This window comes from Kogia breviceps, chromosome 5 (genome assembly GCF_026419965.1).
Source record: "Kogia breviceps isolate mKogBre1 chromosome 5, mKogBre1 haplotype 1, whole genome shotgun sequence".
NCBI classification, from domain to species: domain Eukaryota; kingdom Metazoa; phylum Chordata; class Mammalia; order Artiodactyla; family Physeteridae; genus Kogia; species Kogia breviceps.
Genome location: NC_081314.1, coordinates 12426924 through 12712037, shown reverse-complemented (window position 1 = coordinate 12712037; position 285114 = coordinate 12426924). Strand labels below are relative to the sequence as shown.

The following is a 285114-nucleotide window of genomic DNA, read 5'->3' as shown; positions in this document are numbered from 1 at the left end:
ATAAAGACTCCCATTTATTGAGCACTTACTATGTGCCGGGTACGGCACTTGGCACTTTTTGTATATTACTCCCAATGCTCACAATCATCCTGTGAAGTGGGTGTTCTTATCTACATTTTATGGATGAAGAAGGAAAGCTCCAGAGGTTAACGGACTTATCCAAGTACACAGTAAGTGCTGAGTAAACCCGGGTCTACCTGACAGCTCTTGGCTGTGTGGTCACTGGTTTCCTAGGTAAGAACAGCCTCTGTTCCTATTCCCTAAAACATCTCCGGTGTTTCAGAGCAGAGTTAGTGGACCAAGCCCAAAGGGGAAACAGTTTTTTTAAATATATTCTGTCAGCTCTAAATGGGCTAGCAGGGCTGGGGTAGGAGCAAGGTGAGTGAGGCAGTAGGGCACAATATTTAGGACATGTAAGATGGCACTCCATCTCAGGATCATGCCAGTAAGTGCAGCCTTGAAACTTGCATAAAACTGGAAGTGAGTGCCTCCTTCAATTCTGTACCTTAGACCTTTGATTCCACTCACCCTAACTCTGGGCCTGTGGCCTAGACAGCTCAGGTGTAGATACTTAGCAAAATCCTTTTGAAGCTACATTTCTTTATTCTCTGCATCTTCACAGTCATGTACATTCATTCATACAACAAATTCTAACTGAGGCCTTACCATATGCTAGGCCTGTTGTAGGAGATGGGAATACCACCCAAGACAGGCCACGCACATCCAGAACGTGTCCCCTTTGGGCTGGATCTCTATTAGGCAATATCGATCAATATATTTTTAAAATTTTATTTATTTTTGGCTGTGTTGGGTCTTTGTTGCAGTGCGCAGGCTTCTCACTGTGGTGGCTTCTCCTGTGGCAGAGCATGGGCTCTATGCGTGCAGGCTTCAGTAGTTGTGGCTCGCGGGCTCTAGAGCGCAGGCTCAGTAGTTGTGGCGCATGGGCTTAGTTGCTCCGCGGCATGTGGGATCTTCCTGGACCAGGGATGGAACCTGCGTCCCTTGCATTGGCAGGTGGATTCTTAACAACTGCACCATCAGGAAAGTCCCACGATCAGTAATTTTTTCTCCCTCTCTTATCGTACTTTAGTTGATGCCAAGGACCCGGAAGCACAATGCCCAGGGGGTAGGTAGACAAGAACTGAAATTCAGTTTCCCTCTTCCTTTCCTCTTTAAAAAATTTCCCCCAGGGACTTCCCTAGTGGTCGAGTGGTTAAGACTCCGAGCTTCCACTGCAGGGGGCACGGGTTCAATCCGTGGTCAGGGAACTAATATCCCACATGCTGCAAGGCATGGCCAAAATAATAATAATAATAATAATAATTAATAAATAATAAAATTTCTCCCAGGTTTATGCTTTAAAATCCTTGCCCTTGGGCCTCCCCGGTGGCGCAGTGGTTGAGAGTCCGCCTGCCGATGCAGGGGACGCGGGTTCGTGCCCCGGTCCGGGAAGATCCCACATGCCGCGGAGCGGCTGGGCCCCGTGAGCCGTGGCCGCTGAGCCTGCGCGTCCGGAGCCTGCGCTCCGCAACGGGAGAGGCCACAGCAGTGAGAGGCCCGCGTACCGCAAAAAAAAACAAAAACAAAACCAAAAACAAACAGACAAAATCCTTGTCCTTAAAAAGCTGTGAAATCAAGACTTGTAAACTCCTCATTACATCTCCCTGAAAGTGGAAAGTTACAGGCAGGCCAAAAGACACATCCAGATCAGATCTTGGCGAATGTTGTTTTAACAAATGCCAGTGGAATGAAGGGGGCAAAGCCTGCTCTGGCACGTGTCATAACTGGTAAGGAGGCAAACAATGGTGAAACAGCAGCTCAACCAAGCAAACATTAGGATGCCCTTGTCTGCGCCTCACTTCCCAGGGATTGGGGTGCCCTCCGGCCCTCGCCGCTGCCTCGTTGTATTCTGGGCTAGGCCCATGAAACAGCACAGCACATACCGCAGGGCAGAGCTCGGCCCAGACATGTGGAGTTTTCATGATTATGATTACTTTATGACGATGTCAGCATTTCCTGTCACAGTTGAGTGCTTGATCAATTCTAAGTCACTGGGAGGGAGGGAGACGCAAGAGGGAAGAGATATGGGAACATATGTATATGTATAACTGATTCACTTTGTTGTAAAGCAGAAACTAACACACCATTGTCAAGCAATTATACTCCAATAAAGATGTTAAAAAAAAAAAAAGACTCACCTGCAGTTTGTAGACTCTCTGGCCACCTTGCCTCTCCCTCCTACAGTGCATTTTGGGTCACTTTGTCACTCACTGTGCCCTACCGCATTGTGTGCAGGGCTGCAGAAAGGAAGAGAAATAAATCCGTTCCATTTTGGAACAGGAATTTAAGAAGAGGGCCAAAACCATTAACTGGATTCTGGATTCTTAGCACTTCAATGACGTACTCTATCTGCTCACATCTCCCACCCACCCCCCTTTCTTAGAAAAGATAACTCAGCTAATTCACCTCAGAGGTTACATTAAGTTGGAATTTTCTTGTGTGTAACACATGAGATACACAGGAGCTGGATCGCCTGTATGTAGCCCTTTTCCTCCCTGGCGTGGTGACCATCTTGCCAGTAAAAGTGACTATAAGCCAGCATCCCTTGACACAAGGAAGAAGGAGGGACAGTAGGAAAGACTAAAAGCAAAGTGCAATTCCACATCAAAGCTTACTTCTAATCATACCCTTGCACCAAAGACTAACTCGGGGTGAATGTGAGAGCGTGGAAGGTTTCCTTTAGAAAAAATTCCAGAGAGAATGTGTTTGACTAGTTCTTCCCTGTTTCGGAAGAGGCGGACTATTGAAATATTGTGTCATGAGGACATGTCTGCACTGGCCCCGTGGTGTGTGCATCTCTCCCCAACTCCACGGTCTAGGTGACCTCAGTAGCTTGGACTGGACAGCAGCGGGTGTATCTGCCATCACGAAAATTGGCAAATCCTACGAATCAGGTTTGTTTTTTTCCTGGAGAGAGGGTTGTTAAGCATGACCAGCTTTTCACTGACTTGTCCCTGGAACATACTGTGTCTGGTTAAGTTATGACTCTGCCCGGGACCCCACAAGTTCTGCCCCAAGACTTGCTTCTATTTGCAGGAGGTGGGCAAGGCTGTAGGGGAGAAACCAGCTAAAGAGTCACAAGCCACTGCCCATGGGAGATACTCAGCAGCCAGAGAAGCTGAGAAATGCCAGGGAAAGCTGGATGCAAGGCTACCAATATCTGAAAGATGACCGTAAGAGAACGTGAAAGAGGGGCAACCACCAAAACCAGAACAAAAGGAAAGAAAGGCAGGGAGAGGAAAATGGTCCAAGGGGTCTGTAAGTTCACTACAAAACTTTACTTAACATCTTAAGATGTCCTGTGGAATCATCACTCCACAACAAGGATTCATTAAAAATGTGACGAAGCTAATGTGGGCATGTGATTTGATGGAAGTTATTTCATGTTAATGGAATCTGCCACTCTTCCATGTGCACTGACTTAAAGCAAATGTGATTCATTCATCTGCAAAAATACAAAACACACAGAGTTAAAAGTGTCCCCCATAGGTTCCCAAGAAAGACTTCCTTCTGCTAGGAGTTCTGTCCTTCAGGCACAGACATCACCCCAAGCATCTGCCACAAACTTAAGCCATAGACCCCAAGACCACACTTACGAGCTGCTGGGCTGCTGAACGTCACTAAGAAGACATTAGAACTCCCTCCTGCCTAGTAAGTTCCCCTTCAGAAACTTTTGAGATTGGAGGATCAGGTATTAGGGTGGGTGGTAGGCTGATTAATAGCCCCTAGAGATATTCAGGTCCTAATTCCTGGCCAGTGTTAACCTTATTTGGCAAAAGGGACTTTGCAGATGTGATTAATTTAAGAATCTCGAGTCTGCCTGCGCTGTCAGTTCCATTCCAGTGCTACAGAAGTTCCAGCACCACGTGACTGACTGACTGATGGCTTTCAGTTTTAGGTCTTGGAGACAAAGTGAAAAAAAAAAAAAAAAAGGATCTTGAGATACAGAGATTTTCCTGCATTAATAATCACAACCCTCCTTCTAAGAGGGCTGCAAGAGTCTGTCAGAGAAGGCTGTGGGATATAGGGAAGCAGATGCCATTGGTGGAATTACCCACATTGAAGATGGCGGAAGGGGCACTAAGCTACCAGAAACTGAATAAAGCAAGGAAATGGATTCTCCCTGAAGTCTCAAGAAGCAATCAGTCCAGCCAACAACTTGACTTCTAGCCCAGTGAAACAGATTTTGGATTTCTGGAATCCAGAGCTATAAGTGAATAAATTTGTGTTAAGTCATCAACTTTGTGGTAATTTGTTACAGCAGACATAGGAAACTAATACAAGGTACAACATATTTTTTCTGGCCTTGGAATTAAAGAACTTTCTGAGGCTTTAGGAGAATTAGGAAAATACAGAGGTCAATTATTCTGCAAAGGAATAACTATAAATTGTGTTAATTAGCTAACCATATCCCCTATTCTCCAATCCTGACCTTGACCCTGCCCCAGGGGAGGGCAGGGTTTTTTTTAGGACTTTTGGGAGGAAGGACATGAGAAGAAGGAGAAAGAGGTTACATGGAAGTTTACCCAACAGCCACCTCTTCTTCTTCATTGCACAGGGATGCCAAATATTGCTCAGGGAAGCTGCATGCCCTTGCCTAGGGGGTGAATCATGATTGGTCTAAGCCCAGCAATCCCTTTGCCAATAATTGGTCTAGGCATGGTCATGTGACCTCTTCCTGGCCAATGAGAAGTAAACAGATGCCTGTAGAGATGCTTTTTGGATGGATTTTTGGGTCATTGTTCTAAATAAAAAGAACCACATGAAAAAGAAGCCCTTTTGCCCACTTCTTTTTTAATGTTTAAGTTAGAAGAGGACTATGATGCCTTGCCCTGAGGTGGCCATCTTGAGACCATAGTGTATGAGCTTGAAGATAACAGCTAACACATGAGTCAGGGTGGCAAGATGGAAGAGCCTGGATTCTTTTTTTTTCTTCAGTCTCGCCCCAGACCCTTGACCTTGAGAGCACAGAGTCCTAACCACTGGACCACCAGGGAATTCCCAGGGCCTGGGTTCTTGATGATACTATTGAGCTGTCAAACCTACCACCCTCAGACTTCTGAAGAAGATAATAGGCCTCTTAAGGCTTAGATTTGCACTGATAGTCAAGATTCTGGTTACGTGCTGCCAAACACACTTAAAGAATACAAGAGAGAAGAAGGAAGATGGAAATCCAGAGGAATGCACATCATGCTTTTACAGAAGTGGGCTGTCAGAAAACTAACGCATAGAAACAGAGAACAGAGGAGCGGTTACCAGAGGGGAAGGGGCAGAAGGTGGAGAAGAGGGTGAGACGGGTAAAAGGAATCAACTGTGTGATGACATATGGAAACTAACTTTTTGGTGGTGAGTACACTACAGGGTATCCAGAAGTAGAAACAAAATGTTGTACCCATGAAACTTGTATAGTGTTATAAACCAATGCCACTTCAGTAAAAAAACAAATCTAAAATGGTTGAAACTTCACCATTAAGTGTTCAATGTGATGAATTTTGTATTAGGTATAAAACTGTGTAACCACCACCCCAATAAAGACATTGAACATTTGAATCACCCTTTTTTGTTTTGCCATGCCACGCAACTTGTGGGATCTTAGTTCCCCAACCAGGGATTGAACCCCAGGCCACAGCAGTGAGAGTGCAGAGTCCTAACCAATGGACTGCCAGGGAATTCCCTGAATCACCCTTTAAAAAAAAAAAGTGGACTGTCAGGCCTACAGTTGCTGCCAAAGCTTCCAAAGTGAGTCCCCAAAGTGGACTGGAGGACACCCTGTGCGGGGCAGGGGACACCCACCACACCTTTGGCTGGTAGAACTACATCTGTGCACTCTTTGCCCACCTGAAATCCCTTTCCAAACCCTGGGGCCCGTTATCCAAGTGACAGACAAAGCACTATTTACTTAGGGCACCAGCACCAGACCATGAGACAAGCATACAATAGCAAAAATCATAGTCGTCGTAGGAAAAATTTTTTAAATTTTTCTTACCCTCCTTCAGAGTTTAGTGTGATTTGGATTTGGATTATATATGGCCAGAGGCACAATACTTTTGGTGCTCAGAATCTCAAGCAATGGAATCACAGAGGGGCTCCCTGCACCTAGGGCCAGGCTGCTTGGCTTTGAATCCTGTTCTGTCACTTACTAGTTAAACAACCTTGGACGAGTTGCTTGAAGTTTTCTTTTCTTTTTTTTGCCTTCGTTTTGCCATCTCTAAAATAGGGTAATGATGCTAATACTAGCACCTACATCTTAGGGTTGTTGTGAGGCTTAAATGAGTGTATCTATACATAGTGTTTAGACGGTGCCTGGCACAGAGCAGGTGCTTTATGTTGAGAAGCTGTTGCTGTTAATATTATAGTGAGAACCTCTAACGATCTCAGTGCGGCCCTGGCTTTCTGCCCTCTGGTCATAGGGAAGGGACTTGACCCGAGGCCTACCAGACAGAGGCCACTTGAGGTTGTGTGACTGACAGCAGTGGGGCTCCCCTTATCATTTGCTGAGAGCCTGTGAGCTGCTGCTCCTGTGACTTAGGTCAGAGGCATGAGAGGAGCATCAGGCTTCTGAGACACTAACCAATGGACCGCCAGGGAATTCCCTGAATCCCCGGGGACACTTTACCTCTGTCTGCCCCCCACTCCCACTCCCATGGGATCACAAGAGCCAATTGCTTCCCACCTTCACTTGGTAGCCGTGGCTTTCTGTACTTGTACCAGAAGCTACTCTTGACAGGTACGGTTGCCTGGTAAAGACCCGGCCTAGGTCTGTGCAGAATTGCTCTTACTTGCTCCTGATATGATTAAAAATGCCACTGGACCACTATGAATCTTGAGCTAATTTCTTTATTATTTGTCCTGTAGTTGGGGTGAAATGAACAGTAATTAATTCCTCTTATAAGGTGAAAGTCTTGAAAAAAATTTTAAGTAGCATTTTTTTTTTCCTCTTAGAAAGTAATATAAGATGAAGCAAGATTGATCATGGGTTAAAAATTACTGAAATTCAGTGATGCGTAGATAGTGAAGAGGGGGGCTATCACAATTTTTTCTATTTTTTGTTTATGTTTTAATTTTTCCAAAACTAAAAGTTCAGAAAAAAAATATTCAATGGATAAAATTAGTAAAAAAAAAAACAAATACAAAAAAGAAACACTGTCTTAAGCAAACCGTTTATATTTTGGTAGATTTTGGTGGATACACTTAGTGGACTGGTTATATATTTGGTGGATTTGGTGGACTGTGGTGGAGAGATACACACTGGTTTTTAAACACTCTGGGATCACACTATATATATTGTTTGAGAATGTGTTTTCCATTTAACAATGCATTATAAGCATCTTCCCGTGTCAAAAAATTCCTTGTTAATCATTTTTACAACTGCATTTCATTCCATAGATGCACCATAATGTAACCAATCCTCTGTTTTGATTATCACTATTTTTTCAGTTTTTCCTTATTATAAATAACCCTGTAATGAACATCCTTGTAGCTATCTTGCAACATCTTTAATTATTATTTATCTTTGTCCTAGGATAAACTCCTAGAAATGGAATTTGGGGGTATACATAATTTTAAGGCTTTGGATAAGTATTGCCAGATTGACCTCCAAGAATGTTATACCAGGTTGCACTCTCATGAACCATGGGCTGTGATCTTCTGATAAGATAATAGAAAACTATTAGAATCAAAGGCTTGGTGGCCAGCTACCTCCTCAGCCTGATTGTTGCTAGGTTGCCATGTATCAGGAACAGGTACTACTAGGATGTATGATTCAGTATTTCCATTAGGAAAATGCAAAGAATGTAATTTGAGACCTTTAAGGTCAGTTCAGACCTCATCTGATCCAGCTTCCGAATTTTACAGATGAGAAAATTCAGCCCTAAGGTCATACAGTTAATCGAAAACTTTCTGGAATTTCTGTGCTACAGAAGACTTATTACAATGATGTAACCTAATAATAATAGCTAACATCTGTTGAGCACTTACTCCATGTTTTTCATGATTCATTATTTGGTCCTTCCCCATTTTACACTTGAGAACGCACTTGTCAGCCACAATAATCTAAAAACTAAATATAGATCAAACTAAAAATTATATACAGGAGGATGGGGGAGGGACGTATGCATGTGGTTTAAAGGAGTGAGTAAGAGGACAAAATCTTCATCCCTCACACAGGGTATTCAATCAGAAAAAAAAGATTTATTAAAAATAAATTATTGGGCTTCCCTGGCGGCGCAGTGGTTGAGAGTCCACCTGCCGATGCAGGGGACACGGGTTCGTGCCCCGGTCCGGGAAGATCCCACATGCCGTGGAGCGGCTGGGCCCGTGAGCCGTGGCCGCTGAGCCTGCGCGTCCGGAGCCTGTACTCCGCAACGGGAGAGGCCACAACAGTGAGAGGCCCGCGTGCCACAAAAATAAATAAATAAATAAATAAATAATTTAGCAATTATGGATACACTCAAAGAAGCAGCTAAAATAGATGAAATGGCTTATCTTCGGGAAACAGGAATAGAGGGAGAAGGGGACCAGAGAGTTGTGTTTTTCACAATTGACCTTGTAGAACCATTTGACTTTTTAAAATAATGGATATGTACCACTTTACTAAAAATAAAAGCTAAAGCGACAGAGAAGAAAAAAAAAAAAAAAGAAGGCACTAAGATGTGAAGTAACTAGACAATGGGCACACAGCAAATACTTTGAAGATCCCAGATTCAAATCCAGGCAAATAACGTCCAAAACCCAAATTTAACCATAGATTATCAGCACATCCCTTATTTTTAATCCTGGAAGGGAAACTGAATCAATAATTCCTTTCAGGGACTTCCCTTGTGGCTCAGTGGTTAAGACTCCACCTGCCAATACAGGGGACACGGGTTCGATCACTGGTCCAGGAAGATCCCACATGCCACGGAGCAATTAAGCCCATGCGCCACAACTACAGAGCCTGGGCTCTAGAGCTCGCGAGCCACAACTACTGAGCCCACGTGCCACAACTACTGAGCCCATGCGCCTAGAGCCCGTGCTCCGCCACAAGAGAAGCCACTGCAATGAGAAGCCTGCGCACCGCAACAAAGAGTAGCCCCCACTCGCCGCAACTAGAGAAAGCCCGTGCAGCAACAAAGACCCAATGTAGCCAAAAATAAATAAATAAATTTATAAACATAAATATACCGTGTTTTTCCTCAACATATACCATAAGCAGTGAGGACCTAACGCAGCCAATAAATAAATAAATAAATAAATAAATAAATAAAATTCCTTTCATGCCAGGCTGGTCCCCACCCAGTTTTCCAGGAGCACACGTGTGACTGGAATCTTGTCACTGCTATTCTATACCTCCACCTCCCCTCACACCTGTCACTGCTCACTTCCTCCTAATGGAAGGATTTTTATGGAACTTCATGTTTCTTAAACCTCTTTTCTGATCGATAATAGAAACTATTATTCCTTTTTTTTAAAAGAGTTTTTTGATGTGGACCACTTTTAAAGTCTTTATTGAATTTGTTACAATATTGCTTCTGTTTTTTGGCCGCGAGGCATGTGGGATCTTAGCTCCACGACCAGGGATCGAACCCGCCCCCTGAATTGGAAGGCGAAGTCCTAACCACTGGCCCGCCAAGGAGGTCCCAGAAACTACTATTCTCAAAGCAAACCCTCTCTGGGTAGAACCTGAGGGGACAATGTTTGTGATTTCCCCCTCCTTAATCTAGTTAGAGCTGGACGTCCAAACTTTTAGTTCTTCCGCAGCACTGGAAACGATGATAGACACGCCACAATTGTATGTTGTGAATGGTTACTAATTGACAGCTCTTCCTGGGGTCTTCCTGTCAAATAGAAAAAGCCCTGGCCACTCCTGGGCTATTATATGCCTAAAACAATGAAAGCGCTCACAATAGCAGGGGAAAACGTTACCGGACCGGGAAAGCAAGTAACCTGCAAATAATCCCCAGGTCTCTTTGGAGCAAACCAAGGCAGAATTTTAAAAGCTCTTTCCTCCTTGTGTCTTCCAAGGTGGCAAAGCCTAATGAATTACATCACCTGGGCAGGGTTGCAAGGCTGGTAACAAGGTCATGGCCACAGTGCTCACAGAAAGGGAAGGCACAGGTGAAGGACCCACTTATAACAAAAGTCCTTCCCTTCAACTGTTTTCCCCCTTCCAGACCTAACTTACACTTAGAATTCTGAAGGAGGAACATAGTCATTAAAGAACAAGACAGCCACCAGAAGATTACAATCTTACAATAATAATATTTTTTTGCCGGAAAGGAGCACCCCACCTTATGAATCATCCAACCCCTATTCTTTGTCTGGCCTTTTCTCAGTTCATTTCCTTAGTTCTGTCAATTGCCAATTTTTTTTTCTGCTGGAGGAAAAACCTCACTTTGAGTTAATCCTCTGTCTCTGGTGCCAAAGCCTGCCTGCAGCACAGCTCAGGTAGGGTGCGTCTTAATCATCTGTAGCAGAAAGGAGCCGTGGTTGACAGGTGCTGTGATGTCTGGGACTTCGAGCTGGGGGACAGAGAGCCTGGACACCCTTCCCTTTCTCCAGGGCATCAGCAATCAGCCACACAGCCTGCTTGCCAATTCACCCACTTCTGGCTGAAGCTCATAAGGCAATTTAAAAAGAGATGTTAAGAAAGCAGGATAGAGAGTAACCTGGTCAAACAAACTAAATTGTCTTTACCTATCCATGTGTTTTGGTGGGCTGTGCTGGCATATCTTAATGGATGTTAATTAAACATCATTATTTCCGTCAAAGTGCACCGTGCTGTCTCCAACATCGCACGTTACCGGGAACGGTGCCTGTTGATTACAGCTCGGATGAGCCCCATGGTTCTCCGGCTCTGCATCTTTCCCAGGCTCTCCTCTGTCTTCACTCTTTTCTCCGCTTCTCCATCATCACAGACCTTCGTTCAGTCCTACCTGTTTCCTTTATCGTCGGTGGTTTCATTAGGATTTCTCAAAGTTCTCGAACATGGGTCAGCCATTTTTATGTTTTTTGAAACCCTCAAAGCTTTGAACAAGGAAATAAACATTCAGAAACACCTCTCAGAGATACAGGTGACCCTCACCTGTATTCTACATGTGGCATTGAATTCAAAATTGGTGACGTAAGTTTGGCTTTAAAAGAAATGTAGAGATTCTAGGCTGAATTTGAAAAAGATAAAGTAAATAATCAGTCTCTTCTTGTAAACGGTCACCGTCACTGATAAAATTAACCAGGCTGAAAGATAGTAGAGAGAAATGGATAAGCATGTGAACTCTAGCATCAGACCTGCCTGGGTTCAAATTCCACCTTGTACTAGCTATGTGACCTTGGTCAGGTTACCTAAGGTCTCCGCATCTGTAAAATGGAGGTGAGCAAAGTAGCATATCTCACAGAACTGTTGTGATGATTAACAATATTTTTATAATTATTAATTTAATAGTAAGCAATCATATAAAGTACTTATAAAGGTGTCTGACACACGGTAAGTGCAGAAGAAGTGTTAGCTATTAACACTTTCAGAGGACCACAAGATGCCTTGAGAATGTGAATGTTTTTGCTAATGAAGTCAGTCCTTTGCTCATAGAGTTTTCCCAGAAGATGGGCCCATCCTTGCCCCCTGAAATTTGCTACCAGCAGACACTAGTCATCCTAGAGTTTGTGTTAACAATTCCATGTTAACAATAAACTCTAACTACCAACGTTTGGCCTGACAGTATATACATATACTCTAGGCTTAATGGTTGTGCTAAGTAACTTCCGGGAATTTTCCTTTAGTCCCCTGTGCCCCAGGCTTGGGAGTGGTCTCTATAGGACAAAAGGAAAGGTCATGATTCCTTCTTTTACCCACAGACAGGAAACAAGTATTAAATTTTCCCTGGGATACATGTGCACGCACGCGCACAGTCTTACGTTTGTGTAATGCTGAACAATTTATAAAGAACTTTCAACTACACCTTCCTTCCATCCTTGGAATAACACTTTGAAAAAAGCAGGGCAGCTTTTCTTACTTTCAGCCCCATGCGTGCCGGAACTTGATGCTTAGTGTAGTTCAGTGACTTAATCGTTCACTAACCATTCCCCTGTGATTCTGCAAATTTTCACACCTCCGAGGCTGGTCTGTGCTCTCTCTTCTGCCTAACATAACCCTCATCTTCTTCAAGGATTAGCTCAAAAGTCACATCCTCTGTGACAAGCCTTCCCACCCAGCCATGTACCTGCTGCCTCCCCTGAGCTCCCAGAGGAAACTTCTATTACAACACAGCTCGTGGGGAAGTGGTGCCCTGAGCTCCAAAAGGGAGATGCCTAGGCTTGACTCTCTAGTCCTCCCCTTGCTAGTTGGGTGACCTTGGGCAAGTCCCAGCCAGACCCGGGCTCTGTGTCTTCTTGAGTAAAATGAGGATACTATTTCTACCATTTATTATCTACATGTTTCAGGCACTTTACCGATTAGCTCACTTATTCCTCTCCAAAGCCCTAGAGGAAGGGATTATTCTGCTCTGTTTTACAGATCTCTCAGGCTTGGACAAGTTTTGACTCCGGGCTATTTGACTCCATTTCTTTCTAATAGATTATGCTCCACCTTTTAAACAGGAATGATTCTTTTGTGATTCCCACTGCTCTAGTCTTGGAGAAGGTAAAATAGATCAGTATGTCAACAGCTTTATGACTCAGTAGTTGGGTTGCTCTCCTTCTTTTTCTGCCCTATCACACAGTCCTAGTTGCCCTTCACCAGGTGGTCTGACATGTGTGGCCTCAGAGGGGTCCTCGAAATACATCACAGACACAGAACGTTTGCATCAGCTAGTGACTGACTCTGGAAAATAGTGATTCTTAATCTTTCTAAACACACACAGACACAAAAGCACAAAGACACACTTTTCAAGCTGTGAAAAACAACAGACATACCTAAAAGTGGACACAACATAGAATGCAAGCTTGAAGAATTATGATAAAGTAAAAATCCATATAACTATCTCCCAGGTCAAGAAATAGCTCATCACCATAAATTAGCTCTAAGGATATATTGTGCAACCTGGAGAATATAGACAATATTTTATAATAACTATACATGGAATATAACCTTTAAAAATTGTGAATCACGGGACTTCCCTGGTGGTCCAGTGGCTAAGACTCCACGTTCCCAATGCAGGGGGCCCGGGTTTGATCCCTGGTCAGGGAACTAGATCCCACATGCCACAACTAAGAGTTTGCATGCCACAACTAAAGATCCTGCAGGCCACAACAAAGATCCTGCGTGCTGCAACTAAGACCTGGCGCAGCCAAATAAATAAGTATTTTTTAAAAATATTGTGAATCACTAGGTTGTACACCTGAAACTTATATAATATTGTACATCAACTACACCTCAATTAAAAATAAAAAGAAATAGCTCATCACCAGCAACCAGAAGCCCCATCATGCCCCCTCCCAATCACCGTCTCTTCTACCAGAGGTAACTACTACCTTGACTTTTATGGAAATCACTTGTTTGCTTTTCTTAATAGTGTATTACCCAATAGACATTCCTAAACACTATACAGTAAGTCCTCTTCACACGAACCTTCAAGTTGCGATCTTTCAAAGATGCGAACGTGCGTTCCCATGTCCAATCACATAAGTTAGTTCACCTGTCTGGAGAACATTGTCACGTGCGTGCATCCTCTACAAGAGGTTGTGCTTTTGTGTACTTTACTGTATAGTACTGTATAGAGTACAGTAGTACCATATCTTTATTTCAAGCTCAGGATGTCCAGGAGCAAGCGTAAAAGCAGTGGTGATGTAAGCTGGTACTGCTAAGAAGCGCCAAGAGAGACAAGAGGAAGAAGTAATGAAGAACTGAAGAGATTCACGAAGCAGCAAAAGGCAGGGGATTTTCTTTATTTGAGGAGGCACTGTTAGACTCTGAGGCACAGGACCCGAATGGAGAAAGGTAAACAAAGGTTGCAGCAGCCGCTCAGAATGCAATCCAGTGCTACTATGTCATCTATGACGAAAAAAAAAAAGAGCTACTAACCAGACATCACTGGATCGTTTTTTTCAAGAGGGTAGATAGAACTGAATCTGGCAAGGAACCAGAACCCGTGCCATCAACGTCAGGCGTGAGTGAAATTGCAGCTTGCCCTCCGTCTCCTGTTGCTGGTGATCCTTCAGCTCTATCATCTCCCACCTCCTCCCCATCCTCCAGTCAGTAACTCTTCCTGCCCGTTCACTCGATGCCAGCCCCTGGGTGCCAGCTGTTGTACTATACTACTGTACTTTTCATGGTACCGTCCTGTAAGATTAAAAATGTTTTCTTTATTTTTTGTGTTTGTTTTTTATGTATTATTTGCATGAAAAGTATTATAAACCTATTACAGTACACAGCCGATTGTGTTAGTTGGGTACCTCGGCTAACTTTGTTGGACTTGCGAACAAACTGGACTTATGAATGCGTACTCAGAACGGAACTCATTTGTATACAGGGGACTTACTGTAGTTACATCTTGCCTCCTATTGACCTTTGTATAAATGGGGTCATATGATACCCAGAGTCAGGCTGGGTCAGGCTTCTTTCATCCAACATTATGTTAGTGAGAGCCACCCATGTTCTGTATAAATGGAATTTGTTCTTTTTCGTGGCTGTATAGTATTCTGTTGTGTGACTATACCACAATTTACTTACCTGCCATGGATAGACGTGAGGATTGATTCTTCCACTTTGGGGCTATAATGAAGAACAGTGTGAAGACGCCTAGGATATTGAGTCCAGTGGTCTTTTTCACTAATCCACAGGTGTTTTCTATGTCTCTACTGTCCAGAAATGATGTTTTCTCCCCAACACAACACCACCCCACCCCCTACCACATCATCTGCTGTTTGGCCTGGAAATGGCATAACATTACAGTACAAGCTGGGAACCAAAAGCTATTGAAGAAATAAGAGGTCAAAGACTTTCCAGAGGCCTCCCTTCCTTTCTGCTTCAGATTTAACTCCTGATAACCATAGCAACAACAACAACAAATACTTGAAAGCATGAAAAGAATTGTTATTCATTTCCTCTAGGTCTTGGGGTGGTAGTGGGGAATAGGAGAGAAAGTGCTGACCTTGTCAGTACTGCTGGTGAGGCTGGGCCCACGTTCACTAAAAACCTCCAGCGGGGTTGGGGGTTGCGGCGGGGGTGGATCCACTTCTGCACAAGGGGAGGGGAAAGGGCTGGGCTTCTGCTTCTTTGCAGGACATGATCCACAGCCAGTTTTCAGATAATTTGGGGGCGAAGGACAGAGAGGCCAGCAGCAAAGAGGATCATTCTAGCTGCAGGCCATGAAGGAAGCTGGCCAAGCTGGCTGGGCTATCACTCCACTCTATCAGCTTGGCTCCTAGAAGGTGGGCCTGGGTGAGCTAGAGGGAGTGTCTCCCACTCTGCTCACGCCAAGAGGTACTGCAGTGGAGTGGATGTATCTGACCCAGTGGGCTTCTTACTGGGGAAATGAAACATGCAAGCTTAAAGCAGTTTACAAATGACAAGGTTCTAGTAAAGTAAGACTTCCCTTCAGGGCCTGAACCAGCCCACGAATCTCCCTCCTCCACTCAAAGTTTTCTGGGTCATCTGGCAGAGAAACCATCCAGCTGCTGTCATTTATTTTGCATTTTCATGGTTTCAGTACGTTGGACTTCAATTTTTTTCGACAATACACCGCTGGCAGAAACATAATTGGTACCATTTTTCTGGAGGGCTTTTTGATAACAAGAATCAGAAGGCTGGAAAACAAGCTTTCCCTTTGACCCAGCAATTCTACTCTTAGGAAGCCATCCTAAGGGAATAATCAGAAATAGACACAAGAATATTCATCACTGGGTTGGAAAAACTGGAGCCAACCCAGACAGCCACAATAAGGAACCAGTTAAGTAAATCTCTGGGCATCGTTATAGGAATGTTATCAAAGAATGTGTAATAGCAAGGAATGATGTTAACTCATATTATAACATGATGGTTAACTGTATCATCCCAAAGGGGGAAAAAGACTGAAATGATATACGTCTTCGTAGAAACACGCTTATGGGTTCATGTGTAATTACAGAATCAGTATATACTATGTGTAATATTTTATAATCTTTACTTTTTTTATTGCAAAGTTAATACATGTTCATTGAAAAGAATTCAAAGTTTTTATGCACGGCCACTCCTTGGGAGTAACCACTGTCAACAGTTTGGTCTATTCCCTTCCAGACCTATTTATATTTTCAAGTGTTTTACAAAACAAACATCCCTGATTCTCACAATAACCCCTGTGGTATAGTATTTTTATTTTCCCGATTTTTAGAGCTAAAGAAACAGACTCAAAATGGTTAAATCTGGAACACCTTCACCATCTTCTGGAATACAAAATGGACAGGAACACGAAGAGTCATCTCCTTGGCTAGTCCTAGACCACTTTGTATTGTCAGTTCTTGGGCCCTTGGGAGATGAGATTTGGAAAAGGTGCTGGCCTTCAATCCCATCACAGTGCAGGAGTTCCCTTTGCTCCATTCGGAGAGATGACCCTCCAGTCACTTCTAGCTTATGCCCAGTGACAAGGTGAAGGACAGCCTCCTTCACTTCCTGGAGCTGAAACCTACCCCCCTGCAACTTGAATTCCTTGGGCCCAGTTTCTCTTCTGAGTCCAAGTCCTACTGGTGAGTCGTGGCAAACCCAGCAAGGTATTTACCCAGAGGCAGCTGGAGGCAGCCTTCTAGGGGGAAAATGCAGTCAGGATGAAGAAAGAAGTTTCTAGACCAAAGGTTGGACCAAGGGTTGGATTTGAGAGCCAGCTTCTAGGCCTCAAATAGAAAATGAGTCAAATGAACTGGGGGCGGAAGGAATTAAAAAAAAAAAAAACAGTTCAGAAGTAGCCTGTACATTAGAGCAAGCATGCTGGTGTTGGACTGCATCCAACATCTAGCCCTGCATAGAGTTGGGCTAGACACTCTGGAATGATGCAGAAATTCACTCGTTCTCCCACATAAGAGCACTCCAGATATTTGCACTGCGCCCCTCCCCGCATCATGACTCACCTTAATCTTCTCTTCTAAACACCCTTGCAAGGATCTCAATGTCCTTTCCCATCCAGTTACTGTTTCTGGATATATGGTGCATTGAACCTTGTCCTTGTTAATTTGGTTTTGTTTTTTTTTTAATGGTTTTTTTAAAATTTATTTATTTATTATTTATTTTTGGTTGCACTGGATCTTTGTTGCTGTGCGCTGGCTTTCTCTAGTTGCGGCGAGCAGGAGCTACTCTTCATTGAGGTGCGCAGGCTTCTCATTGCGGTGCCTTCTTGTGTTGCAGAGCACGGGCTCTAGGCATGCAGGCTTCAGTAGTTGTGGCACACAGGCTCAGTAGTTGTGGCTTGCGGGCTCTAGAGCGCAGGCTCAGTAGTTGTGGCACCCGGGCTTAGTTGCTCTGCGGCATGTGGGATCTTCCCGGACCAGGGCTCGAACCCATGTCCCCTGCATGGGCAGGTGGGTTCTTAACCACTGTGCCACCAGGGAAGCCCTGTTAATTTTGGTTTAATTAGCCATGTAAACTAGTCAGTTTCTTCCACTCACCCACAATCTACCATGTTAGCTAAGTGGCAGCCTGGTAAGTTTGCATCTTCTTTGGGGCTACAAAGGAATACACTCTAAAGGCTGGATGGTCTTCACCTCTAAGGAAAGCAGACTTTTAAATGAAAAAGCTGGTTGACCCTTAGGTCATATTCTTTCCTTGGGCTTCCTCCTGAATTAGTGGAACTATAAGGAGGTTAGTTGATGATGCCAAACCATAGAGTGAAATACTTGATGCTGAGCCCCAAGTGGTCTTTTCACCTACACACACACACACACACACACACACACACACACACACACACCTGCCAAATAAGCAGTATCCAAATGACATTCAATGTCTTAGGTTGATGATTTGGCAAGACTGGTAGAAAATTCCAGGTTACCTTCCTTTTATAAATGAGAAGGCAGAGAGTGTGAGGTCTAATGATGCCTAATTTAAATTTTCTAGTCTTTTTCTGATCCAAAACACCCTGCAGAGGAAAATGTCCATCACCTAGCTCTTTGGTGTCTTGAAGACAAAAACTCCCTGAATTGTTACTTGACTGAAACCAGTATTTTCATCTTTCTATTCAAGATATAGGCTAATAATAAAAGATGCTCGTAACAATACTATTAAAGTTATAAAACATATCTTTCAAATAATTCACTCATTCATTTATTCACTCACTCAGTCCTGAAAGATAATGTCCCAGCCATGCACAGATCTAGGAAAGAGCATTCCATGGAGCAGAAACACCAAAACCAAAGGCTCTAAGTGCAGTTGAGCTTGGGACTTCCTGAGAAAGCAAGAGACCAGTGAAGCTAGAGCATGGTAAGGTGAGGGGAAGAGAGGTAAGAGATGAAGTCATAGGATTGGGAAATTGATTATGGGTCAGGGGAGAGGTCCAGGCTGGAGGTATATATTTGAAAGTCAGCAGCAAATAGATGGTATTTAAAGCCTTGAGATTGGGTGTGAACATCTATTGAGTATGGCCAGTGCTCTGGGAGATGTCAACCTTTAGAGATTTAGAATGATGAGACAAGGCTTAAGAGGAATGACTAGAAAAGTGAAAGGACAACCAAGAGTGGAGTCTAGATGTCAAACGAAGAAAGTGCTGCAATAAGGAGAGAGGGATCTTGTATGTCCAGTGCTGCTGAAAAAGTCTAGTAAGAATAAGGACCAAGAAATACCCAGTGGACTTGGGAGTATAAAGACCCTTGGGACATCAACAAGAGCTATTTCTATGGAGTAGAGGAGATAAAAGCAGTGCTGGAGTGGATGCAAGGGAGGAGGAGCAGTGAAGACAGGAAGGGTAGATAACTCAAGGAGTGTTGCTGTGAAGGGAGCAAAGAAATGGGGCAGTAGCTGGGGTCCAGAACATTTTTTTTTTAAGATGGGAGAAATTGCAGCATGCTTGCATATTGATGGGAATGATCCAGGCAAGAGGGAAAAACTGGTGATGGTGCAACACCCAAGAGTAACAGGGCTTACATTTACCAAAAGACACGTACAAGAATGTTCGTAGCCACTTTATTCCTAATAGCCAGAAATTGGAAACAACCGAAAGATTTAACAGTAGTTTTCTGGTTATTAATTGTTATGTAACAAACAATTCCCCAATTTAGAGGCTTACCACAACAGTATATCAGTATTATTATATCTTATGGTTCTGTGGGTCAGGAAATCAGACAAGGCACACATGTTTGCTCTGTGATCTCTGGGGCCTCAGTGGCATGACTTGAAGGTGTGGGGATTGGCAAGGAAACTCTTTTTCTACCCTCAGCCTCTTCACATGGCTAGCTTGGGCTTCTGTGCAGCATGGCGCCTTCAGAGTAATCAGTCTTCTTATATAGAGGTTCCGGGCTCCAAGAGGAAAGAAGCAGAAACTGCCCAGCGTCTTAAAAGCTAGGTTTGGAACGAGCTTAGGCTCACCTCCACCATACTCTATTGGCCAAAGCAGCACAGGCCAGCCCAATTCAAGGAGACAGGGACTCCACTGTCAATGGGAGGAGTGTCAAAGGATTTACAGCCGTCTTAAATCTGCCACAATCAATAAAATAGGTAAACAAATTGTTGTGCACTCATACCGTGGAATACTGCACAGCAATAAAAAAGATGAATTACTGCTACTCGTGGTGAGTGAACCTCACAGGCATAAAGTTAAATGAAATGTCAGGCACCGAAGAAATACATTCTGTCATATTCCATTTATATGAAGTTTTATTTGCATAATCGATCTAGGGTGATAGAGGTCAGAATAGTAGATACCCTTGAGGAGGTACTTACTTGGGTGAAGCATGAGGGAGCCTTCAGGTGTGCTGGAAATGTTCTTTGTCTTGAATGGTAATAACAGAGCTATATACATATACAAAAATTAATCAGACCTTACACTTAAGATTGGTGTGTTCTGCTCTATTTAAAAGTATACATACATTTTAAAAAATCTAAAAGAAAACAAAAATGATGCCGGAAAGAGAAGACAGTTGCTGGAAGGTTGTGTAAGAGGTAAGAGTGGATGGGGTGAGTGCATAGTTTGGCTGGTGTGGTAGTAGAAGTGCATGGAATTGTTCTTTGGATGGTTGCTATTTTCTCATTGGAAACAGGTAGCCCATCAAAAGCTGATACAGAGGAGAGGGAAAGAAGTGAAGAGTTGAAGAGAAGAAAAATTGGCAAGAGCAGTGTGGAATGGAAATGTAGGAGGATTTCCTGGCAGTACTAAATGCCCTAGTAAAGTATTTGGTCATTCATTTAAAGTGAGGAAAATCAGCACAGTTCTGGGTGTCCACATTCACTGACTGCAGGCAGGGAGGTGGACTGCACCCCAGTGGGGGTTTGCTAGGAAAGCACAGTGGAAGGAGGCAAGGACCAGGGCGCTGAGGGTGTGTACAAGGCAGTAAGAGCCAGAGAATGAGGGTCCATGGGTGAGGAGGAAAGTGGGCATGGCAAATTATTAGAGTTTTGATATTAGAGGAAAGGAGCTGAAAATATAGCAAGTGAGAAAAGGAGGAAGATTGAAATGGAGGTTGGGGGGAGGCAGAGCTATTGGTAACAACGTGTAAATGCAGGTGTGGCTAAGGCTGTATATTGGGCAGACGAGCTGTGTAACAAACACAGAGTTTGCTTCTTGCTCACGCCACAGTCCCATGCTTACGGATGGGGTGGGGGCAAAAGTCAGTTCCCTAAAGTCATTTCCAGCCCTAGGCTCTTTCCACAGCAGCTCAGATTCTAGGCTCACACCCTTCAACACTGAGCACCGGAAACGTGACTTGTGCAACTAAGAAACTGAATTTAAAATTTTATTTATACTTAATTCATTTAAAAATTTGAAAGAATATTTGAGGGGGGGGAGATAAATTAGGAGGTTGGGATTAACATATACACTATATATAAAATATAAATATATAATTATGTAAAATAGATAACCAACAAGGACCCACTGTATAGCACAAGGGACTATACTCAGTATTTTGTAATAATCTATAAGGGAAAAGAATCTGAAAAAGAATATATATATGTGTATATACATATATATGAAAAGAATATATATATATATCTGAATCAGTGTGCTATATACCTGAAACTAACATGATATTATAAATCCATTATACTTCAATTAAGTATATAAGATGCTATGGAAGTCCAAGTCCCCTCCCCCCAAGAAAGAATGTTTGGAATGATTTTAGTGTGTGCATCTACTTTATGAAATTATATACAGATCAAGTGTTTTTTATGGGAACTTGGCATCTGAATTGATTTGTGCTAAAAGTGCAAATTACCAGATTCCAAAGACTTAATATGAAAAAAGAATACAAAATACCTCTTTAATAATTTTTGTATTGATCACAGGTTGAAATCATAATGTTTTTGGTATATTGGGTTAAATAAAATATATTATTAAAATCAATTTCCCCAGTTTCTTTTTGTGTTTTTTTTTTTTAAAGCAACTACTAGAAAATTTAAAATCACATGTAAAGGCTTCCCTTTTGGCACAGTGGTTAAGAACCTGCCTGCCAATGCAGGGGACTATGGGTTCAAGCCCTGGTCCGGGAAGATCCCACATGCCGCGGAGCAACTAAGCCCACAAGCCACAACTACTGAGCCCATGTGCCGCAACTACTGAAGCCTGCACACCTAGAGCCAATGCTCTGAAACAAGAGAAACCACTGCAGTGAGAAGCCCGCACACTGCAACAAAGAGTAGCCCGGACTCGCCACAGCTAGAGAAAGCCTGTGCGCAGCAACAAAGACCCAATGCAGCCATAAATAAATAAATTTTTCAAAAATAAATAAAGGGCTTCCCTGGTGGCGCAGTGGTTAAGAATCCGCCTGCCAAGGCAGGGGACACGGGTTCGAGCCCTGGTCCGGGAAGTTCCCACGTGCCGTGGAGCAACTGAGCCCGTGCGCCACAACTACTGAGCCCGTGTGCCACAACTACTGAAGCCCGTGCACCTAGAGCCCGTGCTGCACAACAAAAGAAGCCCACGAGCAGCAACGAAGACCCAACGCAGCCAAAAATAAATAAATTAAATAAATAAATTTTTAAAAAAAATAAAAATAAATAAAATAAAATCACGTGACATTTCTGTTGGACAGTGCTGTTCTAGGGCCTCAGAACCCTCCATTGGACGTTCTCCACCTGGCTGCAGATAATAGAGAAAACAGAGGGCAGTTTCCATATTCTTTTGTGCAGAACTCAGTCACGATGCCACATCTAACTACAAATGAGTAGGGGAAATGTCATCCGCCCAGGAAGGAGAGGAAAAGCAGATTTGGGGAGTCACAGCTGGCCTCTGGCACAGGTAAGGTGAAAGAACGAGATCACTGAAAAGAGGAGGCTGAGGTACTGGCAGACAGGGATTGGAAAGGTTGTGCATATGAGTTTTGAAATTACTGTGAATTTGGAAAAAGTCACAGAGAACAGAAATCTTTAAGACCCCCAGGGTCTACAGCTGATGCAACAAAGAGGAATATTTAGCAAGTAGAGCTTAGTAAATATTTAGCAAATAGGGTCCAGTGTGTAACCATAAGCAAGTTATTTAACCATTCTGTTTGAGGTTTCCTTATCTTAAAATAGGGATAATAATAATAATACTTATCTTACAGGGTTGCTGTATTAAATGTTAAAATACCCGTAAAGTATTTAGCATGTAGAAATGACAATATAAAACAATTTCCTAATGTAGTACTAAAAGCACATTGGTTTCTCCTTTGTTTATACCTTCTTTGTGCATTTACTTTCATTGATGAGTGCCTTCATCTGGCCTTGCCCTCAGATAAATGAAAGCAATCTGTTAATTCTGTTCTAGGACATGATTGTTCTAGGACATGATTCACTAGCAAAAATCACCAGTTCCATGAACATTTATGTTGCCATTCCGAAGAAAGGATTGGCTTTCACCTGATGTGAAATTGATTTAATTGTAGACTGTAATGGAGAAAGGAGCACACGTTTCTGTGAAATTGATTTAATTGTAGACTGTAATGGAGAAAGGAGCACACGTTTCTTTTATAAATAGAATAAAAATCTCATTTTCAAAAGGAAAAAGCTTTGTGGGGGAAGAGGGAGGTTCTGAGAGGAGGGTGTGGCTACTTTCCAGATCACAGTTGAGGAAATTGCAATGACTTTTCCCCTGTTGCCTATTAAGGACTTGTATATAAATGGCAAAATGAGGAGACATGTTGGGCAGTCCTTCCGATGTTCCATTTTTTTCACACCATTTCCAAAGCAGTCCCCACAGAAATCAGTGGCTTCCGTTAATGTTGTCTATAATAAAATATCAAAGCTGAACTTTCTGGGCATAAGAATTAAATTTGTGCTCTGTAGTACTGTTTGCTTTCCAGAGGGGACATTCCACAAATCACTCTTCAAATCTCAAACCAGAAACTAAGGAGTTCTTTAGACAGTCCTCTAGAATGTGATCGTGCCAGGGAACAGCTGCTGGTCCAAGTTCAGGTTAGGAAAAGAGGTAAGTGATTCTTTGCTCCCGGTAGCTAGATGAGAACAGCAAAACCCAGCCTATCAATTAGAAAGCTCCAACCTGTGCATAATTTTTCTTTAAATCTCTTATAAGTTACTTGTTCTAGGAGAGGGTGATTCTGACCCTTTGTGATGGTTTTGTGAGTTTCCATCCTCCAAGTCTGGCATGCCAAGGCTCTGCTCCAAGCTGTGGGTGGATCTGTCAGACCTGTCCATCCACCCTCACTGTTCTGTACCAGGAAGTCACAGGCAAGTCCTGATTTTAAAAATTAGAACTGAATCCGTGCATTTCCAGAACCCCAAACATTTTTAACTTATTAATTTTTCACAGGTTTCATTTACATGGGGCTTCACAGCACGTTCCTGTAAATTCTCACCAAAGCCCTGTAAGGAAGGTGTTCGTGTCCTTACTTTACAGATGAGGGAATCTTGGAGAGGTTGTGTCTTTCCTAAGGTCACGTGGTGATAAGAGGGGAGCAGAGGCTGGGTCAAAGCGGCCCTCTTGTGCTCTTGCACAATGCCCACCCTCGCTTGTGATTAAAAACTAAACTAAACCAAAATGAAATTAAGTACTGCTTCCTCATGTAGCTAATTTTATCACAGAATCACTGTGACCAGTGATTCAGAGTACATGTTACCCACTTTCTCAACTAGGTAGTAGACACAGCCAGCAGTGGCTCCTGCGTACTCCAAGATATTCTCAGTGTCTGAAATCTCTTTTTTTTCAATTGAAGTACAGTTGATTTATAATGTGTTAGTTTCAGGTGTACAGCAAAGTGATTAAGCTATATATATATATATATATGTGTGTGTGTGTGTGTGTGTGTATACATATTTTTCTTTTCCAGATTCTTTTCCATTATAGGTTATTATAAGATATTGAATACAGTTCCTTGTGTTATACAGTAGGTCCTTGTTGTTTATCTATTTTATATATATAGTACAGTATATCTGTTAATCCCAAACTCCTAATTTATCCCTCCTACCCTCCTTTCCCCTTTGGTAACTGTAAATTTGTTTTCTGTGTCTGTGAGTCTATTTCTGTTTTGTAAATAAGTTCATTTGTATCATTTTTTTAGATTCCATATATAAGTGGTATCATATGATATTTGTCTTTGTCTGGCTTACTTCACTTAATATGATAATCTCTAGGTCCATCCATGTTGCTGCAAAGGGCATTATTTCATTCATTTTTATGGCTGAGTAATATTCCGTTGTGTATATATACCACATCTTCCTGATCCACTCATCTGTCAGTGGACGCTTTGGTTGTTTCCATGTCTTGGCTATTATAAACAGTGCTGCAGTGAATACTGGAACACATACTGGAACATTATCCTGCCTTTCTAGTAGCAACTTTATTGCAGAAACCAAATGTCTCCATTTAGAAGGAGAAGCTCTACTTTACAGAAGAGTCATTTTATAGTCCCTAATGAAATTATTGATTCAGACAAGGATTATCAATTGTTGTTAAAACCTCTATGGAAGGATACTTGATTATTCATATTGTATTAAAATGATAACGTTTGGGTTACTTTCTGGTCACAAGAGATAAAAAACATAACAATATAATGGAGGCATCAGGCTGCTCCCACTTTAACCTAATGGTCCTCTATCCCATTAGCATGACTAATGGTGAGTTAACCAACTGTATGTGTCTTCTGGTGTGATACAATACAAAGCATGCAATATCACATATACTGTATTCTAGCCAAAAATGTTTAACTTGAACCTATCCAAATGTTTAGATCTAACTTATTTACTGAAATAGAGGGGATACAGGAACAAGCTAAACAAAAATATGAGGAAACAAACAAATCTAAAAGATGGCACATTCTTTAGGACAGCTGGCCCGGGCTCTTCAACAAATCAGTGTAATAAGAAAAGGGACTCTTCTAGGTTAAAAGACAGTTTAAAAACTTAAATGGAACATGTGGCTCTGGATTGGTTACTGGTTTGTACAAACCAGCTATGAAGGACCTTTTGGGCCAAATGAAGAAATTCAAATATGTGTTAAGTATTGGATAATATTAAGAAATCATCATTAGTTTTTTTTTAGATGTGAAATGTCATTTTTGGCTACATAGGAAGAAGTTCTTATTCTTCAGAAATGCATGCTGAAGCATTTAAGGCTGTTTCAGGAGTTTAGAACAACAATCATTTATTTCTCATTCACACTACATCACTATCCCAGGTCAGCGGCCACTCTCTTGTCACCTTCAGTATGGTATGCAGACCGAAGAAGCAGTCCTATCTAGGACTTTGCTTGTCTTTTTGCCAAAGGAAAAGAAAGAAGATGGAACCACACTATGACTCATAAAATGTAGGCTTCACCTCTACTCGTATTTTATTGACTAAAGTATAAATTGCGTGGCTAAGTCTAGCATCAATGGGATAAGGAAGTATAATTCTCCCACAGGGTGGGGCAGTAGAATTATTTAGAAATCAGTGACAATGGGAACAAAGCATCTCAGCTCTGAGTCATAACAAAATATTTTCTCAGGGAGCAGATTATAATGTTAAATCCAGATGTTAGAAAGAAAGAAAGGTTCAGAATAAATGAACTTAGCATTCAACTCCAGGAACCAGAGAAGAAATTAAAAAATAAACCAAAGAAGGTAGAAGGAAGGAATTAATAAAGATATAATAGATAGTATGAAATAGAATGCCAAAAACAATAGCTTTAACTTGTATGTTCTGACAAGATCAAAACATAGAAAGCCTTTGGCAAGTCTGTTCCAGAAAAGCAAGAAGCAAAAAGACACAATAACATTCATTAGGAAAGAAAACAGGATGCAGATATTTAAAAAAAAATTTTTTTTTAATGTTAGGTACAGCTTAATTCCAGTGACTTTAAAATCTAGACCATGGGGAATGACTTTCCAGAAAAATACAAATTACCAAACTTGACTAAATAAATAGAAAGCCTGAAATCACCAATAATAACATAAGGAATAGGTAGTCAAAGGTCTACCTTTACAAAAGAAAGCAAGTCCACGTGGCCCGTAAGGTCAAGTACTATCAAGACTTCAAGGAGGAAATGAACCTCATGTAATATGAACTGTTCCAATGGGTTAGTAAAATGTAGAAAGCTTACTAATAGCACACTATCCCTTTTCAGTGAACAGTGCTGTAGGATCAAGTTCTGGTCAATGAAAGAAGGGGAAAGAGAGGTACTTGCTTTGGGGAAAGGCTTTCTTCTCCAATAAAATGAGAGGGATGTGTGAGGAGACCCTGTTCCCTCCTCCCTGCTTGGGGACATGTCCCTGTGGACCTGCTGCTGACCTCATGTGACCCGAGGGAACATTCGGCTGAGACATTGAGAATGAGATAGGAAGAACTTGGATTCTCTGTGACGCAGTTGAGCGCCGAGCCAACTCTGGGCCCTCCTCCATGAGAAAAATATATTCTTGTCATATAAACCACTTTTCTTTGATTTTTTGGTGAATGGCAGCTGAGAATACCCTAAGTAAAACGTGTGAAGTCGATCAAACTTTTACAGCATAAACACCCCAGGTAATATCAATGGTTTCAGAACCCAAAAAAGTTCAAGAGCTTTGCAGCTAATTTTGCCTGTGCTGGTCTTGCATAATTCTATGAGTATAACTAGATACTTTCATATACCATTTCTAAAGGGAATTTTGTCTTTTAAATCCTATACTGCAATTGGTCTATTGAACTGTTTCAATAATGAAATAGAGACAGAAACCCCTGTCTTTTTTTGTTGTTGTTGTTGAGGTATAGTTGATTTATAATGTGTTAATTTCTGTTATACAGCAAAGTGATTTAGCTACATATAGATATATAGAGATATATATATATTTATTTTTTATATTTTTTCCATTATGGTTTATTGCAAGATATTGAGTATAGTTCCCTGTGCTATATAGTAGGACCTTGTTGTTTATCCATTCTACATATACTAGTTTGTATCTGCTAACCCCAAATTCCCAATCCATCCCTCCCCTATTCCCCCTCCCCCTTGGCAACCACAAGTCTGTTCTCTATATCTGTGAGTCTGCAGAAACCCCTATCTTTAAGAAAGATGCTCCAAAAAAATTCTTATCTGCAAAACTGAATCACATTTCTTTTTCTTTTCTGCCAAGATAACTTAGAGAAAAAACAGAGTATACCAATATTTTTTTCTTCCTGTTTTAAGCAGAGAGATGATTATGGAAATTGTTATGCCTATGATTCTTAATTCTTAAGCTTTTGATCTCTTGTAAAAACTAAAATAGGATTCTTGACCAGATGGCTGTTATAACTAGTTCAGATTTTATTGAAGTGTTTGCACTGCTTTTTGTCCATATCACACTGCTTATGTTATGAGGTGTTAAGTGATCATCCAGTTTTTTTTTTTTTAGCCCACCTTGTTTGTGTTCCTGTCAGCTGATATAATTCAATGCTAGAAAGTTAATGAGTTGTTTTCAGTGAGATTCAGGGCATTCAAGAAATGTACTAGCTCTGGGACTTCCCTGGTGGTTCAGTGGTTAAGACTCTGCACTTCCACTGAAGGGGGCTCAGGTTCGACCCCTGGTTGGGGAACTAAGATTTTTTAAAAAGCTAAGTAGAATACATGCCCCAATAAAAACACGAACACTCTTACACCTGTGTTAGGTGAATGATTCCATGCCAAGGAGAGGAGAAATGTATGCAGATAACTCAGGTGTAGGAGTTTAGGAGTCAAGGTCAGACAAATGTAGTCACTGGAGAGAACAGAGGGCAATAACCTCCCTGTGAAACTGGGAGGGAAATGCAATTACCAGGGACTCAGGAATAGAGCAAGGGTCAGCCAAGAACAAGAAGATAGGCAGATCTTGGTTACCGGAAAAGTTCTTGGTTACTAGAAATCCAGAAACCAAGGTCGAGGCAGAAGCAGGAAAGAGCAAGACCAACTCTATCCTGAGCTAATGAATTTCCAGCAAGGGCGTTGGAGGCTCCTGCCCATAAGCATCCTCCCTAGAGTGGGAGGGAGACTGAGCCTGGAGGTGGAAGGTGAGAGAGAGTAGTCAGGAGCAAGGAAGAGCTCTAAGACAAGTTCACTACTCTAGACAGATGAACTGCTTCCTCAGAACCTCAACTGCTGACTGATAAATTACTGCTACAAGAAGACTCATTTATCTCCTAGATCTAAAAGGAGCTGACTCTGGAAAAAATTATGAAGACAATGTCTTGTGTTCAATGTATGTAAACCCTCTTCCAACCCCCAAGTTAACTTGAAAAATCAAAACACATTCACTTTAGGGACTTCCTTTGTGGTCCAGCGGTTAAGACTCTGTGCGGTTAAGACTCCTCCCAATGGAGGGGGCCCAGGTTTGATCCCTGGTCAGGGAACTAGTGTGTATGCCACAACTAAAGATCCCGTGTGCCACAACTAAGACCTGGCATAGCCTAAATAAATAAATAAGACCTCACATATGGGGAGCCCTGAAGAAATGTTAGTTGAATAAATCAATGAAGGCAAGAATGACTCTAGGTTGAAATGTTAGTTATTGGTTTTTGGGGGGGTTGGTTTCGAGGGGTTTTGTTTATTTGTTTTTTGGCCAGGCTGTGCGGCTTGTGGGATATTAGTTCCCTGACCAGGGGTCAAATCCGGGCCCCCTGCAGTGGAAGTGTGGAGTCCTAACCACTGGACCGTCAGGGAAGTCCCTGAAATTTTAGTTTTTGAAGGCAGTTATTTAAATAGAAGTCTGTAGGATTTATCTCCCTACCCTCTTCCTAACACTATTCCAAATTTTTCTTTTTTTTTTTTTTTGCGGTACGCGGGCCTCTCACTGTTGTGGCCTCTCCCGTTGCGGAGCACAGGCTCCGGACGCGCAGGCTCAGCGGCCATGGCTCACGGGCCCAGCCGCTCCGCGGCATGTGGCATCTTCCCGGACTGGGGCACGAACCCGTGTCCCCTGCATCGGCAGGTGGACTCTCAACCACTGCGCCACCAGGGAAGCCCCTATTCCAAATTTTTGAACCATGCAATTGGGAGAGACTGACCTCACCCCCAGGTCAAGAGTGGACCCTCCTGGGCTTGATCCAATCAGCATATACCATCTCCCTCTCTGGTCTTCACAGTTGGTTTAGGACAAACACAGTACCCGAGTCAGGGCAGTGGGTGGGTCAATGAGGCTACATTTGGGAGTTTTATTTAAGCTATCGAGGACGCTGAGTCTCTCTTTTCTTCTGGATTTGAACATGGAAATAATTAGGCCCAGAAGCTTCTGGAAACTAATCCTAAAAACCAATAAATGGAAAGCAAGAATCCAGGATTTATAGACTTCATTTGGGCTCTGGGTTAAACCTTTCTCAAAGCTGAACTTTACGCTACGTTCACCTGTACATTTTCCTTATTGTTTAAGTCACTAGGAGTTTGCTTTCTGTTTCTTGCTATGGAAAGATCATTAGCTGATATAAGATTACGTGATTTGCAGGAAGTTGAAACACAATATTCATTTATGGGGATTTCCTAACTCCCAAACCATCATTTAACCAAAAGACCATTCTCCTCATAATATATCCAGTAAGGCAGAGTTATATACTTGTACACAATGCATGAGAGATAATGAATTTGTGTAAAAGTAATTAAGCTATGTTGGCTGTGGTCATGTCAGGAGTCGGTTGCAACACAATAATTAGAGTCAAGGAACTTGAATTCTCATGGCCCTGGAGATATTATCAAGTCTCTTAGGAAATACTGTTGCAATACTACCTAAAGTGACATTTAAATCTTCCTTCATGTTCCTCTTAGTCAGATTGTGACAGATAGTTCCTGCTTCAAAGAAAATAGTCACTTCTCTGACACAATTATTTTCCACTGAAAACAAAACATCAAACTGAAAGGAAAAGAGATTGTTTAAATAATAAGTCAGTTATTTATTAATAAATAAAGGTAACGCAATCCTGGCAACTAGAAAATTGGATTCAAGTTTTGAATTTTGCCCTAGAAGTTGTCTGGCAAAGATACCAGAAGCCTACAGCTTATTTGAATAGAGGGAAATGAGTCCTGATCACTATTTGTGAGACACCTTTGTTCAAATAAAGATGAAATATGGAAAGATAGGGCCTACTATTCTTTTAGCCCACATTTCCTTTTTCACTGAAGGATGCCCCAGACTTCAGGATATGGAAAGTATTTTGTTTACCACCATTATTCCTGACCTCTGAGGGGCAACATTTTTTTTTAATTTATAGAATTTCTGGAGAATCATGATTTTCTGGGTTTACAAAATTCCATTTTTGACTAGTTTCTTTAAGAAAAAAACAAAACCCTGGATATTTTTGATGGTGAATTTCTGAGTTAAGGAAACAGCACAGTGTAACAGAAAAAAGGTCTCACCAGGAGCTGAACACTCTCTGGTCACTTTATGTATCTCATTAACTTTCTGTGTAGACTAAATTTCTCAGTCTCTTTAAGGCCTCAGTTTCCTCATTTGTGAACAAATCAGCTGATCTTGAGGGTCCCTCCTCTAGAGATCTAGGAGTCTATGAGCAACATGCATATCCTACTACAATATCAAGAACTATAATTTGAAACTACACATCCTCTACAGCTTTTAGTCCTTCATAGTAACAATCAGGAATAAATTGTCTGGTATAGGATGAAAATATTCAAGAAGGATTCTCAGTTAGGGAATCAAATACCTCAAATTTGGGAGGAGCATTGAGTTTTATTAAAAAAAAAAAAAAAAAAAGCCTAGGGCTAACTTTTGAGATTCAGGTACTTTCAAGTTTTGCTGAAAAACAGTGATTAAGTATAAGACATTGTTCTTAAGTCTACCTTGCCCTTGTATAAGGAAATTCTTCCTGGCCTCTCTTTGGTTAGAGTCTGTCATGAAATAAATAAATAGAAAAATTGTAGGGTATATTACTTCAGCATATTACATGTACAAGGGGCCTGAATATTAAATAGATGGCTTCATGTGACATCTTTTTAGTTTCAAATTTGAGTTAAATCAGCAGGTTGCTTTGTAAGAGACATATCAAACAAAAGTAAAGCAAGCAACCATACTCCAATAAAAATTAATTTTTAAAAAAGTAAACCAAAATTCTCTGGAGACTGATGGTTTAGCCCTTTCTATAATTGAAAATAGTTTTGTGTTTTTGACAGAGCTCTGTGGGGTTTAAATTTTTTTTAATTAAATTAAGTAGAAAAATCAATATAAAAAACTAAATGTATGGTGCATAACAGGCTATAATTACAGTTCTGGCTTCACTTGCACTTTTTTAGTGAAAAAAGCATATATTAATTTGAATGATATGAAATTGCTATCTTCATAGGTCAAAATTTCATTTGGTTTCACCTAATACCTTGTAACTCATTTATTAAGGTGTTAGTTCTTAGCCTGTTACTGAAGAAATTAAATCTTCCTTTAAGGAGGAAAAAAAAAGGTTTGCAGGGAGGAATTGTGGGTCTCAGGGTTTGTAATGGGAGGAGCAAGTTACACTAAAGTGCTTTTTTCCCAACCACTTAAACTATCAAAGTAGAACAACATGTACATGGTTTTAAAAAAATCAAACTACAAGATGAAATGAGCTACAAATGTAAAGTACATGTATCCTCTCTCCTATCCCATTGGAAAAACATACATGATTTTCACTGAACTCCCTAGAGGTAATCACTTTAAATCCTTTCTCGCTTTATTTCATTTGGTCACTGCTATGGTCTGAGTGTTTGTGCCCCCACAAATCCATAAATTGAAATCCTAACTCCTAAGATGATTGTACTAGGAGGTGGGGCCCTTGGGAGGTGATTAGGTCACAAGGGTGAGACCCTCATAAATGGGATTAGTGCCCTTACAAAAGAGGCTACAGAGAGATCCCTCCCCTCTCTGCCATGTGAGGGTACAATTAAAAGTCTGCAACCTGGAAGAGGGCTCTCACATCACCATGTCAGCACACTGATCTTGGACTTCCAGGCTTCAGAACTGTGAGAAATAAATTTCTGTTGTTTATAAGCCACCTGGTCTATGGCATTTTGTTATAGCAGCCTGAATGGATTAAGTAAGTCAGTCACTCTCTCCTTAGCTCCAAATAATATGCTTATGTACAATTTTTTTTTTGGCCACCTTGCATGGCTTACAGGATCTTAGTTCCCTCCCCAACCTGGGACTGAACCGATGGCCTTGGCACTGAAAGCAGGGAATCCTAACCACTGGACCACCAGGGAATTCCCGATATACTTATCTTTTTATTTGTCAAATTTTAACACTATTAACTCTCTGCCAAGGAAGATGATAAATGAGCTATTTATGTACTATATCCCACTACATCCTCCATTTCATATGTTTTAGCCATAGTATTATTTTATTATTATTAATATGTAGTATTATCCAGTTTTTGTTTGTGTTTTGGCTTCGTTGGATCTCTGTTGCTGCGCACGGGCTTTCTCTAGTTGTGGCGAGTGGGGACTACTCTTTGTTGTGGTGCACGGGCTTCTCATTGCGGTGGCTTCTCTTGTTGCGGAGCATGGGCTCTAGGCGTGCAGGCTTTAGTAGTTGTGGCTCGCGGGCTCTAGAGCACAGGCTCAGCAGTTGTGGCGCACGGGCTTAGTTGCTCCACAGCATGTGGGATCTTTCCCTACCAGGGCGCAAACCCTTGTCCCCTGCATTGGCAGGCATATTCTTAACCACTGCGCCACCAGGAAAGTCCTATTATTTAGTATTTACTTTATTTTTCCATTGGTTATAGTTATAACTTTAAAGAACATACTTAAACCTCCATTCCAGTTCCACCATCTTTAAACTCTTTAACTCTTAACATTTCTTACCTCCTTATTTATTATGTAAAAAAATGAACACTTGTACACTTCCTTTCAACTTTTTTCCTTCAACTCTCTACTGCATAAAGCCCTTGACTTCTGTCAACCCCACCATTACTTTTATACTGTCATAATTTACAACATTTACGTTTTGTTCTGTGAATGATTATTCAGTCGACTCTGAAGTATTGAAAGTCAATAAGCTGCAATTTTACTATTTTGATTATGAAAATAGTATTCACTGTAGAACAAAATGCATCTGTTAGAATAGAAAAAGTAAATCTATACATAAAATAGATAATCAACAAGGACCTACTGTATAGCACAGGGAATTCTACTCGATATTCTGTAATAACCTGTATGGGAAAAGAATATGAAGAAGAATGAATATATGTATATGTAGAACTGAACCACTTTGCTGTACACCTGAAACTGACACAACATTGTAAATCAACTATACCCCAATATAAAATAAAAAGTAAATTTAAAAAAAGAAAAAGTAAATCCATATCACTAGCCCTGTGCCAATAGAAAGGATGCTCCAGGGCTTCCTTCTTGGTGCAGTGGTTAAGAATCTGCCTGCCAGTGCAGGGGACACGGGTTTGAGCCCCGGTCTGGGAAGATCCCATATGCCGCGGAGCAACTGGGTCCGAGGGCCACAGCTACTGAGCCTCTGGAGCCTGCGAGCCACAACTACTGAGCCCGTGTGCCACAGCTACTGAAGCCTGCGCGCCTAGAGCCCGTGCTCTGCAACAAGAGAAGCCATTACAGTGAGAAGCCCGCACACTGCAATGAAGAGTAGCCCCCGCTCGCTGCAACTAGAGAAAGCCTGCGCGCAGCAATGAAGACCCAACTCAGCCAAAAATTAAAATTAATTAATTAATTAAAAATAAATAAAGGATGCTCCAAACATTGAGATTATATAATTACATTTTCAAACGCTCCATGAGTTGCCACATTTTAGTTTGCTTTATATTTGGAACACAGTTTTCTGCTGGTTTTAATTGCCTTCCATTTAACAAAAGAAGCACATGCCTTCACCATATGACTAAATTTGTTCAGGATCTTAATCCCAGTCTCCATGGCCATGGAATCTAGTTTCTGCTTGACGATATTCTTCTCCCTTTAAAATCTGTTGTTCTCTTAGACTGCTGTACAGTTGTTATTTTAGACCTTCCCTTCATAGCACTCCTGGGTTAGGACGAGTGTTTCTTGCACCCCAGGTTTTTCTCTTTCTTGGATTCCTTTTCCTTTTTACTGGTCCATCTTTAACTGATGTTTTCAGAAAGGATTTTTGAGAGGTGGACTTTCTGAGTTCTTACAGGTCTGAATGTGTTTTCACTTTACCCTTATAGCTTAGCTGGGTATGGGATTCTGATGCTCAGAACTCTGCAGGCAGTCCACCACTGTCTCTAGCACTGTTGTTGATGAGAAGACTGGTGCCAATCAGGTTTTTGTTCTGTTGTTCTGTTGTAGTTGACCTGTTGTTTGTTCTCTGGAAGCTTTTAGGAACTTCTCTTAGTATCTGATGTACTATAAAATCACAAGGTTGGGGTTAAGTATGGGTCTATTTTCATTTATTTTGCTTGGCACTCAGTAAGCACTTTCAGTTTGAAGACTCCTATCTTTTCTCAACTCTAGGACATTTTTTTTCTGTATTTCTCTCACTATTTTCTCCCCCACATTTTCTTAGCTCCTTCTGGAACTATTAGTTCACTATTGTCCCTCCTGGATTGAACCTAGATAGTCTTTGGACTTTTAAAAATACAGTATTTCTTTCCTTTTGTCTTTTTGCTTTACACTCTGGGGGATTCCATTGACCTTTTCTTTCAGCCCTTATGTTGATTTTTTTTAATTATAGGAATTGATTATATTTTAAATTTTCAATAATTTTTGTCTCATATATATACATACATATGTATATATATTTATATACATATACTTGTCTTTGTCTTATGGATACAATAGTTTCTCAACTTTACCTCTGGTTACTAATTAGAATACGAAAAAATTATCTTATGTTCCCAGAATTATCTGTTTCCCATTAGTTCAGCCTTTTTTTTTAAATCGTTCTTTGAAAACATTACATCTATACCTTCTTCCGGTTATTTTTCAACTAAGTGAACTTTTCTTGTGCATCAAGAAAATTTCCTATCCTTTGCCCCCATTTTAAAAAAAACATTCTATCCTGGAAAATTTCAAGGATATACAAAGTAAACAAACTATAATGAACTTCATCTACCCATCACCCAGCTTCAATAAACATCAATATTCTGCCATTCTTGTTTCACTTACAACTTCACCTACTCCTGTAAATTTTTATAACCAAATTATTAATTAAATACTCTTTCATATTGATTTGGTCTTTTGAATTTATTTTTCATTTAGTAAAAAATCCTGTTACATCATATCATACACTTTTTCATAAAACACCTAACACAGTGGATGACAGTATTAGAAATTATACCCCCAAAACCCCTACCATTTACAGAGCGCTTTTTGCCAGACACTGTGTTCATGCTTTATGAAAGCACTGGTTCATTTTATTCAAGATAATCAACAATGCAAGTGTCTGCCCTTTAACCTGCAAAGTATGTAGAGATGCTGTTTGTTAAAGGATTAGTAAAAGTATTCAATATTCAAATCAATGTGTGGAAAAGGACATTTTCTGTGAAGAGAATATATATATTCATGACTGTGTTTCTCAGATACAATAAAATGCCAACACAATTATAGCTGTTGCTTGTGGGGAAGAAAGGACTATTTCTAAGGAAATCTTAATATCTTTTCTCTGAGGGACAATGGTCTTTCAGTGATTTAGTATCACAGTCCTAGTTGTAACACCAAGTTATAAATAAGATGCTGTTTTAAGAACTGAAATACTTTTTTCTGTATACACGATTCTAAAATTCAGGAATAGGGACTTCCCTGGTGATCCAGTGGGTAAGACTCCATGCTCCCAATGCAGGGGATCCGGGTTCGATCTCTGGTCGGGGAACTAGATCCCGCATGTGTGCCGCAACTAAAGATCCCACATGCCACAACAAAGATCTCACATGCCGCAAAAAAGACCTGGCACAGCCTAAATAAATAATAAAATAAATAAATAACATTAAAAAAAATTCGGGAATGAACAAAGAGTTTTAGAAAATTAAGAGCCAAAATATCTTGTTTATGCCCACAGAAAGTAGAAAATGGATTCTGCTGATTGGAGAGCATACTCAGCCAGTGGCCTACAACCATTTCTCTCTCATTCTGCCTCATTCAGCTTTGTGAAGTTTTCCCAGAACTTTGCCGTCATTCACCGTGGAAGCAGTATTGGGTGGCGGAGGAGAGACAGGCATTGAATCACTGTGCTGCTGTTTGATACCTTTTTGACCATGGGTGAGTCACTTAGTTTCTGTAAACCTCAGTTTCCTCATTTACAAAATTAGGGAACTAATACCTCCTTCTTAGGCTATTTGTGAAGATTAAGAAATAAATCATACTAAGCAAGTGGTCCAGGGCCTAGGACTTGGTATGTATAAATGATCATTGTTATTATTGCTGTGGGATTATAGGTATCCTCTACAGTAGGGAAGCCAGATTTAGCAAATGAAAAAACAAGGCATCCAGTTAAATTTGATTTTCAGATAGACAAGAATCATTTTTTTAATGTAAGTATGTCTCAAATATTACATGGAATATATTTATACATATCACCTATCTGAAATTCAAATTTAAGTGGGCATCCTGTATTTTATCTGGCAAAATAACTTCTCTTTTAAAAGGGAGACTTGAGTATGGTAAAGTAAATCTACAGTGAATAAAGCTCTGATTAAATTTGATATTTCATCTGCTTATACTCGGTAGGCCAATATCCCCCAAAACACTTAGTATTTTCTCCTGCAAGTAATGCTCAAGTATCATGTATCAGAGAAACAAATAGTTCCTGAATTTTGGATTAGGAATCAGACTCCCTGACTTCAGGCTATACTACAAAGCTACAGTAATCAAGACAATATGGTACTGGCACAAAAGCAGAAACATAGATCAATGGAACAAGATAGAAAGCCGAGATAAACCCACGCACCTATGGTCAACTAATCTATGACAAAGGAGGCAAGGATATACAAGGGAGAAAAGAGAGTCTCTTCAATAAGTGGTGCTCGGAAAACTGGATAGCTACATGTAAAAGAATGAAATTAGAACACTCCCTAACACCATACACAAAAAATAAACTCAAAATGGATTACAGACCTAAATGTAAGACCAGACACTATAAAACTCTCAGAGGAAAACATAGGAAGAACACTCTTTGACATAAATCACAGCAAGATCTTTTGTGATCCACCTCTTAGAGTAATGGAAATAAAAACAAAAATAAACAAATGGAACCTAATGAAACTTCAAAGCTTTTGCACAGCAAAGGAAACCATAAACAAGACGAAAAGACAACCCTCAGAATGGGAGAAAATATTTGCAAATGAATCAACGGACAAAGGATTAATCTCCAAAATATATAAACAGCTCATGCAGCTCAATATTAAAAAAACAAACAACCCAATCCAAAAATGGGTAGAAGACCTAAATAGACATTTCTCCAAAGAAGACATATAGATGGCCAAGAAGCACATGAAAAGCTGCTCAACATCACTAATTATTAGAGAAATGCAAATCAAACCTACAATGAGGTATCACCTCACATCAGTTAGAATGGGCATCATCAGATAATCTGCAAACAACAAATGCTGGAGAGGGTGTGGAGAAAAGGGAACCCTCTTGCACTGTTGGTAGGAATGTAAATTGATACAGCCACTATGGAGAACAGTATGGAGGTTCCTTAAAAAACTAAAAATAGAACTACCATATGACCCAGCAATCCCACTACTGGGCATACACCCAGCGAAAACCATAATTCAAAAAGACACAGGCATCCCAATATTCATTGCAGCACTATTTACAATAACCGGGTCATGGAAGCAACCTAAATGCCCATTGACAGACGAATGGATAAAGAAGATGTGGTCCATATATACAATGGAATATTACTCAGCCATAAAAAGGAATGAAATTGGGTCATTTGTAGAGACGTGGATGGATCTAGAGACTGTCATACGGAGTGAAGTAAGTCAGAAAGAGAAAAACAAGTATCGTATATTAACGCATATATGTGGAACCTAGAAAAATGGTACAGATGAACCGGTTTGCAGGGCAGAAATTGAGACACAGATGTAGAGAACAAATGTATGGACACCAAGGGGGGAAAGTGGCGGGGGGAGTGGAGGTGGTGGTGTGATGAATTGGGCAATTGGGATTGACATGTAGGGCCTGCTGTATAAAAAAAATAAAAGGGAGACTTGGGTATGGTAAAGTAAATCTACAGGGAATAAGGCTCTGATTAAATTTGATATTTCATCTGTTCATACTTGGTAGGCCAATATCCCCCAAAACACTTAGTATTTTCTCTTGCAAGTAATGCTCAAGTATCATGTATCAGAGAAACAAATAGTTCCTGTATTTTGGATTAGGATGTAAACTTTTCCCCAAACTGAAATCTGTTGGATCAGGTATTATACTAAACTAGGCATGAGTTTTGAAAATACTTACTGAGTTATATTTGTATTTAAGTACTTAATTGGAAAACCACAAACCACTACATATGAAAAGCATATTAATGACCACAAATGTCTGACAGCATTCAGTATCTTTGAAACACTATTTCATAATGTTCTTGTTTACCATGTTTTTGTTGTATGTGCCAGGTAATTATTTCTTGAAGTGTGCTTATTGTGTTATTAACTCACACACAAAATAAATAAAGCAGAGGGGTTTTGTTTGTTTGTTTGCTGCGTTGGGTCTCCATTGCTGCTCTAGTTGCGGCGAGCAGGGGCTACTCCTCGTTGAGGTGCGTAGGCTTCTCATTGAGGTGGCTTTCCTTGTTGTGGCTCAGTAGTTGTGGCACGCGGGCTCCGGAGCGCAGGCTCAGTAGCTGTGGCGCATGGGCCCAGTTGCTCCGCGGCATGTGGGATCTTCCCAGACCAGGACTCGGACCCGTGTCCCCTGCATTGGCAGGCGGATTCTTAACCACTACACCACCAGGGAAGTCCAAGCAGTTTTATTTTTTATTCCAAACAGACTCTGTATCTTCCCTCTTACCCAAACTAGAAAGCCTGTTATCAGCTCTACCAATATTTTAGCTGTCCTCTAATTTGCAGTTAGATATTTAATGAGACAAAAATAGTTAACTACTTCCATTCCTCAGTTCCCTTTCGACCTTATTTATGAACTAAAGAAATGCATTCTAGTCTGCTTGCACGATGTTTTGCCATTTGTAATACTATTTTCATGCCAAATTTTACAAAATGCTTCTACAAATCTTTTGCTGTCATTGGCTCAACAAAGTAACTGGATTTGGTTATCATTCCCAAGGTCATAATTTTAAATTTAGCTTTCGTAAGTGCAGGGGGAAAAATCATTTTATAATAATATATTCTTCTATTCCTTTTCCATTTGTGAAAGACATAATTCATATTTCCATTTGTGAAAGACATAATTCATAATTCCTTGCTTTGATAAACAAAGTGAGGAAACAAAAGCAACGCCAGAATTTCGTTATCCATTTACTCCTTTAAAGTGTTTGCAGGTCGTTTAAACTGTCAGATGGATCACAAAGCATGTTTCCAAACGGTAAGGTGTGTGCTACATTTCTTCATTCATAATTTTTTATTTGCTAATAAAACATAGGCACTGCTCCATTTCTTTTTTCCAAAAAAAGAAAAAAGAAAGAAAGCACCTCCTGCCCAAACTCCTATTTAAGTCTTTTCATGCTGTCCCAACAGTCTCAAAGCACTGTACTCTTCAGCTCCATCTCGTGTAGGAAAACATCGACTGCACCCTCAGCTCTGACCAAGAGGAGCAACCAACACAGTGGAAAAGATAAAAAGCCGCGAACAGTATTTAGGCATCAACACTAAACGAAGAATTGACTTCCTGTAAAGAGTCTGAGTGTTTGAGAAAAAGCAGGTCTTGCGGTTGACAGGAAACTCAGGAAAGCATATTCATTGATTTCATTGATAAATTCAATTAAATCTGGGGCAAAGTATACTGCATTTACTTAATACTGGCATGTTTAGGATGAAATTCCCATTGACCCAAGATTCCCAGTTGATTCCTTCAGAGGAGCGAAGTCAGGGCATTCTCTGAGCGGAGGTATGTAATACACCATACACCCTCACGAGATGCTACAGCGGATTATCTTTTAGTCACGTCATACAGCCCAGAGGAGAACGCCTGGAAACGGTTTGGGGAGAGGGTGGTGAAGTCCCGTCCTCGGTGGACTGGAGTCGTTTCCGCTCTCTGCTAGTCCCGCGCCACCGCAGGCTAGGAAGCGAGGGGACTCCGGATCCCGGTTGCCCGCAGCATCTCCCCAGAGTTCTCCTTCTGAAAAACCAGCGGGTTAGGGATGCTCATCTTTTTCTTGTCATAAAAAATCTGCTTCTTATTAAGCTCTCATGATTTTTTAAGTTGTTATGCGTAGTTTTTGCTTCTTCTAGCCGGGAAGAGGGAGCGCCAAGCGTCCCTGAGCCAAGCCGGGTACCACGGAGCGGGGCCGTGGCCGTGGGCGGGGCGTCTTCACAGCGTCCGGCTGCGCCCCGCCGCCGGCGGGAGGCTATAGCGGCGGCGGCGGGGCCTGAACGGCGCGGGGATTGGCTGCGGAGGGCGGAGACGTCAGGCTCCCGCTGCCGGAGCGGCGGCCGGCTCAGCGCGGCGCAGCGCAGTCGGGTCGAGCGCTCACCACAGAGAGGAGGTTTCCTAGGCCGTCCCGCCTTCTGCTGCCGTCGCCGGGCTGCGCCGCTCGAGCCCGGACGCGCCTCTGCGCTCCTCGCCGCTTCTACCCCCGCGGCCGCCGCTCCCCTAGACGTCCGCACACACACCATGACGAAGAAAGAGAAGAAGTCCTTCAACCAGAGCCTGGCCGAGTGGAAGCTCTTCATCTACAACCCGACCACCGGAGAGTTCCTGGGGCGCACCGCCAAGAGCTGGGGTGAGCGGGCGGCGGTTGGGCGCCGGGGCCGGCCGCGGTCCGGGGGACGCCGGGCGGGGTCGGGTGGGAAGGGAAGGCGGGAGGCGGCTCCTCGCATTGGGGCCCCGGGAGCCGCCGCGGCCGCCAGACTCGAACGCGGGCGGCGGCGCCGGAGGAGCAGCGCGGCCCCATTCATTTCTCGCGGGGTTGGCGGCGGGCGAGGGAGGCTGCGGGGCCCGCTGGCAGCCGCCGCCGGGCCGCGCCGGTTCCTTCCTCCCTGCCGGTAGCGGGGCGCACGTGCTGCCCGGGCCTGCGGCGCCGGAAACCGGTAACCCCTGCCCCGAACCCCGAGCGCGTGGGGGCCGAGCGCCCGGCCTCCTTTGTACGGAGCGCGCCGGCCCGGAGAGGCCCTGGCGGAGGCGGCCAGCGGCGTCGAGCGGTTTGGGGAAGCCCGACCTTGCCCCACGCCCGGGGAGAGGAAATTTCCACTCCCGCCGCTATCTTGTGACTCGTCCACGCTTCCACCCCAGCAGGTCGGAAGAGTGTTGAGTGTTAAGTGTGTGGTCTGCACGCATGTTTTAAGCACACAAGTACACGGTACACGAAAGTGCACTTGAGTTTGAGCAGTGAAAAGACCCTTTAAATGGTTGCTTTCTCTATAATTCCTTTTTAATGACACAGGTTTTCTTACCAACGTGCTTCATTGGGGGAAAGTAAATCCGGTCTGAATGACACAGTTTTTTTCCTGTGCCTTCAAAACGTGTGATGATTGAATTTGCTAGCAGTTTTCCTCTGCGTGGGTTCTTTGTTTTAAAAGAAATATTTAAACCATCCGCCAGTGTGGTGCTGCTTTAGAGTGAGGTGGTTTTTTTGGAAAAATTATGTTAATGTCTGAGTAAGGACTAGTGCTTTTCCTCCTCCCCCCTTTACACTTAAGTAAACTTTTTTCTTTCCTTTTGAAAAATATTTTGTTAGTTGGTCATGACAGACCATTTTTTCTGAGTGAGAATATTTCTAGAGTTGAGAACTATTGGGGCATGACAGTGTCAAGAGAAGCACGAAGAGAGTAAATTTGCTCTGACTTAGAAAATAGACTGGCTGCTGCTTGAAATCGGCTCCTCCAGAGTGGAAAGGCGGCTTCTAGTCCTATCACAAGCTGAGAGGGGCCTTGGAGGTTTTTTAGCCCAAACCCTGCTTTAGAGACGAGAAAAATGAGCCCCAGAGAGGTTGCGTTTTTGCTTTGTGTAAAATTACATATTCCAAGGAGCCAAGAAAAGAACCACTTGTCCTTTAATCCTAGTCCAGCGGTGGTATTATTTTACAGACGCCTTGCCTGACTGCATGGTAATCACTCACGATTTTTATTCAAATGGCTGTCTGTGGGGAACCCACTAATGTGATGAGGAAATAGATCTTGCATCTGGAATTAAATGGGGGAAAAAACTGTAAACAGTTATTATTGTTTCTAGAGTGTACTGACTTTCTGCTGAAGGAATTTTTGAGTGGTGGAGAGGGGTTAATTTGTGTAGACTACCTTTCTCAGTGCCTTCTCGTGTCCAGTAATAAGTATCTGCACTTTGTGTTAGAATGACATTTCTTAGTCATTAGAGCAAGTTGTGCTCCTTATCTAACCTCTGTATTATCTGCTTTTGGCGTAGAGATTTTATTTGGTACGTGCATTTAAATAGATAACACGCACAAATTATCAGAGTATGCGGCCTCATGTCAGGGCAGTGGGGAGTAGTGCATGTAAAGTTGGCATTAGTTTTGGAAGGATTAAGGCAAGACCTTTTTTTCAAAATCGAAAATATCAACAAATAGTAAATTTCTGGGTTTATTGTAATAATAGTAAGCCAGCGGAGAATGGCATAAATAGGTGAAAGCTATCCATAATCCTATCCCAATATAAGGGCACTCACTCCAGGGAAATGTGGAGGAGTGGTGCCTGGAGGCTGAAATCCATACTCAGCTCGCTGGGCTGTGTCCCTAGAGCATGGGGTCTGCCTGGAGAAAGCATATCTCCTTGTAGTTCTCAGAAAGGCAGTGTGTGAGTGAGCTGCCTGATCTCATCACCCCAGAGATGTCCGCTATTCATATTTTGGTGTAGGTCTGGGCAGACTTAAGAAATGTGTGTAATGTTATTATTAGCCATAAGTGTTGCTTTATAATCTTTTGAGTATATTGTGGGCATCTTCCCATGTTAATAAGTAAAGACCTATATCACCACTTTTAATAGCTGGCTAGTGTTCCATTGTATAGTTAGACGTACTGGGATTTTTTTTTTTTTAAGTTTACTAATGTGTACCGTATGTATACATGGGAGATACCCAGGGTAAGAGGAGTAACTCCTGGTTTGTTTTAACCAGTGCATTGTTGTATGTCTTGGTCCTCCTCCTCCCATTCCCTTCATCCTTGTACAGTTTTGCACATTTATTTCCTTGAGATACGTTTCTACTGGTGGAATTTCTGGGTAGTATATAATATTATGTACGTTTTATATTCTGAAAACATGTTATAGGCTTTTTTTTTAAACCTCATTTGTGCAAATTTTTTCTTTCTGTCGCTTTTGAAATTAATGGCGGTGTGGGGGGGATTATTACATCTATTTTTGACCTAGGTAAATTTGCTGGGCTGCTGGCATATAGAAAAAACCTTTCTCTACCTCAAGGATTCTATAAAGACATTCGTTTAAGATGTTTCCTGATTTTATTTTTTACATTCAAGTTTTTAGTACATTTGTCCCATGTAATCTGAGTTTCCTCTCCAAGTGCGTTATATATATTAAAAACACATGTTTAAAAAGCAGTTTTGCAGTTTACCTTGGGGATAAAGTGAAAATACTACATATTTCATCTCATTGCCTTATTTAAAACAGCTATGTGAAGAATTTGATTAGCTTCTTGTATATTTGGCTAATATGTTACACCTGGTTACAGCAGTTTCAAAATGCTTATATACATGTACTTACCTCATTCCATTTTCACAACTTTCTAACGCACACCATGTAGGTGATCAAAGTGTACCTAAGAGCTGTTTTCTCAAGCTGGACAGTAAGGACGCACCAGGAATAAGTAGTTGTCTTTTATGAAAACACAGAACAAAGAAAATTTAGCACTTGTGGCTATGTTGCAGATATTAAACCGTACAGTTAGAGTAAAAGGCAACTCAAAGATCATCTAGTGTTATTTAATTTAAAATAGTGGGCCATGTGTTACAGTTAACATTTTTAAAAATAATGAACTAGAACAGAAAAATTATCAAAGTTTGTTCTGCCTAATTAATTTACTCTAAGGGAAAATGTGAAACTTTTCTGTGAAACTTTTTGTATTTTGGATATTCAGATACCCTGATGTAAAATGTATTTCTTACTGTGGCTCACAATCAAGGAAAGCTTGAAAGCCATTAATCTAGCCCTGTGCCCTCATTTTCATACATGAGAAAATTGAACCCACAGATCTGATCTGTCAGAATTCACTTACTCAGCTAGTGATAGAATCCTTGGCTTCAGACTCTCCAAGGACAGAGCTTTTTTTCTTTTTTTTAAACATGATGTGATGTCATTTAATGACATCTGCTTGTGGGCTTCTTTGGAGTTCATTATCTTAAGGTTATCTGTCAATAAATGCTTTATTTTAACATGGACCTAAAACTCAAGTTACTGATTCCAAGCAGGGTCAGGATTCTGGACCAAAACTACTAATATCTACATTTTGTTCACGTGCTTCTCTTTTATTATAGGTCCATGAAGTGCTGTTTTTTCAGTCACCTGCTCCCATTCTGGGTTATGCCTCAGTAAATGCTCTGCTTTGGAGATCAGGCTCCATCCCATCTTGGGTGTCTGACTGTAGGGGAGAAGGCAAGTACAGTGTTTATTTTCCCAGTTTTGTAAGGTATTCTTTGTCCTATGGAGTGACATATTAAAGAAACTTTACAAAAATTTGCACTGTTGGGAAAGTAACAGGACTTGCCTTACCCTGTGTGCAGGCTATAAATGAAGGGCAGTGGTGGGTGTGGCAGCGGCAGCAGCTGAGGCTAACCAGCTGTCCCCCAGCAGGAGGCAGCACTTCTGGACTGCTAGTGGAAGGGAGGGAGGGGGCAAGTGTGTGTGTGTGATGGTCCAGATACCTTTGTAATTACAGTAGTATGTGCTTTGCTGTGTTAAAGAGCAGCCTCCCCTCACCCCCGAAGTAATTCCATTTCTTTGAAATTGACTTTTGAATTTATATTTTTAGAATTAATTTTGTTGTATTACAAGAAGTTTAAAAACCCTCCTGTCCTTAGTGACAACTTTACTGTGATTTATCATCGTGTTTGATTAAGGACCGTTTAATGCTTTTATGTTCCAAACACTTTTATTGAAATATGCCAAGAGTACATGGGCAGCACACATGTATGTATGAGCAGGAAAAAAAACCACATGTACAATAATTTTTAAAAAGTGAAGGTTAATCTTAGGAGATATCAGTTTCGCTTCCCCTCCCGCTTTCGACTTCTAGCATTTCCATTATGGTTAAGCCTCTACTAACCTAGCATTTTTAAAAAAGGAATTGTGTAATAGGAGGAAAAAAAAATTAACTTTGGAAGATAAATTTATTATGTTCTAATTATGCATTAATTACATTGATTTTGAAGTAAAACCTGTCATCTTTAATCACACAGAGTAACCACTATTAACATTTTCCTATGTATGAAGTTTTTTCAAATGTATAAATAAAATTTGAAAATACACAGATATACCAAGTTTGATCACTTAACGTTCAAGGGGAATGTTTTTTATTCCTCTGCCACTTTCTGTTGGGGTATCCCTGGCCCTCTCCATCACCTCTGTGGCGACTGTCCACACGTCCTGCTAGAATTTACATGTTCTGGTGGCTTTAGTTATTATTTCCATTTGAGACCCCCAAATCTGCATTTCTAGTCCCTAAGACTTTTTTGTATTCTTATTACCACATGCCTGTCTGAAATCTTCAGTTGCATGTTTCATGGGCACCTCTTCGTGTTGCCCTTGGGACTCCTTAGCATGACGTGGAGACTCTTTGCAGTCTGGTTGGCATATTTCTCTCCTGTCATCTCTGCTGTTTCACATAGTTCTCTCCCACTGCTTTTGGGCCTGTTTCCTAGCTTCTGAGCCTCTCCTTCCTTCTACTTGGCCTGGCTGCTCAGATGTCAGCTGTGATGGCCTGATCTCTGGTAAACATTTTCGAACCATTCTTTGCCTTGAGACTGGGTCAAGTGCTCCAGTGTTATTCTGTGATACCTTTTTCTAGTATAGTATTTATGACTTCAACAGTATTGTTGTTGCCCGCTTATTAGACATAAGCTTCTTATTCACACCTTGCCCGTCTTGAATTCCCTAACACCTAGCCTGTTGCCCGGCACTTAGTGGGAGTGTAATAAAAATTGGTTGAATGAATGAACAGTATTATGAAATGTTCCCAGTCTAATTAAATATAATTAGTCTTCTGCAACATTGTTTTTAATGTCCTTGATGGTTTTGGTGTATCATAGCATACCGGTTCACCCAGTGTTTGGGCATATTCCTTTTTTTTTTTTTTTTTCCTTTTTGCTACAGCAGTGATGGTTTTCATAGTCCAGTGTTGAGAAAAAGCTTCCACTTAATTTTCTCACGGGAGACTCAGCTGAGTTTGACATGCCTGGGTCGTGCATCTGATTAGGATAACAGAACCAGGGTAATTATCCAGGCCTCCTGTGTCCTGCTTTATTGCTGTATTCTGCTTCTTATATGGCTCTTATGAGAACTTCATAAAGATTTTTTTTTTCTTTTTAAACTTACCTGCTCTCAGATTTAATGGGGGTTTATTTAATAGTGTCATCCTCTCCCTACAGGGTGCTATTTAACTAATAATATTTTTAAAAAGAATTCCCTAACTTAACAACCTCCCCATATCTGTTTAAACTTTGTTACTGAGTCATTGGTGGAACTGGCTCTTATTTATGACTTCCTCCTAGTATTTTGCTGATGCCATGGTAAGGAATTGACTCTTGTCCACAGCATGAGGTACTTTTCTTTTGATGGTTTCTGGCCAGTTGACAGTATCTGGTCCATAAAAGTGGCCCTTACCCCTACTCCATACTTCTCTAGCCATTCCTTTCCCGGTTCTCTTGTTTCCTAGATGTAGATTTCCCAGGTGCTGTCTTTGGCCTTGTTTTCTCTTCATCTTCTTTATCTCATAAAACAATTGCAAAGATTACTGACAAATTTTACTTCTTGGCTAACATCTCTCTGAGATTCCAGTTGCTTCTTGCATATCCCATAAACCTGAGAGTGAGGCTTAGACAACCCCAGTACCTTGTTTATCAATTGATAAACAGAGCTCTTTCCCCTTCCTCCACTGAAGTTGTGAGTTGCTTCTGTATTTGCAATTTTTGAAGACTGTCACTACCATTTCTGTCATCTGGGCTCTGAACCTGGCCAAACCATGCCAATTGTACTTCCATAACATCTCTTGAATCTCTTGGCGACCCACACCCTCATTACCACTGCTACAGTTAATTGAGGAATTAATTTTCTCTGACCTACTCACCACTGCCCCACCTCACCCCACCCTCCAGTATCTTGTGAAAACAGGCATTCAGAGGGATCCCAGGGTGCTTGTTTTTCCTAGCTTCATAATGCTAACCACCTGTTGCACATTGCAGAGCCCTCAATATTCCCACCAACCCTGCCCCACTTTTTCAGGATCTGGTAGTGCCTTTTCTTGTAAATTCTCTGATTAAAAAACTTAAAGCACCAGATGAAGATCTTTTATAAATTTCTTTCAAAATTGGTCCTAGTTTAAAGAGACCACTGGCTTTCCAACTTTTATCTGCTGCTTATAAAAAGTGTAGTGTTGTTGACTGGGGAAGTTGGGCTCTTCTGGTGCAGCCCCAGAAAGATCCAAGGAATCAGTTGGAATCATTGTGACTTAAACCAGTATAACTTCACTATCAGATTATTTCTAAGGCTGCAGCTTTGGTCAAGCTACTCCCTGTACCCCAAAGCTGTTGGGATCCCCACTGCTTTCAGAAGGTTTAAATCAGTTCCAGACAGCCCGATATTCCGGATATATTACATTATTGGCTTAGAACTACATTTCCAACCTTATATAATCTGTCATTTTACACCCTGCTCCCCGTATACCTCATGTCATAGCCAAATGGGTATGTCTAAGGCCCCTTGGTCTAGAATGCCCTACTCATTCCCTCTCCCGTACCCTTCATTCTCTGCATCATAAATTCTCCCCTGCTTCATAGATCTAGTGCCCTCTCTGCCATAAGCCTTCTCGGACTTGCCCAGGTGAAAATAATACATTTATCGCCTGTAACACCTGAACATTTTGTGTCCTGGATTAGAGTTGTTTATATGCATTGCTCCCACTCCCATTGCTCTCACAGAGCAGGAATCACAGGTGCATCTTATGTCCTTACAACATCTAGCACATAGTAAGCACTTACTATTTTTTTGATGAATAAATTGTCATTTAGTCAGTTTCCACTTGTGATTCACCTGGTCGTTGGTCTAAAGTTGGGAGTATTTTGATTAATTGGTATAGCTCCACACTATGAGAGTCTTGTTTGTGGAGAAACTTGTTCATCATTCCCCTCAGCTCACCATGATTCTGTTCCACTAAATTTCTAATTCATTGAAGTTTCCAGATAGGGCATAGTAGTCAAAGTGAGCCTGTGGGCCTATGTATTTTTGCTTGATAAGTCTTAGAAGTTTACCAGTATACTGAGAAGATGATCAGACTAGGACTCAGAATATAGACCTGAATTAGAATTCCACATCTCCATCTAAGCTTAGGTAAGTCATTAAAAATCTCTTGGTCTTAGTTTCCTCTGTAAGGGAGAAGTTGCACGAGATAGTTTCAGATGTCACATTGGAATGAAAAATAAGGCCCTATGTAAATGCTTTTGAACAGCAGGCTGCAAACTTTTTCTTTAAAGGACCAGATAATATTTTAGGCTTTGCCAGGAATACAGTATGTGTTGCAACTACTCAACTCTGCTGTTAGTAGCTTGAAAGCGGCCGTAAACAATATGTAAACTAGTGGCCTAGCTGCGTTTCAGTATTCTATTTACAAAAACAGGCAGCAGCCATGATTTGCTGACCTATGCTTTAGAAGTTAGTGGTCAGTGTAGGCTAATCCAAGAAACCTGAACGTGTCTTAAATGGAATGTGGACTCTTGGCTTTGTGTTTTTCATATAACAAAAGTAACTTCATTATTTGAGTTTTTATAGTACAGATGTGAATAGTCAATAAGTCCACTGTCATCCTCAGCTTCTTCCCTGGGTAACCACTGTTACCTATCATACTTTTTAAAACTTGTGTGGTATATCCACTTTGGATAAAGGTCTGACAGTTTCCTGTAAAAGTAAATATACACTTACCCCATGATCCCCAGCAGTTGTAGGTGTTTACCCAAGAGAAATGAAAACATATGCCCACAAAAATACACAAAATATTCATAGTAGCTCCAAACTGGAAAGAGCCCAGGTGTCCGGCAGTAGAATGGATAAACAAACCAGTGTCCACATGGTGGAATACTACTCAACAGTAAAAAGGAGCAAACTACAGATAACAAAACATGGGTGAATCCCACAATTAGGCTGAGCAGAAAAGAAGCTTTGCTGAAGAGAATATACTATATAATTTCATTTCTTTGAAATTCTAAATCAAGCAATACTTAACCTGTGCCGGGGAAAAGCCCAGAATGGTGCTTGCCTCTAGGATGGAGGTCATGGGGATTGGCTGGGAGGGCCTGAGAACTTCATAGGGTGGTGGCAGTGTTTATCTTCACAGCTGTTTGAATCGTAGAGGTGAATGTATTTCTCAACAGCTGTGTCATGGTACCTTGGAGATTGGTGTATTTCTCTGAATGTAATTTTCCCTCAATTTTAGTTAATATACATGTTGACGTGTTTAGGGGTTAAGTGTACTGACATCTGCAACTTGAAATTCTTAAAAAAAATAGGTGGTGAATAGATAAGAGATAAATATAGTAGACTTAACTGTAGAATCTAGGTGGGGTTTATGCATGTTCACTTACATTTCTTTTAACTTTTCTGTGTATTTGTAAATATTCCTAATTGGATGTTGGAGAAAAAAGAATACATGAATATATTCATGGTTCTCTTCACTGCCTTCTACCAGTTGCAGTCTTTCCCACAGATAATGATTGCTTATCAGTTTTCCTACCAGTCCTTTTTCAACACACTTATATATGTGTATATGTATATATGTGTGTGTGTGTATGAGTATATATGGACTATGTAGGAATAATTAACTTTCCACTTTTACATGAGTAATAGGAAGAATGTATGTTCTAGAACTTGCTTTTTTTCACTTAGTATGTCTTGACTGTTTCCATGTCTCTCTCTCCCCCGCCCCTATTTATTTATCTCATTCCTTTGAGTTATTGCATAATATTCCATAGTGTAGGGATATATATCCAAGATATATATATATCTCTCTTTGTGATGAATATTTAGATTGTTTCCCTTTTTTCTCTTGCAAATTGTGCAGTGCATGTGTGCAACTATTTATCCAGGGTAGTCACTGAGAAATGGAATCACCAGTTTATAGTATATGTTTATTTTTAATATTAATTTATTGTCCTCCAGTAAAGCTGTACCAGTGTATACTCCCACCAGCAGGGCTCAAATTACCTGTTTTCCCTTCAACTTTCTGAGCATTGGTTATCATCACTCTTTAAAAATTTTTGCCAGTTTGATGGGATGCTGGTGTCGTGGTTGGTTTAATTTGCAGTATCTCTGATAATTGCAACTTATGTTTGCTCAGTTTTCGTTTCTTTACAGTGACCTGCTCATCTTTTTGCTGTCTTTTGTCTCTTAATTCTTTTATTTTAAAAATTGTACTTGTTTAAATAAATATTATCACAAATTTAACACTCTTTTATAGGCTGTTCCTGATCACTTATCCCAAAATATATTGAATAATCCATCATTTTCTCACTGATTTGAAATGCCAGCTTTGTTACATGGATTTTATATGGATCCTTTCTTAATTATTGTTGTGTTTTGTTATTAATCTGTATCTCTGTTCCTGTGTCATTATCACTCTATAGCATGTAAGCTCTATGTAAACGTTTAAAATAAAATAAATTTGTGAAATCTGTGCGAGTACTGTTTAGTTTTGGTATCTGGAGAGTGCTAGCCTTATAAAGATTTAAGTAACTTACAGAGCATACAAAAAGGATAGCTTGTGTGTAGAGAAAGAATCTACTTGAAAATTGGGAGAACTAACTAAAGCCGTTTGGGCATAGTGTCTCTTTTAGGGATAGAGCTCTGTTTATTTCTTGTAAGAACTTCTGATTTGAATATGTTTATTTTCTTTAAAAATCATATATTTCATCTGTTTTTGAGCTTACTAGTTGGAAACTGGTTTTATTGATAAAATTAATGATTTTTTTTTGCATTTGTTTCCATTAACTTGTGCTGGTGTCTTAAATCTCCTACTTTCCTTGAATTTATTTTAGTCTTGAATTTAAAACCTGGCGTTTTTGGTTAGTCTGGTTTTTTAGTGAATACATATAAGGCTATGGATTTTCCTTTGTGTTCTGCTTTGGCTACGTGATTGTTTTGAATTTTGAATATTTTGGGTTTTGTTGTCTTTTTAATCCAAAGGTTATTTAGCAGTCCATTTTCTAAATTTTTGTTATATTTCTCTAACATACTTTGATTTTGAAAAATGTGGCCTTGATTTTTTTTAGGTTTGTTATTTTTTATTTTGTTTTGGTTTAGTTTTTTGAAATTTAAGTCATGGTCAGTTTCGAGGCAATGTTCCAGGTTTATAAAGAGTATATTTTCTGATGACTACAAAGTTTTACATATATTAAATAACTATTAGTTGTGTTTTTAAAATATTATCCTTTTTGTTATTGTTTACCTGATCTGTGGATTTCTGGAAGAGATACGTTAAAATCTCTACAGATGATTGTGATAAATTTTGCTTTACATATCTTAAGCCACTTAGCATCACAAATGTTCATGGCTTTTATGCTGTATCTTCATGATGTGTTTTGTTTACTTTTTATTAATAGAGAATATCTTTGCTATGTTAATACCTTTTGACTTGAATTGTAAATAGTTTGCTTACAGTAATAATGCCACATCTACATTTCTTTTTGTTAGCCACGATCTACTTTATTTTCAACCAGTATGTGTTATAATTTTAGGTTTTAATCTATAAGTAGCATTTATTTATAGTGCTATAAGGTTTTCTTTAACCCACTTTGAGAATGTCTTTTATTAGACTACTATTAAATTATTCCTACCTTAATATTTTTGGGATTTTTAACTTGTTATTAAATTAAAACCAAATTTTAACTGTAAAATACAGACTAATGTAGTGGCAAAAGGAGATCATTGGCTGGATTGCGAACGGGCAGAAGGAACCTTTCAGAGGTGATAGAAATGTTCTGTATCATTAATGTGTAGTGGTGGTTTCACAGTACATGCAACTGTCTACTCATTGGGATTGTGCACTTGGAATCAATGAATATTATTGTATGTAAGTTATTCCTCAGACCTGATAAGGAAAAGAAATTAAAATCAACATTTACTTAGATGTTACCAGCAAGTCTTACTGGTTTCTTTGCTCACCATTGCTTTATATATTTTTCTTCTTTGTCTTAGATTTTTAAAGAAAACTTCAAAAAAATGAAAAATGTACAATTATATTAGCTTTTTCTAGAATTTAGTCTGTGAACTTTGTCCTTTTTTTCAGGTTAGATAATATATGCTTTTCTTCCAAAAAGAAGGAAATGAAGACAGTGTAGCTAAAACTTAAAGCCTCCTCAGTTTGGAATATACTGTTTTATTTTTGGTTGATGAGATATCTGTCAGTCATATTTCTCTGCTCTAGGTAAAACCCGTTTTATCTTTTTAGAAGCTTTAAGAAATTTTCACTTTAGTATTCTGAAATTTTACCTTTTTCTATCTAGGTATATAGGGTGTTTTGTAGTATTTTTCAGTCGTTTCTAATCTGGACACAAAATGTGTTATTTCTTTGGGCGTTCCTCCCCATCCCCTTTTCTGGTGGAATTCCTGTTCGATTTATTGATATTCTGGTTCTGTCTCCCATGTCTCAACAATCTCCATACACTCTATCTCTGTCTTTTTGCCCAGTATTGTAAAACACCTTGGTTTGATCTTTTAGCTCACTGAATTTTTCTTTGGCTTGGCTAGTTCTCTAGGTTAGGTCTTTTTCCAAATTTTTGTTTTTTAAATAGCTTTATTGAGGTATAATTGTGACATATGGTAAACTGCACGTATTTTAAATTAAAATGTATAACTTGAGTTTTGATGTGTATTCACCTATATACATATACATATATTGTACCCATGGAACTATCACTCTAATCAAGATAATGAAAATATTCATCACTCCCCAGATTTCCTCTTTCCCATTTATAATCCTTTTCTTTCCCTACCTCCCCAGTATCCAGGCAAAAATAGATCTGCTTTTTTTTTTTTTTTTTTTTTTTTTTGCGGTACGCGGGCCTCTCACTGTTGTGGCCTCTCCCGTTGCGGAGCACAGGCTCCGGACATGCAGGCCCAGCGGCCACGGCTCACGGGCCCAGCCGCTCCGCGGCATGTGGGATCTTCCCAGACCGGGGCACGAACCCGTGTCCCCTGCATCGGCAGGCGGACTCTCAACCACTGCGCCACCAGGGAAGCCCAGATCTGCTTTTTGACAGTTTAGATTAGTTTGTATTTTCTGAAACTTGAAATGCATGGAATCATGTAGCGTGTTCTCTTTGGGGTCAAGAGTGCTGAGTTCTTTCATTCAGCACAGTTATTTTGAGAAGTAGTTCATGAATAGTTTTCCATTGTATTATATGCCAGAATTTATTAATTCATCTGTAGATGAGCTTTTGGGTTGTTTGGAGTTTTAGTGATTACAAATAAAGCATTTACGAATCTTCATATACTTCTGCAAACGTGTGCTTTTGTTTTTCTTGGTTAAATATCTAGGAATGGATTGGCTGGATCCTATTATAGGTATATGCTACTAACTTTTCAAAAAGTTGTTTTCCAAAATCGGTTTTTGTTTTGGCACATTCCCACGAGCAGTGTATTAGAGTGTCAGTTGCTCTGCTCCTAGATCATCACTTGGTATGGTCAGTCTTTAGAATTTCTAGCATTCTGGTGAGCATGTAGTGGTTTTGATTTGCCCTTCCTGGATAACTAGTGATGTTGAGTATGTTTTCATGAGCTTTATTGTTTTGCAATTCTCATTACATCTTTGATGAAGTTTCTGTTCAAAACTTTTGTCCATGTTTTAGAAATTTGTATTGTTTTAGGAGTTCTTTATATATTCTAGATGCAAATAATTACTTTATTGGTTTCATATTATGCAAAATATTTTTCCCAGTCTTTGGTTTGCTTTTTTGTTAGGTGTCTGGATTTTTTTTTATTATTATTTGACTCTTCTCCAGTTCAGCTTATTTACTACGTTTTAAAATTTTAACAATCAGAATATGAAATCAGATTTTGAAAAATTATCCTCTTGCCTTATACTGTCCGTCCCCCCGTCCCCCCGTCCGTGTCCGTCCCCCCGTCCCCCCGTCCCCCCCCCCCCCCCCCCCCCCCCCCCCCCCGTTACACAGGCCTCTCACTGTTGTGGCCTCTCCCGTTGCGGAGCACAGGCTCCGGACGTGCAGGCCCAGCGGCCATGGCTCACCGGCCCAGCCGCTCCGCGGCACGTGGGATCTTCCCGGACTGGGGCACGAACCCGCGTCCCCTGCATCGGCAGGCAGACTCTCAACCACTGCGCCACCAGGGAAGCCCTATACTCTATTTTAATTATACTCATGCTTCCCCCCCCTTGTTCTGTACCCTGTTATAACCCAGTTTTTTCAGGCATTAATTACTTTGTTGCTTTTGATACTTTATTGGATTAGTTTGTCTTCTCAATATTTTGTAATTATTGGTTCTCTGCACCTCTTCTTTGTATTTAGAGTTCCCTGTCATAGCATTCAGGGACGAGGCATAGGTAGCCAAGAGCTGGTCAGGTATGGAGATTCTCTCCACTCCTTTAGATTTTTACCAACCCATCCAGGACCTTGTCCAGTTTTTATCCCAAGCCCCAGTGTTCCATCTTCATAGCATGTACAAAAATTAACACACAGTGGATCAAAGACCCAGACTTAAAGAGCTACAACTAAAAATTCTTAGAAGAAAATATAATTGCAAGTCTTCATCACTTTGGATTGGGCAGTGGTGTTTTAGATATGATACCAAAAGTCAAGCAACCAAGGAGAAAAATAGATAAATTGGACTTCCTTGAGGTTAAGAACTTTTCTGCTTTAAAGGACGCTGTCGGCACTGGGCATGGCGTCCGAGCAAGGCGGCCGTCGGCTGGTGGCCAGTGCTGGGTCCTGGGCTGGGGCCGAGAGCCGGGGCAGGCGGGGCCGCTTTCTGCCTCTCACTGGCCGCGAGAGCGGCAGGCGCCAGCGAGGCCCATGGGGAGTGGCGGCGCAGCCGGGCGGGTGGGACCGTCGCCCAGGCCCTGGCCCGCACTCAACCGGAGCGATGCTTTTCACGCTCGGGGAGCTGGTGCAGTGGCTGGGCTTCGCTCCCTTCGAGGTCTTCGTGCACCTGTTGGCCCTGTCGGTGTTCTCCGTGCCTCTGGCCCTGCGTGTGGACGGCCTGGCTCCCGGCCTCTCCTGGTGGAACGTGTTCGTGCCCTTCTTCGCCGCTGACCGGCTCAGCACCTACTTCACCGCTATCGTCTCCGTGTGCCTCTTCCAGGACGGAGAGAAGCAGCTGGCCGTGTTCCACCTTTTCTGGGTCCTCACGGTTCTTAGCCTGAAGTTCGTCTTCGGGATAGATGTTGTTGTGCCAGAAGCTGGTGGAGCAGACTCGAGAGCTCTGGTTCGGCCTGATCGTGTCTCCGGTCTTCACTGTCCTGCAGCTGCTCATGACCCCTGCCTGCCGGGTCAGCTAGGCTCACAGAAGATAAGCTGGAACGCGGGACCCCACACTGAGGTCCCACTTCCGCTGCATCAGAGGAGACGTCTGGGTCTGAAAGCCACCTTGTGCCCTGCTGAGTGCCCAGCTTCCTCTCTAAAAGTCATGTCTGAAATTGTTCCCTCAGCAGGGCTGAAAAGAGCAGCCTTGATTCTTGAAACGTATTCCCTCTTATTTCATGCTTTGAATAGCTAATCTTGAATTGAGATCCTGAGAAGGCCAGACAGTCCTGAACTCCTCTGACAGTTGGAAACTGCATAGAAGTAAAATGTCTTGATGGGCTCTGAGTATTTTCATGGACCCTGGGAAAGTACCCACTGTGCAAAGGCTGCAAAGCTGGACTTGGGATTTCCCCTGGCCAGCAGTGCTGACCTGAGAGCTTACTGCCCCATCCCCCCAGACAAGACTTCCTTAGATGCTTGAGCTCTAAAAAGTGTAACCAGGCAGACAGGAGTATGTTGAATAAGCATGATCAGGACCCTATCTGGGTATCTGTCGCCTGAGAAAAGAACTTGCTTTCAGGGCACTGCTTGGTTTCCTATCCCAGCAGATTGCAGTGTCACGACTTTTCCACCACCTCGTGGCCAGCACTGTTAGCACACTTGAGACCTTTAGGCCACCCTAAGGGACTAGAGAGAGGAACAGGTGCTCTGATGCGCATAGCCATTGAGACCTACACATGGGAAGTTTTACAGATGGTCTCAGCCCACACCTGTCGGCCTAAGGGCTTTGGTTTGATGCCAGTCAGGTGCCAAATGAGAACATTTGCTGAGATAAAAATAAAATAAGAATGTTTTGCTGAAAAAAATAATAATAAAGGACACTCATGAAAGTGAAAATACAACCCACAGAATGGGAGAAGATAATTGTACATCATGTATCTGACAAGACGCTCGTGCCTATAATATATAAAGAACTCTTAGAACTCAATAAAAAGACAACCTAATTTAAAAATGGGCCAAGGATCTGAACAGACAGTTCTCTAAAGAAGATACAAATGACCAATAAGTGCATGAAAAATTGCTCAACATCATTAGTCATTAGGGAAATGCAAATTAAACCCACTAGGAAGTATTAATGAGAATGTGGAGAAATTGGAATCCTGCTGGTGGGAATGTAGAATGTTATAGATGCTTTGGAAAATAGTCTGGTACTTAACTCAAAATACTAAACAGAGTTACCACATGACCAAGCAGTTCCACTCATAGGTGAATGAAATGTGAATTATACCTGAATAAATAGCTCCTTATTAAAATTTGAATATACAAAGGACTTTAAATTTGTACTTGTCCATATAATTGATTTTTAAAAATTATACCTGCCTCTGCTTTAAGTTTTTTTTAACTATAAACAGGTTGTTAATTTATTTACCAAGGGGAAGTTGTTTCTCATCAGAATTCTGCGAGGATAAGGCATAGTCTTTCTATTGTCTAGGTACCCTCAGGTAACTAGGAAGTTTGCAGAAGTAGGGAATCAGATCACACAGTCTCAAATTGTGTTGAACGGGTGTGGATGTCCAGGCCTTGATGAAGCCTAATGACTTACCTGTTCCGTGCTTACATTAACTAGCGCTGAGGCAGACATGGCACACTGAACAGGTCCCATCTGCGCTACCTATTACTCAGGTAGCATACATAGCTCAATCCGTTTCATCCCTGTCATTGTCAGGAATGCATCTGAGTAAATAACTGCAAGATACTGATATATAAGAACAGCAGTTTACAGCTTCTGTTTTTATTTTCAGGTATTTTTTTCTTAGTGTAGGAGAAAGGCGATTAAGTTGATAAAGTACTGCCATCCTTGTGAGTGGTCTTTCATATGTGGTTTTTATAAGTGAGATTAATTTTAGTTTTAAATGTTAAGTTTGTTCTTGGCCAGAGGATCTTATCAAGCAGGGGAAATTGGCTTCAGTGCTGAAAATCACTTATCTACTCGGTATACTCCCTACATTCAAAATTGACTTAATGGCCACTAGTACATGGCATCAGGTTTGGGACATGGCTGTTAATCTGTGCATCTATTTTATGAACGTAACTTTTTTTTTTGAGATTTTTTTTGATGTGGACCATTTTTAAAGTCTTTATTGAATTTGCTACAATATTGCTTCTGTTTTATGTTGTGGGGTTTTTTTGGCCCCTAGACATGTGGGATCTTAGCTCCCCGGCCAGGGATGGAACCCGCATCCCCTGCATTGGAAGGTGAAGTCTTAACCGCTGGACTGCCAGGGAAGTCCCAACCCAACTCCTTATAGGAAGTTTTTACATTTTTGTCGTGTTTGCTATATGTTCATTTGCTTTGTAACCTTTTTTTTTTTTTTTTTTTTTTTTTTTTTGCGGTACGCGGGCCTCTCACTGTTGTGGCCTCTCCCGTTGTGGAGCACAGGCCCCGGACATGCAGGCCCAGCGGCCACGGCCCACGGGCCCAGCCGCTCCGCGGCACGCGGGATCCTCCCGGACCGGGGCACAAACCCACGTCCCCCGCATCGGCAGGTGGACCCCCAACCACTGCGCCTCTAGGGAAGCCCCCTTGTAACCGTCTTTATAAATCTGCTTTATATTATTTTTCCTGAAAATTTAAAATCAAATTTGAAAATGGTAAGCATATTTTCAGATGACTTTGAAACACCGCTAAATAAACTCTTGGCACTTCTGTTTTAAACTTCTCCAGTTTAATATCTACTGCGTCAGTTGACAAACTAATGTGGCCTCAGTCTGCCTGCTCTGTAAATGAGGCTTTATTGGATGGAACACATCCCCCACTCATCATCACATTTATATATTTGTACCCTGGTCTGCTGTGTGGAGGATTTTATCCATTAGTTCCTACAAATACCCAGATCTGAAAGAATGGTTTTTCTCCTGTATCTCATTAAACCATCCTTTGGGCTTTGCACGTATTTCGTCTACCTCTGTAGTAAACTGATCACTTCTTTGAGATTGGTCTTCCTTTGTGTTTCTGCAACAGGATCACTCTGTGTGATAGGGAAGTGATGCTGTCTGGAGGCGACATCCTGTGCTCCTTTCTTCCTTGTGTCCTTTCGCTCCCTATTTTGGCCTCCTGGTAATTGGGGCAGGGGGAGGACGGGCAATGCTGGTCTGAATTAAAATGAAATTGCTTTAACTGTTTCCCCGTTGCTTAAAAAAAGGGGAGGCAGTTTCCTGGCCCACAGGTAACAAATGAAAGTTATCTAGCTTTTGCCACAATCTGTTTCTGGGTCACAGGGTCTTTTGAGCATCACAAGAAAGTTGTAGAGCCACTCTGCAGAAGAAAAATGGATATATTCAGAAATGTATTATTACAGAAGTCATAGAAGCTCTGAAGTTAATCCTTCTGGGGGATGTGAGTGAGGGTGAGGGGTCCATGGATTCCAGGTTAGGAACCCCTGCTCTAGCCCTTCTGCTAGGACAAATATTAATAAGCAGATTTATGTTAAGACTGGAAAATAAAGCTGATGTTAATTCAACCGTGGGGAATTAAGTGTTCTTTACTATTGCTGTAACTGGGGATTTATTGAATATTCTTTGATCAGGATTTTTTTTGGCCGTGCTGCGTGGCATGTGGGATCTTAGTTCCCCGACCAGGGATCCAACCCATGCCCTCTGCATTGGAAGCGCGGAGTTTTAACCACTGGACTGCCAGGGAAGTCCCCTTTGATCAGGTTTTAAATGTTCAAATATAAATGTGTGACGTTAACAATGTATTTAGCGTATAATCTTGATGGTGACCACTTACCATGTTAGATTTTTGAATATAGACATTTGAGAAAAATAATTCTAGATGTTCACAAAATAAATCACTGGCTTAGGATAGATCTTAGTGCTTCCAGATTGTGAAGAAAACAAGGTTAAGCCCTTGATGTTGAAACTTGCGTCTGCCAGCTCTTGCTGCGTGCTTAGCGGTGGAGTTGTCAAGTCCCACTGGTTGGGATGCTTCTCTCTGCACTTTTGCATGACGCTTCCACTCAACCGGTGTTTCCTAAGCTTTATTCATTGATACCACCTTCATGATTTACCTTCTCTGCATGTTTCCTGGCTATTCTCTAAATCAACTCACTTTTTAAAACCCAAAATTATGCTAATAATTACTGTGAAATACAGGGTTGATGTGCTAATTCTTTTTTTTTTTGGCTGCCTGTGTGGCATGCAAAACTTCCCCTAGGATTGAACCCATGGCTCCTGTAGTGGAAGCACGGAGTCTTAACCACTGGACCACTGGGGAAGTCCTGTGTGTTAATATTTTTGTTTGTCACATACACATACTGGGGGTTTTGTCCAACCTAAAGTCATATTTTTTCTTTCTAGAGAGCATTAACTCCATTTCGGGAAATACTCCCTTATGTGCTGGAATTTTAAAGCTCTGATCTTGAATCAGTATGATCTGTGGAAGCTACTTGTACTTGGAAGTATCAGAGGAGAGGAGGGGGTCACAGGATGTGGGTGGGTGCTGCCTGCTGAAATACCCCTTGCTTGGGCAAATTCATATTGTTCTGAATATGAAGATACTTGGCTGTGTGCATGGCAAAGCTTGGAGTTGTAGCCTTGCAATGATGGGTCTGTTTTTTTTACCCTGGCCACATCACAAACACACATACACACACACACTGTGTATATCTTCAACTTTATGAGTTTTATTTTCTTTTACAGGTTTGATCTTGCTCTTCTACCTAGTCTTTTATGGGTTCCTGGCTGCACTGTTTTCATTCACAATGTGGGCTATGCTTCAGACTCTGAACGATGAGGTTCCAAAATATCGTGACCAGATTCCTAGTCCAGGTAATTAATTATGTTGTGATTATCACGGCTTCTAACAAAATTGGGTTATACTTTATCTTCTCCTTAAGTCTGTATTATATAGCTGGTAGAAGATGTTAAACTTTAGGGTTAGATAATGTGAAAGTTTTGATTTTGTTTGTTGTTTAATATTTAATAGTGATATAAAGACCTCTAATATTTACATACTGATATAAAGACCTTTAATATTTACATACTGATATAAAAACTTTTAATATTTACACAGTGATAAAAAAAAACCTGGCTGATAAATCTTGAGTCTTTTGCCAAGAGTAAGCAGAAATGAATATTGAGAGTTAATGTGAAGCCAGATTGATGAATATAGTTATAGTTATGAATGGTGTTTATGAATATTGTGTGGTAGTTTCACTTTGCTCTGAGTAATTTATTTATAAAGTGTATATTTCAGCTCTGGTGTGGGTTAGAGCATTGGTCCTGTAAAATACATGCTTCATGTTTTTAATTGCATAGTATGGAAATGGTAAGAAGTCAATAGAGAATAAAATGAGTATACTCTTAATATGTTGAATTATTCTCTATTGATTGTCTTAGGGAAGAAAATTTCCTCTAGGATACTGGAGAATGTACTTTCGTACGGAAGAAAATCTTAACTGGAGCAATTGTTTAAGTCACATTTTCTCCCTCCTGATTTTATTCTTTTTAAACAGTTGGTCTTTGAATGCTAGCTCCGCTTTCGTTGGTGCACATGGCCCTTGTCCTCAAGGTGCTAGCAATTTTTATAGAAGTAAATGACAATAATGTGCAGAACTCCAGTGTATCTAATTCCCAGAAATATGAAAAACTTCCAGAGATGGTAGCAAAGGGACGGCTCTCCATGGAGGAGCATGATTTGGGCAGCAGGCAGAGGGGCATGTGGGCCAGAGAAGGTGGGAGTCTGCAGCAGTGGTTCTCTGCAGCAGGAGGTTTCTGTCTGCAGCAGTGGTTCTCTTCCAGCAGTGATTTGCCCCCCAAGGCCATTCAGCACTGTCTGGAGACATTTTTAGTTGTCACAATTGCAGACGTGCTAGTAGAGGCCAGGGGTGCTGCTAAACATCCCTACAGTGCATGGGACTACCTCCCACAACAAAGAATCATCCAGTCCAGAATGTCATTAGGGCCACGGCTGAGGAACCCTAGCCTAGATCCTTGCCCACTGCATGGACTTCTCAGCTTATATCAGCAGTGAGATTGAACCAGTTTCCCCAACCAGTTTTCTTAGAAAATTTGTTCTAATGGCTTTTCCTTTGTTTGTAGCTAATATTTATCTAAATATCATGAATAACTCTTTTGGTCTGTTTGACCATGTATCTGAGACCAGCTCCATGCTAATTTTTTCCTCATCTCTCATTGTAGCCCTGTTTTCTTTCTACTTAGATGAATTCTAAGATAATTATTTCTCTTGCTGCCTTAAGTTATGTGACTCTTACTGTTGAACATAAGCTGACCTATTTCAGAAATATTAGACCATTTATAATTGCATGAATAATATAAGCAGTAAAATGTGTTCAATATACTTTTTAAAGTATATAGTTTTAAACTGAGTTCCTTAAAATCATTCACCAAGTGTATTATAGTACTTAAAAACTTAATATTCAAATAAATATATATGTACACATATTCATATTATATATCAATATAATATTAGATGAATGTATATTAGTTAAATATGATTTTGTCTTCATAAAGGAATCATGGATAATTAAATTTTATTTCTACCTGTGTTTTCTAAGGTTTTTTTAGTTTTTTTTAACAATGACCATATTGTTTTATTTTTAAATAGCATCATTTCAATAATGTATTTGCACGTGGTAAAATAAATGCTAGTTTGAAATTGTTATGTGTATTAACATATACATGCATATAACATAGATATGTACCATCCATGCACACCCCTATAGATGCACACACATGCATACACACATATTCATGCTCCAATGGTTTAAATTGTAAAGACATAAGAGTTACTGTAGTTTTCACATTCTATTGATGTTCATGGTTCGGGTAAGCCAAGACATTATTTGGAGGATGTAGGTGTACTGCGTCAAAAAATGCAGCCGTACGGCACACTCCTGCTGTATTTTTTTTTACTTAAGTGTTTCAGACAGGCTGTTAAATGAACTAAGGCTCCAAGAGCATTGCTCAGCAAGATCTAAGAGGTAACTTGTATCAGAAATTCAGTTTTAGACATTATGGTCTACAGAGTTTTTGTAAATTGAGTCATTTAAAACTTCCCATAGAAATAAGTCATGTTAAAGGAATGTAATCTTTTTTTAAATAAAGCATAGACATTTTCATATTTTTCTTTAAAATTTCTTTCAAACTGGATGTTTTATTAAAAGTTGGGTTTTTCTTAAAGTTGGGTGTTTTTATAGTTATGTATAAGCTGCCTTGATTCTGTTACTTTTTCACTTACAGTATATTATGTCTTGTTCCTTCTGTAAAACCTTAAAAATGAAAACATACAATTTCAGACATACACAGATGGTTATTTCATATACTGGATGGTCAGGTTTTATTTCTACATTGAACATTTTTATTAAAAAATCAGAAAGTTACTGTTGATTTTGTAGTGGATGGAGGGGTAAGGAAAAATAGGCATATGAGGTCGTCCAAATCCAAGTGATCTGGTATGTTGACGTAGTAGGTGAATGGGGAATCTAATTGGGGCTCTTTTGTGCTGTATATGGAATAAGGTTTGCTCTGCCATTTGGGAACATTGAGTGTTTCATCATAGTTGAGTAGCATTGGATCTATTGTAGTTTAACTCAAGAACCATGCAGATCAGCAAAGACAAGTATTTAGGATTTGAAAGAAACTGGGTTTGATCTAAAACGAATTAGATGTCTATGAGCAGCAATTTTTTTTTTTTTTTTTTTTTTTTGGCAGCATTGGGTCTTCACTGCTGCACATGGGCTTTCTCTAGTTGCGGTGAGCAAGAGCTGCTCTTCATTGCGGTGCACAGGCTTCTCATTACAATGGCTTCTCTTCTTGCAGAGCACGGGCTGTAGGCGCATGGGCTCAGTAGTTGCAGCACGTGGGCTTCAGTAGTTGCAGTACATGGAGAGCAGCAAAAGCAATTTTAATGAAAGCTAAAACAACCTTGTTATTTATTTTGAGATTCAATGCAAGGCTTATCTATAATAACTTTGATATATGGGGAATGTTTAAAAACTAGTGAGAATTTTAGGATTTTTTTGTTTAAGCCTTTGTGCAAGGCTGAATGTAGATCTAATGCTTTTAAATTAAAATTTTTTATGAAGTAGAATTGATTTACAATGCTGTGCCAATCTCTGCTATACAGCACAGTGACTCAGTTATACACGTACAGACACACTTTTGATCTAATGCTTTTAAATCAAGAAAAGCTTACATTAAAGTTGGAAGCCTGATTGTTTGTTACAGATAAACAGGCTTACATTTTCTGTTAATAAACTCATGCAAACATATTCTATATACATGGGTGTTTATTGCTAATATGAAATTGTTGGTGGTTATGTGTCAATTCAGTATGAGAAAACCACATTTTAGTTATCGAGCAGTGTTTATTATTGAAGGAAGAATATTTAACTGTAGAGTTAAAGTTGTATAGGCCTCTTTCATTGAATAAGGTAAGCTTTCTTTACGAATGTTTTCATACAGTTGTAATTTGAATGACAAAAGTGCTTAGGCTTTGATTTGCTAAAATTTTCTCTGTATATTAATGGCAAATTGGCAAAACCTAAAAATATTTAATAGGAAATGAATGTAGAAAGTACAAAGTAAAACTTGCATCTTTTAAATTAAGGAACAGAGCAATTCTAACTAAGATTTAGAGGAGGTTTCTAATTGGTAATGTCCAAGGTGATTTTGAAGACGTGGAATTTTTTCATTTTAGATGTCTCTTCGTAGTCAGATAGAAGTGGGAGGTTCTTGATAATTTCAACCTTACCTGTGAACACAATTTCCACATAATTTACTGAGATCTTCCTTTTTAGAGATAAGAGAAGAGTAAGGAGTAAGGAGAAGGAAGGAGAGAAGGGAATTTGCTATAATTAATTTCCCCCCTTTTCTTTTATCTCTATAGGGCTTATGGTTTTTCCAAAACCGGTGACGGCATTGGATTTTTCATTCAGTGTGTCTAATCCAGAGTCCTATAGAGGGTACATTGATGACCTTAAGAAATTTCTAAAGTGTAAGTATGTTTTTTTTGGAGTAAGTTAAAGATTTTAGTTATTACAGAAACTAGTACCAAATTATGATTACTTTTAGAAACATTATTCTTTGCGTTTGTCTTGCCTTTTTCTTTCTTTCTGTTAAACACAGTCAATTGAGAAGACTTGGCAAGTAGAATTTACGATTATTCATGATGAATTTATGATTAGTCCGTATTCTGACTTACGGAAAGCATAGGGGCCTAACCCTAATGGGCAGTTTATTTGATTTTTTTAATCTACCCTTTAATAAGTACATGAGTAAGTTCATTGAACCATAACATTTATATCTGCATCAAAACAAATAGCATGTGACTAATGGAGCAAAACTATATTATAAAACGATGCCGCTAAGGATTTGGATCTTGGGATCCAGTGTAGTGCTTGCCGTGTGGGGACGAGGAATGGTGTTCGTCGTTAAAAGAAAAGTTTGTGTATCGGTTGTGAGTTTTTCAGAGCTACTGGTTTGTAGTGCTTTCTAATAGCCGTCCTGGCCCAGTGTTCTCTTCCGTTTTGTCTGCCCTGACTCCATGGTGTTAACATTCACACGATTAGCCATCAAGCGCCATGGCCTCTTGGTTCGTGGTTGCCGCAGCTCTTCCTCAGCCACACTCTCCTGCAGTTGCTTCTTCGAATGTGCAGGACTCCATTGCCAAGGTCGCCGATGGGGCTCCCTGCACAACCTTCTCCTTTGCTTAACTTGCTCTCGCTCTTTGTCTCCCTCACTGGGACTTCCAGTTCACTGACCCTTTTATTTTATCCCAGCCCCTCCCCACTCAGCTTCCCTTCTGGTCAAGCTTGTCAATTCCATAGATTTTCATTTCATTTTTACTTAAGCCAGTACTCTACAATCCCTCACCTCTTAGTCCGTTTGTCATAAAACTTGCAAGTGGATGAAGCTGTGTAATGCCCCTAGATGAAGCCCTGTAATTCCTGGATGGAGCTCTTCCTTTGAGCCTGCCCTCTGAAGACTAATTAGCACTGTGAATACTTGATCACCTCCCTCAAATGGATCCGATCTACTGCCTGGCAATCCTGCTGAATTTCCCTGGGTAATTCTCTGAAGGGATTATTTTCAGCCTCTACTTCAAGACTCTAGCTCCTTACCTTTTTCCCTATAACTCACTTTCTTCATATAACCTGGTTTCCTACTTGAAGAGAAACTAGAAATACTCAGGTGGAAACTCCCCCAGTTTCCTTGTTACCAGTAAAACCAGCCTTCAGTTGCAGCCTTTTCGTCTGTGATTTTCCTCCTGCTCTGACAGAGCTGCCCTTCCTCTTATCTAAGTCCACCTGTCCCGGTCACGCATCTCATCCCCTCTCACTGCCTCAAGCATGTTAATTACTAATCCTTCTCATATATGTTTAGCGTCTCTGTTGGATTCTTTCTGTCAACATGTAGAAATCCTCAACCTCCCTCCTATCTTAAATCAAAAACCTTTTGATCCTGGTCTTCTACTACCTACCTTCCTAAATCTCTTTCCCTTGAAAGTTAAATATATATTTATTATTTAAATGGAGATGTTTTTGTGAGAGTATAATCCATGGTTTGAAAACCAAATAGTAAAGAAAGGCTTATAAGTAGAACAGTAGTTTCCTGCCATACTCTGTTCTAGCTGCAGTCCTGTTCCTTTATTCGACAAATACTTCTTTTTGAGGGTCTTCTTTGTGTCAAGCACTCTTCTAATTTCCATCAATGAACAAACAGAAAATTTCTGTGTTCATGGAGTTTTTATAATCTGGTGGTGTGTTAGAAGGTAATAAGTGCTGTGGAGGAAAATAAGGCAGAGAAGGGAAATAGGGAGAGTTGAGAGGGCTGCAATTTTAAGCAGAGTGGTCTGGGAAGGCCTCATTGAAAGGGAATGTTTGAGGAAAGATCTAAGGATGAGGGAAGTAGCCATGGAACTACCCAGCAGTAAGTGCAAAGGCCCTGAGGCTCACAATGTCCAGTGTGTTCAGGGTTCATCAAGGAAGTCAGAGGGCCTGGATGGAGTAAGTGGGGAGAGAGTAGTAGGACATCGAGGTCAGGGAGTTAAAGGAGGACCAGATTGTGTAGGCCTTAGAGGCTGTTGTTCAGTTCTTTGACTTTCACAGTGACCAAGATGGAGGTTCTTAAGCAGAGAATAACATCATCTCACTCAGATTTTTAAAGGATCAGTCAGGCTGTTTTTTGAGACTAGACTGTAGAGGGGAACCAGGGAAGCTGGTTAGGAGGCCATTGCAGTCACCTAGATGAGTGGAGAGAGTGGCTTGGCAAGGTCGGGATCAGTGAGGCTGTGAGAAATCGTCTGATTCTGGATACATTTTCAACAGGAAATAACTTCATGCTTTTGAACTTTTTCTTACGGGATTTTTCTTCTGTATCTTTAAATACAATCTGCTGGCTCTTGATTTATCACTTTTATACATTGTCTTTACTTCCTGCCATGTTAGATGAGGATTTAGCTCACATGCCTCAGACCTTCCCCTAATCTCAATTCAAAAGTAATTGAATTACTATTTTATTTTCATTATTGGTTGTCTTCTTATACTTGTCTTTACGTCGTATTCTACCGTCTGTAGGGACTCTCGTCTAACTCCCTTATTTGTATACTGTCGTCGTTTGAGATGTTCTCTTATGTTCCTTTTCTCTGGAGAACTCCTCCTCCCTAGCGTCCTCCGCTCTGCTGTAGTCTGTGCTGGTTTCTGTTTAGGGCTTCTACTACCCAGCTGTCATTTGGGGAGTTGGTTTGATCCCTTTCGGATTGGATTCACTGTTTCTCCGCTCCTGCCTTCTTTTTCTTTATTTATTCCCTAGTTTTGATGGAGTATATTCTCAAATAACTTTGTAAGAAAAGATACATGAATACTCTTCCATTGTATATATACCACTATACTATTTAGCCATAAAAAAAGAGTGAAATCTTACTATTTGCAGCAACATGGATGGACCTTAAGGGCATGATGCTAAGTGAAATAAACAAAGACAAATACCAAATGATCTCACCTGTATGTGGAATCTAAGAAACAAAACAAATAAGAAAACCAAGCTCATAGATGCAGAGAAGAACAGATAGATTGGTTGTTGCCAGAGGCAGCAGGGCTGAAGTGGTGAAGGAAGGTCAAAAGGTACACACTTCCGGTTAGAAATAAATAAGCCCTGGGGATGTAATGTAGAGCATGGTGATGATAGTTAACACTGCTGTATTGCGTATTGGGAAGTTCCTAAGAGAGTAGATCTTAAAAGTCCTCATCACAGGAAAAAAATTTGTAACTATACATAGGGTCAAGATGTTAACTAGACTTATCGTGGTGATCATTTCACAGTGTGTACAAATATTCAAGCATTCATTGTGTTGTACACCTGAAACTAATATAATGTTATATGTGAATTATATCTCAATTTGTATTTAAATTAAAAAAAAATTTTTAAGATACATGGAATGTAGGTTTTTAGTCCTTTCATTTCTGAAAATGACTTAATTCTGCTTTTATTGTTCATAATTTAGCTGTGTATAGAATTGTAGTTCCTTTATATTTTCCTTTTTCTGCCCAACAGTGTTGATTTTTTGTTTTTTGTTTTTAAACGTATTTCCTTAGGGTTCTAAAATTTCCAAGTGTTGGTGTGAGTCTCTAAAATATCACTTTGCTGGAAACTTGATGGGGTCTTTCAGGATGAAGAGTTAGATTCTCCAGTTGAGGAAACTACTATTACTTGAAAATTTCCTCACCTCAGTTTTCTGGTTCTCTTTTGAGAGCTGTTCTGTTAGTTGTTGGGTTTTGGATCTCTTGTTTTTCTCTCATTTTCCACTTTTGCTTTATTATACTGGGGATTTACTTTTAGACCTTCAGTGTTCAGCACGCCCTTCCCCCTCCCTTTTTTTAAACTTTGAATTGTCATGGTTGCTCTTAGGAATGCCTTTCTAGTGTTTAAAAGGTACAGTCTCTTGCTAAAAGATACATTATCTGCTCTGGGTTTTTTTTTTTTTTTTTTTTGCCCCCCTTGAATACTAATTAGAATTTAAAATCTTATATTGTTCAAAGTATCTCTTGCAGGTCTTTCCCCCCCTGTTTACCTACACCTTTTTCTGTCTTACTTTAGGCTTTCCTCGGGAATGTGGGGTTCTGTGCTCTCTCTGGGAACCGTGACCTTTCTCTGTTCCCATTGTGCGCTGGGCAGGGGTCTTCATATTCTGACCATTCATCATCCAACTCCTTGACTTAGAGCGGTTTTGTGTAGAAGTGGAAGTTGGCATCGTACAAAAATGGTCCCTGATAAACTGTACCAACAGAGTATATGCAGGAGAAGCCCTTGGAGGAAACTGATGTAGGCCTTGAATATTTTCTGCCAAATGACATTCATGATTGTGCCACGAAAGTCAAAAAGGAGTGACGAATGTCAATGGTACTGTTTTGTTGTAAAAGTTTACTCCTATCCCCCCTCCCCGATACCTGAGTCATTCTTGGCTATTTAATGGGTACATAGTTCCCATGATATCCTAATTTTTGATAAATAAATGTTGAAACCAAAATTTTTGACTTTTTTTTGTTTTTAAGGGAAAGATCCATACTTCCTTTTTAAATGTGTTTACTTTGGGACTTCCCTGGTGGTCCAGTGATTCAGCACTTTCCCTGCCGGTGCCTGGGTTCAATCCCTGGCCCGGGAACTAAGATCCCACAAGCCTCGCGGCATGGCAAGCAAGCAAACGAACAAGTTTAAATAAATTTAAATAAATAAATAAAGTTAAATAAGTAAATGTGAGTACTTTGAAATTTTGGTTCCTGTTTTTGGTTGAATTCATCTTAGGTTGGCCTTTTTCTGGTACCAGTTATACCCACACACCAACAGTTCTTACTGAGGCATTGTGGCACCATGTTTATTAGCGAGTGCCTTGCAACAGCCTAAGCTCGTTGAGGGCAGGGTCCACAGCAGACTGGCTCCCCGTTGTGCCCCTTTTGTCTAACACTGTGTCAAGTGCACAGCAAACATTCGAAAAATCATTGAATTCTCTCCCCCTCCTTCCTTCCTATCCCCAAGTTGTAACCATTTTACTCCTTCATCCCCTTTTGATCTATCTTGTTACCTCCATCTCTGCTGAAAACACCCTTTTGTAAGCTAACATTAACTCACATGTACCCCCTTTCTTTAGGCCCTTCATTTATGATTTTATTCTCAACACCTGTCTTACCCACTACACTGTAAATTACCTCCATAAGGGCAGAGGTAATGCATTTTATGCCCTCACCATTGTATCTTTTGGGCCAAGAGCATCGAAGGCGTTCAGGTAATGCTGTAGCCATGGCTGGTGCCACCTAATGGTGACAAAAGAGATCTGTCACCCAGTTTGTATTGAAATAAACTGCAAAGCGCTAGATAGCAGTTAGACTTTAAAGGAACAGACTTAACATTCTTTCTCTAAAATTTTCCAGTAAATGGCATTGCTGTTTTTGTCTTTGAAGAATGTTGTCCAAAGGATGATATATTTCTGGTTGTGTTTAAGGTCTTTTTCGGCTGTTTCCTTTTTAGCATATGGCTTAGAAGAACAGAAGAATCTCACAGATTGTCCCAGTGGAGTGTTTCGTGAGCAGAAGGGTCCAGAATATACTTCATGTCAGTTTCCTCTTGTCTTACTTGAAGCGTGCAGTGGTGTGAGTGATCCCGAGTTTGGCTACTCCACAGGAAGCCCTTGTGTTCTTGTGAAAATGAACAGAGTATGTACATAATTTATTGCTGCTGTTGCTTTTTCCAAATCTCTTCTATTAAGAAGCTGGCAACTATTTATTCAGCGCTCTCTCACTTGGTGGTAGCTTGTGTAAAAAGCTAACAGTGATATTGACCTTTGGAAAATTAATATAGAAAAAACAATTGGTTCATAAATTAGTCATAAACTAGGGAGTAACACAACTTCAGTTGTTCTCTTTTGGAACTAGCTATACGCACTTAAGCGTAGGTCAGAGCTTCAGGGATCAGGTATTCTGGGGATCATGCCCACAGCATAGTTGTGGTAATGTGCTGTGCTCACCTTTGCATCCTGTGTGGCAATGTCATTTAAAATCCCACGGCAAACTTATAAAGTTTTGGCTTATTTAACTTTTTCTGAATATTTAGTAGCAAAGCATAGCTTTATAATATATGTCTGTGTAATTAAATAGTAGAAATAGAGATAAGTTTGCATTAAAATGAACCCAGCAGCATTTTGCCATGTTGTCCAGAGAAAGTGCCTGAATTGTATAGCTATTAGCAAACCAAGAAGCTAATGTTCTCTACGTCTAAGTAACAATGTTGTGGAGTCATTGTGCAAAAGGAAGATGCTTTCCTTGCATAATGAAGTGATCTCCAAACCCTGTGCCTTGCTGCTCTATAAACGGTACTGCAGAGTTGTGTTCTGATACAGTTAACCTGTTGAGGCCTGTATGGTCTCCCTTGAAGAGTGAGGTCATTCCTGGTCATGTACGCAGAGAAAAGGCAATTTCCTAAACAGGTGCAGGCCTCTCAAGGTCTTGAGTTTACATATCACTAAAGTTACCATCCCTAATAAAACCAAAACTTGAGTTTTCTGAAGTTGGCACTGCTAAATAAGGAGTTTCCCTGTAGGGAGAGCCCGCTAGACCCTTAAGCGCCCAGACTGGCTTCCCTCCAGCCTCTCCTTCCCCTGTCCCCATGGACAGCAACAGTTTCTGATTATCCCATAGCACTTTGGAAATCATTCTGAAACATTGCCTGGCACATAGTAGGCGCTCAATAAACATTTAATGGGATGTTTTAGCAACACTTAAGAACTAAGGTTAATAAGGTGGAGGTGAAACTGAAGGCAAGATGGGGAGGCCAGGAAGTGGGAGCAATCTGAACAACTGTTTCAAAGGGACCCTACTCAGAAATGCTAGGGCGCTCATACATACCACATACTGTTAAATAAAGTAGAGATGAGTTTTCACAATGTACACAAGAAATCCAGATAGTTTATTCCCCGGTATCTGTGGGGAATTGATTCTAGGACCCCTGAGGACACCAAAATCTCGGGCTGCTCAAGTCCCTTATGTAAAATGGCGTAGTATTTGCATATAACCTGCGCACATCCTCCCGTGTACTCAAAAGCATCTCTAGAGTACTTATACCTAATTCAGTGTAAGTGCTGTGTAATAAGTTGTCAGTACACAGCAAATTCGAATTTTGCTTTTTGGAACTTTCTGGAATTTTTTTCCCCAAATGTTTTTGATCTGCGATTGGTTGAATCCGCAGATGTGGAACCCCCCCCCCCCCCCCCCCCGAGGGAGGGCCATCTGTAATGTGAAACCAGGTGATCTAGCTTGTAAGATAATTAAATCCATTCTCTCCAACAGGGATGCCTTTTGTAATCCCTGTCTCCTAGGAGTATCTTCACAACACCTAGATTGATGGAAAATCTGTTCCCAATACAAAGCCAAGAGAAGAAATTCCAGTTCCTTCTCCCACAGGACCAACCTTCTGAGTTTATTTTCTTTGTCAGTATGTCCTCTGAATGATGAGGATATGAGATTATACTTGCTGATAGGGCAGAACTTTGCAGGCACGACAGGAAGGCATCATCAGGCACACGGGGATCAGCAGTGAGATGTTGCATAAGGGTGTAGCAGGGCATGTAATCCAAGTATAGTTTGTTCCAAAATCATTGCGAGGGCACGGATAGTTATTGCTCTTGAAATTACTATTTTGGTTGCAACAATACTTGTCTTTCAGGAGGAGTACTTACATTTTACAGGCATTCACATTAAAGTGTATATAAATTATAAAATTATAAAATATAAATTAAAATGCATATAATTCAAAAGGCCAAAAAATCCTCTCACAAAATATATGGGTAAATATCTGTTATCATTCATACAGAGTTAGTTATATCAACCACATAAATGAAAGCCTCATTACATAGAACTGAATGGTGCTGTGAGAGTCCTCAAAATGGGATTCATGGGATTCATTAAGTGTATGTGTTTTGTAGAACAGATAGATGTGAAATACAGCAGGGTGCTGTGGAAGCCTTATGGAAACATGGTAGGGTTGTGACCTAATATAGTTTCATGAAGAACAGTTATTATATTATGCCTTTGCCATTCTTATTTGCATTAATGATGTGTTCATATAAATAATGAAATGTAAAGGTTTCTTTTTCTTGTTTTAGGGTAGCAAAGTGCAATGCTCTGTTTTGGTCAATTCTTTGATAACTGATTTATTTTCTAAATTGCCCCAGTACTGTAATAAGATAGATAATTGGTAAGATTATTATATTGAAAAGTCTGTTCTAATCCTCTAAAATAAAATTAAAGTAAAAGGCAGAGGTAACAGCGTTTTAATGCAGTGTTAGTGTTCATCTCGACCCTCCCACCCCTGTGTCCCCAGCAATGAAGGAAGAGGTTCTGTAGTATACAGTTGTGATGTTTCAATTAATTAATGTTTCTTTACCTTAGATAATTGGATTAAAGCCTCAAGGAGAACCAAGGATAGAATGTATTTTGAAGGTTAGTATTCAGAAAATAACCCAATTTCAGTTAAAGCTTTAGTGTATCTTAAAAATACTTTAGAAGTCTAATGAATTTAGTCATTTTTTTCTTCCCTGTCACATTTTTAAAGTCCATTGTAGTGCCATTCTTAGAAGAATAAAACTCCACCAACCTTTGGGGGTAGCCCTTCTTTGTTTGCTAATGATAATTCAAAAAGACTTATTTTCCATGTGCATTTGATTTCACATACTTTGCCTTTATATTTACATATACCATATTTCACTGATTTTAAGATTCATTTTCTTTTTTCTAGCTTGATAACACCAAACTTGGAATTGGCCTTATAACTGATAGTGTCTTAATAGTGTATTAGATTTTTTTCTTTCTTAATAGTACATAAGTGGCATCTGAGATTTAATGAAACTTGGTACATTTTCCTTAAGGTAGAGGCATTATTTTGCTCTCTCATCCCTACTTTATTTTTTCCAGAGCACTGTGCTGTTTTCCTTTCATAATTTCTTTTGTTTTCTCTCCATGCTGCAAAGTTCAACTAAGACAAATATGTAAATCATGGGTAAGAGTTCTCAGGAGAAACTGTTAAGTTCTAAATTTAATTTTATCATTGTGTAAAATATTAGCATTCCAGCTCCAGTTAATATGTCAGAAGTATCTTACTTGAAATGTTACATTGAAATCACTTCTAAAGTTGTTTGCCAAAGAAAACTGTGATCCCTTTTAACGATGAATGGATTTCTTATTTGGGCAGAAACTTCTTGCTTGGTGGTTCTCAAATCTGATCACGCATCAGAGTCACTTGGAGGGTTTCTTAGGTCCCAGTTCTGCAGTTTCTGACTGAGTAGGTCTGGGGTGAGGCTGCAAAATTTGCGTGTTTTTTTTAAAAAAATATGTTTATTTATTTATTTTTAGCTGTGTTGGGTCTTCGTTTCTGTGCGAGAGCTTTCTCTAGTTGCGGCGAGCGGGGGCCACTCTTCATTGCGGTGTGCGGGGCCTCTCACTATCGCGGCCTCTCTTGTTGCGGAGCACAGGCTCCAAACATGCAGGCTCAGTAGTTATAGCTCACGGGCCTAGTTGCTCCGCGGCATGTGGGATCCTCCCAGACCAGGACTCGAACCCGTGTCCCCTGCATTGGCAGGCAGATTCTTAACCACTGCGCCACCAGGGAAGCCCCCAAATTTGCGTTTTTAACTAAAGTTTCCAGGTGATGGTGATGCTGCTAGTCTGGGACCCACACTCTGAGAACTTCTGCTTTAGAATATCCTTATTGATTTATTTTGAGTATTTATTCATGATTTAGAATAGAATGAAAAGCTGGGAAGTTTGTGGTTTTCTCATCTGGGTTGAAGTATGCATGCGTGACCATAGGCAACTCACTGTATCTCCTTATGCCATTGTCAGCTCAGCAGGAAACTTGGATAAAAAATCAGAATCTTGGGCTTCCCTGGTGGCGCAGTGGTTGAGAGTCCGCCTGCCGATGCAGGGGACACGGGTTCGTGCCCCGGTCCGGGAAGATCCCGCATGCTGCGGAGTGGCTGGGTCCGTGAGCTATGGCCGCTGAGCCTGTGCATCCGGAGCCTGTGCTCCGCAACGGGAGAGGCCACAGCAGTGAGAGGCCCGCGTACCGCAAAAAAAAAAAAAATTTAGAATCTCACTTAAAGCCAGACGCTGCATCTAAGCTGAGTTTTTCTTGGTATACAAATCCTTCTAAAAATCTAGTGAGCTTCTACTGTCATCTCAAAACAGGAGAAAACATTACACCTACAAGACAGATTTAAGAAGTGTATTGTGTATAACTCTGTGATCCCCCTTGCTTGCAATTCTTTCCAGTAGAAGGTTCCCGAGGCTGGGTGTGAGCCTTCAGCCAGGTGGAAGTGCTGATTTTATGCAGGAACTTTTGCCTCTGCATGTGAGCAGACAATGTAGATATACTTGGATCGGTGGGTCTGTGGAGCCAACACCATCAAGAAAGGAAAACACACACACACACACACACACACACACACACACACACACACACACACACACCACCCCCCCACCCCCCCACCCCCCCAGAAGGGCAAAAGCCTTCCAGTCTTTTCCTAAGGTTTCACTTCTGTAAGCCTTTGGCCAGTATAAACTACTCCATGTTAACTCTTCACTTAGGATTATAAGTGGATTTTTCTCCTTGTTATCTGTTATGTATCTTTTGCTTCTAGAATAGTTGGGGGAACATCTGGTCTAATGACTCAGATTTCAATTTGCTGTCCCTTTTGCTTTGAAGAGTTGTGTGGAAAGTACATAAAATAATCAAAATAATAGATGGGGTTTTTGTTTTGTTTATTTAGTTGTGGAATATTTTTGTTTTTAGAAAAAACACAAAATTGGAAGAAATCTTTGTAAAACTGCATTTTACTCGTAGGCTAGTCACAAAGGAGTAATCAGGTGGAATCCATAAATTTGCGAGGTGTGGCTCTGTGAACAGATGGCAACATTTACTGCATATCACCATATTGCTGTTTTCCATTAGATTTGTCTGCAATCAAGTGTTCTTAGTGTAAATTCTTCAGTTGACTTACTTTTTATATAATACATTTGTCTTTTATTTTGTCTTGTATTCTTAACTTTGATCTCCTTTTATTTATTTATTTTTAAGGATTTTTTTGCCTTGTTTTTGTTTATTTATTTATTTATTTGGTTCGGCCTGGTCTTACTTGCAGCAGGTGGGCTCCTTAGTTGCAGCTTGCCGGCCCCTTAGTTGCAGTACATGGGCTCCTTAGTTGTGGCACGCGAACTCTTAGTTGAGGCACGCGTGTGGGATCTAGTTCCCTGACCAGAAATCAAACCCCGGCGCCCTGCATCAGGAGCATGGAGTCTTATCCACTGTGCCACTGGGGCAGTCCCTTAATTGCTTTCATACCAGTTGAGAGTCCTGGAAACACTAAAACATTGATGACAGAACATGCTTTTAGAGGTGGCCTTTAATTTTAAAGGATGGTTCCTGCAAACGATATAATATTCATATTTATGTCATTAGCGTTTTTTTAAATTTTCTTACAAAAATGAATCGTGTTCATTTAAGAAAATTTAGAAAAATGCAGAAGGAAAACATTTGGTAAATGCTTCCCAGAGTCAATCACTGCTTAGAACATTTGGTGTGTGTTCTTCAAGTTATTTACAGGTGATGACTATACAGAGGAACCAAAATACATTAGTTTTAAACCTTTATTTTGTTTTCAGTGGAACTTAGTGACTGCTAATAGACTCTTGGACTTAGTTGCTCATGGTTTCCAATATGATGCCATTAGTATACTTAGAAAACCATGACATGTAGCTTCACCATAAAGTATCTCATCATTGTTCAGATATGCATTTTATTATTTGACAATTTCTAAATGTTAATTTTAAGTAGAAGTCTGCCAACGAGATGGCTTAGGCACAAACCCATAGAACAATTAATTGAGCATGTGACCATAACTCGGAGCCTCCGTTCCCCTCTCTATAACTGATCCTACACACTTAAGGGTTTTAGGCCTAAATGAGGTAAATATAAACTGAGTGTGGTATCTGGCTGAAAATGCACACTGAAGTGCTCGATAAACTGTAACCCAGGACTTCCCTGGTGGCACAGTCGTTAAGAATCCACCTGCCAGCACTGGGGACATGGGTTCAATCCCTGGTCCGGGAAGATCCCACTTGCCGCGGAGCAGCTAAGCCCGTGCGCCACAGCTACTGAAGCCTGCCCGTACATGCCGCAACTACCGAGCCCGAGTGCTGCCCGTGCTCTGCAACAAGAAGCCACCGCAATGAGAAGCCTGTGCACCGCAATGAAGAGTAGCCCCAGCTCGCCACAACTAGAGAAAGGCCGCGCGCAGCAACGAAGACCCAACACAGCCAAAAATAAATAAAAATAATTAATTAATTAATTAAAGAAAACCTTTTACATTTGGGGGAACATCTCTGTGTTTCTATGAATTATTAAGGAAAAATAGGTTAAAAGTAATGTACAGAAGTACTTATATCAAAGTGACTTTTTTTCTCCTATATAAAATGTTATTTTAGACTTTTTTAGCATGTATTGTTTTTATTTTTCACTTTTATTGGAGTATAGCTGATTTACAATGTTGTGTTAGTTTCAGGTGTACAGCAAAGTGAATCAGTTATGCAGACATATATCCACTCCTTTTTAGATTCTTTTTAGACTTAACTTTTTTTTAATTAAGGAGTACAAATGCAGGGTGCTGTTTGAATAGTGATTGAAGAATGGCTTCTTCAGTTTCCCTTAGCCTTCTTATTTCCTGTTCTTTTTAAAAATTATTTATTTATTTATTTTTGGCTGCATTGGGTCTTCGTTCTAGCGGGCGCTGCTCTTCCTTGTGGTGCACAGGCTTCTCATTGTGGCGGCTTCTTGTTGCGGAGCACGGGCTCTATAGAGGCGTGCCGTACTTGTGGCACGTGGGCTTAGTTGCTCCGTCCATGTGTTTCTCTCACCCCATGCACATCTGCTACTTCATGGTGGTTAAGTGAAGTAAGCAGAGAGTACGGCTTCCCTTAGAGGAGATTCTTAGTTTTGCTGTGGTGTTTCATGTATGCTTACAAAAGTAGAAGTTCGTTTATTCAAATCTAGAATGCAGACATTTAGTAATGTTTTATTTTAATTAGTGCCTTGTGAAGTTGCCACTGATTTTAATCATTGTTGTCTGTCATCTACTCAGTATGTGTAAAAGTTATGGTCATTAATATTGGGTCTATTCAGAATGTGTTACATGAGAATTTTCATAAATTGCTTATTTTTCAAGAAGAATACTAGATTTGTATCATTATCATGTATATCAGTTTTTTTTGAGGTATGGTTGATTTATAATATTACATAGGTTTCAGGTGTGCTTCAGGTTTCAGTGCTTCACAATTGTTAAATATTATACTCCATGTATAGTTATTATAAAATATTGGCTATATTCGCTGTGCTGTACAATTTATCCTTGTAGCCTATTTATTTTTTATTTTTATTTTTTTATAAATTTATTTTATTTATTTACTGTTTCTGGCTGCGTTGGGTTTTTTTGCTGCGTGCGGGCTTTCTCTGGTTGCGGTGAATGGGGGCTACTCTTTGTTGCAGTGAGCAAGTTTCTCATTGCAGTAGCTTCTCTTGTTGCGGAGCATGGGCTCTAGGCGCGCAGGCTTCAGTAGTTGTGGCTCGCGGGCTCTAGAGCGCAGGCTCAGTAGTTGTGACACACAGACTTAGTTGCTCCACAGCATGTGGGATCTTCCTGGACCAGGGCTCGAACCCGTGTCCCCTACTTTGGCAGGCGGATTCCCAACCACTGTGCCACCAGGGAAACCCAGCTTATTTATTTTATACATGGTAGTTTGTACCTCTTAATCCCCTACCCCTATATTGCCCCTCTCCCCTTCCCTCTCCCCAAAGGTAACTACTAATTTGTTTTCTATATCTGAGAGTCTGTTTCTTTTTTGTTGTATCAGTTTTTTTGTTTGCTTGTTTGTTTAAATTTATTCTTTGGCTGTGCCTAGCAGCATCCCAGATCTTAGTTCCCTGACCAGGGATGGAACCCGTGCCCCCTGCAGTGGAAGCGCAGTCTTAACCACTGGACCGCCAGGGAAGTCCCTGTATCCGTTTTTTTAATACATGGAATATAATTGCAGTAGACATATAATACTTCTGATTTACATGTGCTTGTAAAAATTATTCAAGGGAAATGTGGTATTTAAATTGGTTAGAAGGGTATTCCTTGGAGTACTTTAAATTTTCCCTAAGAGTTTGTCAGCTGCTCATAGTTTCCACCTCTGGTTACAGTTATCACGTTTGTTAATCATGTGAAACTTTTGGACCTACTGCCTCCCAGCCTGAGTGGTAACTTCTAGGTGTGGCATCTATTGCTTTCCAGTCTGGGAGCACAATATTGTATTCATTTTAGGATTCATTGGTCCCAGACCTACTTGTGCATTCCTGCTGTCAGTGGCTGGAGAACTGGCATTTGGTAGTTGGAAGGCAGATAAGATTTTACAGACGTTGCATGAGTAGATCTGGCTGTAAGTTAATGGGACTGTCATGGAAAAGTATATAAATCAGGAAATCAGGATGGTTTGTGTCAGAGGGTTTAAATCAACATAAGTAAGTCTCTTTTCAAAAATACACTTGTAGTGAATGCAGTTGGAGCAACATTGTAGTTTCTTCATACTGTCCATAATTGATACTGCTTTAATAAAGATACATTTTTAAAAACTATTTTTTGTGACCTAAAAAGGGTTTGTTTTGTTTCCAACTTTAGGGTGAAAACACAGCAGTGCTATCAACTTATCCTTCCAATGGAATGATAGATTTAAAATATTTTCCATATTATGGGAAAAAACTGCATGTAAGTATTTAGAAGTTCTTAAGTGGTAGTGACTCCTGGAAACTTGGTAGTCTGTATTAAAATGCCAGTTGTCTAGATTAGGTAGACGTATGCCCTGTGTAACGTGTGCATCATCTTTTCTGGTTTTTAAATACAAATGGTGATGGCAAATGGAAACTCCACATCTTAACTACAAACAAAACCGAAGCAGCTAAGTTAAAGGATGATTATTTTCAAAATACAGTTTTCTCTTTCATTTCTTAGGGTGCGCTTATTTAAAGAATATGGAGAAGTAGTAAAGAAGTCATTACCCGGAGATGACTATTATTGTAGTATAATTTCTTCCATAGTTTTTCTTTAAGTATATGTATATAAATAGCATTTTGTATGTATACTAGTAAACTTTTTATTTTGAAATGATTTTAAACATAAAGTGGTTAGAATAGTACAAAGGGTTCCTGTAGACCCTTTACACAGATTTCCCATTTGTCTTATCAGTCTCTCTCTCTCTCTCTCTCTCTCTCTCTCTCTCTCTCTCTATATATATATATATATATATATATATGTATATGTATATGTATGTATAATTTTTTTCCCCTGAACCATCATTGGCACTCAGTGATAAACATGGTGCCTCTTTACACTAAATTTCCTAAAACTAAGGACGTTATCATATATAACCATTAGCATTGATACTGTACTGTTATCTAATCTACAGATCTTGTTGAAATGTCACCAGTTGTTCCAATAATGTCCTTTATTGCAAAAAAAAAAAAAGGTTTTTTCCTGGTCTAGGATGTTGCACTGTTAGTCACCTATAACCTGGAACAGTTCCTCCATCTGTCTGTTCATGCCCTTGAGCTCATCAAAAATGAGTACAGGCCTTTTGGGGCTTACTTTGTTGGTTTATGTTCCTCAGTTTAAGTTTATCTCATGTTTTTCATCTTTAAATGTAGGTTGTACATTTGCGGCAGGAATGCCTCAGAAGAAATGTTATGTCCTTTTCAGAATAGCGTATCAGGAGGGACGTGGTGTTGAGTCCCATTAATGGTGATGTTAACCTTGTTAAGGTGGTGTCAGCCAGGTTTCCCTAATGTAAAGTTGTGCTTTTTTTTTTCTTTGTAATCAATAAGTATCATGTGGGGAGAATACTTGGAGAGTTTATAAAATTATTTCTCCTATAACTTTAGCATTTGTCAATTCTTTCCACAATCAGTTACTAATAGAATTGTTCTCAAATGTTTTTTCTAGTTTCATCTTTTCTTTTTCCTTACTAGTTGGCATTCCACTCTAAGGAAGAGCTTTTCCTTCTCCACTGTTTATTTATTTATATCAGTATATTCTCATGGATTCTTATGTAATTCAGGGGTTATATGTTATAATCATTTATTTTGGTGCTAATGTTGTCACAGATTTGGCTGGTGGGAGACCTTCAGGCTGGCTCTGGCTCCTGTGTCCTTTAGACATGTTCCCTTGATTCCTATACAAGATGTTCCAGGTTCTTCTTGTACTTTTCCCTGCCTCAGCCCTGGAATCAGCCCCTAGTTCCTTTTAGTGAAGAATTGTATTTAGAAACCACAGTGATGGCAAAACAATTATGAGTATATTTGTACCAAGTCACACAGCAACCATAAGTAAGGATGTTAGAAACCTAAGTAACATAATCAGTGAGGTAGATCTTCTGCATGTTTATCAAACATACTGATATATAGATACAATACATATCCTTCTCAAACACCCAGAACAGTCACAAAACTTTATCATAAAAAATGCATGCTCAAGTTTCATAAAATAGAAATATATTACAACAATACTTTCTGATCACAATGCAGGAAAACTAGAAATTATTGAAATAAAATGGCCCTTCCAAAAGAGGGAGGAGGTGGGAACTCTAATCAACTCTTGGGGAAAGGGGGAAACTCAAACCAAGATTATAGAATATCTAAAAAAATAATGAAGCACAACATAATCACAACCTATGGAATATATTTAAAGCAGTGCTTAGAGGAAAATTCATAGTCATAAACACTTTTATCAATAAAAATTTAAGTGAAAATAAATGAATATCCAGCTAAGGGGGAGAAAAAAGGTAGAAATCATAGATCTAATTATTAAAATGTATATTATATATATATATAATATATATTATATATATTATTATAAAAATCATAGATCTAATTATTAAAATCTTGTTTTTTTAAATTTTACAGAATAAACAAACTCCTGATAAAGTGTAAAGTTATTGCAGAATTTGAATTAATGTATTTTCGTTTATTTGCCAGGGGAGCTATCTACAGCCATTAGTTGCCGTCCAGCTCATCTTTGGTAATAGAAATGACATAAACGAAGTCACAGTTGAGTGCAAGATTGATGGATCACCCAACCTAAAAAACCAGGATGATCGTGACAAGTTTTTAGGACGAGTTGTATTCAAAATCACCATGCGTCCATAGTAGGAGTTAAGATATCTCCACAGAGTAAACGTTGTGTTGTCTGTCTTCATTTTGTATCAGCTGGACCTGCCATTCCAGAATTATGGGACCGCCTTGGAGAAAGGTGGAGTGGTACATGACACTGGGGTAACATCCTAATGTGCTTCCAGATCATAGCGTTCAGTATCCTTCAAAGTAACTGCCTGTTGCCTCTGCTGCGTTTTGAACGATGTACAGTCACCAGATAGGGACTGTGAACACCTGATTCTGAACATGTAGGATGGGGGTCTTGGCCAATTTTTATGTGGTTTAATTGCCAAGTGTCTAAAGCTTAATGTGCTGTGCTATGTAAATATTTTATAGATTTAACACTGGTTAACTGTCATATTTTGATGCCAGCAAAATTTTAGGGGATATAATGGTACCTGACCAACGTCAAATGACTTTACAGCTGCAAGAAATGCAGTGTGTGGAGAAGCTCTGTATGTGAGGAGGAAAAAGGAAAATAAAAGTGGATTTGAAAGGTTGTCTTGGATGTTTTATAAAATTATTTTTTACATGCTGAATTAGTCTGTGGATCTTTTTGACTAGGAGCACAACCTTTTTGTTGTAAAACATGTAAAAAACAAACCAAAAAAGTGATGGGATTATTTTCAGGGCTGGAACTAAGCCTTTTAAAGTATTAAGATTAAAGTATTTTAGACCATAGATAAAAACTGCATTTTTAGGTTAGCCGGTAAGAATATGTGCACCTAAATTTTTATGAAATTAAATTCATAAGGTTTAATTTGTATAATAGTTTGTGAAATCTTACAACTGCTTTTATTTAGCAGACTGTGGACTCTACAAATTGTGAAATATAAAAACTTGGAACTTATTCAAAGCTTCAAACCAAACAGTTTTATTTCAGCATTGCCTGATTAGTGTCATGAAGCATTTCCTCCTTCGGTCTGAGGTGTGTGGTATGATTCTTTGTCATAATGTGAGCTACTTTCTCCTCTGTTGAGAAAGGTGTGCTTCCCACATGATCTGTGGTTTTTTTAAAGCCCACTTTTTAAAATTGTTACTTTTCTCCTTAAAAAAAGGCAGGGCTGATATTCATGAGGTTTTCTTTGTGTTGGTGCAAGCCAGGACGAGTGGGACCCAACCCAGCTGGCTCAGGAGTGGCTGCCTGGAGGAAACATGAGTGCTCTGGTGGCCTTGACTGGCCAGGTGGGCCTTGGTGGCCCAGGAGCAGCCTGAACGCTTTGGTCGTTGTCACTCAGCTCCATTGGGAGGTTTGCTCTGTCACTAAGATCTTAGTGACAACAGATTTTCATTTTAGAAGCCTCCTTTGCAACTGAAGAAAATGATTCTTGGAGTTGTTAATAGAGCAAACCTACCCTATCTCTTAAGAGTATAAAACAAGGAGAAAAGATGCTGTGATGGCAGAGGAGTGTCATGGGCTGCAACCAGGACATCATTTTAGTTGGCCAGGTGTGAACAGGTCCTCAGCAGCTGTCAGCTTTGGCTCCTGTGAAATCCATATCGTCAAATTAAGTATTCAATTAAATGTGTATGTTTGTATCTTTTGAAGTATAGTGTGGGTGGAATTTCTGTTTTAATGAGCTTAGGCGAAAGCAAAGCAGTTCTCAGAACATGTGACAAGAATTGAGATATCCAAAATGGGTGAGTGGGTTTTGGAAAGAAAGAAAAAAGGAACATAGACGTGAGTCCCATTTGTGCCTCCTTGGTTCAGAAGGTTGGCTGGCCCTGGCCTGGCCCCTGACTGCCTGTGACCTTAGTTGACCTACCCAACTCTTCCCGGCGCTCTTTTGTGTTGGAGTTAGGGGAGTTGAGCAACTTTATCCCAAGCCTGCTGTGGGCCAAGTAATGAGTTGCCAGACTCTGAAGATAAAGAGATGAAGAGACGTGGTCTCTTGAAGATCTTAAACGAGGAGGGAACAGGCTCTGAGATGATGGCAGGTACGTGTGAGGGAGGCGGGGGGCCTGGGTTATTCCAGAGGTCCCCGAGACAGTATGGGAAGGGGCTGGGTCTGTATGGGACCGATGCAAAGGGTGACTCGGAATGAAGGGAGCCCTGGACGTACTTTGAGTCTGCATTTCTGCTACATTTCAGGTTTTCCTCAGAGCTTCACTGGGCATCTTGTTATCAGGCAGATTCTGATTCCATAGGAGAGATTCTGTACACTCAGCAACCTCCTAAGTGATGGCCTAGCCTGCTATTCACAGACCACATTTTGAATAGCAAGGGGACAAAGGACTAAAGACAATCAGCTTTGCGTCCTCAAGCGGTTGAGTCTGGCACTAGTTTGATTACTGGATGGAGAAGATTCAACTGTCAGTTGACTTTAGCTGAAACTTAAAATTCAACAGGTATGTTATATATCTAGCTCAAAGAAAATTATGGGTTAGTGTCTGTAGCTCTCCAAGCTGTTTTATACTTGGAATTTTTTTATACCAATGAACTCTGTTTCACTTTGATCACTTTCATGGGTGGGAGGGAACAAATTACAGTAGAGTTCAGTCCCAGTTTGGACATACAGACTCAGCCTTAGTCTGTATCACAGTGTCTTAGTACGGTTTTCTGTACAAGATACTCTCCCTACCTCGAACGTGTGTAGTTCGTCCTATGACTTAAGCCCCGCTGTCGTTTCTTAGTGGTAGCTTCCCCACCATGTGCAGCAGTGAGATAAGAAAGGCTGGTCTGTCCTCTTCACTAAATCCAATAGACTGCCTGTCACTGAAGGTACAGTCTGTGAGGAGGACTTCCCAGATTCTGTGTAGAGTCTGTTGGAAGAGAGAAGTTCACGTGAAATCCCCGATCATTCATTGTGGAAGGAGAGGGAGGGAAAATTGGCATTAAATCCTGATTTGCATTTGATTGTTTGGAAATCTTAGGCAGGGTACTTACCCTTCTGAGCTGCGGGTCTCATTTTAACTGTACAGTGAGGGTGTTGCCACCCTTCAGGGCTGTGAGGAGTAAATGAGAAAAAATATATGCCACGACAACATGTACATGTTTATAAATGTTAGTGTCCAAAAGCTCCCCCTCCTCTCGAGGTTCCAGGTTTTTCGGAAGTGTTTCCTTCCTGGTAACTGGAAACAGGGTGAGTACAGCGTTGCTGCTGCGTTGGCGGATTGTTTATCACTGGGAGGGGTGTGGTAAAGGAATTGAAAGTTTTTCCTGGCTGCCTGTGGCCTTGTGCAGCAGGTTTGTATGAGAGCGGGGGTCACAAATGGGTGAATTTGAAACTCATCCACGTGGGATTTTTAATATCCCTTGGCTTTTCTTGCTTTAATAAATTTGTCAAGTTGGAGTTTAAAGAAGGCTCAACAGAAATTGCTACGTTGGTTTCAGAGTTTTTTAGCTCCATTGGTTCCCGCACAGGAGCTGTGTTTTGAGCACTGGGTCTTCGTGTGCGCCTCCCCGAGACCGGCCTGCCGCTGACTGGTCCTCCAGGGAGGGAGGATCTGTTCCCAGGAGGGTTTCCTTCATACTGGAGTTCACACAGAGATCAGTGTGTCTGCTTTTTGAACAAACCAATTTCCTCACATTCCAGTGACTTGTCCTTCAAATAAGTCCCTTCAGAACTTTTCGGGAATGATTTTTGGATTTGCTTTCAGGAGCATGGAACAGCCTTTAACACTTGTCTCGGGTGGCAGGATTTGTCCATTGAGGATGGGCTTGCTTTTTAGAAACAGAATTCACTAGGGAGTCAAGACTGGTAAGGGCTGATATTTAAGTATGAAAAGCAAAGCGGAGAATGTCTCCTAACCCTCTCTTTCCAGATTATTTGTGTGGCCTTGGGATAATTCAGAAGGGCCTTCGTTAGAATAAACTGGATTTGACTGGTGACCAGCCAGCTAGTGACAGGCTAGCATTAGTTCTGGATTTGCTTGAAGACAGGACCACTCTATCCACTCAAATATGAGTCTGTCTGGAATTGGAGAGTATGCAGCGCTGCTGGCTTGTGATCTTGGGGTGGTGCTGAGCTCCCAGAGACCTTCTGCTGGCACTCACGCGTCCAGCGCCCCTTCTGTTCTGCAGGTCAGAGCCCCGGGTCTCTAATGCCAGAGCTGAGGGAGGGTGAGGGGTGACATGAAGTGGCAGGCGTGGGTACCATCTTTTTTTGGCATTAGCCTTGTTCCTTGTGATCTTCCCTCTGGGTGGCTGAGAAGAGCTGAGATGGTGTGGAAAGGATGGACTTCCTGCAGAATTATGTGCACCCTCAGATAAGAGCTCTCTTGGGTGGGAGGGAGTTCAGATATGTTGAGACTGTATGGCAGGGTTGGAGGGGCAGTGGTAACTGGAGTGAAACTAAGGGTCAGGCAGGAAGAACCAAATGAGGTGTGGCAGGGAGAGATGCTAACAGAGATGACCGAACATTCAGAGCACTTGGGGGTGCCCTTCTGAGACCATTCATCCGGGTTTGGACCTACTGCTGATGAGATCACTGTGGTAAGCAGAATTTGGGGCCCCATGACCTCTGCCTTCTGGTGTCACACCTGTGCTTATGTTGCATCACGTGGCACTAGGGACTTTGCAGATGAAATTAAGGTTACTAATCAGTTGACCTTAAAATGGGGAGATTATCCTGGATCATCAATGCAATCATGGGAACCTGAAGCAGAAGTCAGGTCCGAAGTGTGAGAAGACACTCAGTTGCTCTTCTGATAATGAAGGGGGCCGTGTGGAAACAGGAGAAGGAACCAAATTCTGGAAGCCCAGTCTTCCCCGAGCCTCCAGAGGAGAGCCCAGCCCAGCCCACCAAGACTGCTGACCACAGCCATGGAGAGAATAAATGAGTATTATCTGAAGCCACTAAATTTGTGGTCATGTGTTTCAGCAGCAAATAGAAAGCTAAGATGGTCATTTTCTCAATGAAGATTGTATGCTCCAACCCAGTACTTCTCAAGTCTCGGGTGCGCGTGATTCGTTCAAGGAATCCTGTTTAAAATGCATATTCTGATGCAGCCACGTCTCGGGTGGGGCCTCAGAGTCTGCATTCCTGACGAGCTCCTGTGCTGCTGCTCTGAGGGTCACCTTTGCCCACGAGGCTCTTGTGCACCGTCCTGGTCGGTGCAGCACCTGGCATTCAGAGCCAGGGCAGAGGAGGGAGGAAAGGAGAACTGAGAGCAGAAAGAACTAATATTCACAGAGGTTGAGGTGGAGGGGTGCCCTGTGTGGTGAGCCCCTGGCTTTTGGATCTTGAGCCTCACGTCTGTGAACCGTGGCCTGCACAGCACGCAGGACCTGGCTGCAGATGGGGCGTTTCCATATCCTTTGCTTATTTTCTGAGGCCCTGGGGGAGGACAAGAGCCTGCAGCCGTGGTTCCAGCTTCCTGAGGACAGCATGGTGCCAGCCTGACCTTTAACAGCGTCCTCACCAGCATACCCTTTCTCCCAGCTGAATAGAAGGTCAGCTTCTGGAGGCCACCAGCTTGGAGATGAAGGGAACCCACCTCATCAACAAAGAAAACTCTGCAAAGTTGCTATCGCTTAATGAGAAGGAATGGACTCACTCGTTTTTTTGTATTGAGCACCCAGTGTGTGCCAGGCAGTGTACTAGGAGCTTGGGATACACTGGGGATCAAAACAAGATTCCTGCCCTCGTGGATCTTAACAGCCCAGCAACTACAGCAAGGCTGAAACTGCTTCTGGTAGGCGTGTGTGTGGTGGCTGTCTTTGCTGCCCTTCCAGGAGGTGATGGCCTCTGGCCAGAGTAGGCTGGTCCACACGTTGCTCTCACCTTCAGTCCACAGCCCTCAGCCAGCACTCAGCAGGTCCGGGGAGTCTCTTTCTGAGGAGACATGTTGGAACTGACTTTAAATGGCTTTAAGTCTGGAGCCACCCAGAAGGATGACAATAATCACACCCGCAGACACAGTCTTCAGGATACTTGCCTTTTATTTTATTTATTTTCTTTTTGGCTGAGCCACGCGTCTTGTGAGATCTTAGTTCCCCAACCAGGGATCAAACCCACGCCCTCAGCAGTGAAAATGTGGAGTCCTAACCACTGGACCACCAGGGGATTTCCCCCCGCCCCTTTTTTTAAATTTGATATTTGCATTTTATAAATGCTCTGAGAGAAAGGATTGTAGAAGATTCTATCAGATCCTTAAATAACTCCAATGGACAAGAAGTTTATCTGGTGTAGTGAGCAGAATTTAAAATCCGTATTAGTTGGAAAAGAATAGTGTGATGTTTATAAGTGCATAGCAAGTAAATACAAGAAACATAGTAGCGTTTAAAAGTAGCACAAGGGCTCCTGGAAAATCTCATCTGTGGTAATTTGACTATCATCTGGATCCCTCAGAAGCAGCTGTTTTAAAGAGGGACTGTCCCAAAATCCATCCGAGGAAGTTTGTTAACGAGGCATCCTAAGTAAGGTGGTTCCCTAGCAGACCCCAAGCATCAGCCAGATTCGGGGAGCCCCAGACCTCTGTGGCAGCTTTACGAGAGGACCCCCAGCTAGTGGTTACCTTCCGTGTTGAAACTGCAGATGCGAACAGCAGCCACGGGTGCATTTCCTCCTTGCAATCTGAATGGATTTCTTGGATGTCTTTTCCATGAAGAGCTTTCTGATTAGGGGTTGGCCTGGGCAGGTAAGCACAGCCTGTTCTCTGAACTGTTGCAGAGACCGAGTGCAGACATGCTCAGCTGGGTCTTTTATTTATTTATAGATTTTTTTTCAAAGTCTTTTTATTGAAGGATAGTTGATTTACAGTATCATGTAAGTTTCAGGTATACAGTACAGGAGATATATATATCTCCTTTTTCAGATTCTTTTCCTGTATAGATTATTACCAAATACTGAGTATAGTTCCCTGTGCTCTACAATAGGTCCTTGTTGGTTATCTATTTTATACATAGTAGCAGTCGGGTCTTTTCACCCTTTTCAGCTCTCTCCATGTACTATGTCGCCATTTTTTGTGTGTCTCCTAATTACAGGGCCTCTGAAATGGGTGGTCCCCTGAGGTAGCACTCAATCTCTTGCCGGCCCGACTGTCCCCTGCCTGCCAGGAATATGCCTCTGTCCACAGCTGTCCTGCCCCGGAGATGTGCGGCTCCACGCCCGCCTGCTGTGTTCGCAGGCCTATCCAGGTGGTGGCTCTCTGCTGGTCAGTGCTTCTCTGTTCTATTCAGACCTGATCATTCGTGCCGTCTCCTGATGCAGAAGTGTCATGTCGGTGAAGTATGTGTTAGTTTTCTCAGCTGTGATTGTCAGTCCCCCGAGCCCAGGAGCCTGCCCTCTGTGGCCCTCTGGTCTCCCCTCCCACCCGGCGCCGCCTGTGACATCCCATCCTCCAAGGCCCCGGAGGCCCCTGCACTTGTCGTCTGTCGTACTGACTTCTGGCCGTACTCACTTTGCCCCAGTTCCTGAGGGATTTTGCTCAGAACTGAACATTCCTGCGACGGAGCTAAGCACTTTCACATTCATATTTCCCCTGAAATGCCTGTGAGGCATATGGAGGGCGGAGGTGAGGCTCCCCTTCTGTGAGGGTGGAAACAAGTCCAGCCCAGGGACTTAACTTTTAGTGGTGCCGCAGTGGAAATCCAGGTCTTTGCTCCAGACCTGCCATCCCATGAATTCCAGCGTTTCAACGCACTATTGAAAAGCATGGCTGTTTTTATAAGCGCCCGGACCACCACCACTGTGTTTAACTGCACAGCAGCACATAAAACAGCGTTGCTGTAGAATGCAAATGCTTTCACTTGTAAGAGGGTCTCCTCCAGCAAGGCTGCTCTGGGGAAGTGTGGGTGTCCATGTCTCTTCCTGCCCTGGCCCGTCTCTGCCAGGCCCATCACAGCGCCTTGATGTTCCCCACCTCAGGCCACGCGGTCCAGGCAGGGCTGCCACACCGACCTGTTTCCAAGGGCGAGGGGTTGCCCGGGCCGAGCTCATCTGCATGCTCTTTGCAGCCACACCGGTTGGTGTCGGGGTGGCATGTGGCCCAGGCTAGTCCAAGAAGAGTAAACCCCAAGACACTGGTCAGGAGAAGCGCCGACCTCTGGGCTAGAGGGCTGGAGAGCAGTGAGGAATCCAGCAGCTGCTGGGGACCATCTGGCCACCATTTGGGGAGAGCTTGCCTGAGAAAGAAACTCACAGGGTCAAGAGGTGGGCAGGGAGGCGAACACAGGTGGGCACAGCCATACCACCTTCAGACACCGCCTGCTGGGGACCCCACTTCCAAAAGACACCACCCCCACCCCGGGCGAGGCTGGTGCAGGAGAGAGAGGGGCTTTGTTCTCGGCCTTAGTCAATTCTTTCCTGGGCCACCGTCCCAACTAACTGCACAGATCTCAACACCAGACTCTCGTTCACCTCAAAACCCAGAGAACTGACCACCCTCACCCCGCCCCCAACTAACTCTGGGCCAAGTGACAGCCTATTTGACCTGGATTTCTTTGTATAAAACTAAAGACGATACACTTACCAGAATTGAAAAGACTGCCTTGGAGGAACCAGGAGCAGCTCTAATGCATCCTTAAGAGCACAGTCTGGAGCTAGGCTGCTCACTTTCAGTCCTGCCCCCTGCTCAGAGCCGTGAGACCTTGGACAATAACCTCTCTGTTTTCTTAGTTTTGTTTGTAAATTACGGTGAGTGCTTAGAGGAGTGCCTGGCAATTCGTGCTAGATGCCTTAGCTGCTTTTTATTACTGGTGTGTCTTTTTTTTTTTTTTTTTTGGCCGAGTTTCACGGTTTTATTAACGCAAACACGACGTGCACACGAGCTGTCTATTCATTTTCTTCACTGTGCAGCCTGGCGTTGGGATTGGCGACTGGTGGCCAGCTGGGCTGCTCTCTCCACGACGGCTTTGTGGTTCTTGGAGGAGAGGCTGTGGGCAGCCTCAGCCCAGAAAGATTGGTTGCACATCAGCAGCACTTCAAGCTCCTTGACATTGTGGACCAGGAACTTCCGGAAGCCGCTGGCAGCGTGCACTCTGTTCCCCCGTTGCTTCCATAACTGATGTGGGGCATCAGCATTTGGCCCCTGAATCTCCCGCGCACCCTGTTGTCAGTGCCTCTGGGTTCCCGCCAGTTCCGCTTCATTCTGACTTATGCGTCTGACTGGTGCCTGTGAACTTCTTGGTTCATCAGGTTTTGACCATCTTGGGCTTCACGAGTGGCCTAAGGGTAGCCGTGATCCCGGGTAGGAGATGCTGCCCGCTCCGTAGGCAGCGCCGAAGAAGGGAGCTATTACTGTTAGGAACAAAGGATTTCTGTCTTCCCTCAGAATCTCCCTGGTCCAGGCACATCCCTGCACTCTGACCGCCGTGGGCATCTGGAGCCAGTGCCCGCTGTTCAGCTTGGGAGACTTGCTAGGGGTTGGTGGCAGTTCCCTGAGGCAGTAGAAAAGTATCTTGCCCCATCAAAGACTAGTCGCTCGTTCAACCTACAAATGACTAAAAGAGTTTTGCCCAAGAGGGGTGCATCCCTGTCCTGTGAATACACCTCTGGGTGCAGAGACTAGGAAAACAGCTCTGTGCCTGGCCCAGGAAGCCTTTTAATTTATTTTATTTTTGGCTGTGTTGGGTCTTGGTTGCTGCGCACGGGCTTTCCCTAGTTGCGGCGAGCGGGGGCTACTCTTGGTTGCGGTGCATGGGTGTTGCGGTGCACGGGCTTCTCATCGCGGTGGCTTCTCTTGCTGCAGGGCAACACGGGCTTCTAGGCACGCGGGCTTCAGTAGTTGTGGCACGGAGGCCCAGTAGTTGTGGCTCACAGGCTCAGTCGCCCCACGGCATGTGGGCTGTTCCCGGTCCAGGGCTCAAACCCTCGTCCCCTGCATTGGCAGGCAGATTCCTAACCACTGCGCCACGAGGGAAGTCCCAGGAGGCCTTTTAAAATGGGCTTCTGAGTGAATGTCCCTGGGATGGGTTCACCTTTTGAACCAGGCATCTCAAACGTGACTCTGAACTTAAGGAGAGGGCTTGCGGGGAGCCTCGTGTGGGTCCCTCCAGCATTTAAGGCTTTTCCCTCCCTGGATACAAAGATTGGGTGAGGTGAGCTCTCTGGCTGGAACTCTCTCTTTGCAAGTGATTTGGTCTCTTCATGACCTTTGGATAGTCCCTCACCTTCTCTCCCAGTCAAGCTTCTCCTGGGGAGTTGTTACTGATAAATCCACGTGGAAAGCAGCTGGAAGTGCTACGGACTTCTCCGTGTAGTTCCTAGTCATCTGTTTTTGACTGTTTCACAAGCTTACTCCTTCCCATGCTTCCTGGCTTCTCTGGGCAAGTGTTCTCTTGTTAACAGCTGCCCACACTCAAGTATGGAAAAATCCAGTGGCTGCTGGTTAGAACAAGTGTGTTAATGGCAGCAGTGGAAAGACAGAACTAGCTGGTACTGGACGGTGGGGCGGGGGGGGGGGAGCGGTGCATGAAGCAGCTGTTTCTGTATTGGAAACACAAACCATATTGGCTTGAGACGTATCAGAGAGTGGAGCCCTCATCTTTCCACATGGTCTCTTACTGGCTCATAGAAAATAAACTAATAACGTCCTGGTGGGGAGAGAAGCGTACAGTATGCAGGGCCTGGGCTGGTTGGAGAAGCACAGTCGGGCCCGTGGGCGAGTTGCTAGAAAGGATTTGTCAGGTAGGACCCAGAGGCGGGTGACAGTGAGGCCTGCTACCCCCACCCTTCTCCCCAAGAGGAAGAGTTTTTCTCCTTGCATCAGCTTATTTGCTCCTATCACCCAGTTACTTCCGAAGCCAGGCAGATGTCTCACTCACTCTTTTCACCATCTTGTCCTCTCTTGTCTCAATCCAGCAGAACATAGGATGGTTAAGAGGCCAGTCTTTCCGGGTTAGCCAGGCTTTGGCCAGATCATTCATGCTGAAGGTGAGAGTGCTATTTGGTTATTCAGGCTAACCAGAGGGTCAGCATAAAGAGTGTGTAGTTCACCTGTTGGTTCGTTCATTCGTTCGTTCGTTCACTCGTTCAATAAAGACTAAGAACCTATCATTACATACCAGCTACTGTGCCAGGCCCTGAATTTACAAAGATGAAAGAAAGTCCATGTATAAGAAGCAAGTTCCTGATTGTAGGTTATTTTCAGAGAACTTCTAATTCCCGAGAGACAAAGATTTTCCCTGGGTTCCCTCCCACTGACAGTGAAGCCTGAGAATTCCCGAGAGGGGTGGGTGCCGGTTTGTGATGGTGGAGCCTGTGAGCTGCAGGGGCTTCCCTCCCTCCTCTTGCACGGAGGTCCCTCAAACGGCCCCAGCCAGCCCACCCCCACGTGCGCACATGCTCTCATCAGAGGGCGGAAGACAGGTCAAGGTGTGCAAACTACACTCCCTACTTTCCTGTGTCTCTCTTCACTTAAAAATTTGCCAAGAAAGTCAACAGACTGTCAACTGCAGAGTGTGTTCTAATACTGCTTATCGAACATGACAAAATCCTACAGAAAAATTAGAATTTTGTTATAGGACAATGCCTAGGCATTACGGAATTTGTGTACACACACGCAAATGTAGAAAAACGTCAACTAAAATTTCTCAAATGCCAGCTCATCCAAGCTCATCAAATGAGTAGACTGTGTTACTGGCTTGTCTCGTCAGTCCATTACCGTATACCCAGCAGGACTTTAACTCCATCAGGGACTCCCAGTGCAGCAGCTGTTATTTGTTGAGTCTTACAAACAAAAACCTAAGCAAAGCACAGGGCCACTGCACAGGAGATTGTGCTGCTTTCCAGCCGCTACTGGCTGACGGGCCAGGCCCTCCAGAGCCTCCATGGCCCACATGGCTCATGCTACGTGGGTGTCGCAGTTTTTCATTTCTGTGCTTGTCCTGCCCGTGGTGTCTCTCCCCGGACTTTTTTCTCCGTCTGCTCCGTGTCTGTCCTTTACCATGATGACGGGGAGTGGTCCCAGCCTGCCCCAGCAAGCAGCTACCTCCCTGGCCTACCTACCCCCAGCCAACCCTGCAACTTGCTCACGCTTTTGCCCTCCAGGCTCTGAGAAGACTTTCAAAAGGGATTCAGGGTGGGGAAGCCCCGGGGGAAACTCTCTCCCCTCAGCAAGCGGATTTCTTTGGCCAGGCCTGTTCTTAACCTGCCCAGTCAACGTACAGGCTAGGTTCCCGGCACAGAGGCCCAACAGGGAGGGAACAGCTGCCCTGATACCCACCCTCAATCCGGAGGTTTCAGAAATGTCTTTAGAGAAACTTGTCTCTGGAAGCCCTGGAGAAGGTGTTGCCCGTTAACAAACACTGTCTTTGAAGACAGACGCCTCCTCCAAAGGTCTGCATCCAGCAGTGCAGGTGAGGAAGCCAGAGCCTGTGGCTTTTGAAGTTGCCTGTCTTCTCTGCGGTGCTGCCAGGGTCGGAGCCAACACCTAGGTGGAAGCAGCAGCAGCCCCACGGCCTGCCCCGGCCCGCCTGCCCGTCTGACAAGGCCGGGGGACACGAACCGCCCCCAGTAGGAACTGCGGTTTGATGGTTTCCGTCTCCTTACATGCCTTTAGTCTGACTTTAAAGAGTGTCCACTGGGCTCATGTTTTGGTTTGTGGTTTGTTTTTTTTTGCTGTGCTGCGTGGCATATGGGATCTTAGCTCCCCAACCAGGTATCGAGGCCGTGCCCCCCGCAGTGGAAGCGCGGAGTCTTAACCACTGGACTGCCAGGGAAATCCCTGGTTTTTGTTCTTAAAAAATAATTTCCACAAGTATTTTTGAAGTAAAAAATCTATCATTCTTATAACTGTTAATAGTGATTTATAAACTGAATTTTAATAAACCTTGAGGAAACTGTTCATCTTTTAGATGATCGCAGGATGGGCAGGAGCATAAGAGCCCAGCACTGCTCCAGTGGCCCAAAGGCCTTGGTCTCTGCTCCAGTGACCCATCGCACGAAGCAGGCTGCACCTAGATGTTCTACAAACAACACCTTCTGTGAAAGCACTTCTTGTTGTATTCAGATTAAAGGTGCAATCCAAGGGACTTCCTTGGTGGTCCAGTGGTTAAGAATATGCACTTCCAATGCAGGGGACGTGGGTTCGATCCCTGCTCAGGGGACTAAGATTCCACATGCTGTGGGGCAACTAAGCCCACGCACTGCAACTACTGAGCACGCAAGACACAATTAGAGAGCCTGCATGCCGCAACTACAAAGCCCATGCGCTCTGGAGCCTGCGCACCACGACTAGAGAGCCCATGCACTGCAACTACTGAGCCCGCATGCCAGAACTACAGAGTTCACTGGAGGTTCACAAACAAATCTATTTATTAGCAGAATCTGAAAATAATTCCTGTGGAGATGGTACCTTTTTAAGGACCATTATTTTGGGGCTTTAGTGCATACTCTTTGGGGGGTTTCTAATTAAATTCTGGCTTTTGGGGGCCATGGCCAAGTGCTAGGGCATGAAAACAAATCTCCTGACCTCAGTACGATAGACATCAAAGTACTCGAGGCCCTTGAGCAAGGCAGGAGACAAGCAGTCCGAGAAGGAAGTGGTTGGTGATGGGAGGGGAGCTGCGCCCCAGTGGCAAAAATGTCAAAGTGATTTGCATGAAAATGAGAGGGGTCGTGACAAATTGTACTTTGCATTCAGTGGGATTGGTGTCACCCACCCTGATACAGGCCTTCCTTTACCAGAGAGCATTTTATACGCTTAGATTTCCTGAAAGCAAGTTTCAGCAAGAAGCTGGAAAGGCCTCTCAGGAAGAAGGCTGAGCTGGCAGTGAGCAGGGAGCTCCCGGGCATTTGGCAGTTGTTCACAGTATGAACACACGGAGCCCTCTTCCCAGGCAAGAAACGGGAAGTTTCAAGGTGTCTTCAGGCGGAAGCAGCAGTAAGAGGAGCCAGCGCTCAAATAAGACACAGAAATGGAAGAAAGATGGAACTACAGGAGCAGTTCGTCTGTCAGATGGAATGGGGAAAAACTAGCTTCTGGGAGTAGGAACCGAAAAAGGCAACCGTCGATTGTCAGATGAGTTCTGGCTTCTGGGGAAGACCCTTGGCTGAGGCTGTCTTCTGGCCGATGCCTTGTCGCCTCAGCAGAGCCCAGCTCAAGGAACTGGGTATTGAAGTAAACAACTGCTGGGGCTCTGTGGACATCTCCCCGGTCAATCCCGTGGCCACTGGCTGTGTTGACAGCTACCAAGGACACTCCCAGCAAGCAGTTTCTCACAACATCCCCCATGTGGCCACAAGAGCAAAGCACGTCCTCATGGCCAAATAAGTGATCCAGTGTTACTCGCATGGGTCCTTGGACACGTTCGCCAAATGGCCCTAGGAAGGAGCTGCTCATGCTACACAGCAGAGAGGACCTGCTACCGGCTCGGGCTCACCGCTCCAGGAAGTCCCTGGGAAAAGGGGAGGGCACTGGCTCCCCGCTTCAACACTGGACGGTCCACACCACCGTCACTGACTTGGTCTGCTTAACTCGTGAGTCTTTATAAGGGAGGATGCCTTTCTTCCTGGACTAACAATTCTTTTTGTTTTCGCCACGCAGCATGGCTTGCAGGATCTCAGTCCCCTGACCAGGGATCGAACCTGTGCCCCCTGCAGTGGAAGCGTGGAGTCCTAACCACTGGACATTTTCAAGTGAGTGCTTCCTTAACCATTTCCCAGTGTTTCTCTAAGATGTGGCCCCACCTGCCGTCCCCAAATGGCTGCAAAGCCTGCCTTCTGACTATCCACACGCCCACCCCGCACCCAGCTCAGGCTGCATGTAAGACAGCGTCATCAAGGGCTCCCACCTCTCCCAAGGCGGCAGAGATTGCTTGAGCAGGAGGTCCTGGGGGCCGCGGTGGCTCCTGGGGCCTGGGAGCGCTCTGTACCCATCACCGTAGCTCTTCTCTCTGATGCCGGTTTGGTTAAAGGGAAGATGAGCATCCTCCCTAAAAAACTGTATTCCGGTCGGTCGTTTCTGAGACTGTAAAGACATTATTCTTTAGGCGATTATCTGCTAAAGTGATCTTATAAAGATGTAAAATCATAGGTCTCCAACGCAGAAAACCTTTTAAATGTCTGACATTTCCATCCTAGGTGGGACAGGTGGTGGATGTGCATTCTCTGGGGACGTGACCTGTAAGTAGCGAGGGGGGCAGGGTGGGGCAGAGGGTAGCTGAGCCACGATGCAGTCGTCAGAGGAACCAGCCAACTGCCCGAGGCACTCTGACGTGGAGACAGCCCTTCAGATACCCCAACTGGGGCCAGGCGGCTGGGCCTCTCGTACCCCTCGCTGGCTGCCTGTGGTGTATAACCTTGGGCAAGGCAGCTCCCTTTTAAGGGCAGTTCCTGGGGAGAGGGACTCAGATGGGGCCGGGGTCTGGGCACTGCACGGTATTTAACCACCACCGCCATCAGCCTGCTAATGATGAGACCACAATTATTTTAAATTATTTATTTTTTCTATAGTACATCTCATTCAAATCATGGAACAGTCGGATACATTTTTTTCCTCAAGCACAACTTAAAACTCATTTCAAATGCTTATTCTTTCTTTCCTTCTTTTAATCTTTCAGGATGGACAAAGACACACTTTAATGGACAAAACAACCCACTCAGAGTTTATTAAAAATACAGCTTCCCAGGCTCCACCCCCCCCACCCCACCAGAGCTTTTGAGTGAGCGTCTGGGGTGGGTCCTAGGGAGGCAAAATTTAAAAACTCCCCCCCCCATCAATTCTGCTGTGGGTGGTCCTTGAACCATCCTTACAGGAACACAGATTAGGACTTGTCCATTACCTACTGGAAGCAATTTCAGAAAACCCGGGAATAATTAAGTATACAGAAATAGCTCTTCTATAAAATTTCCATATAAAAATAATGGTATTTATTTACAAAGTTTGAGAATGCTACAAAATAATAATCATATTAGGTTAGATACTTCAATCTAATAAAGTCTACATTAGGCAGGTCAGATGTGGTGTTTGCATTTTCCCCTTATTTCTCTTGTTTAAACTGCTTAAAGCATGTGGCACCATGATGTTTCCTTCATGCAGAAAAACGCAGAACTATATTTTCTGGAAATAAAAGCTAACAGCACATGATCAGAGTACAACATCTCCAAATGAAAAGGTGAACTAGCTGGGGATTTGGGCTCATGGCCTTTCTTTTTTTTTTCTAACAGTCAGGGTGGTGATGGCAAGCAGCTGCCTCGAGACCTCACCGTACCGAACGGTGGGCCTCCGAGCTCCGGCACGGCGGGTGGGTCCGCCTTTCGGGACACCGGACGGTTGAAGCCGCCAAAGTTCTACTGGGAAAAACAGAACTGCAACACGCTCAGAGAAGTCTCTTAGCAGAAGAGAATCTGGGTCCCCAGAGACTTCCGGTGTGAGAAAAATCTTTGACCCCAGTCGTGAACACGCAGGACCATCAGGCCATTTGATGTCAGCGCCCGGCACGCTGAAGACGGCGCACGCGAAATGACGACGCGGTGAGTTTTGAAACCCAAACATGATCTGGGGGCGTCTCCTTGTTGAGACGGACACGGACAGAAAAAAGCTAACACTGCTACAGAAGGGCTCTGCCCAGGGAGGAACGGGTTTCTTCTAAGCCTGGGTCTCGCGAGCCGGGAGAGGCCCGAAGCGGACACCACAGCCTCAGGCCGGGACCCCCGAGCAGGGCCCCACTCCTGCTCCTCAGCTGTTTAGCACTTGGTGTGACAGAGGGCTGATGCTGATCCAGAAGCCCTCTGGGAGGACCGGGGTGAGGGCTGGGTTTGTAGGAGGCAGTGGGGCCCCGGGAGAAGGGAGATTCGGGATGCAGGGCAGGCTCTGCCAGACAGGCCGGGGCGGTGGGGGGGGGGGGGGGGGGGCGGCGTCAGGCCCCCGGCTGGTTTCACATGCCTGAGTGATGGGCAGGGTTTGCCCCTATTCTGAGGCCCTTGGTGGTGAAGGGGCGAGTCCTGCCCCCATGTGTCCGCTACACTGGCTTCTAAGGCAGCTACAGGCAGAGGACCAAAGTCCAATCTGCTGGAGTAGCAAGGGGTCCCGACAGCATGGAATTCACAGGCCTTCGTGTAAAGCGAAGGCCCTGTAAGAACAATACAGGATTTTATCTGAAAGTACAGCTGCACAGAAGTAAGCGAATATACCTTCTTCTGTCACAAGAGCGTGGCCAGTGAACACCTGCGGCCACTGCAACTTCTGTACTTGTCAGGGACTAGCAGGGCGGAACTGGAGGGGCAGAGTTTGCGCCCTCACCTCTTCTTCCTTAGCACAGTGTGAGTGTAGAAGGAGATGGGAAAACGGGATCCCGGAGGTTATCTACGCACAGCTTTCCAGAGAGATCTTGGCTAATTCCTGAGAAATGTAATTTACGAGGGCATTAGCTTGAATTTTTTAGAAAACGGTAAAGTCAACGTCAGACACTTTTTCCTTTCGGGTAATAGTGTTCGGCTTGAATGGAAGGTAAGCAAATGAACTGAACGTTGTAGGGCTGTGAATGAGAGGGCAGGAGGCACGTTTCTGAGGGCCGGGCGTCACGCAGGGCCCTGGCACACACCGTGGGTCTGGATAAATACGTGTGAGTGATGGTCAGTGCTGGGGGACCCCTGCTTCGGGTGCCTGAAAATGGGGAACCTATTTGGGAAAACGATCCTCAGGTAGTCTTCAGCTCGGCTAAAACTAGTCCATATGCAGGATAAAAGATTCTCTTTTATACATCTAATATAAAAAGTAGATCTTTATGTATCTAACAACTTGTAAAACTAGAAGAAAACACCTTTAGAAAAGTTCTCCATTTCTACTCACTTTCCTATTGTGTAGGTTCAATTGGAAGGTAACAGAGCCAACAAGGAGACCTCCATGGGTTAGAATGTTCTCTTAGTTTATGGCCACTGCTGGTAGCTAAGTCTGGTTTTCTTTCATTAATAAATCTTAGAAATTCCCTGACAGACTCCAAAATGTACACTGCAAGCTGGAAGAGTGGGGGCCTTTGGAATTTAGCAGAGATTTCCAAGTGCACGTTATGGGCTAGGGTGGCCTGCTAGCGAGGTCTTTCAATCGTCTGATTCACAACCAAAGTCACTTTCTCAGGGGGCCTTCCCTGGACACCGCCAGCCAAAGTAGCCTTTCCCCCACTGCCCCATGACCCTGTTATTTCTTCCATAGCACGAATCAACCTGAACGTCTTCTGGTCTCTATTCACTCAAACACTTATGGAAGGATTAAATCTTCCATTCACTGTCCAGCCCCTACCCTGCAGGGACCACCGTGGCAGTGAGGCCTTAGAGGCTACCTCACAGACGTGCCTGAGGCGAGGGGGCTGGCGAGGTAGCAAAGGCCCCCTGAAGGGAGTCACCCATGAAGCCGACCAGGCCTCTCCCCGTGTGTGGTTCTGGTAGGAGGAGCTGAGGCGGTTCCCTTCTTTTGCTAGCCCTGCCCCACCTAGGCCCACCACGCTCTGACCGTCCCAGGGCCCAGGTTACACCCAGACTTTGCTGTCTCTACAACCTGAGCGGCCCACAAAGGGCTGTGTTTTGGCAAACAGCCGAGTTTCGGATGCCTGCATGGCTAAAGCGAGCCACTCCTTTCTGGAGTACCTTTGCAGGAATTACCTGCAGGGGCTCCTGTGTATCTGGGGGCTGAGCCCGGCATCATTTTTCAAGTAGGGCAGAGTATGGTGACAACTGTGAATCCTGCTAATGAAGAGAGTTACCCTCTTCATCCCGGTAAAATGGCAGCCAACTGCAGACACTTTTCTCCCCACCATTTCTAGAAGACAGGGGTCGTTTGTAAGGTTTTGCGGGGGGCGGGGGCAGTGCCGAGAGGTGAGGAATCACCGTCTTAGCACCTCCTTTCCTGGCCCCTCCCCGAGGTCCTCCATGATCATAAGGCACAGTTTATGTCAACACTTACTGAAGCTGCTCCCATCACTTGGTCATCACAAGAGAAAATGAAGCAGGTGAGACAGACGCGCAGCGGGGAAGGGCAGGAAGTGTGGGCGGGTGCCTGGGCGCCGTGCGCGCTGCCTGGACCCTCCCACATCGGGGCCAAAGACGGCAGGCTTGGTGCCACCTGCGCGGGTGCTAAAGGGATCACAACTTTACCGACTGGGCGACACTGTGCACCGGAAAGGTTACCGGATACACTGGCGCCTGAGGGAAGAGGGGACTCTTGAACTTCCCCCAAGCAGAGTGTAACCAGCACCCTCTGGGAGGGGCGGCCACGTGTGTGTACGTGTGCGCGTGCAAATAACCCCAAGTGCCGCTCTTATAGAGAAGCCTGGATGTTGTAACCACAATTTCCTTTTTTTTTTTTTTTTTTTCTCCCCTGTTTGATTTCTATATGAACTTGTGACTGAGTAATGAACTTTAGAACCACATAAATCTGTTTAGGAGAGAAGCAGAAGAATGACAGAATTTCTCTTTCTAAACATCTGAGTCTAGCTTTCCGCTCAGGTGAAGCCTCACACCAGCGACACGTCCTGTGACCACAGTGACCCTGTAGGGCGTCCTCAGCAGCAACCCAAGTGTGTCACTGAGGAACGGCGGCCACTTCCTGCCCAACACACACCACACACCGCTCGCTGGCTGCGCTGGCCACTGATGGGGCACCAGTAATGAACGGTAAGAGTCTTTGGTTGCTTTTTCTTTTAAACCCATATTTTATCAGCAGCAGAGAGAGAACAGAGAAGGGGGTCGGTGCCCCACGAACTCTGGCAAGGATCCTGCTACCTGGTAGAGGAGTGCTCACGCCTGGGGTACCTGTCGTGAACGCTGAGGTGCGGCCCTGGGACCTGCGGCATATGGTACTGTGAAGTCTGAAAAGCCCGCCGTGGCGCTGGGCCCCTTTCAAGTACAGGGGCAAGAAAAGTTGGGCTTGGGAGAGGGAGAGGCAGCCTGAAGGAGACCTGGTTTTCCCTGACGGTGCGGCTGACACCTTTCAGGCAGAACGTGCCCTGGAGGCCCTTGGGCTCTCCCTCCCGCGCCCACCCCGGCCTCAGGGTGGCCCGGAACTCAGGCTGCGATGGGGCCCTCCGGCCCCTGCCTCCACTTCTCCGGCCCCTCCGCACTCTGAGTTTGCGCTATGGCTTATTCCTGACGGAACGCGTTTTGTCTCAAAGGAACTTAGCGTTGTACATCCTTGTGTACTGGTTGTTTGGGCCAGCCAGGTCCTTCCCCGCCAGCTCATCGGGGGCACTGGCCCCCGTGCTCCCCCGCGGGGCTTAGGAAAGAGCTGGTGTGGGCTGAGCTCAGTGCTGAGCCCATAGACGCTGGATGCGTAATCTCGGGGCAAATCCAAATGATTCAAGTCAGATTTAAGGTTAATCTTCCATTATCGTTATCGCTTGCTCCTTTCCAAGGCCTTAACTAATGTGCGCTTAAGTCGGGGTTTGGCCGTGGTGGCAGTGTCTCCACACTCGTATTCAGAGGGGCGGGAAGTGAACCCAGCAGGGCGCGGTTCCTAGTGGCATCTTGGGCTCTGGCCTGACAGTCTGCGCCTGATCTACTGCACACCCAGTCGCCTGGAGCGCTCAACGCTTTTTGGTGTTTCTGTGAAACACTGAATGTCGGGTGAGTTGAGATGCGTTTGACCCAGGAATCAACCCAATATGGTCATTCTGATGAATGAGAATGTACCAGAGGTGACATGGACAGGAAAACATTGCTGTTCGTATTCTGGAAATACTTTTCAGACAAAAGTAATGACAGTTCATTTTCACAAATTGCACGCTGGGTGAAATCATACAATTACGGCAGGGAACTGTAAGCAAGCAGCTCGGTCACGGGGACTTGTTCCTTTGCTTTGTTCTAGGTGAACAAGCGGTGTGAAAGGCATATATAGCTCTGATTAAAACAATAGAGACAATTTCCTTCTCTTGTAAAACTCCAGATTTAGGTTGCTGGCGAAAGGCAGTGCTGGCAAAGTATTTAATGCACGTGGAAATGCTATTCTATTTTGGCTTCCAGAAGTAGCCCTAGAAAATTCTATGCACCAATGCATTGGCTAATAGTGATCATTTCAGTTTGACTATAAATTATTCTAAATGTCACTTAAGTACTCAAGGATTAGCGTTCGCTCCTTTCTAGAAGCCGTCTAAGGCAGCCGATGCGTAAAGCACCTCGACTAGACTTTCAACTAGTTCAGCGGTTCAATCTGTGCGCCTTGGGCCACGAGGGTCTCCATCCCTCGCTGTACAGCTCCTCCCACCGGGAACCTCTCGCGTTCAGCTCCGCCTCGTGAAAGGCAGCCCAGAGCAGGGAACGGGGCGTGGGGCACATGGCCATCGGGGACTGTTCATGGAGCCACCTCGGCAATGAGGAGGGCTGCGTGGGTTTGGGGGCCACGGCGCCCTGCCTCACGGAAGATAAATGCGCTGCGTTCGTGCTGCCAAGTCAGGGACTATCCCCTCTGCCACCTCCGAGTACGTGCTTTGTTTGCCATGTGATCTACTGCTCTGTCGTTCAGAGTTTTCATTCACACTACGTTAACTTTCATCTCAATCCTCTCAGCCTTCAAGGTAATTTGCTTATTGTGTTTCCCTAGTTTTCACTGAACACACAGTGCAAACAAAGGCAAAGACCGAAGCAATCGTTTCAAACACAAGAGCTCACACTAAAAACACACATGAGCATCAAATAGCAGGACGTGGGTTTGCGCCTGTCTTTATTCTGGGGAGGAGGAGTCCTCCTCGTCCTCGTCCTCGTCCTCGTCGTTGAAGGAACAGGGGGTCTCGCCTCGGGACTCAGAGCAGTGGCAGGCGGCACTGCCGGGTTGGTGACTGTCTGGGGCAAGGAGCCGCCCCGTTGCTAAGGCCACTTCAGCATCCAAGCACAACCCTTGCTTTACACTAGCAAACAATTGAAAACACACAGGCTCATTAACGAGGTAGATGTTGTAAGCTTTGGAGAACACAGGGAAGAGAACCCGGGAAAGGGGGGAGCCGCAGGCGAGCTCTGCCGGAGCCGCTAGGGACCCGGCCGGCGCAGCACGCTGGCTCTCCCCTCCAGGGAGGGTCAGGGCTTCACGGCTCGCCCTTCTAACCCTGAAAAAATACGTACCTTGATTGGGACAAGGTGGCACCAGTGGTCAGGTCTAAGTTTGAAACTGACTGGGTAGAGTCCAAAAGCAGTCCCTGATTTAACCACGACGGTCCTGTGGAGATATCTACAGGGAAAAACAAAAACAGATGGCAGCTCTGTAAGTTCCGTGGCTGCTTTTGTTATGGCAGGAAGAAAACACAGACAAGTAAGGCCATCGGCCTGTTCTAAATTACAGCCGCACGAGTCTTCTGCCCTGGGAAGAACCCAGGTTTCTTCAGCTTGGAAAAAAGAAATTTCTAGAACATAAGGGGAGGGGGGGAGAAAAATACAGGAAGGCAGACTACAGAAGGAAAGAATTCAAATTAAAACAATCACAGACTCTCTTCATTCTTTTTTCTTACAGAAGACCTCGAGACGGCAGCTCACGCAGTACAGTGAGAGCTGTACTACTCCAGGACGCCCGCCGGACTCAGCACAAAAGCCTCCGGCCGGGGTGTTAACAAGCCGAGCACAAGTGGGCAGAGACAAAGTCAAGTCAGAATATCTAAGGCCAGAAGGACAGACACATATTTGCCAAAGCCCCCCAGCATGCCATCTTTTCGTGCCCCCTGGTGAACTCAGTGCTATTAGGCACCAGAGGTCTAGTCTTCTTCCTGGTACCCTCTGCTTTACAGCTTGAACTAGACCTTATTTTAAAAGACCACACACAGTCGCGTTTTTCACGAGGGCGAGACAGGCGTTGCTGTTTTAGTCTGTATGAAATATTTTGGCTACGTCCTTGCAATCTCATTTTCTATGCATTTACCATAGTTCTCCTATCACGACCTTGACCAATTCTTATTGTACTTCAACTTGTTTAACCCTTGTCTCCTTATCTAGAATGCTAGCTCAGACAAGGCAGTGACTGGAACATCCAAGTGTTACCGCATGAAGGAGTATCTATCATCTCTTTCAACCGTGAGTTTACAACACAGGTGGTAAGTACAGCAGAAATGCATTCCTAAAGAAGAAACTTATTTGACTTACATTGTGAGATAAGACCAAGTGTATGCTGCGAAAGTGTAATTTGCCAAATGAGCTTTTATTAATCAAACTAGTTTTATAATCACTGTGCAAAAAGGAAAAGAAACTGTGTGCTGGGATTGGAAACTCCACTATCCTGGCACTACCTGACCAAGTGAGAGGCTTCGCACCTAGGAAAAAAGTAAACTAAATGACCACCTTCATCTTAAAATGGCCTTGTGGATCTTTTCTTCACAGGCGAACTAAGGCAGCTGTGGGAAAAAAACACAACAACAAAAACCCTTCAATTCTAAGAAGAGGAGTAGACTTTAAACGCATACAATAAGAACAAGTCCGTACATAATGAAATTAAAGCCAGAATCCTGTGCTAAGTCTGATTAATTAGTATGTATGGAAACCTTCTGCCAGAACACAGCTCGTGACACATTTTCTTTTCACAGTGGCTCTGAAAAGCCCACACAACGGTTCTCACAACCCCCCTCAAGAGCCTGTCCCTGTCCCTCCACATACTGAAGGCACACGCTTCTGCTTCTGAACTAACCTGAAAGTCGTATCCCAGTCTGCAAACAAGGTCACGAAGAGATCAAAGCCACAGAGCCCGCCTAATCGCCCTGAGTCTTTTCACTGAGAATGAGCTAAAATAAAGTCCTGGTGATTTATGGAGTAAGAGCTTTATGCAGACCCTGCTGGACGGCTAGGATGCCTGAGCTGCTAATAAAACAAGAGGTCCTTCTCTGGGGGGAGCGAGGGGAGAATGGAGCGGGTCGGGGTGAGGATGGGGGACTGGGTCGCTGAGGGGCAAGAAGAGGGGGTCACATTTGCAGGAGAGGCGGGTGGTGCGAAATTAAGAACTAAATCCAACAGAAAACAAATCTCAATCAACAGATTCTTGTGTTGTGACGAAAGGGCCAAAACCATAAAACAAAATAAAAACTACCTCTTTGCTTATATTTGACTTAATATACTTTAGAATTTCTCATCATGTTTTAAAGGCATTTTAATATTAGTTCAAGGTAGTAATGCTTATAAATGAAGGAAACTGGCAAAAGCAAAGGCAAAAGAATGCTTTTGTCTATACATCCAAATTATATGTGCAGAATATACCAGTCTTAGGAACTAGGACAATCATAAAGAAGATTTCTGAATTAGTGAAGATCTGAATTTTTAGAACATGCAAAACACAGTGTTTCCATTTTCAAGTATACTCACTATACTCTTCAAATAAAACACCCCAATTTAAAAATGGGCAAAGGATCTGAATAGACATTTCTACAAGGAAGATATACAAATGGCCAGTAAACACATGAAAAGATGTTCACCATTATCAGTCATTAGGAAAATGCAAATTGAAACCACAGTGAAACACCACTTCACATCCACCAGGATGGTTGCAATAAAAAAGATGAACAAGCGTTGAGAAGGATATGGAGAAATCAGAACCCTGGTACATTGCTGGTAGCATTGTAAAACAGTACAACTGCTTTGGAAAATAGTTTGGCAGTTCCTCAGAATGTTAAAAATACAGTTATCATATGACCCAGCAACTCCACTGCTCGGTATACACCCAACAGAACCAAAAGCTTATGTTCCTAAAAAGACATGTACAAGAATGTTTACAGCAACATCATTCATAATAGCTAAAAACTGAAAACAATCCCAATGTCCTCCAGTTAACAAATGGATTAAAAAAATGTGGTATATCCACAAAACGGCAATAAAAAGGGATGAAGCAGGATGGATGACTCTTGAAAACATTACACTAAGTAAAAGAAGTCAGTCACCAAGGCTACATATGATTCCATTTACATGAAAGGTCCAGAATGGACAAATCCACAGCGACAGGAAACAGATTAGTGGTTGCCAGGAGCCAGGAGGAGAGGAGGGATAAAGGGTGACTGCTAGTGTATGTGGGGTTTCTTTTTGGGGTGATAAGACGTTTTAGAATGAGATAATGGTTGGTGATGACTGCATAACCCTGTGAATATACTTAAAACCACTGAATTGCACCTTTAAAATGGTGTATTTTGGGCTTCCCTGGTGGCGCAGTGGTTAAGAATCCGCCTGCCAATGCGGGGGACACGGGTTCGTGCCCCGGTCCGGGAAGATCCCACGTGCCGCGGAGCAACTAAGCCTGCACACCACAACTATTGAGCCTGTGAGCCACGACTACTGAGCCCGCGCGCCTGGAGCCCGTGCTCCACAACAAGAGAAGCCACCGCAATGAGAAGCCCACACACCGCAACGAAGAGTAGACCGCGCTCGCCGCAACTAGACAAAGCCCGCGCGCAGCACCAAAGGCCCAATGCAGCCAAAAATAAATAAATTTTTTTTAAAACAGTGTATTTTCTGGTACATGAATTAAATCTCAATTAAAAAAAATTACAATACCATTTCACATCCACCTGCCTGGGAAGATAAAACTCTTTCACTCTGCAGGTGAGAGGGTAACGTGGCAAAATCAAATTGGAAAGCTGTGGCATCATCTCATAACGACAAAGATACACCCAACTCTGACCCAGCAATCTCACTCTATACACTTGCACACGGTCACCCGGATACAGCTACAGGAATGTCCGAAGCAGCACTGTTTAAATATCAAGAGACTGGAAACAAAACTACAGGATTATGATCAGTAAAATGAACAAGTAAATTGTGCTTTACCCACATACCAGAATTCTATGCATACTAGAATTCTATGTAAAAATGCATCAATTACAGCTATATGAAATCATGTGGACAAATCTAAAGAACATGATGTTGACTGAAAAAAGTCAAATCACAAAAGAATATATCACTATGATTCTATTTATGTAAAGGTGAGAATTAGGCAAAACGAATAAATTGTTTCCAGCTTACTATATTTGTTTGTGTTTGTGTCTCTAAAGAAAAGCAAGTAGTGATAAACAAGAAATTCAAGAGAGAGGTTACATTTTGGGGTAGGGAAGGACACAGAATTGAGGACGGGCATACAGTGGGCTTTAATTCTCTATGAGAAAGGTTTTAGCAAGTTAGGGTCTGACATTTAATCAAGGACAACACTGAAAAAGCCATGAGTTAACATACCTGTGATATAACCTTCTAACGCCTTTGGCACCAGTGATTTAGCAAGTTTCAGATCCTCCAACGAGCATTTGCCTGACTCCAGGCCAAAGGACATTCCCATCCGCTTCAGCACTTCTATGTCATCATGAATCTCAAAGGTGTTGTCAAAATTAAAAAGATATTCAAACCTGCATCAGGAAACAAAGTTAGTGTGGGGTTTTCTGCGGTACTGGGGAGGTCTGAATAGTTTTGTACTCTGCATATTCAATAAAAGAATGAGGACCTAAACTCAGCTACAGTACTAGAAGTTGTTACCGTTTAGGGCAATGAGTCATTCTGCTGGGTTTAGAAGAATGACATCTCAAATAAACCACTTGCCAATTAAAACACCTTTTCCTGTGACAGACAACAGGAGTCCATAAATGTCAGCCCTCATTAAGCTGTGGCAAACTGGAGACAGAAATTTTGGTCTAAATCTAATACTTTTCAAAGCTGTCTATAACTGTCACAAAATATAAAATATGAAGGAAGCCTTCCCATGTAGGCATTTTTCCAGAGTAGATAATCAGGTGGCCAAAAGACACATGAAAAGACGCTCAATATCACTAATCATCAGGGAAATGCAAATCAAAACCACAATAAGATATCACACCTCACACCTGTCAGAATGGCTATCATCAAAAAGACAAATTAACATATGCTGGAGAGGGTGTGGAGAAAAGGGAACCCCTGGGCACTGCTGCTGGAGTGTAAACTGGTGCAGCCACTATGGAAAACAGTATGGAGGTTTCCTCAAAAAATTAAAAACAGAACTACCATACTATCTAACAATGCCACTTCTAGGTATTTACCTGAAGAAAACAAAAACACTAATTCAAAAACATAAAGTGCACACTCAATGTTCACTGAAGCATTACTTACAACAGCTGTGATATGGAAGCAACTGAAGTGTCCATCAATAGATGAACGAATAAAGATGTGGTATGTACACACACCCCAAAAAACCCACAGAGGAACATTCCTAGTCAGCCATAAAAAAAAAAAAAACAAAAAAAAACCCTTGCTGTTTGCGACAACATGGATAGATCTAGAGGGTATTACGCTAAATGAAATAAGCCAGGCAGAAAAAGACAAATATCACATGATCTCACTTATATCTGGAATCTAAAAAATGAAACAAATAAAAATAGATTCATAGAGAACAAATGGGTGGTCGGTTGCCAGACGGGAGGGGCTGAAGGTGGTGGGTGAAATAAGTGAAGGGGATTAAAAGGTACAAACCTCCAATTATAAAATAAGCCACGGGGATACGCTATATAGCATAAGGAATATGGTCAATAATATTGTAATAAGTTTGTGTGGGGAAAGATGGTTACTAGACTTATTACGGTGATCATTCTGTAATGGATGCAAATGTCAAATCCCTATGTTGTACACCTGAAACGAACAGAACATTGTATGTCAACTATACTTCAATAAAAACAAAGAAAGCAAGCAGTCATTAACAAAAAAATAACGCAAAGAAAGCCTTTCCAATTTAATATCTAACTTTCCTACTATGAGTTGGCCTAACTAGGGTTGAGGAAAAAGCATGTTGGATGCTTACTTCATTTTCATGAGTCAAGTGTTAGCTACACCATATCTTAGATGAGCAGAAATGGAAGACTTTTCACAAACTAACCAACCCCCACGTCCTGTCTTGAGGGCCTAAGGAGGAAAAAATGCCGCAGGAAAAAAAGTGTCACATACAACACATAGCACGTTTCCGAACGTTTCTGTAAAGTACCAAATCAGGATGCCCAGCTGCCTGGCACAGGCTTTCAATAAAGAGAAACAGTCCATCTGACTCCCAGGCTATGCCCTGGGGCACCGTCACCCAGAGCCTCAGCCGCCCAGGGACAGAGTGCAGGCGAAGTTCTGGGACAGTGGTGGGCTTACGTTGTCATGAAATTCTATTAAAGTCACGCAAGGGTAAAACTTTTTATGCTACATCTTAAGGGCAAAATTTATAATTTAAAGCAAAATGCCACATTTAAGTAATTTGGAGTATATGAATTTAAATAAGTACATTAACAGACATTCAGAAAAAAAGAAACCACACAAAATCTGGAGTGGATGCCTGCCCCAGGGGTGACTTCAGGCATACATTACAAGCTGAAGGTTTCGTAAATGTAATCATCACTGTGGGAAAGCCTCCTGGCTAAGGGGAAAGGATTGCATCACCAAAGTAACTGAAAGACCAGGCTTTTGCACCACACCTTAAATAACAAGCTCCTACAAGCAGCTCAGAGCCTCCTTCCCCCCACTCAGGGGAGGGCGAGGAAAGGGCACGAGTCAGTAACCACCCAAGAAGGACAAGAATCTGTAATTCCCTCAGGTCTCTGGTCCCCACACTTTCCTGCTACTCTTTTAGACCTCAAAGATTAACCAAAGAAGAGAATTTTAATGATTTCTCACAAAACAAGAGACTAACTAGAGAGAATAACTAGAATTCTAACAGTTTGTTTTTCCCGAAAATATGTTAACCATTCTCTAGAATTCTAAGATTTATGAGAATATGTGACAAGTCCTTGTAGACACATGTCTCTGTAAACAATTTTAAGTGTGTGAAGAATAATACATCTACCATTTGGGCTGGTCCTTTATGAATTTAACGTCTGTAAACCAGCAAGTTAAATACTATAATTCTTGTTTTTACAGAGGAAGAAATGAGATCTCAGAGAAGTTAAAAAACTATACGACTAGAGGAAAGACTGAAAAATGCATCTTCTGACGTCACAGCCTGCACGGTCCCTACCATTTCTACTTGTGTCTATAGCCTTAATTACCAAATACTCTAGAAATCCCTGTTGTTTCTCTTAACTCTTCTTCTTTTTTTTTTTTGGTTCCTTCTTATTTAAATGACCCATAATCTCTGTATGCAATCAAGACAGGGCAGCAACACTGCCAGAGAAAAGAGTGGGAAAAACCAGGAATGGTAAAGCCCCACGGTGATGCAGTAGCTCCAAGGGGCTAGAAGTTCCAGTCCCCGGGACAGTCCTAGGCTAGGCCTCTGGCACTGATGTGGTTACTGAGCCCTCTTTTGCTCTCAAACGTGTCCCAATTTGGATAAGTTATACGCTGACTCCTTAGAAAAGTAGCTAATATTTACAAAGCACTTTCCATGAGTCAGACCTCTTAGAGGCATAATCTTATCTCACAACAAGGCTAAGGAAGTGACGGAGGCCCTGGTATCCTCCCCATTTGTTCTCTGGACACGGGGCTCTGAAGCAGTAAATGAGGGATTGTGTCTGCCTCACTCGTCTCCCCATGTGCCCCTAACGACCTTGACACTGGCCACAGCCTGGAGACCACTGCTGTTCCCAGGAAGGGTCAAATAAGTCACAAATAAACTCTGTATTTTGAAAACTGCTATTTCTCACTATGATAAATATTGCCATCGGTCTTAGTTAAAATGAAGAACATGCTGGTGGGAAAGTAAACTGGTGCAGCCACTGGAAGACAGTCTGGAGGTTTCTCAAAAAAATTAAAAATAGGACTATCATATGATCCAGCAATCCCACTTCTGGGTATACGTCTAAAGGAAATGAAATAACTATCCTGAAAAGACATCTGTACTCCCGTGTTCATTGACTGCAGCATGATTTATAATAGCTGAGGCATGGAAACAACCTGTGTCCATCACCGGACGGGTGGATAAGGAAAATGTGGTGTACTCAGAAAATGGAATGTCCAGCCATAAAAAAAAAGACGGAAATTCTGCCATCTGCAATACCATGGATGATGGACCTTATATGTGGATCTTAAAAACCAAACTTATAGATGCAGGGGACAGACTGGTGGTTGCCAGAGGCTGGGGGTGAGTAAAATGAATGAAGGTCATAAAAAGTGCAAACTTCAAGTTGTAAGATAAAAGGAAAGCAGGCAAGCAGAGAATGCCTCTAGCACTTTCATGTCTACTCATTCATTATAAACAGGAGCACACTCAAATATGATATAGCAAAAGAATGACTTTAGTGCTACATGTTGATCTCAGCTATTTCCACCATAAATGAGGACAGTAATCACTGGTGAACCCAGCTCGTCCCAGCCCCCAGTGATGCTCTACTTTACTGCAGTGACTTGCCCAGACTTATACCACATACGGGCACATACATGCACATCCTGACTCGGGCACCAGTATGCCTGTAACACTGGCAGCACAGTGCCAGGCTCAAGAGAGGGGGCTGCGGAGGGTGAGTGAGGAAGCAAGCGCCAGTAGATGACAGCACTCCACGTTTGAAGAGCTGTTGCGTGAGCCCCAAGGAAGTTGGCCTTGGTGGGCTCAGACAACAGGTACAACCTTATTTATTTTGCAAATGATAGGAATCAGGTTAACAGAAGGTCAGCCCTGCCCTCTGCCGCTGGTCTCCACTTACTTGTCACTGGAGATGCTGCAGTCTATGACTGTTTTTCTGCTTGTATTGATGATTATAAACGGCAGCTGAATGGTGGAGTTCAGAGCTGGAGGGCCCTGGTTCTGCTGTTCGTTTTGCCGATTTCTCTGTACCAGGTTTTTGAAAGCGATTTGCTGTAATGATCAACAAAATTACACATATAGTTATTTAACGTGGAGAGGTGAGTTGGAACTAAGTGAATTAGATACATTTAAAATATAGTTTAAAATTAGAGCATTTAAAGAGGCCCTTCACCTACGAGTTAATTAAAATTAAACATTTAAGAAAAAAGATTAGAATGTTCCAACTCAATAAATATATTTCGAGGGGAAAAATATACATTTAAATGGTGTCTAACATATCCTAATACAAAAAATGGGGCCCATGGTTTCCATCAAGCATAGAAACAGGATCTTACAAATCTGGGAGAGCCAGTGACACGTGCGACCCTTCTTAGAGTGATACAGCAAAAGGACTTGTTTTCTGTTTACCTAACACAGACTCCTGAGAGCTTGGGGTGAAATATGCCCCTTAGATTGTCTAGCCCAGAAATATGCAAACTTTGTAAAGCCACAGAATGCTTTCTTCAAATGAAATCTTCTGGGACACCCACTGTTTATAAAACAGATGGAAGCATCCTTGCTCTGGCTGGCTGCACTGGGGCTGAGTCCTGAGCCCTGCCAGCTCTGCCCCCATTGACTGCTTAGGTTCCTTTACAGAACTGCTAAGCGTCTTTAGGGGGCACAGTTTGGAATCTGGTCCAAGCCTCTCCCCACCTGATATCTTCCAGATGAGGGAACTGAGGCTTAGCATTGATTATAAGGTATATAAGGCCTGAATCTTTACAATGAATTTTGCTGCTACTTTTAGTTATAACCATTAATCAAAAGTCAAAGAAAGAGACCTTGCCACCCCCTTTTATTTTATGTATTTATTTTTGGCTGTGTTGGGTCTTTCGTTGCAGTGCACAGGCTTCTCATTGCGGTGGCTTCTCTTGTTGCAGAGCACGGGCTCTAGGCGCGCGGGCTTCAGTAGTTGCAGCACGTGGGCTCAGGCAGTTGTGGCTCGCGGGCTCTAGAGCGCAGGCTCAGCGGCCATGGCTCACGGGCTTAGTTGCTCCGCGGCAAGTGGGATCTTCCCAGACCAGGTCTTGAACCCAAGTCCCCTGCATCGGCAGGCGGATTCTCAACCACTGCGCCACCAGGGAAGCCCCCTACTCCCCCTTTTAAATAAGGCAAATGCATCTCAGAATTCCACAGCTAGAAAGACCTTACGCAGCTGAAGTCTTTCATCTGCTTGTGGAACAGATATTGGTTTAAAAAGCTCCTGAAGTTACAGCCTTGCGACTCTTCCATCAGCGTGTTCCCTTTTCTCACCCAGCAGTGATGCATTTAAATTATTTTCTTATCCTACGAGTGTTTATGTTAGGTCCTGGGCCTTAACTGAAGCTTGATTAAAATTACTGTCATCTTAAAATGGCTGGGTGCTATCTCCCTAGAAAGTAAACATTTACTCTTTTAAAATGCACAAAACAGAAGGGAAACCAATTTATTCTAGCCCTGACAGTGTGTCCAGAACCACCACTGTCAACACCATTCATTATCAAACATTACTTAAGTCATACGTATTAATTTGTTCTTTTCTGCTGCTAACGAACTAAGGCTATTTTATATTCAATGCTTAGTTCACTTAAGAGAGGAAAAATATGCTGAAACTGTAAAACTGGGGAAAAGAATTATATGTTCGAATACTTCTGCCTAGCTTCCTTACTCTTCTAGAAAAAGCATCTCGGAGACACCCCCAATACTCTTCCTAGCTTTGTGGTCCTAGTGTCATGGGAGGGCCTCGGTAGAGGGGGGAATATGATCAGCGGTAAGTAAAAGTGCTTACGTGTGTATGTATGATTCATTGTTAAATACTGTGTACATTTAATAGCATCGAAGATTTTTCTTGTGCAAAGCACTGTGAATACAGATATAATGTTATTTGGATAGTAAAAAGAAAAATCGTTTCCCATTTGTTTTGGACTGATTTCCTTATTTGTTGCCCTTGATTGATTTCCTTCAGCCTTTTGTTCTTTTCCAGGCTCATTAACATCTATTTCAGAGGCTAAGCAGCTTCAGGTGGATTCAGACACTCATTTTGCCCTGCATTAGTAGCTCTGGAAAAGATTTACTGGCTGAAGGGACAATGATACAGACAAAAGTAGGGCATCTAGATTATCTGTAGGCAGAATCTACTCACACCATTCCTCTCCCACATCACCAAGGATGAAAGACAAGTGGTGCCATGTAAGTAAAAGTGATCTGGGTCATGTGATGTCAGCAGCTGTGACCTTAACTTGTTAAAAAAAAAAAAAAAAAATGAAGCTAGCTTAGCCTCAGCGAGGCAAATTTTTCCTGTTTAGGGGCAACTTGCTTAATTTTATGAGGAAGAAATAAGCCATCATATCTACCAGAAGATTAGAAGTTATACTTGGGGTTTCATTTTAATGTTTAGAGAGACTTGCTTTTATAAATGTTGACAGCTAGGTTGTGCCTGGGTTGAAATCTTTCATAAACATTTACTTTGAGAGACAGTAGAGGAAAAGAAACTTAGGACTTAAAAAAAAAAAAAAAAAAAAAAGGGCTTCCCTGGTGGCGCAGTGGTTGAGAATCCGCCTGCCGATGCAGGAAACACGGGTTCGTGCCCTGGACCGGGAAGATCCCACATGCCGCGGAGCAACTAAGCCCGTGAGCCATGGCCGCTGAGCCTGTGCGTCCGGAGCCTGTGCTCCGCAACGGGAGAGGCCACAGCAGTGAGAGGCCCGCATACCGCAAAAAAAAAAAAAAAAAAAAAAAAAAAAAAAAAAAAAACAAACAAAAAAAAAAAAAAAGCAATGTTCATTGTGTAAAGATAAGCAGGGGAAAACATATTCCAGTTCATCCTCTGTGCCGGCCATCTAGGGATGGGAAAGCCCCACGTACATGAGGGCGATTTTTGCCCGGCGCAAGTCTTTCTGGTAAACAGATAATTACAGGCATACGGATAAACAGGTTTTTATAATAACATATGCCAAAAATCAAGCTCCAAAATGTTCCATGAGGGTTTTGAGGAAATGTGAGGAAGGCCTAGCACAGCGTTTTAGGGTCTGTGAGTTGCAAGGGAAATACTGCAGATACTGCAGGGACAGGGACGCCAGAGAGGCAGCCCGGGAAGGAGACAGAGAGGCAGCCCGGGAAGGAGACGGCGAGGCAGGCCAGGTCTCTCAGCAGGCAGAGCTGTACGGGGAGCAGGCACAGGAATAAACTGTCAGCTTTCAGGCTTTGTTTTTCTTTTAAGCTGCAGAATGCTCTCTTCCAACAAAGCCTACTTTGGAAGTCCAGTATGAAAAATACATAAGACGCCTGCTCCAGAGGCAGTTCCCATAGGGGCCAGTGCGAGATGCAGACACAGAGCAACAGGAAGGCGGGGCCTAACGAGCAGGGAACATCATGGCGGCGCTGCCTGGCTGGGGGGTCTGCTGCTGCCCCCCTGGCCCGCTTCCTCCCCTCCTTCCTCCCCGGACCACACGCAGCTGTGGAAGGTCTTCTCCTTCCTCTCTGATGTGTACGTAAATGTGAAAAAACAAACGAACAAAGAAAAAGAAATACACCTCTAGAAAGTGAAAAACAACAATCTGGAACATGTAGGAATACTTAACCTATTCTGTCCGTGAGACAAAGTGAGTATTTTAGGGGGAAAAAAAAAAAAAAGTTACAATTATTTGGTAATTTATTGCTTCCTTTAGTTCTGAAAAGTAGATGCACCAAAAATGAAATAGGACCTATGGTTGTTCAAATCCACATGGATTTCATGATTGGTTGAAAGCTCTTCATATAAAGATAATTTGCCGATTAAAAACAAAAGTATAAAGACTCGCTGGCTCATTTCACAAAGTTCTTCTGATTGGACTGGAAATGACCCGCTGTACTGCTCAAAGTGAATTTTTACACCGACTGCCAATTACCAAAAATAGAAAAAAAAAAAAAGGTCCATCTACCCTGTGATTTTACCTCACGATTTTATACAAGGCCTCTACGATATTTTTTTTAATTACCCAGATTCTAGACAGTTATCAAAAAAAGCATAAATACAGGGATCCTTATTACACTATAAAATTTAATTTTCCTAAACAGAAATGCGTTTTAAGTTTCGGTATTTCTACAAAGCTTATTATGTTATAATGTCACTTACAGATCATAAGTATTACAGGTGGATCAGATTATTTTGCTCAAAGCGCCTAAAATTTAACTAGCCTTACTCCTTGATGTTCCAAATAAGGGCTCAAATAACTTCTGTTCAGAGTAAGGGTAAGAGTCAAGTGAACTGCTGCATAATATGTTCCACGTTAGAGCCGCTGTGAGGCCCCCTGATGTCGGTGGGAGATGCGGCAGGCGGGTCGTGAGCGCGGGGTGAGCTCAGGCGTGGCAGAGGCTGCCCTAGCAAGGCCCCACCAGACACCCAAAGGCACCCACAGCAGAAAACGCTGACTCAAAGCAAGTAAGGGGAGAGGCAGAGTACAGGTAGAGGAGGTAATGAAACACACCCCCACTTCTTTACCTGTAGGAGAAGTTCCTGAAGCTGGGCCCGCTTCTGCTTTATCCGTTCTATCCGCCTCTGCTTCTCGATCTTTGAAACACAGGTTACAAAATAGCATGAACATATGCAGAGTAGAAAGTACTGCTCGCTTTTCAGGTCCCAGTTCTGAGATATGGAGAATTTTCCTTAGAGACACTCAACCCGTTTTAACTACAAACGTCAATAAAGGCGAATCACACCTTCTGGGTTTGGGTGAGCAAGCAGGCAAGACAGCAGAACCGTGGCAACTGCCATCACAATGGCCACCACCGCCTCTGTGAGCACTTGCTCTGCAGTGCCTGTTGCTATTTATTACAGAAGCGCTCATCAGAGCGCCAGCTAACACGTGGTGAATACCTACTCTACTTGCCGGCCCTCAGCTGAGCCCCGGACACATGTTCTCTTAATTCGTCTTCACAAAACCCTAGAGGTAAGTACTGCTGTTGCCCCTTCTGCAGTAAGGCAACGGAGGCACAGAGAGGGCTAAGTAACTGCCCAAGGTCACACAGCTGGTGAGTGGCCAGAGTCAGGATTTGAACCTAAGCCACCTGGTTTCAGGGACCCTATTATTAATTCCTTTGCTCTATGAACCGCCAAGAATGAGGTAAGATCTCATTTAAGATCTCCGTTTAACTGCCTCTTAAACAGGCACAGCTGCTAACACAGAGAGGCTACATATTCAATACGAAATCCCTACTTGTTGTAAGAAACATGCTCACGGGACAAATTTCTCAGCTTCAAATAACTATTATTTTCCTCACTCTCACAGCTACCTAGAAAACATATTGGGGTCTGAATTTCCCATAGATGAATTCCTCACTGTGTCTTTGGGCAAAAGCCAACGATATCTAATAAGACTTTTAAAAAATCTACTCCAGTAGCGTATTTCTTTTTCTTCTTTTTTTTTTTGCGGGGGGGGGTGGGGGGGTTGCGCCTTGCGGCATGCAGGATCTTAGTTCCCCAACCAGGGATGGAAGCCGGGGCCACCGCAGTGAGAGCGCCGAGTCCTGACCACTGGACCGCCGGGGAACTAAGCAGCGTCTTTCTTGTTTGCTCCCCATCTAGTCCACACAGAGAGTTTCTCTCATGGTGCCTTCTAACCACCACCACGCTTGAACCCTAAAACACTGAAGACCCACTGTAAAATCTGTGCTCTCCCCCGTTTGGAAAGATGCTGCAGGGGGTTCCCCCTGTGTCTGAAGCTGTGACAGGGCAGCCCCCATCTGCCCCTCACGCTCTGCACCCAGCCAGGCCAAGCTGTACTCATGCTGCCTCTAAAACACTTCTCCGGCCTCACTGCCACAGACAGAACTCAGCCCCTCCCCAACCCACCCGCCCTCACCTTCCCTCCTCATCTTCCTGTCAGTTCAACTTCCAACCCACTCGTAGAGTGACCCTTTAGAACACACGCCCTCAGCCCTCTTCCTTATCATTCTCCAGCAGCTTCGCTTGTTTATAGGATCAGGTCCCTACTGCTTTAGCACTCAGAAACCTATGCCCTCTCTCCCGGCCTCTACCCTGGCCACACCCACTGCGGGCATGCCCTCTTCAGCCTGCCTCAGCCCAGGCGTATCTCTGCCCAGAGAGCCCTCCCTGCCCTAAACCACTTGGCAAACTCCTACTCCTCCCTCAGGACTGAGCACAGGGCTTCCTTCTTCTTGGTAAAGTCCTCCCTTAGCTCCCTTTCCAGAGAATCTGTACAGACTTCTTCCACAGGAGTCATCACGTTTCTGGCTAACTCCTTTTACATTTCTGCTCTCCTCTATTAGTATGAAAGCTCCTTGGGGTCAGAGCTTTTGTCTCGTATAATCTTTGTTTAAGCACATGGTAGATGCTAATAGATTACTGCTTGCTGAGTCTTTGTTATCGGCTTAATATTACTGGTAATTAATATAACCCTCAAATTTCACTCTATCAGGAGGAGAAAAAAGGACATAGCCACCGTAGCACACGAAGAACATTATTCTAGAACTTCTGATGACTGCCTGGTCTCTCCCTCCATCCACAAGTGTAATCATACCAAAAGTTTTTGATTTGCTGGAGGGAAAAAGGGACGAAAAAAACCACAAAATCAACCATATTCACCTCTAAAGCTGTAGTCAGCCTTGGTCTACTACCTTTAATGGCCATGACAGTAAAATTATATCACATCAATTTAGAAATAGTGTGTCAGGACACATGCTCACTTAGGAAAGATTTTGTCCAATGCTTAACTTAACAGAATAAACAATGTTTTGTCATACATCATCCACAAATTCGTGTAAGCTGAACATTCCAACGAGGATTCAAATAAAATACCATACCATTCTGCTGCCACTGATTCGAGTCAAAGGTTAAATACAAGAAATAAACAGCCAACTTGATCCAGTTTTTTGGATGGATACAGCAAACATTTCCTCAAATAAGATAGCATTTCTATCACACAAGTCACCAAACATTTCTTAGTAGAGTGCTCAGAATGAAATTAGCATAAAATAAAGATCTCCAAAAAACAGTAAAAATCAAGTCATTTAATTTCTCTGTCCCTCGGTTTCATCAGGACATGAGTCAGACTAGACCTCTCTAAATCTCCTTCCAGTTCTAAAATTCTACATAGAAGAATCCACTAAAAAAAAAGGGCATAGTACACATGAACAGTTAGGAATATTTTAATACTATGTGATTATATCTCTAAATTAAAATGCCTCTGATGTAAAAGAAAGCAAACTACTATCTGTAAACAGATTGTCCTCACTTACCTCCAGGTTTTGACATTCCTGAGCAGAATTGGTAGGCAAGCCGATCCACTTGATTTCTTTTTTTTCCTTTGAAATTATGTTCATTGCCATTAGCACATTTAAAGCATCATAAACTCTTCGCCTAATGTTCTTCTGGTCATAAGCCTGCTAAAAAATATTTTTATTGAGTGATAAATTTTAAAAGGTTAAGATACAGTCACAGGATATTAGAATATTTAATTAATATTATTATAATACCTTCAAAGTCCTGAAAGAACTGTACACCCAGTGAAAGTATCCTTCAAAAGTAAAGATGAACTAGATACTTTCAAGCAATCTAAAACATAAAACAATCTTAAAAATAAAGATTATGTTACCAACAGATCTAAATTAAACAATACTAAAGGGCCTTCTTCAGGTAAAAGAAAGATAAGCTAAGATGGGGATGGAATGAAGAGCAGCTCAAAAGGTAAATCTCAATACTCACTGCATACAACACAGTATCTTGTAGAGTCTAGAATACATAGAGAACTAATATACATGACAATAATAGTATATACATGAGAAAGGCGTAATGAAGTCAATGTGGCTAAGGCCTTGCAGTGCCTAGGAGGACACCAGACTTTGAAAAGTCAAGGATCCATGTTTTAAGCTCTAGTCAACAGTGCTTCTCAAAATGTGGTCCATGCACTAGTGCTGATCTGCGAACTATTACTAATATACAATGGAAATAGTGAACTTGCACCAAAATATAATCACACAGATCACTACACACACTGTTCAGTTCAGCTGACTTTTTTTTTTGCAGGGGGGTGGGGGGGCGGTTAGCAAGACTTTCTTAATGAAGGAAACTGCGTTAACTTACATTGTGGAAAAGCCCCTTATCTGACTGTGCACAGGTGGGTCATAAGAACCAAATCCAATCAATCCATGAAAACAAAGGAATGTGGAACACTGAATCAATTTAAATATAGAACTAAACTTAAATAAATGGGAGATGTAAGTTATAGAACTGAATGTAAGTATTAGAAACCCTGACACTGTAGAAATAATGATAATACAACAAATATCAGGAGGAGGCAGCAAAGGAGGTCTGATCTCCTCTTTGATGTCAGAAGGGGCATGAATTCAAAGCAGATGAACTAAGTAATGATTTTGGCACAATATATTCATTTAAAGTCATGAAAACAACAACAACAATATTCTTTTAACAACTGCCACTAATATATTCAATCTGAATCCTGTGGTAGAGGGGAAAACTGGGAGATGGGAGTAAATAATAGGCATATTGATTTATTTTTCCCTCCATAATCAACAGATACTGGTCTATAGGTGATAACTCAAGAAATAAAATACTGAAGTTACTTGAAGTTCTATAAAAAAAAAAAAAGTTAAAGAACTACAGACTACAAACCTTCCAAATTATCAGAAAAAAAAAACCCAACCCTTGCTTATATTTGGGAGTGGGGTGGGTAGTTAGTAAAAATGTATGTATGTTAGATGTTGAGAAGTGCTAGGAAGAAATGCCTCATTGTAGTGACAGCTGAGTGAAGATTCAGTGGAGAGGAGAGAGAAACCATATGGATCCCTAGCAAAGAGTATTCCAGGCAAAGGAAACAGCCAAGTGCAATGGCTTGATTGGGAGCCTAGCCACTAAATGTGTGGCTGGAGTGCAGTAACTGAGGGAGTGGGTAGTAGGAGATGAGAGGTAATACTGGGCCAGGTCACACGGGGGCTGGGCGACCGTTTAGAGAACTCTGAAGCTCACTGAAAATCAGAATGTCATATACTTTTTCTTTCAAGTGCCCAGGGAAATTAAAAGAAAAAGAAATCACCACATAATGGCTCACAAGAAAAATCTCAAAGCAATCCCCCCAAAAAGGAAAAAGTTCAACTCACAATTTCCAATCACAGGTAATAAAGGTAAAAATTCATGACAATGAACAAAAATTCCTACCACCTGGAACCATAAGAAACTTTTCTAATGCAATTCTTAGGCTACAGAGGAAATTAAAACCAAAGTTACAGAATATCTGAAGAATAACGTATCGGAATCAATGGGATATGGCTAAAGCCACGCACAAGAGGAAAAGTCGGAACTTTCCTGGTGGTCCAGTGGTTAAGAATCGGCCTCCCAATGCAGAGGATGCAGGGTTCGATCCCTGGTCAGGGAACGAAGATCCCACATGCCGCAGGGCAACTAACTACTGAGCCCATGCACTCTGGAGCCTGCGTGCCACAACCAGAGCGAAGTCAGCATGCCACAATGAAGAGCCCATGCACTGCAACAAAAGACCCCACATGCCACAATGAAGATCCCACGTGCCACAACTAAGGCCCGATGCAGCCACATACATACATACATACATACATGGAAAAGTCACAGCCATAAAGACTTTCATTACTAAACAAAGATAATAAAAGTAAATAAAGTATACATCATAGTCTGCAGGGTAGAGAAATAACAAAAGTAACTTCAGGAAAGAGAACAGACTATTAAATACAGATAAAAACAGAAATCAACTGCAAAACAGGAGGTTGATACAAACAAATCTAAGAGATGTTTGGGTTTTTTTTATTTTGGAAATACAATTGCAAATAATTTTGAGAGCATGGATGAAATGGAGGATAGTCTAAGAAAACATAAAATACCAAACTGACTCTTAATGGAGAAAGCAATTGTAAACAGACTAATCACCAAAAAAAGAAATGGAAAAAGCTATCTAAACTCTACTCCCCACCAAATCACCAGGCCTAGATGGTATCTCAGGTGATTTCTATAAAACTTCAGGGAACAGAACTAGACGTCCAATGCCATTAAGTCTGTGATGGAGTAGAGAAAGAGAAAGAGAAAACCTCTAAATTCATTTTATAAAGCCAGCATAACACTACTAATCAAAAATGCTAAGACGGTAGTGAACTGCAGACGGGCGCCATGGAGGCCTGCGAGCAGGTCCAAAAGGGGCCCTTGGAGCTGAAAGGCGTCGCAGAGCTCAGCATGACCAAGCAGAAGGAGAAGAAGGACAAAGACAAGGCGAAACGCCTGGAAGCGATGGGAATGAGCATAAAGAGCAAGGAGCAGAGGTGTGGCCTGGAAAAGTGGGCCTCGGCCCAGGTGGCCTTGGAGGAGATGCAGCAAATGGAGAAGATCCTGAAGAAAGCATCCAAAACCCACACACCGAGCGAGCGCAGAGGACTCAACCGAGACCTGGACACACTCCGGGAGCGCTATGACGCGCCCGGAGTCAGCTGGGCAAAGTAGCTTCCCTGCTCCAGGGTATGCAGTGGCACGGCAGGGGAGCAGAAGGCCAAGCTGGGGTTATGTCTGGTGCCTTTGGTATTTTCCAGAAACATTCTTTTACACACACCCTTGTGTCTTCTGCTGAGACAGTGCTTTTCAAAGCAGTGTGCCCTCATTCCAGACTTGATTAAAGTAAGACTGTCCTTTTATTCTACTTTGATTTCTTGGTAGCACATAGGAGGTAAACCATTTCAGTTTGGAATGGGAATTTTTGAAACTTATCCAGAGATTAAGGTTATTTCTGGGTAAGTGCCATGGAAAAGTGTTTTCACCCCTGAGTTGCATCTACCTCTTTGGACAGCCATCCAGCTGCCTCTGCCTGCATGAGGCTGACTCCAGAGGAGAAGGAGCTAATGCCAGGGTAGCCTGCAGCATGTACACCCCTTTAGGGCCCTTCATGGGCTGCCCTGCCAAGCTCCCTCTAGCTTGGGGCTTCTGCTCTTCCACCAAGAGCCTGGGGAAAAATGTCTGAAGCTTCATGGCCTTCCGTCGGCCTCCCCGGCCACCTGGCCAGTGAGACAACGCAGCCTGGGCAGCAGAACAACGACCTAAGGCGAGGATGGAATATACCCCTTGTCCCTTTCTGAATCTGGGCCAGCTCGTGGCCTCTTCTCCCAATACTCCATTCCGACATGTCTGGTGAGTGTTGCCAAGGCAGGCATTGCTAATCGAGTACAACATTCTTTGTAACGGAACTCAGACACAGTCTGCTTCCCTACTCTCAACGCTAAGATCGAAGTAGTTCCTGTATTTATACAGACTTGGCACGTTAATGTGTTTGGCATTCCTGGCCTAAGGACACCTCAAGGGTGATGGGACCAAGGCGGCAGGGTCCCAGCACAGACAGGCATGGGTGCAATCCAAAAGGAGGACCCAGGTTCTCATGCTGGAGAACCAGGAATTTTGAAGGCCCACGTGTACTCACGGGATAAGGATCAAACTGCATATGCTACTGGGAGAAATGTCTGTGTTGACAAAGACACTGAAAGAATAACAAAGCCAGAAGAGAAACCAGTCTGGGACTCATATGTGAACTGCAGAATATTAAAAAAAACAGCAAAGATGGTAAAAACAAAAGTAAAAAAAAACCCTCACCAATCTCATTCATTAATCCAGTGTAAAAATTCTAAAATTTCAGGAAACTATCCAGAATTTGATTAAATTCAGCATCCATTCCTAATTGTTTTAATTAAGAAAAAGGAAATAAACATTCATTTAAAAATTAAGTTATGGTTACTATCATCTCAAAATAAAACCTTTATCATAATTAAGGTTGCAAAACTACAAATGTTTCCACTAACGTCAAGAATTAAAAACTCAATATGACTACAGTTACTACTATTACTTAATACTGTTGTGGAATACATACAGTATGACTACATTTAAATAAAATGCAAACTGATCTATAATGATAAAAAGCATATCAGCAGTTGCCTGGGGATAGAGGGAGAGGGAGGGATGGATGACAAAGGCAGGAAGAACCTTTTGGGAGTGATGTAAATGTTTTGTGTCTTGATTATGGTGGTGATGACACAGGTGCATACAACTGTCAAAACTCACTGAATTTTACACTTGAAATGAATACATCTTATTGTATGTAAATTATTCCACAGTAGATAAGGAAAAAATAATTTAATTGTACACTTAAGACATGTGCACTTCCCTCCCTGCATGTAATTTTATCTCCATTTTTTAAAAGTGAGAATGATTTATACATGCTAAAAAAGAGGCTCTAAAATAAATATTGTTAAGAAAATAAAATTTAAAATGAAGCATGGGGCTTCCCTGGTGGCGCAGTGGTTGAGAGTCCGCCTGCCGATGCGAGGGACGCGGGTTCGTGCCCCGGTCCGGGAGGATCCCACATGCCGGGGAGCAGCTGGGCCCGTGAGCCATGGCCGCTGAGCCTGCGCGTCCGGAGCCTGTGCTCCGCGACAGGAGAGGCCCACGTACCACAAAAAAAAAAAAAAAGAATCCGCCTGCCAATGCAGGGGACACAGGTTCGAGCCCTGGTCTCGGAAGATCCCACATGCCGTGGAGCAACTAAGCCTGTGCACCACAACTACTGAGCCCGTGTGCCACAACTACTGAAGCCCACGCGCCTAAAGCCCATGCTCCACAACAAGAGAAGCCACCACAATGAGAAGCCCGCGCACCGCAAGGAAGAGTAGCCCCTGCTCGCCACAACTAGAGAAAGCCCACGCACAGCAACGAAGACCCAACGGAGCCCCAACGTAGCCAAAAGTAAATAAAATAAATTTTAAAAATAAATGAATAAAATAAAATGAGGCATACAAAAGCATAATCACATGTGTGTTTACAATAATAAAAGAAATAAATTTTATTATATACATGTATAAAGAATGTCCGGAATGATACTCAGGAATCTGGTAATAGTGAATAGTGCCTTTGCGGAGGCAGATTAGGGTCTGTGGTAGAAGAGAGATATTTTTTATTACATACTCTTCGGTACAAGTGAATTTTTATAAACATGTTCATGTAGTATTTTTTCAATTAAAAACGAGATGAAATATTCTTATTGACTTAGACATGGAAGAAACACTAAAAGGTTCAGAAATGTATCTGAAGTCACTCAAATATAAAAAGCATATTTCTAAAAAGTATGTTTCTTCAATAACCCCCAAAGACATTTAAAAAATACTTGTCCATCTTTATGTTTAAATAAATAGTAAAAGAATTCTAAGACAAAACAACAAAATTCCCCAACAGACAATATGAAACCCTCAAGTAAAGGAGGAGTTGGGGTTCCCTAGCTTGTCTGAATCCTCGAATTGACACAGACAACCCAGAGAGGTACACTGCTGCATCACTCATCACAGTCAATGTCAAGTGCATGATCTACCTACCGAATCAGCTGCCAAATGGTTATTTGAATTGGTGAACTCGGACACCAGCTCATCAGCTACTTCATTATAAGATGTTGTACCTTTCCGCTGAACTTTCTCACACACTTTCATTGAAAAATGTCTCAGGCCCTTTCCATTTTTATCTCCTTTTTTGCTTCGTTTGCTAAAAGAGAAAAAAAAAATTATACTCCATTATACTTTATTAGAGATTTCCTTCATAAAACATAAAATAATGTGAGAAGACAGGAATTTGATAAATTTTACATTGAATTAGAGATAAGGAAACGCTTTAAACAATTTTTGCCTTAGAAGCCTAATAAAGTGTAAAGCTAGAGTGCTTTTCTATGCCCACTCATTTGTTCAATAAATATTTACTGACCAGTTACTTACTATTATGTGCCAGGTACTGTTTTACACATTGGGAGAAGATCCGTGAAAACAACAGACAAAAACTCTGCACTTGCAGAGTTCAGATTCTCAATACTTATCATTTTGTATTCTATGTATGCTACAGCTTTTTTTTCTTTCCACTTAAAATTAAAAGTACCATTATTCTCAGGGTTTAGTTATCTACTCAATTTTTCAATCAGAGGTCATTGGTATTAATAACGAATCTACATCTTCGGTTATCTTAAGTTAGGTTAATGCCTAGGTCTAACCTTTGATAACTTAATCATTAAAATTTCAGGGGCACAGTTTAGTTCTACTAATATCTGAGTACCAATTATATAAGAGGACCTGCATGAGGAACTAGAAGTACAAAAATGATAACTGAGGCAAAAACCTTTCCCTCAATGAGTCTTGAGGCCAGAAGAGAGACAAAACAGACATATAATGACAGATAATTCTAATATAATAACGTAAATGCCAAGTCAGAGTTACTCACAATGTTCTATGGGAATTAGGAAGAGGGATATCTAGTCTAACTGGAGGAAGTCTTCCTGGAGTAAGAATCAGTGAAAACAATCAACAAAATGAAAAGAAAATCCATGGAATGGGAGAAAATATTTGCAAACCCTTTATGTGGTAAGTGGTTAATATCTAAAATATCTAAGAAACATCTACAACTCAATAGCATAACAAGTAACACAATTAAAAAATAGGCAAAGGACATGAATAGACATTTCTCCAAAGAAAACATATAAATGGCCAACAGATATATGAAAAGGTGTTCAACATCACTAATCGTAAGATAAACACAAATCAAAACCACAATGACATATGATCTCACACCTGTCAGGATGACTATTATTTTAAAAAAAAAGATAACAAGTGTTGGTGAGAGTGTAGAGAAATTACAGTAGAACCCTTGCACATTGTTGGTGGGAATGTAAAAATGGTACAGCTGCTATGGAAAAAGAATATGGAGGTTCCTCAAAAAATTTTAAATGGAACTACCATATAATCCAGCAATCCCATTTCTGGGTATATACCCAAAAGAATTGAAATCAGGATCTCAAAGAGATATATCAGTCATGTTCACTGCAGCTTTATTCACAATAGTCAAGCTATGGAAAACTCATAGATGGATGAATGGATAAAGAAAATGTGGGGTGTGTGTTTGTGTACACACACACACACACACACACACACAGAGGAATATTATTCAGTCTTAAAAAAGATAAAACCCTGCCATCTGTGACAACATGGACGGACCTGGAGGCCATCATGCTCAGTGAAATCAACCAGTCACAGAAGGACAAACACCGCATGATTCCACTCACATGAGGTATCTGAAATAGTCAAACTCACAGAAGCGGAGAGTAGAATGGTGCCTGCCAGAGGCTGGAGGGAAAGGGGAAATGGGGAGTTTGCTATGCAAAGGAACCTAGACTTTATCATATTCCATCAGTAGAATGATATTCATTTATAAGTTATTTACATGTTCTACTGTGTTATGTCCATTAAGAAATAGATGCTAAATGTACTTTTCAAAAGAATAAGGACAGATGTCTACTTTCTTTTTCCCACATTCCCAATCATCTGTGTAGTACTCATTGCGGTCACAGACTAGTACTGAAATACTGGGAGGCCACTAAATGGTATTGAGCAGGGGAGTGGCCTGGTGAAATTATCAGGGAGGCAGAGATTCTGGCAGCAGAGTAACTTACGAAGGGCAGAAACAGAAAACAGGAAGACCTGTTGAGAGGCTACTGTAATAGCCCAGGCAAGCAATGATGAATTTCAGGAAACTGGTAGGAGTGGATAAGAAGAGACGGATTTGCAAAAATGTTAAAGATAAAAATCAGTGGAGGACTTCCCTGGTGGCGCAGTGGTTAAGAATCCGCCTGCCAATGCAGGGGACACGGGTTCGATCCCTGGTCCGGGAAGGTCCCATATGCCGCGGAGCAACTAAGCCCGTGCGCCACAACTACTGAGCCTGCGCGCCACAACTACTGAAGCCCGCATGCCCTAGAGCCCGCACTCTGCAACTACTGAGCCCGGGAGGCACAACTACTAAAGCCCGCGTGCCTAGAGCCCATGCTCCACAACAAGAGAAGCCACCACAATGAGAAGCCCATGCACCGCAACGAAGAGTAGTCCCCGCTCGCCGCAACTAGAGAAAGCTCACACACAGCAACGAAGACCCAACGTAGCCAAAAAAAAAAAAAAAAACCAGTGGAACTAAATGATTGATTGATGTGGATTGTAAGGAAGAAGAAATAGGACAATGATCCTTAAAAGGAGGGGTCATTTACTGAGATCAAGGAGACAGGAATGAATTCATGAATTCCATTTTAAACCTTCTCATTTGCACTGTCCAGTACTCCAGGTGTAACCCACATGTGGCTATTGAACACCTGGAATGTGCCAAGTCTGAATTGGGCATGCTGTCAGTGTGAAATACACACTGCATTTCAAAGACCTTCATGAGAAATGAAGGTAAAAGAGCTCATGTATAATTTTTATAGTAACTACATGCAGAAATATATTATTTTAGATATACTAGATTTTCACATATTTCCATCTACTTTTTAAATTGGCTGCTAGAAAATTAACTTACATGTGGCTTGTATTACATCCTATTGGGCAGCAATGATGTTGAGTTTGACATGCCTATAGAACATCCAAATGGGTATATTCAATAGATAGTTGAATGTATGAGACTACAGCTAGTGGGAGAGGTCACTTACAAACTTATCAGCACAGGTACCCGTGCCAACTCTCCTTCCTACCAGTCTCAGAGAATTAGGTAACCCTCTTCCTTTTCAAATCTAACTTCCTTTTACAAGATAACAGTTTTATTGAAATACAATTCATGTACCATGAACTTCATCTTTTTAAAGTATACAGTTCAGTGGTTTTCAAAAGTTATGTAACCATCACCACAACCTAATTTCTTCATCCTAAAAAGAAACTCTGTACCCATGAGCAGTCATTCCTCAGCCTCCCTGCCCCCAGCACCTGGCAACCACTATCCTATTTTCTGTTTCTATGGATTTGCCTATTCTTCAATGCCAACTTTGCAAATGGAGTGCTTCTGTTTCTGTACTGTTTGCTTTCCTTGAGCTGGCCCATCCAGTTTTTTGTTTGTTTTTTGAATGTACAACCTATCATGGAAGCTGAATCTGTTCAAGACTCCAGCTCCACCTACCAGTTTGAAGGAAATACCAAGGACAGAAGAACACGTTAAATTGTACAAGAGAGATGCGATAAGCAAAATCTTTAGGATTTCTCTTCAGGACATATAATGTAGCTTTTTCAACTAATAATTTGTAAGGGAAAAGAGGAGTGAAAGAGTGAGAGACATACATACAGAGGGGGAACCTACAGATTATAAAAGACATCAATTTATTTAAATTCTGAGTCATACAGACTGTAAACACACACACACACACACACACACACACACACACACACCAGTTATGGGGGAGTCTGGGAAAACAGCAATAGCAGCATAGTCCTCAAACTCTCCAAATCCCCACATAAAAACAGATGGAACGACTAGGCAGCAAAACCTGAACCCCTTGACAACATTTACAACAAAACTAGATGACAAAGTACCTTCAACAAATGCCAGAATACAAACTACCAATAGCCAAAAGGCCTACACAGTAGTGTCTGTGTGGGCAGAAAAAGAAATATTCAATGAGGCTGCATTTAATGGAACTCAGAACAGGATAAGCCCAAAATAGGCAACAAGAATTTGCTAGAAGGTACAACAGGCCAATATGAGAGCAGCAGTTGAAATGAGAAGGAGTTTTGACCTCTCAGTACCAGCTGAGTGCAAGAGGCTGCCAACAAAGACTGAAGAGGTTGCAACAATCTAGCTCGTATGACTCCCACAAGTGATATTCAAGAGAAAATGAGAAATATTGGAGGTAGGCAAAGAATATATAGACAATAAGAGTATCTGGGGCTTCCCTGGTGGTGCAGTGGTTGAGAGTCCGCCTGCCGATGCAGGGGACGCGGGTTCGTGCCCCGGTCCGGGAAGATCCCACATGCCGCGGAGCGGCTGGGCCCGTGGGCCGTGGCTGCTGAGCCGCACGCCCAGAGCCTGTGCTCCGCCACGGGGGAGGCCACAACAGTGAGAGGCCCGTGTACCGCAAAAAAAAAAAAAAAAAAAAAGAGTAACTGAAGAAGAAAATCAAGGCAAGGGAACAGAATAAATACTAAATGCTAAGTAAGTCAAGAAAATGTTCATGAAATAAAAGAAAAAAAGAGACTATCAACCTAGAATGACAAATACCAAAACATTCTAGTAAAACTGCTGTATTTCAAAGAAAAAGAACTTTTTAGGTATCTAGAAAAAGAGAGTATCCTACTTTTCAACAGCAAATCGTTACATTAGAAGAAAATTAATATATTTAAGAATTTGAAAGAAAGTATGAGCCAAGGATTTTTGTATCCAGCATAACTGACTTAGACAATCAAAATGACTAAAGAAACATTGACATAAAGGCCTTGTATTTTTGTATCGTTACCTGTAGACGTGAGACAAAATGAGGGCTAAGAGGCAGACGGGATAATATTTAAGTAGGCAAATACTCAAATAGTGTGGGACTATTATTATGTATGACTATTAGAAAAATGGGAAGAGAATGGAGAGAGCATATGCAAAAAATTTTTTAATGTTTTCAATAATCATGTTAATGGTTATATTTAGTATTATTATTTGGGACTATTGAGCATGTAGTATGGGATAAAGTCAATGAGTAATCACCATATCCATTAATTCTAACATCTCGTCCCCAACGTCCTTAAAGATCAAGATTCTTGGAATGGAAAAAAGGATTGGGATGTAATGGAGAAGAGGTTTAATAAGATTTGAATTGGAAATATCAGTATGAACTCATGAAGTACTGTCTCTTTGTGGGTGTGCATCTTAGCTCTCTCCATGCAAAAGGACTAGAAAATATGACCAACCTAGCAGTAGAGAGCATCCTTAGCCCCTAACTGGAGTTTGACATATAATTCACCCTAAAGGAAACCAGAGCTTCTTAGAGAAATGGCTGATTCCATGTACAGGGCAGGAAATGGACAAGATGAACTTGGAACATCTTGTCACACCAGATAACAAACAAGCTATCAAAGACATCTAGGGTCATATCAAAAGGACTTATGAGCCAAGTATTATAGAAGAGGATCCCACAGACCTAAGACGGGACAATTTAAGTTTCAATAGTGATAATAATTGCATTGTATGAAACCCATCAAATATGTTTACATTCATGAGTTTATAATGATATTTTTATTTTTTGGCCACGTTGTGCGGGCGGCATGTGGGATCTTAGTTCCCTGATCAGGGATCGAACCTGTGCCCCTGCATTGGGAGCACAGAGTCTTAACCACTGGACCACCAGGGAAGTCCCTATAATGATATTTTTTTGTGTTTTTTTTTTTGTTTTTTTGTGGTACGCGGGCCTCTCACTGCTGTGGCCTCTCCCGTTGCGGAGCACAGGCTCCGGACGCGCGGGCTCAGCGGCCATGGCTCACGGGCTCAGCCGCTCCGCGGCACGTGGGATCTTCCCGGACCGGGGCACGAACCCGTGTCCCCTGCATCGGCAGGCAGATTCTCAACCACTGCACCACCAGGGAAGCCCTATAATGATATTTTTTAAAGGGAAGACTTGTTCACCTTTGGAGGAAGACAGAATCAAACTCATCATCTTGAAAACTGGTCAGTAAAGGGAAGGGATCAAGCTTTATTCTGCTTTCCTATTATAAACTGTCCCTTCAGGTAAACAAATAGTAGAAGAGGGAAAGAGTCTATATAAAAGTAGTGCCAGTAGTAAATGACGTAGACATGACAGAATAACACTAACAGCCACACACCATGATTTAACAGATACAAGCATTAAGCATCAGTGGTGTTCACATCATAAAGAGAGATAATCAAATGTTATGTGCCTTTTAACGGAAGAACACACTACTATTTATATTCTAGCCAAAGGATCAAACATCAGTCTAATAAAGCCTCTGAATCTTCCTGCCAAACTACAGAAATACAGGGAACAGAGAAATATATTGAGATGCACGTGAGTATGCAACCAGCGAAATCTAGACTGTGGGAAATTTGATAGGTCAAATGGTCTAGTTCCTTCCACAACTAAAGTATAGGAAAATAATGGGACAGAGGAAAATTCTATATATAAAAGACAATTAACTTTTGTTTTTAATGAGCAAGACTATAATGTTCCAAAGGATGCACATTTAGGTGATAAAACTAATTAAACATGTAAGAAAATGATAACTATAAAAATCAGGGTAATGGTTATTTATAGGGGAGAGAGGGGATGGGGGCATATGGAGGGGCTTCTGGGGTTCTACTTCCTCATCTGGTGATGGTTACAAGAGTGTTTGCCTTAAAGTAACTCATTAGTTATACATTTGCTTTTTGGTGATTTTCTGTATCTGTATTTTATTTCACAAAATTTTAAAAAAGCAAACAAAACATGACATTTGAAACAACTCGAAATTTGAATGCTTACTAGATACCCGATATTAAGGAATTACTGCTAATTTTCTTGGGTATAATAATGATATGTTTAAAAATGAGTCTTTTTAGAAATAAATACTGAGACATGATGAAGATGATAGGATGTCCTGGATTTGCTTTAAAATAATACAGAAGGGGTAGGGACTTCCCTGGTGGTCCAGTGGTTAAAAATCCATCTTCCAATGCAGGCGACGCGGGTTCGCGCCCTGGTCAGGGAACTAAGATGCCACATGCTGTGGGGCAACTAAGCCCGTGCAGTGCACCACAACTAGAGAGCCTGCGTGCCACAACTACAGAGCCCATGTGCTCTGGAGCCTGCACACCACAGCTAGAGAGCTGTGCACTGCAACTACTGAGCCTGCGTGCTCTGGAGCCCATGCACCACAACTATAGAGAAACCCATGCACCGCTAGGAAGAGCCCGCACATGGCAACAAAAGTTCCTGTGTGCCGCAACTAAGACCTGACGCAGCCAAAAAAATAAAAAATAAACAAATAAAATAATATAGAAGGGGTATATACAAAACAAGATACACCATTATTGCTTAAGTTCAGAGATGGGTACATAGGAGGCTCATAATATGAATCATCTACTTCTATATTTAAAATTCTCCAAAACAAAGAGTTTTTTAAAAAAGAAGAGAGGGCTTCCCTGGTGGCACAGTGGTTGAGAGTCCGCCTGCCGGTGCAGGGGACATGGGTTTGTGCCCCGGTCCGGGAAGATCCCACATGCCACGGAGCGGCTGGGCCCGTGAGCCATGGCCGCTGAGCCTGCGCATCCGGAGCCTGTGCTCCGCAAGGGGAGAGGCCACAACAGTGAGAGGCCCGCATACCGCCAAAAAAAAAAAAAGAAAGAGAGAGAGAGAAATAATGGTTCTAGCATATCCTCGGTTATTTACATAGATTTAGTCCTTAGGCTCAGTTTCCTCACTCAGCCCAGCCTTCTCAGGAAGGGGTCCTTATACATCACAATACCGTATTAATACAAAGGAGAACTCAACATGTCCAATGCATAACTCCTGATCCTACTCCAGTTCTCATCTAGATGAGTGACAGCACCATCCATCCTAATCTCCCTTTCTATCTAATCAATTGAATTCTATCACATCTAATCTAAGTCTTGTTCTAAAGAGCTCTGAAATTCAACCTCTTCTCTCTGTATCCACTGCCCTAGTTCAGGCCCTCATAATCTCTCTCAGAATATAACTAGACATAAAAAAAGAATGAAATAATGCCATTTACAGCAACATAGATGGACCAAGAGATTATCATACTAAGTGAAGTCAGAAAGAGAAAGACAAATATCATATGATATTGCTTATATGCAGAATATTTTAAAAAATGATACAAATGAACTTATTTTTACAAAACAGAAATATACTCACAGACATAGAAAACAAACTTATGGTTCCTGAAGGGGAAAGGGTGAGGGAAGGATAACCTAGGAGTTTGGGGTTAAAATATACACACTACTGTATATAAAATAGATAACCAACAAGTACCTACTGTATAGCACAGGGAGCTCTACTCAATATCTTATAATAACCGATAAGAGAAAAGAATCTGAAAATATATATATATATATATACAGCCACACACAATATATAATTGAATCACTCTGCTGTACACCTGAAACTAATATTATACTGTAAATCAACTGTATTTCAATAACAGGTTTTTTTTAAAAAAGGAAAAAAAACCAATATAACTAGAGCCATGTAACTGTTTTCCTTTGTTCTGCGTAGAGAGGAGGGCTTTCAATCCCTCCTCCACATGGCCATCCTGGTGACCTTTCTACAAAGCCCTGATAACCTGTTGCTAATGGTGGTAAAGCGCACACACTCCCTGAATGGTAAGTGTGTACCAGTCACTGGACTAAGTAATTTCATTTCTCAAAAGAATGCATCAATTCCTGTTTGCTACGTACATTTCCCCACAAAACCCACTCTATGCTGATTGCCCTTAGAGTTTAGTGGATTTAGACATAAATGGCTAGTCACACCTAAATTTACGTAATTAGTGTAAGTTAGGTAACAAAATACATAAGAATTGCTAGAGACAGGAGCACAGGAGTTATTTTGAAAGAAATATGTTGTGTGTGTGATTTTACATTTATGTTAAGAATTGGACAATGGGGCTTCCCTGGTGGCGCAGTGGTTGGGGCTCCGCCTGCCGATGCAGGGGACACGGGTTCGTGCCCCGGTCCGGGAAGATCCCACATGCCGCAGAGCGGCTGGGCCCGTGAGTCGTGGCCGCCGAGCCTGCGCGTCCAGAGCCTGTGCTCCGCAACCGGAGAGGCCACAACAACGAGAGGCCCGCATACCGCAAAAAAAAAAAAAAAAAAAAAAGAATTGGACAATGGCTTAAAGTAAATAAAATCCTTAACTGAGTGTTTACATACTTTTTTTTTTAAGTGCCAAACATGGCCAAGGAAGGCCAGAGAGCACTTTTTTTTTTTTAAGACGTTCGGGGTAGGAGTGTATTTATTTTTGCTGTGTTGGGTCTTCGTTTCTGTGCAAGGGGTTTCTCTAGTTGTGGCAAGCGGGGGCCACTCTTCATCGCGGTGCGCTGGCCTCTCACTGTCGCAGCCTCTCTTGTTGCGGAGCACAGGCTCCAGATGTGCAGGCTCCGTAGTTGTGGCTCACGGGCCTAGTTGCTCCACGGCATGGGGGATCTTCCCAGACCAGGGCTCGAACCCGTGTCCCCTGCATTAGCAGGCAGATTCTCAACCACTGCGCCACCAGGGAAGCCCTACAGACTTTTTAAAAGCCAGGGATGAAGCAGGGTTGTTGTTTTTCATATAATTCTAGGTCTTTTTAAAAAAGAGAGTAATAAGACAATCATACAGTAGTTTTGGGGGGATCACTTGACTAATTTGCCCTCTACAGTCATACCTGGATAATATTTAAAGGACGAAACTAAATAGGAATAACTACTTTTTTAACAACTATTAAATACTTATGAACATATTCTCGAAACACAGATACAAGACTACAGTATGAGTTTTATATGGTTAGTTCAGTGTACGAAATGACAGACTTGAAGAAAGCTGTGGCTAAGTATCAACACTGGTAAACTATTTATTAACTATATATTTTCAGCAGTTTACTTCATTTAACTCTGATCCCACAGTTTTCCTTGATCTGAAAAATAGAGACACAAATACCCATCTCGCTGTGAGGATTAAATCATACACCACATATAAAACTGGTCCGGGAAGATCCCACATTCCGTGGAGCAACTAAGCCTGTGCGCCACAACTACTGAGCCTGAGCTCTAGAGCCCGCGAGCCACAACTACTGAGCCCACGTGCCACAACTACTGAAGCCCACGTGCCTAGAGCCCGTGCTCCGCAACAAGAGAAGCCACCGCAATGAGAAGCCCGCGCACCACAACGAAGAGTAGCCCCCACTCGCCGCAACCAGAGAAACCCCACACGCAGCAACGTAGCCAAAAATAAATAAATTAGTTAATTAACTTTTTTCAAAAAAGAAATTAACCCTGATATTTGGAAGGCTGGTGGAGCAGCATACCAAAACCCAATCAACGTCTACATTAAAATTCAACAGAATTTAGAACAGCTAATACCTGCAGTACACAGACAGGAGATTTGGTCCTGCAACCAATTCTATAAACCACTTTTTTAAAAGTTAAGTGAACAACACCTCTAGTAAAAGAACATTAAAAGGTAAAAGGCTATATAAAAAACTCAACAACAACAAAAACAACTCAACTCAAATATGGACAAAGGACTTGAAAAGATATACAAAGAAGATAGACAAACGGCCAGTAAGTACATAAAAAGATGATCAACATCGCTATCATTAGGGAAATGCAAATCAAAACAACGAGATACCACTCACAGACATTAGGATGGCTATTATTTTATTTTTTTGTTTTTTTGTTTGTTTGTTTTTTTTGCGGTATGCGGGCCTCTCACTGTTGTGGCCTCTCCCGTTGCGGAGCACAGGCTCCGGACGCGCAGGCCCAGCGGCCATGGCTCACGGGCTTAGTTGCTCCGCAGCATGTGGGATCTTCCCGGACCAGGGCACGAACCCGTGTCTCCTGCATCGGCAGGCGGATTCTCAACCACTGCGCCACCAGGGAAGCCCTGGATGGCTATTATTTTAAAAAAACAACGACAACAGGGCTTCCCTGGTGGCGCAGTGGTTGAGAGTCCGCCTGCCGATGCAGGGGACACGGGTTCGAGCCCTGGTCGGGGAAGATCCCACGTGCCGCAGAACAACTAAGTCCGTGCACCACAACTACTGAGCCTGCGCGTCTGGAGCCCGTGCTCCGCAACGAGAGGTCACGACAGTGAGAGGCCCGCGCACCGTGATGAAGAGTGGCCCCCACTCGCCGCAACTAGAGAAAGCCCTCGCACAGAAACAAAGACCCAACACAGCCAAAAATAAATAAATTTAAATAACAACAACAACAATAAAACAACAGTAAGTGTTGGGAGGATGTGGAAAAATTGGAGCCTTCGTGCACTGCTGGTGGGAACATAAAATGGTGCAGCCATTGTAGAAAAAACTAAGGTAGTTCCACGAAAAACTGAGCATATAATTACCATATGATGCAGCAATTCCACTTTAGGGTATATATCCAAAGAAATTTAAAGTACGTTCTCAAACAGATGTTTGTATACCCACATTCATACCAGCAATATTCACAACAGCCAAAAGGTGAAAACCACCCAAATATCCATCAATAGATGAATGAATAAACAGAATGTGGTATATGCACATAACAGATTTTAAAAATGAAATTTAAAAAATGAAATTTAAAAAATGAAATTTAAAAAAAAATGAAATTCTGATAACATCATGCATGAACCTTGAAGACATGATAAGTGAAATAAGCCAGACACAAAAGGGTAAATATTGTTATGCTTCCTCTTATATGAGGTACCTAAAATAGTCAAATTTATAGAGACAGAAAGTAAAACTATGGTTACTGGAGACTGGAAGAGGAGAAAGTGGGGAGTTATTGCTTAATCAGTATGGGATGGTGAAAAAGTTCTGCAGATGGATAGTGGCAACAGATGCACAATAATTTCTTATTTATTTTCTCAGTGGTTTTTTGCTTTTGAATTTATGTATGTTTTGTTGTCTTTTGTGCTTAAGTGTTGATGGCTTCATGAGCCTGAATATCTATAAAATACGATGTTGTGGTTTTAGCATTTCATCATTAATTATTTCAAAAAAAGCCAAGCTCAGTATACAAGGGATCATGCTTCTGAGCAAAACGAACTTTATGTTCTTCATTCTCTAAACTATTTCCATTGTCACATTTGGCTTACTACTGTCACCACATTCAGAAAAGATGTGCCTTTTCTTGACAAAAATAGTTCAGGAATGCTTGTTTCCCCACCACAAAATGAGGGTTAAAACCAAAATTACTCAGGACTTCCCTATTGGTCTAGAGGTTAAGATTCTGCGCTTCCACTGCAGGGGGCTCAGGTTCAATCCCTGGTGGGGGAAGTTCCACGTGCCGTGCAGTGCGGCCAAAAAAAAACCAAAATTAATTTAGCTTTGTTAATCTTAAAAAAAACTTAAACTTTTCTAATTTAGCTAATAATTTAAAATGATAAACTTAAAACCAGGCTTATTTTAAAAATTTAAATGGTTGAAAAACGTTATGAAAATAAATGTCTACATTTTCACATATCTTCTATATGCTTTTGGGTTACATTAGACAAATTAACCTTATAATGTCACATGCGACATTAACTCAAGATGGATCAAAGATCTAAATGTTAAGAGCAAAGCCATAAAACTCTTAGAAGAAAATATAGGCGTAAGTCTTTGTGATCTTGGATTTGACAATTTTTTTTAAAAATAAGATATGACACCAAAAGCATAAGTAACACAAGAAGAAAAAAAAACCCAACAGATAAACATAATCAAAATTTAAAACTTCTGTGCTTCAAGTAGGTGAAAAAACAATCCATAGAATAGGAGAATTTTTTTGCAAATCATGTATCAGATAACGGTCTTGTATCTATAATCCATAAAGAATTCTTACAACTCAATAGAAAAAACAACAACAACAGCAACCCAAAAGATCGGAATAGAGTTTTTCAAGGAAGATATTTAGATTTCCTTTCAGCAAGAATGCTATCTTCGTATAACTGATTCACTTTGTTGTAAAAGAGAAACTAACACACTATTGTAAAACAGTGATACTCAAATAAAGATGTTAAAAAAAAAAAAAAAAAAAGAATGCTATCTTCTAGTAATTCACCAAAATGATCAACACAAAGGGATGGAGGAGTACCCGCTATATGTTCTCTCGGTCTTTTAGAAAACATGGAGTTGTTCCTTTGGCTACAAATATGCCAATCTACAAGAAAGGTGATATTGTAGACATCAAGGGAATGGGCACTGTTCAAAAAGGAACACCCCACAAATGCTGCCATGGCAACATCAGAAGAGTCTACAATGTCACCCAGCTGCTGTTTGCACTGTTGTAAACAAACAAGTTAAGGGCAAGGGTCCTGCAAAGAGATTTCGAAGCAAATTAAGCACTCTAAGAGGTAAGATGGCTTCCTGAAACGTGTAAAGGAAAATGATCAGAAAAAGAAAAAAGCCAAAGAGAAAGGTTCTTGGGTTCAGTTGAAGCACCAGCCTGCTCCACCCAGAGATGCACACTTTGTGAGAACCAATGGAAAGGAGTCTGAGCTGCCAGAACCCAGTCCCTATGAATTCATGGCATGATTAAAAAAAAACACACACACAGAAGACCTCGGAACTGTAACAATGTTTCTCTTAATTGAGTAGAGTATCCCCTCCCCCAAAGAAATATTTAAAGCAAATTTCAATTGTGTCCTAATTCAGTGGGTAACGTCATTACTATTCAAATTTAGTGTTTTTTTCTTCCTGGAAGATGTGCGGTGGTTTATTGTGCAATATATTCCATTGGTTAGAAAGTGCCAGAAATTATTTATAAAATATTTATACTAGTAAAATTTTTTTAAAAAAGACTTGGACAGAGGCATGTAAATCAATAAAGTTAGAATACACTTTCACATCATGCACAAAAGAAACTCAAAATGGCTTAAAGACTTAAACATAAGACATGACACCATAAAACTCCTAGAAGAGAACATAGGCAAAACATGCTCTGACATAAATCATACTCTGACATAAATCATACCAATGTTTCCTTAGGTCAGTTTGCCAAGGCAATAGAAAAAAAAACAAAAATAAACAAATGGGATCTGATCAAACTTACAAGGTTTTGCACAGCAAAGGAAATCACAAAAAAAAAAAAACCAAGAAGACAACCTACAGACTGGGAGAAAATATTTGCAAATGATGCAAGAGACAAGGGATTAACTTTCAAAATAATACAAATAGCTCATACAACTCAACAACAAAAAAACAAACAACCCAATAAAAAACCGGGCATAAGATCTTAATAGACATTTCTCCAAAGGAGACATACAGATGGCCAGTAGCCACAAGAAAAGATGCTCAACATCACTAATTATTAGAGAAATGCAAATCAAAACAGCAATGAGGTACCCACCTCACACCAGTCAGAATGGCCATCACTGGGACTTCCCTGGTGGTCCAGTAGTAAAGAATCTGCCTTATAATGCAGGGCATGCAGGTCCAATCCCTGGTCAGGGAACTAAGATCCCACATGCCGTGGGGCAACTAAGCCCGTGTGCCACAACCACAGAGCCCACACACCCTGGAACCTGCACGCCACAACTAGAGAAGAGAAAACCACAACTAGAGAGAAGCCCGCGTGCCACAATGAAGAGCCCGCGTGCCACACGAAGAGCCCACGCGCCACAACGAATGATCCCGCATGCCTCAGTGAAGATCCCATATGCCACAACTAAGACCCAACACAGCCAAAAATAAATAAATAAAATAATAAATAAATAAATAAATCTTCAAAAAAAGTAGGGCCATCATTTAAAAGTCTACAAATAGCAAATGCTAGAGAGGGTGTGGAGAAAATAAAACCCTCATGCACTGTTGGTGGGAATGTAAGCTGGTGCAGCCACTACAGAGAACAGTATGGAGGTTCCTCAGAAAACTAAAAATAGAATTACCATATGATCCAGCAATCCCACTCCTGGGCATATACCCAGACAAAACTATAATTCAAAAAGATACATGCACCCCTATGTTCACCGCAGCACTATTCACAACAGCCAAAACATGGAATCAACCTAAATGTCCATCAACAGATGAATGGATAAAGATGTGGTACATATATACAATGAATACTACTCAGCCATTAAAAAGAATGAAATAATGCCACTTACAGCAACATGGATGTAACTAGAGATTATCATACTAAGTGAAGTAAGTCAGAAAGAGAAAGACAGATACCACATGGTATCACTTGTATGTGGAATCTAAAATATGGCACAAATGAATCTATGTACAAAACAGAAAGAGACTCATAGACGTAGAGAACAGAGTTGCCAAGGGGGAGGGGTGGGAGAGGGAGGGACTGGGAGTTTGGGATTAGCAGATGTAAACTATTATATACAGGATGGATAAACAAGGTCCTACTGTATAGCACAAGGAACTATGTTCAATATTCTGTGATAAACCATAATGGAAAAGAATGTAAAAAAAAAAGAATGTCTATATGTGTATAACTGAGTCACTTCGCTGTACAGCAGAGATCGGCACAACATTGTAAATCAGCTCTACTTCAGTAAAAAGAAAACAAGATATGAAAAGATGCTCAACACCATTAACCATTAGGTAAATGCAAATCAAAACCAAAACGAGATACCAGTTCACATCTACAAGTATGGCTATAATAAAAAAAGATGGAGAATTAAGTATTGGCAAGGATGTGGAGAAACTGGAACCTTTTGCTGGTGGGAATGTAAAATGGTACAGCCACTCTAGAAACTGTCTGTTAGCACCTCCACTCCTAAGTATATAATCCAAGAGAGATGAGAACTTATATCCATGTAAAATCTTGTTCGCAAATGTTCATAGCAGTTATAATAGCCAAAAAGTAAAAACAACTCAAATGTCCATCATTAATGAACAAGTATAGATAAAATGTGGTATATCCATACAATGTTATATTATTGGGCAATAAAAAGGAATGAAGTAGTAATATATGCCACAACATGTAATTTTTATGTGTGTGGAATCAGGATGGTAGGGACATTGGATCTGGAGGGTTGAGAAGGTTCCACTGGCCCAGGTGCTCCTTGGATAGTTTTCATTTCATTGCCCTCAGCACCTCCCCTGCCAATTCCTTTTTGCTTTTTAATACCTGTCAACTCTGAGCCTGGGGCCTCTCCATGTCAGTGCAGGCGAGAACAGCTTCCAAATCTGACTTCCCCCATGCATATTTTGGGATGTGGATTTCTCTACTTTCACTTGTCATCATTATAATCACCCAGCTTTCACCTTCCAGTCCTTGGAAAATCTACATCTCTATCATGTTTTACGGCAATATAAGAGATTTATTTTTTATTATTTTTTTACACAAAAAATTTCATTATGATCTTAGGGGCTGGGGATTAAAAATGGGTGTTCAGTCCATCATCTCAAACTGGAAGCTCCCTATCTACTAAATCTTAAATAAGTAGAGTTTACACATTTTCTTAAAACCTGAGCTCTTTGAAACACCAAGACCCTCTTTCCAAATAACATCAAAATTTGGCCACAGGATGTACACACTATCATCTCTATTAGTCTCTAAATCAAAAAAAAAAAAAAAAAAAAAAAAAAAAAAAAAAAAAAAACGGGCTTCCCTGGTGGCGCAGTGGTTGAGAGTCCGCCTGCCGATGCAGGAGACACGGGTTCGTGCCCTGGTCCGGGAAGATCCCACATGCCGCGGAGCAACTAAGCCCGTGAGCCATGGCCGCTGAGCCTGCGCGTCCGGAGCCTGTGCTCCGCAACGGGAGAGGCCACAACAGTGAGAGGCCCGCATACCGCAAAAAAAAAAAAAAAAAAAAAAAGAAAAAAAAAAGAACCAGTAGGAAGCATTCCTTGCCAAATAAAACCAAATTGAAAATTTTTTTAATATTTAAGAAAATAAAACTACTAATACAGCACAGTTTGAAAAGCATGTTGTATTTTATTTCATTTGAAGTATTCATAATTTCATATTCATATTTCATATGAAGTATTTAAAAGAATTACTCCCAAGGAATAAAAAGTATTTATTTTTCCAGGCACTTAACTAGAATCCACAATCACTGTCTTTTTATATTTTCCCATAATAATTTATATTTATTTACAAAAGTAATATAAAACTCAAATTTGTAGTGTAACAGTATACTCCAGGTATAAGTTATAATAAATTTATTCCATTTACATAAGAAATTATACAAAATATACAATAAAAACCTCATTTCCCATTCAAATAAGTTAGCTAAAATGTTTAAATCAGCAAAATAATTTAGTAATTAATAAAATAATTTAGGAAAAAAAAAACCCAAACCCCACTTTCCTGTACATACGTATTCACTGTGTGTGTGTTGGGAGGGATTGTTGAATGGGAAATAAATGTTGATCACTTACAGATCTTCACTCTCTCCCCTCCCTGGGTTATGTCATCCAGGCCTGTGACCAATTACAAGCTGATGATACTACTTACACACTAATGATATGATCACTTAGATAACTAATAAACTTATCAAACTTCATGTGTCCAAAACAAAACTCAATTCCCCCGCAAACCGACTCCTAACTACAGTAAGTCTAAATGGCATCGATATTCACCCAGCTCGGGCTTCCCTGGTGGCGCAGTGGTTGAGAATCCGCCTGCCGATGCAGGAGACACGGGTTCGTGCCCGGGTCCGGGAAGATCCCACATACCGCGGAGCGGCTGGGCCCGTGAGCCATGGCCTCTGAGCCTGCGCGTCGGGAGCCTGTGCTCCGCAACGGGAGAGACCACAACAGTGAGAGGCCCGCGTACCGCAAAAAAAAAAAAAATTCACCCAGCTCGCACTGCAAAAAAACAGGAGCCATCTTTTACTTCTCTCTTCCCGTCACCCAATCTATCAATAAATCCTGTTGATTCTATTTCCAAAATTTATCCATTTTTTTCCCTCCATCTCCACTGCCAGGCCAGTGCCCCCTGCAACAGCCTCCTGATTTCCCTGCTTCTGTTCTTGTCTTCTCAGAGTTCATTTCCCCCTCGGCAGTCAGTGTAAATTAGATCATGTCACTTCCCTACTTAAGACCCTGGTTAGAATAAAAACCAGATTCTCTACCATGACCTACAAGGCTTTTCATGTTCTGACCCCTGCCTACCTCTCCATCCTCATGCCACATCACTCTCTGACTTCCTCACTCTCCAAGCCACTGTGCTTCCCCAAATACAACAACCTCGTTCCTCACTTAGAAGCTCTGCATTTGCCATTCCCTCTGCCTGGAATCCCTGGCTCCCTGAGGGTATTGACATGCCTGTCTTCCTTGCATTCAAATGTCACCCCCTTAGAAAGGCCTTTCTAAGGTAGCCACCATCCTTCCAATACTCTACAAATCATCCTTCTCAGTTTTCTACACACTACCTATCACAATCTAAAATTATCTTATTTTGTTTATTGCTCCCCCATCCCAAATATAAGCTCTTTAACGGCAGAGACTTATCTATCTTGTTTATTATTCTAGCCAATGCCTAGAACATATTAACATTTAGCACATCAAAATATTTGTTGAGGGCTTCCCTGGTGGCGCAGTGGTTAAGAATCTGCCTGCCGATGCAGGGGACAAGGGTTCGAGCCCTGGTCAGGGAAGATCCCACGTGCCACGGAGCAAGTAAGCCCGTGTGCCACAACTGCTGAAGCCTGCATGCCTAGAGCCCGTGCTCCGCAACAAGAGAAGCCACCGCAATGAGAAGCCTGCACACCACAACAAAGAGTAGCCCCCGCTAGCCACAACTAGAGAAAGCCCGCACGTGGCAACAAAGACCCAACACAGCCAAAAATAAATAAATAAATAAAGTAATTTAAAAACAATTGTTGGGGCTTCCCTGGTGGCGCAGTGGTTGAGAGTCTGCCTGCCGATGCAGGGGATACGGGTTCGTGCCCCGGTCCGGGAAGATCCCACGTGCCGCGGAGCGGCTGGGCCCGTGAGCCATGGCCGCTGAGCCTGCGCGTCCGGAGCCTGTGCTCCGCAACGAGAGGCCACAACAGTGAGAGGCCCGCATACCGCAAAAAAAAATCAATCAATCAATAAATAAAAATTGTTGAACAACTTCATAAACATCACTGAAGCAGTACAGATATTATATTGATTTTTATTAACTTATTATAGTTTAAGTTATATTAGTTTATTATAAATTATTAGTTTATTCTAAATAAAAGGGTTTTAACTGTATTCCAATAGAATTTTTAAAAAAAGGTCTTAAGATTACATGAGCACAAAGGAAGAGTAAAACACCACTGTGCTAAATCCTAGTCATTTAAGACAGGAATAAAGTAAAATATATGCAGGCTATTGCTGTTGCCCATTACACATCCAGGACCTTCTTTCCCCCCAGGAGATCCCAAATAGGTCCCTTCCCTATTTGGAAGAGATGCATTTAGAAGACACCACCAGATTCTGTCCAAAGGGAGAAAGAGAAAGTGAGCAAACATCTTTCAGGATCAAAACCCCACGCAAGACCAGAAAGGGGGCTTTCGCAGCTCCTTCCACAAGCTCTTTGCAAAGAAGTCCAGTGGATCAGAACACAGGGGAAAAAAAACAATGAGAATACTTCAATGGATCTTTAACCAACAAAAAATTTCTTCAGAAACTGACTTGCTCTTGCAAATGAATCTGACAAAGGAATAGCTGTGAAAACATACTTAAGGTTGTACTGTCAAGTGGTAAGATGAGGATAAAAAGGTGATACTTATCTATGTGGGAGTATGTGTGTGTGTTTTCTCTCTCTCTCTCTCTTTCGCTCTCTCTCTCCCCATATCCCTGAGGAACAGTAATACAAATACTTACGTATGATACTAAATCAACATATAAGACATTAAAGAGATGAAGAAGATTACTTTGGGTTGAGAGCTGGCTTTTTGAAGCTCAGCACTTGGGAAAAGGGAACCGAAGACTTTTCACAGCATTATAGAAAAACACATAAATTTGGAGGAAAATAACACTTGTAAGGTCAACAACAACAAAAGAAAACCACACGTAGTAATTTTTGTGGCTTGATTGGGGAGAGGGAATGGGATTCATTATAGAAAAGTTATATTAAAGAATAAAAAGAGAATAATAAAAAGCACTAGGAAAAAAGGCCACTCAACCAAATGCAGAAAGGGAAAGTCGAATCAGTGGCTATACCAATGAATTTAATCTGGCACTATTATGTGTGCTCTTTAGAGTTTTCTCTCTTATAAAGAATGAAAAGAACCTTTTTTTTCTATTATTTGCAATACATAGGTGCCACCAATCATAACTAATGAATAGTTCCATTTTAAGGCCTTAAATAGTGCTAAATATGTGGTTAAAAAAACTTGTGCTGCTGCTCTTTCCAAGGATATACATGAAGAAAAACCAGTATGAGCTGGAAAAATGAATTTCCATTAGAGAGAAAAGACCATCTCGCCATATATGTCTATATGATATAGCAGTTCCTCAGTCATGATTTTATCTGTTCAAAACAGTTAAGAGGTGAGAAGTAAACAACAAAGGCCACCAAGGAACTAAAGCAGAGCTAGTGTCAATGCAAGAAAACACACATTCTTTTATACGGCCCCAAGGTCCTCACTCAGAACCTATTCACTTTTATTTTAGACTGAATTCTAACACATCTGGCCAAGTAGTTTCTCAGTGCACAGCAAATCAGAGAAAGCAACTAGAAACTGGAGAAACAGAAAACTATTGTATTGAAAGCAGACGACCTAACAGGAGAAAAAGAGATGAAAACACAACTGACAAAAGCAATTCCAAAATCTCAGAATCAAAAGTAAATTTTAAAAAGCATTGATGACAAGGTTTTATCTAAAATAGTAACTATCTTACAGAACTTAACAGCCTCTGAGATTACGTGTCTTGTTTTAACACAGTGTGACATTAATACGATATGCAGTGGAGTGGCTTGTGTGGAACACTGAACTTAAGTTCAAATAACGACCCTAAAGTGATTGTTTTCAATCCTGGAGTTTCTGACTCAGGAGGCAATTACAGTTCATTCAACAGACCACAGGTGATTCTGATACACACCAAGAACTGAGAACCACTGTCCTAAAAGTCTAAGGCAAGGTTCTATTACACTGGAGGTCTTATTTAAGAAAAAAGTGAGATGTAATGTACAACATGGTAGAGTAACGCTGATGTATGTTATATAAGAAAGTTATTCAGAGTAAACCCTAAGAGTTCTCATCACAGGAAAACAAGTTTTATTTTTTATTTCTTTAATTTTATACCTATATGAGATGATAGATGTTCACTAAACTTACTGTGATAGTCACTTCATGATGTATGTAAATCAGTCATTATGCTGTATACCTTAAACTTACACAGTGCTGTGTGCCAATTACATCTCAATAAGACTGGAAGGAAAAACAAGAAGTGAGAATTTACTATGATCTTTAAATGTGTTCAATGAAACTTGTTTTTAAAAAGTCTGTGGGGCTTCCCTGGTGGCGCAGTGGTTGAGAGTCCGCCTGCCGATGCAGGGGACACGGGTTCGTGCCCCGGTCAGGGAGGATCCCACATGCCGCGGAGCAACTAAGCCCGTGAGCCATGGCCGCTGGCCCTGCGCGTCCAGAGCCTGTGCTCCGCAACGGGAGAGGCCACAACAGTGAGAGGCCCGCATACCACAAAAAAAAAAAAAAAAAAGTTTGTGTATTTGGGGGTAATGGGGAGTATTCACTTTGGCAAAACACTTCAACTCCCAAAAGGAGGGAGGGGGCTAAATGGCATACTGCCAACAGACACTCTACTCACAGAATAGTATCTTTTGAAAACACAAATACAATAAATTTATGTAACGATGAATGAAGCAGAATACTCAATGTGGAATGAAATAACGGTAGAAACTCAACGAAGTTAAAGTTATATGAAGAAAAACATCTCATTAGAGTCTGGGTACCAAAACCCTCTCTATGCAGTAGCATCTCCTAAACAAAACAGTTAAACTTATACTCACCTTTCTGAAAAATCAGAGTCTATAAATTCTCTAGCCCGTTTTCTATCACTGAAAAGAAAAAAAAGATACCATAAAAAGAACATGCATAAAGAACTTTATTTCATGACTAATTTATTGTAACTTGTCTAATTCCACATTGAAAATATCCAAACACAAAAGTAACAAATATAAAAGATATGCACATGAAATAAAAACTTTAATTTTATCACTGGACAAAGAAATCGCAACATGATAGCCATAGTTCGAAATGAACTCAATGTATCTTTAGGGAGGAAAATACTGCAGATTTATAGGGGAGAAGGCATAAAAGTTTTATTTGCTCTGGAGAAATGACTATGAAAACATCAGATAATCATACTACCCCCACCATAAAGCACAGCTGGTGCTGAAAATAGCCAAACTCTGGTCATCTCCAAAGTAGGCCAACACTACTGGCACAGGCTTGGCTTTCATTAAATTATCTCTCAAGGCTATGAAAAAATCCAAGGTAACTTTGATCTACATGAGAAATGTTGTTAACGACTGAATAAAGGCAAAGGAATTACAGGTGACTCTGTCACTTCATCTTATTTGATAATGGAAAAGACATTATGTATACACATGAAACTCTTCTGTCTCTCTCTGAGTGTATGGCTTAAAGCACTTTGCCAGGATTGTTATTTCGTTCAATTCTTTAATATCCTTGAAGCAAGGAGATTCTTACTCAACCAAGGTTTACTGTCTGTTTGCTAGAACTCACAATTATAAGTCAATGATAGAACCACCAGTGTGGCATGCCACCTTGGAAATAACTTCTAAAGTGACAAACTAAAATTGAGTCATTTATTTTACTACTTCTTTTCTTTCATGGAAGGATGAGATGCTAAAATGATAAGGAGTGAATAAAGGTATTTTACAGGTAAAGAAACATAGAGATTTGATACTAAAAGTGGCAAATGAGTAACAAAGAAGGAATACTGATTTAATTGCCCAGTGTTTAAAGGAAGGAAGATAAAACTCAATGAAAAATTTAATATATTTGGGCTCTTTTTCCTAGTTCCTTTTCTGGTTTTAAAGGAAATAAACATGCTGGTTTTAAGGGGAAATTCTGAGTACGCACACACGTATGTATAAAACTCCTTTCTAATGTTTGTTAAAACAATATAAAATGCAGTTTTTACATCTCCAAAGTGGCTAAAATGTCATAATCATAAAAAGTAGTCTTCTTTCAGAGTTGAAGAAAGAAGATTCAGTTACAAGTTATTGTTCTATTTTTCTGTTTAAAAACGGTTGCTCCAGGGATCTCCCTGGTGGTCCAGTGGTTAGGTCTCCAAGCTTCCACTGCAGGGGGCACAGGTTCAATCCCTGGCTGGGGAAGTAAGATCGTGCATGCTGTGTGGTGCAACCAAATTAATTAATTAATTGATTGATTAATTAAAATAAAATAAAAATGGTTGCTCCAGAGCTGATTTATATCTAGGATATAAAGTGAAATAAAGTAGGTGATTTTAAAGGAAACATACTAGTTTTTAAGAACATAAAATAAGAACAGAAGACAAGATAGTGAGAAAAAAAAGATCAGAACTTTAAAAAAAAGTTTTTAAAAATGGTAATTTGCAGTATCGCTCTTACCCAGGGACCCAGCCAGTAGCTTCTGCTATGTGTGTCTGAGTAACCATTGCTGGTGCAGGGGTATATGGACTCCCAATCAGAACACTTCCTGAACTGGTTAGTCTCTGTGGTGTGCTTATAATCTGTAAAGTCAGGACAAAGAAAAAAATATTCTTAGTTATTAAGGAAAACCTACAGGCAGAAAATAATGCTGAATGCTAACCCATACACAAGGAGTAAACCTTACTGTCTAAAATGTACTTAATATCAATCATCTAAATATAAGCAATACCTCTGATACACTTATATTCTAAGATCTTAAAGCTCAAGTATCCTGAATACTGATATGAAGTCACAATGCAGATTTCAGGAAGTGAACAGTAATTGCGAGGGATTAAGTTGGCAACTGACATTTTAAAAATCAGAAAAATGAAAAGCTTTCTTTGAAATTATGGAGACTTATTTCAGTTGAACTCTATTTACTAGAACTGGGGTAACAGCAAATTAATTCTTCACAGTCCAAAACATATACAAAGACATAATACAATTTGGATTCTTATACAGATACAATTTTACCTGTTTTTTAAGAGCATTTCCTCATGTCATTAAATATTCTTCAAAGACATTTTAAAGACCATAAAACACTGTCATGTGGATTAATTATCCCCTATTATATTTTTATGAATATTCAAATATTAAATATTATAAATAATGCTGTGATGAACATTTTTGCAAAATGATATTGGCTTTAATTTCTATTTCCTACGGATAGACTCCAGAAAGGGAATTAATGGAACTAAGGATATGGACTTTAAAAAAAAAAATTTATTTTGGAAACTTCCCTGGTGGCGCAGTGGTTAAGAATCTGCCTGCCAATGCAGGGGACATGGGTTCGAGCCCTAGTCCGGGAAGATCCCACATAGAACGGAGCAACTAAGCCCGTGTGCCAACTAAGCCCATGTGCCACAGCTACTGAGCCTGCACTCTAGAGCTCGTGCTCCGTAACAAGAGAAGCCATGGCAATGAGAAGCACGCACACTGCCACGAGGAGTAGCCCCAGCTCACCGCAACTAGAGAAAGCCCGTGCATAGCAATGAAGACCCAACACAGCCAAAAATAAATATTTATTTTATTGTTTTTATATATTTTTTGTTTTCTATTTTATTGATTTTCACTTTTTATTATTTATTTGGGGTTTAATTTGCTCTTTTTAAAAAAATTAATTTATTTATTTTTGGCTGTGTTGGGTCTTCATTGCTGCACACGGGCTTTATTTAGTTGCGGTGAGCAGGGGCTACTCTTCCTTGCTGTGCACAGGCTTCTTTTGTTGCGGAGCACGGGCTCTAGGCGCATGGGCTTCAGTAGTTGTGGTGCGCGAGCTCTAGAGTGCAGGCTTAGTAGTTGTGGTGCATGGGCTTAGCTGCTCCGTGGCATGTGGGATTGTCCTGGACCAGGGATCGAACCTGTGTCCCCTGCATTGGCAGGCAGATTCTTGACCACTGCACCACCAGGGAAGTCCAAGGATATGGACTTGTAGAAAACGTTTCTTGATCTGTGCTGCCAAATTGCTTTCCAGGTCTTATAGTTTTCATTGGTGAAAATAATTTGGCACCCTAATAATATCTTTAAGTATTTTCATAAATAAGTAAGTAGGTAAAGAAATAGAATAAAGGCATGCTCCAGGGAATGGGGGTATTAATGGGGCTAGGGGGATGTTACTACATACAAATGCTTAGGAAATGATTTTAATATGTTAATTCTATAGTTCAAAAAAAACAAAACACAACAAATACTGACAGATGTCTAGGGAATTCTGATTCTCATAATGTGCCAAGGATTATTAAAGAGGGCATTCAGAAGTCTGTCTCATGAGAAAATATGAACACTAGACAAGGTGTTTGTACCTCCTAGCCCTGCACATATTCCACACCACCTCCTCACTTCCATTTCAATGCACAATCTTTAAAGGTAAAGAGTGTCTACGGGGCCTACCATAGCGCTAGGGGACTCTCACGAAAGAATCAATAAATATTTATTGAACTGAGACAGAAGACCCAGCTTTTAAAATTATGGAAAATAGTAGCTTCTTTGTTCATTGATATGCTAGAAAGGATTATATAAAATCCTGTAAGAAAAGGGCATAGTTCTCACCAATCACTGCACCACACACTCAGATGTTCTCTATCATGCTGACCCTGAGTGTGAGAGCTTGAGAGGGAAATTTTGAGCGTTTGATCAGTCTCTGGTCTACCCTATTCCTAGAACAGGAGTCTCCAGAAAGCAACTCTCAGCATTCTGACTCACCCGTGAAACAGACTGCATTACTTGTGCAGTATTATTGCTAAGGAGTTTTTTATTTATCTGTTATTAGGACCCTACAGGCTTGGTTTTACCTGATTTAAAGGGCTTTGTAGGAAAAAAAAAAAAAAAAAGACGAAGAAAGGAGGAAGGGAAATAGGACATAGAGAAAAGCTGGTTATCTTTTTTTTTTTTTTTTTTTTTTTTGCGGTACGCGGGCCTCTCACTGTTGGGGCCTCTCCCGTTGCGGAGCACAGGCTCCGGACGCGCAGGCTCAGTGGCCATGGCTCACAGGCCCAGCCACTCCGCGGCACGTGGGATCCTCCCGGACCAGGGCACGAACCCGTGTCCCCTGCATCGGCAGGCGGACTCTCAACCACTGCGCCACCAGGGAAGCCCTGGTTATCTTTATTGAGAATGACTTTGGAAATAAATTGTTATGTTCTACTTTATTTTTCTTCCTTAATGTCAGATTGTTAGCTGCTATTCTTTCCTGATCCGAGAGTGATTAGCAATACTCTCTGTTCCTTTCTCTTAGCACAGGGCCTGGTAAGTCCTTAACAAACATTTCATGAACAAACGAACTAGTGGGATGCTAGCCTTGAATTGGAACCACAAGTTAGAAGTCCCTATGAGACGCAATGCGTTCTTAAACTAGGACAGTGACAGTGACTGAGCCTTAAGAAACAAAACCAAAGGGAAGTCAACGAACACAAGAAAATTAGTTCATATAGGTGATAAGTCACATATGCTTTATAAAACTGAACCTTAATTTTGAAATCCCAAATTAAAATAGTATTCAGTTAATGTGATAAGGAAAATGAATATTTATTTTAAATTTAAGTCTTCCCCACCTCCCCACAAAAAAAAGACATCCTTAACTTAAATGTAATCATGTGGTTTCTTTGACAATAGATTAGTTAGCCATAAATCAAATAGCAACTGAAGCTCATTCTGAAGATTTTCTACCTTCAATCAAGATACCTTATGTACTAATGCCATGTACAGTAAGAAAAGCCAAGAGAGAATCTATACTCTGAAAAGAAAGAATCTATATAACTATAAAGTGTTAGATTAAAGGATTTCATTATTTGACAAAATTTTCATTTTCACTGTAAGCAACAAGCAATTTTTAACCATGTTAAAATAATCATGAGATTATCTTACATAAAAAACCAGATACCTTTGTTTTTCTTTTTAAACTTTTTATTTTATATTGGAGTATAGCTGATTAACAATGTTGTGATAGCTTCAGGTGCAGAGCAAAGCGACTCAGCCATCCATATACATGTACCCATTCTCCCCCAAACTCCCCTCCCATAAAACCAGATACCTTTAAGAAAAGAGCAAGTATCCCAAAGTGAAACAGTTACTGCTAAACTAGTTTCTAGAAACACGGAAAAGAACTTCTTGAGGCCTTTTGAAATTTCTATCTACCATGAAGATTTGGCTTCCAAAGGGACATGTAAAATTTAAAGGGCAAGTAGAGAAAGACAACTGTAAGAAGGAAACAGGAGAGGTTTCACTTAAGAATTTTCTAACAAAAAATTTTTTTTTAAATCATGGATGAGAGATTGAATGTGAGGGGACAGCATTCAAAAGAGACAAGGGAGAGGAGAGAGAAGCGGCTCTCGCTGGGGTTCCACGATGTATTAGGAAATCAAAAAGAAAACTGCTTCCTGCCTAGGGACTAAAAACTACAAAAAGCACCTCAGAATTCGGAAGACAAATGAAGGTCTTGGGCTGGCCTGTTTCAAAGGAGATGCCGAAATCTCTCCGTCTGACCTTTGCTTTGCTGATTCTGAGGTTTGCAGTAATTGGGTATGTCACATAGAGGACTACTTATCACTGTCAGAACTGAAGTGTGTAAAGGCTTACATGTACATTCGTTTAAAGTGACAATGGGAAGAAAAATTATGTTTCTAAAAGAGGAATTCAAATTTGAGCCATAGCAGCCTCACTGAAATACCAAGAGGAAACAGTCTTTCAAAATAGAGGAGTACTTACTGTAAGGGCCAAAGTCATGAAAGTTCGCATCTGTTTGTTTAATTTTGATGTTTATATGATCACATTTCAAAATAGCGACTTTCAAGTCAGGTGTATACTCTCATTTGCACCTACTGCAGTGGCTGGTGAGGGGCACAGGCTTAGCAAACGTTTGAAAATAATCCCCTGAACTACCTTGAAATGCAGATATTCACCTGAGCTTCAATCTCTAAGAGGCCTGGAGCCAGATTACATTCTTCACATAGTCACAGTATTGCGCAACACCTTTAGCTAGGATTCTGCAGATGATTAACAGTCCTCAAGGGATCAAGAAAAATGTGTCTAGAATGGCTTAAGATCTCAAAGACTTTCTGAAGCCATGCAGTATGTTAAAAGAGATTTTTGTCTAAATAATTGTGCATTTAACATAGTCCACAGTACCGTACATTACAAACAAAATTTATACTTATTGCTTTATAGATAAGACGTAAACACTGACAATGAAGAGTTACTGTTCAAATGTTTACATACTTTTGCTCATGGTGGGTGAGGCCATTTAAATTAGGTACAGTCTTTAGATTAGCTGCATGCAACTCTGTTTATAAATAAGGCTTTTTTTTTTTTTTTTTTTTTTGCGGTACGCGCCCAATAAGGCTTTCTTAAAAGTGCTATATACTTTAAGCTCTAGCATAATTAATGGAATACCTTCAGAGAAACAGTTAAATACTTTCCATTTTAATTCATTATTTCTACTGCTAAAGATTAAAATGAACCGGTGAGTTGTTTCTTCCTAAATGTCCTTTCATCAAAGTTTCAAATTAGTAGCTCCAAATTTAGATTAACTGTTGGGTCATACTCAATTTATATGATATTCAATTTATATGAGTGCAGTAAAGGCTATTTTACAAGAAAAAGAAAAAGGAGAACATAAAACATAACAGATTTCAAATCAATTTAATCGAACAACTGAAAACAAAAGAAGCCTCATATACGGAGCAAAAACCTTAATATTAACACATTCAGAATCTACAGATTCAAATACGGGAAAATTAAACATGGAAGAGTACAATGCCTTTCTTTTTCGTAAGACTAATCAGTTACATTCAGGTAAAAACAAAACTTTAAAAAATAAGTGACTGAGATAAGAAATTAACTGGAATATCTGACCAAGCATCTTTGGTACAACTATCTTTTTTTTTTTTTTTTTTTTTGCGGTACACAGGCCTCTCACTGTTGCGGCCTCTCCCTTGCGGAGCACAGGCTCCAGACGCACAGGCTCAGCGGCCATGGCTCACGGGCCCAGCCGCTCCGCGGCATGTGGGATCTTCCCTGACCGGGGCACAAACCCATGTCCCCTGCACCGGCAGGCGGATTCTCAACCACTGTGCCACCAGGGAAGCCTGGTACAACTATACTTTAAATAAATCTTGCCTAAGCAAAGTTTCAAGTCCGAACATACAATGATTTTCTTACCATTTGGGGTCCAACATTCACATTTATTGGTCCTAAGGTTTTTGGTAAAATCTTTGTTGGTGAGTTGGTGCTGGAAACTGGAAATGCAACAAATGAAACGTTACCTGAAATTATATCAAAACACAGGTTAATGTTCTGCAATATCAAGGCCACCTTCTACCTATCTATACATCCATGGTCCTAACCAGCTGTGCTTAAGTAATTTATAATTATCTTAATAAGGAAGTTAAGACCAAAAAACCATACTGAAAAGCCAACCAACTATTGCTTTGTTGTTGTGAGGACAATTAGTTCTGCTGAATAGCACACCTGTAAAATAAATAGTTCAGTCTATCTGACAACTACTGGACATTGGTTTTTTGGAGGAAAAGTTGGTTTTTTAGAGGAAAGTTGGCTTATCTGACAACTACTGGACATTAAGTTGGTGTTTTAGAGGAAAAAACATTTTGAGTTCATAATGCACATCATAGTTTATATCAGAGTTGAGAATTCCAGTTAGATCTTTATTAGAAATCATAGAACAAAAATAAATGCATGAAGTATAACATGAAATAAAGTAAATATCTATTAGAATTTCTTTACAGTATAACATTTTATACTAAAAATTAACATGTTTTCAAAATGTTGAGTTGGCAGTGTTTTGAGATTTTATCACAGTGGAGAAATAAATGATGCCACCTAGTTACCGATGGTGGAAACTATGAGATCTGTATAGTGTTTTCAAGTGATTTCAACAATTTAAATTTCAAATTAAGGTAGCAAAATGCCTCCCCCCCAAATGAAAAGCCAACCAATAATTTTCTGAACTACTATGTCAACTACTTAACTTCTCTGGACAAACTTCAGTTTACCAAAGTTTCTCTTAGAAGGTAAGAATGTAATCCAATATAACAAAGGAGATCACACAAGGAAGTGTGTGCAAGAGGATCAATATTGAAACTCTGGAGAAAAAACAACATTTAAGAGCAGGACCGGAAAGGCACCTCCTTCTCACTCTCCCTCCCCCTTCCTGAGCTCCTCCAAAGCTTGCCCAGCTCCTGAATGCCCTTCTCTTATCTCCTAACTCTCAGTAGGTCTCCTGCAGTAAGGAACTCAGGCCACCAGGCTCTTCTTCCTCAACCTGGGAACTTACCGGCACCCTCACATATTTTTACCTATTTCTCTCTGAGTGGAAGATTCTCATATAAATTACTTCTTTCATGTCTGCTCTGCACTTCCTGTCTTCTCAGGGAACTCATGCATCAATTATTTACTCTGTCTTCTGAGTTTCCAACTATACCACTGGTTCCTTCCCTCCATTTCTCTCTCTGCCCATCTGCCTTGTATTATTTCCCTTCAAATTCTACATTTCAAAATCAAATTCTTTTTTTTTTTGCGGTACGCGGGCCTCTCACTGTTGTGGCTTCTCCCGTTGCAGATCACAGGCTCCGGATGCACAGGCTCAGCGGCCATGGCTCACGGGCCCAGCCGCTCCGCGGCATGTGGGATCTTCCCGGACCGGGGCACGAACCCGTGTCCCCTGCATCGGCAGGCGGACTCCCAACCACTGCGCAACGAGGGAAGCCCCAAAATCAAATTCTTTATCTTTCTCATGCCCACTCAGCAAGGCTCAGTACCCAAATCTGCTTCTCCTTCTTGGTACAGATCATCATGCACCCAGTGACCCGAACCAGAAACCATCAACCCCTCCTTATTCAACCGACTACCACATCCTACTTGTTACCTTCTTACCCTGGTTCCTTTATATTGCCGGTGCTTGTTTAATTTGGAACTTTATCAAATCTGGTTTGAAAACAGTTATTCTCTAATCCAGAGGTTCACAACCCTGGCTGTGCAATGGAATTACCTAGGAAGCAATTAAAAAATGCCAGTGCCTGGGTCTTACCCCCACAGCTTCTGATATAACTGAACTGGAGTCAACCTGGGCATCGACTGTTAAAAGTTCTCCAGATAGTTCCAAGGTGCAGCCAGAGCTGAGCCCCACTTCCCCGACTGGATATCCTACCGCAGACAGCTTTCCTACCCTTCTGCACATCTGTGAGAAACCAGTCTTTCCACGGATGAAACTGTTCTGGACACTCCCCTGTTTAAGGCCTTCAGAGAGTCCATGACACTTCCTAAACGCCTCTCAGACTCCTCACGTGACACAGAAGCTCCCGTTTGGAGATCTCACCCCGCCTCCCTTCCCAGTTTCATCTTCAGCTACCCTGTCCACATGTACCCTAGGCTCCCATCAGATTAAATACTCTGCAGTTCCAGAAAGGCCCCAGATCAACCACTCCAGCTTTGACGCACACTGTTCCTTCTGCTGGGAAGTCTCTCGCTACTGGGACAAGGCCCACCTTCCAGCACTTCAAACTGGTGCTCCTGACCATTTTCTGAGAAATCACCACGCGCCAGAGTCTGCTCTAGAGGCTTCCCGCATATACATCATCTCATTAATGCTTACGAGAACAGTGAGACACGCATTATTGATGACACCATTTTACACAGGAAGTTAATACAGAGTGAGGTCCCACAGGCAGTAAAGGGCCATAGCTCCACCTCCGAAGCTCCTGCTCTCCGTGTCACCTCCCCCCCATTACGCGTCTCCAGCCTCTAGGGTCTAGGTCTTGGATGCCCTTCTTCTGGCTTTTCATAAAACCTATTATTATTGACTTGTAATTCTACTATAAGTAGGCTATGTTGTCAGCTTTGTATCCTAGCACCTGGTTTAGTCCCTGGCACCAAAGAGGTACAGGAAACAATAAAAACTGTTTGATTTGCACAGATTGGAGCTGTTACCTTTCCTAATCTGGATGCCATACTTCCTGTAATGTAGCCTAAATTGTATCTTTTGTTACTTTTTAACAGGTGAAATAAATTTAAACACCAGGTCCTTTGTTTATTGTTTTCAAACATGACCGACCAACTGGTATTAGCAAATGGTTTCCTTACTCTGTAACTGTGCAACTGATCTTCTATACAACATGCCTATACGTTATCAAATACGGTTTGATATTTGATATTTATAACCCAAATATGGTTATTCACCTGTTTAAGAAGTCACTTAACTGGAGAATACTAATTTATAATTCCAGAGGGAGGAAAAGGTCTGTAATTGATAGACATGTGCCATAAACTCAGTCCTAGACAGGAGGGGAAACACCACCGATCCATGTGAGGAAGAACCCAGACATGATAAAGTCTGGCTCTCAGATGGTTTTTTAAAATGAACTTAAGGCTGCTGAATGTTTAAGATAAGATCATCTGTGATACACCATACTAGAAACAAAAGCCAAAAACTTACAAAAAACAGTGAAGCAAGAAACATACCAAATAATAATAATAATAATAATAATAATAATAATTAAGGTTAGGGAATGACCCTAAATTGAAACTTAACAGTAAAGACAAATTAAGAATATACAACTTAGGTCAAAAACAAAAAGAAAGGGGACTTCCCTGGGTGGAACAGGGATTAAGAATCCGCCTGCCAATGCAGGGGATACGGGTTCGAGCCCTGGTCTGGGAAGATCCCAAATGCTGCAGAGCAACTAAGCCCGTGCACCACAGCTACTGAGCCTGCGCTCTAGAGCCCACGCTTCACAACAAGAGAAGCCACCAAAGTGAGAAGCCCGCGCACTGCAATGAAGAGTAGCCCCTGCTCGCCACAACTAGAGAAAGCCTGCACACAGCAACGAAGACCCGATGCAGCCATAAATAAATAAATAAATAAATAATTTTTAAAAAATAATAAAATTAAATTAAAAAAAGAAAGGGCTTCCCTGGTGGCGCAGTGGTTGAGAATCTGCCTGCTAATGCAGGGGACACGGGTTCGAGCCCTGGTCTGGGAAGATCCCACATACCGCGGAGCAACTGGGCCCGTGAGCCACATCTACTGAGCCTGCGCGTCTGGAGCCTGTGCTCCTCAACAAGAGAGGCCACGATCGTGAGAGGCCCGCGCACTGCAACGAAGAGTGGCCCCCGCTTGCCACAACTAGAGAAAGCCCTCGCACAGAAACGAAGACCCAACACAGCCATAAATAAATAAACAAATAAATTTTTTTTAAAAATAAAAAATATTTAGGGAATTCCCTGGCGGTCCAGGGGTTAGGACTCCCTGCTTCCACTGCAGTGGGGGCATGGGTTCGATCCCTGGTCAGGGAACTAAGATCCCGCATGCCGTGCAGTGCGGCCAAAAATTTTAAAAATAAAAAAATAAAAGATAAAAAAATTTACTTGGCATCTACTGTATGCCAAGTACTAATGCTAAGCGCTATGGATACTCAGGGCAAGTGAACTGTCCACTGCAGTCAAGGGTCTAACACTGTTGGAGAGCCTTTCTGGATGGCAGTCCGACAGTGTAATTAGATAGGAGTTTGAGAATTGTGTGTTAGAGTATAAATTTTTAAGTAAGTGCTTTATAAACAATTATACACACTTTAAAGGCTCTTTCTACCTCAACAAATAACCTTTCAACTGCCCTCTGCTGCCTAAGTGGAAAGGTGATCCCTGGCCTCTGCAACAACGTTTCAGTTAATAATGGGTATTATACCCTCTGACCAGCAATTCCTCTGCGGGATATGTATCCTAATAATCTAAGCAGATAAGAACAGTTACACATGTCCTAGGATTGCAGCACTGTGGATAAAAGCAAAACCCTGGAAACAATTTAAATGTTTAAACATCTTTGGTACATGCATATGATGGGATATTATAAAGTCCCTAAAAAAATGACAAGTATGCATTGCCATGGAAAAATGTTCCCATTATGAGAGGATGATTAAATGGTATGATTCCATTTACCTTAAAAACTACACATACACATAAGTTTACATACGCATAAAGAGTCTGGCAAGATAACAATAATAGAGGTTAGCTCTGGGTGAGTAGTATGGAGAAGTGTTTTACTTTGTTTTATACTTTATTATTAATAAAGTTTTATGAACATGCATGCACCTGTTTTATAATGGGAAAAGCTATTGCCATTCTGAAGGAAAAAAAGACAGTGACAGAGAATCAGCCAGAGCTGCTGAAACAAGGTGAAGATCTATAAAATGAAGTATCTGTGTTTTAGAATTAGTAAAAATGAAATCTGTTTTAGAAGCAGTTAAAGGGGCTTTACTGGGATTTCAGTAATTTTAATATCCAGAAATAATAGCCAAGTATTTAGACATAGTTTGCTTTCACCAAATCAACTAGGTTCAGCAGCAGAAATATAATTTTTTGGACTCAAAAGGACATTTAAAGAGGTTATAAACATCCAGTCTCCTGAAATTTCAGCCACCTTAGGAGTAAACCAAACCAAGTCTAAACAATTTCTCTTAAGTACCTGGCCTTAATTCATAGCTCCGCAGCAACAGGGTCCTGACACTGTCCAAAAGCCAATGCCTGGCACTTGATGTATTTATTAAAAACAAAACTTTAAAAGACCTGCCTGGATTTTGGTGCTGGCAGTTCCCTGAATTAACTAAAATGAGATCGATCACCTAGGAAAGGGACTAAGAAAAGCTAACACTTATGCCAAACCCTGCACAGGCACAAAATTTCGGCTCAAATTTTATTTCCATTTCTTGAGTAACTGGAATCCTTCTGTTTTCCATTAGAATTGTCCAGACACCAAAGATTTCTTTCACTCATAATCCTTTGGGGGGTTTCAGTTATAGTTAATCACCTTCTATATGTCCAATTAAAATGAAAAATTCCATCAAATAATTGTGGTTTGTCTACATGAAGCCAATATAAATTATTTTTCACGGTACTGACCTTCTGGGGGAAAAATTATTTTTGGCCTGAATAAGCTTTGGGGAAAATCTTCACCCAAGCCTATATCACATTTTCCCAGAAGAACCTAATTAGTAACTTATAGGAAAGAATATGCTTATTTTATGGGTTTATAAATACCTCAAATCAGAAGTAGTGTATATCCCACATATACAGGGTCCAAACTTCACAGGACAAGCTAAACTTACAGCCCTAAATATAAGTTTAAAAATGACCTACACTGGGCTTCCCTGGTGGCGCAGTGGTTGAGAGTCCGCCTGCCAATGCAGGGGACACGGGTTCGAGCCCTGGTCTGGGAGGATCCCACATGCCGCGGAGCAACTGGGCCCGTGAGCCACAACTACTGAGCCTGCGCGTCTGGAGCCCGTGCTCCGCAACAAGAGAAGCCGCCTCAAAGAGAAGCCCGTGCACCGCAATGAAGAGTAGCCCCCCTTCGCCGCAACTAGAGAAAGCCCTCGCACAAAAACGAAGACCCAACACAGCCAAAAATAAATAAATAAATAAATTTTTAAAAAAAATTTGTATATACTAAAAAAAAGGCAGATGGACAATGTAAAAAAAAAAAAAACAATCTATGTAGCAAGAGGTGGCTGTCAGAACATTGCTAGTTTACATTTATGATGGTGGTCCTTATTTTAAATTTTTACTTAGTTCTTTGCTATACATCTGTATCCATACCCACAATAAAAATGATTTAATGTTTACAAAAAATAAAATAAAATGTTATCTGGAATACAACCACTTCTCATCCACTCCACTGCTACCACTATGATCCAAGTCACCATTTCTAGACTGATTATTGCAATATCTTCCGGATTCATCCACCTGTCCTGCATTAGGCCCACCTCACCCCACAAAACTACTCCCAACTGCTTTCCAATACAGCAGTCACTAGACCAGAGGCTATAAAGCACGACTTTAGTAGTTAGTACAACTGAGGACCTGATTTCTAAACATATTTAATTTTAACGAATTTAAATTTTAAAATTGAAGCAGTATAAAATATCTTCCCATTAAAAACAGCATTATTGTTTTGGTAGTACTACATTTCACCTCAATTGTTGAAAATTTAACATCTAAACAGAAATGTGCTCTAAGTGTAAAATACAGATTTTCAAGGCTAAGTAATCAAAACCTAACTCTCTAAAAATTTGATTATATTGATTACATGTTCAAGGATAATGTTTCGGATATTGGATTAAATAAAATCTATCATTCAAATTAATTTTACCTGTTTCTTTTTACCTTTTTCAGTGTGGCTACTGGAAAATTTTAAATTATGCGACTTACAGTATCCTACTGAACAGCACGGCTCTATCTACCATCACACAGCAGTCAGAGTGATCCTGCTTTGCGGAGTAATTCTCTTTGAAACTTCCAGTGGGCTTTGCATCTCAGTCTGTGTGATGGTTTACAGAGCCCTGTGTCACCTGACCCCTCCTTTCTGACCTCATCAGCTGTCAAATCTCTCCCTTCAATCCACTACATTCACCCAGGCCTCTTTGCTGTCCCTCAAACCATGACAAGCAAATTTCTACCTCACGGCCTTTGTCCTTAAAAGTTTCCCCTGCCGGTAACTTTCTTCCCCCAGATACCTACATGCCTTATTCCCCAGCTTCCTCGAAGATTCTGCCCAGTTGTCAGTGTATCAGAGATGCCTGATGACCCTACATCAGCACTTCTTCACTTACTATGACTTTCCACCAGAGTACTTATCTGCATATGATGTACTGCAAATTTATATTTACTTGCTTATAATCATATAAGCACCCACTCTCAGAATGTTAAGTTCTGTAAGAACAGGGGATTCGTTATCTCATTCACTGCTGTATCTCCAGCACCTAGCACAGTGCCTGGGACATAGCAGAGTTCCACAAATATTTGTTGGATGAATGAATGAATGAATACCCAAATACATGAATGTCTGCATGGAAGCATGTGATACAAATTCCAGAGACAGGATATACAGTTAAACTAAGTCTCCTCTCATCCCCGACCACCACCTAACCATTTCCTTCCCTAGTGACAGCTACTGGTGCCAGTTCATATACCTTTCAGAAATACTCTAGGCATATACAAACATATATGCATACATATCCTTTTTTCCTTACACATATGGTTTGCATATCAGTTTGCATGTTGCTTGTTTAGCAATACTATTTTAGATGTCTTTCCATACCTACGTATACATATGTAATTTTGCTTCAATATTTACTTCGTTAGCTATGTAATACTTCTTTTTATGGCTCTAGCAGCTTATCTGAGTCCCTTAATAATGGAAAGCTTTTAGTGTTACAAACATCATTAACAGTAAAATCTTTTATTACTACAAATAATACTGCAATGACTACACATATGTCTTTACACACATTGGTTATACCTACTAGCTGTACCAATTCACCCTCTGCTCAGAAATGTATGAAATGTATTCATTTCCACATATCCTTACGAACTCAAGTGTGTTATCAAACTTTATTGTTGTCAATCTTTAGGTTAAAAATAGTATCTCAGATTGATTGTATTTCAGATTGATTTTATTTTGGTTTTATTATTATGAATAAGACTGACGTGTTTTGTTTAAAAGTCATCTAAATTTTCCTTCCTGAGAATTATGACCAACATTCTACTGGCTGCTGATGATTTTTTTATTGGTTGACCCTCTTACGCAGGCCTCTCACTGTTGTGGCCTCTCCCGTTGCGGAGCACGGACGCGCAGGCTCAGCGGTCGCGGCTCACGGGCCCAGCCGCTCCGCGGCACGTGGGATCTTCCCGGACCGGGGCACGAACCCGTGTCCCCTGCATTGGCAGGCGGACTCTCAACCACTGCGCCACCAGGGAAGCCCTGGTTGACCCTCTTTAAATATTGAAGGATAAAGAGTATTCTTTGTTATACCTGCTGAAAATATTTTTCCCAATTTGACATTTGTCTTTTATATATGATTTTCTTTCTGCATTTTATTTTATTTATTTATTTTTTTGTGGTACGCGGGCTTCTCACTGTCGTGGCCTCTCCCGTTGCGGAGCACAGGCTCCGGACGCGCAGGCTCAGCGGCCATGGCTCACGGGCCCAGCCGCTCCGCGGCATGTGGGATCTTCCCAGACCAGGGCATGAACCCGTGTCCCCTGCATTGGCAGGCGGATTCTCAACCACTGCGCCACCAGGGAAGCCCTCTTTCTGCATTTTAAAAGAATGTTGTCAATCTCATAGTTCTTTCATGACTTTAGTGCCATTAAAATGGTCTGTGAGTCTGTTTAAATATAAAAATAAAGGAGGTCGGAGTAACTGCAAAGTTTATTTATTTATCTTCGCTTCCCACCCTGGAGCTGCACGTTATACATGGGTGTGCTATGTTTTACTCATCTTACAGGTTTGGTATTTCCAGTTGGATAGCTGTTCTTTGAATTTAATTATCATTCGTTACATACTAAAGACTGTATTAAACATCCCCCATGTTTTCTTATAATACTTCAATGCCTTCATTTAAAATTTTACATCCTTGACCATCTGGAATTTATTTGATGTGAGAAGTGAATGATCCAATTTATTTTTCCTAAATGGCTATTTTTAATGAGTAATCTACTCCCCCTCCCCCATGCAAACATGAAAGTCTACCTTATTGACATTCTATTTGCTCCACTGATCTGCCTACTTATGTGACAGTATCATGTGCTTCACTTCATTCACAATTAACATTTCAAACAGAGAATAAGGAGACTCAGAAAAAGAAGCGTCAAGCATCTCTTTCCTTCCCACACTACCTTTTAATTATTTGTTAATAACTGTTTTAACTGTATTAGATCAGTTTCAGATACAGTACTAATGAGGTCAAGTCACAGGTCGATTCTGGAATAGGCCCATTCATTTTGCAAAGAGCAAAGATTCCACAACCTTCAGACTATATTTCTCATTTCAGCCGGCCATCTAGAAAGCAACATAAGTCACTGAAGAGAGAGTAAAGTAGGGGGAACAATATGATGGCTCAGGGGATATCTATCACCTTTATTTGAAAAATAACTCAGGCCCAATAGATCAACAGCACTATCTTCATAAATAAAACACGTATTAATTGCTCATAATTAATTTGAAAAGACAACATATCCAACTGGAAACAGTAAATCTGTAAGATAGTAAAATACAGCACATCCATGTATAAGGGGCATGTCAGGAATGGGAACTGAAGGTAAATAAACCTTGCCGTACTCTGACTTCATTCGTTTACGTTTAAATATACTCAGATATTTTTTTTTTTTTTTAGTTTTCATTCTATTTATAGGTTAGCTACTATAATGCGCATTACCTATATGCACCCTATAACACTGCTTTGTTCTATTTTGCTGCATCTGTACTCAATCATGTTCACCAAAGTTGCCAAGATTAAATGCAAAGGCCACCATCCATTACTAAACTTTTTAACGTGGGTGACCATAATGTCACTGCAAATGGTCAGGGTGAGAAACGGAAGATAAAAGTTCATAATATCTCCAAAGTATAATGGTTCAAGTGACCTCTAGAACCTCCCTCTCTGTATGTGGTTCCAAAATGGAAATCAAGTATCCTTAACGCATAGATAAAGACAGAAGATCTGAAATGCACATTCCTACATATCATAGGCATGGAAGCCAAAGCCGGGATGTTTTTGCAGCTGTCAGAGCACAGGACTTCTGGGATTTCCCCCCAGTGGACCACCTCACCAGAATCTTTCCAAAGAACCACAGAAAGGATCCTTGAAATGACCATAACAAAAAACAGCTCTACAGCCCTCAGGGTATACTCTTAATGGGTCAATAAATCTTTTAAGTCAGTCTTTCCTACATACTTTCCCTAGAGGATCAAGTCTTTTCTCTTGGCTTCAATAAGCATTTTTACTTGGAGGACACCTTTTAAAACAATTAGCTAGCTCCCTCTTTCTCTGGTATCCAGAACCATAAATGCCCTGGATTCTTCAACTTGAAAGGAGAAAAACATTTCTCTTTCCATCTTCCTACATGTCAGGATTTACACAGGGCCTCTTCATTTCTTAGATGAACTCTTTAATTCAAGCTCTAGTATCTGGAATATTATAACTGTTTTCATTCAGTTTATCAAACCTCAAAGCTAAAAAATGTTAGAAATCATTTAGTCCATTCTCACTGGGTTTCCTTTGTAGGACCCTTCCCTTTCAATACTTGGTCGAAGTCCATCCAAAAACACGCATCTCATTGAGAGGCTGGATCCTACCCCTTCTTCACTGGCTTCTTTATCTTTATTTAAAACATGTCCTTTTGTCCTTTTTCTATTTACCCTGCTCAGACAAGGACATCTTTTAATTCTTAATTTTCTCATTTCTCTTCTACCTCCTTAATTAGAATTTCCCAGTTTTGGACACTCTATCTTCTGATTAATAATTGAATTAGTTTACCATATGGCCTCAAACAACTTCCTTCTTCTAAGCCTTCCCAGTAATTCTTACCAAATGTGCGTGGACATAGGATACAAAGGGGGTGAACAAAAGTGGGAGAGGGCGGTGTCCCTCTTATTCAAAATACATATTTCTGGGGCTACTTCCCACCTAAAGAAACCAGGTGGGAATGCATATTTTAAACAAGTGCCTCAGATGCTCATTAGGATCAAGCAAGACTGGTACAAACTGCTGCAAGTGCCCCTTTCCTCTCTGTTCAAATTAAGGAAGTAATGGCGTCTAAGTAACTTAGACTCTTTGTACTACACTTACCTCTATTTTCATTTTAAAAAGGAGAAAGGGCCAAGTGACGCTTATATTATCATCATCATCATCATTTTTGTTTCTGATTCTTAAATGTTGTATCTTTTCACTGTTTAGCCTATTTTCAACCACTACTTTTAGCACCATCCCCACAGCCAACACACCTGCCAGATGGCACGCAGACGCTGTCCGCACGCCTAGAAAAGAGTGTGAACAAAAAGCAGCACATTTTATCTGGTACCAAGAGCCACTGAATGGCTAGAGTAGATCAACACAGCTGGGTGCAACCACAAGGGTAAGAACTGATGAGCATTAGAACACCCAAAGGCACTGAACTGGAAATCACTCTCAAGAAGCAGCCCACAACCCTCTGAGATGGTAACCTGCCCCAGACAGTGTGAACAAATAAATCATTTCAAATTTACAGTCAAGAGAAGCTATTTTTCTAATATTTACAAAAGGTGGCAATGACTACAGACAGATCCAGAGTTTAAAAGGTGCGTTCTTAAAATAAATTTAAAACTTTAGGACACAAATTCAAAGAGACCACCCGTGAATCAGAATTTCAAAGGCAGTTCTTTTCCTTAGCAAATAAGAAAAGGGATCACTATATTCCATATGTCGTGCTAAGTAGTTTATTCAAAATTGCATTGTTACCAACTTCTTATTTCAGTAATATGTTTCACTGAGAGCTATTACTGAAGCTACATTTAAACCATACTGTCAAGAGCAGGAAATCTTAGACACCAGTATCAACAAACTATTTTGTATTAAAATCTTGCCCATTAAAAGATTCTGCTAAATTTTATAAATAAGTTCTACTGGGTCTCCTTGGCACACAGTAAGCGCTCAGTTAGAAGTCTCTTCATCTTTCTGTCAGAGAAATTGCCAAGAGAGCCGCCAAACTTTGCAAGAGAGAGCCAAATGCCGAAAACAAAGCTCCCTGCTGATGATCTCCAGCTTTAGAGTCAAGACCCAAAAGTTCACTTGAAAACTGGTTGCTTAAAACTTGGTAGAAAGGAAGAATGCTATTACACCATCGGTTCCTGGAGCCACTTGCAAAACAGAGTTAGCTCATAATACACTTAAGGCACCACACTCATACCTGCTCCTAAACAACAGAGTAAAAGGTTTTCTTTTCAGAAAAATGTAGGTGTCCGGAAAATCTTCCCTCTAACTTCCACACCAGAAATGAGAGATTTCTAGGTCACCATCAATAGTTTCTAATTGCATAAAAATATGTAAGGCAGAGAGAACGTCTACATCAGTCACTCTCTGGGTATTCTGAATTGGAGAAAAGTGAATAGGGAAGGCTCAGACTCCCCCAGACATCAGTTTTTGCTAAAGAGTTCACATATAAGGCAGGAACCACAGGTACTTCACTCCAGAAGTCTTCTTTCAGCCAATATATTGTTCTTCAACTGAAGGGTTAACGGTCTCAATTACTTCTGCACTATTGTTAATGATGCTGTAAACGTACTGTCATGCCTACATTTATGATCATAAGTGACACACTTTTTTTAATATAAATTTATTTATTTTTACTTTTGGCTGTTGTTGGGTCTTTGTTGCGTGCGCGGGCTTCTCACTGCGGTGGCTTCTCTTGTTGTGGAGCACAGGCTCTAGGCACGCGGGCTTCAGTAGTTGTGGCAAGTGGGCTCAGTAGTTGTGGCTCACGGGCTCTAGAGCGCAGGCTCAGTAGTTGTTGCCCATGGGCTTAGCTGCTCTGCGGCATGTGGAATCCTCCCAGACCAGGGCTCAAACCCGTGTCCTGCATTGGCAGGCATTGGCAGGCAGATTCTTAATCGCTGTGCCACCGGGGAAGCCACTGGCACACATTTTTGATAACTGCAATCTATGCTGCTGTCAAAGTTATGTATCACGTGAGGTCACCAACTTTTTTTTAGGGCTGTCTATTCCATCAAAACTATATATTCTTTGGTCAAAATTATAAAAGTTCTTACTCTAATCAAACCTATAACTTGGTAAATCCACTTTAAACTCCATGTAAGTTGGTTATCTTAGAAAAAAATCAACTGCTCCATTTTGCTATTCCTTAAAAAAGCAAAATGTACATAGATCGATTTTAAACTCAATCTTAATTCAAACAATGATCTGAAAAGTTTTGAAATCTCTAAATTCTATTGTCATTATTTGAAGCAAAGAAAATCTTCAGGGAAGCCCACAGATCCTAGCTCAGAGCAAGAGACATTTTCAATAACCTCCTTGAATCTTGCTATCTTTCCCAGTCCTTTCCTTAGACCAACTAAACATTTAGAAAATCGTTTAACATTTGCTCAATATGCAAATTTTGAACTACGGTTCAAGGTTCAAAGAATTTTTTGGCTATTATATGTTATTACTAACTTTACAGTGTAGGGTAGGGCAAAATTGTAGTAAATGCCTAATATGTGAAAGATCTAGCGCTCAGCACTGGTTTTCTAAGAGCTAACTTTAAGAAATACATACAGTTGTTATGTATACAGACACATAGTATACGGGAGCATAGAACTTCCCTACGTGTTACTTGTAAAAGGATAGATTTTTACTGTACTCATTATGAACTCCACGAATTAAAAAACTATTTTTTGACTGCTTTCATTACTTGCATATCACGTCCAAGCTCTTGTTCTTATTCTTTTCAGCAGATAAACATTCCCCTCTTTCCATTAGTTTACTTACTCTAACCTTAACTATCTTTTTTTAAAGAGGGAAACTGCAACACATCATTTCAATTAAACTCAAAATATTTCTCCCACATTTCTTATTCAAAGATCTTTAGAAATAAGTCTCATGGCTTCACACTGAAGATAAAATAGTCTCTCACTAAATGCAAATGATGTTTCATACTGCAATTTCATTTTGAGCCTTAATACCTATTGTGTAATTACAAACTTTTGCCACCTAAGTATTCCTTATATATTTTACAATGGCTTCGTTTTTTCCCTAATATTCTTTATGACTTAATAATCATTTTCTCCATCTCTTAAAGGCACTAAAATTAGCTTTCTCACATTTCCACTAATTACACATAAAATTTTTAAGATTAAGAAAAGCCTCTTCAAAAAGTATGTTACTCAGAATATGTTACTCTATACTGTTTCTCAAATCCTGAATGTAAAAGGATAAATTTGAAATGACTAAGTTTTCTTTATTCACTGATTAAGTCAGATTTATGGCCGCCCCTCCCGTTTCCAGCTACTGTGAATTTTGAATGAAACAACCTCAATTGTAACAGAAGAAACATCTGTTGCTTTTTCTCTTCAGCAGGGCTTTCCCAACTGAAAGAAAGCCTCTCTGCCTGACCTCCTCTCCCCCTCCCCCTCCCCCCCCACACACTAAGTTCCTTCAAACTTTTTAAAAAAGTAAATGTATGATTGAAAATTGTACCGTGTCCATTTAAAATGTCATAGTTTATCTAGAGACATTCACTTTACTACAGTTCAAATAATGAGTAAATGTTATTTACATACGTCACAAAAACAGAGACGTGACTGGCAGATTATTAATTATAACTAAAATACAGGCTTCAAGAGTATACTTGAAGTGATCAGCTCAAGTTGTCACACATGCCAGGCTCCCATAGTTATTGTTTATGGTAAAGATTTTCTTCACAGGATCCAGATTCATAGAGGATCTTGCACTCTATATTTTCTTTGCCAATCCAACGCGAACATAATGGCAGTCACTACCCCAAGAGGCAGACACCAAATGGTGCCACCCAAACTCTCACACTGTGCCTCATAATAAACCATAAAGCAGTGGAATGCACCGGCCCCTTTATGAGCAAACAATGCCTGAGCTTCATTAGAATACAGCTGACATTTTCAAAGCACAAATACTCTTAAGAAAAATGTACTAGGAAAAAAAAGAGAATGAAACAGCTATAAAAGCTGAAATGTTTTTTGTAAGTGTCAGGTTTATTTCAAAGATCCTGAGGAAGCACATTTTGCTGTTGACAATTTCAAAGTTTTCGTAAATGGGAAAAAAAAATGTAGAGTTAGAGGCAAAGCTTATTTTATTAACTACTGGAAAGAAATGAAAGTAAAAACTCACATCTGAATTGCACTCACAAGTAAGAACCACGAAGTACCTTTAATATTATTCATTTCTTTAACTGCTTCTTTAGTTCTTGCACGGAGAAAATGGAGCTCCAGAATTATCTTTATATTTCAATTGATTTATATAAGTAACTGAGTGATAAACTAAGCTTACTCTACCCCTCCCCCCCACCCCAACCCCCATACCCTGTAGCTTTCCTGTCTGCAACAAGCAAGGACGTCTTGAATTCAGCGTGCTCCTGGCTATTTATCAGTTTAACACTGCTGCTGTTGAAAGAATATAAAATAAACCCTGTAAAAACGCACCCAGCAGTAAGAAACAAAATGATCTCTCTTACCTGGTCTAATGAAGCATGCCTCTCACTGCAGTACCAACAACACTCTACAGTCTTTGTTACCATTCAGTGGAAACTTGAGACTGTGTCAGACATGAGCAATCGAGCTCAGAAACACTCAATTTAAAATACTTCTCAGTAAAACTAAAAAGATGCTCAAGAAAATAGTTTCGTTACTGGCTTTTAAAAGACATATAAATGTCTTTGCAACAAAGACACTTAAAAACGAAGGAAGTACAGGTCTTACTGTTTTAGAAATAGGCTTAAAATAAAAGTGGTGAAACAATACAATGCCTAACTCCACCCTAACATTTTTCTAAAAATAACTTGAATTTTAACTGGCTAAAAATCAAGATGGAACTTACTTATGAAACCTGCATATTTAGAATTATACATGTCAGGGTATTTGCGGGCTCCGAAGCAGTCACAAAGCAGGAGACCTTAGTGCATCTTGAAAGCAAAGCAAAAGCACCATGAGTTTCGGGGGGGGGGGGGGGGGGGAAGGAGGAGAAACTCTTGAAAAACTAGTCAGGCTTTTCAACCTGTAATAACTGTCCAGCTCCTCTGGGAGGAAAAAAAAAAAAGTCCTGGTTCTGCCCCCTGAGATAGGAGGCTATGCTTCAATGCCAAAATGAATGGCAGGCCCATTTCTGATATCAACAAAGAGCAGCTTAGTGGTGCTCGAATTTTTTTCACTTTCCCACACAGTTAGAAGTTCTAACTTTTTCAGGTTAGTACCTTTGTATCTAGGGTTAAGTACCTTTCTCCATTTTCTCGAGAGAACCCAATTATGTTGTCCTAGTTTTTTAAGTGATTAATTAAAAATACATACCTAATTATCTTACTCGGTTTTTCCTAGGCAGGAAGCTGAACAAAAGATGACCTATTAAATTCCTTTCCAAATCTAACCTTTGCAATATCAGATTACCATATGACTAATTATTAATATTAATAAGCTGTTCCTGCATCCTGACAATGGGCACCAAGAGAAACAAAAAGTAGGTTACAAACATAAAAATAAGGTAAAGGAGGCTATAAAATTTTCAACCAGCTCGGTATAAAGATCATTTATTAAAGTACATGTCTCTGATTATACAAATTCAAAACAATAAACGCTTCAGTCAACGGACATATGAGCCAAGCACTATTTTGGGCTCTGTGGATACAGCAGTGAACAAAAGCCAAATGAAAATCCCTGTCTTCAGTGGTTTATATCTCAGTTCCCTGAAAGTGTAACTCTCCTGGATGAATAAGGTACCTTTCCTTCTTTGATCAGGTACCACCTAATGTGAAATATTCCCCTCTGAAAGTATGTCTTGACAACAGCTCCAGCAGGGCAAGGATCTTGCACTTGGTTTAGTGCTGTATCCCCAGTGGCTAAAACAGAGCCTGTTAGACACCCCAATAAACATATACTGGATGAAACAGATCAAACAGAGCTTTTTCTTAGTCAAGTTTTTCTCTGTAAACAGACTATGGACCACATATTACACTTATATACACAGAGATATGTCAAAAATAATATAGCAGAGGGTATAAACTAAATTGAGCTGCAAGTACATAATTAGCTTAAAATTGAAAATACAACCTCTATGGCTCTGTATCTTTTCAGATTCTAAAATCTGTTTCCAATATCAAATATGAGGTCACTATAATATTTGAGTAAAGGAATCAGTTAAAATTCTATACACTAAGGTTTTGTGGACTATCAGTTTTCAGAGGCGCCTTGAATAAAAAAAAGAAGAAACTTGAAAATTACCCAGCATCCAATCAGTTTTGTGTATTAAAATCTAACATGGTTACATCTGTTTATATACCCACATTTGGAAATAATTTTCATCTCCCTATCCTGCTTCTCACCATTCTTGATCGCCTTACCAGAAACCACACCGAGTAAATAAGCACATACCTCTAACCTGTGAGGTTAGCCAGAAGTGATAGCCCATGTCACCCAAGGCCAGGATATTCAGGGTCTAGATATTGTCATACCTACTCTGTTACAGTCTTAAAAGGAAATTAAACTTTCTAATACTCAGGTACTCGGATCCTACTACTTCTAGTAGTAGGAAGTACGCAGAGCATCCCCTCCCCCACCCCCAGGGCTGGACAGTGATTTACATGTTCAAATATTCTACCTGGAATAGTTAGTATATATTCTAACAATCAATTAACAGTAACCCAAGGTCAGGAAGACATTGTGATGACTGAGGTCAAGTAATGAATAAAATAACATGGGGCCAAAGTAGGATTCCATTGGTCCTGCAGGAGCAATGTTTTTTCTCCCTAACCATCATTCATCTTTCCTTCAACAAATACTTATTGAGCACCTACTATGTATCAGGCACTGAGCTAGGCAGCAAATTGACCTGCTCCTTATTGTCTGCTCCAGAGATCTGACCTTTAGCCCTTCTCTACCATGTTTACTTGTCCCTGTTTCCCTCCCTTGCCAACGCCCCCTTTCAACTCCCAAATTCTTCATTCACACTGCTCTTCAATCCACTCCCAAGCCTTTCTCAGCGGGCAGCTTGATCGCTACCTTCTGTATGCCTTCATGAGTGTATGACACATTGTGGGGAAGTTCACGAGTCTTCCCACTGGCATAATAAAAATGCATCTTATGTAGATTCTCCCAAATAATTTCTCCTTAATCTTAGATAGAAAATCTACTTAAGGGAATTCCCTGGCAGCCCGGTGGTTAAGATCCTGCACTTCCACTGAAGGGGGCCTGGGTTCGATCTCCAGTCAGGGAACTAAGATCTTGCAAGCCTCACAGAGTTGCCAAAAGAAAGAAAATCTACTCAAGCATTATATTATTTACAACTACTGATTCTCTAGCAAACACCAAAGGGGACAAGCCATTCTCTTCCCCAAGTTTATAAGCTAACTTATTTGGACTAGGGTTTGCTATGTCTATTGGCCATCTGACCAAAGATTAACCATATTTTACAGATACATCTGTGATTCTATAGGCAGAAATTACACTATGATAGTACAATAATAGTTTTTAATTGCCCCATGCCTGCTAAATATAACTATCTACCAGATCCGTATCATGAGGGACATACTTATTCACATTTTCAAGTAAAATGTCTAATCTCCCTGATGAGGGCTATGCCTAAAGCAAAGAGTTCCTGCTATCACTCGCATGGCTAAGTGTCGGTTTCTTAAAAATCCCATATAGTATTTTTTTATGCACTCATGTTTATTGGACCATTATTCACAATAGCTAAGACATGGAAGTAATCTAAATCTAAACTTCCAGCTATAAGATAAATAAGTTCTGGAAATCTAATGTATAGCACACTGACTGTAGTTAACTTCACCTTTGCACCTCCTCTTCCTCTACCTTTTAAACGTAGACATCTTTCAAGGTTCTGCCCTTGATGCTCCTTTCTCCAAGATTTATATTTCCTCTTTGGAGGACATTACCCATTTCTATGGCTTTATCACCTCTATGTAGATGACTACAAAAATGTATACTTCTAGTCTTGGGCTTCTCTGCTCTAAACTCTTATTTGCAATGGCCTATTGGACATCTCTGTCTACAAGCCCCACGACATCAACGCAACTTCTGCAGGATTGAGCTCCACCTCACCCTCCTACATTCCCCATCCTTGTTACAGGCGTCATCATCCTGAAAAGAAAGTGATTTTCTATTCTTGCCTCTTTCTCACCATCCAAATGACAGTTTCCAGCTGTTTTGTTTTTTTTTTTCCTAAAACACACATCATTTCCCTGATTTAAAAAACAAAACAAAAGAAATAAGAAATACACCTTTTGATGACCTCCTGATGGCAACAGCTGTACTGTCAGCAGTGGTAGCCTTAGCCATGTACGGCTATTTAAATTTAAACTGATTAAATTTAAATAAAATTAAAAATTCAATTCCCAGTTGCACTAGACACATGTTAAGTCCTCAACATGTGGCTAACAGCTTGCAGATACAGAACATTTCCATCATCACAGAAAGTTCTATCAAACATCACTGGTCTAGACAATGATAGCAAACGACCTAAGACTGCTGTTTAAATTTTCCTCAATCTGGCCCCTTTCTAAACTTATCTTCTACCGAAATCCCTTTGCGTGCTTTAGTCACAGCGGAATTGGCGGAGCCGAATGAATCAAGGTGAAGGCTTTCCAGGATGAAGGAGGCATTTGCTAGTACCTCAGAGAAGGATCTATGGAAAGGGAAGAAACCAAAGGCGCTAGAGAGGACAGACATAGCTCACTAAAACCCCCACAAGTTAGGAAGGGACAGAACTTTAGACCTAAGATTTTCAGCCCCAGAGAAAGAATATGTTACAGTGGAGAAAACATGAGCATTGGAGTCACAACACTTCACCCAAATTCAGGTATTAGTTGAGTTATAAGGTAAAGAAACTCAATTCATACCAATCTTGACTTGAAAAGAAATTAGTTGGCTCAACTGGTTAGCTCACCGAATGCAAGAAAAGGTTAGAGAACCAAACTTGGAGGGTCAGGGGGCAGCAGGGTCTCAGGAACTCTCAGGCTGCTAGGACTGGGTCTGTCTGACTCCTTTCTTTTACCCCTGATTTTTCTCTCACGCCAGCATCATTCTCTTTCACTACAGATCAGTATTCTTCAGCTGGTGGGAAACACGGTCACTGACGTGTCACTAGTGTTATATCTTACAGATTCCACTAACCCTCTCTCAGCCTGTGCCTTAACATACCAGGAAGACATTCATTGGCTGAATTTGGGTCAGGCGCTCGTCCTGGCCAGTGAAATGCTGTCAAAGCGACTGTAGCCAGAAGGACATAAACACAAAAATGTAGTAGCTAGGTAGATGAGGAAGAGATCTGTGGAGGCGTTTCCAGGCATCTCACAGATGCCACTAAAATCTCTAGCTGAATCATTTAAATATAAGAGAGTAAATGATTTGCCACTAATCTAGGTAAAGTCAAGATTTAGCTCTAGGTTTTCTGACTCTGATGTCTGTACTCTTTTCACTAGAATATTCCTAAATCATCAAAGGGTTGGGGGCGGGTGTGGGGGGTGGGGATGGAGGGTAGGTGAGGGTATGTTATCTACTTATCTCTTTAAGGCCACACCGTTCACTTTGCAATAGACTCTTCCCTAAGCGGCAAGAACTTTAGCTTTCAAACTTCCTTCCCTTTTCAGAAACTTTAATTTTCCCCTCTTCACTGAGTTCATCTTAACGTTTAAGATGCAGAGATCTTTCCTTTCTAACTGCTGCCCAACTAAAAACATCCTCCTTTCCGTCTGAGCAAATTTTTTTTAAAGTGTGATATCCATAGCTGCTCTCTCACCTTTTTACAAACTATTAATTATATTTCAATTCTTAAAAAATGCACCAAGTACCTCCTACATGATACCTACTGTGCTAGGCACTAGGGATATAAAAATAAAGGGCATAGTCCTTAGCCTCAAAGAAACAACCCAATTTGGCTTCTCTCCAAGTGCCCAAATGATATTGTACTGTCTAGAGTAGACAAGGAGCTCTACTTGGTAAATCAATGTATGCTTATGCTCCATAACCTTGCGAATTTGACCTTGCTGACCTCACAAATCTCACATTCTTAATACCATTAAAATAATCCTCTCTTGGCTTTTGTAAAGATTTTTGTAAAGACTATTTCTTCTCTGTTTCACTCCAACCTTCTAGGCCGGTTCCTTTTATTTTTTTCTCATTACTTGTATTCTAAATGGCTCAACCACGGCTCTCTGTTCTTACTATATTTTTGTTTTAGAAGGTGACTGGCCACGCAATTTATTATCCACACTGGGTTAACCATTGAGAGTTGAAGGGGGCACACTATTAATAATTATACTGGGATACAACTGAAGCAGTTTGGAAAAACTGGATCATATGGATTCCTGCTTAAAGACCTTCAGTGGTTCCTTTCTCCAAATCCTTAAGCATAGCATACAAAAACCTATTTAGAACTAATTGTCTCTTATAGATTAAATGCACACCTTTTTTATGGCCTTCACTCAGTCCGCAGAGTACACTCAGACTACATTACATCCAGTGGAGAGTCTCACTTGATTTCCTCCCCATTCAACAGAAATCTCGTTATTTCCCCCCTGTCAATAGTGCCCAGAAACTAAGAAGCCCAATTATTCAGATGAGAAAATGGAGGTTTACCACATCAAATAACTTGTAAGAATGCTACAAAATGGTAGAACTATGATTCCAATCCAGTTCTTAATTTCTTGAAGTCCACACATTTAAAGTCTATGGATATTAATTAGAGATATAAATTCAATGACTAGATGTAATCAAAAGGCTTACTACAATGTAGAATTGTTCTTTATGTCAAATATTAGTTCATTAATGCCAATTAAACTATTCCAGATGAGAAAAAAATAAAGAAAATAATTTCAGTTCCCCGGCCTAAAAATCTCTGATGGTTCCCTCATCAAATAAATCACACTACACCCTTAATGATCGGATCTCAAATTGCTTTTCAAGGTCTATTTCCCACAACTCCAGAGGCATGAATTATTTACCATTCCCTGAGCAGCCCATGACCTTACTGTTAAGCTCTCAATACTCTTCACCTGGTAAACTAGTATTCCTCCAAAACCATAAAATGTTACCTCCTCAATTAAGATATTCCCAATTCCCTAAAGCAAACCTGGTCTTATTTTAAGTTCCCATATTCCTATTCCCACATCATATTCCTTTGTAAGTTACATGTCTGTGAATTCCTCCACAACAGGTTTTTGCCTCTCCAGCCCTCCCATTCCATCCCTGCATCCTTCCTGTCTAAAAAACCATCTTGTACACAGTATATATTCAAACAATACCTATTAAACAAATAAATGAATGAATAAGTGTCCTTTACTGATCAAATACCTTCAATTGCTTCCCATCTGTTAAAAGAACTCCACTGACAGCAGAAGAAATTTTATCTGCTTTTGCCTGATTTCCAGGCTCTTAATGATTAGATCCAGATGAATTTTTATAACTCATAACTTTCCATTACTGATTACCATCAACTAGCTGTCCTCTCCAGTATTAATGCACAATTTTCTGTAATGGTTTCCCAAACATACAGAGATATTGCTGCATTTCTGTCCTCAAAACTCATGTTGGAAAGAGGTTTCTGAGAAGATGCCAGAATAGGAAGCATCATGAATCCATGTATTCACCTGGGCAACAACTGCACTGGCAGAATCTGTCTCATACAACTCTTTTGAAACTCTGGAGTCTAAGGAAGTCTTGCAACTTCCAGAGGAAGGCTTGGATGGTAAATTTCAGCTAATTTTGGTCAATTTATAGCTGACGGTGCAGTAGTAGCTACCCCTCCCCCAAGCCCAGCCATGCGGCTGGCAGCTGTACACTGTTCCTGGAGTAGTTTGCACACAGCATGTGGGAGCCAGGGTGAGCAAAAAGGGCCCGGTCTCCAAATACCAGGCATCTGTGTCCTGGCTGGGGACTGCTGCTTCGGCTCACAGAGGTGCAGACAAAGAAGTGGGCAGCGCTGCTGTTGTACCTCCTCACATCCTTCCACCCAGCCTCCGCCAGCCCCCCTCCAGCTGAAGTGACTTCCAGGGAATTGAAAGGACTCCTGGCCTTCCCTCCTGCCTTCATGTTTCTCTTTTTACCCTTTCCACAGCCAGACATTAAAGACTCGCCTGCCGATGCAGGGGACACGGGTTCGTGCCCCCGTCCGGGAAGATCCCACATGCCGCCAAGCGGCTGGGCCCGTGAGCCGTGGCCGCTGAGCCTGCGCGTCCGGAGCCTGTGCTCCGCAACGGGAGAGGCCACGACAGTGAGAGGCCCACGTACTGCAAAAAAAAAAGGACTAGGACATTAGTGGGAAAATTAGAAAGTGACCACATACGCCCAGGGAAAGGCTCAGAAAAGACCAGAGCAGACCTTAAGTTTACACCTCAGGCTGACACTTGGCACAGTGACAGCCCACAACAATTATTTTTTTTAATTTTTAAAAATAATTTTTTTAACATCTTTATTGGAGTATAATTGCTTTACAATGGTGTGTTAGTTTCTGCTTTATAACAAAGTGAATCCGTTATACATATACATATGTCCCCATATCTCCTCCCTCTCACATCTCCCTCCCTCCCACCCTCCCTATCCCACCCCTCTAGGTGGTCACAAGGCACCAAGCTCATCTCCCTGTGCTATGTGGCTGCTTCCCACTAGCTATCTATTTTACATTTGGTAGTGTATATATGTCCATGCCACTCTCCCACTTCATCACAGCTTACCCTTCCCCCTCCCCGTGTCCTCAAGTCCATTCTCTAGTAGGTCTGTGTCTTTATTCCCGTCTTACCCCTAGGTTCTTCATGGCATTTTTTTTTTCTTAGATTCCATATATATGTGTTAGCATACAGTATTTGTCTTTCTCTTTCTGACTTACTTCACTCTTTATGACAGTCTCTAGGTCCATCTACCTCACTACAAATAACTCAATTTCCTTTCTTGTTATGGCTGAGTAATATTCCATTGTATATATGTGCCACATCTTCTTTATCCATTCATCTGTTGATGGACACTTAGGTTGCTTCCATCTCCTGGCTACTGTAAATAGAGCTGCAATGAATATTTTGGTACATGACTCTTTTTGAATTATAGTTTTCTCAGGGTATATGCCCAGTAGTGGGATTGTTGGGTGGTATGGTAGTTCTATTTGTAGTTTTTTAAGGAACCTCCATACTGTTCTCCACAGTGGCTGTATCAATTTGCATTCCCACCAGCAGTGCAAGAGTGTTCCCTTTTCTCCACACCCTCTCTAGCATTTACTGTTTCTAGATTTTTTTGATGATGGCCATTCTGACTGGTGTGAGATAATATCTCATTGTAGTTTTGATTTGCATTTCTCTAATGATTAATTATGCTGAGCATTCTTTCATGTGTTTGTTGGCAATCTGTATATCTTCCTTGGAGAAATGTCTATTTAGGTCTTCTGCCCATTTTTGGATTGGGTTGTTTGTTTTTTTGTTATTGAGCTGCAGGAGCTGCTTGTAAATGTTGGAGATTAATCCTCTGTCAGTTGTTTCATTTGCAAATATTTTCTCCCATTCTGAGGGTTGTCTTTTGGTCTTTTTTTTTAAAACATCTTTATTGGAGTATAACTGTTTTACAATGGTGTGTTAGTTTTTCCTTTACAACAAAGTGAATCAGTTATACATATACATATGTTCCCATATCTCTTCCCTCTTGCATCACCCTCTCTCCCACCCTCCCTATCCCACCCCTCTAGGTGATCACAAAGCACAGAGGTGATCTCCCTGTGCTATGCGGCAGCTTCCCACTAGCTATCTAATTTACATTTGGTAGTGTATATATGTCCCTGCCTGTCTTTTGGTCTTGTTTATGGTTTCCTTTGCTGTGCAAAAGCTTTTAAGTTTCATTAGGTCCCATTTGTTTATTTTTATTTCCATTTCTCTAGGAGGTGGGTCAAAAAGGATCTTGCTGTGATTTATGTCATAGAGTGTTCTGCCTATGTTTTCCTCTAAGAGTTTGATAGTATCTGGCCTTACATTTAGGTCTTTAATCAATTTTGAGCTTATTTTTGTGTATCGTGTTAGAGAGTGTTCTAATCTCATACTTTTGCATGTACCTGTCCAGTTTTCCCAGCACCACTTATTGAAGAGGCTGTCCTTTCTCCACTGTACATTCCCGCCTCCTTTATCTAAGATAAGGTGACCATATGTGCGTAGGTTTATCTCTGGGCTTTCTATCCTGTTCCATTGATCTCTATTTCTGTTTTTGTGCCAGTACCATACTGTCTTGATTACTGTAACTCTGTAGTATAGTCTGAAGCCAGGGAGCCTGATTCCTCCAGCTCTGTTTTTCGTTCTCAAGATTGCTTTGGCTATTCGGGGTCTTTGGTGTTTCCATACAAATTGTGAAATTTTTTGTTCTAGTTCTGTAAAAAATGCCAGTGGTAATTTGATAGGGATTGCATTGAATCTGTAGATTGCTTTGGGTAGTAGAGTCATTTTCACAATGTTGATTCTTCCAATCCAAGAACATGGTATATCTCTCCATCTATTTGTATCATCTTTAATTTCTTTCATCAGTGTCTTATAATTTTCTGCATACAGGTCTTTTGTCTCCTTAGGTAGGTTTATTCCTAGATATTTTATTCTTTTTGTTGCAATGGTAAATGGGAGTATTTTATTAATTTCACTTTCAGATTTTTCATCATTAGTGTATAGGAATGCCAGAGATTTCTGTGCATTAATTTTGTATCCTGCTACTTTACCAAATTCATTGATTAGCTCTAGTAGTTTTCTGGTAGCATCTTTAGGATTCTCTATGTATAGTATCATGTCATCTGCAAACATTGACAGCTTTACTTCTTCTTTTCCTATTTGGATTCCTTTTATTTCCTTTTCTTCTCTGACTGCTGTGGCTAAAACTTCCAAAACTATGTTGAATAATAGTGGTGAGGGCTTCCCTGGTGGCGCGGTTGTTGAGAGTCCGCCTGCTGATGCAGGAGACACAGGTTCGTGCCCCAGTCCAGGAAGATCCCACATGCTGCGGAGCAGCTAGGCCAGTGAGCCATGGCCGCTGAGCCTGTGCCTCCGGAGCCTGTGCTCCGTAGAGGGAGAGGCCACAACAGTGAGAGGCCCATGTACCGCAAAAAAAAAAAAAAAAAAAAGAGTGGTGAGAGTGGGCAACCTTGTCTTGTTGCTGATCTTAGTGGAAATGGTTTCAGTTTTTCACCATTGAGGATGATGTTGGCTTTGGTTTGTCATATATGGCCTTTATTATGTTGAGGAAAGTTCCCTCTATGCCTACTTTCTGCAGGGTTTTTATCATAAATGAGTGTTGAATTTTGTCGAAAGCTTTCTCTGCATCTATTGAGATGATCATATGGTTTTTCTCCTTCAATTTGTTAATATGGTGTATCACGTTGATTGTTTTGTGTATATTGAAGAATCCTTGCATTCCTAAAATAAACCCCACTTGATCATGGTGTATGATCCTTTTAATGTGCTGTTGGATTCTGTTTGCTAGTATTTTGTTGAGGATTTTTGCATCTATGTTCATCAGTGATATTAGCCTCTAGTTTTCTTTCTTTGTGACATCTTTGTCTGGTTTTGGTACCAGGGTGATGGTGGCCTCGTAGAATGAGTTTGGAAGTGTTCCTCCCTCTGCTATATTTTGGAAGACAATTTTTTCTTTTTTAAATGAACACAGCCAGTTAACAAACAACAGCAAACCTTGGGGATGAGGGAAATTCTGATTTCTAGAGTTACTACATTATTAGATCTAAGCACCCAGTTTTCAACAACATAAAATCACACCAGGAAACTATGGCCAACTCTAGGGGAAAAAGGAAATCAACAGAAACTGTCCCTGAAAAAGTCCTGATGGCAGATATATCAGACAAAGACTTTAAAACAACTGTCTTAAAGATGGCTGCACAACATTATGAATATATTCAGTACCCCTGAATGCATACTTAAAAATGACTAAGGCTGTGAATTTTGTTATGTGTATTTTACAGCAATTTTAAAAACTGAAAGAAAAAAAAACTCATATAGGAGTGGGGACAGAGGGTATATGGGAAACAGCTGTATCTTTTGCTCAATTTTGTTGTGAACCTAAAACTTTGCTTAAAATATATACACAGTGTATTTAAAAAGTATACAACAGGAATTCCCTGGTGGCGCACTGGTTAAGAATCTGCCTGCCAATGCAGGGGACACGGGTTCAAGCCCTGGTCCAGGAAGATCCCACATGCCACAGAGCAACTAAGCCCGTGCACCACAACTACAGAGCCTGCACTCTAGAGCCCATGAGCCACAAGTACTGAGCCCACGTGCCAAAACTACTGAAGTCCGTGCACCTAGAGCCTGTGCTCCACAACAAGAGAAGCCAGTGCAATGAGAAGTCCACGCGCGGCAACGAAGAGTTAACTTCGCTCGCTGCAACTAGAGAAAGCCCGGGCTCAGCCACGAAGACCCAATGCATCCAATAAATAAATAAATAAATAAAAATCTTACTTCAGCCACTTACTAGCCACATGACTTGGGCACCTCATTTAACATTTTCAAGCCCCCATTTCCTCATCTATAAAATGATACATTACAACTATCAATAAATGTTTTTTACTCTAATATAGATGTTAAAAAAAAAAAATCAGGATCATGAATGCCATTCTGACCAGAAGACTAAAAAGGAACAAAAGGATTATCAAACCTCAATAAATATTCTCTAAAACACAATCATGACTGCATAATATTCCACTGTGTGGATATGTGTGTGTGTGTGCGTATATATATATATATATATATATATATATATATATATATGCGCACACACACACACACACACATATATATATATATATATATATATATATATATTTTTTTTTTTTTTTTTTTTTTTTGCGGTACGCGGGCCTCTCACTATTATGGCCTCTCCCGTTGAGGAGCGCAGGCGCTGGACGCACAGGCCCAGTGGCCATGGCTCACGGGCCCAGCCACTCTGCGGCATGTGGGATCTTCCCAGACCGGGTCACGAACCCGTGTCCCCTGCATCGGCAGGCGGACTCTCAACCACTGCGCCACTAGGGAAGCCCTGGATGTATATTTTATCTCCTTATAAATGGATATTTCCACAGTTTCCATATTTTTGCATCAATAAACTATTATGTAATAAGCACTTCTACACTCAAATCTTTTTCTTTTCTAATGACAAAATCCTGGAACAGTTTCCACTGGGTGAAAGAATAATTACTTTAAGGGGTTTGAATACCAATTTTCTTGCAGAGTGCTTGTACTGATTCACACTCCTAATAGAAGTAGATAAGAAGAAAAGAATAAATAGGATAACAAGAAGTGGATATGAAATGAAGGTAACCAACTTTTCTTACCTTTGCCAACACAGGTCATAATCTTAAGAAAGTCTCTGTTAATTTGATAGAGGCATAAGATTTTGTTTTTAAATAGCTTTTTACATGATGTCCAAAATACTACACATATACAATGCAAGAAAATTACAAAATATATAAAGGCACATAGGAGAAATTTAAAATCATCTATAATTCAAACACCCAGAAATAGTTATAATTAATGTCTTATATACATATATCAAGTCCTTTTCTATGCTACATTTTTTTTTCTAAAAAAGGAAGGGGGGAATCATACTGTATATGCCGGTTTAACTTTTTGAACTTAATAAACTGCTTAGTTTATAATATCTGTAGAAGACCACCATACAAGAGGGTCACAATATACTCATTTATCACACTGCTTCCAATGTTTCATTCTTATCAACAAGGCCATGGTAAAAATTCTTTGTTAAAATCTTCCCACAGATCTTTCTTTAATTAGGATAAATCCACAAAAGAAAAAATGTTGAGTCAGAGGTTGCATATTTTTAAGATTTTTGATAGGTACTAAGCAAATTATTCTCCACAGAGGTTGTATCACTCTATGAGTTTCCATTATTTCCTCTATCTCCCCAAAGTAAGTATTAACAAAAATCTCACTTTGCTAATATGACTGGCAAACATCTGCTTTGTCATTTAAATTTGCATTTTGATTACTGGTTAATTGAATATATATTCATATTTTTATTGTCCATTTGCATTTCTTCTGTGAATTTCCCACTCTGCTGCCCTGTTTTTTCTTGTAATGACAATATTTAATTTATATACTTGCTTGACATTTAGCTATGGTGTTTACAAAGCCTCCTTTGGTCTCTGACAGTTTCTCAGATCTGCCTTGTTTTTGAGGATCTTGACAGTTTTGAGGAGTACTGATCAGGCATTTTGTAGAAAGCCACTCAATCTGGGTTTTGGGGATTTTTTTTTTTCCCTCATTGTTAGGCTACGGTTATGGGTTATTGGGAGGAAGATCTCTTCACATCATATCAAGGACACATGCTATCAGAATGACTTATGACTACTAATGTTAACTTTTGAGGATCACCTGGACAAGCTGGTGTTTCTAGGCTTCCCCACTGTAAAGTTACTCCCCCCCACTCCCCATACAGACACAAGTCACTCTTTGGAAGCACTGCAATAAATGTAGCCCACACTCAAGGAAAGGCTGGAGGGTTAAAGCTCTACCTCCTTGAGCGGGGAGTAACTACATAAATTTTTTGAAATTCTGTACGGGAGACTTGTCTCTTCTCTCCCACTTAATTATTCAGTCACTTATTCATATGACTATGTACTTGTTCATTTTTATTTTATACTTTACGTTAAAATCCAACATTACGTTATTTATTTTGTTGCTCAAACTGCTCCAGTTTTGGCCACTGGGATCTTTTTCAGGTTGGCTCCTGTGTTGCTTTGGCATGTTCCACATTTTTTTTTTTTTAATATTTCCTTACTTTCTGGTACCATGTTCATTTTGTATATTTCCTGTGCAAACATAGATTAGCTACTTTTCCAAGGAGTCCTGGATGCTTTTATTGGAGAACAGTATTAGAAACCAAGATCCGGGCAGTGAGTGACATTACTGGCTTTTAAAAACTCTAAAAATATTTGATTGAAATGGCATTACATAACTGTTATTTGCTTTGGAAGGAATTGTCAACTTTAAAATACTTATTTTTCTCTGCAAGGAATATGGAATAACTTTCATTTATCGAGTTGTTAAAAGACAAGACTTGCCTTCTGCTAAGTTGTTTCTTAGCATAATAAAACAATTGCTTTTCTGTATATCACAGCAATGATAGTAATTTAAATATCACTAGTATTTCCTCCATCTGCTAATGCAAATCTTCCAGACCTTACAAAGTCTCCAACAGCCCACGGGATTTCTATGAGCCTTTAGAGGAGTGAGCCTCAGCCTTGGCTGCACATTAGAAACTGGGAAACTTAAAAATCTCATGTCTAGTCACATCTCAAACCAATTCCATTGGAACCTCTGAGGGTGGGAAGTACTGTTCTAAAGGTCTTTGGTGATTACAAGGTGTATCTTAGCTAGAGAAACACCACCTCAGTCTGTTTCATGGCCTCAATGAAAGCTCATTATCAGTAAGTATTGCTGAGCAATGCTGCCTGCAGTAGGCACAGATCACCTCCCCCTTCCTCTGCAGAAACACTGGGCAACCATAAAATGCCAAAGCTTCAAGTTTTGCCTGTTTTGAAATAAGGAAGAATAATTTGCTCCCTTACTAGACTGCCGTATAAGAGATACACATAAGCAGCACTGCTTGTGTCTTAACAAGATGATTCTTGTTCAATTATGTTTTAAAAGATTAACTGTTTTGTTGTCTTCATAAAGACCATACCCACCCTATTCTCATAGGATTCACACATGCATTGAATTGGTCTGGCCATAAGACAAAACTTAGTAATTACCACCGTGCAATATTCAGAATCATTTCCCCTTTCCAAACACCAAGATTTTTCTTAAAGGTTCAACCTCTTTTTCCCTCTGAGATACAATGAACATAATCATGGCAACATCAAAACCCACACCCAGCTCAACTCCTGACTGACTGACTCAATCCCACAGACAATTGCCCTAACAGAAGTAGAAGTGTGCCCATTTGCATGTATAAATACTACTTATTTCAAGCTCTACTGTGCTTCTGCACAAGGTGGGGGGCATTAAATTAAAATTGTAAAACGCACACAAAAGGGGAAAAAAAACCACTGCAAGAAATATAGCAGCCAATAGAAACAGACTCATATATGACTTGGATGTTGAAAATATCAGACAGGGGCTTTAAAATAACTATTTAAACTTTCTCATTATTAGACTGGGAGAAAAATTTTTTCCTATCTTTAGTCTTTGATCACTTGAAAAGATAATTGATAGTCTAAACCAGAACACTAATAACGTATTACAGGGCTTATAACTATGTAAAAATAAAACGTATGCTAACAATAGCACAAAAGAGGAGAGAGGAAATGGAAGTATACAAGGTATGGTATAAATTATTTGAAAGCAGACTGTAATAATTAAAGATGTACACCCTAGGGCAAACCACATTAACAAACTGAAGAACAAAAATCATATGATCATCTCAATAGATGCAGAAAAAGCTTTTGACAAAACTCAACATCCATTCAGGATAAAAACTCATCAAAGTGGGTCTGGGGCTTCCCTGGTGGCGCAGTGATTGAGGATCCGCCTGCCGATGCAGGGGACACGGGTTCGAGCCCCGGTCCGGGAAGATCCCACGTGCCGCGGAGCGGCTGGGCCCGTGAGCCATGGCCACTGAGCCTGCACGTCCGGAGCCTGTGCTCCGCAACGGGAAAGGCCACAACAGTGAGAGGCCCGCATACCACACACACAAAAAATAAATAAATAAAAGTGGGTCTGGAGGGAACATATCTCAACATAATAAAGGCCATTTCTGATAAATCCACAGCTAAAATCATACTCAAAGGTGAAAAGGTGAAAGCCTTTCCTCTAAGATCAAGAACAAGACAAGAATGCCCACTCTCACCACTTTTATTTAACATAGTATTGGAAGTCCTAGTCAGAGCAATCAGATAAGAAAAAATAAATAAAAGGAAGCTAAATTAGAAAGGAAGAAGTAAAACTGTCAGTTTGCAGATGTCATAACACTATACATAGAAAACTCTAAAGTTGCCACTAAACAACTTTGAACTCATCAATGAATTTGGTAAAGTGGCAGGATACAAAATTAATATACAGAAATCTGTTGCAGGGCTTCCCTGGTGGCACAGTGGTTGGGAGTCCGCCTGCCATTGCAGGGGACACAGGTTCATGCCCCAGTCCGGGAGGATTCTGCATGCCACGGAGCGGCTGGGCCCACGGGCCATGGCCTCTGGGCCTACATGCCTGGAGCCTGTGCTCCGCAATGGGAGACGCCACGGCAGTGAGAGGCCCGCGTACCGCAAAAAAAAAAAAAAAAAAAAAAAAAAAAGAAATCTCTTGCATTTATATACACTAACAATGAACCATCAGAAAAGGAGAAATTAAGCAAAAAAATCCCATTTACCATTGCATCAAAGAGAATAAAATACCTAGGAATAAACTTAACTAAGAAGGTAAAAGAACTGTACTCGGAAAACTACAAGACACTGATGAAAGAAATTGAAGACAACACAAACAGATGGAGAGATCACTTTGTTCATTGATTGGAAGAATTAATATTGTCAAAATGAACATACTACCCAAGGCAATCTACAGATTCAATGCAATCCCTATTAAAATATCCATGGCATTTTACACAAACTAGAATACTCCTAAAAGACCCCAAATAACCAAAGCAATTTTGAAAAAGAACAGAGCTGAAGTGATCACACTCCTTGACTTCAGACTATACTATAAAGCTACAGTAAGCAAAACAGTATGGTATTGACACAAAAATAGACTCATAGATCAAAGGAACAGAATAGAGAGCCCAGAAATAAACTCACATACTTATGGTCAATTAATCTATAACAAAGGAGGCAAGAATGTACAATGGGGAAAAAAGACAATCTCTTCAGTAAGTGGTGCTGGGAAAACTGGACAGCTACATGTAAAAGAATGAAATTAGAACATTTTCTTACACTGTATACAAATATAAGACCTGAAACCATGAAACTCCTAGAAGAAATAGGCAGAACACTCTCTCTCTGTCATAAATTGTAGTAATATTTTTTGGATCTGTCTCCTAAGCAAATGAAACAGTAAAAATAAACAAATGGGACCTAATTAAACTTAAAAGCTTTTGCACAGCGAAGGAAACCATCAACAAAACAAAAAGACAATCTACTGAATGGAAAAAAATATTTGCAAATGATACAACCAATAGGGGTTAATATCTAAATATATATAAGCAGGTCATCAAAAAAGCAAAAAACCCAATCAATAAATGGGCAGAGAGCTTCCCTGGTGGCACAGCAGTTGAGAGTCGGCCTGCCGATGCAGGCGATGCGGGTTTGTGCCCTGGTCCGGGAGGATCCCACGTGCCGTGGAGTGGCTGGGCCCATGAGCCATGGCCGCTGAACCTGCGCATCCGGAGCCTGTGCTCCACAATGGGAGAGGCCAAGGCAGTAAGAGGCCCGCGTACCACAAAAAAAAAAAAAAAAGAAAAAAAAAGGGCAGAAGACCTGAATAGATATTTTCCCAAAGACATACAGATGGCCAACAGGCACATGAAAAGATGCTCAACAATGCTAATCATCAGAGAAATGCAATCTAAACCACAATGAGGTATCACCTCACACCTGTCAGAATGGCTACTGTCAAAAAGACCACAAATAACAAATATTGATGAAGATGTGGAGAAAAGGGAACCCTCATGCACTGTTGGTGGGAATGTAAATTAAAACAGCCACAACGGAAAATAGTATGAAGGTTCCTCAAAACACTAAAAATAGAACTACCATTTGATCCAGCAATTCTACTCCTGGGTATATATCCAAAGAAAATGAAGACCGCAATTTGAAAAAACACATGCACCCCGATGTTCACAGTAGCATTATTTACAATAGCCAAGATAATGGAAGCAATCTAAGTATCCATCAACAGATGAATAGATAAAGAAGATGTCACACACACACATACACGCACACGCACACGCTGAAATACCACTCAGCCATGAAAAAGAATAAAATTTTGCTATGTGCAACAACATGGATGGACCTAAAGGGTATTATGCTCAGTGAAATAAATCAGACAAAGACAAATACTGTATGCACTCACATGTGGAATCTAAAAAAATAAAACAAATGATTATAACAAAACAGAATAAAACAAAAACTTAAAAACAGGTATAACAAATAAGCAAAAATAGAATGTAAATTAAATGGAATCACAAAAAAATTCAATTTATCCAAAATAGATCAAGAAAAAGAAAGAAACAGAACAGGAAACATATGAGATATAGAGAAAAAAACTAGCAATATGGCAGATTTAAATTCAATCATATCAATTATTATATTAAATATAAATTATCTAGAGACCCTAATTAAATCCAGAGATTCCCAGAACAAAGAATGTTACCAGGGATAAAGACAGGTATTACATAATAATAAAAGAAAACAGCACAAACAAATGAACAAAATAACACATAACAATCCTGAATGTGCATGTGCCCAAAACCAGAGTTTCAAAATATATGCAGGAAAAACTGACAGAACTCACAGAATAGAAAAATCAACACCATGATTAGAGACCAACATTTCTCTTAGTAATTAACAAAATAAGCAGACAGATAGAAAGGATACAGAAAGTCTGATCAACACTAGCAATCAACTTGACATCATTGATATTTATAGAACACTCCACTCAGCATCAGCAAAATCCACATTCTTTTCAGTGCACTTGGAACATTTACTAAGCTAGACCATGCAAGAGATTGTGAAGCAAACTTCAAAACTGCAAAACAATTCAATCTCCAAAGGATGTTCTCTGATAGCAACAGAATTGAACTAGAAATCAGAAGAAGAAAAGGTCTCTGGAAAAAAATCTCCAAACATTTAGAAACTGAACAACACATTTTCAAATCCATTGACAGATACAAACTACCAGAGCTCCCTCAAGGAAAAACAGACAACCTGAATAGCCCCAGAAAACAGAATAGTAGAAAACACTTCCCACATCATTTAATAAGGCCAACACAACGCTGATACCAAAACTAAACAAATAAATAATAAGAAAATTCCAAGCCAATATCCTTCATGAACCTTAACAAGTCTTGGAAAGGAATGAAATTCTGAGACATGCTACAACATTGATGAATGTTGAAAACAATATGTTAAGTGCAATAAGCCAGATACAAAAGGACAAATAATGTATGTTTCCACTTATATAAGGTACGTAGAATCATCAAATTCAGAGACAGAAATTAGAACAATGGTTACCAGTGGCTAGAGGAAGGGGAATAGGGAATTATTATTTAATGTGTAGAGTTTCATTTTGAGATGATGAAAAAGTTCTAGAGATGATGGTGGTGATGGCTGCACAACACTATGACTGTACTTAAAGCCACAAAACTATACCCTGAAATTGGTTAAAATGGTAAATTTTATGTTATGTATATTTTACCACCATAAAAAATCCTTAACGGAACTTCCCTGGCAGTCCAGTGGTTAAGACTCTGCACTTCCACTGCAGGGGGCACGGGTTCAATCCCTGGTCAAGGAACTAAGATCCCACATGCCATGTGGCATGGCCAAAAAATTAAAAAAAAAAAAAAAAAAGTACCAAAAAAAAATCCTTAACAAAATGTTAGCAAACTTAATCCAGCAATAGATAAAAAAGGATAATACATTACGAGCAAGTGGTATCTAACCAAAGAATGCTGGTGGACATAGATAATGCAAAAGAATCTACAAAAAAGCTATCAAAAGTAATAAATTTTAATAAACTAATGAGTTTATAGCAAGGTAGCAGGCCCCAAATATACAATATACAAAAAACACCCAAAAAATAGTAAACTTTACTGCACATAGATCATACCTCAATAAATATGACTTTAAAAAACAAAACAGGGGCTTCCCTGGTGGCACAGAGGTGGAGAGTCCGCCTGCCGATGCAGGGGACACGGGTTCATGCCCTGGTCCGGGAGGATCCCACATGCCGCGGAGCGGCTGGGCCCGTGAGCCATGGCTGCTGAGCCTGCGCGTCCGGAGCCTGTGCTCCTCGACGGGAGAGGCCACAACAGTGAGAGGCTCACGTACCGAAAAACAAACAAACAAACAAACAAAAATCAAAACAACAGGAAACCAAATAAATAACAGTGGTACCAGTGAATCTCCTTATCTTGTTCCTATCTTAAATGAGAATGTCTGTTTCTAAGGGAAATGTATTAAATATAGTATTGACTAATAACTTAATGACAGACATTTTAAAATATATTTTAAAATATCTTTAATCCCTAGTTCATAAGGATATATTTTTTTAAAGTGACCAAATCTTTTTAAATGTAGCCTGAAAAGTATTTCAGACAAAAATATGGTTCCTCTTTAATCTACCTGTGTAAATATATTAATGGTAATTTCTTAATATTAAACCAACCATCCTTACTTTCTTGAAGCAAATTCTGGTTCATGGCATATAGTTCTCTTAATATAATGTTAATTTTATTTGTTAATACTTAGGTTTTTTGCTTCTATAGTTGTGTAATTGGTTTATAACTTTCTGTACTGTTAAGTTTTATTTATGAGTTAAATAAGTTTTGTTCTATGTACTGGAAGTCTTTGGTTTTATACTTTGCATGTTTTATTGGCTGGATTATCTGTTCTTAGAAACAGGGAAAAGCTTCCCCATAAAACTGTCAGGAATAGAGTAATTTTTAAAGTAATTTTTTTTGGACAACATTTGCAATTTCTACCAACATAATTAGAATTTTCAAGTTTTCTACTTTAAAAAAAAAAAATCAATCTTGGTAATTGATATTTTCCTCCAAATAATTTTTTATCAGTATTTTCAAATTCTTCAACATAATTATTATATGATACTCTTAATTTTTTAAATCCTCTAATATTTCTCTAATGTTCCTAATATTTCAATATTTTGCTAAGTGACTTCCTAGAGTTTATTATGGCCAATCTACCTGGATCTTTCAATTCTATACTTTTCTATCTTCTGATTTTGCTCAATTTTGTTTTTATTTTTATTACATGCCTCCTGTTGCTAACCTTTGGCTAAATTTGGGAGGTGAATACATTTTTTCTTTCATTTAAAAATAATAAATGCAGGGCTTCCCTGGTGGCGCAGTGGTTGAGAATCTGCCTGCCGATGCAGGGGACACGGGTTCATGCCCCGGTCCGGGAAGATCCCACATGCCGCGGAGCGGCTGGGCCCATAAGCCTGTGCGTCTGGAGCCTGTGCTCCGCAATGGGAGAGGCCACAACAGTGAGAGGCCCGCGTACCACTAAAAAATAAAATAAAATAAAAATAAAAAATAAAATAAAATAAAAATAATAAATGCAGGGCTTCTCTGGTGGTGCAGTGGTTAAGAATCTGCCTGCCAATGCAGGAGGCACGGGTTTGAGCCCTGGTCCCACATGCTGTGGAGCAACTAAGCCTGTGCGCCACAACTACTGAGCCTGCACTCTAGAGCCCATGAGCCACAACTACTGAGCCCTAGCGCCACAACTACTGAAGCCCGTGTGCCCTAGAACCCGTGCTCTGCAACAAGAGAAGCCATGACAATGAGATGCCCGCCCATCGCAACAAAGAGTAGCCCCCGCTCACCACAACTAGAAAGCCCACGCGCAGCAACGAAGACCCAGCGCAGCCAAAAATAAATAAGTGAATAAATTTTTTTTAATTAAAAAAAATGCACATATACAACTTTGGCTGTATCCCATAAATGTGTATATGTGTGTATTTATACAAAATTACAATTTGTTATTGTTAATAGTCATTGCAGTTGAGGTTTCTGCCTTGATTTAATAGCTATTTAGGAAAAGAAATGACAAGCAGACTTCTTTCATTAATTCCAAATTTTATTGCACTGTTGCCAGATACAATGGTCTATCAAATTTCTGCTTTATAGGCTATATTGAGATTTTTCTGTTTTTTAGCATGGTTACCTTCTATAAATGTTCCATGAATGCTTGAGGAGAAGGGGTATTCTTTGTAAGGTACCCAGTGATAGAGCTGAAGTAACGTGAGGAAGGTGTTCACTTAGTGGGGTGGCAGAGATGAGAAATTAAGTTATAAATGGGAGATTAAGCTCATAAGTAGACATATAAAGGATAATGGGATCCAGAAGAACAACTTCTAGAGAGTGTTTAGCTTTGTAAGGAACTACCAAACTGTCTTCCAAAGTGCCTGCACCATTTTGCATTCCCACTAACCATGAACGAGAGTCCCTGTTGCTCTGCATCCTTGTCAACAATTTGGTATCATCAGCTTTTTGGATTTTTCTCCTTTTAAAAGGTATGTAGCACTGTTTCACTATTGTTTTAATTTGCAGTCCTTTAATTATAAAAGATATTGAGTGTGTTTTTATATGCTTATATGCTGTTTGTACACATTCTTTGGTGATATGTCTGTATGGATCTTTTGCTCACTTTTTAATTGGGTGGTTTGTTTTCTTGCTGTTAAGTTCTTTTTATATTTTGGATACAAGTCTAGGTAGTAAAGAATTTAATCTTACCCAAAGACAGGTCTGCCTTTTGCCCTTAGCTCCTCGGAGGTAATCTCTAAACCCTTGGAAAGTCTTGCCTGATAAAAGTGTCTTTGCTTAACTGGGGGCATTGGGCCAGCCACATAGTAACAATATAATTTAGGGTGGAGGCTTTGAGTAACATCAACAATGAGATTTAGGCTGGGGGCATTTGGGCCATGTGGTATCAGCTTGACCTCCTGAGGAACTGGAGACGTAAATCTGCCACATGAGTAGCTGGTCAGGTTTACATGATCAAATCCCAATAAAGCTCATGTGAGCTTCTCTGGTTGGCAATACTCCACATGAGCTGTCAAACATTAATACCAGGAAAGTAATGCTGTCCATGATGACTCCATGGGAAGGACAACTTGGAAGCTCCACATATGGAACTTTTCTGGACTCTGCTCTACGTGCCGTTTTACTTGATTGATTTTAATCTGTATCCTTCAGCTGTAATAAATCATAACCGTGAGTAAACAGCTTTCAGTGAATTCTGTGAGTCCTTCCAGAGTATTAGCAAACCTAAAAGGTGGCTTTGGTGAACCGTGAATTTGCAACTGGTGTCAGAAGTTAAGGGCAGCCTTTTGTGCACTATTCCCAAACTTCGCAATTGGCTAACTTCACTAAGTCCTTTGTAAGATGTTTTGCTGTTGTATCTAAAAAATCACTGCCATACCCAAGGTCACCTAGATTTTCTTCTATTTTTCTTCTACTAGTTTTATCTTTTTTTTTTTAATTAAAAATTATTTATTTTTGGCTGTGTTCAGTCTTCGGCGCTGCGTGCAGGCTTTCTCTAGTTGCAGCGAGCAGAGGCTACTCTTTGTTGTGGTGCATGGGATTCTCATTGCGGTAGCTTCTCTTGTTGTGAAGCACGGGCTCTAGGCATGTGAGCTTCAGTAACTGTGGCACGTTGGCTCAGCAGTTGTGGCTCATGGGCTCTAGAGCACAGGCTCAGTAGTTGTGGCTCATGGGCTTAGCTGCTCCATGGCATGTGGGATCTTCCCAGACCAGGGCCCAAACCCGTGTCCCCTGCATTGGCAGGCAGATTCTTAACCACTGCACCACCAGGGAAGCCCCTAGAAGTGTTATCTTTTTATGTTTACATTTAGGACTATGATCCATTTTGAGTTAATTTTTGTGACAGGTGTGAGGTCTGCATCTAGTTTTTTTTTGCCCATGGACTTCAATTATTCCAGCCTCATTTGTTGACAAGACTCTCCTTTCTCCACTGAATTGCCTTTCCTCCTTTGTCAAAGATCAGTTGACTGTATTTGTATATATAAATAGGTCTATTTCTGGGCTCTCTATTCTGCTCCATTGATCTATGTTTCTATTCTTTCCCTAACACTATACTGTCTTGATCACTGTAGCTTTATAGTAAGCCTCAAAATCAAGTAGTGTAAGTCTTGGATATTGTTTTTTGACCCAACCTGAGTCTCTGTCCTTTAAACTTATATATTAATGTATTCACTTTTATTCTGATTACCAATTAGGTGGTCTTACGTTATGTCACTGATATTCTTGATGATTTTTAATATTATCTCCTGTATTTTCTGTCCTTGTCTAATCACACTGTAGACATTTTCTTTTTCATAATAACACTATAAATATTGTTCCATTGTCTTCCGCTATTTAATAGTGAACAGATTGCTTTATGTAGCAGTATCCTTTTCACCCCTTGCCTGGATGTTTACAGTACATCTTTTAATCTTCCTCAAAATCTGCAGTGATACATTGAGTTCTTTCCCTATATTAGTGAAATCCTTTAAACTGTAAACTTTGGTCCTTCTTGAGCTCAAGGTAGACAACAGTCTTCCATTTTACCTTTGATTATTGCTTCTCTTCTATCTATATGCACCTTTATTCAGGAATACTACTTATCTACATACTGACTCTTTATCCTCTGTATCTATCATTTTCATTTTTGACCCTTTTCCATTGCTGTATTTTGGAAGACCTTCTCTAGCTTCTCTTCCACATCACTTATTTGATTTTCACCATTCACCATCTTTTGACTCCTTCATTGTGGATTTTAATAGTACATTGAATTTCACTATCTTTATGAGTTCTGAGTAGTCTTGAGGAAAATTTAAAATGCAGAAAAGTACAAAATGATTCAAGATCCTTTACAATCATCTTTATTTCCTCTAGTTCCAGGGCCCTGCAGTCAGTCTATCTGGATTCAAATATGAAACCTACCTCTGACTAGTTGTATAATCTCAGGGGAAGTAATTTAACCTATTTACTTCAATTTTCTTGGGAATAATCATTTAATTATTTAATTAGCTAATTCATGAAGGGTTTTAATACAGTATCTCGTACTCAATAAATATTTAGCTATTATTACTATAATCTTCACTAATATCTCAGCTGGTTCCCTTTTATGTCAATCTGTTATCTCTTATATACTATTTCAGATTCATTAGATAATTCTGAGAAGAAAGCAAATCCCATCTAATATTTTCTTGTTTGCCTTATCAATTTGTTCCAAGTATGATTTCCCTCTGTGTCTTAAATATAAAATTTCCTTCTTTTATTTTGCAGAATTTCTTAATAAGCCCATGATGCCTTTTTTAAAAATGCTGTCAATTATTTGAAAGTTGAGAAAACTATCTAGGTTTGGTGTTCGCTAAGAAAAAGTTAGGCTAATTCTAGTTAGTCTCTCCCCTTTACTGTCCATTTGGGCATTATTTGACTTTTAACTCTTAGTTCTTAAGTTGGAGAAAAGGTTGACTCACACAACTCTTAGCCGAATTTCCGGTGTTAGGCAGTCACATCATTATTATGGCTATCATATGTTTTGAAGATTAAGGATCTCTTTGAGGATCCCATTAAAATTATATACTCTCTCTCCAAGACATGGAATTTTAATTACCAATTCAGTCTGTCATGCCTTGAAGTCAATTCATGGATTCTAGGTTAAGGATCCCCTCCCTTACTATGGTTCTGATTAGCTAACCGAAGGCACTCCTGATCCTGTTGCCTTGTTATGTGATGCATATGACTGATAATTTAATCCTGGTCACTTTGAAACAGAATATAGTTCTACCCTAGTCCAAAGTAGGGCTTAACCAAGAGTTGTTTAAGCTGGTGACTGGTGCAAGGGCATTCATCAAACTGTTCTTCTCTTTGTAAATATTTGAAAATTTCAAAATAAAAAGCTTTTTTTGTGAGTTTATTTGTGTATAGGGCCTAAAAAAATGCATACCACCCCACAGGTTTTCCTCTCCCTGCCTCTTCCTACTTCACATCTGAAAATACACCATAACCAGTCCACCTCTGCCCCCGCCTTTACAGAACTGTGGTCACCAAGGGAAGTAGAGAGGTAATGATAAGAAAGATGGGAGGGAGAAAAAGAGCCCTGGAGGCTGCAGATAGCAGTTTCAACACCGCAGGAGATAGTTGGCAATTCTCTCGTTGGCAAAGAACCCACTTCCTTAAATTGTAGGTATGCAGTAGAGATGGGTAGGAAATTACCTTTTTCCTGCCTGTCCCTGCTATTCTGTCTTGGGGATCTGTCTTTACTTTTACTAGTAGAAAATCCTCCTGATGCCTGGCATATTTTAATTTGTACTTCTACTTTCTGACTCTATTTGTAATCCTGCTTCTCTGTGTATCTTCACCTACTTGACCATGGGAGAACAGAGGAAATTAAGTTAGGTCCCACTAGCTGGCTGCCAGCTAAACCGAGGCTTCCCACAGTTGAAATCTTAAGGCTAAAATGCCCTACAATAACCTGGCACATGTTCAGCCTGGGAACAGCAGATAAGCGGAAGAAATAGCTTCTTACCTACTCTTGCCTCCCTTAACTTTCAACCACACTACGAATTTACATAAACAGAAATATTCATGGATATTACTGAGCATATAGAATAGAGTACGTTAAAAAGGAAAGTGTTATTTTTCTCTCAAGGAAGCTTTAATCCAGATCAAAATGTCAAGAAACTGCCAATAGATCTAAGGTTTAAACCTAAGCATTGTATGAGCTTCCCTGGTGGCGCAGTGGTTGAGAATCTGCCTGCCAGTGCAGGGAACACGGGTTCATGCCCCGATCCGGGAAGATCCCACATGCCGCGGAGCGGCTGGGCCCGTGAGCCATGGCCGCTGAGCCTGTGCGTCCGGAGCCTGTGCTCCGCAATGGGAGAGGCCACAACAGTGAGAGGCCCGCGTACCACACACACAAAAAAAAATCCGCCTGCTAATGCAGGGGACATGGGTTCGAGCCCTGGTCCGGGAAGATCCCACATGCTGTGGAGCAACTAAGCCTGTGCGCCACAACTACTGAGCCTGTGCTCTAGGCTCTGTGAGCCACAACTACTGAGCCCGTGCACCACAACTACTGAAGCCCGTGTGCCTACAGCCCATGCTCCGCAATAAGAAGCCCGTGCACTGCAACGAAGAGTAGCCCCCACACGCCTCAACTAGAGAAGAGCCCGTGTGCAGCAACAAAGACCCAGTGCAGCCAAAAATAAAATAAATAAATTTTTTAAAAAACAAAAACCTAAGCAATTGTAGCAACCAACTAGAAATAGTCAAGTTCCTCCACAATAGAGTGTACATGATAAAACTTACAAACTGGTGGGATAATAGGCCAATTATCAGAGACAGTCTCCAAATAAATTGAAAATAAGTTAGCACATAAATAATACTAAAACCAGTTAGCATAACAAGGGGCATTGAGATTACTTAGTGGTATAGTTCTTTAAATTACTTCTGGTCTTGTCAATAATGTTCCATGTTAATCAAAAATTTCCTGAGAAAGATATGAATGTGTAGCAATGTGTTTAGAAGATTGACCTCTGATCTCAAAGACATGATGTGAATTGCCTCTATCACTTGGGAAAGTTAGTTAATTGCTCAAAGCCTCAGTTTTCTCATCTCTAAAATGGTTGCAATAATAGTACTCATAAGGAGGTTGAGAGGACTACATGCAATAATGAACACAAAGAGCTTAGCACAGTTCCTGGCAAATAGCACTCAAAACACAACAGACTTTTTATAATAAGTAAATTGACCTCTTCTTTCAGTGTTAATCCCTTGAAAATGCTAAAATTAAACAAGGTGGCAACTAAAATCAAATGGTACTTCAGAAAAAGAATCATGATAAAAAGACAACAAAACACAAGAACATTAAAAGTAAATTACAGACCAATATCCCTCAAAAATTCTAAACAAAATTTTAGGAAACTAATCCAAGAATATAGAAAAAGGATAATACATATCATGCCTAAGTGGGGTTTATCCAGGAATGCAATGTTGATTTAATATAAAAAAATCAATCAATGTAATTCACCATGTATCAACAGAATATAAAAAAGAAAAACTACACTATCATAAGGTATTTGACAAAATTCAACAACCATTCATGATAACTTTCGATGGGAACCTCTTCAATGTGCTAAAAGGCAACAACAAAAAACGTTTAGCTAAAACTCACACTTAACGGTAAAAATATGGGGCTTCCCTGGTGGCGCAGTGGTTGAGAATCCGCCTGCCGATGCAGGAGACACAGGTTCGTGCCCTGGTCCGGGAAGATCCCACATGCCGCGGAGCAACTAAGCCCGTGAGCCATGGCCGCTAGGCCTGCGCGTCCGGAGCCTGTGCTCCGCAACGGGAGAGGCCACAACAGTGAGAGGCCCGCATACCGCAAAAAAAAAAAAAAAAAAAAAAAAAAAAAAACAGTAAAAATATGAATGCTTTCCCCCTAAGATCAGGAACAGTGATGTCCACTTTCACTAAACAGTGAACAGGAGTTTTAGCCAGTACAGTAAGTCAAGAAAATGGAAAAAAGGCATAAAAATAAAGGAATAAGTAAAAGAGACAAAATATTGGTCTATGCAGAAAATTCTATGGAATCTATAAAAACTTACTTACTAGTAAACTAGTGAGTTTGTTAGCAAGGTCACAGGCAACAAGGTCAATATAAAAAAAATCAACTCTTTTCCTATATTCTAGCAATTATAAAATCAGAGATTGAAATAAAAAGATATAATTCATAATAATACCAAATATGAACATGAAATACTTAGGGATAAATTTAACAAAATACATGCAAGGCCTGTAAAATGAAAACTATAATATTTTGCTGAGACAAATTATAGAAGATTTAAATTAATGGGCAGATCAACCATGTTTATAAATCAGAAGATTCAATATTAAGTTGTCAAAGCTTTCCAAATTCATCTATAGATTCAATGCAATCCCAATCAAAATCTGAACAGGCAGTTCAGTAGAAATTTACAAGCTGATTCTAAAATTTATATAAAAATGCCAGCCTTAATATAGCCAAAACACCTTTGAAAAAGAACAAAGTTGGGGGACTTACACTACCTGATTTTAAGACTTAATATACAGCTACAGCAGTTTCTCAACCTTGGTACCAGTGACATTTTGGACTGTCTAATTCTTTGTGATAGGGAACTGTCCTGTGTACTGTAGGATTTTTAGCAGCATCCTGGCCTCTACCAGAGCAAATCCTCCACATCCCAAGTTGTGACAATTAAAAATGTCTCCAGACACTGCCAAATATCTCATAGAGGGCAAAACTGCCCTTCATTGAGAACCACTAAGCTATATAAGTATGGTGTGTTACTGTCATAAAGACAGATATTTAAATCAATGGAACAAAATAGGACCTAGAAATAGACCCTCAACTATGTATCAGTTAATATTTGACAAAGGCACAAAGCAATTCTATGGGGAAGGGTAATCTTTTCAATAAATGATGCTATAATGATTGGTTATTTGTATGTAAGAAAGATATACCTCACCCCTCACCTCAATCCATATGTAAAAATTTAATTCAAAACTTACCCCAAGCTTAAATTTAAGAGCCCAAACTATAAAACTCCAAGAAAAAAATATAAGCAAAAAGCTTAGTAATCTTGGCTTAGACAAAGATTTCTTAAATAGGACATAAAGAAGCAAAAACTGGGCTTCCCTGGTGGCGCAGTGGTTGGAGGTCCGCCTGCCGATTCAGGGGACACGGGTTCGTGCCCCGGTCCGGGAAGATCCCACAGGCCGCGGAGCGGCTGGGCCCGTGAGCCACGGCCCCTGGGCCTGCGCATCGGAGCCTGTGCTCCGCAACCGGAGAGGCCACAACAGTGAGAGGCCCACGTACCGCAAAAAAAAAAAAAAGAACAAACTATTTTTTAAATTGACAAACTGCACATGAAAATAGAAAAGATGGGGAATTCCCTGGCAGTCAGTGGTTAGGACCTGGCACTGTCACCGCAGGGGGCCTCGGTTCAATCCATGGTTGGGGAACTAAGATCCTAAGAGCCGCATGGTGCAACCAAAAAAAATAATTTTTTTTAATAAAATAAAGAAAATAGAATAGGTATTTGCTCTTCAAAATTTAATGTTAAGAAAATTAAAAGGCAAGCTACAGGTTGGGAGAAAATACTTGCAAAATATATATCTAATAAAGGACTTGTATCCAGGATAAGACAAACAAACCAATTTAAACATGGGCAAAAAAATTTGAACTGTTATTTCAAAGAAGATATGCTGATGGCAAATAAGCCTATGAAAAAATGCACAACATCATTACTCACTGGGGAAATATAAATTAAAACCACACTGAGATATCATATAAACCCACTAGAACAACTAACATGAAAAAAGACTGACTATATCAAGTGCTGGCAAGGATGCAAGGCAACTAGAACTCCCACACATTGCTGATGGGATAACTGATTTGTACAGACACTCTGGGAAACATTTTGGTGATTTCTTATAAAGTTAAATATACACATACCATTGACCCAGCAATTCCACTCATAACGAAAACTTATGTCAACACATAAGTTTGTATTTGAATGTTAATCACAGCAGCTTTATTCATAATAGTCGACAACTGGAAACAACACAAATGTTCATCAACTCATGGATGGATAAACAAATTGTGGTACATCCATACAATGGAACAAAAAAGAACTGATACACAACACAAATAAACCTCAAAAGCATTATCCTAAGTGTTGATACAAGAATCTAGACACAAATGATATTAACAAATATATAAAAATATTCTATATGGCTAAAATTAATTCTGATTTTCAGTGGCCTTTTTTTTTTTTTGGTTACATGAATCATTGGCACTTACCATATTCTTTTATTTAACTTGTGTCTCCTTAAATCAACTACAAACCCTTCTGCCATAGGGGTTACTGCGTATCTCTGTACTGCACTTCACAATACTAAAAATAATGCCACAGATTTGTCCACCAATCCACAGGCTGCATAGTTCTCATTTAATAAAACAAGTGGGATGTACTATGCATACCACAATGCAGTCAGGATACCTGGATTCAAATCCCAGTTGGCTACGTGGTGACCTGTGGTAGGTCATTTAATCTATATGAAACTAAGCTTCCTTATTCATTAAACTGAACAGCATTGGGGTGAAGTGGGGAAAGACAGCGTTGGGGATTTGGGGTGGGTACAGCCAGCAAATCCTAATGTATGTGAGGCCAATAAGGACAGTTAAACCTCTTGAGAAGCAAAGGGTCACAAGTTACACTTGAACCTGATTTTTCAGAAGAACCACAGACTGAGAAAGTGGAATCTCATGAGCCTTCTTATATTTTGGCTTTTAAGCAGGAGATATCACAAAAGTCACCACAGGGCAGAAAAGTAATCATAGTAAACATCCATTTTCGATCCGTCAGTGTAGTTTCCTTCCATCACTGGCAACAGGATTCAACAAGCACTACATATAGGGAAAATTAGCTAGTTTAGACTGATATAAAACAAGTTAGTTTCACTCTACCGATATGTTGTTGCCACAGTAATCCATCTCAGGAAGAGAAATCACAGGATCAAATATTTTGTATATGTGTTTGGCTGAGAATTTACAGTTGGTAGAATTATGAATGTCTATAGATCAAAAGCCAAAGTCACTCAAAGGATTACAATATGGCGAGGCTGAGAGGCTTCATTAGGGTTTTGCTGTGTACCTACCATGTGCCAAAAACATGTGCAAGGTCACATGTGTACCATTTAATCTTCACAATTGCCCTTATCAGGTATCAGCTAGCTGTTTCAGAGATGAGAAGATTGACATTCCGAAACACAACTTAGTAATTTGCCCATTAGTATGTGACATTAGTGTGGCAAGGCTAGGATTCAAACTCAGAGCTTTTGATTCCATGTCCTTACCACTACTTAAAGCCTATTACCACTAGATAAAAGCCCAGCTTCCAATTATTGAAACTAGCACATTTCCTAGAAAATAGTAGGCTTAGTAATTTTTAGTTTTTTTCTAGGGAGACAGGAGGCAGCTATGATCTAAGATAGTCAGGAAACAGGTATTACCTCCAGTTATCAGAAGGGGAAACTAAAGTTTACATATAAAGTGATAAAGTAAGTTCTTGAATCCTGGAATTCCTTGCCTTTTCTCTACACTAGTATTACTTTGACATTCATCAGGATAATGATGATGGTAAAGAGGAGAAAAAGTACACCGAATTACAAGGCCAAGTATTTTCCTTCTTTGAATAGCTTACGCATATTTACTGAGTACCTATAAAGGTCAAACACAGCGCCTGGCACTGGGGATATATCGGTGAATAAATAAACAAGGCATAGTTCCTACCCAAGGGAACTTTCACCCTAGTAGGAAGATACCGACAACTAAATAGATAATTGAAATACAGTGTGGGTGCAAAGACAGGTCAGCACAGGGTGCCACAGGAACACAGATGAGACAAATTAAACCCAGAGAGCCCAGAAGCAGGGCTCCAAGACATCCAGTTAAACCTGAATTTCAAATAAACAATGAATACATTTCTAGAGTATGCCCCTAATACTGTCCTGTATTTTTATTTGCTATACCCGGCAACCCTGGGTGGGGATGATGTTTAGAAAAGTGTCTTAGAGAAAACAATGCCTAGGATGGAAACTGAATTATCAGTATTACTTATCCCCAACAAATTTGGGGACCCCCATGTGGTGAGGATCTGAAACCCCCCGACAACAGCCAGGGAAGAACTGAGGCCCCATGCCAGAAGTCACATAAGCGAGCCATCTTAGAAGCAGATGTTCCAGACATAGTCCAGCTCTCAGATGACGACAGCCCTGGCCTAGGGCTTGATTACAATACACGAGAGACCCTGAGGCAGAATCACCCAGCTAAGCCACTCCTGGCCCTCAGAAACTGTGTGCGATAATAAATGTTTGCTGTTAGCTGTTAGGTTTCAGGGTAATTTGTTATGCAGCAACAGAAATGCTCTGCCCATCAGAGGAGTTCTGCATCCTGTACGAATGGGCCTATGCTAGTACTCCTTTGTGCTCATTCGCGGCTGAGAGCAGCCACAATCAGTGTGGGTGGCCTCAGCAAGAATGAGGTAGTGGATCCAGAGGGGCCACAGCTGCCACTGTCAGTCAGTTACGCCTTCCTGCAAGCAGGAGATCTGAATGGTGTATTTCCACAGCCTCCACGGGGATAACAAAGTTTGTTAACGACAGCCTATCCTTTCTGAAACAAAATACTTTTAAAAGATCTTTCTAAAATTACAAAATAAAAAATATTTCTCTGAGATCAGCTTAATCATTTCAGGGAATTGTGTGAAAATAGAAACACAAGCAAAATAAGAGAAAACATTAGCAGAGCTAAGAATGGCAGAGCTATTTCATGTACGTTAAGAATGGAAACTGCTCTGCAACCAAGAAAACAGTTTGTTCCTGGGTGGGTTGTTTTGACTCTCCCATCCAGAAAGGAATTTCTGAAACTTAAGGATAATGTGCAACTGAAGAGCTGTGAACTGTGGTCAATCAACTAATCCAGAATTTCTAAGAGTATCTGTTAAAACAATTTGAGTGTTATGAATTCCATAAATTATTTTATTCCAATAGATTAAGTGATTGCATTCTAATTATCTAATATGAATAGAAAAACCTCAGAGAAAGACATTTCCCTCCTTTTCCAAAAATACAGAATGAGTTGGAAGGGAGTAGGTAATAACAGTAGAACTAAATGTGGCTGCAGGGAGATGCTAGACGCTTTCTTTGACCACAGGCCCCAGACTCAGCCCCCTTGGCTTTATATAATAAGGTTTTCTATCCAAACCATCTCAGAGGTCATATGCTATTATGACACATTATTCCCCAGGCCAGTTCAACACCAACTGAGCTTCGTATGAGTTAAGGCTGGACTCCTTTACGGTCTCTGTTCCAGATGTACCAGATGTTACTTTTCTCCTTATGGTTTGCAAAACAGTCACAATTATCTTAACAAGATCCCCAAATCAAATTTCATAGAAACTGAGATAAGGATACTGCCTTAAAAAGCTTACCTCTCCAGGATAGTACAATTCACTGATTTAAATAAAGCCTGATCTAACCTATGTTTTCTAGAAGTTGCTATGTGAATTAATATTTTTAAGTAAATTTTACTTATTTATTTTATTAAAGTTAGTTGATTTACAATATTGTATTAGTTTCAGGTATAAGCTGACAAGTTTTAAAATATTCAGTTCATTTTACAATTACCTTGGGATACTAATCCAAGAGAGAACACAGCGACCTAAACAAATAAAATCTAGACTATCTTTGAATGTGAGTATCTGATATTATAGAATAAAGCAACAGTTACTTAGATATTTTTATACAAAATTAAGTAGCTTTATATATTTGCTTTGATCAATTATATAAAACTGAAACACACATTAAACAAAGCACTGAAGTTTCAGCCTAAGCCCTGTGCATTTTCTTTGTAGCCACTCTAACACATATGGTTAAGATTTTCCAATGACTGTATCCAATGTTTCTCAACAACTGGGTTGGTTCATAGTGAGGTTTAAAGATCTGGAACCAAAACCAAGGAAAGCTTTAAAAACTGGCAGCAAATAACCATTTCTAGAGGATTAGCTGTCTTTTCTAACTAAACAATACACTATAAAATTTTGTGATACAAAGTAGAAGAGAGTTGAGGAAAAAAACATTCAACACAAAGCTCTTTAATATCATCTAGGGTAACAGATGCTGGTCAGACAGTTTCACTGTTCCTGATCTCTCTGCCTCTAGCTTTCTTTCCTCATATTTGGAACTTCTTTCATTCTCCTTCTCTTAAAGCATTTTTCCCCTAGTTCTCTTCGTTCATAAGTAGCCAATATATATTATAGAATTTCTTCACTGATACACCTTAACTAATATTATGATAACACTAACCTTGTTTTTTATTTTAATGGGAATTTGAATAGATTCTCCCAAAAGTAGAACTATAAAAAAAAAAAATCACTAAAATGTATAATATCTCCAGTGATTTCACGATTTTACATTTCTCTCCTGACTTGTCTACGGGGGATTATCTTGAGAAAAAGTTCCACTTTAAAAAATTCCACTAATAACAATTTTCTCTTATTCATTTCTAATACCCATTTTTAAACTAAAGATCCAAAATTTGAGGGGAGTGGACAAGTGGAAATACCAACAAAACCTGCAAAGAGAAAAACTTGATAGTGGAACTTTGTCATTGTTTCAGCCACTCAACAGATAGATGTTAAGCCCCTGTGAGTCACTTACCTACCCCTGTGCTAGGTACAAGTCCTACTTTGTCTCAAGAGCCTGCCACTACAATATAATTTTAAAATATCAACAAGGCTAATAAGATTATACATATATAACTTACATATTATAGATATAAACTGGATTTTTTTTTTTTAACTGGAGAATTTGAATTATTTTGTGCTTTCCACCTTGTTCTAAAGACTCAGCCAATAGGAAGAAGGGAATAAATTCTGAGAACTAAACTTTTAGAGTTTGGAATAAGGGTATCAGTGGATAAAACAGAAAGAAAATCAAGATGATAAGAATATTTCAAAGTTATCAAAGTTCTAAAAGTAATACAAAAATCTGTGTAGTCTGCAGAAATACAAAGCATCCTAAGAGACTAATACAAGCAACTCTGCTAATAAAATGGACAATCTGGAAGAAATGGACAAATTCTTAGAAAGGTATAACCCTCCAAGACTGAACCAGGAAGAAATAGAAAATATGAACAGACCAATCACAAGTAATGAAATTGAAACTGTGATTAAAAATCTTCCAACAAACAAAACTCCAGGACCAGATGGCTTCACAGGTAAATTCTATCAAACATTTAGAGAAGAGCTAACACTCATCCTTCTCAAATGCTTCCAAAAAATTGCAGAGGAAGGAACACTCCCAAACTGATTCTATGAGGCCACTATCACCCTGATACCAAAACCAGACAAAGATACTACAAAAAAAGAAAATCACAGACCAATATCACTCATGAATATAGGTGCAAAAATCCTCAAGAAAATACTAGCAAACAGAATCCAACAGCACATTAAAAGGATCATACACCATGATCAACTGGGATTTATCCCAGGGATGCAAGGATTCTTCAATATACATAAATCAATCAATGTGATACACCATATTAACACACTGAAGAATAAAAACCATATGATCATCTCAATTGATGCAGAAAAAGCTTTTGACAAAATTCAACACCCATTTATGATAAAAACTCTCCAGAAAGTGGGCATAGAGGGAAGCTACCTCAACATAATAAAGGCCATATATGCCAAACCCACAGCAAACATCACTCTCAATGGTGAAAAACTGAAAGCATTTCCTCTAAGATCAGAAACAAGACAAGGATGTCCACTGTCACCACTATTCTTCAACACAGTTTTGGAAATCCTAGCCACGGCAATCAGAGAAGAAAAAGAAATAAAAGGAATACAAATCGGAAAAGAAGAAGTAAAACTGTCACTGTGTGCAGATGACATGATACTATATAGAGAGAATCCTAAAGATGCCACCAGAAAACTACTAGAGCTAATCAATGAATATGGTAAAGTTGCAGGATACAAAATTAATGCACAGAAATCTTGCATTCCTATACACTAATGATGAAAAATCTGAAAGAGAAATTTAGGAAACACTCCCATTTACCATTGTAACAAAAAGAATAAAATACCTAGGAATAAACCTACCTAGAGAGACAAAAGACCTGTACGCAGAAAACTATAAGACACTGATGAAAGAAATTAAAGATGATACCAACAGATGGAGAGATATACCATGTTCTTGCATTGGAAGAATTAATATTGTGAAAATGACTATACTACCCAAAGCAATCTACAGATTCAATGCAATCCCTATCAAATTACCAATGGCATTTTTTACAGAACTAGAACAAAAAAATCTTAAAGTTTGTATGGAGACACAAAAGACCCCGAATAGCCAAAGCAGTCTTGAGGGAAAAAAATGGAGCTGGAGGAATTAAGACTCCCTGACTTCAGGCTATACTACAAAGCTACAGTAATCAAGACAATATGGTACTGGCACAAAAACAGAAATATAGATCAATGGAACAGGATAGAGAGCTCAGAGATAAACCCACGCACCTATGGTCAATTAATCTATGACAAAGAGGCAAGGATATAAAATGGAGAAAAGACAGTCTCTTCAATAAGTGGTGCTGGGAAAACTGGACAGCTACATGTAAAAGAATGAAATTAGAACACTCCCTAACACAACACACAAAAATAAACTCAAAATGGATTAGAGACCTAAATGTAAGACCGGACACTATAAAACTCTTAGAGGAAAACATAGGAAGAACACTCTTTGACATAAATCACAGCAAGATCTTTTTTGATCCACCTCTTAGAGCAATGGAAATTAAAACAAAAACAAACAATGGGACCTAATGAAACTTAAAGGCTTTCACAAAGCAAAGGAAACTACAAACAAGATGAAAAGACAACCCTCAGAATGGGAGAAAATATTTGCAAGCGAATCAATAGACAAAGGATTAATCACCAAAGTACATAAACAGCTCATGCAGCTCAATAACAACCCAATCCAAAAATAGGCAGAAGACCTAAATAGACATTTCTCCAAAGAAGACATACAGATGGCCAAGAAGCACATGAAAAGCTGCTCAACATCACTAATTAGAGAAATGCAAATCAAAACTACAGTGAGGTATCATCTCACACCAGTTAGAATGGGCATCATCAGAAAATCTACAAACAACAAATGCTGGAGAGGGTGTGGAGAAAAGGGAACCCTCTTGCACTGCTGGGGGGAATGCAAATTGATACAGCCACTATGGAGAACAGTATGGAGGTTCCTAAAAAATCTAAACATAGAATCACCATATGACCCAGCAATCCCACTACTGGGCATATACCCAGAGAAAACCATAATTCAGAAAGACACATGCACCTCAATGTTCACTCCAGCACTATTTACAATAGCCGTGTCATGGAAGCAACATAAATGCCCATCGACAGATGAATGGATAAAGAAGATGAGGTACATATATACAATGGAATATTACTCAGCCATAAAAAGGAACGAAATTGGGTCATTTGTAGAGACGTGGATGAATCTACAGAGTGTCATACAGAGTGAAGTAAGTCAGAAAGAGAAAAACAAATATTGTACATTAACGCATATATATGGAACCTAGAAAAATGGTCCAGATGAACTGGTTTGCAGGGCAGAAATTGAGACACAGATGTAGAGAACAAACATATGGACACCAAGGGGGGAAAGCAGCAGTGGGGGTGATGAATTGGGAGATTGGGATTGACATTTATAATACTAATATGTATAAAATGGATAACTAATAAGAACCTGCTGTATAAAAAAATAAATTAAATTAAATTAAAAAAAATTTTTTTAATCTGTGTAGTGCTTTAAAAGTATTGAGTCTAGTCATGTTCCTGATTACAATCGCCAACAGTCTATCAACTTATCTGTCTTTGCCAAAAAATTTAAATTCATTCTACTGAAGAATTTTCATATGAGGACGTAACTTCAATTATCATATAAGGTAATAGGAAAATAAAATTCATTTATGAAAATACACTTGACAGACTCGGTATTTTAAAATTATATTGTGAGACCACTAATTTGTAATATCCCCAAACTGAAAACTACCCAAATGCCCAACTGCATTAGAATGAATAAATAAATTATGGTTTAGTCACACAGCGGACTATTACATAGCAATGAGAAAAGATCAAGTACAACTACATACAATATGGATCAATCTCACAACCATGTTGAGCAAGAAAAGCAAGTCACAAAGAATAAATGCTGTATGATTCCATATGTAAACCACCAAAACAGACAAAAATAGTCTATCCTGTTAGATGTCAAGACAGCACTTAGCCTTCAAGGGGAGCAAAAAGCATGCTTCTGGGGTGCTAGCATTTTGCTTCTAGTTTCCAGTGCTGGTTTGTGAAATTTCACTGAACTGTACACCAATATTTGTACTTTTCTCTATATATTTCAACTAAAACTTGATATATATACATATATATGCAAATATACGACATGAATATTTTCATTACAAAAGTAAATACCCCATTCTGGATACATTACAAAATGCAGAAAATATATAGTACCAATCAATCATAATCTCATTTTCTAAAAGATACCTGTAATTTGATGTATTTCCTCATTTTTCTATAAATGTCACATAGTTAAGAACATAGAATACATATAATTTTACTTAAATGTGAGGTTAAATTATATCAAAACATACCTACATAAAATAATTATGTGTATTTAAGCATTTTCTATGTTCAAAATGTTTTTCTTCATAAGTAAAATATGACTACAAATTTAGCTATCATATACATACAAACACAATTAACTTTAAAGTCACCTAGTAATATACTTCTGTGTGTGAGCTACTTTTCTGCTATTTACAAACAATGCTATGATACATATCTCTGTCATTGTCTATATTAATTATAAGTCAAAATTTACTTCCTTAGGAGAGACACCTAGAGATAGAATTACAAGAGCCAATGTTTTTGCATTAAAATTAGCAAAAGATAAAATATTGCTATAACATGAGGACAGAGGTTTGAAAAAGCAACAAAATGGATAGCCTATCCTCCTTTCTTCACTCGTCTTTTCTTTTAGAAATGCTCCTTAGGCAGCAGAGTCCTTTTGTAAAGCAAAAATCTATGGTTTGAAAGTCTAAGACTTGATGATACCTCAGTACTAGACACATAGAAGGTACTAGAAAAAGTTTTCTGAATTGAGTGAAAAATCTTAGGCAGAAAAGTCAGTCTGATTCTATCTCTTTTGCTTAATCCCCACTTCTTCTACATACCCTTAGAGTAGTAATTCTCCAAGTGTGGTCCAGGGCTAGCAATATCAGCTTCACCTAGGAACTTGTCAGAAATATGAATTCTCAGATCCTACCCCAGACCTACTGAATCAGAAACTCTGGAGTCAATCTTTATGAGATGCCCTCCATGTGATTCTGCTGCTTGCTAAAATTTAAGAACTACTGGACTAAAAAGCACTCTAAACCTCCAGGCATACTAAGAAAACATCACCTTTATTAATCAGGGAATGGAAAAAAGATAAATAATTTTTAGAAACTATTATTCTAATTGCTACTTTGCTCATCTGAGAGACTGAGGGCCTTCGTGTTAGATAAATGTTTTCATCTTCTGTTCCACTTCTTTTAGATTTGTGATTTACATGTCTGCAGTGTCAGTCATGCTACTCGTCACCCTTTAATGGATCCCAAATGGACTCACTAAAGGGGATGTAAAGGATGTCACTGAAGAAAGGGATGACAAAACAGTTCCTAGCTTATTCTGAGATATGCAAAAAATTGGATTTAATTAGTTTCACAGGCCGAAAATGAAAGAAGTAATTTGTATTACCAGTAAATCCTGATAGCAATTTCCTTTTACTTCAAAATACAGCTTGTAATTAAATGTATTCAGGCTGGTCTTTTTCAATAATTTAACCAGCAACTTGCAGACATTTTCTACATAATTGATACAATGATAAGAAAGGCTCAAATATCAAAGGAACAATGAAGGAAGTAAAGGAGAAGAGAATTAATATTTTACTGAGTACCCACTATATGCTAAGTATTATGCATAAAGCTTTACACATGAGAGTCAAATGAGAAAATATAATCCCTCCAAGGTAGGTATTACAATCACCAAAGCACAAATGTGAAAATCAGACAGAGATTTAGTATATTTTCGATGTTATCAAATGTAGATCTAGTAAATAGCAAAGCTGAAATTTGAAGCTCTGCTTCAATGATTCCAAAACCTGAGCCTTTTCAAATATATCACACTTACTTTACAACATGAAGCAAAATACAATGTGTTTTCATTAGAATGAATTAAAAAACTCCTAAAGAAATATAATTAGTAAAATTTTAGCAACTTTTAATAGTTTTCCTATTTAGTATTTTTTAAAGACACAGCTACCATTTTTATTTACTATGTAATTTATAAAGAAGAGGAAAAACCAGGTTAAATTCAGAAGAGGCAATTTAATCCTTCCTAAATAGCATTTGCAATTTAAATTGCCAAAACACAGTGTTGGCAACAAAGCTGTTAAACAACTTTAAGGCATGATTTTTGATATTTTGCTTTTAGATTTGGCAACTCATGAAAATTTTATGTTGGTCATAAACAAGATAAATTTAAATGAGGAAATTCAAAAAAAGAAAACATTGAAGAAGTTGATTTTAGAACTAAATTCCAATTAACAATCAAAATTATCGTCCTCCCTTAGTGCTGTGGGTTTGAAATTAACCAGTACCAATAGCTGTTACCAATAGTAAGCAAGATGGCTAGCTAAGTTAAAGGTGTGGAAAAGTTTTCTTCTAGAAGACAGTGAGCCATATAGAAATAGGAAATGAAAACAGGCAATTAGATCAACTCCATTTTCCAACTACCTAGCAAATAAGAAATCACATAAAGAAGGACCTTTTCACATCAACAGTATTCTACTCTGCCAACTAAGTTACAAGCTGATTCACTGAAAATGAACTTTGAAATACTACAGAAACAAGACTGCAGATATCCTTTCCTCCAAAAAGAATAATATCCGGGCTTCCCTGGTGGCGCAGTGGTTGAGAGTCTGCCTGCCGATGCAGGGGACACGGGTTCGTGCCCTGGTCCGGGAGGATCCCACATGCCGCGAAGCGGTTGGGCCCGTGAGCCATGGCCGCTGAGCCTGCGCTCCGCAAAGGGAGAGGCCACAGCAGTGAGAGGCCCGCGTAAGGCAAAAAAAAAAAAAAAAAAAAAAAAGAATGATATTCATTTATCATCCTTTCATAAGAAATAGTGACTAGTTATTTCAAGATATTAAAAATAGGTATCATCATGTCACGCTCTATAATAAAGCAATTTATGTTAACTATCAGAATAGAAATAAAAATGTATATTTAAAAATGGGGGGGAAGCCATTTTATTTGGTCTCAGGTACAACATACTGTTATCAAAATTATTTATGAATCTACAACATGCAATCAAAACACAAAAACACAGAACAAAGTTATGTAATTCTACCTAACCACAATATACATTGCGAAAGCAGTTAACAGGAAGATAAAAGATGTAGTAAGCACAGTCTATTTAAAAACATTTTAATATTTCCTTTATTTTTTGTTTTAAATCAGGAACTTAACTTTTATTTCTAAAAGATAATTCTTATTTAATTTTAGTATTTAATTATGTAGTATGGTAAACTAAACATGATTATTTTGTCTTGTAGATAAACACAAGAGAAAAAAAGATCAGAAAAATACAAGAGAGAAAAAGATCAGATGGCACGGGTCTTACAGGAAAAGCAAGCTACTGGATTGAACAGGTCGATAAAACTACTTGTAGAATGGGTTAATATATTATCAGATCATTAAGATATTTTTAAATATCCTGAAACCAAATTCAGATTCAAAAGGCAAAGCCAGAACCATTCACTGTGTTTATTAAAATACAATCTCTCAGTAAGCCTCACACAGCAAGAGAGGCCAAACTTACCTTAACATGACCTCAGATTTAGAAGCCTGCCAAAGAATTTTCATAGAAATAGCAACCAAATGTCGCTTATACCTACTGTTCAAAGAAATATAAAATAAAACAAAGCTTACTAGATATTTGAGGACTTAAATTTGTTAGGTAAAATTTTTTCTAAATGGGGCAAACGTTAGCAGCCTTTTTAATGAAACATATAACTCCAAAATATACAAGCTACTCTCTTTTTAAGATTTTGAGGACTGAAATAATCTCTAACACCAGTTCCTTACCCTTTCACCTTTCCAGCTCCTTTTAAACTTTTTCTCATTAAGAAAGGTAAGTTCTCACATTCCCTTCTTAGCAGATGCTTTCATATGGCCCCTATAAGGAGCCATTCCAGCAACACTTTGGGGAAACTCTGAATTCCTTCTCTTCCTACTGCCTTACCCACAAAATGCTTTCTTTTATTCCTGTTTCCAGGCTGTGAAGATCTTTTAAAAAAACGTTACAAAACCTGAACAATTGGTTCCACTATAAACGTATGTACTCTGTCTAGCCTCAACTGGTTTCCTGCTGTTACACAGGGATTCCAGACTCATCTCTAGATTATAAGGGATTAAAAATAGTACAAAACAGGCTCTAATCAACAATACTCTCCAAATGGAGAACTCATAAGCTCCTCTCAAAATTAAGTGGTGTTAGGCTTCCTTGGTGGCTCAGTGGTTAAGAATCCACCGGCCAATGCAGGGGACACAGGTTCAAGCCCTGGTCTGGGAAGATCCCACATGCCACAAAGCAACTAAGCCCACGTGCCACAACTACTGAGCTCATGTGCCACAACTACTGAAGCTTGCGCACCTAGAGCCCGTGCCCGGCAACAAGAGAAGCCACCACAATAAGAAGCCCACGCACCGCAACAAAGAGTAGCCCCCGCTTTCCACAACTAGATAAAGTCCACACGCAGCAACGATGACCCAACGCAGCCAAAAATTAATTAATTAATCAATTTTTTAAAAATTAAGTGCTGTTTATGCAAGGAATCCAAAGTTTTTGTGACATGTAAAAATCAATCAATGTAGCTCAAAAAAAATCAATGTAGCTCACCATATTCATGGGCTAAAATTACTCCCACCATATATAATCACTGCAATAGGTGCAGAAAAAAAACATTTACCAAAAACCACCATTCATTATCAAAACACTCAGAAAACTTAGAAGGGAAACTTACTCAACCAGATGCAGGGTGGCTATGAAAACTCTACCAGCTAACATCATACCTAATAATAAAAGACTTAATACTTTCCTCCTAAGATGAGGAACAAGGCGAGGATTTCTGTTCTCTCCATTTCTACTCAACCTTGAACTGGAAGTCCTAATCACTGACATTAGGAAAGAAAAAGAAATACAAATTGGAAAGGAAAAGTTAAACTTTTTATTTACAGATGACATGAGAGTATATAAGGAAAATCCTAAAAAATCTATAAAAGAATTACTAGAAATAAGTTTCACAAGGGAGCAGGCTACAAAAAATACAAAAACCAACTGTGTGTCTACATACTAGCAAAGAACAACTGAATATTGAAATTAAAAATACCATTTACAGGGACTTCCCTGGCAGTCCAGTGGTTAAGACTCCAGACTTCCACTGCAGGGGGCACGTGTTTGCTCCCTGGTCAGGGAACTGAGACCCCACATCCCACATGCCACACAACATGACCAAAAAAAAGAAAAAAGAAAAGAAAAAAAGACACCACCAATAACAAAAATATCATTTACAAAAAAAAAAAAAAAAAAATCCTGGAACTAATACATGATTATAGCAAGGTTGCAGGATATGAGGTTAATAAATAAAAGTCAACTGCTTTCTTATATACCAACAATGAATAATTGGAGTTTGAAACTACAAACACAAGGCCATCTACATTAGTACCAAAAAATGAAATACTTAAGGATATATCCAATAAATATGTATAAGATCTATATGTGGAAAACTACCAAATTGTGATGAAAGAAATCAGAGATCTAATTAATGGAGAGAGAAGTCCACATTTATGCATAGAAGAATTAAGATTGTTAAGATGTCAGTTATTCCCACTGATGTACAGAGTCAATGCAATCTCAATCAAAATCCCAGCAAGTTATTTTGTAGATATCAACAAACCGACTCTAAAGTTTACACGGAGAGGCAAAAGACCCAGAATAGCCAACACAATATTGAAGAAGAAAAGTTGGAGGACTGATACCACCCAACCTCAAGACTCACAGTCATCAAGGCAGTGTGGTATCAGCAAAAAAATAAGAAAATAGATCAGTGGAACAGAACAGACAGCCCAGAAAAAGACCTACACAAATACTTTCAACTAGACTTTGAAAAAGGAGCAAAGGCAATTCAATGGAGAAAGGACAGTCTTTTCAACAAATGAGGATGGAACAACCAGACATCCACATGCAGGAAAAAAAAAAGAATTAGACACATACTTTACACCTGTCACAAAATTAACTCAAAATGGATCACAGACCTAAATGTAAACTGTAAAACTCCTAGAAGAAAAATAAGAGAAAAATCTAACTGACCTTCAGTGTGGTAATGACTTTATAGATACAACACCAGAAAGTGTGAGCCATGAAAAATAAAAATGAGACTTTAATGTTGGACTTCATTAAGATTAAAACTTCTCTGTGAAAGATACTGTTTCTCTAACTACCAGATAAGGAACGTCAAGACTTTGTATCCTTACAAGAAACATGATACGTGTGTTTGTTATGTCACTTCTTTTTAAACAAATGGTTATTCAGCACACTGTTCTGCACTTTTCTTTTGTTAACTTAATAACGTGTCTTTGCAGATCATTCCATACTTGTACATAGCTTTCTCACTCCCAGTTTTACATCTGCATAGTACATTATATGTATTGAACATAATTTATTTAGCCAGATCTTACTGATGGATTTACACTGTTGCCAATATTTTGCTATTACATACAATACCACAAAGATTAAATGTTATTTCCCAAATTTATTAACATATCAGTAGAATACATTCCTAAAATTGGGACCACTTGGTCAAAGGAAATGTGAATATTAAATTAATAAATACTGTGAAATTGCTTCCCATAAAGGTTATGCTCCCACCAGCAGTATAAAAGAGCACATTATCCTACACCCTTGACAACAGTGTTTTATCAAACTTCTTAATACTCTCCAGCCTTACAGAGTGAAAAATGGTACTCAAGTGTAATTTTAAATTACGTATGGTTTGTGAATGAGGTAGAGTGCCTTTTTATCTGTGTTAAGAACCATTAATATTTTTCTGTGAACTGTTTATTCATAAGTTTTGCCCATTTCCTAAAAATTGGATTGTTGGGTAGATTGTTCCTTTCATCACAATACAATATTTCTCTTTGTCCCTTTAATAGCTTCAGGCTGTTAGTATATTTATTTAGTATCAATATTGTTTTGCTCATGGTATATCTTTGGCCATTTTTTTGTTTTTGATCTTCCTTAGATTCAAGACTTGTGAATATATTTTTAGTTCCAAAACAACTTTCTTGGTGTTCCAACTGTACCCTCTTGAGAGTTCCACCCTTCTTTCTTCCCGTCATGCTCTCTCTTATCTTCTCATTGGTTTTGCCTCCATAGGAGGAATCTGATTACCCAGGGATATTCCCTCTTTTGAGGTGCTGCATTCCTTTTAGTAGGTTGTCATTTCCATAGCTGTAGGCTACTGCAATCTCTTGGACAGTGTGAAACTGGCAGTGAGTAAAAGATACACATATTTTCAATCTGATGTGCAAGCAACGAAGGAGCTGGCAAGGTGGCACTGCTAGCTCTGCTGAGGACATAAAGTAGCAAGAGGAGGATACATGGCAGGCCTCATCTACCTGCAGGGACACAAGTAATTCAGCCCACAGCAGCTGCCTGAGAAACGCATACAGCTTACAGGCAAATATGGCCTCTTTCACATGCCAGAACCACCCAAAGATATAGCTCAAGAAACACCATGTACCTCTCAGATAATGAAGGAATCCCTGATCTTCAACAAAGGTTCTGCTGGGCTTTCAACACTATAGATAATGAAGCCCTGAGTTACAGTATCGTTTCCTTTCATTTAAAAAAATAATACAGGGCTTCCCTGGTGGTGCAGTGGTTAAGAATCTGTTTGCCAATGCAGGGGACATGGGTTCAATCCCTGGTCCGGGAAGATCCCACATGCTGTGGAGCAACTAAGCCCATGCGCCACAACTACTGAGCCTGCGCTCTAGAGCCTGTGAGCCACAACTACTGAGCCCACGAGCCACAACTACTGAACCCGAGAGCCACAACTACTGAGCCCAAGAGCCACAACTACTGAAGCCCACACACCTAGAGCCCATGCTCCACAATAAGAGAAGCCACCACGATGAGAAGCCCACACATCGCCATGAAGAGTAGCCCCCGCTCGCCACAACTAGAGAAAGCCCGCACGCAGCAACGAAGACCCAACACAGCCAAAAAATAAATAAATAAATAAATAAATTTATAATAAAGTAAAATAAAATAAAAAATAATACACAATTACATGATTTATCACAAGGATATACAAATACTCAACTGCTTTTGAATCCTCTGCTACTCGCCTGGTTATGGTGGAATATAATCATCTTCAGGCTTGTTCTTATTTTAATTAATTATGTAACTTTTAGACCTCCAACTCTTAGATAAATGCCCTAAGACAAAAAGCTCAGAAACCTTCCTCACTGGAGGTAAGTTCCTTCTTTATACATTTCTCAAAGGTTAGATAAATAAATATTTGCATTAAAAGTCTGGGAATGCTATGGCAAATCAAGCTCTTGCAGTTCAACATTTACTAAGTATGCAGAAGGGAGGGGAGGGATAAATTAGGAGTTTGGGATTAGCAGATACAAACTACTATATATAAAATAGATAAACAACAAGGTCCTACTGTATAGCACAGGGAACTATATTCAATATCTTGTAATAACCTATAATGGAAAATAATGTGAAAACGAATATATTTATATGTATAAATGAATCACTTTGATGCACATGAGAAACTAACACAATGTTGTAAATTAACTATATTTCAATAAAAAATAAACTTTTAAAAATTTACTGAATATATATAACAGCACTAGATGCCAAGCTAGACTCTAAAGACAAAAATATGAAAAAAAAAAAAACCCTGGGCATCCCTGGTGGTGCAATGGTTAAGAATCTGTCTGCCAGTGCAGGGGACACAGGTTCGAGCCCTGGTCCAAGAAGATCCCACATGCCACGGAGCAACTAAGCCCGCGAGCCACAACTACTGAGCCCATGTGCTGCAACTACTGAAGCATGCACACGGAGCCCGTGTTCAGCAACAAGAGCCCATGCTCACCACAACAAAGTGAAGCCCCCGCTCGCCACAACTAGAGAAAGCCCGCACACAGCAACGAAGACCCAATGCAGCCAAAAATAAAATAAATAAAACATAAATAAATTTATATATATAAAGAAAAGACCCTGCCCTTAAAGAGCTCAGAGTCTAGTAAAAAAAAAAAAAAAAAAAAAAAAAGAAAGGACAATCTTATAAAGAAACACAATATAATGTGATAAGGACAATCATAAAGTATGTACAGGGTCCAAAGGTTAACACAAAGGAGGCTCAGTAACAAGGAGGTACAGAGGAATTCATGCTCAGCTAGATTTTAAAACATAAATAGGAATTTGCCCAGTGGCCAAGGGAATTATAGGTAGAAAGACAGACACACATTCTTTCAACAAAGTTCCAGTTTGGGACAGCTACTATGGAATAGTTACTTTGAAATATCTATTCTAGAGAAACAGTGATGAATAAGATAAAAAAGTCTCTGACTTCGTGGAGTCAGGTGGGGACCAATAAGTAAATCAGTAAAATTAAAGTCCAGTGTGATAAATACTGCAATTGGGATAAGTAGAGAGTACTAGAGGCTTATGGGCCAAGTGGGTATAAGACCTAAACTTAGATGTTAGGAATGAACAGAAATTAGCCAGGTGAAATATATATCTATCAGGAGTAAAGTAAGGATGCTGTCAGAGAGGTATGGCATTATAGGTACAGAGAAGAGAATACAGAAAGACAGAGAGAGAGAGAAGGGAGGGGAGGGTAGGGAGAAGAGGGACAGACAGACAGAAAGAATGTAGTTCAGTGTGGCAGAAGCATAAATGTCTGAGATAAGGCTAAAGATGAAAGCAAGAACCATATCATGAAGGATCTTTTAAACTGGAGTTTGGACTTTATCTTGAGGGCAATAAGGAACAAAAAATGTTTTTTTTAACTTGGTAAGACTTGTTCAGATTTGTGTTTGAGAAAAAGTATGTAGCTATAGTACAGTGAATGAAATAGAAAGAAATAAAATCTTAAAGCAAGTAAAATAGCTACAGTAATCCAGGAAATAGTTTATAGTAGTCTGAACTAAGATAATAGCAATGGAATAGAGAAAGTGGGTGGGGAGAACTGAGATATTTAGCTGGAATCAACAAGTCTCGTAAGTGATTTGACTGGGAGTAGAGAGGTCAAAAAAGGAGTCAAAGATGATGCTTCAGTTTCCGGTTTGGGCAAAGGGTGAAAGGTACTACTGTACTATCCAGTAAGAAAAAGAAAAGGGGAAAGTAGGTTTTGAGAGGGTGAAATAATCACTTTAATTATGGACAGATTGAGTCTGAGATGCATATAAGTTATTCAAATGAAGGTGTCCCATAAGCAGTTAAATATACAAAAACTCAAGACAAAGGTTTGGGCCGGAGGTATAGATTTGAGAATCAACCATATACAAAGTAAAAGCAGTGAGAATAGATGAAATTGCCTAGGGAAAATGTACAAAGTGAGGGAAAAAAACTAAGACAAAAGCCCCATGGAACACTAACATTTAGAAGACAAACAAAAGAAGAGCTAGGAGAGTAGACTGAAGGGAATGGCCAAAAAGGAAGATGAAAATATTAACAAGAGGAAAAGGAGTAACAAGAGGAAAAGGAGTAAGCACTTAATGAATGTTTACTATGTGCTAGGTGTTGTTCTAAGTGATTTACGTGCTTTTAATCCTTACATACCCTATAAGCAATTTACCATTATTATCTGCATCATTCGTTACAGATGTGGACATTTTGGCTTAGAGAGATCACCTTGCTCAGATTTACACATTTGGTGGAATATAAGAAGTGCAACCAAGATTACACCCTCATCCTCCAGAGCCCTTGTTCTTAACTGCTACACTGTACTGCTTCCTATAAGACTTAAAAAGTGTGGTATCACAGACACAAAGAAAAACAGTGATTCAAAAAGAAAGACACCACCCCAGTAACGATGAGCTCGCTTAGCACCAAGACCTTGATTTCTAACAACATTCTCTATAAAAAAGGAATCGGGACTCTTTTGGAAAATGGCTGATCTGAGGAATGGGCAGGAAATATGTCAAAAGGACACAGAAAAGTAACTGAATGTTCCCAATGGCCACAGTCCTAACAATTTGAGCAAAAAAAAAAAACTGAAGTAGTATTGGACTATGACCCAGACTATACATTAAATATCCATGAGTCCATACTGGTATAAAGAAAGAATTAACTAACTAAATAAATAAATAAATGGAGGAGAAGAGACAAACCTAGGGTAGAAGAATTCCAAACAAATCATGTAGATACTCACAACTCAAGGAACTGGAGCAAACTCTCCGCTCAAGTGTGGGTTCCACATAATGACTTCCTTCCAAAGACTATGGTATGGAAAGGGGGAAGGAGTAGAGGGTGCCTTTACAGTAGAGAAACATGACAAACACTACATCAGCCAAGTGACCAAGGTTCACACCAATAATGATAAGTCATGTTGATACCCTTAGTATGTTGTGATGAAAATGGCCCTTTATCTCTGTGGTCTTTCTCTCAAAAACCTATAACCCCAATCTAAGTATGAGAAAAACAATTAGAAAAGTCCCAGTTCAGGGACATTCTACAAAATACCTAACAGTATACCTCAAAACTGTCAAGTTATTAAAAACATGGAAAGTCTGAGATACTGTCACAGCCAAAAAAGGCGAAGGATGCATGATCATGAAATGTAATGTGGTATCCTGAATGCTCTCCTGGAACAGAAAAAGGACATTAGCTACAAACTAAGGCAGTCTGAATAAAGTATGAACTTCTATTCATTATAATGTAACAATATTGGCTCATTAATTATAAAATCTGTACTAAAATAATGTAGGATGTTAACAGTAGGGAAACCGAGTGAGGGGTTTATGAGACCTCTCTGTACTATTTCTGTGATTTCTTGTAAACCTAAAACTGTTCTAAAATTAAAAGGTTATTTTTAAAGGCGGGGATTTATTTATTTATTATTTATATTAATCTTTATCTGCCAAAAGCTGATAAACCGAAAACAAAAAAAGACAAAATCAAGGGCAGTTTCAATGGATTAATGGAGTCAAAAGCCAGATTACACTGGGCAGAGAAGTGAATGAAAGCTGAGAATGGGACTATAAGTGTATAGCTTCTTCCAAGAAGTCTAATAATGATGGGGAGAACAAATGAGAGCTGGAAGTAGAGATTAAGTTGAAGAAAATGTTTTTTGTTTAAATCAAGGTATAATTCACATACCCCAAAATTCACTGATTTCCAGTATATACACAAGGTTGTACAGCTACAACCACTATTTCCAGAACATTTTCATGACTTCAAAAAGAAACGGTAAAATTAAAGAAGGCTTAGACAAGTTGAATATGTTCATAAATAAGAAGACATAGCATTGTTAAGATGTTAGTTAATAAAACCAAAGTGATTTAGAGATTCAATGCAATCTCTATCAAAAATCTAACAGCCTTCTCCACAGAAATGAAAAATGTAATCTTCAAATTCATGCGGAATTGCAAGAGATCCTAAATAGCCAAAACAATCTCGAAGAAGAATAAAGTAGGAGGACTCACACTTTTTGACTTTGAAACATACTACAAAACTACAGTAATTAACACATTATGGTATTGACATATGGACATATAGACCAATGGAATAGAATAAAAAGTCCAGAAATAAATCCAACTTATTTTTGACAAGGGCACTAAGACCATTCAATGGTCAAAGGACAGTCTTTTCGACAAATGGTACTGGGAAAACTGGATATCCTTATGTCAGTTTGACCCTGACTTTGTATCATATACAAAAATTAACTCAAAATGTATCAAAGACCTAAACCTAACAGCTAAAACTTTAAAATTCTCAGAAGAAAACACTGGGGAAAATTTTCGTGACACTGGATTTGGCAACCATTAAATGGAAATGACACCAAAAGCACAGGCAATAGTAGAAAAAATAGATTAATTGGACTTCATCAAAACAAAGAAGTTTTGCACATCAAAGGATACTATCAAGAAAGCCAAAAGCCAACCTGATGAATGGGAGAAACTTTTTGCAAATCATTTCTCTCATAAGGAATTAATATCCAGAACATATAAAAACTTCTAGAACTCAACAACAAAAAACAAATAATCCAATTCAAAAATGGGCAAAAGACTTGAGTAGACATTTCTTCAAAGAAGATATATGAATAGCAAATAAGCACATGAAAATACGCTCAATATTACTAGTCATTAGGGAAATGCAAATCAAAACCACAATGAGATATCACTTCATACCTATAACGATGGCTATAATAAAAATAAGTTAAATGTTGGCAAGAATGTGAAGAAACTGGAACCCTTGTGCACTGTCGATGGGAATGTAAAATGGTACAGCTGCTGTAAAAATCCAAATGACAATTCCTCAAAAAATTAAAAGTAATTCTCTTATTTGACCCATATGACATATGACCCAGCAATTCCACTTCTAGGAATATATCCGAAAGAACTAAAAGCAGGGTCTCAAAAAGATATTTGTACTCCCAGTTCACAGCAGCATCACTCACAATAGCTAAAATATGGAAGCAACCCATGCATGTGTCCACTGATGGATGAATGGATAAGCAAAATGTGGTACATACTTAAATGGAATGGTATTCAGCCTTAAAAAGGAAGGGAATTCGGCCATATGTTACCACATGGGTGAAACTTGAGGACACTAAGCAAAATAAGCCAGTCACAAAAAGACAAATACTGTATAAGTCTACTTATATGAGGTACGTAGAGTAGTGAAAATCAGATACAGAAAGTAGAATGGTTCTTGCCAGAGATTTAAAGGAGGAGGATAAAATAGGGAATTGTTGTTTAATGGGTGTAGAATTTTAGTTTTGCAAGATGAAGAGTTACGGATATGAATGGTGGTGATGGTTGCACAATATGAATGTACTTAAATGCCACCAAACTGTACACTTAAAAATGGATGAAGTGGTAAAACTTTACGTGTGTTTTACCACAATAAAAACAATTGGGGAAAAAAATGACAAGCATCAAGGTTTCAAGTATCTCTTTCATTGCTTCATAATACATTTAAATTCTTAGAATACTTCTACAGACCATTTCTACTCTTAAGCTAGCAATTTTTATACTGAAATACAGATTTCTCTAGCCTTCTCTACACCTTAGACATACATAACCCACCTTAGACATAAAGCCTTTCAGGAAGCTGATGTTTCTCTCATAGCTATCTGTATTGTAATAGTAGACACTTTTGTTTTTACCTTTGTATATGTATAATGGAAAAATTTAAACATATACAAAGGAAGAGAGAAAAGAATAATGAAATCCCGTATAACTATCACCCAGCTTAAACAATTAACCAACTCACAGAGAATCCTGTTTCATCTATAATTCCACTCACTTTACTCTTCTTCCCTCACTGGATTATTCTGAAGCCAATCCCAAACACCATATCATTTCAACCGTAAAGATTTCAGATGTTATTTCTACATACTAAAAGATACTGTTGAAAGATACATGGTGAAAGATACTGACAAGTGTCCTGCACAAATTCTTGTATGGATGGGTCAGATTTCTGATATAAGCATTCCCCCAGTAAACTATCTATTACACAAAGGAATTACATATATATTCATTCATTCTACTGTATTCCTTACAAGTTAAACCACTAGCAAATAGGATCTCTCAAAACACACACACACACACACACAAAAACACACTCTCTCTCTCTCTCTCTCTCTCTCTCTCCACCTCTCAGAGGTAACTGACTTTTATATGATAAAAGTTCTTTGGAATATGATAACACAGTAATATTATATAATTATTATACATAAAGTAATTCTTCATTTAACTGCTTATTTGATAAAACAAATGCAATAAAACTAGCTCAATGCAGAAAATATTTATTCAACTGTCCTTACCTTTTGTTGGACTGAGATTCTGATCTATAAATCCTCTTATTTCTGCATTTGTAGGAGTCAAACCAACCTGAATAAAATAGTTAAAAAATTATACATAGGATCTTAAATAATATGTGATCACTTAACAAGCTATTATTAATAACCTTCCACCAGAGGTCCATATCAAATATTATACATTGTCACATAAAGATGAGTTAATGATATCAACTATAGGAGCTGGATTAAAACATTGTCATTTTGCTTGAAATGGGAAAAATAATGCACTGTCCAGATCAAGATAAAAATTAATGAAATAATGTTACTTATGAGCAGATGTGAGATCTACAGGTTTTACTGATGGTTTTTTTTTTTGAAAGCAAGTAACCTGGCAACCGTGAAGTTTCCAAAAGATATACCAAAATTCCACCCTCATTGCTGCCCTCAATTTTTACTGTTCACAATCACTGCATATAATGCTTTTAAACATTATGACATGTAATGGACCAAATAAAGACCATTAATACCACAACGCAGACGTGAGGTCCACTGGTCTTGGGTTCACCCTGCAGTTCACCAAGCCCACTATGTGTGTGGCCGTGGTTAAGTCACACAAGCTCTCTATATATCCATCTCCTCTTCCATAAATTAGAGGCCGCTAAAGGTGCTTACCAATTCAGGTTGTTAGAAAGATTAAGAAAAAGAATTCATGTAAAGCACAGGGCTTGGCACAAACTGCTCAATCCATTTTAATGTTCATTACTGTTCGTAATACAGATACCTGAGGGACTACCTAAAGCAAGTGTGTTTATAAATTCTCCTTTAGACAATACTTCTTTTAATGTGATGTCTACTGGACTACTTGGAATCATAAACTGAATATGGCGGCATCATCAAGCGGAGTTTTAAAATTTCATTACAGATAGAGCCAGCAGGAAAAAACACTCTATTTCTAAAAACTTGTCACAAAGCAAGTGTCGAATAAATGGTTCTACTATTACTACTGTATTATTGTTTTAATCCTTGTAGATTTGTAACCTTGAAACATCCATGCTAATTTCGTACCCCAGACATCCTCTCAAAGTACTAACACACTGAAAGGATTTTAAGGCACACAAAGCTCTGTAAGTTTATATCTGTGTACTTGCTTTATGTTCTTAAACTATCTACTATCTACTGCTTTAACACTGTATATTCTTCAAAACCACTCATTTGATACTTTATAATTTCATAATATAAGAGCTAATTATTTCATTATTTGGGAATTCAGATGTTCTACTAATAGCTATTTCTTTTTTTCAAGAGATGCTACCAGAAATATTTCTACATATCGTTCACATCATAGAAAAGTAATTCTGATGCAAACCTATGTCTGGCATCTAATACTAAATTTTTATGGAAGCAGCTGAAGACAGAGGCATCTAAAACATAGCCTCTTAATTCGATGCAGATAATGGTGCAGGTCCTTAATCCTGTCTAGCTTCTCATAAGTATTCTATTAGAAGTAAAGTAAACCTTTTGCAACACAATTTCCAACAAAATACCACCGCATGGATTTCCAGAGTTGCTCACAAATACTAACATTAAGCGTTCAATTTGTAAATGCCAAGGGTTTACTGTGGCATCACTAACATGCCTTTCCTTTTTAAGCTCTTCTACTACAAAAAAAGAGAAAGGCGAAATTTTTGCTGGTGCTCTACTGTAAACAGAAAGCAAAGAAGGCAAAGACATCCTTTAATATATTCCGTGCTTAATACAATGTGATTATTTAATACATGTATGACAATGACTTCAAAAGTATCAGTTTATACATTTTTGTTATTATACAAAGATAACAGCAAAAACATCAACCAAAACCACATATTCACAGTCGAGAGTTCAGTTACTGGATTACTGTTACATTTAAACACCTGCTCTTACTGTTCAACTTTTGCTACTTCTAAGTGAAGTAGCAAACGAATTTGGAAACGCTTTAAGCGGCTGTACACCTGCACCTTAGTGAACAACAGGTTATACCCCCAAAAAGATAAAAGTCAATTGTAAATCAACAGTGTGTGTAATTTTGGTCTCATGGATGGAGGGGAGGTGTTTGTATTCAGGGCTTAAATAAATACTACTAAAATTTATTTAATTAAAACTTCAAAAATGTATTGATTTCTGCTTTCATAAACACTATAGTTTAAAGATTCAAAGAAAATGTAGATTTGCAAAGTAGAAAAAGTTGGGTAGGAAAGGCATTTAAAAATATTATTCTTTCTTCATTCTGTCCATTTAAAAAAGATCTTTCTATATAATGTTTCTCAGATCAAGAGAAAAAAGTAAACTAATTTTACATAAAATTTTTCATCTAATAAGATCCTGAGAAAAGTTTTCTATCAGGATATTCAAACACTGTGTTGCATACTGTAAGCAGTCACTAAATGTCTATTGAATAAAAAATATCCAAAGCCCAAATGTTAAGAGTCAAACGATATTGCCCAATAACAGCATTATAATTTCACTGATCGTTAACATTTCAGATTGATATAACTGAAAGATTCAAAGCCAGATGGTCTGTGGTCAAAGTTCAGCTCTACCATTCATTCACAAGCAAGGGGTTATTGGAATAGTCACTGCAAAATGAGGATGACAATACACATGTGTACAACAAACTCAGACAGCTCTTTAGACCAAATTAAATAATTATGTGAACATGTTTGTTAATGGCAAAGCAATATTCAAGTTTGGGTCGTTAATTCAAAGGGCAATGGCTTTACTACTTCAACACTGACCTAGACAATTCATAAGAGAGACACAAATGACCAATAAACACAGAGAATACCAATTTGACCTAACTAGCAATTAGAGAAATATAGTAAATTACATACCATTTTTTTGCTGATTAGATTGACCAAGATTAGAAAGAAAATAAAGGGAAATGGCACTCTCATACACCACTGGTGAATATATAAATTGGTGCAATCTTTCTGAAATGCAATTTAGCAATATGAATCAGGAGTCCAAAAAGTACATACTGTTTCGGCCAGTAATTTCATAAGACTTTTGTTTCATGGAAATAATCCAATGAGTAAACAAAAATAAACAAAAAGTTTAAAAAAGAGAAGAAATGGAAATAACGGCCATTATTAGGAATCTCGTGTAATGTCCATAGAATAGATAACATAAAAGAGCCATTTAAAATGATGTTACAGAGTTATCAAGACAAGAAAAGGTTTTCATCATAGAGACTAAGCTAAATAGTAGGTTACAAAACAGTCTGGCCTCATTTTTATTAAAAAAATATATAATATACATAGATTTTGGTATATATATATATATATTTGTGTATATACCAGATGTGTTCTTAGGCAGAATTTTGCTGATAATCTCTAGGCTAGTTTCTTTTCTTTACCTGTACTTTCTAATTTTTCTGTAATGAGTATTATGGCTTACATATTGTTAAAAGATTCTTTGACAAGGCAAAAAATTACACTTCAAATTATCTTTCAAATTCTTTATTGTATACTAAGTGAACTTAAGTGAGAACACATCTGCATTTCTGGTCTAGAAGAGTATCACTAGATACTACCTGATAACCATTTTATCCCAGATACAATGAATATATTGCCAGCTCTGCAGAACTTCCCTTTGCAAAATGAAACATCCCACACTCCATGCAGTTCTGGTAGGGCTGTTCATCTTAGAGCCTCAAATGTGCTGTGACAAGAGTGGACCCATGACCCACAGTGAAGCAGCAAACCATTTATGGTACCCTAACTTCCTTCTCTACTTGTCTAAGCATGTGGGCCAAGCAGAGCCAACCAAAGCTCCTCCATGGAATTTGAAATATAAATGCTAAAAAAGAAAAGTTCCCTCTCTTCTTCTGAGATAAACATTAAGAGGTCAATGTAGGCTATTATGCCACCATATAGAGCCAAGAGATGGAAAAAGGGAGACAGAGCCCTGACGCCTATCATTTCCCTGAACCCGGTTGTATTTGAAGCCAGAGTACTCCAGACTTTTCAGTTATGCCAATCAACACATTCCACTTTTTGCCTTAAGTGATTCTGAATAGGGTGTCTAACACCTGCAACCGTAAGAGACTTAGGATGGCATAGCTGAGGCAAAACTAACGTTTCACAAAAAACTGTTCTCATAAGAGAAATGCAAAATGAGAAACAGAAACTGAAGGTGCAGATATTTGAACATATGTTTAATAATGCTTCCATAAAACCTGGGCAATCTCTTCTATATCTAAGAGTCACTTTTCAGCGGCATGTGACACAATTATCACTCCCCCCTTCCTGAAACATTGTCTTCACTTGGCTTCCACATCATCAGGGTAACGTTCTTTCCTTCCTTTCTGTCCATCCCTTCAGTGTCCTTTGCCGCCTCTCCTCCTCCCCAGCTGTTGGAGATTCCCTGCGTTCGGACCTTGGTCCTTATGTATTCTCTAGCCACGCATGAACTATATAATCTCATGGAGTTATACTGCTTTAAAATAATCAATCTAATATGAAATGACTCCAAAATTTTTATATCCAGCCCCAAGCTTTCCCCTGAGCTCCAGAGTCATTATTAATCATTATATTAACTGCCTGGCCAATATCTCCACCTGGATGTTTTCAGGTCCCTCAACTTTAATATATTCAAAACAATTTTTGAGTTTGCCACAAAATTCTGTACTTCCCCAAGGGTTCCTCTTCTCATTAAATTGCAAAGGCACTTACCCAGTTTCACAAGCCAAACGCTGAGAAATCTTCAACTTCTTCCCTGCCCCCTTATCCTAATTACTCAGTAAGTCCTGGTGGCTGTCCCTTCCAATACATCCTAGATTCAACCACTTTTCCCCATCTCTAATATCATTACCGCAGCTCAAATCACCATAGTCTGATGTCTGAACCACTGGGACAAGTACCAAATGAGTTCCCCACTTCTACTAGGCCCCTCTTCAGTCTATTCACTGGGCAGCCAGAACAAGCTTTTGAAAATTCTAAGTCAGGACACGAAACCATCCTCAAAGCCTCCAATAGCTCCCCACTGAGATTTAAAACACACGCTGCTCACCCCAGTGCTTGAGGCTCCCCCGGACCTGACTCCTCCCACCCCCCCCGGCTCAATTACTCTGTTCTGTCTTATCAACGGGTCCTTTGCTGCTCTTTGAACAACCACACTTTCTCCTGCCTCTACCTGGAATGCTCTTTCCCCAGAGATGCACACGGCTGGCTCCTTCTTCTTGCACTGAGACTGAAGAGCATTCTTCTGTCTAAACATCATTTCCTTAAAGAGGACTCTTCTGAACACCCTGTTGAAAGAGGTCCCCCCCATCGCGGTCGCTTTCTCTCCTCTTACCCTGTTTTATGTTTCTTCGTGACAGTTATCGTTACCCGACATTATATATTTACCGTCTTCTCTCACTACACTATAAACCCTAAGAAGGTAGGAGCCCGGAACAGCGACAGACACATCTATTTGTTGGAGAGAGATGGGGAGGGGGGAGATGAGAATGAGTTGTTCATGGCATTGTAAACTGGTATGAGCCTTCAAGTACCTCGACAAACTATATTAAAAGCCACAAAAATGTTCTTATCTATTACAGAATGGCTAGTGAACTTGGTTAGATGTTTAGCCTATTTCAATTCTTTCCCACATGGTTCAGCCCACTCTGAGGCCTGACCTCTCCATGTCCCCAACTCCAGGGAATCAGAAGAGGGTCAGCTCAAGACGTAGCCCTTTCCCCCTAGGTCGCTGTAGCAGAAAGAGAAACTGTTTGCATACTCTTTGATTACTTCCAAATATCCGAAGAAATAATGGGAGAATAGTTACCACTGGTTCAAATGCTTTGTTACTTTAGGGAAACAACTTTTAATATAGCAAACTGTACATATGGCTAGTAAGATTTAAGGTACATTTTTAAGCCAAAATATACTTGCTAGTTGAATGTTAACCATCTTGCTGCTCAGGAAAACTTCCACATTCTCTTTTTTCTAGAGGAAAATCAAGAAAATATCCTGGAAGAAAAGTCCCAATACACAGACTAAAAATTTGTTTCTTCTTTTCCCCAGACAGCACTTAAACGAATATATACAAGAGCTATAGATTAAAGCAGACTACTCTTAATGGATAAAGAAGATGTGGCACATATATACAATGGAATACTACTCAGCCATAAAAAGGAACAAAATTGGTTCATTTGTAGAGACGTGGGTGGACCTAAAGACTGTCATACGGAGTAAGTCAGAAAGTGAAAAACAAATATCATATATTAACCCATATATGTGGAATCCAGAAAAATGATACAGATGAACCGGTTTGCAAGGCAGAAATAGAGACACAGATGTAGAGAACAAACGTATGGACACCAAGGGGGGAAAGCTGGACCTGGGAGATTGGGATTGACATATATACACTAATATGTATAAAACAGATAACTAATGAGAACCCGCTGTATAGCCCAGGGAACTCAACACCACTTCGCTGTACAGCAGAAACTAACACAACACTGTAAAACAAATGTACCCCAATGAAAAAAATTTTTAAAAAGCAGACTACTCCTGATAATTTATGCTAAAAGAATTAATTAGATGATAATGAACCAAAGTCTATATCTGCGTATAGCTACTCATGTGTGTTAAAAGCAAGGTCAATAATGGGAAAATAGAGATAAGTAATCAGGGTATTTTTTTGGTTTTTGGCTGATTTTTGTTTGTTAGTTTTTGATGCTCTTCCTTAAATGTATAATGGGTAGTATCTGGAACTATCTGTCTGGCTCACAAGATCTTTTTATACAATATAACACTTGCCTCTGGTCACAACTAGCCAAACTACTAGCAGATATCAGGCTGGAGTAGTGCCAGAGGCCCTTCCCAAGGAGTCTGAAATCAGAGCTGACATAGGCAGACAGGATTTGTCAGGCTGCGTTGCCCCCATTTCCTTCACCCCTCTCTTTCTCTCTCTCTCTCTCTCTCTCTCTCTCTCTCTCTCTCTCTCTCTCTCTCTCTCTCTCTCTCTGAATAGGCTGGTACTGTAACAAGTAGATCAAGATGCTGACTGAGAATTAAGGAAGATGATTTGCAGAGAGACAGAGAGTAATGAAGCCAAGGCACAGAAACAAACAGAGATGACAAATGGAAACCAAACACTGCTTCGAGTCCTGGTAGATGTCAAGTTTCTGGACCCAGATCTTTCTGAGGACCCACTAAATTTCTACTCTTGAACTCCCTGAGACATCCGGTATCTTTATAATAAACTCCCTTTTTGTTTAAGGTAGTCCAAGCTGGTTTCTGTTACCTGTAATCAAATATTCCATAATACTTATTTATTCCACAAACATAATCTAGGAACAGTAATTATAATAAATTATTTCCCTATATGTTATAGTATTCCTTTTCTGGCATAATCCTTCACCATGACTGGAAATAAATCCATTGATACAGGGTGAGAATAAGAATGTAACTTGAAAGGAAGTAGATTCAGAAATAAGAGCCTTAAGCAAAAGAAAAACAGAAATAATTTATCCAAGAAAACCGTAAGTCTAACGTTCCCTCAGAAATCATCTCATGGAGGACAGCAAGCTTCTTCTGAACAACATCTGACTGTATACATTTCCAAGAGTAGATCCAAAAGAAAAAATGTGAGCCAAAGAAAACAGTGATTTTTCTCAATAATGCCAAGTAAGTCTCCAGCAAGCACCAAAACAAATTTATCACAGCACACAAAACAGGAGGGGTGGGGGAGTGGGAAACTTTCTGGAGATAGCAATTTTGCAGCTGTTGAGATGGAGCAACCTGGCAGCGACATGCAATGGTCATGAGAGCACAATATTCAACAGTGTTGAAGTTTACTATCTCATTCTTTGCAGGAACAAAAACAGTGATAAACTAATGCCGGTAAACTGAATTTCATTAATCAGAATGGCAAAGAAAATATGCATACGAAAAAGTACAACTCATTTTTTAAATACTTACATTTAAAAATTTACAAATACTTACATTTTTTGCCGTCATGTCAAATTGTATTCAATTTAAAATTCTGTAAAGCCATTAAAAAACAAAAAAAAAAAAACGAAACAAAACAAAAAACTTCGTCTTCAATATTCTTTAAAAGAACATCCTGTTAAAGGGAAAAAAGGGAAAAATAATGTAATAATAATAAGCAACATTTATGTCATATTTACTATGTGGCATGCATTGTTCTTTAAATTATCTAAATTAACCCTCACAACAACACTGTGAGATATGTACCATTCTAACTGTCATTTTCTAGATAAAAATAGAGATTTAGAGATATTAAATAATTTGACCAAATCAACTCAGCTAAGAAGTGACAAAGACTGGGCTTTGAAATATTATATACCATGCTGTTTTAGATAATCCATTGAAAGCAACACCAGGGCTTCTTGCAGAAACAGCCAATTCCAGCACTGGGCAGGTAATGTATAAGATAAACCTAGAACATTGTATTGTACCTAAAGTAAGTATGGGCTCAAAAAAATGATGGAGACATATCAAAAAGTATACAGGAGCCAGCTTAAAGGGTCTACAACTTAAAGGGACAACTTAAGCCAGCTTAAAGGGGCAATTAAGCACCTAAGTATATACTGATAGCAACAGACTATAACAGATTCTAAACCCATTAAATAAAATAATAATCCAGGAGTCCATACTGTGAGAAACAAATAACGAGGAGGAAGGGAAAGCTCTTCTTTGCAATACAACGCCAACTAATATGTACAAAGAAATGAAGCAGTTAGAAAACTACCAGTTTGTAGACGCTGTGATATTAATGGATTGGGCAAGAATCACCAAAAGATGCTGAAACTAGTAGATGAAAGTTGGTGAGCAAAAGGATATTTACATAGTCTTGAAATATTTCCCTACAAAATACCTCTTAATTCAAATTTTACAGTGCAGAAACCTGGCACATACCACTTCATCCAAGGTGATCAAAGCTACCAAATGACCACCAACAATGAGACAAAACCAACATCACGCAACTCCTCAAGTGCACTGCAATGGATACAGTATCACTTCTGAGGTATTTCCCAAAATGTATAATCTAAATCTAATCACGAGGCAGCAACTCAGAAATTCAAATTGAGAGACATTCTATGAAATAACGGCCTGAGTTCTTAAAAAAAAAAATAGTATCATGAAAGACAAAGGAGGCTTAAAGAAACAGTCCAGATTTTAAAAGACTAAAGTCAAATGAAAATTAAATTTAATGCGTGATCCCAGACTGGATTCTGAACCACAAAAAAATAGTTGCTATGAAGACCAAGGGCAATTGGAGAAATCAAAACACGGTCCCCAGGCTAGATAACTGTATTGTTTCATTCCTTGCTTTTGGTCAGAGGATTGTGCTCTTTTTTTAAACAAATGTCCTCATTCATAGAAAAAATATACCAAAATATTTAGTAGTGAAAGGGTATGAGAGGAGCTACTTACTTTCAAATGATCAGAAAAATATATAATCTCTATATATGGAGAAAGTGGGGGTGATAAAGCATATGTGGCACAATGTTGACAACTGGTGAATCTAGGTGAAGGGCTCTCAGGAGGCCTCTGCCTTATTTCTGCAACTTTTATTTTAAAATTATTTCAAAACTAAAACTTTTAGTTTTAGTTCATTTTAGTTTATTAGTTTAGTTCATTTTAGTTTAGTTCATTCAAGGGGAAGGATAAAATAAAATTTCACTTCAAAAAGACCATAAATAATAGGGGCTTAAAGAAATGGAGGCTCCATATGTCCGCCTTCTATGCTAGAATTTGAATCTGTAAGTCAAACTGTTGGGGGGTGGGGGGTGGGGAGATGTTTTTACTTTTCAGTAAAGCAATGTAACTTTCCAATGATAAAGAAAACATACATTTAAAAACCCAAGCAAGACCTGAACTACGACTGCGATTTTTGCTTTCCCACTGTAGCTGAAGATTTGTTCACGTCTGTCACGACCTAATACGAAAATCAAGTTCCTACACTGGAACTGCTTCACATTTATCAGTTATTTGTCATGTCCTCTTCAGTGTTACAAATATGACGTAAATAATAAAGCACAAGTTCCTGACATCCCATTCACCAAACTACCTGACATATTCAAACTAAGGAATTTAAGGCTAAAATGTAAGTATTGCATTTTGAAGATTAATATTTTAAGCAAGTTTGACTTAATACATCTACATAAAACTCTGTAGCTAACAGATATGAAACATCTCTTCAAGCACAGACTTACAAAATTTGTCCACATACAAAATCACCAATGGAGTAGCAACAAATTTCAGAGAAAATATTATAGATTATGGTCTCTGACCACAATGAAATTAAATTAGGAGTCATTTTTTTCTAAAGTTGTATATTTAGAAAATAAAACTATAGCATTGCTCAAACAATCCATGAATTAGAGAAGGAAATTTAAAATGTTCAGAACTGAATGACAATGAAAACAATAATAAAAAACAGTAAAGTGCAGCTGAAATAGTACTTAGAAGTAAATTTACATTTCTCTTCATTCATTAAATAATCAACTTAAAAGCTTTTTACAAAGATCAGTGGGAACTCAAAGAAAGAAGAAAAGAAACAAAAGAGTAAGAATTAATGAAATAGGGGGCTTCCCTGATGGTGCAGTGGTTAAGAATCTGCCTGCCAATGCAGGGGACACGGGTTCGATTCCTGGTCCGGGAAGATCCCACATGCCGAGGAGCATCTAAGCCCATGCGCCACAACTACTGAAGCCCACGCGCCTAGAGCCCGTGCTCTGCAACAAGAGAAGCCACCTCAATGAGAAGCCCAGGCACCACAAAGAAGAGTAGCCCCCGCTCACTCAACGCAACTAGAGAAAGCCCGCGCGCAGCAACATATACCCAACACAACCGTAAATAAATTAATTTTTTTAAAGAGAATTAATGAAATAGGAAAAATAATCAAAATAACAACTGGTTCTAAGTGTCCTGCTTGAAGTAGACATATAATAAGCAGCAGTGTAGCAGAGTGAAAAGAACATGATTTTTTTCTTTTTAACTTAGGCTCAGTCTGAGCTCTGACACTTATTCGCTGTGTGGACCTTGAACAAGTGACATAACCTCTTTGAGCTTCAGTGTCCTCGTTTGAAAAATAGGTTTAAAGAGGAAGGAAGGGGGCAGGGCACAACCTTTGAAAGAATGACATAGCCCTTGAGGTTACGACATAAAACAGTCAGAACCAATTAGGTTCAAGAGGGCAGAAGATTCGACTTCCAGGAGTCCTTGAGCCTCATTACATGCCCATTGTAATACATTAGCATACGCTAAGTGACACACCCACAGGCGCCATGACAGTTCCGAGGCCAACCATAAAAGGCCAAGAAGTGGACAGCGGTAGCCCCGATTCCTGGAAATCTCCATCCTTTCTCCAAGAGAGCTGGAATAACCCTCCCACTCATGAGCCTATGAAATTACTCAGCCCATAGCAACTAACCACCCCATATTTGGGGGCCTCTTGCTTTCTGAGATGGCCCACACTCTGTCCGCGGAGTGTGTTTGCCCAGGGCCATTCTCACCTTTTCAGATGGGCCACATTCTGTTTACGGAATGTGTATCTCTCTAAATAAATCCACTTCTTACCTATCACTTTGCCTCTCACTAAATTCTTTCTGTGACGAGACATAAAGAACCTGAGCTTCATTACATCCTGAGACCAGATGTGTGATCTCAATTAAAAGACAGTGGGTTCAAGTCCCAATCTGGGACTCGAGTCCCATCTGAGTTGTGCTGTTTCATTAGGAGTAAGTTAGATACAGTGTGTCAAAGTGAAAAGCAACAGGATCACCCAAGCCACTGTAACAGATGTCCTCCAATTTATAAATACATAAACACTGAACACTCCAAAGAGCCAAAAAATATCAGTTTTAAATATTTTTAGATGGTCTTATGACCTATTGAAATATAATTATAACAAAATAATCTCTTTTCTACCCAAAGTACTTGCTAAATTTTAGAAACCTGCTGTTATCTACCTAAGGCAGATCCCGTTGCCTAACCAATATCATTTTCCTCTTCTTCCTTAGGAGAATTTGAAGGTAGTAATATGCCCAACTGAAACTACTACTTTCTGTCTCCACCTCAGATGGGTTGACCATGACATAATTCTAGCCAGGGAAATATAAGCAGACCATCATTGGGCTCGGCTACTACCTTCAGCTAGTAAATGCCGTTTTACCCCCTCCCCATTTCTTCATTTCCAGAGTATGGTTGTAATGGCTAGTGCTCCTTGTTTCCATTCATCTGCTTCCTTATTACACTCAGTGTTCAGTATGGGATTATATTTCTTAAGGGCCAGGCTGTTGAGTGACACTGTTACTCATGCAAACAAGAAGAAATTAACAGGGTGTTACTATATCAACACACTGTAACAGGAGGCAACCAATAAAAATACTTTGTAGCCACATTAATTGAGCTTAATAAGACAAAACATAATTTTGTTTAGTATTCCCTTTGCATCTTCTCACCAAAGATTAGCATAAACTGCAACCTCTAAATGTTACCTAAATGATAAAAGTTTGAAATAGAGCCAAAGTACATGAATATCTTGAGCACATTTACATTAATATCTCTGTGCCTCAATCTCTTCATCTACAAAACAGTATTAGTACATCTACTTAATTAAATGAGTCAAGACATGGAAAATAATTAAGACACTGCCTAGCAAAAGGTAATCGATGTTAAAGAAAAAAGTGGTTCACTGAATCATGACAAATTAAGGTTTCTTCCTCGAAAATAAATAATACTTAATTCACATATAGTTGAAGTGATAAATACCACATTTAAATGTGGTAAAATATTACTAAAACATTTAAATGTGGTAAAATGCTATTACATTTCAATCCAAGTTTTAAAGCAGAAAAAACAAGTGTTTAACTGTGGTTAAGAAAAACTCATCTAAAATTAACAAGAGTCGGCAATAACTTCATTCATTAATTTATCTATCTCTCCAGCATTTACTGAATACCCACTAGGGGCAAAACACGAATCCAGGTACTGGAGACCTCCTAGTAGATGACAGAAACAGGAAGCGTAAACCTTCAAGTGTAATTTAAATGATATAAAATTACATTAAGATAAATGTTATAAAAAGAAATGGGATTGCAACAGACATCTTCATTCAATTAAAAATGAAGAAGTATGCTGTACTGGCTTTGAGTGATAGCCTATAACCTTTTAATTAAAAATATACATTTCTAAGTATTTTTAAAGCTTTTATCTTATTTTTTTACATTGTCTTCAATCTAAAATCATTTGCAGTATATGACTTAAACCAAGGGCCTAGAAAGTAAATAAATGCAGCACTGAATGTTTCAAGAAACTGCCATCTTTGGCAGTACTGGTGATTCTCAAAGATAAACCAGTCATGTGCACTGATGCCTTATGTTTCATCCAGACTCAACAACTGTACTCTTCTTCCTGTCACCATGCTCTGCTGTTGGTTAAAAAAATAAGTCAGATTTCTTCTTCCAGCTTCATGAACACATTATGTCAAGCTCAAAAAGTCAATCTTAGTGACCTCACCATCTGCCATGATCTCTTGTCAGACTCAGACAATTCAACTCCCACAGATGGTCTCAAAATGCAAGCCCCTTTCCTTCCCAATCACAACTTAGCAGCTGTGGGCACAAAGCCTTTTAAATTGGTACATTAATCAAAATATAAGGAAGAAAGCAAAAATAATTATGAATACATTTACAGAACTAACATCACTTGAATAGGGGTTTGCAGACTTTCTCACACTGCTGAAAAAGATGTTACTAAAAATTAAATTTCAGCAAAGCCAGCATATTTCAATGGAAGGCAATAGTCATTTTAAATACATGCTCACATTCCAAAGTTTGGAAAATATACACAACAATAAAACAGATAACAAATAGCAGCCATAATCCCACCTCTGAAAGGCAACTACCATAATTTTTTTTTTTTTTTTTGCTGTACGTGGGCCTCTCCCATTGCAGAGCACAGGCTCCGGACGCGCAGGCTCAGCGGCCACGGCTCACGGGCCCAGCCGCTCCGCGGCACGTGGGATCTTCCCGGACCGGGGCGCGAACCCGCGTCCCCCGCATCGGCAGGCGAACTCTCAACCACTGCACCACCAGGGAACCCCTACCATAAATTTTTGACATAACTTTCTTCAGTATTCTCTTTCTGCACTCTAAGTTTTGATAAATGGTATTAATTAGAAGATATTTTCATAAAAAGTGACAATATATAACTTTTTCTTAGGTGATGAGCATATCTAAATGCTTCACCTATATAATCTCATTCAATTCATATCACAACTCTATCAGGTAAATGTTATTACTGTTCACATCTTACAAATGACAAAACTGAGCTTTAGAGAGTTGAAATAATTTGCCCAGTTAGTCAACTGTGTAAATGACAATGCCAGAATATGAAGCCAGGCAGGATCTTAGACCAGCAGACATGTTCTTAACTACTATGCTAATTTGTAAAATATATTTGCCTTGAGATACAATAAATATATCCTCAAAATAAAACAAAATAATAATTACTATTACAATAAATCCATATATAAAAGGATAACTTATTATACCAAAAGAATTATTTTCATATAGTACAAATCATATATCATTGGGTCAGCTTTTTCCCCTTTTTAAAGGTTCTTTATTTAAATTTCAGTATTAAATTTACATTTATTTTTCTGGGTAGGTAGTAAACTTCCTCTTTTTTACAGCTATATAGTATTCATTTACATTGTTATACCATAACTTACGTCACTAGTCCCCTACTGATGGACATTTAGATTTCCCACATTTCTACACTGGTGACAGTAATCACATTTTAGTGACTCAATCCTCAATGTTTGATCTGCTCTCTGACCACCTTGCCAGCTCTGTGCTGAACCACTTTCCCATATCCTTCTCTCATCTAGGTCCACTGGCCTTCCCATCAGTGCTTCAAAGACAGGCTCCTCCTGCCTCAGGGCCTCTGCACATGCTGTTCTCTCTGCCTGGAACTTTCCCCAGCAGTTAACGCTCCTTCCTTCAGATCTCTTCTCAAACGTCACTTTCTCAAGGAAAACTGTCCTTCTCCCACTACCCAGACTAGGTCAGGAGTCTCCAGTTAATGCTCTCCTACCTTCTCCTTTCATGGTACACATCTGGTTGCCATTATCTATTTATTTGTGTGATTATCAGATTGTGGCCCATCTCTACAACTAAAGAGTAAATCCCATGAGGGCAGGGACCCTATCTATTTTGTTTGTTTGTTTTTTGGCCGCATCTCACGTCTTGCAGGATCTAATTCCCTGACCAGGGATTGAAGCCAGGCCCCCTGCACTGGGAGCGCAGAGTCTTACTTACCCACTGGACCACCAGGGAAGTCCCTAGAGTTAAAATCTACAAGCTGCCCTTCTAAGAAACCATCAACATCTTACACTTAAAAAGATAATTGCTTTTATGTTCATTGCTCACTTCTTTTAACTGAAAAAAAATGTGTCCAGGTTGACATAAGCTTTCACCCAGGATGCTACACAATGATAAAAACCGGTTAATACTACAAGCAATCAGTAACAACTTTTAACAAAATCTTCTACATATGTGCAGGGAAATTACGAGTAATGTTGTCTGAGCCCTACGCATTGGTTCACTTATTCAGTAAATACTGATTGATTGCCTGCTGCTTGTCAAACAGTGGGCTGAGCATTAAAGATACTTCGAGAAACAATGACACGGTCCCTGCTTTCATGAAGCCTACATTTTAACTCTGAAGGTAGGCATTCAACAATGTTTCCCAATTAACTACATAATTACAATTACTATAAGTGCTACTACAGAGGCAAAAAAAAAAGATGCAAAGGAAGCACGTACAATAAGGGTCTGGAACTCCGGTGGTTTTAAAGAAGATTCCTCTGAGGAAGTGAAGTTTGAGCTGAGCTCAACAGACAAACAGAGTAAACCACTGGCAAAGAGAGAGAGGGACCTCACAGCCAGAGAGGGTGCAAACATCACAGGGGAATGATGTTTTCTTCCTCTTTCTCAGAGGAAGAAAAACATATGGCAAGTTCCAGTAGCTGAAGGAAGATCTACGTACCTGAAAACAAAGGGCAAGATGAGGAAAGACTGAGAGAGAAGGTTGGAGGCCCAATCATGCAGGACATTACTTTTTTCTTCTCTTTTTAATTAAATTAGTGGGAAGCCTTGGAAAGATTTTAAGAGCCGAACATCTGAACGAGAGATACTAAATTACATTCACCAAAGATTAAGTACAAATTACGTGCATTCTAATTCTTTAAAAACTGGTAATATCACCTATAATATTCTGTAATTCTTTGGTAACTGAAATATTCACTCACTTCTTGACTATACCAGGTAACTGTATATTCATCATCTACAATTCATTTATCTAACAAACACCTTATCCTATTAGAACAAAACTCAAAGCTCAGAAATAAGCCAAACAAACAAACAAAAAAAAAGTCCCCAGCTCTCAAACTAGCTTTCATAAAACCTATGCACTTGTCAGTACCTCAAGTACATAGGTCTTTCTTCACTTGATTGATTTTATTTAACATAAAATTCTCGGTAAATTTGCTTATCTTTATTTTCAGGCTTCAAGCCAATTATACTCAGTAGAAAGGATGTGCATAACAGAGAGCAAATGGGTTAGGCACTGCTACAGATGAGTACGTTGACAAAGTAATTGACAACTGGCAGCTTAATACTAAGGAAAACTAGACATATTATTATATTTTACCAAGTAAATTCACTGAAACAGAATTCCCCCGGGGAGTTCCCTGGTGGTCCAGTGGTTAAGACTCTGCACTTTCACTGCCGTGGCCCGGGTTCAATCCCTAGTTGGGGAACTAAGATTCCGCAAACCAAACATGTGGCACCACAGGAAAAAAAAATTCCTCCCTCATTCCCTGGCAAAACCGCATTAATGACATGGTCTTATACAAGCTTTCACAATAAAACCTAAGGAATACTATTGTTTAAAACATTTTCATAGATCATATTTATTATTTGTTCTTAATTACAGAAAACAAAAGTTGAGAGAAAACTTACTTCTGCCCTGACCAAACAAGCAACATCAAAAGAAATTACCCAAATTTAGAAAAAAATCACATTTCAAGATCCTGCCAAGAACCTAACAGAAAGGTTCTTTTATCAAGTGGTACAAGCCAAATTTTAAACCATTAATCAATTTATGCACAATGCATGGATTAGATCACCTGTTGTCCATATGCTCTTTAGCAAAGTCTTGTTTCCAGATAAACGTAGCTCTAGATAAGTAATACAAATGTTAAGATTTATCCCTACTTGATACATCACAACAGACTAGATGAGTTTTTTAAATATCATTTGGGTATTAATATAATTTACAGACAAAGTATTGTACAAAAAACTATGCAAGTGTAAAATGTTCAATTCACCTAAGGGTCCAAGAAGAAAAGAAAAATGGAGGCAATCAAAAGGAAGCAACTGGGCTTCCCTGGTGGCGCAGTGGTTGAGAGTCCGCCTGCCAATGCAGGGGACGCGGGTTCGTGCCCCGGTCCCGGAAGATCCCACATGCTGCAGAGCAACTAAGCCCGTGAGCCGTGGCCGCTGAGCCTGCACATCCGGAGCCTGTGCTCCGCAACGGGAGAGGCCACAACAGTGAGAGGCCCGCGTACCGCAAAAAAATAATAATAATAATAAAATAAAATAAAGTTTAAAAAAAAAAAAAAAAGGAAGCAACTGATTATATAAAATAGGTAAGTAATGAGAACCTACTGTACAGCACAGGGAACTCTACTCAATGCTCTGTAATGACCTAAATAGGAAGGAAATCTAAAAGATTGGGCATACGTATATGTATAACTGATTCACTTTGCTGTACAGTAAAAACTAACACAACATTGTAAAGCAACTATACTCCAATCAAATTAATTTTTAAAAAAGCTTAAAAAAAAGGGAAGCAATCAGTGAAGAAAAGATCACAGTTTCTAATCCTCATTTAAAAGCAGCACTGTTCTTATATATACATACTTCATCTATATCCAAATGGAAATTAAACAATTTTATATCCAGCATCATCACAAGAGCTACTTACTATATAATTACCCAAAATAACCTACAGAACAGTTATTACCTCCATTTTACAGGACGGAAAACTGAGTCAGCTTAAATAACTTGCACAAGGTCATATACAACCAAAATTTGCAATAAAGTTACTACATACATGTTCCATGATATCATAAAAAGATGAGTTCCAAGCAGTTTTAATTTTAAAGTAATTTAAGATTTTTAAAACATTTAAGAAAGTTTGTATTGTATATACATGTTGAAGAATATAAACTATTATATAGTTTAAAATGATCTAAAGTCAACTTCTGTATACTTCAATGAAAGTTAATTTAAAAAAACTAACACAACATTGTGAATCAACTCTACTCCAATAAAAATTAATAAAAATTTAATTAATTAATTAATTAAAAGCGACTTCTAGAAAAATGGCAGAGTGTGAACATTTGTCTTGGGACTTCCCTGGAGGTCCAGCGGTTAAGACTCCATGCTCCCAACGCGGGGGCCCCAGCTTCAATCCCTGGTCAGGGAACTAGATCTCACATGCCACAACTAAGAGCCTACATCCCGCAACTAAAGAGCCTACATGCGACAACAAAGATCCCGTATACCGCCACTAAGACCCAGCACAAATAAATATATTTTTTTAGAAAAGGAACATCTGTCTTATTTATATGAGCCCTCTATACACTTAGAGCTATCACATAACATATTTTAATTTGATTTATTTAACACTGGTTTAAAAATCAATTAATTTTTTAAAAGAAGATAGCCAGAAAGTACAAAAAGATGTACAGCAAAGTATTATTCTCCTGATGTTGTTGACCCATCTGCCTATTTTCCATCTGCTCCATTTATACCCCTGCATGGGCAGTCAAAGTACTTTGTTTCTACTGTATCTGCCCCAGATTTCTTTTAAGCAGATACAAGTAATACAAAACACTCTAGTTTTCCCATTTTTAAAAAAGCTGAGTATTTAGTAGTATATCTTGCTTTTTTACACTTAACAATATAGCACTGAGATCTTGTCAAATCGGTACAAAGAGAATATCTTCATTCCCTTTTACAACTGCCTAATATGCTGTTATATGACATTATTTAACCAGTTACTCTTGCTGGAATTTGGGTTTCCAATCTTTTGCTATTATGAACAATGGTTCAGTGAATAATTTTATGTAATTTTGCGTGTGGAATTCTTCGATCTAATAATATATGCATTTTTAGAGATATTGCTAAATGTTCCTCCGTAAGTGTACAAATTTGCACGCCAACCAGTAGCACGTAAAAGTACTCATTCCTCCATAGCCTCCCCAGTACACAGCGTGTATTAGTGTGTTTACTCAATAGGTTTTTTAAATGGCGTTTGCTTGCAATTTTATTTTGTTCTTTTACAGGGTTTGACTCTCATTACCTGTCTACTTTTCCATTTGAATTTTGCAGTATGCATGTCCAGTTCCAGGGGAAAAAACAAAACAACTTGTCAGTGTTTTTATTGGATGTCAATCCTCCCTAAATTAATGTAATTTATAAGTTTCACATCTTAAAAATGTTGAGTCTTCTTATCTAAGAACATAGTATATATTTCCATTTATTCCAGTTTACTTCTGTGCCCCTCAAGGGTATTTAAATTTTGTCTTTATACAGGTGTTATGAGTTGAACTGTGTCCTCCCAAAAGATGTATTCAAGTCCTAACCCCTGGTACCTATGAATGTGACCTTATTTGGAAATAGTGTCTTTGCAGATACACTCGAGTTAAGATGTGGTCATACTGACATAGGGTGAGCCCTAACCCAATATGACCCGTGATCTGATTAGAAAGGAAGTGATACAAAGACATAATGGGGACTTCCCAGGTGGTCCAGTGGTTAACAATCCATGTGCCAATGCAGGGGACAAGGGTTCGATCCCTGGTCCAGGAAGATCCCACATGCCACAGGGCAACTAAGCCCGTGTGCCACAACTACTGAGCCTGCATGCCACAATTACTGAAGCCCACACTCCTAGAGCCTGTGCTCTGCAACAAGAGAAGCCACCACAATGAGAAGCCCACGCACTGCAACGAAGAGTAGCCCCCACTTGCCGCAACTAGAGAAAGCCCGCATGCAACAACAAAGACCCAGCGCAGCCAAAAAAAAAACCACAAAGACGCAACGGGAAGTTGGCCAGGTGAAGAAAGATGCAAAGACTGGGGTTAGGCTGCCATAATCAAGAAATGCCAAAGCTGAAAAAGGCAAGGATGGCTCCTTCCCTAAAGGCTTCAGAGGAAGAGTGATCCTGACACCTTGATCTCAGACTTCTAGTGTGCAGAACAGTGAGAGGATCAATTTCTGTTGTTATAAGCCACCCAATGTGTGGTACTTTGTTATGGCAGCCCTAGGAAACTGATACAGTAGGTTTTACACATTTCCTGTTATAGTTATTCCTAGGTGTTTTATTTTTGCTTTGGGTTTTTTTTTTTTTTAAAGCTGGTTGTTATTCCTATTAGACATGGAATTCTCCATCATATCTTCCAAGCTTTTTGTACATAAGAAAGTTATGGATTTCTATTGATTAATTTTATACAGCACTACATAACTGAATTCTTACTGTCTGAGATAGTTTTTCAGTTGACTCTTTTGGGTTTTTCAGGTATAAAACTATATGAAAATAGGGTTTGTTGAACCTTTCAAGCTTGCAGAACAACGGAGGTAGCCATCTCTCCCTCAAAGTACAAATCTCTCCTTCAACTTCCCCCAACAGATATAAAATAAACAAGGAGAAAAGTAAAACCACACAGAACCCATGCCTTCAACATTATCATTACCAGAAGACAGAGATCACAGAAAACTTCAAATTACCTATAAGTAGAGGGGGAGAAAAAAGAAAGAAATTCTGTAAGAAATCCAAGTGCCTGCCTTCTGCAAGCCTGTAGATACAGAGAGCGAGTGAGTGGAGGGCTAAGAAGACTCCACGAAAAAGCACCGAGGGGACCAGGGGACTTACAGGAAGCACAGACAAAATCAGCCCCAGAAAGCGTAAAACAATAAAAGCAAAAATAGCGAACACAAGTTAGGACTTGATAGGGAATTCTCTGGCAGTCTAGTGGTTAGGACTCAGCACTTTCACTGCTGTGGGCCCGCGTTCAATCCCTGATCCCAGAACTACGATCCTGCAAGCCTCCAGGCGCAGCCAAAAAAAAAAAAAAAAATTAGAACTTGATACAGTAATTCCCCTACATACAAACCTTCAAGTTGCAAACTTTCAAAGATGCAAACGTGCATTCCCATGTCCAGTCATGTAAGTTAGTTCACGTGTCTGGCGTACATTGTCACATGCGTGCATCCTCTACAAGGGGTTGTGCTTTTGTGTACTTTACTGTACGGTACTGTTCACAATTTTCATGAATTTGAGAAGGTGGATGAGGAGTCCAAAGAGGTCTTCAGCAACTTAGTGACCCTCAGTGAGAAGCCGGAGCTAGATCTGCAAGAGGACGACTTCACTGAACTCCTTGCTCTGCAACACAAGGAGCTTACTAATGAAGACCTGATGGAATTAGAGGCCCAGAGAAAGGCCAAAGAGGGACAAGAGGAAGAGGAAGTAACTGAAGAACCGAAGAGATTCACAACGCAGAAAACGGCAGGGGATTTTCTTTATTTGAGGAGGCACTGTTAGTTTTCGAGGCACAGGACCCGAATGTAGAAAGGTACACAAAGGTTGCAGCAGCCGTTCAGAATGCAATCCAGTGCTACCACGTCATCTATGATGAGAAAAAAGAAGTACTATCCAGACATCACTGGATCGTTTCTTCAAGAGGGTAGATAGAATTGAAGCCAGCAAGGAACCAGAACCTGTGCCATCAACGTCAGGCGCTGAGTGAAACTGCAGCTTGCCCTCCGTCTCCTGTTGCTGACGATCCTTCATCTCTACCATCTCCCACCTCCTCCCCGTCCTCCAGCCAGTAACTCTTGCTGCCTGTTCACTCGGTGCCAGCCCCTGGATGCCAGCTGTTGTACTGTACTACTGTACTTTTTACAGTACCATACTGTAAGATTAAACATGTTTTCCATATTTCTATATTTTTTGTGTTTGTGTTTATGTATTATTTGTGTGAAAAGTATTATAAACCTATTACAGTACAGTTCTATATAGCCGGTTGTGTTATTTGGGTACCTAGGCTAACTTTGTTGGACTTACGAACAAACTGGACTTAAGAACGAGCTCTCGGAACTGAACTCGTTTGTATGTACAGGACTTACAGTTCATAGCCTAGTGATGTGAAAGGGTCTAGAAACTGCTAGACCAGGAGGGGTAGCCGCCGAAAAACTGCTTTTGGAAGAAAATCAGGTTATATAGATGGAAGAGAAGAGAGGGTACCTCTTGGAGACAAGGCAATGAATGGAAAGAAGACAGTAACAGGGGGGAAATTAAGGGTCCCGCAGAAAGGAAATAGAAACAAAACATACTAAGCCTTCCTCTACCCCTGTTCCTCACCATCAACACCACAAATTCATAAAAGACATTGAACTGAAGAGGGAAGAGTGACAAAAGAACTCTCAAACTAGAAATTCCATCCAAAACATGAACAGACACAGCAACAACGAAAAGTGCCAGAAGTCAGAAAAATACAACTGAAAGATTTTGTGTTGATGGTTTTCTCCCCACAAACCAACTACTAAGTTGGAAAAAACTGTAACTCACACCTAATATTGAATTAAATATTCTCAAAAAAGATATTACAGATATAAAAAAAACCTTGAGTCAGAAATAAAAAAACTAAGAACTAAAATGGACAAAACCAGCAAGACAGGGATGTAGTGTACAACACGATAAATTAACACTGCTGTACATTATATATGAAAGTTGTCAAGAGAGTGGATCCTAAGAATTCTCATCATAAGGAAAAATTATTTTTCTACTTCGTTAATGTTATATCTATATGAGATGATGGATGTTCACTAAACTTACTGTGGTAATCATTTCGTGATGTATATAAGTCAAATCATTATGCTTAAACTTATACAGTGCTGTCTGTCAATTATATCTCAATAAAACTGGAAGAAAAAAAAAAAAACAGAAAGAAGGGACTTCCCTGGTGGCACAGTGGTTAAGAATCCACCTACCAATGCAGGTGACATGGGTTCAAGCCCGGGTCCAGGAAGATCCCACATGCCGCAGAGCAACTGAACCCATGTGCCACAACTACTGAGCCTGCACTCTAGAGCCTGTGAGCCACAACTGAGCCCATGCGCCAAGAGCCCGTGCTTCGCAACAAGAGACGCCACCGCAATGAGAAGCCCATGTACTGCAACGAAGAATAGACCCCGCTCACTGCAACCAGAGAAAGCCCGGCACAGCAATGAAGACCCAACACAGCCAAAAATAAATAAATAAGTGAAAAATTTATTTTTTAAAAAACAGAAAGAAATTAAATACAGCTAACTGAAAATCAGAAAGAAACAAGATAAAATCATATAAAAATGTAAACTAAATTATAAGGCACACAAGGGAGAATATATTTTAATGAAAAATTAACAAAGGGTGTTAGAGAAAAGCAGGAAAACAATAAAGAGAATGAAAATGAAAAAAAGAAACAAAAGGGTCAGAGAGAAACTGGTTGACATAGATGATAGGCAGAGGAGGTAGAACCTTACTGGTGTCCCTAATGAAGAAAATCAAAACCATGGGTCAGCACTAAAACTTAAAACTATGAAACAAGAAAACTTTCTGGAAATAAAAGACCTGAATCTACATGTTTAAAAGGTCTAACAGATACTTGGGAAAATGGACCCTGAATGATCAACTGTGACACATATCCTTATAATATGGCTTAAAGGGAAAAAAGACAAAAACAAAAACAAAACACTTCAAGACATTCAGGCAAAAAGAGAAAATAATTTATAAAGGCAAGGGAAATAGAACAGCATCAAATGACTCAAAAATAACATATAAAGCAAGAAAACAGTAGAAAGAAAACAGCATTTTCAAGAAACTTAAGGAGAGGGCTTTCCTGGTGGCGCAGTGGTTGAGAGCCCGCCTGCCGATGCAGGGGACATGGGTTCGTGCCCCGGTCCGGGAAGATCCCATGTGCCGCGGAGCGGCTGGGCCCGTGAGCCATGGCCGCTGAGCCTGCGCGTTCAGAGCCTGTGCTCCGCAACGGGAGAGGCCACAACAGTGAGAGGCCCGCGTACCACAAAAAAAAAAAAAAAAAAAAAAAAAAGAAGAAACTTAAGGAGAGAAAATATAAACCAAGGATATTATTTCCTGCCCAGCTGTACTTCAAGTTTCAAGAACATCAAAAAAACACCTTTGGGGGTAATCTCCTTGACATCAGTCTTAGCAATAATTTTTTGGATTTGACACCAAAAGCAAAGGCAACAAAAGCAAAATAAACAAGTGGTACTATACCAAACTAAAAAGTTTCTGCACAGCAAAGGAAACCATCAATAAAAGTAAAAAGCAACCTACTGAATGGGGGAAAATATTTGCAAATCATATATCTGATGAGTTAACCTCTAAAATATATAAAGAACTCACACAATTCAACAGCAAAAAAAACCCAAATAATCAGATTTTTTAAATGGGCAGAAGATCTAAATAAACATTTCTTCCAAAGAAGACAAACAAACTATCAACAGGTACATGAAAAAGTGCTCAACATCACTAGATGTCAGGGAAATGCAAATCAAAACCACAATGAGATATCACCTCACACCTGTTAGAATGGCTATTACCTAAGTGTTGGCAAGGGTGTGGGGAAAGGGAGCCCTCATATACTGTTGGTGGGAATGTAAACTGGTGCAGACCCTATGGAAAACAGCATGAAGGTTCCTCAAAAAATTAAAAATAGAACTACCATATGATCCAGCAATTCCACTTCTGGGTATATGTCCAAAGGAAACAAAATCACCATCTCAAAGAGATATCTGTACCCCCATGGTCACTGCAGCATTATTTACAATAACCAAGACGCGGAAACAAACTATGGGTCCACTAATGGATGAATGGATAAATAAAATGTGGTGTATATACAATGGAATATTATTTGGCCACAAAAAAGAAAGCAAGCCTGCCATTTGCAGTAACATGCATGCACCTTGAGGTAGTATTACCCTAAGCAAAATAAATCAGAGAAAGACAAATGCTGTATGATCTCACTTACATGTGGAATCTTAAAAAAATGAACTCACGGGCTTCCCTGGTGGAGCAGTGGTTGAGAGTCCGCCTGCCGATGCAGGGGACACGGGTTCGTGACCCGGTCCGGGAGGATCCCACGTGCCATGGAGCGGCTGGGCCCGTGAGCCATGGCCGCTGAGCCTGCGTGTCCGGAGCCTGTGCTCCGCAACAGGAGAGGCCACAGCAGTGAGAGGCCCGCGTACCGCAAAAAAAAAAAAAAAAACCTCACATAAAAAATAAATAAATAAAAATTTTTTTTAAAAAAATGAACTCACAGAAACAGAGAACAGACTGGTGGTTGCTAGGGGGAGGTGGGACGGGGGAGACTGGGTGAACATGGTCAAAAGGAACAAACTTCCAGTTAGAAGACAAGTAAGTTCCGGGAATGTAATGTACTGCATGGTGACTACAGTTAACAACACTATATTGCATATCTGAAACTTGCTAAGGGAGTACATCTTAAAAGTCCTCATCGCAAGAAAAAACATTTTTTTAACATGTGAATTGATAGACTGAACTTACTGTGGCCATCATCTGCAACATAAACTTGTATCAATATATTGTGCACCTTATACAACTTTTATGTCGATTACATCAATAAAACTGGAAAAAAATAGTTTGAATGGGAATACTATTGATGTGTGGCCCTTCTGAGGAAATCTGTTAGAGAATGAGCTTCAGCCAACCAAAATTTTACACCTGGGTAATTTTTTTTCTTTTTTTTCTGGCTGCGTTGGGTCTTCGTTGCTGCACACGGGCTTCCTCTAGTTGTGGCGAGCAGGGGCTACTCTTCGTTGTGGTGTGCGGCTTCTCACTACGGTGGCTTCTCTTGTTGTGGAGCACAGGCTCTAGACACATGGGCTCAGTAGTTGTGGCTCACGGGCTCTAGAGCACAGGCTCAGTAGTTGTGGAGCACAGGCTTAGTTGCTCCACATGTGGGATCTTCCTGGACCAGGGCTCAAACCTGTGTCCCCTGCATTGACAGGCGGATTCTAAACCACTGTGCCACCAGGGAAGTCCCTGCCTGGGTAAATTTTGCAAGAAGACCGGCAGTGAGCATTTTATATATTCACTGTAGAGGTAAAACTAAAACAAGATTGAGGTCATGGAGTGAAGAACAACATGTAAACATTATATTTTCTGACAAAGTAGAAACAATGCAACTAAAAACCAGAAGGACGGAGTTCCCTGGTGGCCTAGTGGTTAGGATTCCGGGCTTTCACTTCTGTGGCCCAGGTTCAAACCCTGGTCGGGGAACTGAGATCCCCCAAGGCGTGTGGCATGGCCAAAAAATATTAATAAAAAGAACTGGGAAGAGAGAGGAGAGAAAAGGAGGAAAGTAGTATAAGAGCACTGACTGTTATGTAGTTAATAGGTGGGAGTCAAATGATGCCATTTAAAACTGACAGTAAAAAGCTAAGTAAGAAAAAAGAGTAAGGGAACTATAAAAATTACTAACATAATACTACTATTAGAATAAAGATACAAATGTTCCTAAATACCAAAAGAGATGCTTAAAAAAAGCAAAGACAACATATAAAGACAGTAAATATAACATAATACACACAGTAATGACAAAGAGTATGTAGCATTATAAGGTATATAATATACTGTATGTATGCCTCGTAAAGATGACTTAATAAAGGGTTACTTACACAATTCATTATCCATCTGAAAGAAAATACCAACTTGTCTTAAATTTATTCCTTTGAAAAAGAGACAGGATGCCCAATGACTAGCATACAGGAAGTTTCCGGGGAAATGCACTTAGGAGATACACCTGTAAATAAGTGAAGGAAGCAGAAATGGGAATGGGGAGAAATTGGCCCAAGGAGGGTGCAGCTGGGGCTTCAGCTGATGCTAACAGAGCTCTAGAGCTGGGATGCCTTTAGAGTTGTCCCTAACAGAGGCAAGTCTGGTTGGATCTTACATGCCTGGAGACCCAGTTCGTTCTCATAGGACATCTCTGGGAGGAAGCATAACCTTGGACAAGGGCAATTCCCAGTAAGGGATGCAGCTATGAGCCACCAGCCTGCGTAGGTGGAGAATGCCGTAACTCGGTTACGAAGAGAAGGTCTAGGCAGAGTACCAGAATATCCACTACAATTACATTGCAATGAAAATTAATTCATTGAGTAACATGCCACAACAAGGATGAGCCTTGCAAATGTAATAACAAGTTAAAAGGTATATATACAACATGATTACATTTACGTAAGTTAAGCCATACAAAAAATGAATAATGCTTAGAGAGTAAAAATTAAGAAGCACACAGGAATTACAGACACCAAATTTCTCCTCCCCATGTCAAAGAAGGAAAGCATTTAAGCTGAGGAACAAAGGTTTCAGCTACATATTAGACTGTATAAGCAGAGTTACAGGTCATGAAGGTGGTTCATTATACTATTCCATATACTTATTATGGCTCCAATTAATTTTTTGTGGGGGACGGGTGGTACACGGGCCTCTCACTGCTGTGGCCTCTCCCGTTGCGGAGCACAGGCTCCGGACAAGCAGGCTCAGCGGCCATGGCTCACGGGCCCAGCCGCTCTGCGGCATGTGGGATCTTCCCGGACCGGGGCACAAACCCGTGTCCCCTGCATCGGCAGGTGGATTCTCAACCACTGTGCCACCAGGGAAGCCCTCCAATTAATTTGTTTAAGATGCTTACTCAACTGTCATGTATCCCATTGCTATTTATTAAGTAATCTACCTAAACTATTTATACATAACTAATTTGAAGTGTCAACTTTGATATTTACTAAATTTCTTTGTAGATTTAAATCTATTCTTGCACTTGTTTTTCGGGTCCATCCATCTATACGCTTTTTCATTTACAGTGTATAACATTTTAATTGTTGTAACTTTATAACTGGCTTTAATAATTAGATCGGTCTAATCCTTATTCTGTATTTTCCAGAATTTGTGTGGCTGTTTTGCTTATTTTTCCGTGTTAAGCTTTTTGTTTTTGTCTTTGCTCATCCCCTACTTTATTCTCTATTCATTAAAGAAATTTTTTTTATTGTGGGTAAAGTACACATAACACAGAATTTACCACTTTAACCCTTTTTTAATATGTAGTTCATATTGTGTAATCACCAGCACTCATATCCATAACTCTCCATCTTGTAAAACTGAAACTCTATATACATTAAACAGCAGTCCCCCATTTCCATCCCCTGTCCCCCAGCCCCTGGCAACCACCATTCGGTATACTTTCTGACTCTATGATTTTGCCTACTCTGAGTACTTCATGTAAGTAGAATTACAGTATTTTTCTTTTTGTGACTGGCTTAGTTAGCTTAGCAGAATGTCCTCACGGTTCATTCATGTTGTAGCATGTGTCAGAATTCCCTTCCTTTTTAAGGCTGAATAATATTCCATTGTATGCATATATGCACCACATTTTGCTTATACATTCATCTGTTGATGGACATGACTGCTTCTGTGCTTTAGGTATTGTGAATAATGCTGCTATGAACATGGGTGTACAAATATCTCTTTGAGACCCTGCTTTCAATTATTTGGGGTATGTACCCAGAAGTGGAATTACTGGGTTGTGTAATAATTCTGTTTGTAATTTTTAGTTTTTTGAGAAACTGCTGTACCATTTTCCACAGCAGCTATACTATTTTACAATCCCAGCAACAGTGGGCGAGGCTTCCATTTTCTCCACACCCTCACTAACACTGACTGTTTTCTAGTTTGTTTGTTTTTTTTGATAGTAGCCAGTTGGGTGTGAGGTGGTAATCTCACTGTAGTTCTGATTTGTAGTGCCCTAATGACTAGTGACGTTGAGTATCTTTTCATGTGCTAACAGGCCATTTGTAGGTCTTCTTTGGAGAAATGTCCATTCAAGTCCTTTGCTCATTCTCTAACTGGATTGTGTGTTTTACTGTCATTGAGTTTTAGTTCTCTATATATTTTAGATATTAATCCCTATCAGATTTTTGTTTGCAAATTCTTCCCCCTTCTGTGGGCTGCTCTTTATTCTGTGGGTAGTGTCATCTGATGCACAAAATTTTTTCATTTGCATGATGTCCCACTTGTTTTTTCTTTTTTTGTCTGCACCTTCGGTGTCATATACAAGAAATCATTGCCACATACAATGTTATGCAACTTTTGCATATGTTTTAAGAGTTTTATAGTTTGGGGTCTTACATTCAATATTAATTTTTAAGTCATCTGATCTAATTAGAAAAGTAAGATATTGTTAATTTTATTGTGATTCATTATATGTGTTGGTCATTTTGGAAGAGATTTATTTGTTATGATTTTGCATTTTGTTATTCAAGAACTTGGCATTTTTTCCTCTTTTTTTTAATCCCTATATTTTTCTTGTTGAGTTTTTTCCCTATTTTTTTTTGTCCTTGCTACTGTAAATGGGGAAATTTTCACCATTATTTCTTCTAACTAGTTGTTATTAGAAGGCATATTTTTTATGCACAAGAAAGCTGTGTATTTCTGAGTTTGAATTTTGTAATCTGCCATATCACTTGTTTGAAAGAGCTTTCCAGTTGATTCTCTAGGAGCTTCTCTGTAAACAGTCAGATCAACTATAAGTAATGATTACTTTACCTCTTCAGCCACTTTATATACTTCTATCATTCTTTTCTCTGATTACATTGGCTGATTTCTGCAGTACAATGTTAAATAATAGCGGTGAGTGGTAATAATAGACATTCTTTCTTATTACTCTTTCATCAGACTGTTCCTTTAATGATACTTAATGAAAAATATATCTGTAGGTGCTGAAAGGGCATTTGGTAAGATCCCATATGCATTCTTCATAAAATATAATCTTACTAAATATTAATCATTTTCTCTTATTAAATATTTATGAGAATTTAACAAGACTGTATAATGAATGCATGTTAAACCTTATCAAATCTTTTAAAAGCATATTTTAGCATTTGCTTAAAAGGCAATAATAGTTAAAATTAATAATAATTACTAATAAATACTTAAAATGTTTTCTTATTGATAGAACTTATTTGTAAGAGTACAGACCCAGCTGCTCTTTAGATGGGCAACCCTTTGACAACTTTATTTTTCCTATGGTAACCTGACAGCTTAGATTTTTTTACCTCTTCTGAAGGTAGTTTTTGGTAGTTTATATTTTCCTGGATAATCATCCATTTTGTTCAGGTTCTCAATTTATCTGCTCCCAGGCTGATATTATTTAGCCTTAAAAAGTAAGGGAATTCTGACACATGCTATAACGTGAATGAACCGTGAGGACATTCTGCTAAGCAAACTAAGCCAGTCACAAAAAGAAAAATACTGTAATTCTACTTACAAGAAGTACTCAGAGTAGGCAAAATCAGAGTCAGAAAGTATACCGAATGGTGGTTGCCAGGGGCTGGAGGACAGGGGATGGAAATGGGGGACTGCTGTTTAATGTGTATAGAGTTTCAGTTTTACAAGATGAAGAGTTATGGATATGAGTGCTGGTGGTTACACAACAATATGAACTACATATTAAAAAAGGGTTAAAGTGGTAAATTCTATGTTATGTGTACTTTACCCACAATAAAAAAAATTTCTTTAATGAATAGAGAATAAAGTAGGCGATGAGCAAAAGCAAAAACAAAATCTTAACACAGAAAATAAGCAAAACAGCCACACAAATTCTGGAAAATACAGAATAAGGATTAGACCAGACTAATTATTAAAACCAGTTATAAAGTTACAACAATTAAAATGTTATACACTGTAAATGAAAAAGCGTATAGATGGATGGACCCGAAAAACAATTGCAAGAATAGATTTAAATCTACAAAGAAATTTAGTATATATCAAAGTTGACACTTCAAATTAGTTATGTATAAATAATTTAGGTAGATTACTTAATAAATAGCAATAGGATACAAGACAGTTGAGTAATCATCTTAAAGAAATTAATTGGAGGGCTTCCCTGGTGGCACAGTGGTTAAGAATCCACCTGCCGATGCAGGGGACGTGGGTTTGAGCCCTGATCCAGGAAGATCGCACATGCCGTGGAGCAACTAAGCCTGTGCACCACAACTATTGAGCTTGAGCTCTAGAGCCCACGAGCCACAACTACTGAGCCCGCATGCTGCAACTACTGAAGTCCGCGCATCTAGAGCCTGTGCTCCACAAGAAGAGAAGCCACCGCAATGAGAAGCCCACGCACCGCAATGAAGAGTAGCCCCCACTCACCACAACTAGAGAAAGCCCCCCGCACAGCAACAAAGACCCAACGCAGCCAAAAACAAATAAATAAAATAAAATAAATTTATATTTAAAAAATTAATTGGAACCATAGTTTGTACCTTATTCGAAACAAATTCCATATGGATCAAAAAATCAATGCAATTTTTTAGGTATGAGAAGAAAACATGGGAGCTTGATATTTTTAATGTGTGGAAACCTCTTCTAAAATATGAACCCAAACCCAGGAATCATCAAAGGAAGAAAACTGATATGACTACATTTTTTTTACATTTAAAGAAAACACCACAATGCAAGTCTAAGAAAAATAAACTGGAAAGAAGTACTTGCAATTCACATTCCAGAAAAAGAGTTAATTTCTAACCTATGAAAGCTCCTATAAATAAACAGAACATAGAGTCTAAAGAAAAAGGGGCAAAAGATACATAACAGAAAACACAAATGGCTTTTAAACATAAAAAAATATATTCAATCTCTCTCATAAGAGAAATACAAAATAAAGCTGTAATATACAAGATGAAAAATATTGACACTGGTATACCGTACTGAGAAAAAGGTGGGAAAGCAGACTTTATCATACTTGCTGGTGGTAAAATAAATAGGTACAATCTTTATGCAGGGTAACTTCACCATATCTATGAAAATTATGCATGCGTATATCCCATGAGGTTTTTTTCTAGAGTCATGTGAAACCATAGATATAAAGGATACTCACTATGGTGTCACTTTTATAGCAAAAGCTAAGACAAACCCTGTTTAACAATATTAGACTAGTTAAACAAATCATGGCCTAAAACAAGAAATAAGGGAGCGCACTGTGAACTGATGAAGAATGACCTCCAATGTAAACCTTTCAGTGAAAGGAAGCAAGTTAAAGAGAAGTATGTGTAGCATACTAGCATTTGTATAAAAAGACTACCTCCTGGGGAAGGAACTGGCTGGATATATGGCAAAGAGTGGGAAGAACACATTTTTCTTTTTTTTGATCAATTTTAATGAAATAATAAGATGAGCTACTAACATCCTTTATACATTCTGTATTTTTCCCATAAACACAAAGTACCTATGTAACACACCAACTTAATTTTTAATTCTGTATTTTCCTTCATACAGAAACAATACTTCTGGACTTCCCTGGTGGCACAGTGGTTAAGAATCCACCTGCGAATGCACGGGACACAGGTTTGATCCCTGGTCCGGGAAGATCCCACATGCCGCGGAGCAACTAAGTCCGTGCACCACAACTACTGAGCCTGTGAGCCACAACTACTGAGCCTGCGCACCACAACTACTAAAGCCCACGTGCCCTAGAGCCCACACGCCGCAACTACTGAGCCCACATGCCTCAACTACTGAAGTCCACATGCCTAGAGCCCATGCTCTGCAACAAGAGAAGCCACCACAAAGAGAAGCCCATGCACCACAACGAACAGTAGCCCCCACTCACTGCAACTAAAGAAAAGCCTGTGCGCAGCGATGCAGACCCAATGCAGCCAAAAAAAAAAAAAAAGAGAGAGAGAGAGAGAAACGATACTGCTTTCAAAAAATAAGTAGAAATAATATCTGAAGTACAGAGTCAGGGTATGGTTTTTGTAACATTTTAGATAGAATCCTTGCTTAAGGAGCTTGAAAAACCAGAATTATTGTATTCTAATCAAATCCTATGTAAAGAAAAGCCTTTTTCTACAATTAGAGAACTAAACAAGACCAAATTCACCATATCTGACACACAGTGCAATGTAGCAACATGTGGGATTCCAAGATAAAATTACAGGAACACAGGTTTTAAAAAGCCAGAAGATGGCACTATTACTTCATTAAACTCTCACTGGTACCTACATCTAAGCCTCTCAAGGTCTTATTAAGAGACCTGTTTTTCCTTTTCTCTATGTCTTTCTCCTGTTGTCCTTCTGTATTTGTGTTTATATTTACCTATCCTTCTACTGTTCACCCAAGATATGAAACTGAAATAAACATTAGTGGAAGAGGAAGATAGAAGAAATTCCTGAATTTATAACAATACTATTTTCAGTGAATACAACATATTTAAAACATATTATAAGGTTCCTTTTGCTTTAAAATCGTAGTTGATTTACAATTTTATGTAAGTTTAGGTATACAATATAGTGATTCACAACTTTTAAAGATTATACTCCATTTATAATTATTATAAAATATTGGCTATATTCCCTGTGATGTATAATATATCTTTGTAGCGTATTTATTTTTATACACAGTAGTTTGTACCTCTTAATCCTCTAATGCTATTTTGCCCCTTCTCCCTTTCCTCTCCCCACTGGTAAACACTAGTTTGTTCTCTATATCTGAGTCTGGTTTATTTTTGTTATATTCACTAGTTCATTTTTTTAGATTCCACATATAAATAACGTCATACAGTATTTGTTTTTCTCTGACTTATTTCACTAAGCATAACACCCTCCAAGTCCATCCATGCTGTTGCAATTTTCATTCTTTTTAATGACTGAGTGGTATTCCATTGAATACGTGTACCACATCTTCTTTATCCACTCATCTGTTGATGGACACTTAGACTGCTTCCATATCTTAGCTATTGTAAATAACGCTCCTATGAACACTGGGGTTCATTCATCTTTTTGAATCAGTGTTTTCCATTTTCTTCAGATATATACGCATGAGTGGAATTGCTGAATCATATGGTAGTTCTATTTTTATTTTTTTAAGGAACCGCCATACTGCTTTCCGCAGTGGCTTCACCAATTTACACTCCCACCAACAGTGTACAAGGGTTCCCTTTTCTCCACATCCTGGCCAACATTTGTTATCTGTGGTCTTTCTGATGACAGCATTTCTGACAGGTATGACAGGTATTTCTGACAATATCTCATTGTGGTTTTGATTTGCACTTCTCTGATGATTTGCGATGCTGAACATCCTTGGAAGTGCCTGTCGGCCATCTATATGTCTTCTTTGGAAAAAATGTCTGTTTGGATCTTCTGCCTATTTTTTGATTGGGTTGTTTGTTCTTAATATTGACATGTATGAGCTGTTTATATATATTTTGGGTATTAATCCCTTACCAGTCATATCATTTGCAAATATTTTCTCCCATACAGTAGGTTATCTTTTTGTTTTGTTGATGGTTTCATTTGCTGTGTAAAAGCTTCTAAGTTTAATTAGGTCCATTTGTTTATTTTTACTGTTGTTTCCTTTGCCTTAGGAGACAGATCCAAAAACATGTTACTACAATTTATGTCAAAGAATGTTCTGCCTATGTTTTCTTCTAGGATTTTTATGGTTTCCAGGCTTACATTTAGGTCTTTAATCCATTTTGAGTCTATTTCTGTATATGGTGTGAAAACATGTTCTAATATCTTTCTTTTACATGTAGTTGTCCATAAGGTTCTTTTGTTAAATATGAAGACACAGGTTTATATCCATTCTCTTTTGAAACTACACTAAAATGAAGCTAAAGGACTCAAAAAGGATAAAACCATCAAAAAATATACTTATTGGTACTACCCTGGTAGTCCAGCAGTTAAGACTCCACGCTCCCAATGCAAGGGGCCCAGGTTCCATCCCTGGTCAGGGAACTAGATCCCGTATGCCACAAGTAAGAGCCCACATGCCGCAACTAAGACCCAGCACAGCCAAATAAATAAATATATTTTTTAACATATACATATGTAGCACAAAAGGAGACATCAGGGACATAAATACAGCTTATTGAAGCTAGATAGAGGGTAGGTGAACTTGGCTTGGCAAAATAGAACAAGTCAAACCCTATGCATGTGAGGGCAGGTGAGGGAATGAAACCAATAAGCTGCAAACACAACAGAAAGGCTTAAGAATGGAGACATCTGGGGCTTCCCTGGTGGCGCAGTGGTTGAGAGTCCGCCTGCCAATGCAGGAGACACGGGTTCGTGCCCCGGTCCGGGAGGATCCCACATGCTGCGGAGCGGCTTGGCCCGTGAGCCGTGGCCGCTGAGCCTGTGCGTCCGGAGCCTGTGCTCCGCAACGGGAGAGGCCACAACAGTGAAAGGCCCGCGTACTGCAAAAAAAAAAAAAAGAATGGAGACATCTGGGTCGGGGCTGAAAATAGGAATATTGGTTGAAAGGCTGTATAAGAACAGTTTTCACCCAGAAGCCTTATCATGTAGCCAAGAAACTGCTTCTCCTGCACCCTAGCAAGAGACAAGTGATTTGTCTTAAGACACTAAACTAGACAGGATGTAGAAACCAGGTACACACAGGGGTTGTGTGTCACAGCATACCACAAAGAGATTAAATTAATATTCACATGCTGAACAGTGGACCCCAGCCCTCTTCCCCAAATCAGCTTCCAGAACACAAGCCAATCAAGCAGGAGACTAGGAGATTCCTCCATAGGGAATCTGACCCAAGAGAAAAGAACCTCAATCACTCAATCATCCTGTATTAATAAGACTTGCAGTTAGCAACTCCCCACGGACAGAGTTTTTACTGTCTCACTCTTTAATCTAAACAGATGGCCAAAGATTACTGAACAAATGAGGAAAGTCTCTAACATGAAATAAAGAGACCAAATTAACAAAACAGAAGGAAAAGAAAGGAAGGAAGAAGAGAGAAAGAAAGAAAAGAAGGAAAGAGAAAGAAGGCAAAGGGTGAGAAATCTACAAACTAGAACAAAAAGCTTTTTAAAATTAGAAAAAAATAAGAATCACATATCTATAATGTCCAACTAAAAGGGAATTTCAGAAAAAGAAAAGAGAAAAGAAAAAAAGAAATTATACCCCCAAAAGGACATATTTGTAACATAGTGAACTAAAGGGTCTGTAAACTTCACCTTAACAAATACCTAGAAATGTTGGATAAATTAAAATACATATTCTCTCAAATGCTGAGCTCACAAGAAAGCAAAGTTTTCAGCTGCCATGGAGGAATTTGTCAACACAAGTAACCAAAACTTTTAACTTTTAATGGCCTTAAAGTGAAAAGAGATGAGGCCTTGGGAATCACATGAAGTGAAGAGTTAGAATTAAGGCCCCCACTCCCTTTCTTTTTTTTTTTTTCCACCTCGTTTCAAACATTCTCAGTGAAAGGATGGATTAGGGAAGGAGAAGGAAATCAACCACCAGCAAAGACAAGAAAATGTCTCTATCTAGCTCTGGAAACTAGGGGAAAAAGAGAGAGGTCTCCTAAAAATCCTCAGATTCAGGTATCATAATGATCTCCAATTAAAAAATAAAAATCCATCCAGACACAGCAAACACTAAAAATAAAGAGATCTTAAGAACAAGCAGAGAATGACACCAAAGGCACAGGCAGCAGAAGACAAAATAGACAAATAAGACTTTATGAAAAATTTTAAATTCTGCACATCAAAAGACACTAGCCACAAAGTAAAAAACCAACCCACAGAATAGGAGAAAATATTTGCAAATCATACATCCAACAAGGGATCAATATCCAGAATATACAGAGAACTCTTAAAACTCAACAACCAAAAAAAAGAAAAAAAACAAACAACTCGATTCCAAAATGGGCGAAGGACTTGAATAGACTTTCCTCCAAAGAAGATGTACAAATGGCCAAGAAGTATATGAAAAGATACTCAACATCACTAATCATTAGAAAAAGGCAAAATAAAATCACAGTGAGGTTCTATCTCACATCCATTAGAATGGCTACTCTCAAAACAAGAAGCATTGACAAGGATGTACAGAAATCGAGACTTTTGTGCACTGCCAGTGGGAATATAAAATGATACAGCTAGTGTGAAGTTTAAACAGTATGGAAGTCCTGAAAAAATTCAAACTAGAATTACCATGTGATCCAGAAAGTCCACTTCTGGATATATACTCAAAAAAACTGAAAGCAGGGTCTCAAAGAGTCACTTGTACACCCATGTTCACAGCAGCATTATTTACAACACCTAAAATTTGCAAGTAACCCAAGTATCCATAGACAGATGAATGGATAAACAAAATATGCTACATATACACATACAATGGAATATTATTCAACCTTAAAAAAGAAGAAAATAATGACACATACTCTAACACGGATGAACTCTGAGGACACTATGCTTAGTGATATAAGCCCATCACATAAAGACAAATACAGTATGATTCTACTTCTATGATTTATATGACTACTTAGAGTAATCAAAATCATAGAGACAGAAAGTAGAATGGTGGTTGTCAGGGACTGGAGAAGGGGAGAATGGGTACAGAGTTTCAGATTTCAAGATGAAGAGTTCTGGAGATGGTGGTGATGATTGCACAACAATATGAATGTACTTAATGACACTAAACTGTACACTTTAAAATGGTTAACACAGTAAACTTTGTTATGTGTATTTTACTACAATTTTTTTAAATTGGGGGGAAAAAACACAGGCAGAGAGAAAAACAGATTATCTACAAACAAATGACAATTAGACTGCAGAAGACTTCTCAACAGCAGTAAAAGCAAAAACACAGTGAAGTGATATCCTCAAGGTGTTAAGGGAAAATAATAGCAAACTAGAATTCTGAACTATTTTAGTATAGTTTTCACCTAAAAATAAGCGTGAAATAAAAGACATTTTCAGTGAGTTTACCTTCAACAAACATTCAGTAAAGAGGCATCCGAAGGATATACCTCAGGAAAATGGAAACTAAACTGAAAATGCAAAAGGAATTCAAGAAAGAGAAATCAAAAAGGTACGAGTATATATAAACATACATCATCTGTATGATAGTTATATTGAATAATTTTAGAAGATGAAGAAAGTGGGGGAAAAAACAGGAGGAAATATGCCTGGACAACAATAATATAAGAAGGGAGGCATTTGATCAGAATTAAAGAATTCAAAGGGCCTTGTGCTATTTAGAAAATACTGTGTTAAATATGCTCACTAAAAATGTAAAGGCAACCACTAAAAGGACAAAGGAATTATCAAAAGGTGACAAGATAGAAAAATAGAAGCAGCACAGAAAAAGCAGTATAAATGGACAGTAGAAAGAAATGCAAATACATAAATAAACTCATTAGTCAAAAAGATTGTCACGTTGGGTTTAAAATAAACAATAAAATGGAAAACAAAATCCAACTGCTCTTTGCAGTATCTAACACATACCTCCACAGAAAGTAATAGAATGAAAAAAGACAACGTAACTCTATTAACAGACAAATGGTCTTTATAGTAAGAGCATTATAGAGGATAAAGAGGATATAACGATTAAAGGTTCTTTTCAGCAGGAAGACACAAATATTCTAAATTTAAATGTATTTTATAACAGTTCACAAATGTACAAAGGAAAAAAAAGACAAACTTACAAGGAAAAGCTGAGAAATCTACAATTATAAAAGATTTTAACATACACCTCTCAGTAATGATGAGAACAGACAAAATAAGAAAGTCAGTAAGGGTATACACAAAATTTCATCAACACAATTAGTTAAGTGTGGTCTAAGAGACATATGTACCAACCTGCCCCCCAAATGGGAGAATACACATTGTTTTCCAAAGAATTCTCTTCAAAACAATGCCTCATTTGATGAGGTCAGTATGACCTTTACACCAAAGCCAGATAATAGGAACAATTTGTTAAACTACAGTCGAGTTTAACTTATGTACAGCAACAAAATCAATACAGAAAAACACAAATATCAATAAACACTAGGAGGATTACAATGGTAAAGAAAGTCCAATAGTAGGAAAGATTAAATACTTAATAATAAATTACAAGACATGTATAAAAACTTCTATGAGGGAATTGAAAACATATGTCTACACAAAAGCCTGCACACGAATGTTCATAGCAACATTATTATAATAGCCAAAAAGCGTAAACAAACCCAATGTCTATCAACTGCTGAATGGATAAATAAAAAGGGCTATGTCTATACAGTGGAATGCATACTATTTGGCAATAAAAAGGAGATGAAGTATTGTTGTGTTACAGTATGTATAAACCTAGAAAATATTACACTAAGTGAAAGAAGGCAGTCACAAAATGCCACATGTTGTATGATTTAATTTAAATATGATTTAGATATTCTACATGAATAGTTCACTTATATGAACTATTCAGAGGCAAATCCAAAGAAACATAAAGTAAATTAGTAGTTGCCCAGGGCTGGAGGGAGAAGAGAATGAGAAGTGACTGCTAATGGGCACAGGTTTCTCTTCGGGGTACTGGGAATGTTCTGGAATTAGGTGGTGGTAATGGCTGCATATATCTGTGAACATACCAAAAACCACCAAATCATATACTTTAAAAGGTGAATTTTATGACAATTATAATGCAATAAAGCTTTTTTAAAAAAATGAGGAAAATTTTCAATACTCCTAAAGAAGATTTGAACAATGGAAAGACATACCCTGTTCTTGGATAAGACAACTGAACATTATAAGGATATAAATTCTCCCTAAGTTAATTTATAAATTCAATGTAATCCCAATAAAAATACTAACAACCCATTTTATAGAGTTAGACAAGTTGACATAGAAGGAACTCCCTGGTGGCGCAGTGGATAAGAATCTACCTGCCAATGCAGGGGACACAGGTTTGAGCCCTGATCTGGGAAGATCCCACATGCTGTGGAGCAACTAAGCCCGTGCACAACTACTGAGCCTGTGCTCTAGAGCCCACAAGCCACAACTACTGAAGCCCACGTGCCCAGAGCCCGTGCTCCGCAACAAGAGAAGCCACCGCAATGAGAAGCCCGCGCACCGCAACGAAGAGTAGCCCCCGCCAGCCACAACTAGAGAAAGTCCGCGCGCAGCAACGAAGACCCAACGCAGCCAAATAAATAAATAATTTAAAAAGAAAAAAAAGTTGACATAGAAAACAAACATGCAAGAATATCTAGGAAAGTACTGGAAAAGAAAAACCATGAATGGAAAATAACCTTACCAGATATTAAAATATGCTATACAGCCTCTATAATTAAAACACTGTGGTACCAATGCACGAATAGGCCAGTAGACCAGTGGACAGAATAGAAAGTACAGAATTAGCCCTAAATACATATGGAAATTTAGTATATGACAAAGTTGGCATCCCCAATCATTGGGTAAAGATGGACTCTTTTCAGATTTTTTTTAAATTGTGGTAAAATACACATAACAAAGTTTACTATCTTAACCATTTTTTAGTTTAGAGCTCAGCAGCATCAAGTACATTCACACTGCAGTATAACCAACTTACAGATCTCTTTTCATCTTGAAAGACTGAAACTACATAATCATTAAACAATAGCTCACATTCACCCCTCCCCCTAGCTCTTGACAACCATCATTCTGCTTTGTCTCTATGAGTTTGACTGCTCTAAGTACCTCATATAAATGGAATCATACAGTATTTGTCTTTTCGTGACTGGCTTATTTCACTTAGCATCAAGTTCCCAGGGTTCATCCATGTTATAGCATGTGTAAGAATTTTCTTCCTTTTTAAGGTTAAACAATATTCCACTGTATGTGTATACTACATTTTGCTAATCCATTCATCTATTTATGGACACGTGGGTTGCTTCTATCTTCTATAAACATGGATGTAAACATGAGCGTACAAGTATCTCTTTGAGGCTCTGCTTTCGATTCTTTTGAGTATACATCCAGAAGTGGAATTGCTGGATCACATGGTAATTCTACTTTGAATTTTTTGAGGAACTTCTATACTGTTTTCAACACTGGCTGTACCATTTTATAAATTTTACCACCAACAGTGTAAGGGCTTCAATTTCTCCACCAACCAAGGTTCCAATCCTCACCAACATTTGTTATTTTCTGTTTTGGGGGGTTTTTTTTAATAGGTGTCATCCTAATAGGTATGAGGTGGTATCTCACTGCGGTTTTGACTTGCATTTCCCTAATGTTTAGTGGATGTTAAACATCTTTTCATGTGCTTTTTGCCCATTTGTATATCTTTTTTGGAGAAATGTCTATTCAAGTCTTTTGCCGATTTTTTTTTTTTTTTTTGGCTGTGTTGGGTCTTCGTTGCTGCATACAGTCCTTCTCTAGTTGCGGCGAGCGGCAGGGGCTACTCCTCGTTGTAGTGCATGGGTTTCTCATTGCTGTCGCTTCTCTTGTTGCAGAGCACGGGCTCTAGCTGCGCGGCCTTCAGCAGTTGTGGCACTCGGGCCCTAGGGCGCACAGGCTTCAGTAGTTGTGGCACAGGCTCAGTAGCTGTGGCTCTCAGGCTCTAGAGTGCAGGCTCAGCGGCCATGGCTCACGGGCTTAGTTGCTCCACAGCATGTGGGATCTTCCCGGACCAGGGATCGAACCCATGTCCCCTGCACTGGCAGGCGGATTCTTAAGCACTGCACCACCAGGGAAGTCCTTTTGCCAATTTTTGAATCAAGTTGTTTGGGTTCTGGTAGAAGTTCTTTATATATTCTAGATATTACCCCTTATAAGACATATGATTTGCAAGTATTTTCTCCCAAACATATTTCTCCCATAGGCTGCCTTTCACTCTTAATGGTGTCTTTTGATGCACAGACGTTTTTAATTCTGATGTAGTCCAATTTATCTATTTTTACTTTTGTTACCTGTGCTTTTGGTATCATGTCCAAAAATCACTGCCAAATCCAAAATCATAAAGATTCTTACCTATGTTTTCTTCTAAGAATTTAATACTTTTAGCTCTTAAGTTTAGGTCTTTGATTCATTTTGAGTTAATTGTTATATATGGTATAAAGGCCCAATTTTATTTTATTTTTCACATGGATATCCAGTTTCCCCAACATCATTTGTTGAAAAGACCACCCTTTCCCCGTTGAATGGTCTTGGCACCCTTGTCAAAAATAACTTGCCCAGGGCTTCCCTGGTGGCGCAGTGGTTGAGAATCCGCCTGCCGTTGCAGGGGTCACGGGTTCGTGCCCTGGTCCGGGAAGGTCCCACATGCCGCGGAGCACCTAAGCCCGTGAGCCGTGGCCGCTGAGCCTGCGCGTCCGGAGCCTGTGCTCCGCAACGGGAGAGGCCACAGCAGTGAGAAGCCCGCATACAGCAAAAAAAAAAAAAAAAAAACTTGCCCATATATTCAAGGTTTTATTCTGGGCTATTATATTCCACTGATTTTTATGTCTGTCTTTATGCTAGTACCACATTGCTTGATTACTGTAGCTTTGTAATAAGTAGTGAAATTGGGAAGTCTGAGTCCGCCAGCTTTGTTCCCTTTCGGGATTATTTTGGCTACGTGAGGTCCCTTGAAATTCTATATGAATTTTAGAATGGATTTTTCTGTTTCTGTTAAGTAAAAGAAATTGCGATTTTGATAAAGATTGCACTGAATTGGTACATCACTTTGTGTGGTATTGACATTTTAGCAATATTAAGTCTTCCAGTCTAGGAACACAAGTTGTCTATTTATTTGTGTCTTCTTTAATTTCAGCAATGTTTTATAATTTTTCATGTAAGAGTATTTTGCCTCCTTGATTAAGTTTATTCCTAAAGTATTTTATTCTTTTTTCTTTTTCATGCTATCCTGAATGGAATTGTTTTCTTAATTTCCCCTTTGGATTGTTCACTACGTTAGTGTGTAGAAATGCAATTGATTCTTTTGTGTTGATTTTTTTATCCTGAAACTTTGCTGAATTTGTTCATTAATTCTAATAGGTTTGGGTATGTAGAATCTTTAGGGTTTTCTACATATAAAGATCATATTGTCTGCCAATGAAGAATATTTTGCTTCTTCCTTTCCAATTCCAATGTCTTTTACTTCTTTTTCCTGACTAATTGCTCCGGGTAGGACTTCCAGTACTATGTTAAATAGAGTGGTGACTGCAGAAATCCTTGTCTTGTTCCTGAACTTGAAGAAAAGCTTTCAGTCTTTCACAACTCAGTGTGATGTTAGCTGTGGGCTTCTCCTATAGGGCCTTTTTACATGTTGAGGTAGTTCCTTCTATTCCTAGTTTGTGGCGTGTTTTTATCATAAAGGGTGTTGAATTTCGTCAAATACTTTTTGGCATCAACTGAAAAGATGAACTTTTTAATAAATGGTGCTGGGCAGTCATTCTGAAAAAGATAAAATTAGATACATATCTCACAACATACACACAAGTAAACTCCAAAAGGATTAGAGATCAAGATTTAAAAAATGAAAATGGGTATCCATCAACTTAACCAAGGTAAACAAGGGTAACCAAGGTAAACAAGGGTAACCAAGGTAAATATAACCAATGATAAAACATATTGACATGACGAACCCCTTGATGAGCTCTGTGAAAGAAAGACACATCATTTTTGGTGTTATTTTTTACTAAAAAGGCATAACCATACTCCAATAATGAGACAACATTGGACAAAGTCAAATAAAGGATATCCTGGAAAATATATGATCGGTACTCTTCAAAAGTGTCAAGGTCATGTAACAAAGAAAAACTGAAGGCTGTTAGAGAATAAAGAATACTAAGGAGAAACAACTAAATGCAATGTGGGAGCCTAGACAGGATTCTGGAACAGAAAAATGTCATTACAGAAAAAAATGATGAAATTCAAATTAAGGTCTGTAGTTTAGTTAATAATATTGTCCTGATGTTAGTTTCTTGCTCCTGATAATTATACAATGGTTATAAAGAGGTTAACATCAGGAAGTTGTATCTTTCCTGTAAGTCTAAAATTAGTCTAGGGCTTCCCTGGTGGCGCAGTGGTTGAGAGTCCTCCTGCCATTGCAGGGGACACGGGTTCGTGCCCCGGTCAGGGAAGTTCTCACATGCCGCGGAGCAGCTGGGCCCATGAGCCATGGCCACTGAGCCTGCGCATCCGGAGCCTGTGCTCCGCAACGGGAGAGGCCACAACAGTGAGGCCCGCGTACTGCAAAAAAATAATAATAATAAAATAAAAGACCCAACACAGCCAAAATCTAATTAATTAATTAAAAGAAAAAAACATGAAGGACTTCTCTAGTTGTCCACTGGTTAAGACTCCACTTTTCCACTGCAGAGGGCACGGGTCTGGGAACTAAGATCCTGCATGCTGAGCAGTCCAGCAAAAAACAAAACAAAACAAAAAAGATGATTCTGGCTGCAATGCTTAAGGACTCACGACAGAAAAAGATCAAAGAAGGAAAGTCAAAAGGAAGCTATTATTGTAGAGAAAAGGAATGGAGGCCCAGACTATGGTAACAACAGTAGGAATGGCGAGAAATGGACATGGATTACCTTTTTGCTTCAGGTATCTCTATCAAGAAAAATTATCTTCAGATTGGATGGGGTTAAACGAGCATTGGTATCTTGCACTAAATGGGCATTTAATATATTTAATCAATGAATTAATGGAAACCAAAGCTCGATATGGATGAGAAGATTCTAAAGAGAGTTCCTAACTGCTCTAAGGAAACCTTCAACAAGGTATATCACTCCCGATGAAATGTTCATGCAGCTGCTAGGGAAAGAGGATCCTGCCAACTATTGATCACTGAAGTTAAATGTAACTCTAGACAAGATTTTAGAGTCATTACTGAGAGAAGTCTATGAACACAGAAAAAGCAATAACCAACCTATGCTCCTGGAAATCAGTATAGTTTCATTAAGGATGAGTAATGACAGATTAATACTCTTTTTTTTTTGACAGTTATTAAACAGATAGGATTTTTTTAAATGAAGTATATAAAGTTACCTGGGTTTTAGGAAGGCAATTGTTAAAGTTCCTTATATTTTCCTTGTGAAAACCTAGAACTATTTGAGGTAGATAATGATATATTAGCTGGATTTCTAATTAGTTGAACAACTTGAATCAAAGAATTAACAGGTTTTTAAAAATCAGCATTATGAGGTAGGTCTCTAGCAGGGTAAGAGCTCTGCTCCTAGGCCCACCTAGTCAACACTTTAATATTTGCATGAAGGCTATGTCAGCTTTATCAAAATTATAGTTTATCAAATCTATGGATAAACAAATAAGCTTTTTTATTGAATGACCAAATCAAGACTTTTTCTTTTTTTTAGAGTCAACATACTGGAACCAATCTGACAAGATAAAATTTAATGGGGATAAATATGAAGTCCTACTAAAAAATATTCTATTAAAGAACTGGGAGAGCAGGGACAAAACAACTCAAGAATGGTAGGTGAAAAAAAAAAAAGGACGTTAGGTGACTACAAAATCAACAATGGGTAATGCACATAGCACTTAAATGCCAGGACTATTCTAAATGCTTTACATATATGCATTCATTTATTCCTTAGAAGAACCTTATCAGATAGGTACTATGATAAACCTCATTTTACAGATGAGAAAACTGAGGACCCAAAATGTTTACATAATTTACTCAAGGTCACCCAGCTGATAAACTGTAGAACCAGGATTTAAAACCAGGCAGGCTAGAACCAGAGTTCACCTTCTTGACAGGACATTACTGTAAATTAACAGTGCCATGTGATTGCAAAGAAGCAAGTCTACCCTTAATCTTAAATCAGAGCAGTAACTTACGGTCTTCTCTACTGGTTAATATCTAATTATGGGTACTACACTTTTAAGAAGAATATGGATGAACTGACACAAACCCACAAATGAGCCTTAAGTATTTTGAGGAGTTGCAAATCAAAACAACAAAATCATCAGAGGAGGTTAAAGACTGAGAATATTTTGTCTAGAAAAGAAAAGAATCAGGAGAGTATAGGAAGTATCTTCAAATATTTGAAAACCCACTACAGAGGGGACAGAACTAGAACCAGTGAAGATATAACTTCTAGTTCAGTAAAAGAAATAATTTTATAAAAATTAGAGTTGTCCAAATATCTTTGCCTCAGAAACTATGAATCTTCTCTCCAGAAAAATATACAAATGCACATAAAATTTCCAAGGGTTCACAAATCTACTTTTAAATGTATTCATGCCCCATCCTTAGAATCATTTATCCCAGATTAAAACAGAAAAGATTCAAGTATGAAGAGGCAAATATATTTAATAATCTTTAAAACTGATTACACTTTAAAACTTTATGATCTAGAAAGCACTGAACTTCATGCTTTCTAGTTTCCTCTAAGACACATTAAGATATACGTTGCAATAAGAGCTTAAAATATGATGACAAGTTCAGAAAAAAAGTGAAATCAAGTTTGCCAAGTGACAATGTAAACTGACTATAAGTTCTGACTGTAAGTAATAATGGCTTACTATTTCATCTTTAAAAGAAACATACCTAAGTTTAAAGATTAAAAAATGAGGTGCTAATATACTACTCAATATCTAATATTTAATGCCCAAGTTAGAAAGTTTCCCCCTCTGCCTTTAAGACTTCATCTTAAACTCTCCCTTCTCATCTTTTAGTCCCGGATAATTGTTAAGGTTGACAAACTAAAAAACAATGGACTAGAAGTCAGAATACTGGGTTCTACTTCACTAGTTTTGCCATGAATTTAATTTTGGCTTACACTGTTTCCTCACCACATTCTAAGAACTTCCAAATACCTAAACAGACTTTAAAAATGGTGAAGTCCATATTAACAAATTGAAGGAGGAAAACCATATGATCATCTCAATAGATGCAGAGAAAGCTTTCAGCAAAATTCAACACCCATTTATGATAAAAAACCGTGTAGAAAGTAGGCATAGAGGGAACTTTCCTCAACATAATAAAGGCCATACATGACAAACCCACAGACAACATCGTCCTCAATGGTGAAAAACTGAAACCATTTCCACTAAGATCAGGAACAAGACAAGGTTGCCCACTCTCACCACTCTTATTCAACCTAGTTTTGGAACTTCTAGCCACAGCAATCAGAGAAGAAAAAGAAATAAAAGGAACACAAATCGGAAAAGAAGTAAAGCTGTCACTGTTTGCAGATGACATGATACTATACAGAGGGAATCCTAAAGACACTACCAGAAAACTACTAGAGCTAATCAATGAATTTGGTAAAGGTGCAGGATACAAAATTAATGCACAGAAATCTCTGGCATTCCTATACACTAATGATGAAAAATCTGAGAGTGAAATTAAGAAAACACTCCCATTTACCATGCAACAAAAAGAATAAAATATCTAGGAATAAGCCTACCTAAGGAGACAAAAGACCTGTATGCAGAAAATTATAAGACACTGATGAAAGAAATTAAAGATGATACAAATAGATGGAGAGATATACCATGTTCTTGGATTGGAAGAATCAACATTGTGAAAATGACTCTACTACCCCAAGCAATCTACAGATTCAATGCGATCCCTATCAAACGACCACTGGCATTTTTCACAGAACTGGAACAAAAAATTTCACAATTTATATGGAAACACAAAAGACCCCGAATAGCCAAAGCAATCTTGAGAACGAAAAATGGAGCTGGAGGAATCAGGCTCCCTGACTTCAGACTGTACTACAAAGCTACAGTAATCAAGACAGTATGGTACTGGCACAAAAACAGAAATATAGATCAATGGAATAGGACAGAAATCCCAGAGATAAACCCCCACACATATGGTCACCTTATCTTTGATAAAGGGGGCAAGAATATACAGTGGAGAAAAGACAGCCTCTTCAATAAGTGGTGCTGGGAAAACTGGACTGGTACATGTAAAAGTATGAAATTAGAACACTCCTAACACAATACACAAAAATAAACTCAAAATGGATTAAAGACCTAAATGTAAGGCCAGATACTATCAAACTCTTAGAGGAAAACATAGGCAGAACACTCTATGACATAAATCACAGCAAGATCCTTTTTGACCCACCTCCTAGAGAAATGGAAATAAAAACAAAAATAAAAAAATGGAACCTAATGAAACTTCAAAGCTTTTGCACAGCAAAGGAAACCATAAACAAGTCCAAAAGACAACCCTCAGAAAGGGAGAAAATATTTGCAAATGAAGCAACTGACAAAGGATTAATCTCCAAAATTTACAAGCAGCTCATGCAGCTCAATATCAAAAAACAAACAACCCAATCCAAAAATGGGCAGAAGACCTAAATAAACATTTCTGCAAAGAAGATATACAGATTGCCAACAAACACATGAAAGAATGTTCAACATCATTTTTTTTTTTTTTTTTTTTGTGGTACACGGGCCTCTCACTGTTGTGGCCTCTCCCATTGCGGAGCACAGGCTCCGGACGCGCAGGCTCAGCGGCCATGGCTCACGGGCCCAGCCGCTCCGCGGCATGTGGGATCCTCCCGGACCGGGGCACAAACCCGTGTCCCCTGCATCGGCAGGCGGACTCTCAACCACTGCGCCACCAGGGAAGCCCTCAAATCATTAATCATTAGAGAAATGCAAATCACAACTACAATGAGATATCATCTCACACCGGTCAGAATGGCCACCATCAAAAAATCTACAAACAAGAAATGCTGGAGAGGGTGTGGAGAAAAGGGAACCCTCTTGAACTGTTGGTGGGCATGTAAATTGATACAGCCACTATGGATAACAGTATGGAGGTTCCTTAACAAACTAAACATAGAACTACCATATGACCCAGCAATCCCACTCCTGGGCATATATCCTGAGAAAACCATAATTCAAAAAGAGTCATGCACCCCAATGTTCATTGAAGCACTATTTACAATAGCCAGGACATGGAAGCAACCTAAGTGTTCATTGACAGATGAATGGATAAAGAAGATGTGGCACATGTATACAATGGAATATTACTCAGCCATAAAAGGAAACAAAATTGAGTTATTTGTAGTGAGGTGGATGAACCTGGAGTGTGTCATACAGAGTGAAGTAAGTCAGAAAGACAAAAACAAATACCGTATGCTAACACATACATATGGAGTCTAAGAACAAAAAATGTCATGAAGAACCTAGGGGCAAGACGGGAATAAAGACATAGACCTACTAGAGCATGGACTTGAGGATATGGGGAGGGGGAAGGGTAAGCTGTGACAAAGTGAGAGAGTGGCCTGGACATATATACACTACCAAACGTAAAACAGATAGCTAGTGGGAAGCAGCCACATAGCACAGGGAGATCAGCTTGGTGCTTTGTGACCACCTAGAGGGGTGGGATAGGGAGGGTGGGAGGGAGGGAGAGGCAAGATGGAAGAGATATGGGAACATATGTATATGTATAACTGATTCACTTTGTTATAAAGCAGAAACCAACACACCACTGTAAAGCAATTATACGCCAATAAAGACGTTAAAAAAGTAAATAAATAAAAACGGTGAAGTGCAATGTAAATATATGACTCATGCATTATGCATAAAAAATAAAATATCAACATCAAGAAAACAAAGCCAGTCTTTCTATAATGCTAAAAAAAAGCAAATTCATATTCACATTTCAATTCCTAATTACAAAAAACAACCTTTGAATCCTTCAGGTTGTGTTTTAATGTATAATTTCCATCCACAAATGCTTTCCATATTAAGGATAAACATATCGGTGCACCCAATTTCAAGTTGTATTGAGGGGACATAGCTCACAGTTAAGAATTTTGTTTGCAAGGGAAAAACTTGAAGGTGCCAGTTGGACGACACATTTCCAAGAGTTGGGGGGAAAGGTACGTGATCACAAAATGGTAACGTGAAGTATTAAACACTTGAAAATTCTGTTTTCCCTCTTAATTAAACAACTAGACATAAAGAGAACTCAAAAATAAGAGTTTAATAAGTCTTGGGCGTTTATTAAACATAAGCACCACATTGCTGAAACTGCATCTGTACTGCCAGAACAGGGCTACAGACACCATGTCTGCCATGAGACTAGACTCTAGTTCCAGGCACAAGATGTTCTAATAAATAACAAATGCATCAAGAGCCAGCACAGAAGTGTGACAGAATTCAGGGTCTAGGCATTTGATTTTTCTCCGGGTGCTACTTGAGAATGGACACTGCCATTAAAGATTTATTACAGTAACAGGATAGTGATAAAGCTTTAGCTAAATTATAGGCCAACCAATGAAATGGAAAAGCAACATGCAATATCAGATCAACTAAATTATTTCCTGTATAATTTTTTACAGAGGTAGGGTCATGATTACACCGTACAGAGGACAGATGAATAACCTCAACTATATCTATTAGGTGAAGATGATTTCAAGCCATTAAGAGAAAAGTGGCCCAGAAAAAAATTAGGCTATAGAAGTCAAATGAAAAAACACAACACTAAGATTTGGGGGAGAAAGGGGAAGGAAGGGAATGAGCTACTGAGTTACTAAAAAGAGAGCCAAGAAGTGGGACAGGGAGTCTGAGCCCTCAGAGCCAGAATGAGGAAAAGTTTTCAAAGGCTCAAAGGGCGCTTCAGCAGTGAATACGGAAAGGGATGAGCCTGTTAACTGTTTCAACGAAAAGGAGAAACAATACAGGGAACTTTTCTAAACCATCATTCACGGGGGTCGATTAAATGCTTAACTCATGCAGGGCAGGGCAATTAATATGAGGTGAGCTTTGTTCCAAATGGTTACACCGATTAGTCCATTTCCTCCTGGCAACACCCTCAATAGGTGGATACTATTTTACAGATGAAGAAACTGAGACCACACAACGCCAGGTAACAGAGACTGGTACCAGAGGCTGAGCACTCATTCCCTCACTTGCACTGTCTCCCTGCAAGAGCCTATAAAAATCTTTACCCTTTTCTGTGGAGAGAGACCTTGGCTCTCCGGAATTTCTCAAAGGAGTCTGGGCCCCAAAAGTGACCCTCTACTTGAGAGAAAAGTTCCCTTATACAGGCCACGAGGCTCTTCCAAGCGCACGAGGCTTTGTAACTCTGAAATACACCTGGTAGAGATGGAAAACCAGACTTAGAAGCCATGCTTCTCCCCTGAAGATACCGAGAAAGTAGAAAGCAGCCCTTCCTCTCTTCCACTAGGCGTGACTCAGGGACCGTACCTCCCCCAATTTGCTGTGTGTCTGTGTGTGGCTGGGCCGGGGGGGGGGGAGGGGCGGTCTCCGGTTTCCGACTCTTCCCCAGACACTCAAGGGTTACTCGGCCAGGCCTGGAAGAATGCGTGGGAATAAACAGATGGGACTCGGGGTGACAAGGGGGCCCGGAGGCGCAGGGAAGGGAACCTGCCCAGGAACACGCCGGGCCGGGTCCAGAGGCCCTAGGTACGGGGCTCGCGCCCGCACCCTGAACCTTACCGCCGCTTGGCTGCAGAGAACGAGGGGACCGAGCAGGGCTGTTCTTCGAGCCTGGGGCGCGTCTTCGGGCGCCGCCGCTCCAGTGGCGCCCGCGGCTGGCGGCGGCCGGATCCCGGCCGACTCACACGCCGGACAGCCTGGGCGATCCGCGGCCTGCCCAGTCAAGGCCCTGGAGTTCGAGGTCCTGGGACGCCGACCGCGCGCGCGCCCCTGAGCCTGCCCAAAGAGGAAGGGTCAGGGCGCGCCCGCGTACCGAGCAGCGGCGGCAGCTGCAGCCGAGACCGCTGGCGGTTTCGTCCGCCCTCGCCCGGCCCAGCCACTGCCCCGCTTCCCCCGCGCGAGCTTTGGCGGCGGAGCAGCACGGTGAGCGCCGATTGGCCCTCGGGATGAATGACGTACGGCGCCTCTCTCCACGGATTGGCCAGGCCTGCGGTGCGTGCGAGGAGTAAACAAACCCCGCCCCGAGGCTTCCCAAAGAGAGGAGGGGGCAGCGAGGTGTAGCAGCGGGGTGGCAGGCACTCTGCCGAGTGCCAGGGTTGTCCACTGGAGGTTCTCAGTGGGTCCCCCGCAGGGATCTCGCCAACGCGGCTCCCCAGCCCCCTCCGGAGCAGGCTACAGGCCTGAGGCCTAAAATTTATAGACACACCCTTCCCCGCCCCTTCCCCCCCCGGCTTGGGTGGGAATCTTGACTTTTCCATCCACCCCCATCCCCCCGGCCCCAAGCAGGAAAACCCCCATCTCTCTTAGAAAAGGAGGAACTAGGTCATCCCTAGTTCCCAAGCACAGCTCCGTCCCCAGTCACTTGATGGGTCACCTCCGGGGCAGCAGCATGGAGGGGCTTGCGGACAAGTGATTGAGGCCACGTGTGGGGACGAGTATGCGGTAAATTATTCACACAGGGGTTAGAGACCGCTGGGCATGTGGCTTCTACAGTACGCAGGCAAGTAAGATCCAAACCGGGCCAGGTCACCATGTCACGTGGAAGCTGAAGAGAATATCGCGGCTCCCACCCCCCAAATACCTGTCCATTTAGTTCAGTATTAATACATTTTGTGCCTATCTGAAAGCCATGTGTGAGCTTACATTTTAGTGGGGTGGGAAGGGCAATATGCAAAAGAAATAAACAAAATATAAGCTATGTTACGTGCTGGGACATGCTTTGGGGGAAATATGTAGCAGAGAAGGTGTTTGAGGGATGGCTTGTCTTAAATAGAGTGCTCAGGAAGGCACTCACTGAAGGCAGCAGGAAAGGCGCCATTTAAATAAATACCTAAGGAACAGGGGGAGGTGAGAAAGCACCTTTGGACCTTTCTCTGGGGTGGAGTGGAGAGATAATTTCTGCATAATTGTACGTAAAGTCCTAGGTGGTCAAGAATGCCGAATGCAGTCTCCTTGGACTCATTCTAAAATGCAGAAGCCCCAACGGAGTCATTACCTTGCATTTTTCAATAACAAATCAATAAGATTTATTTAGCTTCCACAGAAATTTTGTGGTTTCAACTTAAATACTTTTCAAACATCGTAAGCACAAAGATACAAAAATGAGGAAAACAGACGAAACCTCCATCCTCAAGGAGCTCAGTCTAGCAGGAGAGATGGATTGTTAACCACCTCAGGTCAAAGTGTAAACTGTCCAAGTAGAAGTAGATGCAGAGCTGTGCTTGGGCTAATGGGGGAGGGAGTAGAAGTGGATGTTATTAAGGAACTGTACCTCGGAATCTCTTTATCTATGAAGGCAACTCAGTGCTAAATTTTGGAGTAAGACTATGGCAATCAGGGATTCTCTAACCTCTTTGTAAATTTTTAAGGTGAGAGTCGGAAGATAATATTAAGTTAAACCACATGAAATTGTTAATATTTGGCAATTTTCATATGACTCGTAGAGTTAATCTGAGGATTTTGCTATGTAATACATATAGTAAGTGTTCAATAAATGATGGCGATTATTATGATAATTTGATAATAGTGCTTTTGAAAAGAATGATTTAAAAGTCAATGTTTCATAACACCTTCCAACGCCATGAAGTAAAATGGGCAGTGCAAGTTTCAAATTTTCCATATACTGGTTTGATCTGGCTGTGAATTTCCATGACCTAATCAGGGTATGCTGTAAAAGACACAAAATGCTAGTTTCACAGCAGGCCAAGAAATTCAGAATAAGGAACAGCTTGGTTTTTCCAGCCAAAAACTGAAAATTCCCCAGAACAGAATAAATTGTCAAGTTGCTTCAGGGAGGAAAATTCATGTAAATCAATTTTTCATTCCCACTCACAGTTCCAATTTAGCAATTTGCACAACAGTCAGCTTTCTCTCTTCCTTCTCATTTCCCCATTAAAAGATCTGATTTCCTTTGAAAAGGAAAATAAAGCTTCCACTATCTCCCAAGCAAGAGAGTAGATGTTTGAAACACGACAGAACACTTACTGATTTGGCAAACACTTATTAAGCACTTATTGTATGCCACCAACAGTGCAAGGCATTGGAAATACACACGTAAATGTCCAAAGAGCTTCATTCATGGGTGTTCCTTGTGCTTAGAACAATCTCCCAGTTCATCCACACCTCATCTACACATGCCTTCTCATCTAAGCTGAAACAACACTCTCTCCAGAAAAGCTTCCTCTGACTCCCCATCTCCAGCTCCTTGCCCATAAAACTGTTTGTCTTTCTAACATTCATCAAACTTGTGATTACTCATTTAGTACCTGTATCCTGTTAGACTGTAAGCTCCCTGCGATTCAGATCTATGCCATTCTATTCACTACATTATCCTCGGTGCTTGAGGGAAGCTCAGTAAATTTTTTTTTTTTTTGGTTTTGGGGTGTTTTTTTTTTAACATCTTTATTGGAGTATAATTGCTTTACAATGGTGCGTTAGTTTCTGCTTTACAACAAAGTGAATCAGTTATACATATACATATGTTCCCATATCTCTTCCCTCTTGTGTCTCCCTTCCTCCCACCCTCCCTATCCCACCCCTCTAGGTGGTCACAAAGCACAGAGGTGATCTCCCTGTGCTATGTGGCTGCTTCCCACTAGCTATCTGTTTTACGTCTGGTAGTGTATATATGTCCCTGCCACTCTCTCACTTCGTCACAGCTTACCCTTCCCCCTCCCCATATCCTCAAGTCCATGCTCTAGTAGGTCTGTGTTTTATTCCCGTCCTACCCCTAGTCTCTTCATGACATTTTTTTTCTTAGATTCCATATATATGTGTTAGCATACGGTATTTGTTTTTCTCCTTCTGACTTACTTCACTCTGTATGACAGACTCCAGGTTAAGTTTTTATTGAATGGATGAGAGTGCCACAGCCTAGCACGTTGGAAAGAGGAGACGAGCATAAATAAAGTATCTACTTGTATATGCGGGGCAACAAACAGACGGCCATGAAAGAGACAGATCTGCTAGAGTTAAACCTGAGGAATTTCCCTGTGCTGCCCCTCTCCTGAGGCTGGAGGCTGCTTTCTAGAGGCGTAGCTATAGTGCTCCTAGGGCTTCCCTGGTGGCGCAGTGGTTGAGAGTCCACCTGCCGATGCAGGGGACACGGGTTCGTGCCCCGGTCCGGGAAGATCCCACATGCCGTGGAGCGGCTGGGCCCGTGAGCCATGGCCGCTGAGCCTGCGCGTCCGGAGCCTGTGCTCCACAACGGGAGAGGCCACAACAGTGAGAGGCCCGCATACCACAAAAAAAAAAAAAAAAAAAAAATGTTATAGTGCTCCTGGACCAGTGTCTCTCAAACTTTAATGTGCCCAGGAATCACTTAGAGATCTTATTAAAATTCAGACTCTAGATCTTCAGGTCTGAGGTACCCCACCTCAGAGTGGGGTAGAGTCTGCATTTCCAACAAACTCCCAACTGGTGCTGGTGCTGCTTCACCAAACACCACAGTTTGAGTGACAAGGACCTTAGTGACACCTTTTTACCATTCCCCAAAATCCGTAGTTGTCTAGACTTTTGTAGTTGCAGATGACTTTTTTAAAAATAAACTTATTATTTATTTATTTAATTTATTTATTTTTGGCTGCATTGGGTCTTCATAGCTGCATGCAGGCTTTCTCTAGTTGTGGTGAGGAGGGGCTACTCTTCGCTGTGGTGCGCGGGCTTCTCATCGCGGTGGCTTCTCTTGTTGTGGAGCACGGGCTCTAGGCGTGCAGGCTTCAGTAGTTGTGACACATGGGCTCAGGGCTTGTGGCGTGCAGGCTTAGCTGCTCCGCGGCATGTGGGGTCTCCCCGGACCAGGGCTCGAACCCATGTTCCCTGCATTGGCAGGCAGATTCTTAACCACTGCACCACCAGGGAAATCCTGCAGATTTTTTTTTTTTTTTCTTTTTTTGAGGTACGCGGGCCTCTCACTGTTGTGGCCTCTCCCGTTGTGGAGCACAGGCTCCGGACGCGCAGGCTCAGCGGCCATGGCTCACGGGCCCAGCTGCTCCGCGGCACGTGGGATCTTCCCGGACCGGGGCACGAACCCATGTCCCCTGCATTGGCAGGCGGACTCTCAACCAGGGCACCACCAGGGAAGCCCCAGATGACTTTTTAAAAAGCATCCTGGGCTTCCCTGGTGGCGCAGTGGTTGAGAATCCGCCTGCCGATGCAGGAGACACGGGTTCGTGCCCTGGTCCGGGAAGATCCCACATGCCGCGGAGCAACTGAGCCCGTGAGCCATGGCCGCTGGGCCTGCGCGTCCGGAGCCTGTGCTCCGCAACGGGAGAGGCCACAACAGTGAGAGGCCCAAATACCGCAAAAAAAAAAAAAAAAAAAAAAAGCATCCTGTTTTCACACCCAATCCATCCAGTGACAGACAAAAGAAATAACACTTAAGTGAAAAGTGTGTTAAAGCAAGGCCTTGTCTTCCAAAGACAGTCCTATTATGTGCAGTTTACTCACATTAAACTGCAGCGTGGAATCAAAGCCTTGGAATTTCCTCAGTGAGGGACACAGCTTTCTCCTCCGTTCATTTCTGAAATGACTTGGTTCAGGCAGTGGAAAGATTTCACAGTCACCATTAATAGAAGTAAACTTTTCTTAATATCAAACCTAAAATTATTTTAAGACAAATATCTCATTTATCCTAAAAGTATAAATTATATGTGAGGTATAAGACATAATGATAATATGATCTAGCAGTCCCACTCTTGGGCATATATCCAGAAAAACTATAATTCAAGAAGATACATGCACCCCTATGTTCATAGCAGCACTTATTTACAATAGCCAAGACATGGAAACAACCTAAATGTCCATTGTCAGAAGAATGGATAAAGAAATGTGGTACATATATACAATGGAATATCACTCAGCCATAAAAAAGAACGAAATAATGCCATTTGGAGCAACATGGATGGACCTAGAGATTATCGTACTAAGTGAAGGAAGTTAGAGAGAAAGACAAATATCATATGACATCAATTATATGTGGAATCTAAAATACGACACAAAATCTACAAAACAGAAACAGATTCACAGACATAGAGAACAGACTTGCGTTTGCCAAGAGGGAGGGATGGAGTGGGAAGTTGGGATTAGCAGAGACAAACTATTACATCTGCTAACTAATACAGAGGAGCATATTTACACACTGGCTCCTGTCCCCATTGTTTAAACATTACCCATATGGTGTCAACTCTCTAGCATTCCAGGCTTGACCATGGGTGAAAAATGACAGAATGAGTTCAAATGAGTATTCCAAGCTGGGAGGCAGAGAAATCCCAGCTCATAAAACCAGAGATATGGTAGAATAAGATGCTGTCAGATTACACTTGGGCAGCTGGTTGCTACAACTGGAATCAAAAAGTGGGCTAAGGGCTTCCCTGGTGGCGCAGTGGTTGAGAATCCGCCTGCGGATGCAGGGGACACGGGTTCGTGCTCCGGTCCGGGAAGATCCCACATGCTGCGGAGCGGCTGGGCCCGTGAGCCATGGCCGCTGGTCCTGTGCGTCCGGAGCCTGTGCTCCGCAACGGGAGAGGCCACAACAGTGAGAGGCCCGCGTACCGCAAAAAAAAAAAAAGTGGGCTAAGAGGATGTGAAGTGGGGCAAGAGATGACCAATACTGATATAAATAATTGGATAATAAATGGAGGACAGGCAACAACTCTTCCTTACTGTAGAATTCCATGAATAAATGTAAAGACATAATAGAAATAGAAAATCACCATTATTAGGCAAATATTACAGGAATGATTGTTGCAGACAGGAAGCATCCGGGGATGCTAAAAACTAGTGAGTGAAAGTGTGATGGGAAAACAGGATATTTACATGGTCTAAAAGTATCTCCTGGGTGGGATGAATTGGAAGATTGGGACTGATATATACACACTACTATATATAAAATAGATAACTAATGAGAAACTACTGTATAGCACAGGGAACTCTATTCAGTACTCTGCAATGACCTATATGCGAATAGAATCTAAAAAAGAGTGGGTATATGTATATGTATAACTGATTCACTTTGCTGTACAGCAGAAACTAACACAACATTGTAAAGCAACTATACTCCAACAAAAAAATTTTTTTTAAGTATTTCCTCACAAGATACTTAACTACAGAGGGGAAAATAGTACTTTTACAATGGAAAAACCTGGCAGGCACCCCCTTAATCAAAGGATCAAGGTTAACAACAATAATAAGACATATTGATGTCTTCCTGATAGAATGCACTAAGGCCACGGACATCACTTCTGCAGGATTCTAACAAAAATTCAGAACTTTAACCTAATCACAAGAAAATATCAGGCCACCCCAAACTGAGGGACATTCTATAAAATAACTGCCAGTCTTCTTAAAAAATGTTAAGGTCATGAAAGAAAGACAGACTAGGGAACTATCACAGATTGGAGGAGAGTAAGAAGACATGAAAATTAAATGCAATTAAATGGGATCCTGGATTGAATTCTGGACCAGAAAAAGGACAAGAGTTGGAAAACTGACAAAATTCAAGTAAGGCCTGTGGATTCGTTTATACTACTGTATCAATGTGAATTTCCCATTTTGAGTAGTTATATTATGGTTCTATAAGTGACATGTTAATTAGGAGAAGCTGGGGGAAAGGAGAACTCTGTGTACTACTTTTACAACTTCTCTTTAAGTCTAAAATTATTTCAAAATAAAAAGCTGAAAAGCTAAATAGTGGAAATCAACTATATTTCAATTTAAAAAAAAACCTAAATACTGGTGGATCTTATTAAAACACAGATTCTGTTTCAGTACATGTGGTATGAAGCCTGAAGTTCTGCTCTTCTGAAAAGCACTCTGGTGACACGGAGGCTCCTGGTCCCAACAACATATCTAAGTAGCAAGACTTGTTCCCTCCTGTTGTATTAAGGTGAAACTGACACTCAATAAACTATGCATAAAGTGAGTAACTTGATGAGTTGGTTTTTTTTTTTTTTTTTTTTTTTTTGTGGTACGTGGGTCTCTCACTGTTGTGGCCTCTCCCGTTGCAGAGCACAGGCTCCGGACGTGCAGGCTCAGCGGCCATGGCTCACGGGCCCAGCCGCTCCGCGGCACGTGGGATCTTCCCGGACCGGGGCAAGAACCCATGTCCCCTGCATCGGCAGGCGGACTCTCAACCACTGCGCCACCAGGGAAGCCCACTTGATGAGTTTTGACATATGTATATACCCATGAAAGTATTCCCACAATCAAGATAATGAATTTATTGTTGGCAGGCAATTCTACACGGCTTTCTTGTTTCTGCTTGTCTGGTAAGCAGAGGTACTGAGGCCTCTGTTGTAAAATAGAGATAGTGTCTCCCTCCAGAGTAGAGGGCAGTTTTGTTTCCTGTCCAATATAATAAAAATTATTTCCTCTGGAGCAAGCATCAGGCACACTTACTTGCAGCCCATTACAAAAGACTCAAGTTTCCTAAGCTCGAGATAGCTTAGCTGTCCTGCAAACCCACTGTGTGCACAGCATCAACCCGGACAATCCACACAGGAGTTAAGAGGCAAAGGAAACCAATGCAAATATGAAGATTATGATGTTTGCTATGTCATGAGTAATAAAGTCTTTAGTCT

At 40.2% G+C, this 285114-nt stretch overlaps 2 protein-coding genes, 1 long non-coding RNA gene and 2 pseudogenes across 32 annotated transcripts; 3 read left to right on the top strand and 2 right to left on the bottom strand.

Annotated features, from left to right (window-relative positions):
* The first annotated feature begins 40572 nt into the window (after positions 1-40572).
* On the top strand, positions 40573-83054 carry ATP1B3 (ATPase Na+/K+ transporting subunit beta 3). The gene is made up of 7 exons (XM_059064954.2): positions 40573-41334; positions 60955-61083; positions 65165-65272; positions 70798-70982; positions 73713-73763; positions 80030-80116; positions 82378-83054. The coding sequence occupies exons 1-7, from the start codon at positions 41226-41228 to the stop codon at positions 82546-82548; spliced, it is 840 nt and encodes a 279-aa protein (XP_058920937.1). The 5' UTR covers positions 40573-41225; the 3' UTR covers positions 82549-83054.
* LOC131757458 (transmembrane protein 203-like) lies at positions 55874-56288 on the top strand (annotated as a pseudogene).
* An 8217-nt stretch (positions 83055-91271) lies between the features above and the next one.
* Positions 91272-91792, bottom strand: LOC131757457 (large ribosomal subunit protein eL32-like; annotated as a pseudogene).
* Positions 91793-103070: 11278 nt separating this feature from the next.
* Positions 103071-277446, bottom strand: TFDP2 (transcription factor Dp-2). Of its 30 annotated transcripts, none has more exons than XM_067033665.1 (14): positions 277097-277432; positions 233719-233839; positions 225773-225839; positions 222155-222256; positions 155827-155930; positions 150091-150212; positions 148480-148527; positions 126448-126610; positions 120304-120450; positions 117548-117616; positions 112949-113100; positions 108552-108718; positions 104484-104589; positions 103071-104272 (listed from the first exon to the last, which is right to left on the bottom strand). In XM_067033665.1, exons 5-14 carry the CDS (start codon positions 155827-155829, stop codon positions 104089-104091), a joined length of 1161 nt encoding a protein of 386 aa, XP_066889766.1. In that variant the 5' UTR covers positions 155830-155930; positions 222155-222256; positions 225773-225839; positions 233719-233839; positions 277097-277432; the 3' UTR covers positions 103071-104088. The 30 variants fall into 30 exon arrangements, with proteins under 30 accessions (XP_066889766.1, XP_066889759.1, XP_066889754.1 ...); XM_067033658.1 differs by having other exon boundaries at positions 117548-117691; positions 120304-120447; XM_067033653.1 differs by lacking the exon at positions 222155-222256 and having other exon boundaries at positions 120304-120447; positions 277097-277446.
* LOC136794223 (uncharacterized) lies at positions 104874-106170 on the top strand. Its single transcript, XR_010840621.1, has 3 exons — positions 104874-104979; positions 105345-105442; positions 105726-106170. It is a non-coding gene; the product is annotated as an uncharacterized lncRNA (long non-coding RNA).
* Positions 277447-285114: the final 7668 nt, after the last annotated feature.

Bases quoted from the DNA above. Each gene is read 5' to 3' on its own strand.
- TFDP2 (XM_067033648.1), bottom strand. The intron at 155,931-225,772 runs GTAAGGACAGTT...ATATAATTTCAG, and splicing joins GAATCTCAGTCCAACAAAAG to GTAACGTTTCATTTGTTGCA. The intron at 148,528-150,090 runs GTAAGAGCGATA...TTTTCTTTTCAG, and splicing joins GCTACTGGCTGGGTCCCTGG to TGATAGAAAACGGGCTAGAG.
- ATP1B3 (XM_059064954.2), top strand. From the start codon at position 41,226: ATGACGAAGAAAGAGAAGAAGTCCTTCAACCAGAGCCTGGCCGAGTGG. The intron at 61,084-65,164 runs GTAATTAATTAT...TTATCTCTATAG, and splicing joins TGACCAGATTCCTAGTCCAG to GGCTTATGGTTTTTCCAAAA. The intron at 70,983-73,712 runs GTATGTACATAA...TCTTTACCTTAG, and splicing joins TTCTTGTGAAAATGAACAGA to ATAATTGGATTAAAGCCTCA.